Source organism: Onychomys torridus, chromosome 22 (assembly GCF_903995425.1).
Source record: "Onychomys torridus chromosome 22, mOncTor1.1, whole genome shotgun sequence".
Taxonomy (NCBI): domain Eukaryota; kingdom Metazoa; phylum Chordata; class Mammalia; order Rodentia; family Cricetidae; genus Onychomys; species Onychomys torridus.
Genome location: NC_050464.1, coordinates 1816713 through 2105070, shown reverse-complemented (window position 1 = coordinate 2105070; position 288358 = coordinate 1816713). Strand labels below are relative to the sequence as shown.

The following is a 288358-nucleotide window of genomic DNA, read 5'->3' as shown; positions in this document are numbered from 1 at the left end:
TCTGGACACTGGGGATCTTTGTGTCCATCAATCAGTGGCAATTTGAGTTGGAGGAGATTGAAAATGAAGTATAAACACCAGGGGCTGGGGCTGGGAAGAAGGCTTGGCATGTTAAGTGCTTGCTGTAAAAGCCTGAGGAGCTGAATCCAGGAGCCCAGCACCCACAAAAAAAGCTGCATGTGGTGGCCATGTGCCTGTAATCTCAGAGTTGGGAATGCAGAGGCAGGAGGATCCCTGGGATCACTGTAGATCAGTGAGCTGCAGGTTCCACTGGGGACCTAGTCTTAGAAAACTGGGTCAAGAGGAACTGAAAAATATACTCTGCATCAACCTCTGTTCTCCACGTGAGCGCATGCATGCACACACACACACACACACACACACACACACACACACATTTGTGCAGTGTGTGATGGATGGTTTCACCCCCATTTCATCATTCAGTTTCACCTTGAATTTGCCGAGTGCCTCTTTTCTTTTCACCTCTGACTTTGTCTTGTTTGTCCCCTCATTTCTGTTAACAGTGAGTCCTCATCTGAGACCCCATCCTCTCTTACCCATGTTAGTTGATAGATCTACTTCTAGCCTCTTTCTAATGGAGCCCAGGCTCTGGGTGGGTCTGATTACAGCCTTCAACAGACCCAGGGGCTTTGACTCCCCTGCATGGAGCCTTGGTGCTCACTGTGGCTCAGCACGCAGGCTGCACTCTCAACCAGCGACTCTGAAATGCATATGTGATCAGCATGTCTAATGGGATCTGCTTTTTATCCAAATGGAATTTAAGACATTGGCTGGTCCTCCTAAGATGCAATGATCCCAATGATTCTCCAAAATGAGCCATAGCACCTAAGTGACCTGACCCTGGCTGCCCTTCAAGGCTGTGGTACCATTAATTTTGTTCCTAACAAGCACACATCAAGCCAAAAATGACCTCCCGTCTTTTCTTAGTTGGGTTATGTGTGAGATTGTTATTTCTGGGAGTCTAGAAAAGATCTAACAGCAGCAACTAGAGATGCTTCAGTGCGAGCTGTAATCAGTGTTCTCTCTCGCTTTCATAAGCTCTCAAAGGGCCTACAGCCCCTTGTAGAAGGTTTTTAATCCATCTCAGTCTCTCCTTCACCTTTTATAACCGAGGTCAATGATTCTCCCCATCCTGAAGAGGAAAACCAGAAGCTTCGTTCTGCAATTCATCCTTGGGGATGGGGGGGTGAGGTTGAGGGGGGCAGGGAGAAAAACAAGAAAGGCCCTTTGAAAATCAAAAGCCGTTCCAGTGAGGTGGTGAGGTCATCAGGATTTCGAATCCTGAGATATGTCAGAAATTGTCTCTCTTGTCATTCCCTGCGACTCCAAAAAAGTTCAAAGAAACAGAAACTGGAGCCTGTCCAAACTTGGCTAGCCATTTGCGACATCCCAGCCGCCTGTTCTTCCCAGTGGCTCGAATCGGGCTTGCTCTGTCCTGATCGCTCTCCGGGCACTCAGGGTGTTCGACGGGGCTGAAGTGCTCTTGCCCATCACTGCATTTGAGGCTAGTTAAGTAAACTCACGTTGTCAGCCTGAACCCCAAATGAGATGGTTTCCTTTGCTTCCTACATGGATGGTAAAGCTTGGAGACAGGTGAGAAACCCCTGCATAGGGACCTTCCAGGCCTAAATCTTCAAAGAAAATCTAGCATGGTTACTGGCTGTGAGGGCTGCAGATGCTGCAGGGCCAGTGAAACTCACAGGCTGCCCCAGTCCCTGGGATCTGGTTTCTTGCCAGAGCTTTGGAGCAATGTCAATAATCTCTGGGCTCTTTTACCGAGATGGGTTGATTGCTGGGGTGTGAGAGCAAACTGTCATTGAGATCCATCTGTCATTTTAATCCTTTGAAGTAGACTTAGAGACTCTTTGGGGGGTGAGCAGAAATCTCCACTTCAGGCTAGTCTTTCCAGTTTTGTTTTTTCAAGAATCTTCTGGGAAAAACACATCGGCATTGGGGAGCAAAAACCCACTTTATGTCATGCCTTGTTTGCATGCCCCAAGGGTACTGTGGCAAGTATGGATTTCGGTCTGTAGGATGTACCCTAGTCCCCAAAACTTAATTTCATCCCTATTTTGAGTTCCTTCCACTGAGAACAGTGTCAGCCACTCTAAGATTTCCTCAGTAATGTCTTACTCTAGGGCCCGTGGTACAGGACACCATCTGCTTCTAATGAGTTGTATTAGCCAGCTTTCTGTCACCATACCACAATACTTGGGACAATCAACTTATTAAAAGCAAATTGTTATCTTGGTTCCCAGTTTTAGAGGTGTTAGTACTGGCCCTGCTGTTACAGGCCTGTGGTAACATAGTGCGTTGTAATGTACAGTTGAACGCAGCCAAGAGAAGAAGACACTACAGGTCTTGAGACCCCTTCTGGGTCAAATCCTCAATGGCATAAAGACTTCCTGGAAGGCCCACCTCCGAAGGTCCCATCATTGCCTTACAGTGCCTCACGTCACCTCAACCCAAGGTTCTGTACACAGTGGCCCATGCCAGCCTCTGTCTATGAGTGATGTTAGCTTTCTGTCACACCTTGGATCACAGTTTCAGAGGCTCCAGCCCCTGGCCAGCTGGGTCCGTTGCTTTGGACCTGAGATGAGATTAAATATCATGGTGGCAGGCAGCTGTGCAGGAGGAAGCTGCTCACTCAACAGGAAGCTGCCAGGTCTAACTGTGACCTTCAGAAGCACACCCCCAGGGACCTACTCTAATCAGACCCTCCTCCCCAAACAGCTGCCCGGAGACCCTCAATAAGGGAGCCTGTGAGGGTCCATTCAAAACATCATTTTACGCCTACGGTCACCCGTCCTCCACAGTGCACTCACGGCCTTCTGTCTCTTCTTTTGTAATTCTGCTTTGCCTAATTTTCCTTCAGCTTTGAGGGCTCGTTTACTCTGGGGAAAATCTTCCTTTTATGCCCCCCTCCCCTGCCAAGCTACCGAAGCAGCTGGGGTGTGTGTGTCTTGTCTGGCGCCTTACATCATCAGCAGGCAACTAGTACCACCTTAAAAAGCCAACATGGACCCTCATGCTCTCTCTCTGCGCTCCTCTGCCTGTGTTTCCTCTCTCTGTCCCTGCTCTTTGTGACTCTCACCTGCTTCTTTTACCTCCATGGTACTTTCCATCATGTGACTTACGTATATCAGGCTCCACTCTTCATCATCTGTCCCCTCCCCCCACTGAAGCACAAGTGTCATGATAGGAAAGTCCAGAATCAAGAGTAGATGGATTTGGAAGAGTTCCCAGAATATGCCAGGCCCTGTGCTAAATGCCACACTCGTTTAATTGGAAGCAAGATGCGATGGTTAATTTGATGGGCAGCTTGATTGGATCGATAAAGGCTTGATCAATTAGTAAAGCTCACCTCTGCGTGTGTCTATGGGAGTTTCCAGAGACCATGAGATCATAAGGACTCTCACCTAATGGATAATTTGATTCCGTGACTGACTCATAGGTGGGAAGTGGTGAAGGGGAGGTGAGGGCCTCACTGGAGGAGGGAGGAAGTGGAGACATGTCTTTGGGGTGTCTTTCCCGGGCCCCTTTCTACTCTGCTTCCTGACCATGTGGTTGACAGTTGTTCCTACCAGTGGCCCAAATGCACCAAGCAGGGCTGAGCCCAGGTACCTGAGCCCACAGGGACCAGGGTCAAGGGCAACTACTAGAAAGAAGAGGACTGAATCTGTCCCTGGGCTTTGTCGTCATGGGGACCACTGCTGACTGGGAGTGGGGGGCAGCTGTTGTGGGAGCCGTCAAAAGACTTGGGAAGGGATGACGGAAACAATGTCACAGCGCCTCTTTTCTTGTCCTTAATGGGAGAAATCGAGTGTGCTAGAGGGAAGAACCTAGTCAAAAACTGGAAAACGGACAGTGTAGAAGAGAAAGAGATGCTGAGCTGAAATCTGGATGAGAAGGGGAGGGACCCAAGGCATGAATCAGGGCTTGCTTCTTGGGGACCATGGCTGGTTTGTCTGGGGGAACCCAAGGGAAGGCTGAGCTGGTATGGTAGGTCCAGAACAACTCTGTGTGCTTGTGTGTTAGCAACTGGTGGAGGGTCTCTTCAGCCTGTTTTTCCCATGCCCAAGAAAGTTTCTATGCTGGTTATTTTTTGTCACTTGGGAAGAGGGAATCTCCGCTGAAGGATGGGCTCCATCAGACTAGTCTGTGGACATGTGTATGGGGCATTTTCTTGATTGATGGCTGAGGTGTGAGGGACCAGCCTACTGTGGGTGGTACCATCCCTAGGCAGGTGGGCCCATGTTGTATAAGGAGGCAGGCTGAGCACTCCAGAGGGAACAAGCCAGTCAGCAGGTTCCTCCAGGCTTTCAGTTCTGCCTCCAGGCTGCTGCCTTGGGCTCTGCCTTTTGCTTCTCTTGATAATGGCTGTGACTAGTAAGACATAATAAACCATCCCCACACCACCCCCTCTTCAGGTCAGTGTCTCATCTAGCGACCTAGACTAAGTCAGCTCCTGTCCCAGCATGGGTACTGGGGATGAGGTAATGGAGATTTGCAGAGGAAGGGAGAAGGGAAATGTCTTTGAGAATGAAAGATGAGGGCCAAGGGCCTGGAGCACTCAGAACCCATTAGTGGTTTGTGGCCATGAATTCACCTCAGTCCTGCGGTCTGTCTCCAGCCACATTTGCATATGGACAAAGGCAAATCAACTTAGGGGCTAAGTGTAGCAAACAAGGAAGGGAGTGAGGGAGCTGAGGGTGGAGGAGGAAGCGTTCCTGCTCTGCTGTGGGGCAATGGGATACGGGGTGTACCACACAAGAGACAGGGACCAGGAAGTGCCTTAATGTTAGTGTCACATTCGGCCTCAGAGCTGGGTGATGTGAGGGGAGAGTGTCTCAGCTCCCACCAATGACAAAGTCAAGGCAGTGACGGTGGCTGAGTTAGGGTTAAAGGTCAGCAAGGCTTTGTGGAGGCAAACGGTTAAGGAAACGAAAGACCAATAGACTAGAAGAATTGTTTAAAATTGATACTAAAATCAGCCAGGTGGCGGTGTCACATGACTTTAATCCCAGCACTCGGGAGGCAGAGCCAGGTGGATCTCTGTGAGTTCCAGGCCAGCTTGATCTACAGAGCGACAGGCACCAAAACTATACAGAGAAACCCTGTCTAGAAAATAAAATGATACTAAAATCAGGAAATATAGGCAGGTGTTTTCAGCTTCATTCTGTTGCTGTGACAAATTCCAGAACCAAAATTACCCAGAGGAAAGGAAGGGTTTATTTCAGCTTAGAGGTCACAGTCCATCACTGAGGGGAGCCAGCGTTCAGGCAGGAACTTGAAGCAGAGACCGTGGAGGACCACTGCTTGCTGGTTTGCTTGCAGATCCTTGCCTAGCCAGCATTTTTGTCCAGCCCAGGATCACTGCTCCCTACAGTGGGCTGAGCTCTCCTGCACAGATTAACAGCCAAGGCCCCTCACAGACGTACCCTCAGGCTGTCCTGCTCTGGGCGTCCTTCACTGAGGCTCCCTTCACTGGTGACTCTAGGCCATGTCAAGTTGTCAGCTAAAGTTCGCCAGGACATCAGGGTGCAAGGGGCTAAATTCTGTTTAAAGTCTTCAGTAGAAACGCAAGCCATAGAGAAAAACAGTTCTCTGGTACAAAAAGCCCTCTGGGCTCTCCTCTTCCTCCTTCTCCTTCTCTCCCTCCCCCTCTTCCCTCCCCCTCTTCTTCTTCCAGATCTTTTTATTTTATTTTACATATATGAGTACATTTGCCTGCATGTGTATATGTGCACTATGTGTATGCCTGGTCAGAGGTCAGAAGAGGGTGCCAGGTCCCCTGGGACTGGAGTCATAGGTGGCTGTGAACCATCATGTGGGTGCTGAGAACTGAACCAGGATCCTTAGCTGCTGAGTCATCTCTCCAGCCCTTGAGGAGAACCTTCTTAACAGATGTGAATTATATTTGGCCTTTGCTGCTGGCTCAATTCTTCAAACACTCTTAGCTAATATTGTTGCTATCCCACATGACCAAATGTGCCTTTTCTAGAAGCTTGGCCTAATCTCTGCCAGTGAGCATGAAAGAATCTCAACATTCCACAAATCTTTCTCACTTCCTCTCTGCCTGAAGGAGTGGATTGGCACATCCCATGTGCCTGGGAATAACCTTAACAATGATCTCTCCAAAGACATAAAAGAAAGCTTGTATGTATAGGAAGCATCCATGGTCCTCAATAGGAAAGTCAACATTGTCAAAATGCTCGAACACCAAAGCTCAATTCAACATCCAATCAGAACCTCAGTGAGGTTGTCTTAGTTTTGGAGCTAAACCTGTTTATTCTAAAGTTTATTTGGAAGAGCACATATGTGGGGATGCTAAGAAAATGTTGAAAAAGAATAAATGAGGAAGAACCCAATTAGAGCTACCCACCCCTACCATTAAGTTAAAGCCGGTAAGAGCAGTAGGAAGTGGAGCAGAGGAGAGCGAGTAGGCCAGAGATAGACCCTGTGAACAAAATCCAGATCCCAAATTAGTGGGAGAGCTGTATAACCAATGTTTGCTGTTGACGTTAGTGTCAATGGTCAACTTAACACAAACCCGGTGACGGGGAGCTCACTGGAGGAACTTCCGCCATCAGAATACCCTGTGGGCATTTTCCTGATTGCCAATTCCTGTCGAAGGGCCCAGCTCACTGTGGGCAGTGCCATCCCTGGGCCGGTGGTCCTGAGTTGTAAAGCAGGCTGAGCTAGCTTTGAGGAACAAGCCAATAGGCAGCATTTCTCCATGACCTCTGCATCAGCTCCTGCCTCCAAGTTGCCGGGTGGTGAACTATGACCTGGAAGCTGAAATAAACCCAAATTGGTTTTGGTCAGTGTTTTATCACAGCCACAAAGAGGCAAATTAGAACAGTTATTATCCAGGAAGATATTGGGCCCCTGTGCTAGGTATGAAAATAAAGCACAGGTGTAGGTGACCTGGAAGCAGAAAGGCCAAGGAAGGAGGGTGAAAGGTCAAAGGAAGGGGTGGGGTGAGGGAGAAGGGGGAGGAAACTCAAACAGAAACAATTGTTTTGGAAAAAATTCTGTAATAAAACCCTAATATTTGCATGCTAACAAGAAACAAATAAAAAGTCCAAGTAACAGTTAGAACAGTTTTTAAGCCTTATGCTAAAAGAAAATATAGGAGGTTGTTGTTTTGTTTTTTGTTTTTGTTTTTTTGTTGTTGTTGTTCCTGTTGTTTTGAGACAGGCTTTCTCTGTGTCTCTCTGGCTGGCCTGACACTCACTCTGTAGACCAGGCTGGCCTGGAACTCACAGAGATCTGCCTGCCTCCTCTTCTGAGTGCTGGGACTGAAGGCTTGTGGCACCATGGTTGGTGAGGAGGGTTTCTTCATCTTGGTGGGGCTCGAGAAAAAAAAATGTTTGCAAAAACAGGAGCACAAGGCAAATGCGAGAAGCAGAGTTTCACAATGACAGAACTTCAGGCCAGTTTATTTTGCTTGGTAAAAGATGTCTGAGCAAAATGGAGTTATTTGTGGTTTTGTTGATTAATGACACCGATGTCCAAAAGAGGGATCAGTCATATTTACAAGGATGAACATGGAAGACCGTGTACAATAGGATCCTAACACACATGTTCATGAACAGAGACAGAAGTGAAACATACACACACGAAGACAAAAATCAATAAATGAAATACAGCCCTTAATACCCTTGACAAGCTTAAGAGACAAACGCCATCTTTCTCCTTGAGCTGCCCAGATTTCCAGAAACACAGAAACAGCATTCAGTATAAGGTTTGTGCAGTATCTAGAGGAAGATTGTAATTAAAGTATTCCAAAGACAGGCAGTTCTCTGATGCTGGCCCAAGAAAGAAATGTGTTCATTTACTCCTTTCTGTCTGGAGCTGAAGAAAGCTGATATTCACGGATGCGTTATCCGTGACCATGTAGTGGAGGCACAGCATGACCACCAAGCCTTGTACCAGTCACGGGGATGACTCCTGGATGTAGCGGGTGCTTTCCCATCCTTGGATCCAGCCACTTCAAGCATCATGGGAGTTCTGTTCAGAGTCCTGGGGCTTGTCACGACACAGTTCCCACTCTCTTCTCTTCTCTTTAAGCTTCTGCCCCGTCTGTCACATCTGCCCCCCCCCCCCCCCCCCCCCGTGCCACCTGGGAGTTTCCCCTTCCCTTCCCACTCTCCTTCTGATGGGACAGGTGGATGGGTGGCCATGTCGGGGCCCCTTTTCAGGCCACTAAGATGGTACATAACTGACTCTCAGAAAGACTCTTGGCCTAGGCCTAGGCGTCTCTGCGTCAACCTCTCAGCCCCTCCAATGGGATAGTGTGTTTTTGTTTGTTTTTATTTTAATCATGAATCTGCACAGTGGAGATAGATGATTAAGGAGAGCTAGAAAACACTTCTCCAGGCAAACAAGTGTGTCCCCGAGACTGTGACACACCGGGCTTGATGTGACGGCCTTAAGCAGCTCCTGTTCTCCACGTCCTGTCTGAGGTGATGTTCTGTGTCTGTGTCTTTGCTTTAGCTCACTGGAACATGACAAGTGCCTGATCCTCTATGGCGATGACCAGGTGGGTATGGGAGTGCAACTGAATCGAGAACCAGGAAGGTGTTTGCTGTGCTTTCCAGGGGTGAGGTGGGGTGCTCCCATGGGGGCATCTGTGTCCTGAGGCTGAGACAGACCGAGAAGGAAAACTGAAAAGGAAACAACAGCATTCAGAGAACATGCAAGTGGTGCTCCCTAACATGTGAGTGGTGCTCACTAATGTGTGTGATGCTCCCTAACATGAGAGTGGTGCTCCCTAACATGTGAGTGGCGCTCACTAATGTGTGTGATGCTCCCTAACATGAGAGTGGTGCTCCCTAACATGTGAGTGGTGCTCCCTAACATGTGAGTGGCACTCACTAATGTGTGTGGTGCTCCCTAACATGAGAGTGGTGCTCCCTAACATGTGAGTGGTGCTCCCTAACATGTGTGTGATGCTCCCTAACATGAGAGTAGTGCTCCCTAACATGTGTGTGATGCTCCCTAACATGTGAGTGGTGCTCCCTAATGTGTGAGTGGTGCTCCCTAACATGTGAGTGGTGCTCACTAATGTGTGTGGTGCTCCCTAACATTCGAGTGGTGCTTGCTAATGTGCATGGTCCTCCCTCACTTGTATGTGTTGCTCTGTAACATGCGTGTGGTACTCTTTAGTGTGCGTGGTGCTCACTAACATACAAATCAGGTACACTAAAACACCATTATGCTCACTAATAAGCCTGATGCTTTGAGTGTTATTTATTCACATCACTATACCCCACAAAGGTAGGGGTTACCATGACTACTTACAAGAATGAGGAAATTGGGGAAATTGGCTGGTACGTGTTTTTGATCCCAGCATTCGGGAGGCAGAGGCAGGCAGATCTCTGCGAGTTCGAGGCCAGCCTGGTCTACAGAGCGAGTTCGAGGACAGCCAGGGCTATACATAGAAACCCTGTCTTGGAAAAAACAAAAACAAAGCAAACAAAAAACAGACCCGAGGGACAGTGGAGCCGCACAGTTTGCCCGGGGTTCTGTGCTCCTGTGCTCCTGAGCTGGGTGGCCCTTGGCTCTGGGCTTTAATGAACACCAAGTGAGCAAACAACCCAAAATGTCCCTGGAAACACGTGTGAAGACAAGGGCTAGGAATGGAATGTGAAACCCCTGGAGTCATGCTAGGGAAGGAGCGGGGCCGGTCTTCACACAGCCAAGATGGAGAAATCCTTCGCCTGCCTTTTGCTTCACAGTTAGAAAGGAGGCTTAACGCAGGTTCCCCCAGCAGAGGAGACTGAGTGACACATGCACAAACTGACGGGGTGACAGGATATTCTACACCCTTCCTAATTTAGACGGGACAAGAAGGAGGAGCACCGCAGAATTGCATCTGGCCTCCCTTCCCAGTCCCACCCGGGCGCTTCTTGAAATGTCTTCAAGCATGCAGAGGTTTTTCACAGGAGAGAGCACACAATCCTACAGCCATCTACAGCCCAAGGTCCAGGTGCAGGAAGAGGGGCCAAGCAACGTGTCGCCCCACTCCGAGGGATGCCATTCACACAGACTAGTGCAGGAATGGTGTCTTGAATTTGTGTCACACAGCCTCCAGGCTGAAATTCCCCAAATGGAAGCTGGCAGGGACGTCGTGGCAGAGGGAAGCCTCTCTACGTCCGCGGTGTCCAGCGGCGGCCAGCCCCTGTGAGTGGAATTCCCTGCCTCTGCCTCTTCTTGGATGCTTCCCGGGCATGGTCTGGCCTGGTTCCTGCTTTCCTGCACCAGCCAAAGACTGCAGCCAGGACAGGTCCAGGCAGCGCCGGCTGCTCATTAAAATGCAAGTTCATTGCTGAAAATGCAAATGACCCATTTCACCTTATCCTTCTGACAGACGCGCTGGGAGCGATGACTGGTTGCTCCCTACCTGTCACCACTGCGGCTCTGATCATTGTGTGAAGCGCCTGCCACACTTCAGGTGCATAGATAGTAGCCGGCACGAACGCCCTCCTGCTTGAGACACAATCATCCACTGCCCCCTAGTGGACTCCATGGGAATGACACGAGAGGCACCCAGCGTGTGCTGGATCTAAGCAAACAGGGTTGCGTTTTATTTTAAGAATGGCTTGCAGCTTCCGTTGATTTCATCTCTGCCGCTCATATCTGTGCTTCTTAATTAACAGCTCTGAGACGGAATAAAAATGTCAGTCACGGGTAACTTTGTGGAGCTGTATTTGAATGTTAAAAAGTCATGGCATTTTCAAACCGTATTTAAGACCTCATTTGATGATCCTTTCAAAAAAAATTTTTTTTCCTTAGTCTGGGAAAAGGCTTAAAACGAATGTAGTGTTAAACATCCCAGGTTTGGCATTTTGCTAAGCTTCGGGGTTATGTGAAAGAGAAACCAGATTATTTGTAGGACAGAGGCACTGCTTTGTCATCTAAACTGCCTCCTAACACTGCCCTGGCAGATCTCAGAGGCTTCCCAGTCTGCATAGCTCTTCATTGTCCTGTATCCACGGCACCAGGGACCCGGTCATACCTAGCATAAGGGAAGCCATGTTTGTGACAGAGGCCTTGTTTAACACTCCGCTTGTGAAGGCTGTTCCTTGAGTGACTGTCCTTGAGGTGTCTGCAGCTTGAGCTAAGCCTCGTGGCGGAGCAGTGTCTTAAAAGATGACTTCCTGCTGGGTGGTGGTGGCACACGCCTTTAATCCCAGCACTCAGGAGGCAGAGCCAGGCAGATCTCTGTGAGCTCGAGGCCAGCCTGGGCTACAGAGTGAGAGTTCCAGGAAAGGCACAAAGCCACACAGAGAAACCCTGTCTCGAAAAACCATTACAAAAAATGACTTCCAGCAATGCTCAGCTGTATCACAAGAGGCTTATTAAGGGATCTACTTCCTTTTTAAAGGCTTAATTTGCTATTCTTAGTAATGTGTGTCTGTACGTGAGCATGGACACATGAGTGCAGGTATCCACAGAGGCCAGAAGAGGGTGTTAGATCCTCCGGGGTTACAGGTGGTTGTGAACTGCTCAGTGTGGGTGCTGGGAACTGAAGTTGGATCCTCTGGAAGAGGCAATATGAACTCTTAATTACTAAGCCGTCTGAAATCTGTTTGTTTTTATTAATCTTGAGAGAGAGAGAGATGTGAGGAGGTCAGAGGACAATTTGCAGAAGTCAGTTCTCTCTTTCCACCACATGAGGCACAGGGATCAAAACTCAGGCTATCAGGCTCATGGCAAGTGCCTTTGCATGACGAGCCAGCTCTCCAGGTCTAAACTTAAATTTTTAAATGTATTTTAGTTGTGTGGTGTTTTGCCCTGTGTATCTGTGCACACATGCATGCAGTGCCCACGGAAGCCAGAAGAGGGCGTCAGATCCCCTGAGACTGGAGTTGCAGACGGTTGAATGCTGCCATGTGGGTCCTGAGACCTGAATCTGGGTCCTCTGGAAGAGCAGCCAGTGCTGTAGCTCATCAATACATAACTTTTACTGTTTCTACGTCATTTTATTCTCGCTAGGACTTTTGAAAAAAAATGGAACTGTGCCAGAGTTCAATGTCTTTATTGTTCTTACTTCACTGTGACTCTGTACACTGCACCGGCTCCTTTATGGTAGCCTGGACTGTTGCATCCGGACCTCCATGGAGGAAGGCTGGGCCAGCCACACCATAAGGCAGTGCTATGCACAAGTCAGTTTCCACCTGTCTTAAGGGAGGATGCTGTGAGAACACTGTCCCTCAGACAATGTTCGGGGGTTTGTGACCTTGTTGAGGAACCTGGTCACATGGTATCTGAAGAGACTGTGCATGGTCTGGGTGATATGGCCACACCCAGATCTGGTATCTGGGTGGGACTGTCAGAGCAGCGTGCTAGCCCCATCCCCAACAGCTCTGTCCGGTGTATTTGTTTACATCAGGCTGACTGTGGGTCAGTTAGCCCTCATGATTGGAAATTCTCACAGTAGGAAACTTTTAAGAGGAGTTACCATCGGTGAGAAAGCACTCATGTATACACAGCAAACAGAACTCAACAAAACTTTCCACCTGGTGTAGATGGGACACCACAGTCCACAAGGTGCTCTGGGGTTCTTCCTCAGCAAACGGTAGTTTTCCCCAGCACGCCACAGAAGGAAGCTTCCACCGATGACTCATCGTGTTAAACTTTTCCTCTTGAGTCAGAAATGACTAAACGCTGAGGCTCAGTGGGGAGGGGAAAGCTGCTGTCTGGCCAGTGGGTTCTGTCATGGGGTGAGGCTGGACTGTTGAACAACTAAACAGAAAACCCAGGGGCTGCTGAAGAACTCCAGCAATCCAAACCAAACTTGCCTGGGGGGGGGGGGGTACAGCCTGGCACAGTGAAACCAGTTGGTAAAAGTGCTTTTTTTTTTTTTTTTTTTTTTTTTTTTGTATGTGGAGCTGAGGATTGAACCCAGGGCCTTGTGCATGCTAGGCAAGCGCTCTACCACTGAGCTAAATCCCCAACCCCCCCCTTTTTTTTCATAATCCCCACGGTTGCCCATTATTTTACAGTGGGGCCAATGACCCTTTGCTGTCTCCAGATAAACTAGTTTCAGTCAGTCAGGGTGAGACCCTAGGTCCCAGGACTGGATGATCCTCATCATCTCTAGCGAAGTCCTCAGGGCCCAGATAAAATTTAGGGGGAGGAAGGCTCAGCAGAGAGAGACTGTGCTTGAAAATTAAGATTGTCTTTAAATCTTTGATTAAATCTACATTAAAAGTAAGATGGACTTTTCCATCGATCTTGGGTATTTCCAAACTGAGCTAGAGGGTCTGGGGATGTACCTCAGAGTGGGAATGCTTACCTGACATGTACAAGGTCCTGGGTTCAGTCCCCAGAACTGGGGTGGGGTGGGGTGAAGCCCATGTAAATGGATTTTAAACCTTTTTATTTCTTCATATTTAAAATGATGGCCTAGGGACACAGTGGTATTTCTGCTTCTCAGCCTCCTACCACAGCTGCATCTGGTACTAAGATCCCAGAGACCTGGTGTGTGCAGTGATCTGTAGGCACAGAGAAACCCTGTTCTGAGCTGGCTGGCTGCCATCAGGCTAAGAAAACAGCTGTCCTTGTGGCATCCCAAGCGCCATGCCAGGGTACCCACTCCAGCCGCCTCATTGGCCACACCAGGAGGGTTTATGGAAGGGCTTCAAAGCTGCCGCAGCCTCTGCAGTGGGTATAACCTGGCCTTTCATGTTTCAGCCCAGACAAATGCATGATTGGAGAAAGGATTCATCCAAGCCTGTGTCACATCGGCCATCTGGAAAATCGCCAGCCGCTCATTTAGCAAATCACTTTGTTTAAAGGTGGCTTCTGTGTCGCAGCATTGATGCTACCAGGATGGATCGCATAATTCCTCCACCTTGGTTTATCTGTGTCGCTGCTCTCGATCTGCCTAGCAACTTAAAGGGCCGTTAATGCGTGACAAGGCACTTGACCTGCATGATTTCCACGGCAAGGGAGAACATTCGTCTTGTGCTGGGTTGTCCTCTCCTCCAAAGCAAGGGCGCATCGCCCGCGCTCTCTGCCTTAATGAAGCCTGCCTTTATTAAGAATCCCATTAAGCTCCACAGGGCCCAGCCATCCAGCACTGTAAATATTACCCCCTAGAAATGCACCCAGGGACCTGCCGAGGGGGGCTGGCTCCAAGGTGAGCACTTAGCTCTCTGAGGAGGAAGGCTGTTGGTTGACAGGCTCCTGCCTCTTTGTTTGGGAAGATGGGTTAGAATCATTAGCAGGTAATGTCACAAGGCCCCTGGGGTGGCTTGAAGAAGGGTTGGAAGCAATCTGACTTCAGAATAGCAATGAGTTCTCAAGTGTCTGATCCGGATTTCCTTTTTCCGAAAGAGGAAAGCGGAGAAAGGAACCGACGGAGGCTGAGCCGGTTTCTTATCAGAATGTCGCCCGTCATTTTGTCCTGATATGGATTATCATCTGTCATTCACCAGGACAAATGACCTCAGTGACTTTGCTTCCATAAATTGCTCATCTGAGGTCATGGTACTAGTAAGTCTGGAAGCTAGGAGCTCAACCCGTGAGTGTGCTGAAGGCATATTACATGCTCAGCACTTAACTAGGCTCATAGGGGGTGGGGTGGGGGGTAAAAATGGAGCAGTAAATATGCCTTGCAATCAAAGCCTTTCAGAAGACAAACAAATACAAATGTGACTAGTAAGGGCACAGACTTTGATGTCAAGTGCTGCTGTGATTGGGATTGAGATCTCTGTCTGAGATTTAGTCTTCTCATCTGGAAAGGAAATGGACATTTATTTACCTCTTTGAATTATTTTTGCAAGTACTGAGTTAGTGCCAACAGGGGACAGTGATCTTCAGTGTTAATTAGAGAAAATAGTCTTTGGACTGGGGCAAAGGGAGGAGACCTTCATGAACCAACTCCATACTACAAGAAGTATCAACTCCAGGCAGGGAGACGATACCCAATGAGCCATGCTCCATAAACAAGACACGTGGGCAGGGAAGGAAGCTCTAACTCACAGCACAGACGTGGAAATGATGAATGAATGAGGGGCCCCATTGATGAAGGCTTGAAGGCCGAGGTCTTCAAAGGGTCTCAAGTTAATCTAGCAGGCAACAGGCTGCCATCTTGGTCTCTTGCAGGAGAGCTGCAGAGTGGGAGCTGTCTGTGGGTTGGGGTGGGTGGATGGGGCAGGCCACTGAAGAAGATCAAGGCTGGAAGATGGAGTCCGAGGACAGACATCACCCCAGGTCAGACGGATAAGGAGTTCAGTGGAGGGAGCCAGTGGGTGAATGGGAGGGAATGGGAGGAAGTAAAGCTGGAATTCCCTTCCAAAGCACACAGACCTGACGCCCACATGCACACCAGGCAGGCGGAAGGGAAAAGAGAGAGAATCCAGCCTTCTGAGACAACAAAGCGGGCTGCTTTCCCGACCACTCTAGCTTAGCTTGCTCCAAGCATAGGTCTCTAGGACATCAAGAAGGTGGGCAAGCCTCCAGAAGCAGGGGAAGCCAGGGTGCCTTCTGGCTAGCTGCATTTGGGTCATAGATTTAGTTTTATAAGTGGGGTAATTCAAACAGTGAAGGGCATGTGCGAGCATCCAGTGGGGAGATACAAGTCCCAGGGGCTCACGGGAGCCACACAGATGGGAACACCATCCATTTAAGGAAGACAGCCGTGGTATAAACCAAGTCCTGCAAGCACTCAGAGAAAGCTGCAAACCCCCACGGCCCGGCTGTATCAGCCCGGGCTGTATCGTAAAACAGGAGCTAAGAGGAAGGAGGAACCTGCAGAAGCCAAGGGCCAGGAGGTGCTGAGGTGAGAACTGGCATTGGAATGTCTGAGAAGCAGAGCAGTCTTGAGAAGAGGGGCAGGAGAGAAGCCACCCAGTAAGAAAACAATGCTTTGGTGTTGATTAGGAGAGGTCTGGGAGGAGAGGGAGGGGAGGGGAGGAAGGGGAGGGGGGGGTGAAGATTTCTTTCTTTTCTTTTTTTTCTTCTTTCTTTCTTTCTTTCTTTCTTTCTTTCTTTCTTTCTTTCTTTCTTTCTTTCTTTCTTTCTTTCTTTGTTTTTGGTTTTGTTGTTTTTCGAGACAGGGTTTCTCTGTGTAGCTTTGCATCTTTCCTGGAACTCACTCTGTAGCCCAGGCTGGCCTCAAACTCACAGAGATCCGCCTGCCTCTGCCTCCTGAGTGCTGGGATTAAAGGTGTGCGCCACCACCGGGCAAGATTTCTTAAAATGGAGTGAGTTCCTCCATGTCAGTGTAACGGCATGGAAAGGAGGTGACAGACCCGTGCTGACACTGATGAAACTCCCACTCACAGATCGCCATCGGCAGGGACTCTAGTGTTATGTCATACTTAGGTTTTAGAAAACCGGGCACACTAGGATTCCACACCCCAGAGTAGATGGCTTATCAAGCAAACGACACTAGCCACTGTGAGGCCGACATGCTCTGAACCCCGGCAAGTTTCTGGCTTGCTGGGTTCATTTGTCTGAACTCAAAGACCCCCAAAATGGCCCCGCTCTACAAATTACAATTAATTGCCTGTGAATGTCATTCAACCTCACTTTGCCTGTCTTAAAAAACAAACAAACAAACAAACCCAAAGAACCAAGAATCATGGAATTGTCAGCCATGTGACATCATCATCATCATCATCATCATCATCATCATCATCGGTTCTTTGAGACAATGTCTCACTACGAAGTGCAGTCCAGTTTAGAACTCGTCATCCTCCTGCCTCAGCCTCCTGAGTTCTGAGATCACACCTGTGTACCACCGAGTTTGTAAAACCTGTAGGATTATTGGGAGAATTTAATGCGCTAAAGTATGCAATGCCATCTCTGGATGAGTCTTCCTGTCCCATGGATACTGGAAAATGCTAGGGGGTCTGCACTGGCGGTATACAGAATCTATGAGACACCTCATGGCGGTGGCAAGGGGTTTTGTTGTTGTTTTCTTTGCTTCTTTTAAATTAAAATAAAGTTGCTCCATTATTATATGCACCGTCCTACTGAGCCAGTGTGTTCCACCGTATCAAATGCAACCCCAAACACAGCTCACTGTGATCCTTGTGCTGGCATCATCAAGGTCCTCTGTGTGCCACGGGGCAGTCCCCTGTGATTCCTTGGCCTGACACTTGGATAAGTGCCATCATGCTGAGCTAGAGGCCCACTCAAGGTTAGGGAAGGCCCAACGTCTCTGCATGAGACAGTCCCCCTGCCTGGGGAGAGGGAGGGCTGTCTGGAAGTCCCCACTCAGTTCACATGGAGAAAGCTGTCTGCTGTTTCTGCTGAGAGAATGAACGCTTTTAGCACCTGGGGAACAAGTGGGACACGTTGAGTTTCCGCTCATTTTTCTTTTCTTTTCTTTTTCAATTGATTGCAGGGATGTGTGAACATTCTGGTTTTGGCATCTGTAGGTGAACTATTAAGGTAAATATTGAAGTTTAAATGCAATTGCAGAAGAAGTGGAGCCATATGTTTTTAAAGCAAAATTTTTTTTTCATAATATTTCATGTATATATTGCAATAGGGTAAAAGATTCAACCAAATGTTCTCAAGATGGCCAAGGGGCTTGAGGATATGGCTCAGTCTGTAAAGTATTTATTGTCCAAACATGAGGACCTGAGTGCAGATGCCCAGCACCCACATAAAAGCTGGGTGCAGCACACCAGTAACCCCAGCGGTGGGGTTGGAGTGGAGATGGGCGAATCCCTGAGTAGGCTGGGTGGCCATTCTAAATCAGTGAGCCCCCGCTTCAGTGAGAAAGCCTGTCTCTACACAAGGTGGGGAGCAGGTAGAGATACCTAATGTCAACCTCCCACTCCACATGCATTGTATATGTGAACCTGCTTGTGTGCATGCATACACATTCACACACACGGGCGGGGCGGGGGGTGCCTTGGGGATTTGCTTTTTCTTCTCCTTTCCAATTTTCTTACACTCAGATCCCACTTCACATTCCTACTCCATGATACATTCATTTATCAGCTTTACCTCCTTCCCCTGTCATACAGGCATGTACCTCCAAAGCCGGATCTATTCTCATTCAAGAGACAGCTCTCTACATAACAAAGCACGTGATAACAAAATCAGTAATATGAAAGATCAAGATGGGTATTTCAGGGAAGCATAAAGTGTCCAGAGCTGGATGACTCAGGGTGAGCATGCTGGATGCACTGTTTGAATAGGAATGGCCCCCATAGGCTCATAGATTTGAATGCTTAGTCACTAGGGAATGGTGCCGCTTGACAGGGATTAGGAAGTGTGGCCTTGTTGGAGGAAGTGTGTCACTGGGGGTGGCCTTTGAGGATTCAAATGCTCAAGCCAGGTCCAGTCTCTCTCTTTCTCTTCCTGCTGCTTGAGAATCCAGATGTGGGACTCTCAGCTCCTTCTCCAGCACCACGCCTGCCTGTGTGCCATCATGCTTCCCACCATGATGATAATGGACTAAATCTCTGAAACTGTAAGCCAGTCCCAATGGAATATTTTCCTTTATAAGAGTTGCTGTGGTCATAGTGTCTTCCCCACAATAAAACATGACTAAGACACTGTGTAACAGACATCCACCAAGTTCGGTGGGTTTTCACAACAGGGATTTATTTGCTATTCAAGTAATAGTTTGTGTAATTATTCAAGTAATAGACATATTTGGTGGGCGGCCTCTGTGTGGTGAGGTGGTCTCCTACACCCAAACAACAAAGTGGGGGAAACATAAGGAGGGGGTCACACAGAAGAGCGTCCCAAGTCCCCTGTATGTGCTCCATGGCACTTCTGCCCAATGCATCGGTTACTTTTCTGCCACTGTGAAAAAACACCATGACCTCAAACAACTTTCAGCAGAAAGAATTTATTTCAGCTTACAGTTCTGGGGGTGGGGTGAGATCTGTAACTGTGTTGGGGGGCGGGGTGGACATTACAGCCGGCTGAGAGATCACACCTTAAACCGCCAACAGGAAACAGAGTGAGCACTCTTGAGTAGGGTGAAGCTGCGAACTCTCAGATCCCACCTCCAGCGATGTGCTTCCTCCAGCAAGACAGCACCACCTCCCCAGACAGTGCCACCAACTGGAGACCAAGAGTTCAGCTACCCAAGCCCAAGGGGGGCATTTCTTCTTGAAACCACCACAGTCTATATTCCAGAGGCCAGTCACAGGGGCACCTTCCCTGCAACTTCCTACCACTCCACTGTTCTGAATTCTTCTCTCCAATGATTCTGGGATCCAATCCCATCTCTGCCAGAAAGTGTCCCGGATCATAGCTCAGAGCCCCTGCTCTTCAGTGCCCACAGCATGGGTCGCACTCAACCCCTTCCTTACTGCCAGATGTGCTGTAGGAAGGAGAGCACCTGTCCTTTAGTGGGCTCTCAATTCCCAGTTGCAAAGGGAGAGAAAGTGTGAGTCAGCTTTCTATCACCATGACAACATACCCAAGACAGACACCTTTAAAGAGAAAAAGGATTCTTTTTGCTCAATTTGGGAGATGTCAGCCCTTGATCACTTTGCCTTGTTGTTTTTAGCCCTCGGGGACACAGTATCTCACGGTGAAAGCACATGAAAGAAGAGGCCATCTTATGGTGGCCTACAAGCAAAGGAGACAGGAAGAGGATGGGCCAGGATCCCAACATCCCTTTGAAAGCATCCCAGTGACCTAACTACTTCCCCCTAGGCCTGATCTCTTCAAGGTTCCATCACACCACCCCCCCATTAGTTGGACAAAGTTGTCAACACATTAAGCCTTTGGCGGACACTCTACATCCAACCAATTTTCATGAGAGGGCATGGCACACCAGCCCAAAGGTATGGTCCCTTGAAGGGACTCCCCTGTCTCCGAGTCTTGGACGATGACCTAGAAAACATTACCGCCCACACAGAGCCAGTTGAGGTTGGACGAGGGTGATTCAGGTGCATCCAGGAAGAAAGATCAGCTCAACTACTGGGGTGACTCGGGCATTCTGAGGTCAGGACTTGGGTAGCAAAGCCTGTTCCGGAAAGAGGGACAAATTGACTATGAGGACTGTATGGCTATCAAGGCTGCTTCTTGGAAACTGGAGATGGTCTCCTGAAGTGACTCAGTCAGGAATGAACTTGGCTTCAAAGTCAGCTAAATGTCCTATTCAAACAAAAAGGAAAGATGGCTAAAAATCACTATGTAGCCACAATTCAAGCTCTCTTTTAGCTATATGGTAGCTGATCTAAGGGGAAGCACCCATTCCCCAGTATTCTGGGCTCCAGGACAGTCTATACCAACGTGTGCAAGCACTCAAGTCCTCCAGTTAAAATGGCACATAGTGTTTAATAGCGCCTACATATGCTCTCCTCTGTGCTTTGAACTGTCCAGTGACATGTGATACCCAACAGAATGGAAGTGATGTGTAGATCGCTGGCTGTTATACTGTGGTTTTTAGGGAGCAGTGACAAGAAAGGAGTCTGTATATATTCAATATGGATGCAGTTTGGTTTGTTCAGGGCATGTTTGATGCTTGGTTGGCTTAACCAGAGGGCGTGGAACATGCAGAAAGGCAAGCTGAGTGCACAGCTGGCCAGCTCAGACCTTAATAACCTCATTCTAATGCTTTTAAAGCTGGGGCCTCTGGCTGACTTCTGGAATGTTGCTCATGCTGCCTGAGAATGAGCCACAGAAGACCTAGCATGCTCCATAGATGGGACGGGGAGCAGGGATGGCCCACTGTGATGGGCAGCTCTGTGAGCCTATCCCATGTGGGAACCTGGGTAAGAGGGGGAGCTTCCTCAGCTCAGCTTCTGCAGATTGGCAGGTGGGGCGCGGTGCGGGGGGGGGGGGGGGGGGGGGGGGGAGGCTTGACACACTACCTCTTCAGTCTCTCCCAGAAAAACTCTGGAGATGAGGAGTATGTTCCTTTGTGGGCTGAGGTATCAGAGGTTTGTTAGTAGGTGACCTAGGGATGTGTGTGGCCACTGCACAACCACAAGTGCACAATGTTGCGTGCACGCGTGCGAGCGCGCGCGCGCGCACACACACACACACACACACACACACACACACCCCTCTTTTCACAGCCACTGGGAAGGAACTACTACTTTCATCAAGCTCTCAGCCAAAGGCTGTTTCATTTCACCAGAGATGTCTGTTGATACTTGCTGGTAGCTGGTAGCTAGAGAGAGAGAGAGAGAGAGAGAGAGAGAGAGAGAGAGAGAGAGAGAGAGAGAGGAGGGAGGGGGGGTCTTGGGACAAAGAGATCTGTGGAACAGATTCCCCCACACAGAGTCATGAAGAGTGTTACAGAGCCTCCAGGGACCCGATACCGTGAGCTCAGACAGTACAGACGCCCCACAGTCATCCCCCAAAGATCCCATGTATCACACAGAAGCCCTCAAGATTCCGCATGGACATTCATACCAGAGACTTTAACATATACCCCAATACCCACTCCCTCAAAAAAAAAAAATCTCAGAATACATCTCCAGAGCCATGGGGGACATCTCTAACACACATTCTTCCCAGATCCCCTTGTCAAAGGTTCAGATGCAGCTTCTACACCACCCCCCAACTCCATAAGCATGGACCACAGAGCAGACACTTTCTCTCAAAAACACCCCATAAGGACTCCTGACCCTCACACAACACATGCCATAACTACACTGCACTCCTCCCAAAAACCCTCAAAGTGCCTGAAACACAAGCATACACCTGTGCACACACAGTCCCTCTCACGGATTCTCCACTCGAGAGGAGAGAGAGGTTGAGAATTTCCTATGGTATAGTCTACACACACTCAGGCGCAGCCAGGATGCAGTTATCACAGTAGCCTCTCATCCATGACAGTGGCCCCACCTCAAGCAGAACTTGTGGAAACCACCGGGGACTTCATAGAAACACTCCCTTCAAACCCAGGCAAATAGAGATGGACACTCCCCAGCTTGACATGCTCAGATGCAGACACAGACAACAGACTCTCTTCTACAGTTGACATCTCAGGCAGCCTTCCAGCTAGGATCTAGAAAACCAATGCAATCCTTTTTATCATAAACAATAGAGGTTACAGTACAATACTCCAGCACGTAGAGGAATGGAACAGAAAAGCACCCAGGTGACCCTAGGAGACAATGTCCCACTACTCTGGCTGACTCATGTAGAAGCAGGCAGATAGGCATCTCTTTTGTCAGGATTTTGGAGAAAAAGGAGCAGAGAAACGTCGAGAAAGCTGTTTCAGGAAATAGTCCATTCTGAACCCTATGAGGTAGGGGGTGCCCAGCCTGCCCTCTGAGATAGCTGTCCATCTGCTGACTAGTGGGGCTGGGGTCTCTGTATAGCTTTGCAGCCAGCTAGCTCTATGATCCAAAAAATTACAGGGAAAAAAAATCAGAAGCAATGTCTCAAAAAGAAATCTTCAAGATGTTCTTCGAAAATAGGTCCTCTCAAACAGAGCTTAGGATGGTGGGTGGTATAGGGAGGAGGGGACAGACGTAAGAGATCAAAAAGAAAAGCAAGTGGACCAATAAAGGGGTTGGAACACAAGAAATAGCCCTGGGCAGCTGAAAACCACCTGGGAGCCATGAGAATGGGGAGGGTTTTAGCTAGTGGGCACGGCTTATCATGAGAAAGGAGTTTACAGCCTTCCGGAGCTGGAGAGAAGCCAGATTCACAAGGCTGCTTACAAACCTCGGGTTTCCCCTCAGGTTTAGTTTGCCATGTATCTGTTCCTATCTGGGTGAGCCAACCAAGACAGCCTGGTTTTAGGGGACATCAGAAGGCTTCTGCGGATGTACTAGGATAGAACACACGCTCTCCAGACGTCAGTGAGAAAATAGAACATGAATAAAAATACTTGGCATTTGCCTTCAGTGGAGTCTTCTATGAGTTGTATGACACCACGACCAGCATGCCTGACAGAAACGAATAGGGAAGCTTGTCTTTTGACCACTCCTGTTGCAGAGGGTTCAGCCCATGGTGGATTATCTTCTGGGCAGAGCACCATGGTGGTAACATGTGGTGAGAGATATCCTCACTTCCTGGCAGACAGCTATCGGTGTGACAGGAAGGAGTCAGGGGTAATATGTCCCCAGGAATCTTCCCCGAGGTGATACACTTCCTCCAGGCATGTCCCACATCCAAAGTTTCCACGGCCTTCACAGGAGCAGCTTCAAGTACAACCAAAGCATTCAGAACACAAGCCTGTGGGAGGCATTTCTTATTTCAATCATGACAGGATTTGTTGTTGTTGTTGTTGTTGTTTAATGTTTTACATATGAAGAGTCATCCTTGTTTGCTAATCTCTCATGTCCGGATACTGGCCACCAAGTTCTGACTATTTCAACTCTGGTAATAGCTCCAAGCTAAGGCTGCCTTCACCCAGTGACCACTGTACTCATTCACCTGATCCCATTATCACTGACACAAACTTCTACCTGGCCTCTCATGCCCTCATTTCTGATTCCTTATTTCATTTGGGTGGTTTTTTGGGGGGATACATCCAATCTTATATTCACTCTTCAAACGTTGACGGAACCTCTGCCACGGCCAGTCTTTGCCTTGAGTGTTTATAGTAGCTCAGTAGACAAAACGAGATCTTATCTCTTGTGGAGTTACAATCTAGCAGGAGCAAATCAAACAACTATAACAAGTTCTATGATATTTTCGAAGCTGATAAATGTGAAAAATAAAAAAGCGTTGAAATGTCCAGTACCCATATGTATATGCACAGGTGCACACGCCTAAGTGTGCAGAGTACTTGGTGAGGCAGCTGGGATGGGCTTTGTTGAGAGATTCACAGACTCAAAGGAGGGAACGGATGGGAGGGAGAAAAGGGAGGGGAGAGAGGGGTGAAGGGAGGGTGCCACATGGGTGCCAGGCTAGAGTGACTATATCAGGATAGGTGACATGCAAGTGCAGGGATTGTGAGATCAGGGCACTAAGGGAGGTCCGGAAGGCCAAGATGGATGGAGGCCTTGTCATAGGTCCGTCATCGTGTACAACTTGTTGCGACCTGTGTTGACAGATCTCTGTCATGGTAATGTTCTGGTTAAAATCTTTCATGAGTGTTTCATGTAACCCACAATACATGATGGGATGGATGGACACCCTGTTTAGTTTTCCCTGTGTATTTCTTGATGATGCCTGCATACCCCAGTGACCCCCATGATCTGAAGCAGCTGGACTTTTAACAAGCATCCTCTTCGGTCATGACCCTTTGTTTCTGCACTGGTGACTTCCTCTGCTTGGTTATGTCCCTCTCCGAGCCTCCAAGAAGCGTCTTTTCTTAGGGAGGCCTTCCTCTACTCTCCACATCATGCATCCTCAACGTAGTTTAGATCCACTTCACTGACTGGAGTTACAGCCCTACACCAGACTGTCTTGTTCACAATCTCTCTGGAACTAGAACTAGACTGGAACTCCTACAGCATAGAAGCTTTATTTATGAATCCTGGTAGGATTTGGATGGATAGATGAATGGATGGATGGGTGAATGGACAGAAGAAGAATGGATAGAGGCGAATGGAGAGTGGATGGAGGGAGGCAGGGAAGATGGATGGTAGGTGGATTGATGCTAGCTCTCTCATCCAATCTTGAATTCAAGGCATTCTATTTTTAGTTTATAATTAGTTAAGCACTTTTAAATGTTCAGATCTAACAGCATAACATTTACTTCTCTGTAATTGGATGTTTCCTGTTTCGACCACCTGCTTATAATCACTCAGAGGCTTATATTAATTATAAATGCTCAGCCAATAGCTCAGGCTTGTTACTAGCTAACTCATATATTTAAATTAATCCATATTTCTATTCATGCTTTGCTACATGGCAGTACCTTTATTAGCCTAGCACATTCATCTCCTGCTCCCTCTTCATTTGGCTGGTGACTCCTCCTCCGCCCTTCTCCTTCCCATCATCCTTAGTTTGGTCACTCCATCTATAGTTCCTGCCTGACTACTGGCCAATCAGCATTTTATTAACCAATTCAAGGGACAAATCTTTACAGTTAACAAGAGGATTATTCCACAGCATTACCCCTTTTTGTCTAATTAAAAAGGAAATTTTTAACTTTAACGTAGTAAGATTGTATACAACAAAAACAGTTATCAAGGAAAACTTACAGTTGCAATATCTAAATACAAATATTTGTATTTGGCAAAATTAGAGAAAATATTCTATTATCTCTCTTATCTTTGTGAATCCAAAGTTTTATACCTAATTTATCTTTTATCAAACCTAAGACAATTATAACTATCTAGTCTTCAACTCCATCAAAGACCCCAGAAGGATGAAATGTTATCTAATGACAGGGACATCAGGCTGCCTGGACAGTCACCCAAAGTTTCTCTGTAATGTTGGGGCACCCAACTTTGTTCTACAGGCCTATCATATCTGACAGTCTTTCCCGTAAAGCAGGGAATTCTGAAGGACTGTTTTACTGTCTTGGCGAAGTTGAGCAGTCACCTTTCTTGTGTCCTGTTGGTACAGTTTGGACAATATACCATCAGCAATTGATGCCCACCTGGATAGCTTTAGCCATAAAGAAAGCTTACTCCATAGGGAGTTTCTTCAATGTCCATCATTTTCTCTGGAGTAAATTAGTGCTGCCATGAGCAGATATGTCTCATTAATAACTAAGTTATTAAACATATTAAATGTAGGTCTTTGAAGTGTTTGAAGACCTTATATCTCTCTAAATATATCTGTGTATGACTTTGAAAACATACCTGACTATAAGTTTGACTACTATAGATAACTATTAATCTGTATTTTAATTATATATTAAAAATTTAAATTAGCTGCATAAGCACAATACTGAAACAAGAGTAGAAATACTTATACAATATAACAAAATTAAACTTTCAATTTGTATCAATATGCCAAAATATTAATGTAAAATATTTAAGATTAATAGTTATTTTTTAATTAAAGTAGATTCAATAATCTACCCTTTCCCCCCATCATTTCTATATCATATCCCCCTTTCTTCTTTTAGAAAGAGATTGACTATGATGAATAACAATTTGTAACCAACCCTCTTAAATGAAAACAAACATTTATAACCAATATTTTGGGAATGTGGGTATCGTTTTCTAGACTACTTCCTGCTGATTTGTGGGCACTGATAATATTTGAGGGACCCTGAGAAAATCAGGATAATTTTTATATCTTGGCTGGAGTATTCTGTGAGGCTAGATCATTTCAGTTAGCAGCCTGGAAGCTGCTTTAGATGTTGGGTCATCTGGGCTGGGTTTTTGTTGTTGTTGTTGTTGTTGTTGTTGTTTTTAAGATGTATTTATTTATTATGTACACAGAAGTGGGTGCCAGAGTTCATTAGAGACGGTTGTGAGCCACCATGTGGTTGCTGGGAATGGAACTTAGGACCTCTGGAAGAGTAGTTGGTGTTCTTAACCTCTGAGTCGTCTCTCCAGCCCCTGGGCAGTTTTTATTAGTGTCTGGTCCGCTTGTTCTGAAAATACACAAACTTTTAAAGGTAACATACATATCTTTATTAATATAAACTTTGTATTGTACACAATTCAGCCAAAGATAGTTTTTTGTTTTATATTTAAGTAGATAAAATATGCATCATGTGTCTTATAGTTACTTTAGGTTTATTTTCCATGTAGTCAGGGGGTCTTCCTCCATCAAACCTGATCATCTTTAACTTTCCTGTGGAAATGAAAGCAAAACCTCTTCCCCAAAGCAACATACATTTTGACTTAAATTCTGGACTCAAGATATTTTTAATTATATAGATTGGTTTAACTTAGCAGCTTTTACAATCAAATGTCTCTTAGCAGTTATCATTCGCCCATTAACAGTAAAAAAAAAAAAAAAAAAAAAAAAACCGAAGACAACACAATAAAATATAGAATCCAGACTTTTTGTGTATTTCCCATTTTTATGTGGCTTATTATAATTTTTTATTACTCTGTTGCTTTTGTTTTGGTTTTGGTTTTTTGAGACAGGGTTTCTCTGTGTAGTTTTGTGCCTTTCCTGGAACTCACTTTGTAGACCAGGCTGGTCTGGAACAGAGATCTGCCTGCTTCTGCCTCCCAAGTGCTGGGATTAAAGGCGTGTGCCACCACCACCTGACCACTCTATTCCTTTTTAAAGGACTTTTCTACCTTTTTTTTTTCTCTCCCAAACCGACATATGTGTTTTAACACACTGTAAACTGTTTAGAGGGTTTTTTCTTCCCTATATGAATCTGTCTTTACTGCATATCTCTACCTTTTTCTGACCACATGAGCCTTTAAACTGCTAAGTGTCATGGCTAGGACCAAAGCTTTGGTGGCTCCACCCCACTCCTTTGTTCCCTGAGTGCCTACCTTCATGATGGAGGTAACCGGCTGGAGCCTTGTTTCCCAACCCAGTTTTGGGAAGTTTCTGAGTCCACACTGCACCAATTAGCATGTCACCCACTGTTCATAAACCCATTTAAGTGTTTGGTAACGGCCTCTTAAAAGAGCTACTTGTTTTTTGCAGCTAGTACTGAGTCAGGAAGCTGCCTGTTAAAGGAGCCATGCCTCTGCTTACAGCTAGCCAACAGAGCCTACCCAAGAAAAAGAGGTTACCAAGAAGCCAAGTTTGACTCCATTTTTGTGTGTTTAGAAACATTTTTAAAGCCATTTCAGGCTTTATGTGGAAATTCTTGCCAAACGTTTGGGCACAATATGTACTTGGACATTTCCTGTCCTGACCAGCTGCTTCCAAATAATCACTCAGAGACTTAAATTAATTACAAATGCCCAGCCAATAGCTCAGGCTTGTTACTAGCTAACTCATACATTTAAATTAACCCATATTTCTATTTATGCTCTGCCACATGGTGGTAGCTTTATTAGCATGGCATGTTCATCTCCTGTTCCCCCTGAGTCTGGCTGGAGACTCCTGACTCCACCCTTCTCTTTCCCATCATCCTTAGTCTGGTCACCCTGTCTACACTTCCTGCCTGGCTACTGGCCAATCAGCATTTTATTATAGCAATTGAAGTGACAAATCTTTACAGTACAAGAGCATTATTCCACAGCACTTCTCTGCCACTGGGAACTGGCTGGAGTCTGTACGGGAAGCTGTAAGCATATGGACTCATCAGTTGCCTGTGGAGGCTGGTTTTGTTTTAATCAAATTAAAAGGACGGGATTTTGGTAGGCAGTCTTACTTGCCCTTGACCGAACAGAACTTCAGAAGTGCTTTCATTTTTGACTCACTTTTCAATTAGCCATTTACACTCTTGCCTTCAGTTTTGTGGAACTGTCCTGTCCCCTTCAACCTCTGTCACACGCATCGTGCAGCCCACAGTGGCTGGCTATGCCTGGTACCGTCCTGGGGAGATCCTCTCTGGACATAAATACTTCTGCCTTGCATGAATGCCTCCAGTTAATTGTTTTCCAATGTTGTCTTGCTGAGTTTGAGTCTTGGAGCATCGTTTTTCTTGTCTTGAGAGAAGTTGTGACATGCTGGCTATCCGTGTTACAATCAGAACAGATTGTTTGAAAAGACTTTATCAGTTCTTTGAGAATGCTGCTTGATGGTATTCTCCATATGTCTGACGGAGGTTTTATGCAACGCTGTCAGTGCACCTGTGTTTAATTACAATTTGTCTTGTGAGGTCAAGTATGAGATTTGCCACTTGTAGCCTTTTGGATTTGGAGGGCTTTTCTCCTTCTTTAAGTTTAGACTGAGTCCGTTCAATCTGTGGTCATTTCTCGATCTTATTAGGAATACCATAAAAAATGTTTCCCTTGGACATTTTAACGTACATGGGTGTATAGTTCTTTAACTAACTTCTTAGTATGACTGCTTTTCAAGTATTGAGTTTCCATGTTTCAGCACACTGAAAAGCTATCTTTTAATCAAGACATTTAATCAAATGTACTTCAGAATAGGAGACCAAGCCCTGGAATCAAGACTGCTCCCCCAAACCTGTGCTTTTCACCTTTGACCTTCAGCCAGAGCGTCACTTGGGAGTGCAGGGACTGCAGGGCCTCAGGGACCTGGTATCTCCATTCTGGGTACGCTTATTGGAATATTTGAACCACAATTCTGAGTTTTACCAAACCATGAGATCATCACCATGTGCAATCCATCCACAACCACTGGAATCCAGGTTGCCCAAGCTGGAGTTCTGATGCTGCTATGTACTCACTCGGCAAGCCCCTTACCTTTACCTCTGTTTCCCCGCTCTTTCAGAGAGGGTGATAACAGTTTTGTTTTCAATTCCTTGTTCCCTATAGAAACTCAGAAGGCTCTAAAAAGAGCACTTTGCCCTCAGGTTGTACAAACATCTCATTAAAAGGGGTGGGGGGAGACTGGAGAGATGGCTCAGGGGTTAAGAGCACTGGCTGCTCCTCCAGAGGTCCTGAGTTCAATTCCCTGCAACCACAGGGTGGCTCACAACCATCTATAATGAGATCTGGTGCCCTCATCTGGTCCACAGCGATACATTCAGGCAGAACACTGTATATGTAATAAATAAACCTAATTATTTAAAAAAAAAAAAAAAAAAAAAAGAATAAGCCCGGCAGTGGTGGCGCACGCCTGTAATCCCAGCACTCAGGAGGCAGAGACAGGTGGATCTCTGTGAGTTCAAGGCCAGCTGGGGCTACCAAGTGAGTTCCAGGAAAGGCGCAAAGCTACACAGAGAAACCCTGAAAAAAAAAAGTAGCCATATTATCTGTGGCAGTTACATGCTTGGCTTTTTCCCCCTGAACTCCAGAAAAGGGAGAGCTCAAGAGTGTGGTGCATTCAGCGAGAGCCCCAGGGCCAGTACTGAGGGCGGCGGGAACCAAAAAGGATGAGAGGAGGGTACGAGGAGCCTCTGACCGAAAGATCACGGGAGGCAAGGCTCCCGGCTGAGGCCAGGGTGTGAGAGGGCAGGATGCTCCTATCTTTTTGAGGTTCATCTATTCTTCTCCTTAGAACCTGGAAGAAGATGCCTAAAGTTGCGGACATGCCGAGTATCGCCATTCACAGTGCTGCGGCCTCTCCAAACGCAGAGTACACCCGCTGGAAGGTGCACGGAGACTGCGTCACTCAGGTAAAAATAAGCAGAGGAAACGGATTAGAGCCTGCCGGCTGCCCTCTCTGTGTTCAGGTAGACCACCTGAGCCGTCAGGTGAGATGCTTCTATATTGCTCAGTAAGCCACCACTGCTCCTAAGGCAACGTGGCAAACCTAAATGAAAACAAATAAATGTCACATCAAATTCACCGTCTGCGGTAAGAATGGTAACTAGCTGGTTTGGTGAAATGAACCTCCTGGTGGGACTGGTCTTTGCCCAGTGTTCTCAGATCTGAAGATCGCAGGTATCTTCCCCTTGCTCTTTGGCGCTGAATAAAAGCAACTCAACTCGCAAACCAGAATGGCTTAGGATAACAGTGGGGTTGTGCATGTAGGACTGAGTTCCTGAGCTTTTCTCTGACCCCAAGAACTTGAGCCTTTGCTTCTCAGGTATTCAGGTACATAGGAAAGCAAGCACTGCCTTTTGTACTAAGGAAGTCCAGTGGTCAGTAGGGATATCAGGAACCCTCAGAACAGACACAAGGTGTGCAACCTTACACCGTGGCTCTTCTCTCTGAACACACCAGGCTTAAGCCAGACAGAGAAGAGTCTAACTGAGAAGCTTCTGCAGGAAACAAATGCTAAGAAGCTTTACTGAGAGCTGGTAAGATGGCCCAGCCAGTCAAAGCCCTGCTGCCAAACTTGGGGACCAGGGTTCAATGCCTAGGACAGGCAAAGTAGGAGGAGAGAACTGACTCATAAGCTGTCCTCCGACCGTCACATGTGTGCCATGCTGCTTGAGCACGTGGCGCGCACACACACACACACACACACACACACACACACACATACACACACGTGTATATACACTCAAAAATCAATCAATAAATGTAATAAAAGTTTGGAGAAATAGTATTGAGTATAAGAAAAAAAAAATCAGGAAACCACCAAGCTTACTTTGTTTAAAAAAAAGGGGGGGGGGATTAAAGGGAAAGGAATGTTGGGTCAAGATCATTTTTCTACAACATAAAGACCAACAAAATTCAAACACGACTTTATCGCTGCCTCAGGGACCAGCCTCTAAGGCAGCACAGGGCTCGAAGGGAAAATGTGCAGAGTTGGCGCTTACTGGACTTCTATCTGAGAAGGTATAGGAAAAAGACCCTCACACATTCTCTTGATCATTTCCTTCTTTATTCATCTGCTTCTTCTGATGGGCTGACTGAGCTGGATCCCGCTGTCTCCTTACAGCCGTACAGAAGCGTATTTATTGATTGTTACATAAAGTATTTCCTCATACCCATCTCTAATCTTAATTCAGATGTCTGACTGAAGGGAGCATCCCATGCCTCCATGACTCTTGTCCTTTGTTATGTATTGTGTACAGTACACAATAAGACAAGAGCCCCAGGTGTGCCTGAGGTCAGTTGTGACTAAGGTGATGGGATGGCCGCAAGGCCCCCTCAGTGAAACAATCATTGTTCTCCACGAGGATTCTTCAGGGTCAAAGTACTTCTAAGAAGTGTCCATTTATTCTAGTCTCTATCCCATACAGTGATTTTATTAAATTCCAGCAGAGTATAGGCAATGTGTTTTTCATCTCCCTCACATGATTAAAAATAAAGTCATCCCAATATCCCATAGACATTTATGTCTAAGTAATTTATTGCAGATCAGCAGAGGATAAGCAGATATAAAGCATCTTTTCACAGACAGCTCCCTTGCTGGCAGGGTGTGTACCAAGGCACAAAGAAAGACTCAGTCATTCTACTGTCTATCTCGAAAGTTAATCTTACAAGGAATCCTAGAGGAATCACAAACCTAAACTTTTGTTCATAAAAGACAATCAGTCGGCTGTACTTTAGATCTTTAGGGTGTATACCCATTTATCTCTACTTTCTTATATCAAGGGGTTGAGGGCAAGAATGGGTACAATTAATCATCACCTTTGATCAACAACCAACCTTAAAAATTGGACTGCTTTGTGTTTTTTGTTTGTTTGTTTGTTTTGTTTTGTTTTGTTTTTCGAGACAGGGTTTCTCTGTGTAGCTTTGCACCTTTCCTGGAACTCACTCTGTAGCCCAGGCTGGCCTCGAATTCACAGAGATCCACATGCCTCTGCCTCCCAAGTGCTGGGATTACAGGCGTGCACCACCACTGCCTGACCTGCTTTGTGTTTTTAACCTTAGCTATGTGTCCTTATGGACATTAGGTTGTTCTCTGTGTTTTTTTTTTTTTTTATCTTAAAGTTATTGTCAAAACATCTGATCTAACCTGAAGCTATTACAAGGCTTGTTTCAGCCAATCTATACACACCGAGATCTGTAACTGTATCGTTTTAGCATGAGGAGAGTCAGGGCCAGCCTGGCTTCCAGAGAATTCAATTGTTCTGCTAATCATTGACCTGAGCTGTGAACAAAAGCAACTCCTTGGGTGAATTGGAGGCCTTAGCTGTGAAACAATCCTTGTATATACTTTTATTCATCAAATCTTTGTATAAACTAACATTATTATCAATTAGATGGTACAGCTTAGGGAGGAAGTCATCTTCATAATGATTTGCAGGTAAAACTACCCAGTAGGAATGGAAGTTTCCATGAGATAAACACATTACCTTATACAGGCTGTGAGGAATTTCCCCACACCCAATTCAACCATGCCAGATATCAGAGAGAGAGAGGGGGGCAGGAGGAGAGAGAGAGAGAGAAAGAGAGAGAGAGAGAGAGAGAGAGAGAGAGAGAAAGCTTGCAAAGACATTCCAGGGTCTGTGGTCTCCAGGGGAGGGGGTGCTTGCCTAACTGAGACATATCCATCAGGGGGTTTCCTCCTGGTAGGCCAACACCCTGAACCTCAATTGCCACCTGCTACTCCTCTGACATGACCTCTGGCACAAATTAAGAAAACAAAATACCAATCTTGCAACTGACAGAACCTTTCTGTCAGCCCACAAGACCCTGTCAGACGGCTCCCTCTCCAGGCCATCACTACTATGTTTTTGCCATTTACGTTGTCACCGATAGCCCATTTTATGTTAAAAAGAAGAAGCAACAACAACCTTGCCTGGTTTCTCCAGTTAGTATAAACGGAGCCAGACTTCTTATAAAGTGTGACGATTTGGGTTCCTTGCTACCAAAGGTCTACTGTGGAACAATGTTAATCCCAAAGATTCGAGGAGAAAGACCACTGACTCAAATCATCATGGCCAAATTAATTAAAGTAAGCATTTTTATTCTGGTACACAGGCTGTCTCTCCCTAAGGGTTCAAGAGATCAGCACTGGATGTGAGAAAGACAAGGTTTTATAGCTCAAGGGTAGGGGATTCCACATAGGGGATTTGGTGGGGAAAGTGGGCAGGGGTTACAGGAGCAGAACATCAATGTAACAAGTTGGTCATAACAACCTCCTGAAACAAAGACATGACAGCAAGGTAGTCACAGCCAGGTCACCATAGCAACAGGCCATAGCAACCTTCTGAAACAGGTAGGGTTGCAAGATGGTTAGAACAACTTTTTGAAACAAAGGCATTGTTGTTGTTTCCTGGAACAGGCAGTACAGAACCTTGTGTAGTTAAGGTTACAGGTGGGGCACAGCCCAATCCTTGAGAAACAGGTTTAATCAGAAACAGAGATTTAACCATAAAACAAGCCTAGTTTGTCTTTACTATAAGATGACATTTAAGCCTAAGATGGAGGAGGCAGGCTGGTTCTTCAACAACCCATGCTGACTGTCCCTCTTCAGCCCTTTGAGGCCCTGAAGGTCAACAGAACAATAGGGCAGTAGAAGAGATGACCTGCAGATGGCGGGGTTGGAGAGGCTGAGTCCACACCGAAATGAGGCATCAAAGCCAAACATTGGAGTTGATGCTTGCTGCTGAGGATCTGGACCAGAAGGATCTAGACAGTAAGAGTTCTCTGGGTCCTGCTGTCCTGCTGTTCCCCCTGGGGGCAGGAGTGTTGCTGATCTGTTTCTGAGAAGACTGACTGGGATGAGCAGGTGCAGGCAGCTCCAGACCCTTGCCATACTCTGTTTTGTAGGTGGTCCTGTGGCCACGCTGACCTGTCACCCAGGGCTCCAGCCTCCATGCTCTCTTTGAATTGAAAACTTACTTTCTTCTTTCTGTCCTTTGGGTCTCTGGCCTCTGGATCCATGAGGATCAGAAACAAAGGTTGCCTTTCTGGCAGCCACTTCTGAGCTTAGCATCTTGCCTACAAAGAGCAAATGATAAGAAAGCCCATTGATCTTGGAGATCACAATGGCTCTTCCAACAGAACTGCAGCTTGATCCAATGTATAACTTAGGGGAAGAACTCAGACTTGGTCAAATATGGTTCTTTCATCTAAGACTGGCTCTCTCCCTCCATCAGGGTCCTGCCCTAAACCCCTAAATGTTCAATCCCCACACACCTCTCAAGGTCCAGCTCAGTCTTCAAAAATAGGAAATGTAAACAAGCAGAAAAGAACCTGGTTCTCCCAGTGTGATGCCCAGGTCTCTTCCGATTTAGAGACGTTTCCAGGGAGGATAATTGTTTCTCCGCAGACTGTGCACAGCTTTCAGCTTTTCTCAGAACGAGCTAAACCAGACAGTAGAAGCTGCTGCTGGCTCTGTCAGCCAGAGAATGCCCGGGGAGTATTTGCTTTGGCATTAGCTTCCAACCCTGTGAAGGGGAGAAAGAACTGAATATTCTATCACAAAATGAGTATTTTAAAAGCCTTTCCTATTCCTGGAAAGATGGATCCTTTCTCTCTCCTGAGAGCTTTTAGGGGGAAATGCTGTAAAAACATTGTTCTTTGACCTTGTGGGTGGCCTCTCTAATAATTACTTTTTTCCCACTTTTTTTTTTTCTTTCTAGCTGAACTACTATGACTCTATGAAAGCTGTCATTTCCAGCTCCAATCACGAGCCCACAGCTTTAGTAATAGGTATGTTGTCTATTCCTGCTCTTGGATGGGGTCTCTCACCTTTAGGGCTTCTGCACTGCATTCCACACCCTGAGGGAAAATGTTAACCCCACTGATCAAGAATAAGACCACTACCACAGTTTAAAGCCAAATTTGAAGTAAGCTTTAATTAAAAACTGGCCAGGTGGATGGGCTCTGGCTAGGCATATCTCTGGTTCCTCAGAAAAAAAAAAAAAATGGCCCCAAATCAAGTTTTGCAAGAGTTTAAGAAGGAAAACCCATAATTCACTGTATTTCCCATCAGGTCCAATCAGGGGCAAACATGCATCCTGAACTATTTCCTGCCCCCATACCTCCCACCCACATGTGATCAAGCCCATCCAGAGCAGATGGGTCAAACAAATTTGTTTAAGGGAGCAAAAACATGTGGCTTGTCATCTCCTGTGTACATATATAAACAATAGCCTCCAGAATCTCAGGATCTACCTGTCCTTGGGCAAGGGGCTTGCACATCAGAGACATTTTTGTTTCATGGATCTCTAAGGCACAAAATAATATGTAACTCTGGCTCTCACAGAACTCCTTGGGATGCTGCTCAAACGTGAACCTCCTCAGATGACTAGTTCATAGATAGGTTCCTAAGGCTCAGACCACGAGGCTGCTGGACAGGTGGAACGAGAGAGTTGGATCAATATGCATTGGGTTAAAATAGGAGCAAAATCTATTTACAGCAATGCCAGGCTTCACCATCTGAGCACTTCACATAGCCTACATGACTTTACATGTGTGGAAATGAAGATATGAAACAGTGAGTAATGGAGTGTTTGCATGAAGTGAGCAGCGGGAACTTTCAAGAATTCAAAAAGCAGGGCTGGAGAGATAGCTCGGTAGTTGAGAGGGGGGTTAGTTTCCAACACCTACATGGCAGCTCACAGCTGTCTGAAACTCCAATTCCAGGGGCTTTGAGTCCACTCTTGGCCTCTGCACGCATTGCACACACATGGTGCACTTCATGCCGGCGAAACACCTGTACGTGTGAAATTGTAGCGTAGGGTGCAGTGAAACAATTGAACCCAGCCAATGTTTGGATCATGGGTAGCAAGAAAGGTTTGCTGAGGATCACACTGCCCAGGCTATCTGGGGGTGGGGGGCGTGGGGGCAGGCAGAGAGAAGCAAATGGTGGCAAAGCAAGCAGACTTTCCAAGACAACTGTCCTTGAGTTGACGGAGGCTGAGCTAGACGCCCTTGCTCGAGGCGGCTGGCCTTCAAAGGCAGTCATACTCTGAAACCTGCCTTGTGGGCTCCTGAGGAATGCTGAATTTAGGCTTCTGTTTACGTAATACCAAGCCTTCTGCTTGTCCATTCAGAACCCTTCTATTTAGGACATTGTCACCAGCACTGCCATTTTGGAGAACGCACTTGGGTCATAACAAAAATAAATAAAGTAAACCAATATTTTAAAAGTTACAACTTAAACAGAAAAGAAGTTGTTTTGGCTTTCAATTCTGGAGGCAGCAGCTTTCTTTGATGCTATATCCACCCATGGTAGAAACATTGGTGGGCAAAACAGAGCACTTGGAAGCGTTCACTCCAGTGAGACAAACCCATTCCGAGAAAACTGCCTCCATCTATGGGGGCGAAGCCCTTATGACCCATACTCCTCCACTGCTCTCCCCCGGGCACTCCCATACTCCCCACTGTTCTCCCCCAGGCACTGATGCACTGAGAAGTAAGGTTCTTACACATGAGCTTGTGGGTGACACACTCCAGCCACAGCCCTCTGTGTGTGGCTAACACGAGGAATGGATTTGGCCAGGCTGCTCTGGATCCTGTGGAGTGGTAGAGTCTGCAGTGGAGGCTCGGGAGGAACTGAGAACACGCACCCTGACATTTGGGTGGCCATCAAGAGGTCACATGGGTCTAGACTTGAACTGGTAATGCAGTTGTTTGATGGGCCGTGTCTTGAGCACCTGCCCTGTCCTGACCCTGGAGCTTGCTCTAGCAGGAATGCTTCCTTAATGTCAAGGTCGGCCCTAAATACCTTAGGTGCGTCCCCTTCCTTAGTATCCATAGCAATCATGTGGTCTGCATCCACTGTTTGAATCCATTTGTAAGTGAGTCCCTGCACAACTTCTTTTCCTACATTGAAGGAAGATTCAGAGTGAGTGTAAGCAAAAAGGAGAGTTGGGAGGGTGGCCCGTTGTAGATCTTGTAAGCACAGTACTTTGAAGCATAGCTTTAGCCATCACACGACCATGCACACACGCTGTACCCTAAAATAAGCCTCTTCCCTCCCTTAAGTTGTTGCCTTGGTTACTTGTGTCACAGCGACAAAAACACTAAGTGACAGGAGAAGTTCCGAAGAACCTGACCACACCTGCTCCAACTGCAGGAGCTCACACACTGGTGTGCACTTCCCAGAAGTGGGGAGCTGCTCCACTGCAGGAGCACACACACACACTGGTGTGCACTTCCCAGAAGTGAGGAGCTGTTCCAACTGCAGGAGCTCACACACTGGTGTGCACTTCCCAGAAGTAAGGAGCTGCTCCAACTGCAGGAGTGCACACACACACTGGTGTGCATTTCCCAGAAGTGAGGAGCTGCTCCAACTGCAGGAGTGCACACACACACTGGTGTGCACTTCCCAGAAGTGGGGAGCTGCTCCAACTGCAGGAGTGCACACACACACTGGTGTGCACTTCCCAGAAGTGGGGAGCTGTTCCAGTTGCAGGAGCTCACACACACACTGGTGTGCACTTCCCAGAAGTGGGGAGCTGTTCCAACTGCAGGAGCACACACACTGGTGTGCACTTCCCAGAAGTGGGGAGCTGCTCCAACTGCAGGAGCACACACACACACTGGTGTGCACTTCCCAGAAGTGGGGAGCTGTTCCAACTGCAGGAGCACACACTACTGGGGAGAAGTGGGAAACATGACTACTGTACAAAGACACATGGCTAACCGGACGGAAGGCCAAACAAACGCTCTCTGTCTCTGTCCTTTGCTTCTCTGTTCCTGTGATCGAGGACTAATCAAAAGTACCTTGGGGAGGAAAGCGCTTGTTTCGGTTACAGGTCACTGTCTGTCGTGGAGAGACACCAGGGCAGGAACTCAAGGCAGGAACCTGGAGGTGGAAGGTTCTCCCTCAAAAGGCGTTAGGTCTCCAAAAAAAAAAAAAAAAAAACCAACCTGGGACGGGTCTCACTCAGTACCTGCAGTTCCTCTCAGCTCTTCTCACCCTGCCCCCACCCTAAACCTCTCCCCCATAAAGGCTGGGCCTCCGGTTTTCTTCCCCCAGCCTCTCTCTCTTATATAATCCAGCCGTTTTGGCTACCTGCTTTCCTGGTTCTCTTGGTGTCTTGGCTCCTGGTTCCTCTCTTGGCCTCCCCCTCTCTCTCTCCTTCCTTCTCTCTCCTCTTATGGCTCCATTCTGTCTAGACCCTTCCAGATGCCTCTGGCTATGTTCTCTCCCTCATACTGACAATAAACCCTTCTCAACCATACTTCGGAGCGGTCGAGTCCTTGTTCTTCATCCAAAGGGTCTGTTTTGTCCGTGGCACCATCCTCTTCTCCCTTTGCTTCTTCACCATCAGGAGGTGAACCTCTTGGCTCCTCCATATGTTCACTACCATGTGGCTTCCACACAGCCCAGAAGCCATGCAGCCAACTGAAAGCCCCAAAACTAAGCCAAGATTAATCCTCCTCCCTTGCAGTAGTTTGTCCCAGGAAGGGAAGCTGACTAGTGTGGAGGCCCCACCCTAGAGCTATGGAATGGATCTACAACTAAATCAAGCCATGACTTGCATGCATGTCAAAATATGGGAAGCATTCATTTTTGGCCATGGTAATCTACTGACTCTTTAATAGCTTACCCCTTGATGACAACCTCAGTTCACATTTATTTCATTTTGCTTCATAATTATTTTGTAAAGCTCTTGACACCATATTGGAAAATCCCTTCCCATTGATGACACTGTGATCATGTTTGATTTTTCATGTTGATACTGATCATGATTACTTTCAAGGTTTAAAAAACGTTTTCCACTTGTCCATGGTCCCTAGTTTCAGATGGAGAGCTCTGAGTGACTTTGTAAAATCAGGTTACCTGTGTTTTACTCTCAGAGACTTTGGCTTAGTTGGTCAGATGAAGAAGTGCTCAGAATGCCTTCTTCCCCTCCCCTCCCCCTCCTTACTCCACCTGAAACCTCACCCCTGACTTTAAAGGCCTAGTGTGAACTCATCACGAAACCCATTTGTAATGCATGAAATACTTAAAACTGTAGCAGCAATTCAGATCAGCCACCCACATGATGTCAGCCCAGTTAGACCAGAGCAGTTCTGAGGCCCATTTCCCTCATTTTTATCCTCAAAAAGCTACTTCCATTTGCCACGGCACATCATGGAAAATCAATATGACTTGGAGCAGGGTCTCAGCCTCCTATGAACACGCTCTTGCTGCCTTCTTGATAGAAACCATCCAGCTCCCTGATTCATAGCCTAAGGGCTCTCATCCTCTCAAGGAAGTTTCTCTTTTGTAGAATTCTGATCTACTGACATTTAAATCCTCAGAGTGTTAGAAAGAAATGTGCAGTGGCTGAATTTCTTGGGAACTTCCATTGTTTTTTATGTTTTTTTGTTTTTTTCTTGGAACTAGAAAAGCTTGTTTTTTTAGAATGCTAATGGGTCTGAGTTCTAAGAAGCCAAGACTTAATGTTTGAAGACTGCAGCAGCTTAGAATGTAGTGTTTGTTTGGGAAGATCAAAAGCAATTGTTCCAGAATGAGGATCAGTGAGTCCTGGCCACTCTGCTTCTAATGCAGCTGTGATGTTGGGCCTTGGTTTTCTATAGTTAAATAAATGATGTGGTTTAGATTTCATTTGCATGTGTCTCCCAAAGGTTCATGTGCTGGAGACATGGTCACCAAAGTGGAAGCATTAAAAGACTGTAGATTCTTTGAAGTGGGGCCTAATGGAGGGTGGTGAGGTCATTAGAGACATCATATTTGGAAGGGATTAATGTAGTTCTTCTGAGGCCTTGGAAAATTCCAGAGTAGGCTCTGTGTGTGTGTGTGTGTGTGTGTGTGTGTGTGTGTGTGTGTGTGTGTGTCTGTGTGTGTGTGTGTGTGTGTGTGTGTGTGTGTGAGTGAGAGAGAGAGAGAGAGAGAGAGAGAGAGAGAGATTATCTTCTCCTCCTGCTTTATCTCTGTATTTGCTATTGTCTCTTGTTCCTATCCCTCTGCCAGTCTCTCTCTCTCTCTCTCTCTCTCTCTCTCTCTCTCTCTCTCTCTCTCCTCTCTCTCTGTCACACACACATACACACAAAAAGACATGTAATAAGACAGGAACTCAAACAGGAACCTAGAGGCAACAACTGACACAGAACCATAGAGGAACCTCGTACTGGCTCTTCAGGCTCATGTTCAGTGAAGGGTTTGAAAGAAAATGGCCCCCAAAGGGAGTGGCACTATTAGGAGGTGTGGCCTTGTTAGAGGAAATGTCACTGGGCGGTCTCTTTTGCTCAAGCTTCCCTCAGTGTGACTTTCAGGTGACTTCCTGTTTCCTGCAAGATGTAGGGCTCTCAGCTCCAGCACGACATCTACCTACATGTCGACATGTTCCCTGTCATGATGATAATGGACTGAACCTCTGAAAATGTAAGCCAGCCACTTCAACGAAACGTTTTGCTTATAAGAGTTGCTGTAGTCATGGTTTCTCTTCACAGCAATAAAAAACCCAAACTAAGACATTAGGCTACCTTTCTTATCTAACCCAGGATCACCTGCCCAAGGGTAGCACTGTCCACAGTGCACCGGGCTCTCCCATGTCAATTATTAATCAAGAAAATGCCTCACGAGCCTTTAGCCTACAGGCCAATCCGATGGAGGTGTTTTCCTCAGTTGAGGTACCTCTTCCCACATGATTCTAGCTTATGTCAAGTTGAAAAAAACAAACAAACTAACCAGGACAGCACCCAAGGGGGCCCCCACTAGAGGCTTAACTGATGGGCTTCCTGATCCTAGATGTTAAGCCTCCAAAACTGTGATGAAAATAAACCTCTTTTGGTCCAGCATGGGGCTAAAGCACCAGTAAACCCAGCATCCAAGATGCAGAGGCAAAAGGATCACAAGTTCAAGATCAGCTGGGCCTGAGGAGTAAGGTCCTACCAATAGACACATACCTCTTTTCTTTCTGAGAATTGGATTTCAGGCGTTTTGTCATAGGAACGTAACTCAGACTAGTGCAGTACGTTAGACAGGCTCCCTAAGGAGCTTACCAGCTCAGAGCTCAAGTGCTCACTCTGCTATAAGTATCCTGACCTCCCCTGCCTTCTTCCATTACAGACAGGGAGGTCACAGAAATCATTCACAACTCTAAACTGCAGTGGTTTTCATCAACTAAATATCTCTGAGAGGGGACCCACAAGGAGTGGCACTATTAGGAGGTGTGGCTTTGTTGGAGGAGGTGTGGCTTTGTTGGAGGAGGTGTGGCTTTGTTGGAGGAGGTGTGGCTTTGTTGGAGGAGGTGTGGCTTTGTTGGAGGAGGTGTGGCTTTGTTGGAGGAGGTGTGGCTTTGTTGGAGGAGGTGTGGCTTTGTTGGAGGAGGTGTGGCTTTGTTGGAGGAGGTGTGGCTTTGTTGGAGGAGGTGTGGCTTTGTTGGAGGAAGTAGGGCCTTGTTGGAGGAAATGTGTCACTGTGGGTGTGGGCTTTGAGGTCTCACATATGCTCAAGCCATACCCAGCAACTCAGTTCACTTCCTGTTGCCTTTTGATAGAGGTATAGAACTCTCAGTTCCTTCTCCAGCACCATGTCTGCCTGCATGCCACCATGTCCCACCATGATGGTAATGGACTAAACCTCTGAACTGTAAGCCAGCCCCAGTTAAATGTTGTCCTTTGTAAGAGTTACCATGGTCATGGCATCTCTTCACAGCAGTAGGAACCCTAACTAAGACACTTGCCCTTTCCAATTGTCTCTTCTTATTTTCTCTAAGAACCCCTTCAATGTGGCCTTGATCCTCACCATCACATCAAAGGGTCGCCAACAACTTTCATATTTCTAATTCTATGAAGTAGTAACTATTTGATTTTCCCTGTCTGCATCTGAGAGACCTGACCATTTTGGCCCTCTTTTCTGTCCACTTCACCCTTGCTTTCAGAATTCCAACTGTTCTGCTTCTCTGTTCCTCCACAGGCTATTCTTTCTCTACCTCCCTTGTTTCTTCCTTCACACCTCCTTGACGAAATGTTGGAGGCTCCAGAGTTCAGTCTCTTTTCATGTCCTTTCCATTTCTGCACCTTCCCTTGATGATCCCCTCAGCACCAGGAGCTCACTGTCTACATGTGAACTCCTACCGCTAGCCCATCCTCTCTGGCATTTCTAACTCCCCTGGCTTGACAACGGCCATATCGATCCAGGTAGATATTGTGCATCATTATTAAGTCCAAGGCTGAGTCGGATCTTCTCCCTCACCCCTGTTCCACCGTCTTCCCCACCTCAGTTAGGGTAAGTCTTTCAAGACTTACCTTTCAAGATGCTCATCTCAAAAAACAAACAGTCACCCTTGAGTCTTCTCTCTTGCAGACAACATCTGACCTGTTGACTCTGTGTACGTGAGGCACCAGGAATGTGGTCACCTTCTACCAGGGTCGTCTCTCGCTCCCACCAGGGATTACAGAGAAGTCTTAGCTTCTCTGAATCGCTCTGAAAGCCTCCCACTCTCCCTGCTTCCAACTTGTACCCTAGCACCATACAACTCTACTCACCACATGCCAGCCAGAGAGAGCTGGTAAAAACATTGTCACATCCCCTGAGGTTCCCTTGATTTATTCTTTTTCTCTTTATTTCTTTGATGAAATACCATGACCAAAAGTAACTTGTGGAGGAAAGGGTTTATTTGGCTTATGTGTCGTGATTACTGTCCATCATTGACAGAAGTCAGGGAAGGAACTCAAGCAGGGTGGGAACCTGGAGGCAGGAACTGAAGCGGAGACTTTGGAGGGGTGCTGCTTGCTGACTTGCTCTCCATGGTTTGCTCAGCCTGCTTATTTACACCTCCCAGGGCCACCAGCCCAGGGATGGCACCACCCACAATGGGCTGGGTCCTCCCTCATCAGTCATCAATAAGAAAATGACTAAAGGCTAATCTTCCAGGGGCTTTTTTGCAATTGAGTTTTCCTCTTTCCAAATGGTTCTATCTTGTGTCGAGCTGGCCAAAACTAACCAGCGTAACTGGTGAACCCCTATTCCACTTAGAATGAAAGCCAAAGTTTGCAGAGCTCAGTGTGACTGGCCCCCAACCCTTCCTCCTCTGGTGACATCTATTTCCATTCTCACACTCCCTCCTCCAGTCACACTGATCCTCTGGACAGTGTTTGGGGCTGTGCTTTCTTCTTCCAAGGACACCCTACAAACTCTCACCTAGCTCACCCCTTTTCTCTCAAGCCTTGGCTTATCTGTCACTTCTCACTCACGCTTTCTCTGCCACCTTGTCATATATGGGAACTGCCTCTCCTCCTCTTCCCAGGCTTCCTGGCTGTCTTAGTTGGGGTTTCTACTGCTGTGAAGAGACATCATGACCACGGTGACTCTTATAAAGGAAAACACTTAATTGAGGCAGCAGCTTACAGTTTCAGGTTTAGTCCATTATCACATGGCAGGAAGCATGGCGGCTAGGAGTATGGCAGCATGTCAGTAGACATGATGCTGGCTACATCTTGACCAGAAGGCAACAGGAAGTGCACTCAGACCCTGGGCGGTATCTTGAGCATAGGAAACCTCCAAGCCCACCCCTGCAGTGACACACTTCCTCCAACAAGTCCATACCTAATTCAACAAAGCCATGCTTCCTAATAATACCACTCCCTATGAGCTTGTGGGGGCCAATTACATTCAAACTACCACACTTGCCTTGGTCTTCCCTTGTTTGAATCCACAGAGCTAGCCCCTTTCTGATATGTTGTATGTGTTCTTTATAGTCTAGCTCCCCTTGATGCCATGATTTCTCAACTGTTTTGTTCACTGTTAGCACCCAAGGGCTCAGAATGGTATCGAGTATCTAACAGGTGCTCAGCAAAGATTTGTCAAGTGAGTGCATTTGCGAAGCCAGAATTCAAAACCATGTCTATCTCTCATTCAGTGCTCTGACATGTCACACGCCAGGATAGCCTGGGGACTGAGGCAACAATCCTGTCATATGTTTTCTTGCATGTCATTGTCCTTACAGTACCCTACCTCCCCAAACTCCAGCCTATTCATGTCGTTCCCAGTGTCTGCTAATAGCTACAGTGTGTGTGTGTGTGTGTGTATACCAGCCTTTGCTCCTCCATAGCAGCCAGACAGTCACAGCCTCATCAGAGAAGAAATTATTCCATTCCTAAAACTCCCTGTTGCCCCTTTAGCAAAGAGACCTTTGGCGGATCCTGAAGGCTCTTCCTTTATCTACTCGGGGGCTTTAAAGCTTGTCTTATGGCCAGCTACACATTCCCAGTAGACGTACCTTATGAAAAGAGAACACTGTAACAGCTGAAGGCAGCTGCCTGCGGAGCATCTCACTTCACTGTCAAGCTGTTAGAAGCGCCTTCCATATTGCTGTTTATTTAAGGCAGGAATGCCTAGCCTCCTTTTTGCCATTAATGAATATGCAGAGAGAAGCATATCTTGGTTGAGGCCACGGGGAAAACAGGGCTGGATGCTTAAGAGTGTTTTGTCTCCTACAAACAGGAGCAGGTTCTGTTTTGTGACCCCACCCAAATATGTGGGGTACCTGCCGTGGGCAGGATAAGTAAAAGAAGCCTCAAAATACAGCTTGAGTCGGAGGAGGCAAGGGCTGAACTGGGAGTACATTCACCTGGCTGCTGACGCCATGGGGTACCGTGAGCCTGTGGCTGTGGAAGCTGCATCTGGGTCAACCTGATGCTAAGATCACAGTGGAGACTCAGTCTCACTTCCTCCAGCATCTCATCCCTGAAGACTTGCCTGTTAGTTAATGCGCTGGGGATCTGAACCAGCACTGAATCTGCTCTCGGTTTCCATGGCGACCACTTAAACTTTTTATCATCCTTTCTTCAGACCTTGGAGAAGAGCTATGCTCTCCGGTTCCCATGACAACCACTTAAACGTGTATGCTTGTCTGGCTCTATTGGAAGAGAGTCGCTAGAGTTCATGCAAATGAACTTGGATTATTCTCTTTTTACTTGGAAAATAAAATAAAATTCAAATAAAGTGACACACCTGCTCAGAAGTTTCAGAACTCCGGTCAGAACAGGGAGGGTGAATAACGTGTAAAGCTGCTGTTTGAGGCAGGTGCACTGCGTCTCCTTCACACTTAAAGCTGTTACCCAGATCCTCTGGCTAGTTCTGCCGTCTATTGGGGTGGGGTGGGGGTGCAGGCGGTGGTAGCCAGTTTCTCTACCCAGTGCAGGTTTTCACCATTGCAGAGAAACAAACAGGATTCCCATCTCAGTTCTCTGTCACCAAAGGGGGCCCCAGACTTGGCTGGCAGCTGTGGATAATATGGAGACCATTCCGAGTGATGCTCAGTGCTGATCCCACTTCCCTAGCAGGACTGGCAGAATGGATGGCTGGTACTCTCAACTTCAAGGCCTTGGGCCAGGCAAAATGAAAGAGCTCCAGAGAAATGAGGGGGGCAGTGGGGTTGCCCTCTTTACATGTTTAGACACATGTTGGAACTCCACTGCAGAGATGTTTCCCCAGACTAGAGGTACCAAGAGGCAGAATACAGAATAGTGGCAACGTTGAAAACCACGGGGTTCCTCTAGAGACTTCCCATTTCTCCAGAGGACTCAGACAGCCTGTGGCAGAGACGTAACTGAGCATGGTTTGCTGAGAGGTGTGGCACATGCCCTTGAAGATGGAGCCTGCATTAGACTTCATGGAGCATTCCATAATGGCACATTCTTCTGCCTGCTTCTTGGGAAGGAGCTGATCTTGTAACTTGTAGTGACAGACACAACCCTAACTAACCCAATGGAGTCACAAGCGATGATTGGGGAGTGGCGAGATGAACATTCTTCAATCTCCTTTCTCCAAAGTTCTTCTAAACCACTTAGAACACGGTGGAGGTGAGTGTCCAGGGGAAACCAGGTGACAGGGATCAGGAAGGCCCTGCTGAGTGTATTGAGGACTCCCTTTATTCATCCTCAGGTCAGACCCAGGTTGGAAACCCATAAGAGGACACTGAGGCCACCATTTGGATCCTATTGAAGAGATTCATAAATCAACCAAATCTGTCCAAATCAGTGTAGGAACAATTGCCTGGTTGCTTGATGGAGCCGATGGGCTCTCAGCACACTTCAGTATAGTTCCAGACAGTCCCAGGCTCAGTGCTTCCTTCTGCAATTTTCTTTGCAATGTTTAAATTGGTTTTTATGTATATGGGTGTTTTGTCTACCTATTGTATGTGCACCATGTTCATGGCCTGTGGAGGCCAGAGAGGGTATCAGATTCCCGGAATTGGAGTTACAGATGATGGTGAGCCACTGTCTCAGTTAGGGTTTCTATTGCTGCAAAGAGACACCGTGACCATGGCAACTCTTATAAAGGAAACATTTAATTGAGGCGGTGGTTTACAGTTCCAGAGGTTCAGTCCATTATCGTTATGACAGGGAGGCATGGCAGTGTGCAGGCAGACATGGTGCTGGAGAAGGAGCATGCTACCTGTTGATCTGCAGGTAACAGAAAGTAGACTGAGTGTCACACTGAGGGAAACTTGAGCAAAAGGTAGCTACGAGCCCACCCCTACAGTAACACACTGACTCTAGCAAAGCCACACCTACTTCAACAAGGCCACGCCTCCTAATAGTGATACTCCTTTTGATGGGCATTTTCTTTCAAACCACCATATTCCACTCCCTGGCCCCTAAAGGCTTATAGCCATAATGCAAAAAATGCATTCAGTCCAACATCAAAAGTCCCCATAGTCTATCACGGTCTCAAACTTATTTAAAAGTCTGAAGTTCAAAGTCTCTTCTAAGATTCATATAGTCTTTTAACTATATTCCCCTGTAAAATCAAAATAAAAAAGCAGATCGCATACTTCCAACATACAATGGCACAGGATATATATTACTGTTCCAAAACATAGGGAAGGGAACATAGTGAGGAAATACCGGACCAAAGTTAAGACCAAAAACCAGGTGGGTGAACTTCAAATTCTGCATCTCCTCATCTGTTGTCAAAATGCTCTTCAGATCTCCAACTCCTTTCAGCCTGTTGACTGCAACACACTTGTTTCTCTTAGGCTGGTTCCACTCTCTGTTAGCAGCTCTCCTGGGCAGGTAGCCCATGGCTCTGGCATCTCCAACATCTCGGGGTCTCCAAGGCAATGTGCATGCTGGGAATCAAACTCTGATCCTCTGGAAGAGCAGCCGGTGCTCTTGAGTGCTGAGCCGTCTCTCCAGGACAGCTCAATGTTTTCTGGATGGCCAGTGCTCTGTGCTTTCTAGACAAGGTTTCTTACTGTAAGATGGGCATGGATATGCTCACACTACTGAGTGTCTGAAAGACTCAAATAAAAGTGTTGCTGACGAGGCTGGGCCGTAGGCAATGAAAGCCGAAAAGGCAAATAGCCTTCATGGTACCTCTGCCTTCCCAGGTGTTTCATGTCCCTTTTCAGAAAAGTGAGCAGAGTCTTTTCTTATGTCACTTGTATTTTCTGGCCGTCTGGAATTTAACCCTGGGGATGAAAGAAAATACCTACGTCGTTACCGAGAACAAGTCTGGGACCTTAATAAAAACAGCAGGCTGTCAGGGAACTGAGCGATCTCATTAAGAGCCAGTGTCTTGTTTTCCTGTGAATATTTCTAGGGTTCACTACGGGAGCAACAAATGTCAAGGAAAAGCTGAAAGAAATAAGGAATCTTGGGAAGACTGGCAAGATGGAGAGAAGCTCATCATCCCTTGCTCTGCCCCAACGGCGAGCAGAATGTGATCACACCGTGTTCTGCATCCATAAGGGAGTCAAGGCGTTCTCCTTCTGCAGGAGAAAAAACCTGCTGGTGACAGGTGGGGTGGATCGAATCGTCAGGGTCTGGAATCCTTACCTGCCAGGGTAAGTTGTCTTTCCCCTAACAAGAGTACCAGTGAGTAAAGTAAACAAAAATGTGACAGGGGATTCCCTATGGGAATTGTCTGTCCAAAATTAATCTCTCCCACATAGAGCCTGGAACATTTCTGTTTCCAGCCTCTAAAAGTTTACTATAGGGGCTGCTGGAGAGATGGCTCAGTGGTTAATAGCACGGGCTACTTGTCCAGAGGACCCAGTTTCTATTCCCAGCACCCACATGACTGCTCAAAATCATCTATAGCTCCAGTCCCATGGGACCCAAATCCCTCTTCTGGCCTTCACATGCACAGTGCACAGATACCCATGCAGGCAAAACACACACACACACACACACACACACACACACACACACACACACACACTATTTAAAACCTTTTCATTGTAACTAATGTGAAATGTAAATCCCAGCAGGACATGGTGGGCATGCCTGTAATGCCAGCACTTAGAAAGGTTAAGGTTAGCCTGGGCTACACAGAAAGACCGCATCTCCAACAAAACAAACCGAATGTAAACACTTTACAATAACACAAGGACTACGAGATGTCACTCACCCGGATCTCAGTGGGCCTCCCTCTCGTCTAATGGCATCTTGCCTTTAAGGGACCACGATCAGCAGCAGAGTGACCTGAGATTACGTGCAGTAGATTGTGTGCAGTGAGTGTTTGCTTAGTGTGGCCTCACAGCAGGGGCCACAGTATTCTCCTGAGGGCCTGGGATTTAGCCCCATCAGAATTAATGACTCTACTGTGCCTGCATTTTTTAAAAGATTTATTTATTTATTATGTATACAGTAGCCTGCCTGCATATGTCTCTGCAGGCCAGAAGAGGGCACCAGATCTCATTACAAGTGGTTGTGAGCCACAATGTGGCTGCTGGGAATTGAACTCAGGTCCTCTGGAAGAGCAGTCGGTGCTCTTAACCACTGAGCCATCTCTCCAGCCCCTGTGCCTGCATTTTAACAGAATTAACATAAGAGAACAAGGGTGCTTGATACAAGGAAGCCAGAACTGCTCTGTAAGGGATTGGGTCCTGGGGAACCCAACTAAAAGCCAGGGAAGGTTCATGGCTATCCCCACTCAGTGGGATCTTGTCACATGTTTGGGCCAGGCGTGCATACCACACAGTAGACCCTTCTAAGCAAGCCTTCGGGATACTTCAGGTTTTATTCACTTCATCCTTCTCATAGGTGTGTGGTGTGCGCTCATACCTGTGTATGCGTGTTGGTGTGTCTATGTGAGAGCTTGTGCATGTGTGCATGGTTGCCTGATTGTGCTGATTGAGATTTCTGTCAACTTGACATAAACCAGAGTCCCCTGGGGGAAAAGAAACTCAGTGGAGAAGATGCCTCCGTCAGTGATGGAGCGTGACCTGGGAGTTGCACGCTGAAATAAAGCCTCTCCTCCCCGACTTGGCTTTTGGTTGCCATGTTTATCACAGCATCAGAACTCCAAGGCAAGGGTTTGCAGTCACCCTCTACCCCATTCACTGCGGCAGAGTCTCTCAGTCAAACCCAGAGTTTGTTGTTATCACTGGTCCAGCTAACCAGCTGTTCCTGTGAATCCTCTGTCTCCATCTTCTGAGTGCAGGGAGCACAAGCAGCCTGCCCCTCCCATCCCACATTTCTGGGGGGTCTGAACTCCACTCCTCATGCCCGCTGCTGCACAGCAAGCGCCTTCTCCACTGAGTCATCTCTCCAGGCCCACTGTCTTGATTGTCTATTGAGACCCACTGGTGTAGTGATGTCTGGGATCCATCTGTATATTGAGACCCACTGTGCAGTGATGTCTGGGATCCACCTGTATATTGAGACCCACTGTGCAGTGATGTCTGGGATCCACCTGTGTATTGAGACCCACTGTGCAGTGATGTCTGGGATCCACCTGTATATTGAGACCTGGTTCAGTGATGTCTGGGATCCACCTGTATATTGAGACCCACTGGTGCAGTGATGTCTGGGATCCACCTGTCATCTTGGGCCCTGGCATCAAGTCTGCCGATCAGTGAAGCCTCTGAAGCCCCCTAGGCAGGCCTGTCATTTCCCAGGGAAGGTGCTGAAGACAGGAGAGTGGGGACACGGGGACCCACTTGGTCTTTTGGTTCGGGTGAGCACAAATCACATAGGCTATGCCCAGGTTCCTGTCTGGGTCACTCTCTTTGGCATCTGTGGGGACCCACGAGGTGACCCTGTGTCCATCCATGGCACAGGTAATAGCCAAGACTGTGAAGGACAGTGGGTAAGTATATTGAATCTGATTATGTCTCTATGACTTCCCGGCTGGGAGATTCTCCTAACTACCTGCAGCGGACTCAATTTTCCCATGTATAATAGTGACAAGATTCTCACTCTCTAGGGTAATAATGAAGATTAAAAAAAATAAATAAATAAAAGACTCAGAGCAGTGCAAGAGACATAATAAAAATGAGAGGCAGTTTTCTGCCTATTCCTGTTGTGGTTAAAAGCAGGCGCATGCTCTCCCTCTTAGCCTCAGCCAGGCTTCTTTTCCCTCCATCTCTCGACCCTCCCAGAGTACCCAGCCATGATATTCAGCAAGGGCGCTTTAACACAGCTTTGTATTGCAAAGCCTGGATTTTAACTCTGTTCAATCAGGCCTATAGAAAGTGCCATTTGTAGCTGGAGTTTTCTCCAGTCCTGCTGGCCCACGGTCAGGACAAATCTCTCTCACCTGCCAGTCCCTCAGCCGCTCAGACTCAACCAAGAAAAAACAGAGACATATTACTTACAGACTGTATGGCCATGGCAGGCTTCTTGTTATCTAGTTTTTACATCTTAAATTAATCCATTTCTATTAGTCTATAAGTTGCCACGTGGCTCGTGGCTTACCAGTACCTTACATCTTGCTTGCCATGGCGGCAGCTGGCAGCATCTCTCTGCCTCAGCCTTCCACTTCCCAGAATTCTCCTCTCTCCTTGTCCCGCCTATACTTCCTGCCTGGCTACAGGCCAATCAGTGTTTTATTTATTAACCAATCAAAGCAACACATTTAACATACAGAACATCCCACAACACTTCCCCTTTTCTTTTTTTCAAAAAGGAAGTTTTTAACTTTCACATAGTAAAATTACAGATAACAAAACAATTATCAAGCAAGAATTACAGTTACAATATCTACTCTATTTATAATAACTAGTCTATTTGTATTTGTGGCCTCACCTCGGGTTCTCCCTAGCTTGTTCCTTTCATACAGCTGTTGTTCACAGCTAGAGAAGCAGAGCCCCAGGCTTCCACTCACCCCAAGTTCTGTTGCTAAAACTGCTTATTATTTTGCCTCCATCCTTTTATTACACAAAATATATACTTGTGTAATATCAGAGGGAAGCAGAAGCCTCCTCCAGGCTGAATAGAACTGCCAGATCCAGGCCACGCTGAGTTTTACATTAAAAAAAAAAAAAAAGGAAGAAACAGCAGATAGAATGCCTTTGTGTTCATTTGTTCTTTTCTTTCTAGAAAACCAACAGGTATTCTGAGAGGCCACATGGCTCCTGTGGTCTACGTACACGTATCTTTTGAAGAAAACAAAGTGTTTTCCATGTCTGCTGACAACTCCGTCAAGGTCAGTCCCTCTGCTGTTTCCATGTGTGCCCCTTTTAGGCAGGTTTTATCCATTAGTTTGTTTGTGTATTTATTTATTTATTTATTTTTGAAATATGGCCTCCCACTGCAGCCCAGAATGGCCTGGAACTCCCACACAATCCTCCTGCCTCAGCCTCCTAAGCAATTTGCCCATCTCCGTCTTTGGCAATGTGGGGTCTCTGCCTTGACAAAGGCTCATGCAGGGTTCAGATATGTGCATTTGCTTTAGGAGGGGTGTGTATATGTGTATGTATGTGTGTGTCTACATAAGTGTCTGCCTGTCTCTGTGTATATGTGTATGTGTATGTATATATATGCATGTATATGTGTGTGTTTGTGGGTGTGTGTCTGAGTCTGTGCACAATCAGTTGATTGCTATGGAACTCTCCTTGCTGGTGCTTGAGGTGGTGTGTAGCCCTTCCAGCATGCAGGACCCTGCCTGCACATGGTCCAGATGGCCCTTGTCCCTATCATTTCCTCATATGTCTGGAAGATAGAGAAGTAGAGCTGAGAATTCTGCCCCTTGCCATCAGTGGCTGGCACATACCTTCCTGAACTGATACCTATGAGCCTCAGAACTTAAACGTTGCTAATGTAGATGGAGGCAGTGACATCACGGTTTCGCTTTGTTTGCCTTCATATACTGAACATCCTGTCTAAGGTTGTCCTATGAGCTCTGTAGTGTGCTGGGTTCTGTTTGTTTTTATGCAAAAGCAGTCTGACTGGCTCTCTTCTTCCATCCTCACTCTTGCTTCTTCAGAGGGTGCGGCCAGGCTCCCCAATCCACCTGCCTACTTTACTGCGCTGTTGATGGCCACAGGGTGGGAATTTGGACTAAATTAGTAGGAGGTGGGAGATGATGGAGAGAGAGAGAGAGAGAGAGAGAGAGAGAGAGAGAGAGAGAGAGAGAGAATTTCATGACCTTGAGTTAGGCATTAGTTTCAAAGAAATGCCATCAAAAGTTCAAGAAACAAAAGAAAATAAATCAGGCTTTATCAAGATTAAAAACATCTGTGCTTCGAAGGGCATCATTAATACGAGAAATAGATAGCTTACATAAGAGAAGAGATACTGCAAACCATATGCCTGATAAGGAACTCGCATCGAGAATATAAAGAACTTTTAGTGCTTAGTAATAAAAGTCCTGATAGCCAGTTGAAACATGGGCGAAAGATTTGAATAGACATCTCTTCAAGAGTGGCCAATCATGGCATATCGTGCTCAACATCATAGTCATAGGGAAATGAAAACCAAAACCACCATAAGATACTACTTCACACTCACAAGGATGGCTAAAAGTGATATGATATGCTGATGGGATGAAAAGAAATTGAAACCTCTACATATTCATATCAAAAAGTGCCATCTTTAAAAAAAATCATCTTATCAGTTCTTGAGTGGTAAATAGTTAACATGTGACTCAGAGCTTGCACCCCCAGGGATATGCTGAAGAGAACCTAAGAGCATGCAGTCCTCAAAAATGTACTTACGATGCATAGAACAGCATGATTTATCGTGGTCAAAAGGCAGATGTAACTCAAGTGTCCAGCAACTAGCAAGTGGTCAAAATAAAATAAAAGCAGTGTGTGTGACCAAAAGAGTGAATCCCCGGTCGACATTATAACATGGGTGAACCTTAGAGACCTGCTGTTGGATAGAAGTCACAGAAAGTCAAGTATTGTCTTGCTTCCTCCATTTGTATGAAGCATCCAGAAGAAACCAGGGTGGTCAGAGTACGGATGGGCTGACAATGGGCATGTGGCTCCTGAGGGGCTGATGGGACGCCCTGCTGTCAGGTCTGTGGCCATGCTGAAGCCTCCCAAATTGAACATTAGAAATGTGAATTTTGTGATATGTGAGTTATATTTCAGTAAAGAAGTATTTAAGGGAGTGAGGCCAGAGAAGATTCAAGAGGGCCACCAAGATTTTGAATCTAAGCCGAAATCTGAGGCAGAGAACATGGCAACAGAGGAATGTTAAGACCAGGAGCGCGGCTCTGGATGTGTTGGGCAGGGTCAACCTGAGCTTAGGGGTGTGGTGGGCTGGCTGGGAAAGATGGCAGACAGAGCAAGAGCAAGCAGGGCAAGGAAAGGTCCGCGAAGACTGTGTGCCGGGCCTGTGATGGGCTAAGACTTCTCTGTGTGAGTCCAAGATGGCTCCCAGGCAGTGAGCATGGTCCATCCTGCGGTGAGGTTGAAAGCAGTTCTGTGCAGCCAGGTGTGGAGAGTGCAGCCAGTGCCATAGCTGGGGCAAGGCCGCAAGCAATTCAATCCTCTGAGCAAACTCGAATAAAATGATGAGATTTATGAACTCCACTGTTGGATTTATTTTGAAAATCGAATTCATCTAAAGGCTTCATCCAAAGTCACTGTGTGGAGGGCTCCTGAGTTTTTAATGAGCTTCTTTCCCTCCCCCTTTGAGTCTTGTGGCTCTTGGATAATCATAATTTTGTATGTGGGGACATGTCTTCCATCCTATTTTCTTCTCCCGTCCTTTCTCCATTTTCTTCCAATCTCAACTCGTGATTACAAGATTAGCATCTCGCCTGCGATGAGTCAGGCATATTGAATAGCTTCCCAATGTGTGTTTAAAATATATTGAAATCCCATCTTGGAAATATGGTGTGCAAGTTATTTCAGACGGCACTATGCCTATCAAATAACAGCTAATCAACTAGGAGACAAACTGCTCAATGCCTAGCATGCCTAAGCAGAGAGTCTTCAGTCTTTGAATTATTTTTCAGCCCAAATATTTTACTCCTCCAAATCATGGGAACATACAAACATTTCAGGAGGCTGCTGGCTTCTGGCATTCTCTAATGGGGAATACAGTGACAGATCTGGATTGCCTTTTTCATTTGGTAGTCTATAAATGTGACGCCACAAGCCACAAACAGGGCTGTCTTTTACCATCCGGCATCAGAATTTGGGGAAAGTTATTTTTTCTAAGGAAGGCAGCGTAGCGCACTAGCTAGCATAATGTGGGAACCTCTCTTAAGCACATGCCAGCTTCTCTTAGGTTAAGACAATAGGTTTATTTCTGTCCATGTTAACCCAGCACCTTTGTGAGTGAGTGCTCCCATCCAAGGGCTGGTGTCTCTCCAGTCAGAGGCCCCACCCTCTTCATCCAAGGCCAAGAGGCAGGTAAAGAGGATGTTGCTGCCTCTTCCAACTCCAGCCACCTCTTCTTACAGTCCATGCCAAGTTCACGGTCATGATGGGTGAATGGAAAGTAGCACATACCTTAGCTGGTGGCCCTCTTCCCAGCAACAATTCTGCAAATGGATGAGAAGGTGTGGATTCAAGAGAGGGTGACAGAAAGCTTTGGAGACACACAATCCTGAGTTTAAACTCAGAAACCACATGAGCCAGATGACTTTGGTGATCACCCAATCCTTCTAAATCGACTTAGTTCTGTAGTGTTTTACTCCTTCCCAATATGGGAGAAAGACCCACCTTGCAGAGTAAGTGACCTTGTTAGAGGCTGTGGATATACTGGGCTCACTGCACAGTGGTGTTACTAAGTGAGGCTGATTTCAGCCCAAGAGACATGGCTGAAATCCAGTAGGGTGAGTGCCATGGAGGGCTTGTTGGTCACAGAAGGAAGTCACTGGAAGAACTGGTGAGTAGCTGGCTTCAAAAATGGGCCTTGGGATTGGGAATTTAGCTCAGTGGTAGAGCGCTTGCCTAGCAAACGCAAGGCCCTGGGTTTGGTCCTCAGCTCCAGAAAAAAAAAGGGGGGGCCTCTACCCAAGCCTCTCACTTCTGCTCCTCAGTAGATGTTGACCTCTCCTGAGCTCCTACTGCAGAAAGCTGTTCTCCTTCATGTCACCTGTGTGTGTGACAGGGAATTTGATGCCAATTTGATGACTCAGTCTGAACTTCTATCTAACAAGTGTCTCCTCTCCTTTCCTTCATGGGTCTCAGGCACCAACTCATCCTACCTGAGATGACTTCCCAGATTCCAGAATTTCCTGTGTTCCTCTCAGGAACCTTATGTATTAGTCCATTTCCTGGTGCTGTACCAAAATACCCGAGACAAATCAATTTACAAAGGAGCCCAGGTTCATTTGGTTCATGGTTCTAAGGCTAGAAAATCCAAGAGCATGACACTGGCATCTAATTGGGGTCTTCTTGCTGTGTCAGTACAGTGAGAGTCATTGCATGGTCAGGCAGGGCAAATGTGCTAGCTTAGGTCTCTCTTCTTCTTGGCTTTTCAGTACATTTTTAGGTGCCCAGCAGGGAGCCCATGGTCTTACACATTCCAGGCAGGCACCACTAAGCTACCCCCACTTCTCTCTTTCTCTCCTTATAGAGCCACTAACTCCATCATGGAAGCCCTATCCTCATGACCTCACCAAACCCCAATTGCCTACCTTTAGACAATCATTAACATATAAATTTAGGGGCCGAGCTTGCAATAGAGACTTTCAGAAGCATGTTCAAATCATGGCACCTCATAGCAGGAAGTGAGAAGAAATTGGGGAGTAAAGTCTTCCCACAGCAAGGGAGCTGATAATGACTGTGCGGATCAACCTTCCACCCAGCAAAATGAGGGTGCTCCAACGGATTGACAGCAGAGAGAGGGGAGGGGCTGTCCCTCAAGCAAGCCACTCTTGAGATGGCTCTTTCCACAGGGAGCCAATACTGGGGCCCCATGCTGGCTTCACAGGAGGGACAGAGCCATAGGCATCCAGGGATGGGCTGGATCCAGGGATGGCCAGTTTGCTAACAGCTCAGAGAACAAATGGAAAGTAAGCAGAGTGTAAATTCGAAGGATTGGAATGGAGCTTTAGAGACAAGGACTTCAAATGGCTGGTGTCTGGCAGCTGAGCCAAGGAGAAGACATTGCTCTGCCCAGGCTCATGAGCTCACTCTTGTTAGATTTTCCTGTCTTGGCTACTTCTTAGCCTGTAAATTCTGAACTCTCTTGGAGTCAACAGATATCATCAGCCTCCCAAAGCATGTAAGAGAGCACTAGTTTGGGGCTGGAGAGATGGCTCAGTGGTTAACAACATGTATTCTTCACACAGAGGACCTGAGTTCAATTCCCAGCACCCACATCAGGCAGCTTACAACTGCTTGTAACTCCATTCCAGGGGATCCCTCTAACCTCAGTTATAGACAGACTTAACACTTGTCCATGTAAATAAGCAATAAAGAGAGATCAAGAGCACTAGTTTGAGAGGCTGTACAATAGTTTGGTTCAATGACCTGAGCATTAGAGGTTTAGTCGCCAGCACAGAACTATTGGGAGGTAGTGGAACATCTAAGGGGTCTAGTGGAGCTCTTCAGGTTGTTGGGAGCATGGACTGGAAGGGGATGGGGAGACCTGATATCTCCTACTTGTTCTCTTGCTACCTGGCCATAGGGTGAGCAGTTCTGTGTGCCCTCCTCGCTCTCCCATGCTCCTGCCAATGAGGTGCTGCTTTGCCACAGGCCTAAAAACAGCAAGGCCACCAAGATTGTGGATTGTATTCTCTGGAGCTATGAGTCAAAAGAAACCTTCCTCTCTCTAAATTTAGTTTTGAAGGCATTCATAATGGTGATAGAAAGCTGACTCACATGGGTAGCCATAACAATGTAACAGAAACAGAATGGGATAAATAACAGAAATGTACTGGCTTACAGTTCAGAGGCTAAGAGCCCAAGACCAAGGTGTTAGGAGGGTTGGGTCCTTTGGAGGGTTGTGAAGGCTTGTTGGACCCAGGCCCCTGCCTACCTCCTGGTAGTCTTCTAGCAATCATGGTATTCTTTGGTTGCAGATACACTGCCCCAATCTCTACCATCATCTTCATGTACTGTCTTCTCGCTGTGCCTCTCTCCCTAACTCTCCTCTTACTGCAAAGTCACCCATCATGTCGGAGTCTAGCCTGCCCCCAGATGGCCTCATCTTCATTCACTACTTGTATCTCGACAACCCCATTTCCAAATGGATCCCCGTCCTGAGGTACTGGGGTTATTCACCATTTGAAGAGAGCATAGCAATTCACCCATAACACAAAGTGAAGGAAACCAGGGCTCAAAGTAGTTGACACACAGTGGGTGCCTGTCAGCTTGTGGGGCTGTCATTGCCCGTGATGGTCATGGTCTCCCCAGTTTTGGGCTTGGCCCCTGCTGCTCCTCTTAGCTACTCACCAGCTCACAGTCCGCTAATAGAGTGCCAGAGTTACAGCATGACTTACAAGCCTAACAGTGATCGACAGCACTGTTATTCTAATCATGTTGTACCATTACTGTATTGTACCCACTTCTCTAAGCACTCTTCCTTTAACCAGTTTTCTAATCTCTCTAAGCAACACTATAAAGTAGGCAGCATTGTCTCTCTATTTTGCGAACAGCACTGAGGGAAAGAGCTGGGAGGAAATTGTGTGAGGCTGCCCAGGTGTTAGGTGGAACCACAGAGAGATGGACACTGGGTTGTTATGTCCTCAAACAACAGCCCCGCATCCTCCAAATATCTGCCCGATGACTTGGTTGGTGGTGTATTCTTGTATTAAGAACTGGGAACGGGGCTGCAGAGATGGCTCAGTGGTTAAGACCACTGGCTGCTTTTCCAGCGGATCTGGGTTCAGTTCCCAGCACCCACATAGCAGCTCAGAGCTGTCTGTAACTCCAAGTCCAGAGTGGCTGAAATTCTCATGCAGGCAAAACACCAATGCACATTTTAAAAAAAAGAAGAAGAAGAACTGGGAACAGGTTTGATTATTACCACAAATCAGATCCACGCCAGGAGCTCCCCATGAGAGCTGGGTCCAGGGAGAAGGGGGGTGACTGGTCATTTCCTTGTGGGAAGAACAGAGCCTAGCGACTCGTGATCATAATTGTCCTTTCTCTCTGGTCCCCTTTCACACTCCCATGACTGAGGGGGCCAGGCCTTGCTGTCTTCTTCACAAAAATGACGGAGGAGAGCTCCCTTCAGCATTTAGACTGCTGGCAGGCCGGACAGAGAGTTTAAACTTGGCCAGGTCAAGCCAGACCCCACAGTGGACAACAGCTATGGAAGAACAACAGATGTACAAGATGTATTACTAGCTGAGTGTGTGGCCCACATGGACTTTAGAGTCGGCCACCAGCCCGGGCTATGTAGGGAGTCTATCGAAAGGAAAAAGAAGAAGAAAGAACAAAACCTATTACTTTCTCCCATTTTCTCCACAGATCTGGGATCTGGAGACCCATGGTTGCTGCTTTACAGCCTCTTCCAAAGCCAGTGGCATCAAGGGTGAACTTGCAGCCTGCCTCTACCTCTCTGGACCTAGAGCCCTGTGTGTGGCCACAGATGCCCTGGCTTTTCTTCACCTGAAAGTAGGGTATGGAGCCATCTGTCTGAGTTTTGTGTGCAGAATGTTCTAGAGGGTGCTGGAGAATTCCAGTGGCATGGTCAATGTTCTTCTCCGTGCTCTACTATTCATGTCCCATGCTCTGAAAATGCAGCCCTGGGCCTTCAGCTTATATTCGATGAGGACCTTTTTAACATTCCCTCTAACAATACTGAAGTAACCTGCACTATCCAGAATTGACTTCACCTTGGGCCTATCCCATCCACCAATCCTAAGCCTGTGGTTCATAAAGATTCATTATATGGGAACAGAAGCCAGATCCAAAGGCAGAAGCTGAGCAGAGATCTGGGGGTCTGGTATTCCCACAGGGCCATTGCTTCTGCCCTGCCCCATGTCTTAGAACCCCTATCCATAAGCAGGCTAGCCATACACGGAGCATACGCCTAATGACAACACAGAGCTTGAATGGGACCTATGAGGATTCTCTTCCCCAGTGCCTTGAGAGTGGAGTCTCCTCGATTCCACATGTGTTCTAGATTCCTTGAGACCCCCCACACCCGACTCCAACCCCCAGCTATAGTACCGTTGCCTTCTTGACAAAGAATCTGTGGTCACTTGCCTTCTCTTCCACCTCTGACCTGCCTGGGCTGTCTCTGTCTGGTCTTATGCACTCGGAGAGGATACTGAACACTGACATCAGTTGGCTCCAGGCCCTTGCCTGACTCTGCCCTACCTGAACTAACCTTTCTGCTCTTACAGTAGCATCAATTGTACAGGGGTCATCTAGTCCAAACCTTTGTAGATGGGTAATTAGGGATCTAGGAGCTGGGAATGGATTGCTAGGGTGCATGGAAGCCAGGACACATCCCACCTCTCGGGGAGGGCAGTCTTCTGGCTTCTCTCGGTACCCACCCCCTGCTGAAATGAATCTAATGGGAGAGGGAGCTGTACATTAAAAAACAAAACAAGGAAAGAGCACAGGAAATGCATACAGTTGTAGAGACATACAAATTGGCTCACACAGAAATCCCCTAGAAACCAAAAAAATGGAAACTATAAAATATAAGCAAAAGGCCTGTAGGGTAAGAAGGAAGAACGAAAAGAAAAATGCCTAGACAAAGCATTGTGAGACAAAGACCCTCTGAAGACGCCATTGCATTTGTTTTGTGTCGGCCATCTTCTGCTGGCCGTGGGTGGGGCCCGGCCTTGAGAGTGGTTCATATACCAAGTGAAACTCCCTTAGAGAAAACTAAGTTCTCATTTGGTTGTCAATAGAAGAGAGCTTCTGGGTTAGGGATGTGGGATTGTGCCCACCTCCACTCTCAGCACTGGGAGCCCGTCAATCCCAGACCCATGCAGGCCCTGTGCATGCTGCCCACAGTCTCTGTGAGTTCATATGTGCATCAGTCCTGATGTGCTTAGAAGGCCGTGTTTCCTGGGTGTCCTCCATCCTCTCTGGCTCTTTCTGCCTCCTCTTCCACGGGTTCCTTGAGCTGTGAGGGGAGGGATTTGATGGAGACTTCCCATTTAGGACCGAGTACTCCAAGGCCTCTCACTCTCTGCGCACTGTCCAGCTGTGGCCCCTGTATTTATTCCCATCTGCTGCAGGAGCAAGCTTCTGATCTACGAGCATTGCAGGATTACTTAGGAGACATTTTGTTGCTATAGTCCTTTAGCAGGACAGTGGTGATTTCCCCCTCTAGGTCCCTGGTCTCAGTTTCTTGGCCACTGAGCAGTGTCAGAGATAGGTTCCATCCCACAGAACGTTTTGTGTCTTTAGGGGATTTCAGTGTGCCAGTTTGTGTCTCTACATCGACATGTGTTTCTTGTGCTTTGTCTTTTCTGTTGGTTTGTTTGTCCTACTCAAGTTTGTTTTTAGTTTTGTCCCATTCAAATTTGTTTGCTTATTTTTTTAGATGCCTGTTTGTTTTCTGAGAGAGTTAGAAAGGATGTGGATTTGGGTGGGTGGGGAGGAAGGGAGGAGCTGGGAAGAGGTGGGAGGAGCTGAGAGGAGGTGGGAGGAGCTGAGAGGAGGTGGGAGGAGCTAAGAGGAGGTGGGAAGAGGTGGAGAGGAGATGGGGAGTTGGTGGGAGGAGGTGGGAAAGAGCTGTGGGGAGCTGGGGCAAGGGGAACCAAAATATTTTGTATAAAAAAAAAAATCAAACAAACAAAAAAGCACAAGGGGCTGGAGAGATGGTTCAAAAGTTCAGAGCACTGGCTGCTCCTGCAGAGGACTCTGGTTCAGTTCCCAGCAGCCACATGTTGACTCACAGCCATCTCTAACTCCAGTTCCAGGGGATCCTCTTCTGACTTCTGAGAACAGGAGGCACCTGTGTGGTATACATACCTACATGCATCCAAAACACTCATAAACATTTAATTAATGAGTAGTTCATTGAAAACAAAGCCTCAGACAAAAGGAAATGTACTGCTTGATACCCGTTCCCACAGCCTGCAAGGAAGCATCCTCCATGTCCTAAGAGGCCCAGAGGCTATGGAACAGGCCACACCCTCCTGTGGGAAAGGAGTTGCCCCCTGTCCTGCCAGCATGAGTGGTGGGGTGCCACCATGAGTAGTGGGGTGCTTGGCATATGCTTTGAGAGCTGCAGTACTCTCGGTAACCCCAAAGCAAATGGACCCCATGACAGCCAGTCTAGTGGCAAGGGTGGCCTGCTCTTCATCTATCTGTTAATTTTGTGTGGATACTGGGAATCGAACCCATGTCCTCTGGAAGGACAGCCAGTGCTTTGAACCTCCGAGCCATCTCTCCAGCCCCACATGGGCCACATAATAATCCCCTGTTAACTCCTCCTGGCTTCACAACATACATCCCTCCTCCCCACCACAGTTCCATGTTGTTTTGACCAGCATTCAACAGTTCTGAGAATCCAAAGCCAGAATACACAACCCCAAACAAGGATGCAGAAAATCCGTACAGTGACTGCCATAGCTGGTGTGTTTCAGAAACTGACTCACAATGGTGGCTGGCTTCCTATGCCCCAAACCAAGACCTTTACCCTCCGCATGTTTCCTCTTGATTTGTGAACATAGGCATGGGAGTTGGGGGAGTTGGGAGTTGGGGCTCTTAATCCATTTGTTGTATTCAAAGATCAAACTGCAGGTTAAGAGCTAATTTCAAAGGCCGCGCAGTGGTGGCACACGCCTTTAATCCCAGCACTTGGGAGACAGAGCCAGGCAGATCTCTGTGAGTTCGAGGCCAGCCTGGGCTACAGAGTGAGATCCAAGACAAGCACCAAAACCACACAGAGAAACCCTGTCTCAAAAAACAAAAACAAAAACAAAAAACAAGCAAAAAACAAAAAAGAGTAAATTTCAAGGGGCTGGATATGAACCAGCGGTCAAGAGAATGTAAAGGAACTCAAGCTCAGTTTCTAGTACCCACATCGGGTGATTTACAACTGCTTGTCACTCTAGTCCTACAGGACTTGATACCTCTGCCCCCTACAGGCATCTGTACTCATGTGCATAAGCCCACACACAGATACACACATACACATAATTAACTTTTTTTCTAAAATTAACTTCATGGACGCCTGTAATCCCAGCACTCGGGAGGCAGAGGCAGGTGGATCTCTGTGAGTTCCAGGCCAGCCTGGTCTACAGAGTGAGTTCCAGGACAGGCTCCAAAGCTACACAGAGAAACCCTGTCTTGAAAAACAAAAAAACAAAAAAAGCAACAACAAAAAAATTAACTTCATGGAAAAGCAAGCACATTTCACGGCATCACATGCAGCCTTGGTCTTGGCCATCCACTCCCTTTCTAGCCTCGGTGAAGCCATGCGGCCTGCGAGAATGGCTCAGTAAACTCAAATAGAGCCACTGCTAAGTGATTGGTCCAGCCAAAACAGCCTTCTCAAAGGGGAAGCCTCTGCCAATCAAACTGCTGTTTGTTCTGCATGGCAGAACTGTGCAGAACAAACAGCCCCCTTGACTGATTTCTTTTGGAATGAAATGCAGTGATGGGGATTGTGCTTCATGGCCAACACAATCTCAGTCTCTGGTGCTAACTTAGCTGCCAGATCATGTCCCCTGTCCCAGCCCACCCCATCCCTGCTGTCACTCAGGAGCTGTGCAGCCCAGAGTTACCTAACCCTCATTTGCATAAGCCCCTCCCCCAAGGAAAAGGATCAGACCAGCAACCAGACCCAGAGTTTTCCTGCCTTTCCCTTTGTGCCTCCCTTCTGTAGACTTCCTGCCTCCTTCTGCCTGGGCCAGACTGCCCCCACCCACCCCCACACACACCTCCTAAAGCCCCAGGACAGGCTGCTCTTACTTGGAGAGTAGTCTGAGCATCATACCTGAGGCTTCAGATCAGTGGGAGGCTTTGCCTTTCTGCCTGCTTGAGGATTCCCGGAAGAGCCATGAAAAGGGACACGGCAGAGAGACCACACATGGAATTAGCATTCAGTGTTACATCCACTGCATGCCAACATGTATATCCATTTCCTCATAATTATTCCTCACACTTCCATAAGGGATTGTGTTTTGCAGATGAGGAAATCCGGCCAGGGGGCTTGAGCTGCTGTGGAGTGCTGGCCTCCCAGAGGCTGTTTGCTCTGCTGTGCCCTTCACACCTGGGTACCCATGGAGTCACAGCACAGGGCCTGCTGAGGCCTGCTTGGCCTCGTCCCTGTGGCAATGGAGAAGTGTCACTTTCTGGGAACAAGGATTCATAGTGTGCTAATTTGTTTATGCTTATTTGGGAGAAAATCTAAATTCTCAGCACTCTTGATGACTCTGAAAGTCATCAAATCCCACTCCTCCTGCATATCCCCTTGTGGTGGCACATACCCATGATCCTATTATGGCTCAGGAGACAGAATCGGAAGGATTTTGAGTTTGAGGACAGCCTGAGCTACAGGAGAACCAGTCTCGATCAATCAATCAATCAATCAATCAGTCAGAAGTGCATGCTCTCTGTTTTCTTCTTTAGCAGTCATTATAACTCATCATGTGTCAATCACATGTGATTTGGGGATTGTGTGCCTTGTCATACATGTGCTGTTCTAAGAAGATGCCCATATCTCTTCCTATTTAGTCCCTGTGTCCTAGTCAGGGTCACTATTGCTGTGATGAAACACCATGACCAAAGCAGCCTGGGGAGGAAGGGTTTATTTGGCTTATACTTCCACATCACTGTTTATCACTGAAGGAGGTCAGGACAGGAACTCAGGCAGGGCAGGAACCTGCAGGCAGGAGCTGATGCAGAGGCCATGGAAGGGGGCTGCTTACTGGCTTGTTCCTCATGACTTGCTTAGCCTGCTTTCTTATAGAACCCAGGACCAGCAGCCCAGGGATGCACCACCCACAATGGGCTGGGCCTTCCTCCATCAATCACTAATTAAGAAAATGCCCCACAGGCTTGCCGACAGCTGGATCTTATGGAGGCAACTTCTCAATTGAGGCTCCCTCCTCTTTGATGACTCTAGCCTGTGTCTTGTTGACATAAAAACCAGCCAGCACACTGTTACAATGCTTTAGAGCAGGTGTTCTACCCCTATATTGCAGGTTAGAGAATGGGGTTTTGAGCAGTTAGGCAGTTTCCCCAGGTTTCTAGATCTATCAATTGAGCCCCGAGCCTCTCCTGCTGGCCACTGTGTAATGAAGCAACAGTCCCCTCCAGGTATCCAGAGCCTGTCATCACCTCAGCTATTCATTGTCTCTGTTTTTCATGAACAAGATCTGACCCAGAACCCCACCTAGTGCGTTCCCACCAAGAGCCTGTGGTATGCTGCAGGTACAACCCAGCCTTCAGGCATGTGGTCAGCTGCTGTGAAGCATCCGTAAGTACCCATTCCTGATATCTTAGCAACAGCATGTTTGTGAGGTAGCCTGGCCCCTCCATCTTCCCATTAAAGCCGAGCTGTGTGTTATGTTGACATTCTGTTCCTAGAAGTCAACAGAGGGATGAACATTCAGTTCTGCTCTGTTAATGATCCTATATTGTTTGGACAGTCTTTGCTTAGAATCAAGAAGAAGAGCCTGCTGTCTCCCCAGTGGCTCCCAGCATGAGTTATTAGGAAGGAACATCCATCCTGAGAGTACTATATCCTTGTGATTATCTTGTATGTTGTAAAGCAAATACTTCTCAAGAATTGGTTGAAATTCTAATCCACTGTCTGCTCAGAGGACTTTGAGAGCAGGCTCTAAGCCTACCTCAAAGGAACTCCCCCTGCGGTGGGGACTGACTTCAGCCATCAAGAGAGAGGACATTGGACTCCCAGGAGGAGGGCTCTCGTTCAAAGCCTGCTCAAGGGATGGGCCTGAGGGGGACTAATTGCAAGAACAATTGTGCTGAAGATCTTAAGACCGGAATTTAGAAGGTACAGGAAATGAACCCCACTGTCACAGTTTCCTTTCCAGTGCCTTAAATAAAATACCCTGACATATGCATCTTCAGGGACAGGGCTTTATTTTAAGTTAACCTTCCAAGTTACAGCCCATTGCTGCCAAGAAGTCATTGCAGCAGAAGCTGCAGACAGCTGGTCACACTGCATCCACAGTCCAGAAGTGTGAACTCAGGTCACACTGCATCCATAGTCCAGAAGTGTGAACTCAGGTCACACTGCATCCACAGTCCAGAAGTGTGAACTCAGATCACACTGTATCCACAGTCCAGAAGTGTGAACTCAGGTCACACTGCATCCACAGTCCAGAAGTGTGAACTCAGATCATACTGTATCCACAGTCCAGAAGTGTGAACTCAGGTCACACTGCATCCATAGTCCAGAAGTGTGAACTCAGGTCACACTGCATCCACAGTCCAGAAGTGTGAACTCAGATCACACTGTATCCACAGTCCAGAAGTGTGAACTCAGATCACACTGTATCCACAGTCCAGAAGTGTGAACTCAGATCATACTGTATCCACAGTCCAGAAGTGTGAACTCAGCTCACACTGCATCCACAGTCCAGAAGTGTGAACTCAGCTCACACTGCATCCACAGTCCAGAAGTGTGAACTCAGGTCACACTGCATCCACAGTCCAGAAGTGTGAACTCAGGTCACACTGCATCCACAGTCCAGAAGTGTGAACTCAGATCACACTGTATCCACAGTCCAGAAGTGTGAACTCAGCTCACACTGCATCCACAGTCCAGAAGTGTGAACTCAGGTCACACTGCATCCACAGTCCAGAAGTGTGAACTCAGGTCACACTGCATCCACAGTCCAGAAGTGTGAACTCAGGTCACACTGCATCCACAGCCCAGAAGTGTGAACTCAGATCACACTGCATCCACAGTCCAGGAGTGTGAGCCCAGATCACACTGCATCCACAGTCCAGAAGTGTGAGCCTAGGTCACATCACATCCACAGTCCAGAAGTGTGATCCTAGGTCACATCACATCCACAATTCAGAAGCGTGAATCTAGTTCCTCACTCAGTTCAGGACCAATGCAAAAAAACTGTGCCTCTCACATTCAGGACTACCTCAATTAACCCAAGCTTAAGGGCCAGCCTAATCTAGACAGTCCCTCACTGGGACTCCCTTCCCTGGTGAGTCCAGATTGTGTCAAGTTGACAGTTAACACTGTAACACCCACCAACGCCTTGGCTCTGGACCTTGACCCTCCAGATTGAAACCAAGCATTGCCATTGTTGAAGTGACCTAGTCATGGCAATTTACTACGACTGTGCTAGCAAATGAGTACACTCAGGTGACCCAGCTCGTGTGGAAGTGCAGACACTGTCTAGGTAAATGTTTATTTATTTTTATTTGTTGTGTTTGGGTGTTTTGCCTGCATGTATGTCTGTGTACCATGTGTATATTGTCTGCAGAGGCCAGAAGAGGGCGCTGGATCCCCTGGAACTGGAGTTATAGATGGTGGTGAGCTGCCATGTGGGTGCTGGGAACTGAATCCCTCATCTTCTGAGCCATCTCTCCAGCTCCTCTAAACTGTCCTCTTTAATATTTATGTCCCCAGACCTCTAAATGCAAATTTCCTTTGATTTGATAGCCATTATCTCTAAGCCATCTGTCTTTCAACTTTTTATACAGGTAGTGAAAGTGTGGGACTTTGAGACAGGAAGACAGGTGTCCGAATTTATTGGGACTCATGGCAATGCCGGTGTCACCTGTCTGACCTTTGACTCCAGCGGAAGAAGGTACACCTTTCCTGCTGTGTCACGAACTTTTCAGCAGGTGACCTGGGTCATGTCATCCTAGTGGGACAATCTGTTTCCTAGGCTCGTGACTGGGGGCAGAGATGGCTGTCTGAAGATATGGAGCTACAACAGTGGACACTGTCTCCACACGCTTCAGCACGGCAAGTGAGGCTGGGCTACTCCAGCAGTGCTCCCCATAACACACTGATGCATGACCGGGCATTGACCAAGTGAGGCAGAGCCTACGGCATGTAGGACAGCTCCACATCCCCTTCTCTCTATTCCACGTTCTTTAATGTTTCCGAGCTTGCATTTCATGGGGATACAATCACAGAAATTAAACACCAGTCTCTTATATATCTCCTAAACCACCCCAAGGCTAATCATTCATTCATTTGCTATGTCTATCCTTGGTTTAAAGAAAAAAAATCCCTGATTCTGGCCTGTAAAATGCTAACAGAGCAGATAAGATGCATATAAAAGAGGAATAAATAAAGTCAAGGTGAAAGAGAGATGAAGCTAAATTCATGAACCTCATTCCTGAATCCACATTGACCTCCACATGACCATTCACTCCCCTGGTGTCAGGTGCTATTGGGTCAGATCAGGAGAACCTCTTCTTGTAGGCAATCAAGGGTAGAATAAGACAGGGAAGGTGGCCACAAATGAATGGCACTCTAATGACCAGGAGACACTTGAGCCTGTGCTGAAAGCCAGAAAGTAGATGACAAAGAGTCTGTTCTGTAAAAAAAGCTGAATTAAGCAAGAGTTAATCCAGAAAAAAACGTTTGATGTAAGATGATAATGTATTTCTAGATGAAAACCGAAGTGAGGTCTGTGATTGTACCTACATGGAGGTGAATCAAAACAGGTGAGTCTCATTCAGCTTGAGTTATATTTAAGTGGAAATTTTTTTCCTGGTCGGGGAAGAATTAGCGGTATTAGTTAGCTTTTCATCACTGTGAAAAACTACCTGAGCTAAGAGGAGGAGACTTTGTCCCATAGTTTCTGGAGTTCCAGTCCATCATCAGCTGAGGTCTATGGCAAGGTGGGAACCGTGGTAGACTTCAGGACAACTCAGAAGAGAAGGGAGACAGACACAAAGCCAGACACAAGGCAAACCCCAGTGGCCCACTTCCTCCAACAAAGACACACCTCTTTTTTCTTTCCTTTTTTGGTTTTTCGAGACAGGGTTTCTCTGTGTAGCTTTGCGCCTTTCCTGGAACTTGCTTTGGAGACCAGGCTGGCCTCGAACTCACAGAGATCCGCCTGCCTCTGCCTCCCGAGTTCTTTTTTCTTTTTAAAGACTTATTTATTATGCATATGTATCCATGCCTGCATGAGTTTATATGTACATCGTGTGTGCAGGTGTCTGTGGAAGTCAGAGGGCATAAGATAGATGCCCTGGAACTGGAGCTACAGACAGTTGGGACCCACCTGACAGGGGTGCTGGGAACCAAAACTGGGTCCTCTGCAAGGATGGTCAGTGTTCTTCACTGTGAGGACCACTGAGTGATGGCCACTGAGTGATGATCAGTGAGCGATGGTCAGTGTGTGATGGCCACTGTGGGATGGCCACTGTATGATGGTCAGTGTGGGATGGCCACTATGTGATGGTCAGTGTGGGATGGCCACTGTGTGATGGTCAGTGTGTGATGGCCACTGTGGGATGGCCACTGTGTGATGGTCAGTGTGTGATGGCCACTGTGTGATGGTCAGTGTGGGATGGCCACTATGTGATGGTCAGTGTGGGATGGCCACTGAGTGATGGCCACTGTGTGATGGTCAGTGTGTGAGGACCACTGTGTGATGGTCAGTGTGGGATGGCCACTGAGTGATGACCACTGTGTGATGGCCACTGTGTGAGGACCACTGAGTGATGGCCACTGTGTGATGGTCAGTGTGTGATGGCCAGTGTGTGATGGCCACTGAGAGATGGCCACTGTGTGATGGTCACTGAGTGAGGACCACTGAGTGAGGACCACTGTGGGAGCCCAGAGGCTCAGCAGTTAAGAGCACAGACTGTTCTTGCAGAGAACCCAGTTCTGGGCTCCATGGGCACCAGAGATACATATGGTGTACATACATAGATGCAGGCATAACACCCCATGTTCCTAAGATAAATAATAATAGAAGTAATGAGGTTTTTTTTTAATTCAAAGTAACAAATCAGATAGTGGAGCAAATAACTTCAACCACCATAAATCAAAGAATAAAAACACAGTAATTCCTTCCTGAACACTAAGGCAGTGAAACAATCCTTGAGCCATTTCTGTGAATAGCCTTGCCTGGGGTCGGGGGTCATGTCAGACATGCTCTAAAGATCAAGTCATTCCCAGGAATGCGGCTGCTCACAGGGAGTCTGTAGACCTCAGAAATGACGCGATGGCCTGTTTCTGGGTCCTGATGCTTAACAACCGATCCTGATTTAGCAAATTACATTTCCCATTGTTCTCCATAAGCACTGGGAAAAGCTCCTATCTTTTCATTGATTGTGTGGATAGGGCAGAGTTAAACCACAAAGTTAATTCTATATAAAAAATGGAAGTTGAAGTGTTAAAATGTAATATTTTCTCTTCTTGTCTTAGGTGTGTCATAGCTGTTGGATGGGACAGAAGAATAAATGTATATTTTGTAAGTGAAATGCAACAAATGAAGACATTTCAAAAGCCCTCCTCTTGGGTTGAACCTCCTCCCTCCCTCTCGTCTTTTAGTGTGTTTTTATTATTTTTAATTATGTGTGGTGTGTCCACATGTGGCTATATGCAGGTGTCCACATGTCCATATGCAGGTGTCCACATGTGGCTATATGCAGGTGTCCACATGTGGCTATATGCAGGTGTCCACATGTGGATATATGCAGGTGTCCACATGTGGCTATATGCAGGTGTCCACATGTGGCTATATGCAGGTGTCCACATGTGGATATATGCAGGTGTCCACATGTGGCTATATGCAGGTGTCCACATGTGGCTATATGCAGGTGTCCACATGTGATATATGCAGGTGTCCACATGTGGCTATATGCAGGTGTCCACATGTGGCTATATGCAGGTGTCCACATGTGGCTATATGCAGGTGTCCACATGTGGCTATATGCAGGTGTCCACATGTGGCTATATGCAGGTGTCCACATGTGGCTATATGCAGGTGTCCACATGTGGCTATATGCAGGTGTCCACATGTGGCTATATGCAGGTGTCCACATGTGGCTATATGCAGGTGTCCACATGTGGCTATATGCAGGTGTCCACATGTGGATATATGCAGGTGTCCACATGTGGCTATATGCAGGTGTCCACATGTGGATATATGCAGGTGTCCACATGTGGCTATATGCAGGTGTCCACATGTGGCTATATGCAGGTGTCCACATGTGGATATCAGGTGTCCACATGTGGCTATATGCAGGTGTCCACATGTGCTATATGCAGGTGTCCACATGTGGCTATATGCGGTGTCCACATGTGGATATATGCAGGTGTCCACATGTGGCTATATGCAGGTGTCCACATGTGGATATATGCAGGTGTCCACATGTGGCTATATGCAGGTGTCCACATGTGGCTATATGCAGGTGTCCACAGAGGCATTGGCTCCTGGAGAGCTGAAGTTAGAGACAGGTGTGAGTCGCCTGGCTTGGGTGCTGAGAACTGACCTCAGGCTCTCTACAAGAGCAGCCAGTGAGTGCTCTTAACACTCATGACCTCTGAGCCATCTCTCTGTGCCCTGCCTCTCCTTTAAGAGTAGATTTGAGCATGCTTTTGTGACATACACAGGATTTCCTCTTTATTTCTCCTTACACTTTCCTCCCTTCACTTCTTTCGAAAGATCCCCTCCCCCATCGCCCCACCACGCCTGTATCTTTCCAATGTTCTCCCTGAGAGGATGTGCTGGCTAGAAAGCTGTCCGGGGTACCTGCATAGGTCTTGAGTTTTAGCCATGACTCACACTTTCTCCTGCCCCCACCTACATCTCCTCCTCGGCTCCTCCTCCAGAGTCCGAGGGGTTTCCCAGCCTGCTGGCAAAGACAGGGGTCTTAGGGGAAGGCTGGTTTTCACTTCTTCCTTCCTCCGGGCCTGTTTTTAATGCATCCTAGAGCCTCTCCAACCAAGAAGAGGAAATGAAAGTTCCCCCATAGGCATCTCTATAGGCATCTCTACAGACACAAAATCCCTTTTTATGGAGGGGCTTGAGAGACCAAAGTTTAAAGTCCTGCCCAAAACTAAGTTTTAAATCTACCTGTGACATTTTATTAGCCTGCTTGCTGTGCTAGGTGGTCCTGGATTTCCGAATGCACTTAAACTCTGTCCGGTCTCTTTATTCATTTGAAAGTTCACTATATTTCACAGCCTAAGCCTTGCATCCTGAGAGTGATTTGAGAGACGAATACCTGGGAAGTTTCAGCACTGAATTTGTCCTTTGGTATTACAGCTTTCGAGGCTGATGGCTTTGGGTTTAGCCCATGAAACGGCTCTGGGTCTTATTATGAAGGCAAAGTTATGCAGTGGATCCAAGAAGAGCTTGTCAGTTGACATATGATTTGCTGAAATGCAATCACCCAGATGTCAAGAGTGGATTGCTTTTTCTTCCCACTGGCACTTGGGGAATTTGCTTTGACATTTCAAAAATTTGCATCAGTGGCGGGGTGAGGGGTAGGGTTATGAAATGTGCCAACACCTTCTCTCTGAAGTTGTGAGTGTGTTGGCAGCTAATTGTATGGCTCACACAATGTGTCCTGTTTGGCTTTGGATACAGGACATACCTGGTGATTTTCATCATTTCTGGAAGCCTCAACCCCGCTGGCAGGATGACCAGGTGAGCCCCAGCCCACTATCTGGCCCTCAGTGCACACAGTAGCACACAGTAGCACACAGTGAAGATCGTCTTCACTCAAGGGGCTATCCAGCATTTTCTGAGCCTGCCACACATGCTCAGTTTCCCAGAAGCCTCTGCTATGTATGGCAAGATTCCTGCCCATGTAGGACAAGGTGCATGCACTAAGATGTATTGCCTCCTCTCTGAGAAAGGTGATGGCCCCAATATTCAAGTTGTGGGGCAAGGCTGGAGGACAAGATTCCAAGCTGTTCTCCAAGAGGCTGGGAGTCCCCATGTGCAGGAAGCTTGGGTGGGGAGGTGTGGGCCTTCATTTCCTGCTTCTTCTTGGTAAGCCAAATTGTATTCATGGTGTCATGGCATTCCTAACTCTCTGTGGCTGGTTAGAGGCCCAGAGCTGGGAACAGCTTGCAATGCTTGTTAGGGATCAGAATGTTCCCAGCTCTCTCCAGCTTCCCAGGGATGAATTACTTCCTTCAAAACTGTCTGGATGCCAAGGCAATAAGACAGACATACAGAAAACAAGGCCACCCTGCCCAACTGTCTGCCACTGCTCCACCTACCTTATGTGCTCCACAAATATTCCAGAGAGAATTTGTCACTAGAATACAAACTCTGTTGTCTTAGTTAGGGTCACTATTGCTGTGATGAAATGCTATGACCAAAGAAACTTTGGGGGGGGAAGGGTTTATTTGTCTTATGCTTCCACATCACTGTTTATCACTGAAGGAAGTCAGGACAGGAACTCAGGCAGGGAAGGAACCTGCAGGCAGAAGCTGATGCAGAGGCCATGGAAGGGGGCTGCTTACTGGCTTGCTCCTCATGGCTTGCTCAGCCTGCTTTCTTATAGAACCCAGGACCAGCAGCCCAGGAATGCACCACCACAATGGGCTGGGCCCTCCTCCATCAATCACTAATTAAGAAAATGTCCCACAAGCTTGTCAACAGCCCGAACTTATAAAGGCATTTCTTTTTTCAACTGAAGCTTCCTCCTCTCAGGGCTCTAGCTTGTGTCAGATTGACATAAAACAAACGAACACATCCATGTAACTAAGCCAGTCCTCATCTGTCCTCTGCTGCAGTCTGAAAGACCTTATCCAGTGCCCAGTTTATAATAACTGCCCAGTGACCATGTTTTCATTCATTCAGCATCCACTGAGTGCCTCTTGGGGACCAGTGTTGTTTTGGGGGTTTGCAATGGTGAGCAAGCTCTGTCACAGCCTTGTCTTCACAGAGCCTGCAGTTCAGTGGGCATCAAAGGAAGTAATAAAGTGATATGCAAGGGTCCCAGGGGAGCCATGGCCTTTGGCTATCACACCTGACTCAGTGAAGTGCATATGTATTTAGCCCTCCATCATGCACACATATTTATGGAGCACTGGCATACTCATGCACTTAGTAGGCACAGAAAAGACAAACAGGATTCTTGAGATGCTACCAGACAGGTGAGCAATGGAGGAGCTAGGAAGCATGGAACCTAAGATATGAAATGATGATAAGTAATAAATGATCACGATTCGAGAACCACTGGCTTTGCTGTAGCCGTATCTGGGAGACTGGACTATTACTAGGGTTTTTTCCAGAAAGGAAAGATAATCTTCATGAGGACCTAGAGGAGATGCTTGAGCATGGCGTGGAGCCATTGAAGCGTGTTGTCTGGAAGGACTGTGGAGCATTGGACTGGCTGGCTCATAACAAGTGGGAGGGAAGATATGGCAATGAGCTGCCTTAACAGAGTGTGCACACTACAAGGATTAAACAGCAGAAAGCGATTTCCCTGGGTCTGGTCCTGAGGTTGGGGTGCCAGCATGATCAGGTTCTAGTGAGGGCTCCCTTTCTGGCTTACGGATAGAGAGCTGTCAGCATCTCTTTGCCATGCCGTCACCCAACAGAGAGAGCTGTGTGCCTCTTCCACTTCTTATATGGACACTCATCCCAACATGGGGACCACATCCTCATGAGCTCATCTGATGCCAATAATCTCTCTAAATACTATCACCTTGGGTTAGGGTTTTGACACAAACATGCAGCCTAAGAACAGAAGAGAAAACTTTGTTCTACAGTGGAGAAAAGCCCAGACCCGAGTGTTCAACACACATTGTGGGGTAGGAGTGGGAATCTGGCAGGAGAGGATCATGGGAGAGCCATCAGTCTCCTCTTTCCCAAGACTCACATTATACTCCATGTTCAAGCAGACAGAGCCTCCTAGGTGATCAAGCCACGTCCTCAAGGGACACCCTGTGGCAAGTTCATGAGGACAAGGGTAGAAGGATATTGTAATACAGCTGAGTGACACCGAGTTGCCATCACATAGTAGGTGCTCACAGTGAGACATGCAAACTGCTCGTGGCCAGGGGCCCTGGAGCTCTGCAGCACTGGTCTCCACACACCAGTTTGGGATTCTCACCTTCAGCAGAGGGACCTGTGCCAACCGCCTCCTTTCAAGAGAAGCCCATAGCTTCAATTCCAGCTGACAGTTACACTTCAGTGGAGCACAAGTGGGAGCCCTGGGGACCACACTACTCTGGCATGTGGGTTTCTGGCTGGTGGGAAAGCAGACCTCCTTAGCCCATGGCTTGGTTCTCTTGGCCCACTGAGGATACCTTGTCAATAAGCTGCTGGTAAAAGGATGAAGTAAGGACATACTGCTTCCCTTAGAAAGTCGGGGCCCTAGAGGTGAGGGCTAAACAGGGAAACACAGAAACGCGGTGATTGGCATACAGAGAGAGTATTACATGATGAGGTAGGGGTCCCAGAGAACTCCTGTGCCTCTGATTTTAGGGATCAAATTACCCCTAAAGTTGCCATATGTGACTTGGGATCTGGTCTCTCAGCTGTCTTTCTTCCTTAGAACCATGGGCACAAAGAAGACATCCTCTGTGTGGCTCAGTGCCCACCTTTTCTTCTGGCCACCTCCAGTTATGATGGAGAGATAATAGTTTGGAATGTCGTCTCGGGCCACATGTACTGCAAGCTGAACCCTTCCAGCCCCGTGGATGAAGGTAGGTAAGGGGCAGGCAGACTCCGTAGGCTCCCATCACAGACCACTTCCCATCAGCTTGAACTTGGCAAACTGAAGGAGTCTCCATTCTGGGCCACTTCCTGCTTGGGAGGGATTGGTCTTGTGTCCTGTTTCCCTCCCAAAGCAGGGAGAAAGCTTAAGGGTTCAAAAGTCTGGACGCCTGTCCATCAAAGTCTATCTCATAGTCTCTTGGAGGTCTTCGTTTATCTGCTCCCAACAGGAAGGATGTTCCACTGAGCCCCCCAGCTTTGCTGTGACCATACTTCCTCTTCCTCTATTACCATCTACCTGACACATGCTGTCCTCACATTCCGCCCTCAACAGATCTGCCTCAATCCTCAATCTGACCTCCCACTCACTGGATTTGTTTGCCTGGCTCCATTTCTTCCTTCCTTTCCTTCCTTCCTTCCTTCCTTCCTTCCTTCCTTCCTTCCTTCCTTCCTTCCCTCCCCCCCCCCCCCCCCGCAGTGTTTCTCTGTGTAGCTCTGGCTGGAACTGCCTCTGCAGACCAGGCTGGCCTCAGATTAAACATGTGTACCACCATCATTTTTAGCCTGGTTCCATTTCTTCAGGGTCCTCTCTGTCTGCTACTGATCATGGCCTCATTCATTTCTGTAGTCATCGAGGCAATGGTGAGGAGCACCTGCCATGTGCCTGGTCTGGCCCTCAGTGTAGGGGACTGAGTACAGTACAGCCCTCTCCTGAGTCCTGAACCTCCTCACAATCATGCATGGTGAATAAGGCACACTCTGGGATGTCTACCGGCTTTCCTGCTGGGTGTGTGCAGGGCTGGGAAACTGGCTATAGCCCAGAGCCAAGCAGGCTTCCTCCCTGACCCTCTCCACCTAACAGCCCAGCTGGTCCTTCCCAAGTAGCGATTGTCTGCTAAGGAGCCACAGCAGAGGAGGACATGCAGGAAGTTGGTTGTTTGGGCAACAAATTAGGAAAGGCTTTCATTTCCTGAGGTCCAACCCACAAATTCTTAGAGAACCAGGAGCAAATATTAGATCCCTGCTTTAACATCTGATAACTCAGTAGTAAAATCTCTGAGTCATCAGTCAGAAAATACTTATGAGCTGCTTCTAGAGGCATAACACTGAAAAGTGATGTGAAGTCAGAGGTATAGGATCTACAGGGGGCTCCTGGTCCAAATGCAGAGACAAGCTGTGGGTGCACAGTGAGTTAACAAATAAATAAAGGAAGGAAGGAAGGAAGGAAGGAAGGAAGGAAGGAAGGAAGGAAGGAAGGAAGGAAGGAAGGAAGGAAGGAAGAAAGTCACATGGTCGGCTTGAGCGCCACCTAGAGATGCTGAAGCCTCCGGCAACCTACACATCATAAGGGAATTCTTACCTGCAGCCCCATCACCAAGTCAGCACATAATCCCCATTTCTCCACGTGTTTAAAAAGATTATTCTCAGCTGGGTGGTGGTGATGCATGAGACTATCTAACCAGTTCTTTTTGAGAGTTTTCTTTTTTTTAAAAAATCATTTGGGAGGAAAGAGATTGCATTCATTGCATTCCAGAAGTTAATTTTCTTTGCCATTAAAATGAAATTAAAGTCATTGGCCAAGGATGTGATGCTGATGATTCAGGAAGCAATTCTGATGCAACAGCCTGTCCACAGTAATAATTACTGCTCCAAGCTACCGTGAAGACTACACTGTAAAGCAGTCTCTTTTTGAGAATTCCTTCTCTTAGAGATATCCGAATCCAGCCCTCACCGCAGTAACACTTCCACAAGGCAAAATTTTCACACATACACATACTCTCTCACACACTCACACACACACACACACACACACACACACACACACATACTCATACACACATACTTCACACACACACACACACACACACACACACACACACACACACACACACACGGGGAGAGAGGAGAGAGGGGGGGGGATGGCATACCCTTCCATTCAGGAGTAGCCTGGTGGCTTCTTCACAGTCACACCAAAGCGCTTTCTCACTGGGATTGGTGAGAGGATGCCATCTTGTATGGAAGACTACATTTCTCAGGGAAGAGGCTTGCTGTGTTATCAGTGCAAAGCTGGACTAGATGAAGTTGTTATTCGGCTAAAGCACTCACGTTTTAGCTGCATTCTTCTGTATAATGAGAAGTGTTAATCCCTCTTCCACATCAAAAGGATTGTGAGAGAGACCAGGGGATTCCAAAGCAAGCCGAAGTGTAGGAAAGTTGTTCCCATCTGAGATGAAGGAGTTTTATGTAGGGAAGAGCTCAACACTTATCGGTTAGCTCTGTCATCAGCCAGTTTCCCACAAGCTTGTTTTATCTGCTGCTCACACTGACCCTGAGAGACAGGCGCTGTCTACCTTAACAGGGAGCCTGACACTTGAGAGTTAAACTAACAGTTGCCATTGGTTGAGTAGCTTGAGAGCGGCACTTTGGGGGTCATTAACCCTGTTAGCCTTCACAGCAAGGTCATATAAAGGACTTGTGTGGTCTAGCCTATGAAGGAGATGGTCACAGCTGACTTCACATGGGTAAGAAAGAGGCAAGTGGGGCATTCCAAACCATGCTCTGTACTTCTGCCACCAAACCTGGGATGGATGTGGGCAGAATGGACTTTACCTTCACGACTTCCCAAGGACCCACTGAAAAGCTTCTGCACCCCAATAAGCCTCTCCACTGATGCAGCAATCCAAATCAGACCAAATCAAACTGAATTAGAAAAAGCTCAGGTTTAATGGATGAAAAAACCCTGGATGATTTTCTAACTCCTCCTCCCCCCAAGAGAGGAGACAGGGAAGAGAGACTGAAAACCCACGGCTGTTTTCTGGGGAGCAATTTAAATACCCTGTGGGCGTGGTCTTGAGCATCTTTTGGGGGAGGAGCCATGTTTGGTGGGATGAGGCAGAGTTTGGGGAGAGGAATGGGGGAGGAGGACTGAGGTGGAGTGTCCTCCAGAACTCTCTCTTCCTAATACCCTACATGTACCTTCCCATTTCTTCTCTGGAGCCCCCTTCCCCCGCCTGGCTCAGGGAAGGTCATGGGAGGGTTGTGCTTTGCCCAGGCTTCCTTTCCACAATATTCTTTTGTGTCTCTTGGAGGCAGGGGCTTGCTTAGGTTCCTAAGATTGGTATTCAGTGGCAAATACTTGAGTTTCACATACCAAGAGACACCAGAGGACTAGCGATCGAGAGCCCCAGACTTGGCAGCTGAGGGAGCTCTGGGGATGTAGACCTGGGCTGAGGTATTTGGGACCTGGTGGTGTCCGTTGAGTTCTGGTGTGGCACTTGTCTCCTCCACAGTGTCTTCTCTGCCTAGGCCATCTTCCAACAGTCAGAGCCAACACAGCCCACTGGAGACACCTTCCCGAACTCTGTCCTCCCCTGAACGCACCAACAGTGTCCATTTCTGGGGTTGTTTGTTTGCTTGTTTGTTTGTTTCATTCTGGGTCTCTGCTGCTTGTCCCACGCCCCACACCCAGTATGAGGCTGTATCGGTAAGAGTTGATCAGAAGTAGGTGAAAAATAAGCAGGAAGGGATGGGGATCCTGAGGTCAGGAACAAAATCTTCCTCCTATTTACTTACCTGTGAATCTCCCTTCTGACAGCAGCCCGCCACTGTGCAGTGAAGGTCTCTGCTGAAATACAGTGCCCTCAAACTTGTTCCGCCAGGGATGCTTTGGGGAAGTGTCTGAGCACCCTGGGCTAATGCCTACCCTCACCTCAGGGTGCTTGGCTGTTTATGCTGCCTGGACTTCTTAGATCTCTCAGGCTGTCCTTGTAACTCAGGACACATTCCCATTCTCTTTCTCTAAAAGTCCCAGGGTTGGGGGAGGGAGGTTGGTGTGCCCACAGGCTGCTGGAGCCATTATCCTTCTGCCCCTGGCTGGGTTTTAAGTCAAGAAGGGCAGGGCCCCTTTCTCTGTTTGCTTTCAAATGCTGCTGGGGCAGCCATGTGCAAGAGAGTCGAATATATGTATCAGAGAGAGAAAGCAAGAACAAGCAAGTGAGCGAAAGACAGAGAGAGAGAAAGAGACAGTAAGGAGAGGGGGGAGAGACAGACAGACAGCCGCGCGCGCACGCATGCATACACACACACACACACACACACACACACACACACACACACACACACACTTGATGGGGGGACCTGTGATGGAGTTGGCAGGGGGCAGTAATAAGGCAGGGAGATTGGAAAACAAGCCAAAGAGCCTGCTTCCATTTCTAGGCCCAGACAGAAGTGTTTCCCGACTCGCCTTCCTAAAGACTCGGGCAACAAAGTTGGACTCAGCAGCTGCCTCCCTCATCAGCAATGGGCCCGGAGGTGAGTCTCTAACTTCTAAAGTAAGGCCATGCCTGGTCCAGGTGGGGTGAGCTAGGCCCGAGTGGCACCGTCCACCTCTCAGGCTGCTTCTGCTACTTCATCACTGGTTTTACTAACAGATCCCAGGCTAACACCCCAGCACAACACAAAGGAAGCTAGTGTAAGCAGCCACAGGTAGCGCCCCCCTCAGCCAAAGGTCATGGAGTGAAGAGCTGGCAGGATGTTGGGGTCAGCGGTGGAGCTGGCACAGTCTATGGAGAAGCAAGTGAGGACTCAGCAGGGGCCGTCAGCCAGCTAGCTGGCGTTAACCCAGGGATGGGCCCTTCAAGCTTCATCGGTAACAAGTGTGCCCAAACCAGCCCCCAAACACGCTAGGATTTTCAGTAAAAATTACAAGGTAAAGGCTGTGGCTGGGAGACGTAGAAGGTAGGCTGTACATATTTGGTCCCAGGGCGTTTGGTTGTCACCAGCGACAGGCCACCTCTGTCTCCTTGTCTCAGCCCCACACTGCAGGTCTCTTTGGCATCAGGTGCTATTGGGGATGGGGGGCGCTCAGCTGTCTTTGCTTCCTTCTTGAATCATCCTCATCCTTTCTGGTTTACCTGGTGGGAGCGTAGCCCCCTCTCTCCTAAGAGGAGATGATCTGCATGCTCACCGCCTTCACAAAGCCTGGCTACCTGAACCCACAAGTAAACCACAGACGAGAATTGAGGTCACTAGGCCAGGTGCATTCTGACAAATACTTAATTAAAATAGTACACACACCCACACGCTCACCCAGCTGGAAGACATTAATTCCCAGCACATACTGTCCTTAACAGCCAAAGATGGAACCCTCTTCTGCCCAGAAGGCCACCCTGATTACTGGAGGAGAGCCCACTGAGTCAGCAGTGTCAAAACCCCTCCTTAATGTGCTCTTACAGCTCTAACTGAAGAAAACAAAGCAAATAACGAAGAGATATTTGCCGCCAGTGTGACACCGTTTTTACCTCCATTACCATTCTAATCAAACCTGAGATTCCAAGACCAGGGTGAAAACATGCAAGCTCAGAGAGTTAGACTAGCAACCGGCTAGCTTTCTCTCTTTGCTGGGGTCCAGGAACCTTCCACACTGCTCCAACAACAACAAAAACCACGATAAGCTCCTCCCTGCTACTTCCTGTCAACCAGTTGCTAACCCTGTCTCTTTGAGTCCAGGTTAATTTATCAACGCAAATGCAACACATCTTTACATAGCTAACAAATGCAGCATGAACAAATGCAACACATCTTTGCCTGGTTAAACAAATATTCCACAACAGCGGGGTCCGCCCGGTCCACTCTCAGCCACCCCTTACTGCTTCTCTTCCCTTAGGTTCCGTTGCTTTCTGGAAGCTCTTTAGTGGGGCTGGCCTCCTTGCGAACTTCGCTCCGGTAAGCTGGGGAACAACTGGGTCATTTTCTGGCTATGGGTCTGTGTGGTTGTCGTTGTTGTTGTTATCATTGCTTGTTTGTTCCCTGACACTAGCCTATACACCAGGATTGTCGGCCGGGTTCCAATTCTTCACTTTGATATCTTCCTGACATTTCTCCCTTCTTATTGTCCTTGCCCTCCGTGTGTCTCAGTCCAGAGGGAAAGCCCAGGTGAGCAGCATTGTGCTGACAGCAGGAGACACCCTCGCCTACCTGGCTGACCAGCAAGGCTTTGTACATGTCTGCGACATCCGGGAATATGGCCTCCAGGGACCAGAGCTGCAGGCTCCCAACAGTACGCAGTGAATTTCTTCATGTTAAGCATAGATAAGATCTATGCTTTGGGTTTAGTATGATGGTCTTGTGGGAAAATTAAATTGTCCCAGTGTGGAGGGATTACTCTTAAAGTTCTTGGAAAGCAGCAAACAGTTTCCTGCAAACATGTGATGTCAGCAAGGGTGCAGGACAGGGGGCATCAGCTAACATGAAACAGAGAGTGATTGCTCGTTGAGGGGCACGTGGACAGCCTGGGTCTAGTGCTGCCAATGGCAGTGCTGCTTCTAGGGATTTGAAAAAGGAGGCAGAGCCAGGCGGATCTCTGTGAGTTCGAGGCCAGCCTGGGCTACCAAGTGAGTTCCAGGAAAGGCACAAAGCTACACAGAGAAACCCTGTCTCGAAAAAACAAAAAAACAAAAACAAAAAACAAAAAAAAAAAGGAAAAGGAAAAGGACAAATGTGCACAGAGGTTTACTTGCAAGATTGTGCAACAACACATTATTTATCAGAGAGAGAGAATGCTTACACGAGGACCATGTCTGTATTTCCAATACTCTCTTAAAAGCCAGCTGCACACAGCCACACATCCCCTCTCTCCTGAGAGGAGGGTGGGCATCACAGCCCACCTGTAATCTCAGCATTCAGGAATCAGAGACTGAGGACCCCAGGGCAAGCTGGCTAGCTAGATTAGACTCATCAGTGAACCCCACCTTGATTTATACTTTATTTATAAAGTAAAGAGCAATGGAGCAAGACAGCCAACATCCACCTGGGGTCTTTACATCTGTATACATGTGTGCACACACACATCTGTACTCAAACACTTGCAAATATCCAAGCATGCCATGTATGTATGCATACAAAATAAAAATCACTGAGGAAAATCACTGTGTAAGTATGATACACTGCTCCTATTTCACACACTTTCAGAGATGGTATGGGAGGAGGTCTTGCACATAGTAGGTGCTTGGTGCTCACTTAGGGAATTGAAGCAGAAAGACCCAACAACCACACATCAATGCCCCTTCCAAGAGAGCACATATCCTCATTGGATTCCTTCCTACAGGATCCTACTCAGATGTCTTCTTTATTTTTTCTTAGCAGTGACATCCTGGAGGGCTCATGTCAGCATGGTGACATCGTGAGTACCATCCTTTTGAAGGGTTCAGTAATCCATAAAAGAAGGGAAATAATTGTTCAAGTTTTGATCAAATCAGTCCTCTCAAACCCCCCTTGAGCTTGTCAAGGAGGAAAATTGCATTTCCATTCTGCCCCTGATGAAGCAAGATGAATGTGGTCCACGTGGGATCAAAGGGAGAGATTCCAAGTCATTGTTTTTCTTAGTCATGGGTAGTTCTCCCTGTATTGACCTGGTAGTCTACAGTAAGTCTATGAGCTTTGGATTTATACGAGGCTTAAAAGGAGTCAGTGCTGAGAGAGAGACTGAACTTGCTAGATCTTTTGACCACTTGCTCTTCCACCCACCCTGTCACCTGCAAGGCAGTTTCCCATACATCCCACTTGATGTCTTGGGAGTGGACTTGGGATTTTGGAGGCTGTGAGGTATGAGAGGAGGTGGGGGGAAAATGGCTTTTAAAAATGAATCTGGTTTCTCTAGTCCATCCTATTGGATCCAGTGTCCCTCCCTTTCTTGCAGAGCAGCCTTGACAAAGCTCTTCTCTTTTATTTTGCTAGTCTGGAGCTGATTGAAGGAGATAACATCTTACTGTCATCTTCCTTGGACAGCACTGTGCGCCTGTGGAGCAAAGATGGTGCTTACATAGGTAAGGGTCCGCCTCTGTAAGACATACCCTACATAGGTAAGGGTCCGCCTCTGTAAGACATACCCTACATAGGTAAGGGTCCACCTCTGTAAGACATACCCCTACATAGGTAAGGGTCCGCCTCTGTAAGACATACCCTACATAGGTAAGGGTCCGCCTCTGTAAGACATACCCTACATAGGTAAGGGTCCGCCTCTGTAAGACATACCCTACATAGGTAAGGGTCCGCCTCTGTAAGACATACCCTACATAGGTAAGGGTCCACCTCTGTAAGACATACCCCTACATAGGTAAGGGCCCTCAGTTCAGGGCCAAAGGTGCCGTGGCTCCACAGAATCACGGGTCCTCTGTGTTAAACTATGTTAGTATGTTCAGGCTGTCATGAACAGAGTATCATAGCTCATTATTTCTTCTCAGTTCTGGACTTTGGAAGTCCAGGATGATGGTCTCCACATGGCCAGGTTCTGGTGAGGAATCTTCTTGGGTTTCAGAGCACTGGCCTTTTGATCCACACATGATGGAGACAGCTCTTTATTGTCTCCAACAATAAGAACGCTAATGTTATTAGGTCTTATGACCTTATTTCGAGTTAACTACCTTACCAGGGTCCCTGTCTCCAAATGCAGTCACCTTGAGGGTTAAGGCTTCACCGTCCACATTTTTGGGTGATGTGATTTGGTCTATACTATACCATTAGCTTCCTGTCTCCAAAATTAGAAAAATAAAAATCAAAGAGTTTTGAGCTCATCAAAATCAGTGGGCTGAAGGAAGCTACTTTGGGAAGGAACTATTTTATCATAAAGGATCATAACTAGGCAGGGACATTTAGCTATAGGGTGGACAAGGGCCTAGTATATATTGACCATGGTACCAAGAATAGTCTAATCCACTGCTTAGGGAGACTGGAGCCTGTCTGAGTACAGTGTCTTGACCCATATCTTGTGTTTCTTAAAATAGGTTTGTGACTGACTGAATTTATCTTTCAAGTTCTTGGTACATTGTTGAGTAGCCTGCACACCTACATGATAGGAGTCTTTCTAGGATTCTCTTTCAAGGGTTAGTTGTCCTATATTTGTTTCCTATGGAACTACCAGGGTATAACTTAGTTGGACTGACGTGGCCCTGCCAGTCTTGAGGAGATCTACCCACATTAGTAGTAAGCTCTGCTCTGGTTAGAAGACAGGTTACCCATTGTCATTTGCATGCTATTTATTCATTTATCTTTATTCCTCCAGGGACCTTTGGGCAGAATCACCCCTGGGATGTTTTTACCCCTGCCTCCTGGAGTCACCCAAGAGTCCCCTTTGAGGTTCTGACAGACCCTCAGAGCATGCCCACCCACCTAGTACTGGAAACAGATGTTGCTGCTGGGTGCTCAGGAGGACGGCAGGAGCAGGACAGCTTAATGGAGGAGAAGGTACTGTTTGAGGTTGGTGCCTGAACACCAACCATTTGTATTTCCTTCATGGGTTTTCTGCCAAGCAGCGGAGTGCACACATAGGCTAAGAGAATCAAAGCATAGATCTGGTGAACCAAGGCTGCAGGGAAGGAGAACGTGTCTCCCCCATCCTGGGCAATGGCACTGTTAAGGACCATTGGGACAGGTGATCCATCTGTAGGATGAAGGAGAGGATCTCCCAGCCCTTTCCTCCTTTAGCCTACAGAAAGGCAGCTGTCCCTGGCCTTGGAGCATGCTCAACCTAGTGTCGCCTCTGAGATGGGCAGACCTTGCACATCCAGCCCATGCTTTATTTTGCATTCATTTCAAAGCAGGGGCTCCTAATCACCAAGAGGAAGCTGTGCTCAGCTTAATGCTCTACTCTATGAGATTTGGAGAGGGCCCTGGTCCATGCAGCCTTGATTTAGAGCTCCCATGAAAGATGTGGTTTTCCAAGAAATGCTTGCCCTTTCATAAATTGAAAAGAAGGTCATTTCATGAGCTATGGCTTGCCAGCTACGTCACAACTCAAAGCAGGACACCTGCTCTGCCAGCAGAATCACATCTTCCGTTTGTCCTCGGCAGCCTCACAGAGTGCAGATTCCCAGTATAACCCAGCCACTGACTCCAGCTTAGAGCCCCAGAGGTGTTCAAAATAGAAACAAAGGATCCAGGCCAGCACACACAAGAAACAGCCTCTGACTCACCTGAAGCACCTTTCCGGATCTTGTTCTCAAGGCTACCAAGGGATACCGCGGGGAGACTCAGAATGTGGCTGGCACTGTTGGCTAATTTAGAAACAGTCATTTCAGCTAGCATTCAATATGGAGAATGCTAATGTGTTCATTAATTCTGATAGGCCGGCAATTTAGAAAACAAAAGCTCAGGCGGAGGTGGGAAGAGAGAAAGGAGAAACAGAAAAACAAAAAAAGAGAGAGACAAAGCCTCAGCCAGTTCTTGTGTTCAGAGGCAGACCTAGGGAGAAATCAAACTTCAGTTTCAAGGGCAGGGTGGGGGGGGGGGTGGGGTCCTGGAGGACAAAGAAGGGGAAAGGTGGAGGCAGGAAGAGGGATGGAGGAGGAAGGGCCCTGAAGGACACTCAGTGGGACAGAATAATTCATAGTGGGCTCGCTCTCCAAGGGTGAACCAAGTCTTCCTGAGTGATCTTGATCTTGTATAAGAAAATGTCGCTCTGATTCGTCTGACTACAGTAGGTGCTTTGAAAACCAGTCAAAAGTTTATATTACTTACTTTTCTATTGCTGTGATAAAAACACATGACCCAGGCAACTTACAGAAGGGAGGGATTGTTTGGCTTCCGGTTCTGGAGGGAGAAGGGTCCATCATGCCAGGGAGACATGGCAGCAAGTGGCATGACAGCTGAAGCAGAAGCTGAGTGCTCACATCCTGAAGACTGACAGAGGGCGGTGAGAAAGGTACAAGGCTCTGCAAGCCCCAAGCCGAGAGAGTCCGCCAGAAATGGCGCCAGTCTGTAAACACTCAGTGACACCCTTCCTTCAGCAAGGCCGCAGCTCCTGAGCCTCCCAAACAGCACACCAATGGTGGACTGTCCTGGCTAGTTTTATATCAACTTGAACTTGACACAAGCTAAAGTCTCTGAAAGGAGGGACCCTTGACTGAAAAGATGCCACAGGCCATTTACTTAATTAGTGATTGACTGGGGAGGGCCCAGCCCACTGTGGGTGGTGCCATTCTTGGGTTGGTGGTCCTGGTATCTATAGGAAAACAGGCTGAGCAAGTCACGGGGAGCAAGCCAGTAAGCAGCACCCCTCCATCCATGGTCTCTGCATCAGCTTCTGCCTCCAGATTCCTGCTCTGTTTGAGTTCCTTTGATGATGAACAGCAATGTGGAAGTGTAAGCCAAATAAACCCTTTCATCCCTGACTTGCCTTTTGGTCATGATGTTTCATCAAAGCAATAGAAATCCTAACTAAGACAAGTTGGTAACAGGAGTGGGGTATTTCTGTGACAGACCTGACCATGTTTTGGGGAGGATTGTGGAAGGACTTTGGAACTTTGGGCTATAGAAAATCCATTGTGGGGCTGGAGAGATGGCTCAGAGGTTAAGAGCACTGGCTGTTCTTCAAGAGGTCTTGAGTTCAATTCCCAGCAACCACATGGTGGCTCACAACTATCTGTAATGAGATCTGGTGCCCTCTTCTGGCCTGCAGGGATAAGTGCAGAACACCATATACATAATAAATAAATATTTTAAAAAAAATCCATTGTGTGTTAGCCGGGTAGAAGTGGTGGTGCACGCCTTAATCCCAGTACTTGGGAGGCAGAGGCAGGCTGATCTCTATGAGTTCGAGGCCAGCCTGGGCTACAGAGGGAGTTCCAGGAAAGGTACAAGACTACACAGAGAAACCCTGTCTCCAAAAACAAAAAACAAACAAACAAACAAACAAATCCATTGAGCTTGGAAGATAAGAATATTGAGAGCAGTGAAGACAATGGAGACCTGGCTTGTGAAGCTCCAGAGGGAAGTTTAAAGACTCTGTCAGGGACATTTGTATTTTGAGGTGAAGATCTGTGGTTCTGGTTATCTGGGAGGAAGAATCAGCTGTGATTAACAAGAGACCAGAACTGTTAGGATTCTGCTGCCACTCCAGCTGCATGATCGCACACACGCAGTTCAGGAGCTAAGCAAGGGCTCTTGCATTTTAATCATCAGTGCGTGCTGCATGATTACATATTCGAGGCATGGTCATGCAATCTGCGCATGTGTGACGTATAGTTCTGTAAGCCCGCCTGCACCTTAAAAAGCTGGACACCAACTCTCCCTCTCTCTGTTCTCTCCTGCCCCCACTGCCTTTGCCTCTGCCTCTGCCTCTGCCTCTGCCTCTGCCTCTGCCTCTGCCTCTGCCTCTGCCTCTGCCTCTGCCTCTGCCTCTGTCTCTGCCTCTGCCTCTGCCTCTGCCTCTGCCTCTGCCTCTGCCTCTGCCTCTGTCTCTGTCTCTGCCTCTGCCTCTGTCTCTGTCTCTGTCTCTATCTCTGTCTCCCCCCCCTCTCTCTTCTCTGCATGTGCTCCTTCCCCAGGCCTGGTCCTTTTGTCTCCTCCTCCTAATGAAGCTCTGATACTGGGTTTTGTCATCGCTCATGCCCCATGACCTTTCTGCATGGTAACCAGTGCTGCTTATCATTTTTAACATCAGTGCCATGACTCTCGTGCTGGTGACTACTGCGTGCAGTGTGGTCACGAAATCAGCGCATGCATGGCGTAGTTCCATAAGCCCACCTGCCCATGTTCACAGGAATCCTTTAAAAAGCTGGACTAGACTCCTCCCTTCCTCTCTGTTCTTTCTTCCTCTCTGTTCTCTCTCCTCTCTCTCTCTGCTCTCTGCATGTGCTTTTTCCCCAGGCCTGGTTCTTTTGTCTGCCCCCTTCTCCGAATAAAGCTCCCATATTGGGTTTTGTCATGGTTTGTGCCTCATGACCTTTCCAACCCAGTAACCAGAACTGCTTATCATTTTTAACAAGGACCACTAAAGTAAAGCCTTTCCTTTGCTGGGACAATGGATGCTGGTCAGCTGGGGCTGAGGAATCAGGAGTGATTAAGAAGAGACCAGCATCGTTGAGGTGAAATCTTCTGAGAAGCATTTCCTCACAGTCAGCACACACAGTGTTTCAGAAGCAGCCAAGTTTGTACCTCATGCTGGCCATTGAACTTGGTAGTGTGAGAGTTACCCAGGCAGTTCTGGTTTTAAAGGCATGAAGGGGTCATGGAGAGCACCCTAAGCTTGGCACTGTGTGGCGGGGCTGGAGTCCCTGAAGAGAGCCCACGAGAGGCTATTGGTGAAAGCACAGCCCCATTGCAGCGGGGGACCCAGTGATTTTGGAGATGCTGGTACTAGGGGATGGCCTCCAAGAACAGCAGCAGGTGTGGAGTGGAGTTGGCCTGAGCCTAGAAAACAAGTTGTGTATACTGTGGAGAGCTGAGCCAAAGAAGTGACCAAAGTTCCCTGGAGGAGGCTGGAAGATCTGAGCGAATCCCAGACACTGGACATTGAGTTATTTGCACTGTTGGAGTTTGGTTTTGCTTGTGCTTGATTGTGACAGGTTCTTACATCTTGAAGTAAGAAAATAATTTATTTTTAATTTTACAGGAGCCCACAGTTGGGAGACAGAATTTTAAAAGCGATTTTAGGTTTTAAAAGACACTTGGGATTTTTTTTAAAGGAGACTGAATTTTAAAGTGTTTGACTCTGTAAAGACTATGGAACTTTTAAAGATGTTAGAATGTTTTATTTTGTGGCTTTGGTGTTAATGTGTAACGTTGAGGATGAACAAGAAAGGAAAGATGGTGACTCAGCAGTGATGTGTTTGTGTGTCAAGTTGACAAGGGTCTGCCTTAGTTAGGGTATGTATTGTTGCAAAGAGACACCATGACTCTTATGAAGGGAAAACATTTAATTGGGGTGGCTTACATTTTCAGAGGTTTAGTCCATTATCATCATGGTGGGAAGCATGGTGGCTGAGAGTATGGTGACGTGCAGGCAGACATGATGCTGGAGAAATAGCTGAGAGTCCTACACCTTGTAGGCAACAGGGCGTGGTCTGAGACACTGAGTGTGTCTTGAGCATAGGAAACCTCAAAGCCTGCCTCCACAGTGACATACTTCCTCCAGCAAGGCTACACCTCCTAATGATGTTACTCCCTCTGAGTTTATGGGGGCCAATTACATCAAACTACCACAGGTCAATTGTCCTGGATAGTATTATGTCAACATGACTCAAGCTAGAGCCAGTCATCTGAAAGGAGAGAACCTCAACTGAGAAAATGCCTTCATAAGATCTGGCCGTAGGCAATCCTGTTGGGCATTTTCTTAATTAGTGATCAATGCGGGAGGGCTCAGCTCATTATGAGTGGTTCTATCCCCAGGTGGTGGTCCAGGTTTCCACAAGAAAGCAGGCTGAGCAAGCCATGGGAAGCAAGCCAGTAAACAGCACCCCTGCATGGCCTCTGCATCAGCTCCTGCCCTCAGGTTCCTGCCCTGTTTGAGTTCCTGTCCTGACTTCCTTCAGTGATGAACAGTGCTGTGGAGGTGTAAGCTAAACAAACCCTTTCCTCCCCAGGCTGCTTTGGTCCTGGTGATTCCTCGCAGCAATAGAAACTATAAATAAGGCAGGGTCCAGACTTCTCACTTAAAACACCACAAAGTTACTTCTTAGATAAGGAGGACAGACAACAACCCCCTGAGCCCTTCTATAGTGTATTTGGACCCGGAATCCAAAGGGTAAAATTGCAAAATAAGGTGTTTCGCGGTTGTTCCTGAGAGAGGGGTCCCTGGCTTCTACTCCCAAGTTAATTCATTAGTCATGTGACCTCCAGCAGTCCCTTCTGCTGAGCTGTAAAGTGGAGGGTGAGTTTATGTAGCAGGAATCTTAAAAGTTCTTATTAATCAAATCAAACCTGAGGCCAGTTATTGGGGTGAATGCTGGAAAATCGGAGAAGCACAACAAGCCACAGCTTCCTCACCTCAACAGTTCCTCAGTTGATCCCGTTTCCTCAGACTGGAAGCCTCTGAGTCCTTATATCCGAATGGATGTCAGCTGAACTGCTGCTAGAAGCCTAAAAGCTTAGCCAGCCAAATGCTTCTAGTTTCTGGTCTTCAAGCTTTAGATATCTTTCTCTTTCTGCCGTCATTCCCTGGGATTAAAGGCTCACTTTCTGAGATTAAAGGCGTGTGTGTGCCACCATTTTCTGGCCTCTATGTTTATCTAGTGGCTGTTCTGTCCTCTGACCCCAGATAAGTTTATTAGGGTGCACAATATTTTGGGGAACACAATACCACCACAGGTTTAGATGACCTAGACGTTTCTTTCCAGCCTTCAAAAGTGTGTGCTTGTCTAAATTCCTGTTCAAGAAAAACCTAATGGATTCCTTGGACTCTGAATGCTGGTGTTGCCTCTTCCAAGCTGCCAAGAGAGAGCAGACAGCCACAGCCAAAGTCAATTGACTGGATGTTGAGGAGAGCTCACAGGACAATGCTGCAGGCTAGTGGGTGCTGAGACACAGCACTAAAGCTCCAGGGGACGCCCTCTTGTCCTCTGGCCAGTTCAGCCAGCCGGAGTCTTGTTCTCCCACAGAAAAGCCACGTGCCCCGCAGGTGTCCCTTGGCCTCGGTTACCAGAGTGGTCACGGTTCCTGCTCTTACATCTCTGTCTTCTTCCTCTAGACTGAAAAGACCCCTAACCTCCCCTCCCTAGAAGGTCCTGTCGCTGAAGCAGAGGCGAAAGAAGATAAAAGCCGATGGTCTGCATTTTGCCGCGGCAGGTCAGTCTGGAAAGAATGCAGCCGCAGCCGCTCTTGGCTGAGGCCTGTAGCCCTGTCTGATGCCTACATGAGTTACTTGTCCCTAAGCTCCCCCAGCCTGTGAGTATAACTGAGGTCACTACCCAAGTGTCACCCACTGTGTGTCCTATCTATGTGATTTAATGCCCCCCACCTCCCCCTTTTAGCTGGCTACCACACATGACCAAGGCCCGTACATCCGTCTTTGCTGATAGCTCTGTAGCTGGTGTTACTGCTTCCACAGCACAAGAGGCAGTGTGGCCTCACCACCTCTCATACAGGTGCCCTATGTAGCCCTTCTGGTTTCCTGAGGACATGGAGTGAGAAGGAAGTCCCAGGGCTCCCAAAGTTGCACATTGCAGGCTACCTCAAAGCCCTGTATGCAACTCCAGTTCCCGTGCACTGGAACGTGGCAGGTTCTAGAAAAGCAGAGTGAGTGACTGTTCCCCTCCAGACCCCTGAGATGTTCTTCTCTGGTCATCAACAGACCCAAGGAACAGCCCCTTCAGTGTCCTCTGAGGCCTCTCACCGTAGACTCTAGGTTTAGAGCCTGTGTGAGGGACAGCCCCATCCTCACCATGTGTCATGCTCATCATGAGCTCAAGCTCCTTCCCTGTGGAGCCTGTTTCCATCTCCACAGTTCGCTAACAGTAAAGACAGCTACAGGAACCCTTGCCTTCCACCTACACCCCCAAAGTGCAAACGGAGGCATAGGGAGTAGGGGCCCAGGGCATCCATTTTCCAGCTGGACCAGCATCCTTTATGAAATATTATAGGAGTTTCTACTGACTTCTGCTTGCATCTTAAGGGGCAGCCCTTAGACACATGGCCACAGCTGGTCACACCAGACGCCATGACTAACGAAGGAGCCAAGTGTGAGAAAGGGTTTTTGTTAGAGAACTAGCAAGTTCTGTCCTAGATGCTAAACATGTAAAATGCTTTGAATGCTGTCAGAGTTAGAGGGCCTTTCACACGGAAGATTCACCCACTATGTGCATCATGCCAGAATGTGTCTGGAGGCCACGAATCCAAAGTTTGACTGGGTCAAATAGCTAGCCTGTGGGAAAACAATATAGACTTGGGTTGTAGTTAATTGGACTGTAGGTCATTTCAACTTCCTATGTATATACTTAGTGATCTCCCAAGAAAGTATGGTGTAGGAGGAGTTTTCCTGTCCCAACTGCCTATTCCCAAATAACCAGCAGCTGCTTCCCAAATAACTAACTTGGAGACTTAATATAAATTATAAATGCTTGGCCAAGAGCTCAGGCTTGTTAGTACCTGACTCTTACATTTAAATTAATCCATATTTCCTACCTATGCTTTGCCACATGGCTCATGGCTCGTTACCTCATTTTCTACATGTCCTGCTTCCTCAGCAGCTGGCTGGCATCTCCTCTGACACCAAGTTTCTTCTTCCCCTCATTCTCCTAGTTAGGTTGTCCTGCCTATAATTCCTGCCTGACTACTAGCCAATCAGCTCTTTTATTAAACCAATCTGAGTGACAAATCTTTACAGTGTACAAAAGGATTATTCCACAGCAGTATGGGGTACACCAAGATGTTGGATGTGATGGTGTGTTGGAGTTGGAGACTGGAAGTGGGAAACTCCTTCCCTTACTACTGACACCATTAGCACCTCCATCCTTGGTTGATGGAGTTAGCAGGGAGTCTAGCAGCTGCATGATGATCTCTTTACACATCTACAGGCACTCCTTTGCTTCTCTCCTCAAAAACACCAGTGTAGGGGGTGAGGTGGGAACAAATGTCATTAAGAGCAAGTACAGCAAGAGTCCACAATGGTAGGTTTTGTTTGACTCTCTTGGGTCCAAAGAGTGGCAGCACAGAATGGCAAAGGGGAGTTAGCTCTAAATTCAGAATTGGATTGATTCTCTGGGTTTGCTATTGGCAAGGATAAATGAACAGAAAGTAAAATGAGAGGCAAATGATGGGAGAAAAAAGGGGCACTGGGTCTGTTGGGTGAGTCTTACCCCATCAACACTGGTGGTTGTTGGGCAAATTTTAAAGTGTATGCCTTTTAAGGCAGGAAACATTAGAAATGAAAAACACATTCTATCAATATTTTACTTCAATTGGCAACATGAAGATCATACACTCATTCACCAGTCTTTGGATGTCCAATACATCATGAATAAGTTTCCATTTCTGCTTTTACAAAAGCAAACCTGGAAGATGAGCAAGTTTGCAAAGCATGGAAGTGCAATGTCCTTCTGTTTCTAGCATTTCCCCAAACTCTAACAGTTGTTTATCCTTGATTCTCTATCATCTGCCAGCTACTCACGTCAAAGCCCCGTCTTCAGCCTTCACAAAGTCTTGTTTTTCTCATTATTTCCCATTCATATAATTTTCACTTTATTCAGATAAATTTATAACCCTGACCAAGTGTACAAGAGGCATAGGCAGGTTTGAAAACAGACAGCTGATTCTGGGTAAGCACACAGCTCCTCTCCCCATTCGGGCAGAAGGTCACTGTGGCTGTCTATGTCATGAGGGCATTCACAGGGCTGTGAGCATTTATTTGCAGGGTGGGTATTGGTGGAGTGGCTAAGACCACCAGTCCCTTCCAGAAAGCATCTACTACAGGGATCCTCCATGCAACAGAGTCCTTGGAAGTCAAGTCAAGTGTTCCATGGGTAGCTTGGCTGTACATAGAAAGCCAGAAAGATCACAGGTCGGGGGAGGGAGGACTTCATCTACAGCTCATAGGACAAGGTTCTCTTCTTTCCACTGTCTTAATGAGGCCCACGTGTGGAAGATCTCCCACCCAAGGCCATCTAAGACATTAAATTCAACAGGACTTGCAGATGGATTTGTCTTTAGGCCACTACTAGTTCACAAAAAACAACACAGAGACTTATTATGAAAGCTCAACCAATTGCGTAGGCTTGTTTTTAACTAGCTGTTATAACTTAACTCATGTCCTTTAATCGACATTTTTTTATGTGGCTTGCTACTTGCTCTGCATCCGTGGCATCTCCTACATACCATGCTTCCTCTGAGTCTGGCTCTAGACTCCTGGCATCTCTGCCTTTCTTCTCAGCATCCTCTCTGCCCTGAAAAATCCTACCTAGCTATTGGCCATTTAGCTTTTTATTAAACCAATCACAGTGACATGTATTCACACAGTGTGAAAGAATATTCCACAACAAGGACTTTGTTCATTCCTCATTATATCCCTGGAGAACACCCCATTGGTGATCTCCACAGAAGAGGCAACTGAGGCTTTGGGAGACTGTGCTGCTCACCTGAAGTTAAATCACTCGTAGGTGGCCAGGCACAGGTATGGATGGCCTCACTGTTCTTTAGCTTCCCTGCAGCTCTCCTCTGAGAACAAGTCTCGGGCTTTTATGTGAACGTACAAAGAAAAAACAGAGACGCACCTGCTCTAAACATGGGGATGCCTTGGGCAAGTGGGGGATGACTGTGAATCAAGCATCCACAGCCTGCAGAACACAGCCCCAAAGTTGGCACTCAGGCAACTCACTGATACGCCTGTTGCCTGGGGTCCTTTTAAAGTTGAAACAGAATGGTGGGAAGACATCTGGGAGAATTTGCTTCCTGGGCTCAGCAGTGGGAGTAGAGACATGGGAAGATGACTGAGAATCCTTCCCAAAGAGATAGTAGCAGGAATAGATGGCCCAGGAGGATGTGCATGGAGTAAAGTGGGGAATAGACTAGCTTTTGGCAGGGATTATAGGATAGGCCAGAGAACAAGGGACCAAGATGGCAGCAGAACTCAGAGACAAACCATGTTGCAGGAAGCAGGTTAGTACCCCTCATTCCCCTGAACATTCAGATTTGTTTGTTTGCTTGTTTTGAAAATCATTCTGAGTGCCTTTGGGGGATGCCTATTAGACATTTACTTCACAGTATTTGTTGGGCACTGCTCTATGCCTACACTGTACTGTAATCCAACATGGGGACACATCCACAGAGAGGAGTCTGTCCTGAAGAGGGACAAACAGGTCTCCAGCCTCCATCACTTCAGCGCTTGGCTCTTGCATAATGGGAGGTATAGTTGTTTGTTTCTGCTCTTTTGGGGGGCCAGTCACCCAGCTTCCAAATAAATCACACATGGAGGCTTATTCTTAATTATAAATGCTTGGCCTTAGCTTGGCTTGTTGCTAGCCAGCTTTCCTTAACTTAACCTGTCTCTTTTGCCTCTAGGCTTTTCTTGCTCTCTTATTTCTGTAAATCTTACTCTTACTCCATGGCTTGCTGTGTAGCTGGATGGTTGGCCTCTGATATCATCCTCTTTCTCTGGCTACTTCTTCTTCTCCAGATTTCTCCTTCTTTTAATTCTTTTTGCCTGCCAGCCCCACCCATCCTTTCTCCTGCCTCACTATTGGCCATTCAATTCTTTATTAGACCATCATGGGTTTTAGACAGGCACAGTAACACAGCTTCACAGAGTTAAACAAATGCAACATAAACAAAAATAACACATCTTAAAATAATATTCCCCAACAGGAGGAACATGGAGCACTGTGGGAACACTGGTACAGGGGATGTTGGGGGAGAAGGTGTTTGGAGAGAGAGGGAATTCATGCTGATACCAGAAAGATATTAGTGTGAATACTAGGATGCAGCCACTTTAAAGGGGTTTAAAAGGAGACAGAGGTGCTACCACATGGATGAACCTAAGGATATTGTGCTAAAGGAAACGAACCAGTCACAAAATGACAAATACTGCCTGCTTCCAAGGCACAAGGTACCCAGAACAATCAGACTCATCAGAGTCAAAGCAGGATGATGGCTGTTAGAGGAGACGAGAATGAAGAGATGCTGTTTAATGTCCATGCATTCAGTTTTGTAAGGGGGAAGAGTTTGGGAGCTGAACATGGTGGAATGTGGACAGAGTCCTGGCACTTGGGAGGGCAGGAAAATCAGGAGTTCCAGGTCACCCTCAGATATATAGAGAGTTTAAAAGGCCAGCGACCAGCCTTAGGCTGTATGGGATCGTCTAAGAAAACTGGAAAAGAGAGTAAGTTCTGGAAACCAATGGTGATGGTGGTTATACAGCAGTGTGAATGTGCCAAGTATGTATTTGGTTCCGGCGGTCAACTTATTACGACATGTTTTATACCGCAATTAAAAATAAAGAAGTGAGGGGACCAGAAAGATGTCTCTTGTTAAAAGCACTTGTTGCTCTTCCAGAGGACCCAGGTTCAGTTCCCAGCACCCACACAGCAGTTCACAACCATCTGTAACTCCAGTTCCGGGGATATGATGCCCTCTTCTGGCCTCCACAGGACTACCCATACACAGCACACAGACACACATGCAGGCGAAACACCCACACACATAGAACAAAAATATTTTTCAAAAACATAAAAAGAGAAGAGGTAAGAATATGAAAGGGCAAAGCCCTAAAGGAAGAGAGAGGAGGGAGAAGTTCTGGACCTGAGTTGTTCGATGTAATTGAAATGGTGATGGGGTGGGGAAGCAATTGGAACAAGAAAAGAATTGCAACAGGTGGGAGCAGCTGGCTTTCCAAGGCACCTAAAAATGACCAGAAAGAAAGAGTTGGTGACATACAGCCAAGGGGAAGGGATCACACAGACATGTGCATTTGGAAAGCATCCTGGGCGGCTCAGTTAGGGGCTCTTGTAGCTGCCCATCTCTAGACACCCCCCAAAATCCTCACACTTATTCTTTTCCCCCAGACTGCTGCCAGCCAAAAGAAAGCCTCACTGGAAGATGCCTGAGCTTAAATGGCCCAGCATTTACCAGGCCCTCCAATGCCACGAGGTCGCCTGTGTGTCTGCTCCTGGGGAGAAGCCAGATCTGTCCATCATTGGTGCAGATGCGTTCACCCTCAGTTTCCACAGCCAGGAATGAGAAGCAGAGCTGCTGGGGAGGAAGGAACTCTCACCCTGGGGCAGTTTCTTGCCCAAGTGCTAAGAGCCTCTGCTTCCTTGCTCGGCTAGTTCTTTCCTGTGTAATGGAAACGGCTCACTGAGATTGAGCTTTGCCCTGTGGGAGCAAAGAACAAAAAGAAAAATGATCTCATCCCGAAGCAATTAGAGCTGAAATTTCAGAGAACAAGTTGGATTCACAGTGTTCATTCTGGAGAGTCAATGTTTCACTGTGTGGGGGAAACCCAGAGCAGGTGGCCACACCCAGTGGCCCCCAAACAGCTCCTCCACATTCCACCTACCACTTAGGGCATCTGCCTCTGGGGAGGCTGAGGGCAGGGCCAAGCAGGGAGGCTGCTGGGAAACACGAGATGACATTTTGCTAGTGTGCTTTTTGCCAGGGAGGCCTGCTTTCAGACAGATGTGGTCTCCCATCAATTTCCAACAATACCCTGGGTATAGACACTGTTAGCAGCCATCTTACCAATAAGGAAATGGAGACTTCCAGAAGGTAACTGCTATAAGAGAGATTTATCAAGAGGGGCTTGGCCTTTTCTCTACCCCAATACTCAGGAGAGGCTAGCTGTGGCTCCTAGGAGCTGGGGGGTAGCAGGGGTGGGGATCAGTCCCTCTGTGACCAGTACAGGTTCCAGATCAAAGGTGCTGGTGGTGGTTCTGTCCTCTTTTAACCCTGACTGCACCTGGGCTGCCAGTGAAAGAGATCTGCAGACTGAATGATGTTCCGGGTATTGAGATAGATCACTGGATTTTTCTGGTTTCCTTATAAGAGACACATGGGAAAGAGGGGGAAGAGAAGGAAGAAGAGAAGGGGGAAGGCAGGGTGGCCCCCAGAGCCTGGAAGAGGCAGACAGGATGCAGTGAAACTCCCCCAGAGCACATTCTGCCCACACCATGGTTCCACAATAAGCATGTGTTTGAAGGCAGCCTATGGTTACTGTGTGCCAGCAGCAGGCCCCGAAAGCTAACACAGACCCCATGCTTTCTAGAAGGTGGCCGAGTCCCCGAGGAGCCTGGAGCCCCGCCAGTGCTGAACTGCTGTTTCCTCATGCAGTCCACATTTCATATGTGTGTCAGGCTCCTGGTACACTGGGGACACCAACAGAACTAGGCATCTGCTCTTTTTTCCCAAAGAGCACGCAGCCTGCAGCCTGGTGGCACAGAGATGCCTATCACTATGAAGTAGCACTGTGAACAAGAAGGGGCGGGGCACAGGAGACTGGCGGGCGGTCCCTGGGAAGGGGCTCCTGAGCAGTGGTTTGAGGAACAGGTAAAGGTTGTCCTCCCATAATGCAGATCACTCCTGGGCCGTCCCTGTGTGGAGCTCTGCATCTATGAACTGGTGTGTGTGTGTGTGTGTGTGTGTGTGTGTGTGTGTGTGTGTGTGTGTGTGTGTGTGTGTGAGAGAGAGAGAGAGAGAGAGAGAGAGAGAGAGAGAGAGAGAGAGAGAACATGTATGTACATTTGAGGTAGGGGGGCAAGTGGGAACAGGCAGGGCTACCATGCCAAGGAAATAGAATTTGGGGTGAACTATGGTCCTCCTCACCAAAGCCCCAGGCCTGCCTTAATACCTCTTCATCCTCTGCTCATTTTCAGGACCCTCTTCAGCCAGCCCAGGTGTCCATACCAATTGTAGGACAATAGCACCCAGCCACTGCTCTTAAACCAGGGGGGGGGGGGGGCGGCATACTAACTCAGGAAGAAAATGGTGCCATAGGAAATGGGATTCAACAAGACGCTGGCCAGAGTTGGGCTTCTGTTACCCCACAGGCCTAGGCCCACAGGTCTGCTCTCATGTACCAGAGGTGGTCCCAGTCCTGACTGGCCCTCCCTGTGTCCTGGAAGCGAACAAAATGCCATCTACCACACTGGTGACTAGGCTGACACAGTCTTCAGATCATTTTTTAAAATATGTATTTATTTCATGTATATGAGTGCTCTATTTGCTTGTATGCCTGCATGATGGAAGAGGGTACCAGACAGAAGAGGGCATCAGATCCCCTTAGATGGTTGTGAGGCACCATATGATTGCTGGGATTGAACTCAGGACCTCTGGAAGAGCAGCCAGTGCCCTTAACCACTGAGCCATCTCAATTTTATTGTTTCTCTGAGGAATGGAATTAGAAATGCTTTGTGATGAGACAACTGTATAGTAAGTGCATCAGGGATGACGTCAACTATTGGCTGACACAGATCCTTCCAGAAGGTCCCAAGCAGGAAACAGGTATGAGGCTGAGGGCAAGACCTGGGGAAGCCAGATGGACAGATAGACACAGGACACTCAAGGGTCCCTTGAGTTTGCAGTGTTGGTCTCTGATTCTTGATTCAATGAACAAAAGGCAAGAACAGTAATCCCTTGATAAATTGAGCTAAGGGAAATCTGTGTTCATCAGACCTAGTGTGTGCCTTCCACCCCCACCCCTGGCTCCCCAGGATACACATGGACTCTCGAAGTCATGTACTACCTCCAGGTGACCACTCGCTTTCCTGACTCTGCCTGTCTGGTGTTTTTGGAATGCAGCAGTGAGTGGTCCCTTCCACGGCAACCATTTGTAGAAATCACCTGGGCACATTTTGTGGCTCTCCTGTCCTGTATGTATCCTCATAGGCCTGGTCTCCCATCTAGTCTTCTGGCCAATCCTTTGGTTTCTTCTGACACCCTCAATACTAGCTTTCTGAAGGCTTTTCATATGGAGCCTCTCTATTAGTCATTGAACAAATAGTGGCTGGGTCACACACCTCCACTTGACATGGTGAGTTCGTGTTAACTCAAGCTCCTCTTGGGTTCATGTGGAACACATCTGAGCATCCACACTTGCTGCCTGGACCACTGCCTGCTCGGTCTGTTTCAGCTTGGCCTTCTCTTCGGAGTTTCACACCCAGAACCCTGCTGTGTTGAACTGACCGGCTACCATTCTTCCTATGGTCCACACTTCGGACCATGTCCTTTCAGCTGGGTTCATTCATTGACCAGCCAGTGGCCTGTCCAGCACACAGAGGATGCCTCCTCCCAGAGGACAAGGGCTCACACCTACACAGAACAATCCAAGCAGCCAGAACACAGCTGGTGTGTGAAATGCATCAGCCCAAGAGTACAGAATGGCCATGTTTTGCCGTCTACAGACGTGCTGATGAGAGAGGTAACACCGTAGGTTTTATTCTCATGGCTGCTAAGCCCAGGACTCATTTCATTTTAGACATATACCATCCAATAAGGATAAACAGGACTTCAGTCAGGTTGCCCCAGCAGCTTTACCTGTCAGGTGGGAGCCTTGGGCACCCACCAGTAACAAATAGACTGGGGTTCCACTAAACACATAGCAGCAGCTGTGGTTCACCAATCAGGAAGCAAGGCATGCTCCCGATGCATGGCAGTATTGATACAGAAGACACACTTTCAGACAGCACCAAAGTGGGACCATGCTTGTGTGTGCTGTGTGCTGGGGTACTGGAGACTCAGGGACGGTTCAGCAGGCATCAAACCCTCAGTGGATGCTCACTGTGCAGGACCCTAAGACACTGCACTAGTTGCTTTAATAATCTTCAACCATCACGGAGGCAGGAGCTCCTTCTACAGAGGAACTAAGTAGCTGAGGGTAACGCCAAGGTCGTGTGGACCCTGGAAAACCACCAGGATCTAAATGAAGGGTATGAGTTATCAAGCATTTGGTAATCTTGTCCAGACCTTCTTCCCTCCTGTCAGCCGGGCCCATCTCTGTACTTTTCTGTATTTTATTGATCATAAATGCAGCTCCAAGCACATTGGAATTGGTTTGCTTGGATAAGGCTTGCTTAGTTCCTACGTTGGAGAGGCTGCCCTCAGGAGTTGGTAAGGTAACTTAGGGGGCCATGTTTATCTCTGCTTAGCACAGAGCAGGACTGGCAGCTCCTAGTCTCTCTGGCTCCCTCAGACACAATCATCTCTCAAGCACTCCATCCTTGAGGGCATCCACTGTTCTCTGATGCAGTCAGGGAATTTTCCAGAGCTAGTGCTGTGTCAATTGTATTTCAGCTTCCAAAATGGATCTATCCTTTTATAATTTGCCCACCCCAGACTACCAAAATATCAACCGATAGAGCAGGAAATCTCCAGGGTAGTGTCTGTGCACATTAGGTATAAGCTTCCCAATGCCCAAACTAAAGTTTTCAGACACAAAAACAAATACATAGCCTTGCTTTTGAGTGAGGTCTCTAGCTGTGGCATGTTGGCTAAGGAGAATTTGGATAGAGCTTTGCTAGCTAGCAGGCATGCCTTTGAAGACAATAAGGACCAAATCTGCTTTTTCTGGGCTTCCTGGCTGACACGAGGTGAAGAATTTTCCTCTGCCACTTGCTGACAACCTTGATTTCCTATGCTAGGGAGCCATGCTACTCTATGTAGCAAAACCTTCAAGGCCAACAGAATTACTGAAGAACAATCAAGTCCAACCATGGTGGGATTTGGCTAAGATATTTTAAACTGGCTTCAGACCAGAATTCACCAAAGCTGTGTATTTTTAATACTGGGTAACACTTGCAGGGAACTAGGGCTTACAGTTGTAGAAAAACCTTGGGTGGGTCCTCATCAGCACACCTGCCCACACAGTTGGTCAGCCACCAGAGGACAAGGGCCAGGCTGGTCAAGGGTACCAGCAGGCTCTTCCAGGGTGGGATCTAAAGCTGCTCTCCAGCAGATACTATGCCATCCTGAGTCAGTGACGAAGCCAGCAGTTTAGAAATGACACCACAGGGTGAACTTTATTTAAAGCTCATGAGGCGTTCACAATGATCACATGATTCAGACATCTCCCGTGCCACACATCCACGGGGCAGTGCACTGTGTGGTGAGGGTTACAGCCTTGCTTTGCATGCTGCTATAGTTCACTAGCTGCATTGTACTCATTGAGTTTGTAATAATGAAAGCAAAATCACTCTACGGGACAGACTTAATTTTGGAAAGCCCTTATACGAATCAGACTTCATCTCATTTATTAACACCCACGGCCACACACATGCGGAAATGGAGAGCAAAATGCAAAAGAACCCAACCTTGGTGAGAACCACTCCAAGATGCTCATCAGGGAGTGCTTGGACAAGCAAGTGGAGTCTGTCTCCTCGCAGACACTCAAATCCTGGGTGGGTCCCAGCGGCAATGCTGAACAGCACTCAGTGTGGATCATACCCCCACCCGACCGTCACCAAGGCCATTCTCCCTTAGGGTCAAAGACTCCAGCCTCCAGCTTTTCCTTTTCCCCATATAATACACAATATTTCTAGACAGTCTTAAAAAAAGAAAATATAAATAGACTCAGTCTGTTGTACAGAATCACATACTATGGCAGACATATTTCATGAACTGGGGAGGAAGCCAGCGCAGCGCCTAGTCTAGGTCCATGTTGACAGAGCCCTTTTCGTTAGGATGGCATTCACCGTTCTGATGTGGAGCTTCAGCACCAAAATTATCTTTGCCTTCCAAATCTTCTTTCTTGTCAAGATTTGGGCCATTTGGAGTTCTCTCCAGTTTAGGGGATTCAATTTTTGGTTTGGGTTGCGTTACAACAGGCTCACAAATATTGTTCAATTCCTAAGAAGACAAAATTAGTCATTCTGTAAACATTGATCCACCCAGTTCATTCAACTACCTCCTCTTATTTCCGATCAAGTGTGTTCTGACCCCATTCCATGTTCTCAGCGTATCTGTAAAAACCATAGTGACAACCCCAATCAAAGTGACCACCTCCCAGGGTTTCTTGGGGACTTGCCAGATGGCTATGGATGCTACCTTATCGCTGTAACATAAAATGTAGGAATTATGAACAAACACCGTAAGATGGACAGGACAATGACTTGAGGTTAAGACACTTCAAGATGAGGTTTATAGGTCGAACTTCAAAGTGTCCAAAAAGGTCCACTCTCCCCGTCTTCCTCTCATGTGTTACCCACTCTCAGGAGTAGACTGTCCCTGGTCAAATGGCCAAGCCAGCTGCTCTCCACAGCACCCTGCCAACTTCACCCCCTTTACTTTCCCCACAGGACCAACACCAACACCTGACTCTGTTATTGGTCGCCCTCCCACAGGGGCAGGGCTGGCTGTGCAGCACAGAATGTCTGTTTCCTCAGGACAGACAGACAACAACTGCTGACACACTGCAGCTGACCAGGATGAAATGTTTGCAATGAGATAATCAATCAGGGAAGCCAGTACTGGTACAGAGGACGTCAAAGATTATAGGGAAAATGCCACGTGTCAAACTGAATGTCAGAGTCCAGTCAAAAGCTGACACACTCACCTTGACCTTTGCCCTTATTTCCTGAGTGAGCACAACAGGATCCTGGTCAAGACTCCTTTTAGCCTGAGCATTCATGACATTGTTCATCCACTCCATCACCTCATTAACAGACTTCTCAACCTTCTTCATTTCAGATTCATCAATGTGGTTGTATTTCTCATCCTGGACAGAAAATACAGACACTATAGAGTACTGAACAGATACATCTGCTCTGACCCACTTTCCCTAAGTTCAAATCCACCCTAATCCAAAACACCACCACTCCTCACTGAGCAACATTTACTAGGATAGAGATATGAGGCCAGGTGCTGGCTAAGTATGAGTCAGTCCTGGGGTGAGAGCAGCACCCACCTTGCTTCTGAAGTCCGCTGCAATCTTGGCATAGTGCTGCAGCCGCTGCCCCAGCTCCTCCAACACTTTTGGGCGCTCCTCGGCTTCTTGAAATCGGACTTTAACGGGCGTGCCCATTTTCTAAAATGTAACACACAGAGTTAACAGCTGCCAAACCTACCTTCAATAACCGCCTACGGCTTAAAGTGTAAGCTGTACCTTTCAGGAAAGGAAAGAGCTTACCATCAACTCTTCCAACTTGTCAATATATGCTTGCTTAGCTTGGTCCTCTCCTTCTTCATACAGCCAGTCTTCGGTCTCTGTGAGAAGCCTCAGGAACTTCTCATGTTCCTTTATATGAAAGTCAAAGGTTAGTGGCACCTCACCCCAGAGGTTTTTAAGGCAAGCAGGTGTCTGTCTTAGCAGTGACCCAGGCAGCTCACCTGGGAAGGAACCAGATACTGGGTCCCTTCACATTAACTAGAGTCCTATGGCGTCACAGGCATTGGGCTTTCGTCTCACATTATTTTAGCACCCCCTTGAATTCACAATGCTATACCCGAGAAACTCAGCTCCGGGTCATGCTTGGGTCATGGAGGAGCAATTATGTCTGGCACAGGTACTAACTAACGAAAGTACACCGCAGGGCAGCTCCACGGTGGAGGGCGGGGGTCCTAACCCAAGTATAGAGCATCTTTAAGAGTTCATCCCCACACCACACCGGGTGGTTGTCTAGTCAGTCTTTTCCAAGTTCCACCTGTCACACAGCTGTGCTCCTGGACTGACCCAGAGCTTCACTTGGGCAAGGAGAGGGCAAAGAGGACAGAGATGCTCAGTACAGTGTGGAGAGGGGCCACGCCTCACCGGGAGACAGCAATGGACAGCTGCCCAGAGAACACCATCCCAGAAGCTGGAGGGCTCTCATTTCTCTTTCCAGCCCCAGGTCACATGCCAGACTCAAGAGCAGATGTTTGGACAGTGAAGACTAGTGTGACATGCAACACTCATGGCAGGTGAGCCTCTCTCCAGGACCCTGCTCAGCTTCTGCTCCCCAACTGTTGTTTCAGAACACTCGAGTGACCACAAGCATAGGGGTACGTGTGGAACCCGACTCTTGGACATTGGACTATCTGGAGCAGGGCCCTGAAGCCTACCTGCTCGCCTATGAATTTCTCGTACGGCCCGCACAGCTTGTCCCTGAACGCGTACACACACTCCTCCACGGCGTTTTTGGCGTCGTTCCTCTCCTTCTCCAGTCTGTCCTGCATTACCATCCTCCCCTGTCAGGAGGCAGAGGTCAGTCAACCTTCCCGGGACTCAAGCCACCCCTCAACACGTCAGGACGATGACCACATAAAAACCCTTTCAATCGATACCGCACAAAGCTTTCTACAAAATGTCACGGCCCTTCAATTTATAAGTGCACGTGGAGAAGCTGTTTTCTGATGTGACTGTTAGCCACTCCACTTCTCATTACACTTGTAAATTTACAAACAGCAATTTTACTGAGTTTCTAATCCAGTGCTCTCATCCAGGGCAGTGGACTGCACTCACTGCCAGCTTCCTGACTCTGGGACTCGGAAGGCTCAGTCGAGGCCACAGGTGTTTTAAGAGGGTCATTCTACGGCCTGCTTCCTCCCGGGGCTGTGCTCAGATTCTCAGCCAATTATTTCAAAGGAACAAAGCAATTCTCAAGCAAGCACAACTCCTAGAAGGAAGCACAGACCTCCAGTACTCACACCCAAACTCCCTAGGGATGAATGGGAAAGGCCTGTTCCTTTTGCCTCTATCCCATCTCTGAAATCACGTACAACATCACACCTGGTAAAGAATCTTACCCCTTACAGTATGCAGAAACAACCAAACAGAAACACTCAATGAAAGCGCTCACCTCTGTCTCGATGTACATGTTAAGAAGGTCTCTCCCTAACTGCCAGACCAAGTTGGCTTCTACAGGCAGCTCAACGTTTACCACTTTTATTTTAGGTTTTTTGGCTTCTGGAGGCTGATCAACTTTCTTTTCATTTGCCTTGAGGGTTAAGAAAAAGAACAATTCTTAATCCTTGGGAAACAAAAACTTACCATATTTCCTGATGCTTTATGCACAGATCTCTAATTCTCATGAGCGCATCTCCGCCCACCCCCACCTGGGACTATGGCAGTAACTAAGTGCATCGTCATCTTCCTGCAGCGACTCACCACTGTCTTCTCTATTCACACTAATACTTACTAAGACTTTTCCAATTGTCAGGTCACATAAGTGCAGACCAACGGCAGAGGCGTGGGTCTTTAGTCAGTGGTTGAACAGACTGTCTCTTAGTCCTCCAGCCCAGCACAGTACCTGTTCCAATCAGAACTAGCGCCCCGAGAGTGCCTCCAGGTCTGTGAATCACGGGGGGGGGGGGGGGGGGGGGGAATCATGTGCCACCTGCCTTTCAGCCGTATCATTTCTCACCTGGAACTTTGAAGACAGCCAGGCACAGTGGCCATACCTGTCACCTCAGCACTCAGGACCCTGTAGCTTGTGTCTGAGGCCAGCTTGGGCCACATAACAAGATGAAAGGGTCTTATGGTAGCGACGGGATGATGTGGCAAATGACAGGGTATCCCAATCCAAAAAGCTCCTATATCTGAATGTGAAGCCAGGAGGCACATGCCCCATGTAGAGAACTCCACTGCTGACTGCATGTGACAGGTCATAGCCACACTACAAACACAACCCACACTGCAGAAAGTGGCTTAGGCCTCTACAAGGGCTACAGAAAACTGTTTGACATCCTAACCCTAAGCTACGTCACCATTTGTATGTAACTATCAAAAGAGAAAATCAAGACACTCAAAACATTACCAGCAAAGGCTAGTCAGTGTATTTTACTATAGATTATTCAGATGATATAAATGCAATGCTAGAAGTGGCCTTTAATTTTCCAAACATTGTCCATTTCCTTTTTCAGATTCTTACCCTGTTTCCTGCCCCATGACACACTGCGGAGGAGACTGTTTCACGGTGGACTTGAGAAGCAAGGCGTGCAGCATAACCTAGCAGGGCTGCCCAGGCTGCTATGTCAAGATGGAAGACCACTCCCACTGCATCACTGTCCCTGCGACCTGAACTACAAGCTTCAGGGCTTGTTCAATGGCTGCACTAAAAACACAGAGCACATGCTCCCTAGAGTCTGCACCTCCAAGTGTTGTGGACCACAGTCAGCCTGCAGTGCCAAGGCATCACACCCTGAATCCCAACAGAGAAAAATAAACCCCCTGCCTATATAGAGCTAGGAAGACACCGGAGTACAACGGATACTCCAGGAACAAAGTGGAACTGCCCTATACACTACAGCTAATACAAACAAAAGGAGTACAAACCTCAACCAACCCCCGATCACCCGACACAGCCACAAAATGGCATTCCGACACAGAAACCCCTGAAAAGTGTTTAAGGGCCGAGAGCCAAAGCCAACCCCACGTCCTTTTCTAGAAAGGTACTGAGACTCCACAGCAAGTCTGTTGAACTATAACTCATACTGAAATGTGAGGACCCATTTTCCTAAATAAATGTCACCATCCCAACTCTGTTCTAACAGGGGGGAAAAAACCAGCTTTCAAAATCAGTCAGGATCCAGAGTTCACGTGAAGGGCACAAGACTAATCAGGACAAAAGCAAATGAGAAACTGGCACAAAATCTATTCTGACCTCCACCAGTCCTTCCTCTTCTGTAACTTGCCTGAGGGAGGGTCAGAGATCCCTGGAATTCTAGGCAGCCAGACAGTTCATCCTTCACAGAAAGCCTGCAGAAATGGGAACTCTGAAGTACATACAGCCTGAGCTGAAGCAATGGGGGTTTCTCACTATCAACATGACCGCTCATTTCAAAGATTTGGCTACAATTGGCCATTTTTCAAGGGACACAATAGGTGTTTTTTTTTTTTTTTGGTCTTGTTTTTTTTTATTTAGCTTCCAATACTGGAAACAAGGAAAAGGAGTAATCAATTGGAAATATAGCCGGCTATTACCAGACCATCATAATTAATTCAAAATTGACAGTAACTTGAAAGGAGAAAAAGTTGAACTAGACTCCTGAAACCCATGTACAAACTAATCAATCAACTCCTGAATTGACCTCGCAGCCCGGGGATGCATCTTTCTGCTTCCAGCAAACAGCAGACCTTTCTTTAGGCTGTCCTGAAGTGGCATTACCAGAAATTTTGTGATCTGCTTAAGTCTGAGTATTCCTTCTAGCTGGATTTAGCCAAGTAACATGTAAAGAATGAACAGGAAAACCCTACAGCCCATCAAGTCACCTGGATTCCTCTGGAAAGCACAGGCTTATAGCATTAACCATCACATGCTGCCACATCGTCTAAGGAACGAACTGGAAGAGTCACTCACTTTGTCAGCATCTGGGGTTTTGTTTTCTTCTGAGGGAAGCTCAGGTGAAGGGGGAGACTGTGAGGTTTGTTGACCATCAGTTTGTACCTGGGGCTGTGTTCCAGCTTCACTGTTGTCTCGCTGGATATTTTTCTGAAATGAAAGCCCAGGCACAAAGGATGTAGAAAGCAGGTGTACTTTATGAATTTAAAGTTATAGGGCACCAGAGACAGTACTCTCAATTTCTGAAATCTTAGTAGGTGGGCAAAAAAGGCACTAGATAAAAGCAAAGTCTGTGAAACTTTAGGCAGTTCAAACCTGTAAGAAATTTTATGAATGACAGTGTTACAGTTACATAATTCACGAGGGCTCTGACTGATGGGTAACGATCCAGAGCTCCCCTTGCAGAGCCTTTCACTAACCTTTCACAGCTAGGACTCTAAGCATGGAACGGGCCACTAGGCCAGGCTCTTTCCAAACCAAGTGTGCAAACTCAGCGGCAGCACGCCCGCAATGGCATCACCCCAGAGTTACAGAAAAGGACCAACCATTGGTTATTCCAGGGCTCACCATCCCCGACCACAGGACAAAGAACAAACAAATAGTACATGCCAACAACCCTGCTAAAAAGATCTTAAAGACCAAAGGGAAAGAAATTACCCCCAAAGCTCTTTAGTAGCCCCAGTTCCCGGCAAGTCCGTGCTATTACGACCTCTCGCCACTGCTAAAGGAGGAAGGCTGAACTACTTGAACTATTCCCTGCCCACCCCTCAAGTCTTCCACATTTTCCACCCACAGCTTCTAGAACCTAAGGCAGGCACTGAGGCGAGGCACTGCGACCCCGAGAGGATACAGCACCAGCCACTCACTCTGTGAATGGTGTCCAATGACAACTAAGCTAAGCTTCATATGATGCTAATGGTCCTTCAGTGTTCAAGGCCACTGGATACCAAACCAGAACTGCATTGCCTGACTGCCTCTCCTTGTGTATCATTTCTGCCTGCTCCTGGAAATCAACTGCAAGTCTAAGATAAGAAAAGCAGTCACAGGGCCACCATTATTCGTGACATTGCTCTTTCTTCTTAACTCCCTCAACCCAGAAAGCCAGGTTAATAAAAACGAGCCCTGGAATACCAAGGCCAATTTTGCCACACAATGAAAATGAAACAAAACTTGCCTTTCCATTCCAATTTTTATAGTTGTTTTAACCAGTCAACATGTGATTTAACATATATACCCTTGAGAAAGCAAGAAAAGGAAAAGCAACTTCCCCTTGTCATATACCACTTTCTTCAAAAGAAGTCATCTCAGCCACAATACATAATATTCTCATGTCCTGCCATTAATTGGCAGGACCAATTATCATTACACAAACTTCTGATCAATGTTATGTAACTGACAAATATTTAACCTTTACCCTCCTCCTAAAGCTTAGAAAGAAGTCGATTCTACAACGTGACAATCACTCCAGCCACTTACATCCATGTCCGAGCTTTCGGCTGCTTTCTGGTTTGGACATTCCATGTCGGCCTCTACAGAAGACCCGTCATCCTCCTCCGTTGGGACCTTTTCCACCATGGACGCCGTGGAGATGGTAAAAATGCCATGTGTGTTCACACGCACTTTGACTTTCACCCTAGACTTCTCTCCATCTTTCTGTGCAGAGACATTCTGAACAACAAAACGGCCTAGAGCAGAAAGGAACTGCCAGTTTAGAGACGGACTTACTCTATAAAGTCAGCCAAGAAAACACAAGGCTAAGAAACCACAGCCACTCCAAAGCTGTTTGTTTCCCTGTCCCCAACCACTCCAAGTCCCACAGCGGGCACTTAGGAGTCCGTGCACAATCATTCCGCTACCCCCGTGTGTCATTCAACCTCTGGAAGGAAGGAAGGAAGGAAGGAAGGAAGGAAGCACTCTTGTAGTGACAGCCACAGACACTGGGCAGACACTGGGGGCAGGAGCTCCTGCTCCTCCTCATCTCCAGGTGGAGGAGCACAGACATGAGACTCTATGAACAAATCTAGGGCAGGAGACCAAGCACATGCTAAACTCTCAGTCTGTTAGGGAATACTAATCTTCTGACTGAATGATCAAAATTGTTTAAGTCAAGTTTTTAAGAGGGGACACGAGCCTACATACATTGCTAGGGTAGTCCTACAGCCCTCAAGAGTAACACCTAAGAACACAGTCTGAATGCTGCTGTGACCTGGTTTTCTAGAGAGGTGGTTCTCAACCTGTGGGATGCTCAATTCCTTCTGGGGTCAAACAACCTTTCCACAGGGGTTGCCTAAGACTATTAGGAAACACAGACACTTACATTATGGTTCACAACAATAGTAAAATTACAGATATGAAGTACTAATTTTACGAAGAACTGTATTAAAGGGTCACAGTGTCAGGAAGGCTGAGAACCACTGTTCTCGAGTCACTATTTTAATGAACACTTACTATAGAGCCAAGTGCCAAACGGTGTCCCCACTAAATTACAAGCCTCGAAGGCCGCTCACGCAGCACAGCAGAGAAAGTGCTTGCTGGGCAAGTGTGGTGACCCAAATTCAAACCCAGAACCCACAGCACAAGAGAACCAACCCCTTAAATTCCCGACCTCCACTCGTGCACTGACACACAAATAATGTTCTAAAAATACCCATTTTCCAGGCATGATGGCACATGCCTTTAATACCAGCACGCAGGAATACACAGCAAGCTCTAGAACAGCCTGGACTGCATAGACAGATCCGGTCTCCCAAAAGAAGTGTTTGAACCAGTTATACTCAAGAGTTCCAAGGGACATAACAGCCTTTTAACTAAGGTATTGTCTGCACAGCATACAGCTAGCTAGATTTAATTACTGGGTCAGTCAAGGATGCTGGCTGGCACGGCCCACTCACTCAGAACTAACTGCCAAATGGTCCTTTACAGAAGCACTTCTGGGCACAACACTCATGAGTACGGAATGTGAAACTGCTCGTGACGGACAGCTAACCTCCAGGCAGAGGAACGCTAGCACTGAGGCAACGGCTCATCTCTACAGTGGTCGATAATGCAGCAGCCAACCCAGAAACCCTCAGTTCCCAAGTTTGTCCTCCCACGACACTGTTAACCGTGTTTTCAAAGCAGTGTGTGATGGGCCAGACTGGAGTCCTTCAAATGCAAGTGAGGTGAGGGCAATGGAGAGGCCTGGCAGTATCAGCAGGTCTCCCTATATAAAGTACAAAGTTCTGAAAGCGAAAGCAGAGGGACAACGGCAAGCCTCTCTCCCTCCCTCCCGGTGAAAGAGCATCCGAAGAGAGGCCCCTTCAGAGAGAGTGGAGTACACACAAAGACCTTGGCTCCCTGCCGTGGGTGCTAAGCTTCCAATCTGAAGTTACCACCCTGCCAACAACACTCCATCTTAGAGGGAGGTCAGTGTGAGCAGGCAGCATTCTGCAAATATAGACTCTAGCCCAACAGGAGGGCGAGGCAGCAGCCAGGCCAGCAAGTCTCCAGGTTAGCGCATCCTCCTTACGACTAAGTTTCTGCACTCAATGATGAGCTAGCTGCACCTCTAACCCAAAGGGCAGGTGCACACCATGACTGGCTTACCTATCTTTGCTTCTGGATACGGAACTCCTTGCGGGTCCGAATAGAAAGCTTCCAGCTCAAAAGGCCCCCTTCTCAAGAAGGTGAGAACTTTGGAGAAAGGAGCAGCATGGTTCCGACTGAACACCTCGTGAACACTAGAGAGGAAGCACAGACATCAGTGGCTCAGACTTGACAGCGCTGCTCTCCAACCTTCCTCATTCTGCCCATCACTCACAACAACCACATGAAGGGGGGACAGGTCTGGCCCCCTTGGCATTCAACTTGGAAAGCTACCTGTGGCTACATACCCTTCAGTTTCTTCTGAGTCGTGGTTCCAGACCAGAGAAATGGGAAAAGGAACAGCATCTGTGATGGAGAACTCTCTGACTTTAAATGCTGGAGACAGAATTGCACACTGAAAAGACAAATGATTTATTGTTAGAAATAGCAGCACGTCACGCACCATCTTAACATTATTCTGACCACTAGCCACAAGATAAATCATCAATCTTGGGCCAGCATTTTTTTTTGTTTCTGGTGTTTTCAAGACAGAATTTCTCTGTGTAGTTTTGGTGTCTGTCCTGGATCTCGCTTTGTAGACCAGGCTGCCCTCGAACTCACAGAGATCTGCCTGCCTCTGCCTACTGAGCGCTGGGATTAAAGGCGTGCACCACCACCACCCAGGTTGGGCCAGCAATTCTTACTTCCAAGTTTCACAGACTGAAAAGACAGGTTTTGCTGGTGGCATTTTCAATCACTTGACTCTCTCAAGTGTACACCCACGAGAAGCTCTGCCTTATTGCTTTTACATGCCCAAGAATCAAAAGGATGGAACTCCAAGTGCTCACATTTTCAGTCAAATTAGTAAATGAAAACCAGTGGCAAATTCAAAACTGTGACAGGACAGACAAGCTCCTGCCCACACAGGACACATGAAACTAGCTAAACATGAAGAAAGTGCCCAGGCCCACCAAGAGACCTCATCCCATCGGCGGTATCCTTCAAAGCAGAGGCCAAAACTTAGCTCCACTGTTCCGAAACTAGGAATTTCCAACAGACCCCACTCCACCACAGGAGGTGCTAGTTCAGGAATCAGGGCTCCAACACTAAGTGCACCTACAGATAGGTAACGGTGTTGTAAGGAAGCCAGCTGTTTTGTACAATTAACAAACATCAGCAAACCCCATAGCCAGGTTAGACTGTGACAAGACCATGGGCAGGGCTGCCCCCTCTTCTGCTGTCACACCCCAGGCAAGCTCTCTGAAGACCTGTGCTCACAGGATCTCATCTACTCGGACATAACTGTCCACTACCAACATCTGGATTGGGTGCATCTGCCTCTCCAATCTAACGTAACAATTCAGCTCCATTTGCAAGTGGGAAAAGAATCTACTTTCTAGAAACATTTGATAACTAACACTCCTAACCCTACACATGTTCCTCAAGTGAATTCTTCATTACAGCTGGTTAACACTCTCATGCCTCCTGTGCTTGAGAACAGTTGTCAGAACTAACCACCACACACACAGCTGACCAGCACTCCACAGCTGTTTACCGCCATCTCAGAACCAGGCCCGTCTCTAGTCCTCCTCTGAGAACAACAGCCAGACAGTTCACCTTCTTCTCTCTGCCTCTCCGGACTGTCTCTCCTGGGGAATGGGAGCAGGCCAGGCTCCACATGCTGGGGCACCAGGTAAGGGACAATGGGGACTCACATACCTGCAGGGCACACCCTCTGGCCACTGCTTCGTCCGCATTGAGTGTGGTGCTGACGTCTTTTCCAAAGAATCTGGCAATTCTTTCTTTCACCGCTGGGATTCTTGTGGCTCCTCCAACTATCTCAATGGCACTCACGTCTTCGGCCTTGAGGCAAGTCTGCTCCATCAATGAATGAAGGGGCACTTCTATTTTCTGCAGGAGTTCAGCGCACAGCTCCTCAAACTGTGATCTTAGTAAAGGAAAGGAGCGCACTGTCAACCATTACTGAGTTCTACCAACCCAGGCCGCTTTGCCTTTCCTCTCAGTACGCCAAATCCCACACGGGTCAAGTTATTAACTTGATATAAAATGCATATAGTCTGCGTATACATACACATCACAGCATAAAGAGAACGGGGAGAAACTGTGCCTAGTCTAGGAAGAAACCAATCACATTTAGGAAAGGTTCTTCTAAAAACCCTCACAGGCTGGTGAGATGATTCAGCAGGCCAAGCGCGGACTGCCAAGCCCAACAGCCTGGGTGGAGAAAACCGAGTCCTCGGTGTTGTCCTGAGTTCAGCATGTGCACCATGGCAGGGCCACAGACAGACAGACGGACGGGGACGGGGACGGACACACACACACACACACACACACACACACGGATACGGACACACTTAAAAACAGCATTCTTCACAGATGTGTCCCTAAGTTCTGAGTGATACAGTGCAATCGTGTCTGCGGCCAATAGCCATCACCCTGAAACCTAAGTCAGGACAGGGTAACAAAGAAGATCCACTTCACGTGTCCAAGCCCACACACCTATTCATCTTTCCCGAGACATCTTTGTCGCTCATGAAGCACTCAATGTTCAGTGGCAGGTCTGTGCTGTTGGAGCTCATCAGCTTTTTCAACTTCTCACACTCCTGATGGAGACGAAGGAGGGCTCGGATTTTGGATTTTGCATCTAACTTGTACTTGGTTTTAAACTCAGCACAAAAATGCTCCACCAGCTTCTCATCGAAGTTCTTTCCTCCCAAGAAGGGGTCAAACGCTGTGCCTAGAACCTAAGGTTGGTAAAAAAAAAAGAGAGAAACAAACAGGTTACTTTCCATCACACTTTAAATTCCAACAGAAGGCTAACGGGCCCACAACTTCTACTAAGTCCAAGTCGGGAGGGATGTAACTGAATGAACGGCAATCTCTTCTGGTGTTTATACGTTTACTACCCATGCCAAAGAGAACCTATTTTACTCGAACACAAAGACCAAGGCCCCGGTCTTCACGCCATCTTTCCTAGTTCAATCTTCACCAGCCATCTAAAAGCTTCACGGCTCCCAGACCTCTTCTCCAGAACGGGAGTTCCCACTTTACCTGGAGTTTCCCTTTGTTAAAAGCACAGGCAGACACTTGGAAAGAGGAGTGCCCCATGTCCACAAACACCACTACCCGAGGCTTCTCATCTGCGTTTGGGAGGTCCTGCTTATAAATTCCGTAATTCAAAGCCACTACAAGGAAGACAAAAGCCAGATTACCAGTTGTCCAGTCCATTTGCTTAGGGATCTGTTGTCACAGGAAAGAAACCCTTTGCATCTTATAAGGGATCGGTCACTCTTTCTTCGTGACTGTTAGATAATGCCCATCGCTCTTCACCCCAAGTCACAGTGCCAACCTCCACACACCACCACCACACTTGCTAGGACACTGCTCTCGAAAACTCAGTCCTCTTCACCAGGACAAGCACTCGCGCTCTTTCGAAGGGCATTTCTAGGGGCACCAGTGGGTGCTTCTCTTACCAGCTGTCATATCATTCATGAGTCGTAAGCAGTTCAGGCCCACGATCTGCGCAGCATCCAAGACAGACCTCCTCTCGGCGTCTGTGAAGAAGGAGGGGACCTGCAAAGAAGAACTAGAACTCTAGACACAGTACTGCTAACTGCTAACAAGCCATCCCAATAGCCACAGTGACTGGCCAGTCCCCCAAAACACAAGCATAAAGTTAGGCTTCATTTCTAGTGATTTCCTTGACTTTCAGAGTTGCCTTAAAAAGAGAAAAACAGTAACAATAATTCCCAAAGCACTGGTTTTCAGCCAAGGGAAGACTCTTTCCCTGTGAAAAGCTCTTCAGAACCCCAACCCCTGTATTACAGCAGCCAACTGCCCCAGAGAGAACCAGGTGCAGATGCAGCTGGTCAACCTGTGTTTTCAGAAAGCTCCACGGGGGACCCCACTGCACTGCAAGTCTCTGTAGTCAGGAACCCTGAGGCATCTAGCTAATGTTATCACTCAAGCTTACTTTGAAATGCTCCAACCCATTCCAAGAACACCTTGGTAAGAAAGAGCAGCATATATATGTGATACTGGAGCCAAAGAGAGGCAAGCTGAAGGCAAACACAGGGCCTGGCTGGGTCTACTTACCGAGATGACACAATCCGTTACTGGCTTCTTGAGGTTGTTTTCTGCAGTCTCCTTTAACTTAGTCAGCAGCATGGCTGTGATCTGCTCCACGCTAAAGAGATGCTCTTCATCCATGTACATGACCTGCATGCAATACAGCGGGAAATGTTTACATGCTCTAACACTTCGGCTAAATGCCAATATGAATTTCCAGCTGTTAGCACATACCCTGTGCCACAAAATTTGAGTTTATTGGTTTGGGAAGAAAAAAAGAACTCAAAAAAGGGAGGAGAAGAAGGAAGAACTTTTCCCTAGAGTGGAGAAGGAGGGAAAGGCTGGGCTGACTCTAGACAGCTGCTGTTAGCTGGACTTCTGGTTGCTCTACTGCTCTTTACATGATCCCAAAGGGCTCTCACCATGTCTGAACGTCATCACTTGGATTTTTATTGAAATACCAAAGCAACCAAAAACTCACTAGAAAGTTAGAAGAAAGAGCAAATAATCTATTTAAGTATGTATCATCAGTTAAGGGATTCTCAGGAGTCAGTTCCCTGTCACCTACACTTTAAAGGAGCCAGACAGGAGGGAAAGACCCCACTGTGTGCAGTCACCTTGGATTAAAGGATTAAGGCAAGCACTCCCCTCTAGAGATGCTCAGATTGGAGAGCCTGGTGGACCAGCTGTATTACCTTTATCCCAACGCCACCATTCTTCATCGGGACCAGATCATAGCTCAGGCTGGCCTTCTCCTTCTGAATGAAGGGGTCACTGAATGCTCTGCCATGGAACCTCTTAAAGCTAGACACTGTATTGTTTGCATGAGTGATTTGCTGCAAAAGAAATTGAAGATTGAAACTGTTTTCTCATCCCCACCTGCAGAACCTGCAGCAATTTCAGTCATTTGTGCAACTCAGACCAACTCTGGGGGGGATACCTAACTTTCCCTCAGAGTCCTCGATTTTCCATGAATGGATAGCTCCTACTGTACTTTCTTCTATGGAAAATGCCAGAAGGAAAGGCAATGGTGTCATCAGACTTTGGGGCAGATCTCAAAATCTGCAAGATAAAGGAAAAGACGGCGCAACTGTCTCCGAGGCTCTCAAACTCCTCAGCAACTGTGTTGCTGTACCCCATCTTCTCCCCCAGTAAACCCGAGCTCACTGTCCCACTACAGTCAGACTTGGAGCACTCCCAGGGTAAGGGCCTTATGAAACTGGCCTATGCCAGAGGCAGAGGAGGTAAATAAGTTTCTAAATGACTATTTGGTGTGTGTGGGGACACAGATCTTATTGTCAAACTTACACCTATCTCACAATGCTGGATGTCCATGTTAAAAAGGGTGACTTCAGCAACCTGTTCCCCAGAATGTGAGAATAAGGGGCATGATGAAATTCAGAAAAACTGGATAGACAGACATATGCCCACTTGTTCTGAGATGGTGTTTTCTTAATCTAGTGTTTGGGTCAACCCACTTTAGGACATTTCATTCAAAGGTAGGCTCCTCACTAAAAATGAAGATGAAAACATTAAACTTCTGAAGTCATTTAACCTTGGCAGTACCAAGGGACTACTATTTCTTTCATCCTGTAGAGCTGAGCAGTACCTGAGGTCCAGCACCAGGAGGTGTGCTCACATACTAAGCTTGTAAATCTGACATAAATTAGACACACAGACATACACAGACACAGACACAGACACACACACACACTCTGAAGATAGTCTGCAGGAGCTGGTCCTCTCCCACTACCATGTGGGTCCCAGGGATAGAACTCATGTTGTTAGGCTTGGCAACAGGCATTCTACCCACTGAGGAACCTCACTAGCCTTTGAGAAACTACACATTTAAAAAAAAAAAAAAAAAAAAAAGGCAAGTGTTTGTAATTTAAAAAATTTTAAAGTCAGGCATGGTGTCACGCCCACGCCCCTTTAATCCCAGGATTTAGGAGGCAGAGGCAGGCAGGCAGGCCTCTGTGAGTTAAGAGGCCAGCCAGAGCATGTCTGTCTGTCTTTCTCTCTGAAGTTCCCCCCAATGAAGGATGGGAACAAGGGAGGGGAGCAAGGGTGGCGATCACAAGGTCGGAAGAGCACCTGACAGCCATCTCAGCGCTACTATTTTCATCATTAGTGAGCACGTGTGAGTGTCTGCACACGTGTGCGCCATGTGCCTGGTTCCCATGGAGGCCAGAAAGGGTGTAGAAAGAGTTACAGGCAGTTACGAGGCACCAAGTGGGCACTGGGAACCAAACCTGCAAGAGCAACAAGTGCTCTTAACGGCTGAGCCATCGCTCCAGGCCTGCGTTCGTTTCCAAACCTAAACTCTTAAACTTCAGCACACCATTCTGGGGTGCTGCCGGGAGTTTCCTTAACCAGATGGGCATTTTCTTCCAGAACATACCTGGTTTTTGGCTGCAACTCCGATTGTTCTGTTTTTTGGTCCAAACGATATGACTGACCTAGAACAGAAAGTGAACGTCCCCATTTGTTGAGAAGCATGCACGGCCGTCTCTAAACTATCAGGAGGGTTCCAATGGCAGAAAGCACAGATCTATCTGCAGCTCACAACTTTCACCAGGTCCTCAAGACTGTCTGGGGACAGGAGAACTGAAAACCTCAGCTCTGACAACTCAGCCCACGTGTGAGCCCCGCGCACGCACCCCCAGAAAGAAGCCTGCTAGTCTACTTGCAGCGTGGGCCTTCTTGCTCAATACCTTGAATGCTAATACAGTGTCTCCAGGTCACAAGCACATGGACTGAACACTAATTCTGAAAGTTTCCCAATTTAGAGTATTCTTAAACGTGGCATTAGGCACAACCGACAGGAAGTACAGCGTAACTGTACCTCTGTCACCAGCTTCACTCAGACAATCCTAAATGTCAGTCACTTATTTCTGTCCCCATCTACCACCTGCTCTAAAACCCAAAAGGTTTTATGTAACTCTAAGAAGTCTATGGGATTGCCTGTAGCGTTTAAAGCATACAGATGAGGCTCCCATCTGGAAGATTCTATCTAAGAAAGTCAAAATAAGGAAAAGAACCCAAGTTCCTGCCGCCTGAAGTAGAAATGCTGAGGAGGAGTGACCAACCAGTCTGCTCTGACCAGAGGAGAGTGACCTGTAACTGCGACAGCTTCCTCAGCATCAGCAACGGAAAGGGCACGCTAGTAACAGAACACACAAGATGGAGAGGTCTTGTGTGGAGGAGGCAGTGATGAAGGTTTTGGATTAGCCGAGTAATCCACTGTGCATTACTAATCCAAGCCTAATCTAATTTTGGTTCAGCTACTCCTACGTGGGTAAATGAGTACAATGGGGCTATCCCGAGAACATCTAAGTTTGCTGTAACAGAAACATCTTGGACCCAGCAGCCTAAGCAGGCATTAAATGTCACCCTAAAAGCCAGGGATCCTCAAGCAATGGCTGGATCTTTTAAGGTGCGGTCTACAAATCCTGATTCTGAGCTCTGAGAGACTAGAGACTTGATCTTCTCATTTTCCAAATCAATTAAGCAACTGTAATAGGGATCAGTAGCCAATTCCATTGTTAGCCCTGCAGTTTAACAGTAACCTAATACATCAGTTGAAAATCCTGGTCAACACACCGATCAAGCACCTCCCTGCTTCTCTCTGAGCCGCCTTCTTTTTAACCAGAGAATGAAGAAGCACATAGGGGAGAGGTACGAAAGACTGGCATCTTTCCTACTAAACGCCAAAGAACAAACCACCATGGCTGTGTAAGGAGGTAGATTGAGTACCACTGCGTTGCTCAGAGAGTAAGTTACCAACCAGCAAGGCTCATTTCCTATCCACACTCCTAAATGTTCCTCTGCACATAAAGAACCCAAGGTCGGAATGATTTTACCTCCAGGTTCGATGGTTAATAATCTTTGACTCTGTACATGATGGGGGGAAAAAAAGGCCTACAACGACTGCCTAGAAAAGCAAGTAGTGGCGTCATTGGCTGCACATGCAGGTCTATTTGCCTACGTAACCTTCAGAAACTAACCCCCTCAAAAAGTTGCTTTTTACCATGCTTCCGTTTGCCCACCCACGGTGCTGCAGAATATTTAATTCAGACAAAAAAAAAAAAAAATCCATCTTTCCCACCGAGGTGTTTGCACAGCCACGCGTTGGGAACGACAACGTGACATTTGTACTGCTTATTCTAAAACCGTGCCCAAATAAACAAACATTCGGTCTGGAAACTCTCACGGACGGCTTTCACGATAGGCTCGTTAAAACAACAACAACAAAAACTCTTCCCCAAAGCGACTCGGGGCACTGGGGCCGCCCGAGCAAACCGAGAGGGCGAGGGGGGCGGTGGAGTCCTCCGCCACCGAGCGTCCGCGGGCGCTAACAACAGCCCACCCGCTCGGCCGGCGGCTCGCCGCGCGCAGGCTCGGCAACCTCCCCGCTCGTGCGGAGCTCCGCCGCGGGGACCGCTGCCGGGGCGGGAACCGCGCCAGCCTGCACCAGCCGGGGGTCGCCGGGTGCCACGCTCCCGCCCCGCCCCGCCCCGCCCCCGGCCCCCGCTTACGGGGTGCAGCGGTCGCTGAACTCGTTGGCGATGGTCTCGATGCCCCCGGCCCGCGCCACCGCGATGTAGCAGCTCTGCGAGCCCACGTCCAGTCCCACCACCGACATGGCCGGCCCGGTCCGCCTCCGCCTCGGGTCCGCTGCGTGCGCCTCCTGCTCCCGACCGTCCGGGAAGATGCGTCGGGCTTACCCCGCGAGACTGCGCTCCGGCTCCGCCGCCGCTTGCCGCCCGCCCGCCCGCTCGCTCGCAAGCAGCCGCCGCCGCCGCCGCTCAGCTAACACTCCAAAAGGGGAGGTCCCAATCGCTCAGCCTTATGTAGCCTACTGAGGAGAACTTTCCAGAATCTGCGGCATTTACTCACCGGCGCCTCCACCGGCCCCTCCACGTGCCACTTCCGCTTCCTCCTTCTCGAGCCTTCGAGAAAGATTCTACCCAATGGACGGCTGGCCGCCCCGCGGGCGGCCTGCGTTGCCATGGTGACAGGGCAGCCGCTCGGGCGCCATTGGCTAGAGCAGACCCAGCTTGCCCAGCCTCCATCCCGCCCTCCCCACCCCGGGCAGTTTGTGCTCCAGTTGACCCCGCGATGAATAACGAGCCGGAAACTCCTGTCGCTCATGAAATGACACCGGGCGGCAGTGTCCGGCTCCCAGACGCCGAAGGACTACTGAACGGGTGGAGACAGAAGCCACTTCTCCGCGACCTCCGGCCTCTTGGGTCGCCGACTTGCTGCCGGAAGAGAGCATGCCGGGAAGCGTAGTTTGGCCGGGAGACCGGAGCGCCTTGCATGCCGGGGAGTGAAGTCCAGTGGGGAGGCCTGGACGCTTTGCATGCTGGGATATGTAGTCTGGGCCGCGTTGCGTGCTGGGACCATGCTTTGTCTTAAGGGCTCAGAAGAAGGCCCAGCTGGTTGCTTCCTCCTCGCGCGCTTCCTCTGGCGTTGGCTTTGTGCTCTGTTCTGTTCTTGTCTCTTCTTTGGACAACTGATGAATTCTGATTTAGGAACGTCAGTTTTATGCCGCGTATAAGCAGCACGGTTTGTGATTTGCAGACATTCATTTCCTGGCAGGATTCTTGCAGAATGAAACACCAGGGGTTTCTTCTTCCTTTTCTTCCTTTTTTTTTTTTTTCTTTTAATGAAAGCAGCATTTGGTTACTATGCAGTTTGGAAGGCTGCTGGTGGTGTCGCTTTTAGCTTATTTTGGGTACTGGTTTGTGCCGTCTTTGTTTAACCCTGCCACCCCTAGCCATTATATAAATCATGTGGATTATTACTTGTGTAATCTAAGCTTTCGTTTTCCTTCCCTGGAAAGTGAGCTTTGGTTCCGGACAGAGACCCAGGAGGGCCAGGCGGGCGCTGCTTGCTCTGGCTTTCCATTCTCACGCATCGTTCACTCGAACACTTGAAAGTTCGATTGGAACCCCGTGTGTACTTGAATCTCCAGGGTCTGGAAATGAGCACAGTTCGGACGCGTGCTGCTAACTAAGTGTGTAATTGAACAGAGTTGGGACCCAAGGTTAAAAAACTTCCTCCAGCAAGACAAGTGCGGTTGGTTGAGTCAGGGAGGCTCATATACGAATTACAGAGTATGCTGTATTTGGTCGTGGTGGTTGGTTAGCTTGCTGCGTTAGTTATTTCACCTGCTACACGTAACTGTCGTATTTAAAATGGGAAAAGAGTAGTGGTTATCTCAGGGAGGCCGCATTTTTAAATTGGAAATCTGTTTAATGTATTTATTTTTGTTATGCATCTCTGTCCGAAACTTCCACGACCTCAACATTTTTTTTAGAATAGGAAAACTTTTATTAAAATCAGTAGAATCATAGCTATTTTTAACAAAGAGGACCTATAAATGATTTGATCTACCTCCCACACTTTATATGAGGAACTGCAGAGAGATGTGGGACTGGACAGATTCGGGTCATGTTCGACTCTTAGCACTCACTGCTGATACATATTATGTAAAATACAAGCACCCAGATTTGGACTTCATGGGCTTGTGTTCTGGCTGTCCTTATTAATTTGTGAGCTGTGTGAACTTGTAATTACCAGCCCTTCTTGTGTACTCTCTCACAGGATTTTGTCATGATCAAAACTTACACAAAGCACTAACCATATAATTATCATGTAATCGTGCTTAATGTCTGTAATCCTTGGCAAACCTGTAAAATGCCAATACCACCCATTCTTGCTGGGAATTTGGAAGGATTGGATGTAAATAAAGCATCTAGTGTGCTAATGAGCATTCAGTAGGTTATTGTAAGAAAAATTGTTCAGGCACATTTCAGTGCCAGAACTGAAGTCTCAGCTCCTGTTGCTGTGGAGGCCGAGATGTGCCATCATCCCGCCTCCCTTTTCTGCTTCTGTACAGAACGTTTCGAGTCACAAGAGGCCATCAGAAATCCTGTTATTTAAACACTTGTCGCTTTCTGTTAGCTTCGTTCTGTTTACTTAAGTGTTCATTCATTTTTAGTATGTAATTTCCCAGGATATTTTTGCATTGGCATTTAGTTTAACTTAGAAATTTTAGGTTGAAACTTAAATCAGATAAAGACGAACCCTGCTGGAGAGATGGCTCAGTGGTCCAGAGCACTTGTTACTCTTGCAGAGGACCCTGGTTTTAGTTCCCAGCACCCACATGGCAGCCCACAACCATTTGTAACTGCAGGTCCGGGGGATCTGATGCCCTCTTCTGGCCTCCACAGGCACTGCGCACATTGGTGCACATGAACTATGCAGGCCAACACTCAAACAAATAAAAATACACAAAATCTTAGAACTTTTTTAAAAAATTAAGACACATTATCTCATACTCTAGCAATGAGGACATAGGAAAAGTTTATTAGAGGTGGGGTTTTTTCCTTCTTATTTATAAAAAGGATCTCTATCTTTCTTAACAAATATGTCTAAAGAAAATTTGACATATGGGCAGCTGCTCATGCCTGCCCCTGTTGTCTCTCTGAACCACTTTGACACCAGCACATGATGTCTCTGTGCATCGGCCTCCTCCCACATCAAGCTGTTTGTATTCATGTGCTTTTCCCTGCTTGGAAAGCTTGTTCCTTAGTCTCTTGGGTAGGCCTGCTCCCCTACATCCTTCAAGACTAGGTTTGAATCTCATCTCCCTTGGAGGAGGCACCTGTGCCCCCCCCCCAACCCAGGAAGTATATCACACTTCCCAAAGTGCCTCAGCTTTTGTTGTTTCTCTTTGAGAGAAACTGGTGCCAGCCCCGGTGCCAAGGGTGGTCCCTTTGGCCTGAGCCAACCAGCCCAGCCCGTCCTCCTTGGCCATGGCCATTGGTTCATGGAATGCGTGTGATCCAGGCAGCCCAATCCGAGTGGCGGTAGCATTCTAGGATTTGAGTTCCCTTCCCTCTCCCTTTCCTTTGCCCCCACCCCCTTGGTCTCTGTTTAGGAGGTTTTGCGTCCCCCTCATTCATTCCGTGTAGGAGGTTTTGCGATAGACAGCCCTCACTTTGACCTTACAGTCATTTTGGAAAGGAAAACGACCATTGCAAACTAAGGAATCAGAGCTGGTTCCAGGAGCTTAAGCCAGTTTTGTGAGACTGCTTCTGGAGAAGATGTGTGAGCTAGGGTTGCCTCACTGCAAGCTGCCTGGAATGGAAGTTTCCTTGGGAAAGCCTTCCTTGCTCTTCTTACCCCTAGCACTTCCCAGTTACAGTCTGTGTTACTTCCCCTGCACACATGTGCCACAGTCTGCGGTGATCCCGGGGTATGTGCATGTGCACGAGTGTTCTACTTCTCTCTGATCATGTGACTCAGGAGGTGAGCGGCATGTGTTTCTTCTTCCCAGTGCTGTGGAGAATTCAATAAATATCAACAGGATGAAACTCCTTCATACACTCCTGTGAAAAGGAGTGTTTATCAGCAGTCCTCCAATCTAGTGGTTCTCAACTATGGATCGTGACTCCTTTTGGGGGTTGAAAGACCCTTTCTCAGGGGTTGTCTAAGACCATCGGAAAACACAGATGTTTACATTACAATTCACAACAATAGCAAAATTACAGTTATGAAGTAACAAAGAAAATAATCTTAGGGTTGGGAGGGTCACCAAAACATGAACTGTATTAAAGGGTCACAGCATTGGAAAGGTTGAGAACCATTGCTCTAAACCAAGTTTATCAGCCTTGGCCCTGTGGACATCTTTGGCTGGACGATGCCTCGGGTGTGTTGCAAGTTTTGGTTCATCCCAGGCCCCGACCCATAGGAAGTCAGTCTCCTCCTGAACCATGCACCACACCACCAAAGCTGCCCTCGGATGTTGTCAAATGTCCTAAAGGGCCATTCGCCTTGGCTGAGGCGCCTTCCCTCAGTCTGGATAGTTTGATTTACAAAATGGCGTGGCATTAGGACGTGTGTGTAGAGAAAGGAGCCTGGCTTGCTTCCTGAACCACAGAGGCAGGGAGAGGACATGATGAGCCCCACAGCGGCAGCCTGAACAGACACCACCTGAGAGATCTCCCACCATGTCTTGTTTGGTCCCAGGACATGCCCACGGCTGTGAAGATGCCCGCAGCCCATTCCAAGGCAATGGTGTTGAATTGTGCCCTTCACTCCCGTCCTTATGAAGTAATATTTGAGTGCCTGCCTGCATGGCGGTTTCATAAGGAAGGAAGTGAAGGGCAGTATTTAAGGCTAGTGTCCTACTGGCCATTCACTTGAAGAGAGAGAACGTATGGGGGAGGCAGGACCACGTCGGCCTTATATAACATTCTGGGCTTCCGCCCTGAGAACTAAATTCACGTACCAGAAATAGAGGCTCTCTTCTTCTTCGCTTTGTTTCCTCAGCGCCTGTGAGAAAAAAAAGGAGCAGGAAGGAGAGTGAGTGGCCCGGGTCTTTTCTATTCTGAGCTAGATAGGCAAATTCAAAATCCTTGTACACAGACAGACTCTGGAGTCTTGGCATACTTGTTATGAGAGATTGGGGTCTGGGATGGGATCTGTCTGCCAACTACAGATGTTAGCAGCCGTGTACAGACACCTTTGTTGGGGTGGTTCGTTGAGTTCTCTGAAGCAAGTATGGGTTCACTTCCCCAAATGAATTAATAATTCACACAGGAAAGTGGGAGTGTTAGAATTAAAAAAAAAAAAAAAACCACCTTGGGGTTTTATATTTCAAAAGAAAAGAAGACTGTCGCATGCATACAGCACGGGTGTGTCGGGGTCTTGAAGCTTGGCTCTCCACTCTCCTGAGAACAGCAGACTGTGCATGCATGCAGCACGGGTGTGTCGGGGGGGTCTTGAAGCTTGGCTCTCCACCCTCCTGCAGATGGAGCTTGTTTGAGCTTCTGGCACAGGAGTGCAGCTACTCACACATCCTGGACCAAAGAATGCTCTGTCTATTCTCTTGGACCCCGTGTGCAGCTTTGGGAGTGCTGAGAGAGGAAGGGGCACCTCCTAGCCAGCCAGGTCCACCCGGATAGTGGTGACAGACAGGTGCAACCTCACAGCCAAGATCTGTTTTTATCAAGCACGTCCTGCTTATTCGTGGCAAGAGAAATGAAATCCTTCCTTCCAGACACTCAAGAGATCTAACTCCCTGAGGGGAGAGTCACGTTTTGGCAGGCAAGGATGGATGCAATCGCCGTTACTTACCGAGTGGTACATGGCTAGAATAAGGCGGGAGAGAGAAGCTACCTCAGGCCACACAAATCCAAGTTCTGTATTTAATTCTGTGACCCAAAGGTGAGAGAGCACACAGGGAATTTCTTGACAGTCTAGAATGGCGAGGCACTGGAAGATAGGTGTGAGTGCCTTTCAGCTGCGGTGGGCATCAGGACAAAGAGGAAAACGGAAGGAAGTCAGCTGAGAGGAATAAAGCTTTGCGGGACATGCACATCTCCAACCTGGAAAGAGTCACTAGGCCAGGCCTAGTGGCACAGGCCTGTAATCTCCACGCTTGGATGGTAGAAGCAGGAGAACCAAGAGTTCAAAGGTCACCCTCAGGACGTAGAGATGCTTTAAGTCAGTCTCAGCTATATCAGGTCCTGTCTCAAACACACAGAAAGCTACGTGCAAAAAAACATCCTGTTTGTGCAAGCCAGAGCACAGTGTTCAGTTTGAGTTTTGATACATATAAGAATACGACGGACAGAGCAGCTCGGAAAGATGGTGGTGATGATAATGAGGTGGCTTTTTTTGTTTGGTTTTGTTTTTTTGGTTTTTTAAAACAGGGTTTCTTTGTGTAGCTTTGCGCCTTTCCTGGAACTCACTTGGTAGCCCAGGCTGGCCTCGAACTCACAAAGACCCACCTGGCTCTGCCTCCTGAGTGCTGGGATTAAAGGTGTGTGCCACCACTGCCCGGCAAGGTGGATTTTAAGAATTGACAGGGGCAGTGGTGGCACATCCTTTAGTCCCTGCACTCGGGAGGCAGAGCCAGGCGGATCTCTGTGAGCCTGAGGCCAGCCTGGGCTACAGAGTGAGTTGCATGACAGCCAGGGCTACACAGAGAAACCCTGTCTCAAAACACCAAGGGGGAAAAAAAGAAGACTCGAGGGTCCCTGAGATGGCTCAGTAAACCACTGAGCACTGGCTGCTCTTTCAGAGGACCTGGGTTCGGTTCCCAGCACCCAGGAGTGCTTGCATGCTAGGCAGGCATGGTACCAACTGAGCTACATTCCTGATCCCACATTTATTGTTAAAGAGACCCAAACTTTCCTGGGGGGCAAAGTAGTGGGTTGCTGTAGGAAGGGGCGTAAGGGGTGCATCAGGGATGGTAAAGACGGGACAATGATGGACTAGAGACGTCCCTTTGGTGGGAGGAAATGGCAGCGGAGCCTCAGCCCACGTGCATGGTCACCATGGTCACTGACCTGCAATCAGGAAGCAAGCACAGTGTTGGGAAGAGGGGGCAGGGCTCAAGGTCCCACCACGGTTGAGCTCCTCCAGTCAGCATCCACCCCCTAAAGATGGCAGCCTTCCCAAACAGCACCTGTGGAGAGCATTCATATTCAAACTATAGCACTGCAGGCCTCCACAAAATTAATCATAACAAAATCAATATAGCCAAACATTTATGACTTCCAGTTCTTCATAGCCTGTATAATGAAACTGCCTATTAACCTCCAATTTTAAATATGCTTTCCCTAACAAACTGTATTATTCTGTTTTTTGTTAGTAATCAAAATACCACACACACACACACACACACACACACACACACACACACTCTAATATGTATATATGTATGCACATGCATATATATGTATATACATGTTATGGGATAATCTTTTTGTACACTGTGAAGATGTGATTCTGCCTAAGGTGCCTTCTGATTGGTTTAATAAACAGTTGAGTGGCCAATAGCTAGGCAGGAGAGGATAGACATAGGCAGGACTTCCGGGGAAAGAGAGGTACTCAGGGAAAGGAATCTAGGCACGTGGATTTTACCTTCGGACTTGGAGTAACTTGGACGTGCCGTGCTGAGGAAAGGTAAAGAGCCACATGGCAGAATGTAGATTAAAAAATATGGGTTAGTTAAGTTATAAGAGCTAGTTGGAAACAAGCCTCAGCTAAAGGCCAAGCTTTCATAATTAACAGTAAGTCTTCGTGTCATGGTTTGCAGGCTGGTGGTCCACAAAGAAAAGTCTGACTACATATATGTAATACTTTTCTTTGCACAAGATTACCAAGAGTATTGTGAACACCTCGGGCTTTAACTGTGACGTGGAAAGGGTTAACTTCCCTGTCTGCCTTTGTTTCAGAGACATTGATTGCCCTTATGGCCCTGTCTTCACTGTTACCATAAAAGGCATTATGTAGCTGGGCATGGTGGCGCACACCTTTAATCCCAGCACTCAAGAGGCAGAAGCAGGCAGATCTCTGAGCAAATTCCAGGACAGACAGAGCCATTACACAGAGAAACCCTGTCTTGAGGGAATAAAAACAAAACAAAACGTCATTACGTACATGCCCTGTGGATGGATAGCTACACCGACATCATAAACTTTTCCAAAAGAATGTTGTGGTATCATACGTGAATGAGTCAGCTCCCATGTGATCACCCAACCCTGGACGCTTCCTTAGCTTATTCATTCATGCATCCATGAAACAAATGCCTGTGAAATTCCTCCCGTGAACAGCCATGTCAAAGATAATCATCATCACAACAAAATAGCCTGTCTGCAGGGGTGAGAGATAGAAAGATGTCGTGGAGGGCTGGGGTGTGACTTGGTGGTAGAGGACTTGTGCGCCATGTCCTGAGGCTGTAAGCTTGATTCCCCCCACCTAAAAAAGTCAGCATAATAAGATGAGGGCATTACAAGGAGATGCCAGGGAAGCTGGTGGCCTAGGGACCAGAGAGGTCAGTTAGCTCTGATGGAGTCTGACTCACCTCCATCATTTTCATCTCTAAAGTGTGGGCCTTCCCTCATCCACCAGCAAACACTTTGTGCTGGGTGCACATCACTGTCATTTACTTAGGTTCGTTTTAAAAAAAATTCTTACCCTGGTGTTCTAAGGCCTCTAGACAGGAGATTGTCCCTGAGTGTTTGAGGGTGTGAAGGGGTTCCAAGGACCTCTTTCGCATGGGCAGGAAATCCCCAGGAAATAACCATGATGACATAAAGCCAATAAGACACAATGAATGTGGACAAGCCTTTATTTTAAACTGGCCCTGAAAAATTATACAGTGAAGAAGTCTGTGAGCTTGTGGTTCTTTCTTTTCTTTCTTTCTTTCTTTCTTTCTTTCTTTCTTTCTTTCTTTCTTTCTTTCTTTCTTTCTTCTTTCTTTCTTCCTTCCTTCCTCCCTTTCCTTCCTTCCTTCCTTCCTTCCTTCCTTCTTCCTTTCTTCTTCCTTCCTTCTTTCCTTCCTTCCCTCTCTCCCTCCCTCCCTCCCTTCTCTCTTTCTTTTTCCTTTCTTTCTGTTTCTTTTTTTTCCTTTGAATTAGTCAGTCTCTCCTCACAGTGATGTTGAATGAATCCTAATTGGTCTTAAAAACCCAGAGCCAGATATCAGGGTGAAAGCTGGAAGATCAGAGAAGCAGAGCAGCCACGGCCACCACCTCTTACCTCACCAACTCCTCAGCCTGACAGAGCCAGAGTTCCTGGCTCCTCCTGCCTTATATTCCTTTCTCTGCCCAGTCTCAACCTTCTAGTGCTGGGATTAAAGGTGTGTGCCACCACTGCCTGACTCTGTTTCTCTTTTAGACTGGATTAATCTCACATAGTCCTGTGTGGCCTTGAACTCTGAAATCCAGACAGATCTCTGCCTCTGCCTCCCCAGTGCTAGGATTAAAAGTGTGTGCCACCACTGCCTGACCTCTATGGCTAACTCTGTGGCTAGCTCTGTCCTCTGATCTTCAGGCAAGCTTTATTTGATACACAATATATCACTGCAGAGTAATCTGGAAGAAACCAGTTCACATGTTGGAGTCTGGGCTGGTTGGTGTCTGTAGCTGGCTGGTCCAACAGCTTCTGGAGAAGGGTGACCCACTGTCCCCTACTGCAAGCCACTTGCCACACCTCTGGCCCACACCCACTGGCCACCCCAAAGCAAGAACAGGGATGAGCTGTGGCCGGCTTGCCGAAGGCCCCAGACCACAGCCGAGAACACACTGACATGCCAGACCAATTCCTGTCAAAGCAGTTGTGGGCCCAGAGTAGGCTGGGTTCCACTGGAGACCAGAGAGCAGGGGAGGAAATAAATTGTGGAAATGAGTATCCTTATGCAGAAGAGAGTGGGAATCTAGGAGATGTGAATTTATTTTCTTTGCCACTCAGGGGAGCCAGAGACTCACGAACATCATACACAAACTGCCAAAGAGGTGGGTGGGGAGAAGCAGTGTTTCACTTTGGACTTAGTCACAGGCCATAAAAACCCAAGCAAGTAGAGAAACAGAACAAAGCAAAATGCAACAATAGCAATAACAACAAAATCAATGACAAGAAAAGGAAAGGCGTCAATTCATGCCAGGAGGTTGCAGGGGACTTTGGTTTAGCCTCAGCTTTGCCTATCCAGGGGCTCAGGGCTTGCTCCATCTCTGTGTCCATTTCTTGGCTGAAGTCTGCTTTGCTGGTTTCATTCCCGGGAGCTCCAGGGTTACACACTTACAGCCTGGGAGAGAGGACCAGGCAGGTGTCATCTGCTTCCTTCATGGCACTGGGCATGTAATGAGTGTCCCATCAGTTTCCAAATAACGACCTGGAGACTTCTTATTAATTATGAAGGCTTGGCCTATAGCTTAGGCTTGTTTTTAACTAGCTCTTATATTTTAAATTAATGCATTTATATTAATCTATGTTCTATCATGTGGCATTCTCTTCCATCTTGCACCTCCTGTTTCCTCTCCATGTCTCCTGGAGTCTCTGCCTTTTTTCTTCCCAGTGTCCTCCCTGTCTCTAGAAGTCCTGCCTAACCTCGTCCTGCCTAGCTATTGGCCATTCAGATTTTTATTACACCAACTGCAGCAAATATATCTTCACACAACGTACAAATATCCCCAAACAGGCAGGGCACCTGGCCTATGCAGGTGCAGGAATGTTAACCCTGAGGACCTCAGGACTCCTGCAGAATGGTTAGGAATGTTGCCACAGATAAGAAGAATAAAGCCCGGGGTGGCTGAGGTGGGAGAAATGACAGCATCTTAGCCCACTGCTGGGTACCAAGCCTGTGTTTTCACATATCCGTCCAGGAGTCCTCATAGATAGATGCCTGCCATGCTCAACCCTGTTTTACAGGATTCAAGAGCTGCAGAAATGCCTATTCAACAGCTGGATACGAGAGCTTCAGAAATTCTCAGGTAAGCGGCAGAGTCAAGTTTGAGCTTCGAAGCCCTTGCTTGATCAAAGGGGAGGGAGAGAGTAGAGGAGGACTGGGGACAGGCAGATGTGGGAAATGAGAGAGAGTGCCTTCAAAGAACGGTTACCCTGTCTTTGAGCACACTTAAGCCACAGGTTCTGGACAGGTAAATTCAAGAGAATGTGGCGTTTAGATTTGCATCAGAGACTAGTGGCTGGCACTGGGCAGCTGTGGGGCTGAGACAGGACAAACCTTCGAGTCTGGGTAGGGTATCACATAGAACAAATGGTAGCTCATTCTGGAGACAGGCCTAGAGGAACTGGATGCAGCTATCACAAGGTAAGTCCAATCCTAGATGCTCATTATCCACTGGGGTCTTCAGTCTGGCTATTCATTCTCCCTGCCAGCAAGACCAAGCAACTAACTAACCCTTGCCAGGGATTGCACAGAGTCCCCTGGGGACAGGGACCTAGTGGAGATGGCTTCGAGGGCAGCTGGGATGGAGGAGCCGGATTAGCTGGGAGGAAGGTGTTCACTGCTCTTAAGTGTTTGATTAGAAACTGTAGCTGAAGGGCTCTGGAAAACAAGAGACCTTAACAAGAAAGCTGGTGTCCCAGTTTCTCCATGAACCAGGGAGAATGTTCCAGAGCACCTGTGCAGTGGAAAACAAGGTAACAGTGAGCCCGTGCGACCTGGTAACAGACGGAAGCTGCAGCCAGAGGAACCCTGGCCTCACTCGTAAAAATGTAATCAATCTCCAGCTCGATTCTAGTTCTTGCAGGATTGTAGCCTGGCTCCATGGTAATTGCTTTTATGCTATTTGTATGCCTTGGCTGTCTTTCGATTTTACCTAAGAGTTTCTGAAATATCAAACACAGCTTCAGCTGTCATGAAAAGAATACAAAGAAAAGGTAGTTGAATGACTTTTACAAACCGTGTAGAGCTGATGGCTTTTCACCGGCCCCAAGCAACCCCTAGTCTGGGTTGGTACTGCCCCTCTGTTGGTTTCCATGGAGAGCAAAGTCATGCAATAGTTCTCCACTCTGCGAGACTGTTACTTCAGATTGCAGGGCGGGTGTCTTGTTTGGCAGTTGAGGGGACCCTGCCTCGGTTAGCAGCAGACCCAGGGGCTCCTTGCCCTCACATCCGCAAGCGATTATCACTCTCCTGTCACCATTCCATAGCCACTGAGTGTCTAGTAAGTGCCTGCCAAGTGCCAGGCATTGTTCTATGAACTGTCTCTCTAGTGTAAACAGTGCAGACAAAAATGTGTGCCCTTGTGACTATTACAGAAAAATGGTGGGACAGCTTATGGTAAGTGCTGTGAAGAAACTAAAGTGGAATAATGGGGGAAAGTGTGTGTGTGTGTGTGTGTGTGTGTGTGTGTGTGTGTGTTCACTTGTGTGCACTCCCACTTTAAATAAGGAGGTTCCAAATGAGCAGAGACCTGAGGAAGTGAGGGGATGATGTCCTGGTATCTAGAGGAAGGAAGTCTTAGCGTTAGGGAAGCAAAGGCCCTGATGGCATGCTTCCCCACCAGCAAGGTCAGTCTGCTCTGATAGACAGGCAGCTGCAACAGTGATACACAGTGGGCTAGAGCGGCACTTAGGATCATCTAAGGGCCACTGGAGGCCTCAAGGACACCACAGTAAGATAGGTTATTTGCCTGTGTATAAAACACCATTGGAAGGCCTTGAGCAGAAGCTTGACATGACACAATTCTCTAAGGCTCCAGTCCTGCAGGAAGTCTTTGGTTTGGTTGATTGGTTTTGTTTTTGGAGACAGGGTTTCTCTATGAGGGGCTGGCTGGCCTGGAACTCACTCTGTAGACCAGGCTGGCCTGAAGAACGTCACCTGCCTCTGACTCTTAGCACTAGGGTTAAAGGTGTGCACCACCTGTGTGTACTACTGTGCCTAGCTTGCACCAAGTATTGAGTACTGGCTGATAGAAACATGATTTGAGGGCTAGGGTGCTGTGGGATGTTCTGTATGTCAAATGTGTTGCTCTGATTGGTTAATAAATAAAACACTGATTGGCCAGTAGCCAGGCAGGAAGTATAGGCGGGACAAGCAGAGAAGAGAATTCTGAGAAGTGGAAAGCTAGGCAAAGAGACACTGCCAGCCACCACCATGACAAGGGAGATGTAAGGTACTGGTAAGCCACGAACCACGTGGCAAAGTATAGACTAGTAGAAATGGGTTAATTTAAGATAGAAGAACTAGATAACGAGAAGCCTGCCATGGCCATACAGTTTGTAAGCAATATAAGTCTCTGCGTGTTTACTCTGTTGGGTCTGAGTGGCTGTGGGTCTGGCGGGTGAGAGAGATTTGTCCTGACTGTGAGCCAGGCAGGACCAAAAAAACTTCAGCTACACTGGGGAGCTGGATCAGTCAATAAAGGGCTTGCAGCATAAACCCGAGGGCTTGAGTTCAAATCCCCAGCACTCATATGAAAAGACAGGTAGGTGTAGTGGCACATGTCTGCTATCCCAGCACTGGGGAGGTAGAGGCAGGAGGATCCCTGGGGCTTTCTAGGATCAAGACCACCCAAATCAAAGAGCTTAAGTTCAGCGAGAGACCTAGTCTCAAAAGATAATGTGGGGAGCAATGGAGGAAGACATTTGCTGTTTACCTCTGGCCTCCATACTTTTCTATTGCTCTGCTAAGACACCATGATCAAGGCAACTTGTAGAAGAGTTTATTGGGGCCTTACAGTTTCAGAGGGTAGAGTGCATGACCATCATGGTGGGAAACATGTTGTCAGGCAGGCAGACATGGTGCTGGTGTAGTAGCTCAGAGCCTACATCTTTTTTTGTTTTGTTTTGTTTTTGTTTTTCAAGACAGGGTTCCTCTGTGTAGCTTTGCGCCTTTCCTAGAACTCACTTTGTAGACCAGGCTGGCCTCGAACTCACAGAGATCCGCCTGGCTCTGCCTCCCGAGTGCTGGGATTACAGGCATGCACCACCATCTTGATCCATCAGCGGGAAGCAGGGTGGGTTGGGAGATGGGGAGGGAGAGAGAATGAGATGGTGAGGGCTTTTGAAACCTAAGCCTGTCCTTAGTTACACACCTCCTCCAACAAGGGCACACCTCCTAAGCCCTCCCAAATGGTTCCACCAGCTGGTGATCAAGTATCCAAATACATGAGCCTATGGGGGTCGTTCTCATCCCAACCACCACACACACACACACACACACACACACACACACACACACACACACACACACACACACACACACACACACACACACACACACACATACACACACACATACATCACACACATACACACATACACATACACACACATACACACATACACACACATACACACATACACATACACACATACACACACACATACACATACACACACACACATACATACACACACACATACACACACACATACACACACATACACACACACATACACACACACATACACACACACACATACACACACATACACACACACATACACACACACATACACACACACATACACACACATACACACACACATACACACACACACATACATCACACACACACATACACACACACATATACACACACACACATACATCACACACACACATACATCACACACACACATACACACAAACACACATACACACACACATACATCACACACACACATACACACACATACACACACACATACACACACACATCACACACACACACACATACACACACACATACACACACACACACATACACACACACACACATACACATACACACCCCATGTAAATCATATATGTCTTTTTTTTTTTTTTCTAAATGGGTGTGGTGGTACATGCTTTTAACCCCAGCACTTGGGAAGCAGAGGCAAGTAGATCTCTGAATGCCAGGCCAGCCTGGTCTATAGATTGATTTCCAGGCCAGCCAAGGGTATGTAGTGAGATCCTGTCTCAAAAAACAAAACAAACATACAAAAACAGAAACCAAAAACCCCACACCAAACCCCCTTCAAGACCCCTTTTCTAAGAGTTACTTTTAAAGGAAACATAAATATAAGGATAAGTGTATTTGAGCTAACTTAATACATCTAAGTTGTTAACAGCTCAAAGCAATGTAAGTTATTATAGTAAGGGCTTGTGTATCATTTTTAATACATGACATTCTCGAAACCTGTGCGTTTCTGTCTTGTAGAGCAGCATCGGTGTTCTGTGTGGCTTATGTACAGTACAGGTCCCCACAGTGGGGGCAAGGGTGGAAGTGTGGTCATCAGGGAGAATGTTCTTGGGGTATTTAGAACGACAAGGCAAGGCTAGTCTGTGAGCAGAAGCAGTGTGGGGAGGGCTCACCGGAAGCCTGGCGCCTGCTGATGTCCATGGTGGAACTGAATTGCTGACTCACTCACTTCAGCTTCCCGAAGGAATGGAAACCTCAACAGAGAGCAACCCCATGCTCCACAGGACAGCCACTTGGAAGAAAATAATCCTGATGGACATCTCTTGCTGGCTTCGCTAGTGCTTAAAGCTGTCCTTATCATATCTCCACGCAGTGCCCAGAAAGCTCCCCCAGCAGCCAGGAGCTTTCCCTAGCATCCTCAAGGTCTCCCCAGCATCTAGGAGCCCTTCCTAGCATCCTCAAAGTTCCCTAGCATCCTCACAAGTTTCTCCAGCACCCAGGAGCCTCCCAACACTAGACCAGAACCCTGGAGGTTCCTGAGGCATCAGGAGGCCAGCTGAGCACCCAGAAGTCTCCTCCACCTCTTCGCCCCAGAGTCTTATGCAAAACTTGGCTACCCTTATCAGCACTCTTGCACATGGCATCCTGGGGTGGGGGCCTGAGGGAGCTCTATCTGTTCCTGGAAGCCAGAGTTTTCTCTGTCTGTTCCGGGCTTGGTAGTGCAACATATCTGGTGAGTAGAAAAAGCCAGCCAGCTTTCCTTTGCCTCCCAGAGAGAAAACTAAAGATGAATCCTGAATGCCCTTTAAAAGGGATGCAGTGGGACTTCAGGGCCTTAGATACTTCTGCCTCCATAGAGCCCTCCCTTCCACTACACAAATAACAGCTATAGGGTTGGGGATGTAGCTCAGGGGTAGAGTGCTTGCCTAGCAAGCACAAGGCCCTGGGTTTGGTCCTCAGCTCAAAACAAAACAAAACAAAAGCCAGCAATAAAAATAAATGCACACACATATTCCCACATGTATGTACTGTGTTGGCCAAAACACGAATATAGTAATAGCATATTTAAATTTTTCTTCAATGAAGTTTTTCCCCTGATTTTAAGGAAGTACAAAACAATGCCATAAGCCCCTAAAAAGTACTGTGAGCCCTAACCATTGTTGGGTTTAATGGGGAATTTGGTCCTTGCGCCATCACGGGATTATTCTATCTACCCTTTCTGGGTCTCCCTCTTTAATAATCAGTAAGATACTTGTCTGAGCCTCCCAAAGCCTTTATGAATGTTAGATGTGTCTCCACAGGCCTCCTAGAAAGGACATTCATTATAATACTAAATGTCATACTCTACAGTAGGATTGTGTCACCACTGATGTCTTTCAAAACCCCACTAAGTGGGTCTGGCAAGTTTCTGTGGAGGTTAGCAGCTGTGGTAGTTTGAATGAGGAATGTGCCCCGGACAGTCAGGTTTTCAGATGTTTTGTCCCCGGCTGGTGATGCTGGAGGAAGTATGTCACTGGCAGTGGGCTGGGAGTATTTATAGCCTCGCTCCACTTCTGGTTCACTCTCTGCTTTGAGCCTGCAGCTGAAGGTGATCTCTCAGCTTCCTTTCCCAGCTGCCTGATGCTGTGTGGCCCCCAGTCATTACGGATTCTCCCTCGGAAATCACAAATCCAAAGAATGCTTCCTTCCGTATGTTTTCCCGGCCGTGGCATTTAATCCCAGCAACAAGAAAGTAACGACTGTGCATAATATGTAAGATTCTGGTAACTGTGGGTCCTTTCACGTGTTTGCTCCCTTTTCTTCTCGTGTGCACTGGACAGAGCGGTGTCAGGTGCCTGGCCGACTCTACATCCTTTATTCCTTAGGCTGCCTCTTCCCTTTATGCAACTCTTTGAAAACCTGCGGACCTTGGTTAACTCTCCCGTAAATTGGTGGATAGAGCATTTGCTTTTTGATTTGTCTGTTACCCTGTGACCCGCTTGAACGTGAGTGGAAGTGTTCTGTGTCACCTCATGGCAAAAGTCTTGAAGACAGTGTGAATGCTGTCTTCTGTGCTCCATCTGCTGTGGGCCCATTAGGTCACTGATGGTAGAGGCAGGAGCCTGTGTCTATGAGGACGCTGGAACAGAGCCTCCTGCTGGTCTGAGAGGGCAATTACAGGGAGCAAAATGGGCTGACTTGCCTGCCTGCCTCCCTCCCTCCCTTCTTTTAACATTTTAAGGGGTGTCTTATAAAGGGTCATTGCCTACTGGAACATGTGCTTGTTGCATTTCTTCAGGTTCAGGTAGCTCTCATGTTTTGTTCTTCTAAGTTCCTGGAGGACAAACTGAAACATAAAGACGTAACTGCATGAGTCAGATGGTAACATTGTTCATTCATGGTAGGGGCCCTGTTTGTTACAACTTAGGAAAAGACCCAACACCCACCCCTTCAGCTGTGGTTTGAATGTGTCCCCTAAAAGTTCGTTTCTAAGAAACCAAGTCCCTGTTGTAGTTGGAATGTAATCGGCCTCCAGAGAATACTCAGTGTCCAGCTAGTGGTGCATTTTGAGAGGTTATGGGTGTCGTTGTGGCAGAAGAAGCAGGTCACTGGGAGCAGGCCCTGAAGGTGGTGTCTTCTGGGGTTCCCAACCCAGCTGCTGATACTTTTTTTCTTTGTTTGTTTTCAGAGACAGGATTTCTCTGTAGCTTTGGAGCCTGTCCTGGACTAACTCTGTAGACCAGGCTGGCCTTGAACTCACAGAGATCCACCAGCCTCTGCCTCCCGAGTGCTGGGATTACAGGCGTGCGCCACCACTGCCTGGTGCCCCATACTTCTTAATCTGTACCAATGTGAGCCAGTGTCTCAAGAGAGGCTCGAGGCAGCAAGATGGCTCTGTCTTGCCATGCGATGCCCTTGGCCATGTTATCATAAAGCAACAGGAAGATGACACTCTTGGATCCCCAGCTTTCAGAAATGAGAAGAAATGAATCTAGATTAAAAATTAGGTTCCACATTAGGCCACCATCTACTGCAACAATGGGCTGAAACACCCTTTCTGCCAAACCACAGAATAATATCTCACTGCAGATTATTTGAACAGTGAGATATTACAAAAAGAGTGTGTAGTTTTCTGGGTTTCTTCCCTCTCCACTGCAAGTTTTAAGGTCCCAGGAAGAGGCTTCTCGGGCATCCTAATGGGTCCGAGAGTCGAGAGCTACATTGTTAGTACCTAAGCAGTGGAAGACAGAAACAAGCCCTTGTTATGTAAGTCCCTGAGTGTTTAGGGACCACTTATCACTGCAGCATAGTGTAACCCACCCGGCAGATCCATAACACACCTTCAGTCCACATTATTTCAAAGCCCCAACTAAACCCCAGAAGCAAATATCACTATTGAAGGAGAAAACGCGTCTTTAGACCTTTGCATCATCTAGACTCCTCTCCCTATAGTGGATGGAATATGTTAGCCCATCAGTCTCTTGCTCATTCATTTTTATCAAGACTGATTAGCCTCAAGAACTCTGCTGATCCATGCCTCGCTGCCTGTCTTAGAGGTTGGAACTAACAGGAGCAGTGTCCTCTTTTTTGCTTCCCACAATCCCTTGCTAAGGATGTGTGCCACTCTTCAGTGTTTGATTTCCTCGGCAGGTGCCTGTACTCTGCTCCCTGTAGTCAGCCGCTTAGACCTGGGAGGAAGGAGCGGGAAGCCCGGGAGGAAGGAGCAGGAAGCCAGAGAGCGCCTTTAAGTGCCCACGGTACTCCCGCAGCTTCCTAGAGGCAGCATTGTGGGTGCACTGTCAGTGATACATTGGCTACTGTCCATAGACGCATGACAGTTAGGAATAAATCCTATAGGGGAGGAGGCACGAGTGGTTTCATTTTCTGAAAGCCCCTCCAGCCTTGTCTCTGTAGGAGAGTTCAAACGTCCCCTCTGAAGTTTCTACTTTTTCCCATTAGTTAGTTAACTAGACAGATTCACAGGTGAAATGAAAACTAGTACATGCACAGTATGCTGGCTGGTTTTATGTCGCCTTGATGCAAGCTAGAGTCATCAGAGAGGGGGAGCCTCAACTGAGTGAGAACATTACTTCATAAGATCGGGCTGTAGAGCATTTTCTTATTAGTGACATGTGGAGGCGGGCCCAGCCCATTGTGGGTGGTGCCACCCCTGGGCTGGAGGTCCTGGGTTCTATAAGAAAGCAGGCTGAGCAGCCGTGAGGAGCAAGGCAGTAAGCAGCACCCCTCCCATGGCCTCTGCATCAGCTCCTGCCTCTGGTTGCCTGACTTCTTACAGTGATGGACTATGATGTGGAAGTGTAATAATAAATAAACTGAAAAATAAATAAGCTGAATAAACCCTTTCCCTCCCAACTTGCTTTTAGTCATGGTGTTTCATCAGAGCTAAGGAAACCCTGCCCAGGACACACAGGAACCACTTAAAATACAAAACTCAAAAGATGGTTGAAGCCTAAATACCTTCTACCTAGGAGACAGAGAAGGGTGGGTCCTTCTGGTGACTTTGAGCAGCAGTTCTCAATCTGTGGGTTGCAACCCCTTTGGGGTCACATAACAGATATCCTGCATATCAGATACTACATTAGAATTCATAGCAGTAACAGAATTACAGTTATGAAGTAGCAAGGAGAATAATGTTATGATTGGGATCACCACAGCACGAGGAGCTGTGTTAAAGGGTCGCAGCATTAGGAAGGTGGAGAAGCACTGCTCTGGAGAGATGGGAAATGTTTTGAGGCTGAATGAGCCTGGAGACCACACAATGGCCTGAGGGAAAAGTCCCATGGGCTCCCGTGTCATGTTGGATTTTCAGTCTCTGCTTCAGTGAGATGAATTTAATCTTCCCCCATTAATGAAATTTCAGCCAGAAGATTGAAACAGCAATCTGGCTCTCTTGAGTGTATCTGGTCTCTAGACAGATAAGAGAACCCAGGGGAAGTCTTCCTCTGCATCTGCTCCTCCCTGGACCCTGCCTTCGATGTCCACGTCATTCCTCCTTAGGAGTGTCGCTTCCTGAGACACTGCATTTTAACAGCATTTAATCTGTCCATCAGCTTTCACCTCAATGTGTCCCAAATCAAAGCAGTGTCCTGACTGCAGCCCTGTCTCTACCCATGTCATCTCCAGCAGCGAGGCCTTGGCAGAAACTCAATGTTGTCCTCTGAAGAAGTAATCAGAAAACAATACAAAGAATTTAACACTAGGTTAAGACCCTTTGCAGATCTCATCCAAACTAGTTTCGCTTTCAAATTAAAAAGGCTTCATTTGAGAAATCTATGAGGGAGATGAAAAACAAGGAAATTACAAAGCCTCACACAGAGTCAACACATAGTGCCCCTCCACCTCGCCATTGGCAACCGCACCACACTGTGAGCAGGCAGATATGGCCACCATTGGAGCCTGCGCCCAGCTACTTATTAACAGGATGCATTGCACCCCCACAGTTCTGCCACCAGCCAAGCAACTTTCAGCAAGGACAGGGAACGGTGTAGACGACCACAACATGCAGGACTTTTAGAGATCCTATTTTCTGTAGAATTTCACAGCTGGATAATTCTCATAAGCAAAACTACTGAGCCTTGAATGCCCAAACTGAATAGAATTTTCAGAAGTGGAAATTGTGAGCATTTAAAGTATATTTCTAATGTTCTCCCTGCCCTGACCTACACATATAACTGGGCTTTTGGCTTGTTTGGGGAAATACTTTCAAGTGTACAAATGAATGGTCCAGTCCTAACTGATATGGTAATGTTCAAATATGTTATTTTAAAAAAACTCTATCTCTCTCTAGTCTAACCTTAGAACCTTAGATTCTCTATTAGAACCTCTATTTTAACCTTAGATTGTGCACAGAGTTGTAATTCATTTGTGCCCTTGTGAGTCAAACTGAGACTAAAAGACAGAACACTTAACTGGTGAGCAAGGAGAAATTAGTACCATTCACTTGACTTTGAAACTTTTATTTCCTCAGACGAGGCAGCCCAGAACACCAATTCCTGAGCCCCCCACTGAGAAAACGCTGCGGAACAACCCTGTACACTATGAAATGTGTTGTTCTCATTGTTAATAAAAAGCTGATTGGCTGATAGCTGGGCTGGAAGAGATTGGGCAAGACAGCCTGACACATAGAGAATGCTGGGAAGAGGAAGGGCAGAGTCAGAGGAGTTGCCAGCTAGATACAGAGCGAGCAGGAGATGAATATACCATGCTAATAAAGGTACTGCCACATGGCAGAGCATAAGTAAGAAATATGGGTTAATTTAAAATGTAAGAGATATTTAGTAATAAGCCTGAGCTATCAGCTGAGCATTTGTAATTAATATTAAGTGTCTGTGTCGGTTATTTGGGAACTGGCAGTTGGGACAGAAACTTCCATCAATAAGAAAATCATAGGCCTTGAAGCTATATATATGCTTTAAATCCCTATTTCTAAGGTTGTATAAGCCAGTTTTACAGGTATATGAAAGCATGTTCTGGAGCAGCAGAGATAGCTCTGTAGTTAAGCACACTGACTGCTCTTCCAGAGGGCTTGGGTTTGATTTCGAGCACCCAGATGGCAGCTCACAACCATCTTTAAGTCCAGTTTCAGGGGACCTGATGCCCTCTTCTGGCCTCCTTGAACACTGCAGTCACATGGTGCACATACATGCATGCAGGCAAAATACTAGTACACATAAAAAATATCTTTAAAATCATTGTGTGAGGCTGGGCGGTGGTGGCACATGCCTGTAATCCCAGCACTCGGGAGGCAGAGGCAGGTGGATCTCTGTGAGTTTGAGGCCAGCCTGGTCTGTATACAAAGCGAGTTCCAGGACAGCGTAAAAAGCTACAGAGAAAGCCTGTCTCGAAAAAACAAAAACAAAAAAGCATTGTGTGTTAGATTCAGTCAGATACAAAGGCAAATTGGGATATTGAAAACAGGAATACCACAGTGTGTGAGAGATGTAAACGGAGGCAGAACCTTTTGTCCTGACTGCCCGGTCCCAAATAAATACATAAAAGCTTATATTAATTACAGAATGCTTGGCCGATGGCTCAGGCTTATTATTAACTAGCTAACATATAAATGAACCCATTTCTATTAATCTATGTATTGTCACATGGTCTGTGGCTTTACCGGTTCTCTGGCATCTTGTTTCTTGGGTGGCTCATCACATCTCTCTCGACTCTGCTTCTCTTCCTCCGAGTCCTCAGTTTGATTGCTCTGCCTAACCTTATCCTGCCTTCCATAGGCCAAAACAGCTTTATTATCAACCAATGAAAGCAACACATATTCACAGTGTACAGAAGGATTATCCCGCAGCAGAGAGATGCCATAGACACGGCAGAGATATAGGCAGAGTGAGCGCACCCAGCACCAAGTAGAAACAAATATTAGAACTCTTTATACTGTTTAACTCACATTCCTTCTCTATCTGCGTGCTTTTATATGTAGACAATTAATACAACATACTCATGATGTATAGCAAGATGTAAGTGATATTGTCCATGTCCAACAGTCTAGAGCAGTGGGTCTCAACCATCCTAATGCCGTGCCCCTCAAATATAGTTTCTTATGGTGTGGTGTTGAAAAACTATTTTTGTTGCTACTTCATAAATGTAATTTTGCTACTGTTTTGAATCATAATGTAAATATCTGTGTTTTCCAGTGGTTTAAGGTGACCCCTGTGAAAGGGTTATTTGACCCCCAAAGGGACTTCAACCCACATTTTGAGAACCACTGGTCTAGAGAGTATTGCTGAAGGGTATTAGAAAGAACAATATAGTGGCTCCCCCTACTGGTGAGACTATCAATTACCTGAGTTCAACAGTTCCACATATTAAGGGGAAAATTCCAGAAAAACAATTAATGCTACATTGCATATCATTCTGAGTATATGATGAAGTGTCTCCCATTGTGTTCTGTCCCACCCGGACATGAAGCATCCCTTTGTCCAACATATGCACACCATATAGGCTACTGACCTGATAATCAGTTAGTAGCCATCTCAGTGATATTGTAGGGCTATGTCCAAGTAAAGCATGTTTCACTGTAAAATGTCTCCAAAGACTCACACCACAGTAGTGATACTCACAGTTTTCCTCCTCTCTTCCTATTCTTCCCCCTGCCTCTTTTCTTTGAGATGGTGTCTTACCATGTAGACCAGACTGGCCTTGAACTTGGCATATAGCCCAGGGTGGCCTCAAACTTACACTTTTCCCTACCTCAGCCTCAAGTACTGGGATCATAGGCATATGCAACCATACCTAGCACACTAGCATTTTTTTTAACATTATATGATTATACTTATTCTATTTTATTGTTAGTTATGTTAATCTCTTTATTACATTTTCCCCATATATAATAAAATAAATGAAGAACATACTACATGGGGGTTGGTATTGCTCCGGGTTTTAGGTACCTCTTACGGGGGACTTTGGACTGTATCCCCCATGGATAAAGGACTAGATGGCAAAGAACTCAAACAACTTTATGAATAAGCAATGTTTGATCTGGATCTTATAGGAAGCCCAGAATTTTGCCAAGATAAAGAATAGGGAAATGGAAATACTAAAAATGAAAACCCTGCACTATTTTCTTCCATGGGCAAAAAAGAATGGGGTATGTGTGGCCATAGAGTGTCCTGAATCCCTGGTGGGGCATGCAAGGGATAGAAGAGGCAGAGTGGAACAGGGTGAAGGATCGCCACACACATTTTACCCCCCAGGATGTCCCTGAAGAAGGGGACCGCAGAAGAACGTGGTGGCTTTGTAACTCTCCACTGCCCTTTGCGAGAGGAGTTCTTCTGTCTGTTAGAGCAAGAAAATAAGAATTAACAGTAAGACAGTGACCCTCATGTTTTTAAAAGATTTTTGTATTTTTTGTTGTTTTTTTTTTTTTCGAGACAGTGTTTGCCTTGGTGCTGTGGGATGTCTTTCGGTATGCTGTGAATATGTGTTGCTCTGATTGGATGATAAATAAAGCTGCATTGGCCTATGGCAAGGCAGCTTAGAGGCAGGTGGGAAGTCCAAGCAGATATATGGAGAGAAGAAAGAGGAGGGAGAGATGCCAGCTGCCGTCAAAGAAACAACAAAATGCTGGGCCGGGTGGTGGCGCATGCCTTTAATCCCAGCACTCGGGAGGCAGAGCCAGGTGGATCTCGGTGAGTTCGAGGCCAGCCTGGTCTACAGAGTGAGTTCCAGGAAAGGCACAGAGCTACACAGAGAAACCCTGTCTTGAGGGTGTGGGGAGAAAAAACCCAAACCAAACAAACAAAAACAACAAAATACCAGCAGACTGGTAACAGCATGGCCACGTGGCAACTTATAGATGAATAGAAATGGGTTAAGTTATAAAAGCTAGCTAGCAAGAAGCCTGCTATAGGCCATATAATTGGTAATTAATACAAGCTTCTGAATGATTATTTTGTAAGTGGCTGCATGACTGTGGGGCTGGGTGGGACTGGAGAAACTTTCTGGCTACACCTTGGCTATCATAGAACGAGCTCTATAAGCCAGGGTTGCCTCAAACTCATAGAGATCCACCTGCCTTTGCCTCCGGAGTGCTGGGATTAAAGGTGTGCACCACCATACCCGGCTACTTTAAAATTTTATACATATGGGTATTTTGCCTGCATGTGTGTGCACCATAGACATGAAGTGCCTGAGAAGGCTAGAAGAGGGCATCAGATCCCCTGGAACTGTAATTACATCAAATGCTCCATTGAACAATATTGCACTTCCCGTGATTGACGACCTTTCTGGATCGGTCCTGGACAGAGGTGGTGAACAATAGAAATGACTAGCTGCTTTATGGAGAAAGAAATGAAAGCTCTTACCCAGTTCAGAAAATCTGGGGCAGTAGACACGGGGTTTGGCCAGCAATCAAGACTGGAGCCCAGAAAGCTAACCTGGTGGTTGGAAGCACCAGTTGCTGCTGTCATCGCTGGGGGTAGGGAGTGGTGGGGGGTGGGGATGGGGGAGTGGTGAACCCTCCACCGTCCTTTGCTTCTGACTCAGAACCAGAGCACCTGTGCTGATTGGCCAAGTCTCTACCCCTGCTTCTTGGCTGCATGCGGGCTAGGAAAGTCATTGGCTCCCCGCTAACAACATGAGGAATTTTCTAAACCAGGAAGAGGGCTCGGATACTGCAAGGTCCAAGGAGAAAGCTAACTCATTCCTCCGAGCCAATCCTGCTCTGTTTCCACGATACTGTGGGGCGTGCCCCACCACCACCACCACCACCACCACCACCACTCCGATTGCTTTGCCACGGCTTCTTTTTCTTGCTAGAATAGGACTTGTGACACCACAGAGTGGTGTTCAGGCTGTGTTCTTCATTCCTAGCACAGCGCTCCTAAATCCTTAGAAATTCTGGAGTGATATTGGTTTTGAGAGTCCGTTTGGTTCTAACAAGGCTGTTCTTGGGGGGACCCTGAGTAGCTTCAGGATGAGGGCTGATAAACCACAAAGCTCGGTGAAAAGCTTAGGCCTTGCAGCCCGGCCCCCACATTCTCTGATGAGGGGAAGAGGAGGGAAGATTCAGTTAACCATCAGTGGCCAATTATTTAATCAGCTTTGCCTAAGGAGTGATTGAAGGACATGGTTTGGAGAATGCTCCAGTTGGCAAACACATCCTCATGCTGTGTGGAAGTTGCTTGGATGGAGATGGAGTTGCTGTGTCAATATTTATTAAATAAATAAAGCCAATAAATTTTTAAAGGAGGCCTTTTATGCGTAGTTGCCTGATAGTTACTGTCGCAACAGACTGCCAGCAACACGGACTGCCATGCATAAAAGGCACAGCAGCCTTGTATACAAAAAGACCTCTGAGAGTGCTTCTCTGCCCCCCGCCTGTTCAGCCTGGGGCTGGCATCAGTCTTGTAGGAACTACTGTGACGGGAGCTTGTTTCAAAACACATTGTATAGGTGCAATGCTGGTGGTGTGGTGGCAGGTTCTGCCACCTTCCTAAGGACAGGTATTATCCTGATTTCCCTCTCTAAAGACTCCCCTTGTCTCCATGTCTTTGAATACACCACAGCATCTATATTCTTGTTGCAATGCCCTGTTCTCCCCACTGCAGTGCTGTTAATAAAGAAATCTAGATTTATTTCGCCTCAGTTCTAATTCTTTTTTTTTTCTTGATTGGTAGCTGGAAGGACATTGTTTCTCTGCTTGGGATTCTGCTGGACCCCGTTCCGTGCCCTGCTTCCCCTGGTGCTTGATGGTAAAACAATAAGCATAAATCAAAGTGCCTGCCTGGGTCCCCTGAGTCATTCTAGCAAATTATCAAACCAGAGGACAGGGCCATGGGAACCCTCAAATTATAACCACGCCTAGAATGGCAGGTGACCAGGGTTTAGGAATGACGTTAATGTAGGACTGAGCTCTTGAGTCTGTGAGCTCTGATGTTAGCTCCAGGTAGTTGATGTCAGGATCACTTTGAATAGTTAAACACCCAGCTAGTGCCAGAGCCTTGGAGAAATGATGTTGGAATCGATAGCAAATGTTTGTAGTCAAGAGAAAAACAAAACAAAACAACAAAACCCATCAGCCCCAATGTGCTTCCAACTCTTTTTTTTTTTTTTTTCCTATTTGGCATTCTGTCTTTCCCTAACTCCTCTTCCTCCACCTCCCCCCTTACAATAATTGTTTATTTTTATTTATGTGTATGTATTAGTTTATGTGCATTGCTTGCATGCGGCTACCAGCAGAGGCCAGAAGGGGGCACCAGATTCCCTGGGGCAGGAGTTACAGGCAGTCGTGAGCCACCTTGACTGGGTGTCGGGATCTGAACTCAGGTCCTCTAGAAGAGTAGCAAATGTTCTCAACTGCTGTGCCATCCCCCAGCCCTGCGCCATTCTCTTTATTTCTACTGTCTGCCATAGTTCCTTTCCCTGTTCTTTCATGGGTGCTGCCAAACCTGTGATCCATTTACTCTTCTGCATGTTGAAGTCCTATGTTACCCTAGGTCCTGAACACTTACACCCAGATGGCCTACCTTCACTCCAGATGCATCTGTCCAACTCATGTTTTAAGTTCATGAGCCCCTCTCCTTATGTATATAAATAATCCTATGACTTGGCCAATCAGAGGCCCAACTTCAGAAACACTCTTGGCTCTTCCTGGTTAATCCTTCGTGACATCGTCGCTCTTTGCCTCAAATGTGTTTCTCTAATTCTGTATGCACCACTCTAGTTCAGCTCCTTGTTGGCTTTTCCAGCTTCTCGGGCTGTCGCAGTAGCCATAGATAGCCAGGCTCACGGTCATCTGACTAGACCTTTCCCTGGAGTGTTCTGCACTCGGCCTCAGAGTCGTCATGAGGGGCTGCATTGATTAGTATGATGCTCTCAAAACACTCTGTGTCAGCTGGCGTTCCGTCACTGTAACACACGCTCAGACGATCAACTGAGAGGAAAGCCTTACTTTGGTTCACACGTTGGAAATTACAATCCACATTCCACGGGCCTCACTGCTCTGGTCTGAGGCCACACATGATGATCCCAGCGCATGGTGGAGCAAAACCTCTTATCTCAGGGACAAGATGCAAAAGAGGAAATATCAGTGTTCTCCAGTTCCCTTGGAGAGCACCACCACCACCACCACAACCACCCACCCCCCATCCCCCCATCCCCCCCATCCCCCCACCTCACCCCCGTGATCTAACTTCTTCTCGTAGGCTTGCCCTCTGCAGGGTTCCACCACATCTCAATGGTGCCACGGTCTGGGGATCAGACCTTGAACACTTGGGCCTTTGGGGGACATTCCAGATCCAAATGACAGTGATCTGGGAGGTGGTACGATTTTGTGAGCCTATGTGCAAGGCCTCAGTTTCCCTGCTTGTGCCTGCTATGCCAAATACTAAGCAAAAGGTGATTATTTTGTGTTGATTCCAGTCCTTTGAAAGGCTTTAAATCCTGCACCTGGGATCTCTCCCTGGCAGTCTCGTCTTGTCTACGATAACACGCCTGTTTCAGCTTTTCTCTTTGTTTCTGTCTTAACATGTCTACATTTATTTATGTATGTATGTACTTACATATGTATGTGTGTGCGGACAGCAGACACATTGTGGAATCTGGTTTTCTCCTTCCACCAGGTGGGTTCTGCAGATCAACCTCAGATAGTCAAACTTGGTGGCAAGTACCATTGCCCCCCAAGCCATCTCAGCAGACCAGCTTCTCTCTTTTCATTATTGGCCCCCACGCCCTTCAATAAATCATGGTGGCTTTCCTAAACAGACATTTAATATGTACCCCAGCATTTAGGTTTTCCTTTTTCCTTTATCCTATGTCCTTCCAAAGACAGATATTAATGCACAAAGCAGGCAAACACAGACTCGGACTGCCTACTCCCACTTGAGACCTAAAACACAACAATTTGATTTAAGCAAGATGCTTCCAACATCTGCTTGACTTAATGCTTAGAAAATGCTATTTCTGAAAATGATGTTTTTGTTTGTGTAAGATTATTATGCCACAGCTATTTTATTGTTATTGAAGTTGAGAAATTATGTAGAACATACATTTTTAGACGGAGGAAAGAAAGACATAAAACAAGCTTTGGCTTGAGTTTTTCAATTAAAATAAATGATGGCTGTATCTCTCGGCCTAACGTTTCTCTCGTGGGTGAGTAAGCGGCTGTCAGGTCCTTGTGGCCATCGTCTCTGAGGGCCTGGTGCTTGCACACTGTTTCTCTGGCTGGGCTGTGGGACACCCCAGGCTTGCTGAGGTTTTCTCCCCCATGGCAGTACTAGTCTGAGAGAGGTAGCAGTACTTCCCTGACGTGACTGATTGCAGCCACACAGTTCCAGCCACAAGGGAACAACTCTCTCTTCTGCCATTAACGCCTCTTCATTCCTCTCTGGCAGTCTAGATGCTCCCCACCTCTATTCTAATCCCACTCTCTCCCCCAAAACTTATCCTGGAAGGTCTGGAGGCCTCTTTCTCCTGTGAACCCCCAAAGCTGTTCAAGTCACCTGGCTTTCTAGTCCTGCTTTGCCGACCGTCATCTGTGTGGTTACTGGGTAAATAGTTCAGAAACAAGGTGGCCTCATTCTCTGCCATTCTGTCTTAAGTGTTTTCGAGTCCCTGAAGGCTGCATTCCCAATTTTGTTTCATGCCCTAAGATCTATTTAGCATGGTATCTTTTCAGAGAGAAAATAATTTTAAGTTGTGCTATTCGAATTTGATCTTGATTAGTTTATTTTGGTGCCAGGGATGGTATCCAGGGCCTTACACACGATCGCCAGCCTGGTGCTATCCCACTGAACTGCAACCCCGGCCTCTGGACATGAAATGTAGCCCAAAGGCCCCGGTGTGAAAGCCTTAGCTCCCAGGTTGGTGTTCCTGGAAGGAGGTAGAGCCTTTAAGAGGTAGAAGGAAGTTAGGTCATTGGTGGCACGCTCTTGAAGGCGTTGTAAGACCACCCCCAGTCTGTCAATCAGTCTGTCTGTCTGTCTAGCTCTCTCCAGCCATGACTTCATTACATGTTCTTTCCGAGTGAAATGGAGCTCAGTGAGCTCTGGACTGGAGCCTCAGAAAACTGTGAGCCAAAAGAACCATTCATCTTTTCCAGTTGGTTGCCTCGAGGATCTTATCAGGGTAAAGGAACACTGACTAATGCAGGCTGTCAGGGAGAGGAGGCAGAGGTGGTTGGCAGTGTCGTATTTACCAGGAGCAAGCTCCCCTCTTCCATTCTGGGCTGCTGGTAGCTCCCTCTCACCCTTCAAGTCAGTGGAGTCTGAAGTGACTATGACACCCTCACTGGTAGCTTTTGATTGTTGATGCTTGGCTGTTCAGCATTCTCCTTCCATGCCACAGAGATGGTGGAGAACTTAGCTGACATGGCAGCCGGCCTGGTCCCTAACAACGGGTGATGGCTGGGCTGGAAGGTCACCCCGGCAGCTGACTTAGCATGACCATGACAGACTCTGTTATGTTAAATCATGTTGTTTGGGGTTGTCCCTCGGTATAACTTGTTTCATTTAACTGTCTACTATTATTTAAATCTGTAGTGAGTGAGGCTTTAACTGAATGACTGTGAGCCAAAGTAGGCTTGTGGGACACCAAGTCCCTCAAATACAGCATATCTGAAACTGAATGTGCTGTACCCAGCACAGTGAGGGAGGCAAGGGGCTTGGGGGGGGGGGGTGTTCAGATCCACGTCATCAATTTACAAGCTATGTGTCCTGAGCTGTCCAGCCCTGAATCAAGAGGGGCTCCACCTCAAAACCCTCTTTATATTTGGGAAAAAATATTGAGGATCCCAAAGAGAGTTTGCTTAAGTGTTCTGTTTCTGAGAATATTTACACAAAACTCAGAAATGTAAATACATTCACCAACTCACCTAAAGTTAGACAAATAAATGCATCATGTAAGTACATTATATTTTTAATGAAAACTATTCTTTCAAGAGGCAAAGTTAGTGAGAAAGTTCATTGACTTAGAGTCTGTAACTCTCTTCAGTGTCTGGTTTACTAGAAGGCAGGGGTGTTCTCAAAATAGTCTCTTCATTTCAGCTCTTAAGTTATATTAATTATTTTAGATGAGGTAAATGAAGAAAATCCTGCTTCATGCAGCTATGCAGCTGAGAGACATTAAAAATAGTTCATCAGTCCTTTTATATAATGATAACTATCCTTTGATTTGACACCCAAACTTGAGACAATGGAAAATCTCTGAAGTTTATTACTTCATATATAGTATGAGACTGTTATTATTTTTTGTTGTTTATCTTACAGTCCATTTATGTATCTTATACTTTAGGTGCAAATCTTTTGATTTTATAGGTAATTTGGAAATTACTATCTCACCAAATGTTGTGAGAAATTGCCTATGAGATAAAAACCTTCCATTTTAGAGGGAAGCTCCTTAAGTCCAGGAAGTGAACAACTCAAAGGTTTTAGGAAGTCCCTGAAACTGACCACATTCATAGGGCCCTCCACAAGTCCATATAAGCAGTAAGTACTGCTGCAGAGACACTTAGACCAGCTGAGAGCTACCTAGAAAACCCTCAGAAAGGCAAACTGCCTAGAGCAGTGGTTCTCAACCCGTGGGTTTCAATCCCTTCGGGGGTTGAAGGACCCTTTCACAGGGTCTCCTAAGACCATACAAAACACAGACATTTACATTATGATTCATAACGATAGCAAAATTACAGCTATGAAGGAGCAACGCAAATAATTTAATTGGTTGTGGGTCACCACAACATGAGAAACTGTATTAAAGGGTCACAGGGTTAAGAAAGTTGACAATTACTGGCCTAGAGACTCAGATCAGCAGAACTGTCTGAAAAAGGCAGCGACCAGTCACAGTCCCTGTAAATAACCCCAATAAAACACATTGGTTCACCAAGTTTGGCTTTGGTGGTATCCGTATTTTGGTCTGCCATGGGTTCCCTATATAGGGTGAGTAGGTGTGTGTTCACACCTCCCTAGGAGCAGAGAGAGCAGAGTCCTACAACACTGAAGCAGGGTGTTTGTTCAAATGTTGATGCTTTTCACAGTGTGATCATCATCTTCTTCCTCCTCCTCCTCCTCCTCCTCCTCCTCCTCCTCTTCCTCCTCTTCTTCTTCTTCTTCTTCTTCTTCTTCTCTTAGGAACTCTGCAAGCCTAGATACTCTGAAGCGGTCTCAGGGATCCCTTAGGAACTCTGCAAGCCCAGATACTCTGAAGCGGTCTCAGGGAGCCCCTTAGGAAACCATTCAACCATCCCAGGTTTGTTTCTGTTGCCATGGCAAAATGTCCTAACAAAAAGCAAAATGTAGGAGGAAAGAGTTTATTTAGCTTAGGGTTCCAGGTTGCAGGCCACTGTTGTGGGGAAGTCAAGGCAGGAGCTTGAAGCCGCTCTTCATATTACAACCTCAGTCAAGAGAAGAGAGGATGCACACATGCGTACTAGCACTCAGCCTCCTTCCTATTCTTACGCAGTCCGTGACCCACACTCAGGGGATGATTCTGCCCATAGTGGGCTGGGTCTCCTCACCTTAATTAAGGTAATCAATACAGTCACCCACAGACTTGTCCTCAGGCCAGCCTGAGCTAAACAGTCCCTCACTGAGACTCTCTTCCCTGGTGAGTCCAGATTGTGTTAACAATGAGCACTAACCACCACACAACCCATCTAAGATGACATGACGAGATAGTCAAACTGTTTGGAGAATTAAATGGAAGATGAACAAAACAGACTTAGGATGCTGCCTGGTATATGAGAGGCCCCCAGAGCATCACTGTGCACCAACTGATGCTGTGACGGCATCCTGCTTGTGTGCTAGTGTTGATTGTAATCCTTAATTTTTCTCCACACACTCATCCTTCTGGCAGATACCCACTTTAATTAATTGCTTCGTCAGTGCCCTTCTGTTCTCTCCTCCTTAGTGCCAGCCAGGATCCACTCACAAGTACAACTGGTCTGACCTCTGTCACACTGTCACAGTGACTCCCTCCTTCCAGTTCACAACGCTTGACCCATTAAAGAGCACAGTCGTCATCACAGGCAGTTCTGGCTTCCAGTGTTAGACCCTCTTGAGATTCATCTTATTATTCTAGAGCTTGGGAGTCTGTCTGAGGCAGAAGGATCCAAAGTTCCCAGCAGGCCTGGGATACATACCCAGTAAGACTCCATCTCAAAGGCAAACTAGGAAAAAAAAGAATAGCCTTTTTTGTCTTTGAGATTAGGATTTTTTTTTTTTTTGATGAAGGTTAATGAAATAATATACTTGAAACTAACTGTCAGAATGCTTACCTATGGCATGTATTTCTCATCTGTATCAGTTTTTTTTCTCTCTTCGACCTCTGTCTAGTCCTCAGCAACATCACCACTGAATTGAATTTCTCATGCATTGTTCATTCATTTGGTCGCAGTACACGTGGGTATCCTCTGTGACTTCATGACATTGTGAAATATTTATTCATCGCTTCTCTGAGAGAGGCTGCGGTTAGGACATAAGACAGGCTGCAAGAGCTATGGGCCCACGGTGGAAGTTGTGTTCTTGCTGGCAGCCAATATAGCTTCTCCAACAGCCTCAGTGCCCTTCCATGAAGGTCAGCCTCCACGGCAAGGCGGCCAGGATGTGGCCCTAGCCAGCTTCCCTTTGATGCTCCTTATGAGATCACTCAGCTCCTGTCTCTGAGTGGTTACAGTTTCCAGCTTACAGGCCAACGCTTGCCTGTCCCCTCTGTTTGGAATGCCTTTCTTTATCTGCCCCAGCTTGCCCGTAACTGTGTCATCCCAAAAGCCCTCCCCCCAACACCCCTGCTCCATGACTTCCCTTCTCCCTTGCCCTTCCATCTCATTTTGTTTCCAGGCTCCTCAAAAGATGTGTGCTCATACATGGCTCATGGTCACTCTGTGTGTCTTGGTCCTCCTGGTGGGGTATGATACACCAGGAAAGAGTTTCCCCCTCCCACTGCCATGCCATAGGAGACCCTGGCACAGATAATTCCTCCATGAGTGTTTGTCCATGGATGTGTGGAAATGTTCTCCACTAATTTTGGCCAGCTTATTTAGTCAAGATACTACATCTTGTTGATGTAAAATGACCAGCTAGCTTTTAGCAATGGTGTTGAATTTCATACAGGCTGTGCAATAAGTGGACCACACACTTCATTTCCTGATGCTCCTGCCTTTCATGATGGACTCCTGGTCTTTATAACCATGGAGGTGGGGAAGGGGTCTGACTCTGGGAAGGAGAACAACATATCCAAGTGGATCATCTGGTTCTAATGAGAAGTCCTAGGAGGTGGCTCATTTGTGGATAGGCACCTTTATACTTCTGGGACATTCAGAGAATAAAAAAATCAGATGTCAAATGGCTTCAGATTTCTGGGGCTTGTTTGGGATGCCTCTAGAGGTGAGATGGTGACCTGAGTTGTGTTTCTTGGCTTTTGGTTTGGAGTTGGTAGGTTACGAGAAACCTTTTGTGTAACATCTTTGGGTGAAAATCTTGGTTGAGTGTTTGGTTTGACAGAAGGTACCTGCCTATGGTTTTTAAATAATTTTTGAATTAAAGTGAAATAAGACCCTTGGGCTTGGAGACATCATTTTAGATCATCCAAGTATTTTTCATGAGCACTTGCTGTGGGATGTGGTCCCAGGACGAAACATTTTGCTGTCTCTTATCTTTCTGTCTTTCTTCCATAGAGGTAAAGAGCCTCTTATTACCTTGAATTTTACGGTGTTTGGTGAAATGATCTCTCCAGTTACCTAACCAGAGTGCAGATTCTAGGTTGAGGGAAAGGCTAGCCTGTTGTGAAGATGGATTGCTGTGATAAAAAGCTAAATGGCCAATAGCTAGGCAGGAGGTATAGGTGGGATTTCTGGGCAGAGAGAGAACTCTGGGAAGAAGGAAAGTGGAGTTATCAAGCAGACATGGAGAGGAAACAGAAGGTGCAAGATGGAAGAGAGGTAATGCCATGCGGCAGAATGAAGATTAATATACATGGGTTAATTTAAGTTATAAGAGCTAGTTGAGACAGCTAAACTAAAGGCCAAACTTTCATAATTACTGAAGTCTCTGTGTCATTATTTGCAGGATGGCAGTCCAGACAAAAAAGTACTACTATATTTGGCACCCAATATGGGGCATGTGAATCCACATAAGGCCTGAGAAAGCTTTCTGGTGACCATGGTCTCTCTGGTAGGCTCAGTGCTAGTGGCATACAGAGGTGAGGCTCTTTTAAGAGGCCCTGCTATCAAGCACTTGAATGGGGTTTATGAGCAGCAAATGGCTATTTGGTGGCAGGAGATGAGGTAGAAATGCCTAGTACAGTTTAGACCCAGAAACTTACCAGAGCTTGGGTGGATAGACCAGCTCCAGGCAGGGGCTGCAGGCATGAGGCTCTACTCTCACTGACCCACAGTGGGCAGAGTCAGCCACCAGACCATGTGTGCTAAGCAGAGCTTTGTGGTAGAGGGCCTAGCTACCACTTAGTAGTTTAAGGTTTGGCTCACCATCAGAGAACACTACAAGTGAACAACTGCAGGCACTTAGTAAAGTCATGTTCAGGCCGAGAAAACCTCTGAATAGGTTACAACATGCTTAAAAATGTGGTTAGATTCTGAAGAAAGAAAAGAAAATGAGTATAGACTTTAAAATACTTTAAAACCAGTAAAGTCTTTAAAGAGAGAATAAAACAATATAAAAAGAATAAGCCACATAAAGATGGGAAATACACAGGATGTCTGAATCCTGTATGGTGTTTTTTTGACTTTGCATTTTTTAAATGCTAATGAACAAAAAACAATAGCTGCTGAGAGACATTGGATTGTGGAAACTGCTAAATTAAACTAACCTATATATTTTTTTAAAAGTCTTAACTTCAGAATGGAAGTCAGAAAATATGTTGTGTTGGGGGAGACGTTTCACAGGAAACAAAATGCTATGGATTTCTTCAAAATTAATAAAGATCAGACTTGATTTGGGAAGACTTTCTGAAAATCTTGGCTACAGACATGCAGAAAAAAATCAAGAAACACTATAAGACAGGTGACATATATACTGATTCCCCTCTACATGGAAACAGCTCTGAGACTGGATGAGATGTGATAAAATCTTGTTGGCTACAGAGTCCTCATGACTTATTATTACATGCCATCCTTTCATATGACATGGATAGAGATTTATATTACAGTTTGATTATACAGTCCAAACAAACATAAAGTTAGCAGATGCCTTTTACCTGTCGAACACAAAACAAAAAAATCATCTTTAGCTGATTTGAGCATACCACAATTCCATACTGTGTTAATACAGGTATGTATGTTATCTTTAAAAGTTTGTGTGTTTTCAGAAAAAACGGATCAGACACTAATGAAGACAAGTAGCCCAGGTGATCCAACCTCTCAGAATGCCTCTGCTGCAGTTTCCTCAAAATTCTGAATCCAGAACAACTTCAAAGGTGCTAGCTGAGATGGTCCAGCCTCACAGATTAATCTAGTCAAGACTTCAGATAAGCTCTACACTTTCCCATCATACAGAAACTACACAAAAAATGACACAGCTAGCTCTCCCAGGACTTGGCCATTGCCCTAATTTTCTCAGGGTCTCCTAGAGATGCCACCCCCAACAACAGGAAGCAGTCTAGAGAACATGAGGCCCACATTCTCAAGAGGTGGGGTAGATGGTTTTTGGTTGCTCAATGGATTATGGATATTTATCATCATTTAGGGGAATTGGTTTTGCAAGCTGTTGTTGGTCATGGTCAGGGAGAAAGCTGAGTAAAGGAGATTAGATTCTGAGATCTCATTCTAAAAAAGGGGGATATAGAAATTATAGCAAAAAAGTGTAGATTATTGAATCTACTTTTAAATTAAAAGCAACTACTAATCTCAAATATTTTACATTGGTATGGATTTTTGTACATAGATACAAATTTAAGATTATTTTTGTTACAATATACTGTATAAATGCTTCTACTCTTGTTTAAGGTATTTATGTATATTGATATAACTTTAAGGTTATTTTTTGTTATACTGTATATATGTTTCTATTTTTGTTTAAGATATTGTACCTGTTCAGCTCATTTAAAAATGCAATGTAAAGTTCTAGTCCTTGAAAGCTATTATTACAAACTGTTTAGGATAATTAAGAAATGCAGGTTAGTAGTTAGTCATCCATAATAATCAAACTTGTTGTCATATTAGAGATGTTTTCAAGGTTAAACAGATATATTTTAGATAGATAGGTGGTCTTCAAACATTTCATAGACCTACAGAATATGACAGTTAAGATGTTTTAATAACAAGGCTTTTTGTGACAGTGAGACATGTCTGCTTCTGGCAGCACAAATCTACTTCAAAAAAGGATGATGGACATTGAAGAACCTCCATTTGGAGTTGACTTTTATTGTGGCAAAGTTAACCATTGGGCAAAAAAAAATGCCCTTGCATCAACTGCTGTACAAACTAGAAAAACAAGACACAAAAGAAAGAGATTGTCAAACTTTGCCAAAACAAGGTAGGAGACAGTCCTTCAAAATTCCTGCTTTGTGGGGCGGTGGTGGCGCACGCCTTTAATCCCAGCACTCGGGAGGCAGAGCCAGGTGGATCTCTGTGAGTTTGAGGCCAGCCTGGGCTACCAAGTGAGTTCCAGGAAAAAGGCGCAAAAAGCTACACAGAGAAACCCTGTCTCGAAAAACCAAAAAACAAACAAACAAAAACAAAAACAAATTTCTGCTTCATAGAAAAATCTGCCAGATATCCTAGGCCTGTAGACAGAAGATGGATTCTCCAACATTGCAGAGGAACTTTGAGTGACCGTCCAGGCAGCCAGCTGTTTCTGTCATTTCTAAAGTTTTGGAAGTTTTCTTGCTCTGCATTTCCTGTTTACTCAGGTATTATATCCTTCTCAGGTCTTTGATGGGGTTGAAGACTAGATAGTTATAGTTACAGTTTTTATTGTTACCAGATTCAGAAAAGAAACCCACAAAATAGGTGTAAAGTTTATAAGGTTGAGAGACATAAAAGCTTAAATTGTTTATCTAAGAAAATGTTTTAAGGTCTAGAAAGATATTTTTAGGATGGTAATACAAGTTATGATTAAAATGATTTACGTATAAAACTTTAGACTCATCAAAATAGTATAGATAATAAAGTGATCTCTCCAAATTTGCCAAATACAAATGGCCTGGACATGGTAAATTACTTGATAATTGTTCCTGTTGTATATAGTTTTACTGTATTAGAGGTAAAACATTTCCTTTTTATTTAGGGGGAAATGTTGTGGGATATTTGTACACTGTGTGAAGTTGTATTGCTGATATTGGTGTAACAAAAAGCTGAACAGCCGATTAAAAACCTGGACAGCGAGAGGTACAGATGGGATTTCCGGGCAGAGAGAGAACTCTGGGAAGAAGGCAGAGTCCCCAGCCAGACCTGGAGAGGAAACAGAAGGTGCAAGACAGAAGAGAGGGAACAAGCCCTGTAGAATAATGTAGATTAATGTAAGTGGGTTAATTTAAGTTATAAGAGCTAGTTGAGACAAGCCTAAACTAAAGGCCAAACTTTCATAATTACTAAAGTCTCTGTGTCATTATTTGAGGGCTGGCAGTGAAAAAGTACCATACTAGCCAGTGGTTAACGTATGACACTATGGGTCTGATTTAATGATCTGAAGTCCTAAAGAACTACCTTTTGCCTTGCTAGTCCTTCAGATTCCAGGCCTGACTTTAGTTTGGGAAGTAATCCTTCTGGATCCTTTGTAACTCAGAAAGGCACTTCCTGATGTAGGAAAAGAATCGACCTCCTGAAATGTGCCATTCACTAATTTGTTTCAGGCCTAAAGCTAGGCCTGGAAGGACAGCAAGCGTCTGCACCTGTCCGGTGGCCTTTGCCAAACAGGAATGGGAGGCCTGAGGGCTCATTCAGAGTTACAGGAGAGAGGCAGCAGGCTGGAGGGAGCCTACTCAGAAGCCTTTCTCCTAGTCTATCATACGGCTTTTGATTGATCTGCCACATGCATGCCATACCTCTGTCTGGGGCCAGACCCCTCATCCTCTCAGCCCAGAGACTGAAAGCCCATTCTCCTTTAAGAAGTTACACAAAAATCACTTCTGTTTTTATGATTAGTTCCAAAGGGCTTGATAGATGTCATATATTCCTCTGTGTTACCACGTATTCCTGCCATTGGCCTGTGCTGAAGCATCTACTGCATGGCAGGTTATGGACATTCTGTCTCTCTAACTGGACTAGGGAGTTCTTGGGCTCAGTGCCAGGTGCATGTCTCAGGGCCTAGCAAAGGCCCATTAGCCAATAGTACACTGTCATTTGAATCAAGAGTATTGCCTTAAAAACCTGGCGCTCTAAGATCAACCATCCATAGAGAAGTTGTTAATTAGACTACTGTTGGCTACTAATGCCTTTATGAATATGTATTTACATTATTTTCCTTAGGTATTTCTACAGATTGTTTTAAATTAGTTAAATTTTTAATTATTTAAAAACCACCAGCCTGTTCCAATCATGTCTCTAGAGGTCCCTGAGAAGCAATAGCTTGTGCTAGCTTGAGCTTCTCACCCTGCCCTCCAACAAGGAAAGCTGGACAATCCCAGAAGCCAGCATGGCAATGACAATTCAGATTAAGGTGAGAGAATCCTAAGGAAATAGAACTGTGGCCTGCTCTTCTCCATGTCACTATATTGGAGTGCTGGAGATTTATTTTTTCCCTGTGAAGAACTGTCCCCTCACAGTGGGTCTTACAGGCAAGCCTCAATCTGTCTGTCAGTATCACTGTGAGCAGGTTTCCTCTTGAGAGTCTTTATACTAGTGATCGGGAGAGTCTATTTATCATATGACCAGAGTCACTGAAAGGCAATCCTTTTTCAAATGTGAGTTATGGAGCTGTGTGATGAGTCATTTATCATCGTCCTCTGTGGAGAGACAGAAGATGGGCAAGTTCATTACTTAAAGGATGTGCTATTGTCCTTACGGTCCAATTTCCCACACTTGTCCTGGAATACAATTATGTTGTATCATGATGAAGTTTTTCAATTAAAAATTTGTATTTTATTGATTTCAATTGTATGTATATGCGTGAGTCTGTTTGTAGGAATGTGCATGTGAGTGTGCCTGTAGAAGCCAGAGGCATCAGATCACCCTGGAGTTTGAGTTACAGGCAGTTATGAATGGACAGATGTGGGTATTAGGAATGGAACTTGGGTCCTGTGGGAGAGTAGTACATGCCTTTTAAACACTGAGCCATGTTGTGGGATATATTGCTGGGATTGGAATAACAAAAGCTGAACGGCCAATAGATAGAAAGAGATTAGGCTGGACTTCTGGGAACAGAAAGGAACAGACTTCCGGGAAGAAGAAGGGCGGGTCAACAGTCAGACAGAGAGGAAACAGGAGGTACAAGATGAAAGAGAGGCAACACCATGTGACAGAACATAGATGAATATAAATGCACTAGTTTAAATTATTAAACTAGTTGAGAGAAGCCTAAGCTAAAGGCCAAGCCTTTATCATTAATAAGAAGTCTCCCTGCTGTTATTTGGTGGCAGAGAAGAAAGTCCGTCTACAGAGCCACCGCCTCAGCCTCTCAGGGTAGATTTTGATGAAAACGCTGATCCACAAGCTCTTACAGTTGTTTCTCACCAAAGTAGAGTCTTCAGTTGAGTTCCTTAACGCTTGAACTCTTCTCTCAGTTTACTTCGTGTTTCTATTGTGCGGTGTCTAACATAGGGCAGGAATATTTTCTGGGGAGAAAGCTAGACAACTTTGGTAATGGCAAACAACCTAGAAGCTTTAGAATTTCCCAAGAAGGGTCAAGGAGTCAAAGCAAGTCAAAGAAAGCAAAGCAAAGAAAGAATCTAGCGCTGGTCTTCATTAAACGTAAGACCTTAGTCAAGAGATGGGCACAGGTCAGCAAGAGTTGAGTTGCAGACACACTGACACTAAGACGTACGACTGTCAAAGTCCTTATGAGCCTGCTCTGAGAGTCTTTCTCCCTGTGATTGGCAGAGTGTCCATTGAGTCCATTTGTCCTATGACCAGAGTCACTGAAAGGCAACCCTGACTGCCTCCAGACTGGCATGGTCTAAACCCAAGCCAGGCATGCACACTTGGTCTTATTCATGCCCTTAGAAACACAAGAGAAAACCCGTGTTTCTGGGAAGGGTTCTCTAATTTCCTTATAATTGTTTTCCTCTTCAGTCCAGTACAATGTAATTAGGTAAGCCTATCAGCCAGCAACTCTTCCTAGGTGAGAGGGAGACCTTTCACAGTTCTATGTTAGAAGGGAATCTGCTTATGAGGCTTTCTCACATCACTATACTCCTGTATCTTTTTTTTTTTTTTTTTTTTTTTTTTGGTTTTTCAAGACAAGGTTTCTCTGTGTAGTTTTGATCCTTTCCTGGAACTCACTCTGTAGCCCAGGCTGGCCACAAACTCACAGAGATCCACCTGCCTCTGCCTCCCGGGTGCTGGGATTAAAGGCATGCGCCACCACCGCCTGGCTTATTCCCATATTTTAATTGATTCACTTTCATTAGGTAGTTTGAATAAAAGCGTACCCTTCTTCTTCTATCACAGTGAACACTCAAAATTACATTTATAAAAAATTAGCTTTACATCAACATCTATTAAGAGCAAAACTCCGGGCCAAAGCTATTGATCAAATTCCACTTAAATAGAGGATATTAAGTAAATTAGTTGAGCTGATTAAAAACACCTTCATCAAAGTAGAACATCGGTGCCAACAATATTAAGAGTTGAATTATAGATTTTGCTTTTTATAAAAACAGAATATAGTCCATTAGCAGGGAAGAGAAATACTGTGCACTTTGGGCACAGTAAGGAGAGTGAGTGATCTTCTGCTGGGGATGGGGAAGGAAGGACCGGGAAGGGAAGAACAAAAAGGCAGAAAGGAGGCCCTGAGGTTAGAACCCCAGAAGAGGAGGGCGCGGTCCAGTTGGGCTGCAGGACCACCTCCATCCTTCGCTGCTGCGAGCGCACACTGGGGCGCTCCCGCTCCCGGCCGCCAGAGGGCGCAGCCCGAGCCGGCGCGGCGCCGGGAAGGAGGAGGGGAGCGCGAGAAGGGTCAGGCGCGCAGGGCGTCCGCGCAGCTCGGCTCCGGGAAGGGCGCGCAGCCTCCGCCGCCGGGATGCGGCCGCCCGCGCTGCTGGCGCTGCTCAGCTGCTCCGCGGGTAAGTAGCGCGCGGCCCGGGCGCGGCGTGGGGAGGGAGCCCGGGGCTGCTGGCCGCCCCCGCGCAGTTCCGGCTGCCGCCCGCCCCGTCCCGCCCCGTCCCGGACGCAGCGCCCTCTAGCGGCGCCACCCCTGGCCCGCGCTCTCTCCATCTCCGCCTTCTTCCGCCGGGGCAGGCGGGCGGGTAGGGAGGGCGCGGCCGGGTCCGGAGCCTGCGCCGCGCAACTGCTAGAAACTTTGCAAGAGGCCGCGCGGGGCCCGCCCCTGCTCGCCGCCCGCGCGCCCTGCGGTGCACACCCCGCGCCCCACTATGTGCACCCCGCCCTGTGCGTCCCCAATAGCCTCGCCTGTGCACCGCGCGTCCCTCCGAGTGCATCCAGCGCCCCGCCGCTGTGTGCACTCCGTGCCCGCCCCACCGTTACCTACCTCGCACCCCACCCGACCCGCGGTGCGCACCCTCTGCTCCTCACCTTTAGCACCCCACTCTCCACCTTGTGCACCCCCTCCCCCCGTTCCCCACGCTTAGCACTCATGGGCCCCACAGTGTGCTGCACTACATCCCCCTAGATGTGCACCCCTGCGCCCCACCCTGTGCACATCCCGCGTCCTCTCGTAGTGTGCATTCCTGGTGTCCCCCCTCCCCGAGTCCTCCGAGTCCCACCGTGTTCGACCCCTCCCGACCATGTGCACCCCACCCCCACGCCTCAGGATGCATACCCCACATCCCACTGTGTGCACCCGGCTGTCCACCTTGTTCACCCGCTGCGGCCGGCCTTGTGCACCCTGTTCCTTCGGCTGTGCCCCGCCATGGGCATCCCCTTGCCATGCTCAACTGTAGGCACCCTGGATCCCCAGCTGTGCATGACCCGTGTCCCACTAGGTGCCTCCCAAGTCCCCAGTCATGCACACTCTGTCCTGCCTTGAGTACCCCATGCGCCCCACCGTGTGTCCCTTGCAACCTCACCCAACCTTACACAGCCTTCACACTCTGTGCCCCAAGGTGCTTATGGTGTCCCTTGCGCCCTGCCCCCCATCCTGTACCTTCAGCCCTTGCAATCTCCTGGAACTCCCCCACCACCCGCACTCCAGGAACCTCCAAACTTGACCCGCCTCCTTCCTAGGGCAGTTGGGCGAGGAGGGGAGGGAGGCCAGGGGGCCCTGCTGAGCCCTGGGGCCTCTGGGTGGATTCCCTGGGAAAATCAAAGAGCTGGTCTCAGGCAGTCCCGTCGTCCAATTTTTCTTGAAGGCGTTTTTCCTCCCCCTGTTAGCTAAAATGTGAGAAAAAGTTAAAAAGTCACTGTGAATGACTTTTTATGATATTTGTTCAAGTTTGAAAGCGTGGGTAAAAAAAGGGGGGGGGGGACTCTTTTCAGCTTGTCGTTATAATACTTTCTCTAACCCCGACTTGCCTGTGTTTCCTGTCTCTGAAAAGGCAGAATTTCAGCTTTTTAAAAATGGGGGAAGAGTGCAGTTTAAGGAAAGACTTAGCCCACCAGAGCCCTGACAGCTCGTTTTTATTTGGATTTATGCTTTCCGAAAAGGGACATTTTGTTTTGCTTCTGAATACCCCTGGCATTTCTTCAGGTGCTCACTAAGTGTGAGAAAATTGAGCTAGATTAGCTCGTAATTAATTGTTCACTCACATGATTAATTTGGCAACACTGTAATTTAAAACGTTAGGGCACCTTGGACCTAGAAGGTGGCAATGGATCATGGGGAATTTGGCCAGAGTCATTGGTTGAAGAAGGGCCTTGTGGAGCCCTGGGCAAGAGCGAGGGGAACTGGTGACTGTGGCTGCCTTTTGCCTGGAGGGTTTACAGCTAACCAAATGGGTGGGTGGTGTCTGAAATTAGCATTCTATTTGGAGCACTGCCTTTAATAGTAATATTTGTATATCGCGGATGCAGTATATAGGCTGAAAGCTACATTGGTTATTTTTGTATCTACTTTTTAATACCCTTAAGGGGATACTTGATTAGATAATACAAGAAAGGACACTCAGAATGAACTAAAATGTCAACATACTTTTAGAGATGCCTCCGAGCCTCATGAAGTTGTTAGATAAGCACAATAAATGGGATATAAAATTCCTTCAAAGGTTCCTGTGAGAGGCTGGAGAGATGGCCCAGTGGTTAGAGCACTGGCTGCTCCCGCAGAGGACCTGGGTCCAGTTCCCAGCACTCACATGGCAGCAGCTCACAACCATCTGTAACTCCAGTTCCTGGGGTCCTGATGCCCTTTTCTGGCCTCCATGAGTACCAGGCACACCTGCCACACACATACAAACTGCATGCAGGAAGATTATTCATATGCTTATAACAAAAATCAACTGAACAAATCCAAGCCCCTGTGAGACTCTTGGGTCTTGTGACTGGCTTCTGTGAGCTAGTGCAGGAGCGAGGATTCTTTCTTTCAGGCCCGGTGTTTAGTGTTCTATATTTTGATATAAGGGGAGGGACCTTGAAATGTCTGAAGATGTGGCCCCCACTTAGAATTCTGTTGGAAGAGAAAAATGTGCCATGAGCTCTGAGTCATGGAATCATTTTGGTAGTTTAGAAGTACCACACCCCTCCCCACCCTTTTTGTTTTTTTGAGACAGGGTCTCTCAGTACATCCTTGGCTGTCCTGGAACTCCCTAGACCAGGCTGGCCTCGAACTCACAGAGATCCACCTGCCTCTGCCTCACGAGTGCTGGGATTAAAGGTGTGCGCCACCACTGCCCACTTTACATACTTCCTTTAAGGAGTGGTCTGACTGGGCAGTTTCCTCACACACTAGCATGGTTTTTTTTTTTTCTTTTTTCTTTTTGTTTTTTTTTTGAGGAAAGTCAGTATAGAAATTTTATTTTAAACCTGTGTGTATGCAGACAGAATTCATGGCGGATTCAGTTCTAGTGTCTGGAATGAGTTCCAGAGTGAGATTTACAGCTTCTTGGTCGCCATTCATTAGCTGTATGGCTTTTAGTGGCTTTGAACCTTCTTGTTTTATATGGAACTCAAGGCACAGACTTGACAGACCCCTGGAAATTTTGCTGTCCCATACAGTTTTAACACACTGAATCCATCATTGAAGAGTCTGCTGTCTACCTTGCAGCCTTTGGCTCCTTTGCTAGCCAGACTTATTTGGATTATATGGGCTTAAAAGCATGGGTGGAGGGGTAATGGAGATGATGTCGTTATAAGATATTTTTAGGTGGCTCTTGCAGATTGGGGTGACCAAGGAGATATCTGTAAGGATTTGGGGGAAGCTCATTGAAAGTGGCTGGTGCAGCCAGGATATAGACCTTTGGGGCTTAGTTCATCGTCCTTTTCATTGCATTGAGTGGATCCGGTACCTGGAACTCTGAAGGTCACATTGTGACCATGAGATGACCTTGAAAATGGAAGGAAGGTAGAGGGAAGGGAACAGCCTGGGTACCAGATGGATGCGGAGTGCCACGCCAGCCCTGTCTGTCACCTACTTGCAGCCTTGTATTGCAGGAGATTATATGCAGCCAAACCCAATCTTAATTGATACCTCTGTGGCGAAGATGATTTGAACCAATGGTGAAATAATAGCTATTAGCTTTATCTTTCACATCCCTGTCTGTTCTCTTGAGTGAGCCAAGATTGGATTTCTTAGCACCTGCCAAATTGGGATGATTTTTTTTTTCTTCTGAGCCAAGTCTTGCCCAGATTCTTTCCATTACAGTGAGTCAGAAATTTTCAGACAGAAAGAGTCAAACCTAACTCCGAGTTGTTTGTGTGTGTGTGTGTGTGTGTGTGTGTGTGTTGTTGATTTTGCAAATTCCCCTTTTGTTTCTCAAGCCACCTGTAGATATTGCTGACAGTGGCTGTAATTCTCCAGATAGATTTCATAATCTGCTTGGTCATAGACTTCACCCTGTAGCTCACTCAGTCCAACCCTATAATACCATGACTTCAAAGTTCTCCCCCAAGCCCCCAAGGAAACCACGTTCAGTGGAGGAACACATTTGAATTGCTAGATAGAGTTGATTTCAAAATCATTAAAAAGACCATTAAACAGAAAGCCTGTTTGGAGTGGCATTATTCAGAGGTAAATTTTGAGGACTTAGGGTGTGTTGGGTGCTGAGATGTCCCAGAAACAAGGCTGAGCTAGCTCCACCCCTACGGAGATGGTTGGAGGGAACGTAGCCTTCAGTAATGAAGCCAGAAACTAACTGCATCCTGCTCAGTTCCGGATGCCTTGAGAACAGGTCGCAGGGAGGTCTTGGCCTTCAGTCTGCACTGGTGCAGCAGTTCAAGGCGACAGAATAACACTTGTTAATGGTTGTTAATGGTGGGAGACTTTCTGGGTCACCTGCGTGGCATCGAGAGGCAGGGATGTTGTGATGCAGCGGTTCTCAGTCCTCCTAATGCTGGGACCCTTTAATACAGATCATGGTGGGATCACCCCCCCCCCCAACACACACACCACCATAAAATGATTTTTGTTGCTCCTTCATAACTGTAATTTGCTACTGTTGCAAATCGTAATGTAAACATCCGTGTTTTCTGATGGTCCTAGGTGATGCCTGTGGAGGGTCTATTGACCCCTGGGGGTCGAGACCCACCCGTTGAGAACTGCTGTCATGAGGCCTCCGACAAGGCACAGGACAGCTCCTACAAGGACATCTTTGCCCTGCCACCATCAGACAGTTTAGTTTGGGGCCTCCAAACGTCAGTAGTGTTGAGGTTTGAGAACCCTTCAGATCAGTGAAGGCTTCCTGGAGGAAGGGATGCCCCCGTAAGCTCCACCCGGAAGGGGAAGGAGAAACCAGGTAACTGAAGGGACAGGAAGCCTGCCAGCAGGAAGAATGTGGGGTGAAGGGTTCAAGTGGAGAAAGAGCAGCAGCCAGAGGAGTTTAAGAGGTGGGGAGATATGTGGGGAGCCAGGTCAGGGGGGCCGTGCGTACCAGGTCGCTGACTTGTGGGTGGCCTTGATGAGGGGCTGCACATGCTTGACTTCCACCTAGGGAAGCTGATTCTGGCTGGTCTGTGAGACAGGGATTAGAGGGGCTTGTGTAGCCCTGGGGAACAGTAAGCAGAGAGCAGCGTAATGAACGACACAGGGATTGGAAGATGCCGTCATGAAACCTACATTACTTTGTGTGGTAGTTTTAAAAACAAAAAATGAGCCAGGCAGTGGTGGTGCACGCCTTTAATCCCAGCACTCAGGAGGCAGAGGCAGGCGGATCTCTGTGAGTTCGAGGCCAGCCTGGTCTCCAAAGCGAGTTCCAGGAATGGAGCAAAGCTACACAGAGAAACCCTGTCTCGAAAAACAAAACAAAACAAAACAACCCCCCCCCCCCAAAAAAAACCACCAAAACCAACCAAACAAAAAACAAAAACTGAGAAGCTTCCAGACTCCGCGATTGGTTGGGGTAGTGGGCTGAGAGGATTGGGGTCAGAATGAGTCACTTTTTTCGTTTCCTGTTTTATTTTTTTTTCCACCTGGAGATCATCCCAGGGTCTTCAGACTGGGGAGATGACTCAATGGTTAGAGCACTTGCTGTTCTTCCAGAGGACCAGAGTGCGGTTCCCAGATCCATGTCAGTCAGCTTAGTATTGTCTGTAACTACAGCCACTAGGATGTGATGTTCTCTCCTGGCCTCTTCAGGCACACACACACACACACACACACACACACACACACGCACGCACGCACGCACGCACGCACGCGCGCACACACTTAAATACTTAAATCCAGGATCTTTGTGCAAGGTAGGCATGTGCTCTACCACTGAGCTACACCCATTCATTGAAATACCAGTTCCTATAAGAAACTTGCTGGAAGATAGTGTCTGGGTTCTGACACTTACATGTGGGCCAGAATTAAAAGAATTTTTTTATTGTGGTTAAATATGTATAATAGAAAATCCATTAAGTATAAGTTGAGGTATACAGTCATAACTCAACTTTTAATTTTGAGGGGGCGGGGAGGTGAGGGTGATGATTTCTGGACAAGTTGAGTTTTTGGGTGCATGTAAATTGTTCAGATTGACAGTTCGAAATTTGCGTCAGGAAGCTGGGCGGTGGTGGCACACGGCTTTAATCCCAGTACTCGGGAGGCAGAGGTAGGCGGATCTCTGTGAGTTCAAGGCCAGCCTGGGCTACAGAGTGAGTTCCAGGACAGGCACCAAAACTACACAGAGAAACCCTATCTCGAAAAAACCAAAGGGGTGCTGGGAATTTGGGTCCGAACAGGGTGTGGTGGTGCATACCTTTAATCCCAATACTCTGGAGGCAGAGGCAGAAGCAGAGGCAGATGGATCTCTGTGAGTTCCAGGCCAGCCATGGCTGTTACATAGAGAAACCCTGTCTTGAAACAAACAACAACAAAAATAAAGTAATAAATAAAGAAATAAAGACTTCACCTACTGAGGAGGAACTTGGGGGTGGTTTTCGGAGATGGCATTCTGAGCAGTTTTTGTTTCTGTTTTTGACTTTTTTAAGGGAGAAAGGCTGGACAAAATAATTCATTTGTGCCTTGCCTCCAATGTATGCATACCGGAGACATTTTGACTTTTGGGGAAGAAAGCCGTCTTTGTAAATACGGAACTGAGGGTTTAGGAAAGAGAGTAGCAGTCTCATTAGAGAAGATTTGCATATATCAGCTATGACAGCACGGTTTTCTCCGAGGGGTGTGACTTATCTTTAGCTCTAATAGAATACGCCCGGAAAGGGAAAAGGTGATCTACTGCTATTTGCATTATTGCATGCTGGGGAAGGCTCAAGGCTTCTCATACTAAACTTACAGTTATCTTCTGCAGATCCTTGAGGGTGACTGTGCACGAGTTTGTATATCGTTTATGAAGTGAAGAGAAGGATTGGAAAAGGACAAGGGCATTATGGAAATAGCCCCATGTAGTTCCCTTGAGTTCTTGGGTAGCTGCCTGTCCCGATGCATGTCAGGCTTTAGTGTATGTGATAGTCCCCTCAACATTTCCAAATGCTTAAATTTGTTAACATGTAGATTCCAGGTGACTTAGTCTGTATGGTATAGCAGTATACATGAGGCTGGGCTGAAACAAGATGGTTTAGCTCACGGCTCTCGAAGCTGAACATTGGTGGTGGATGGTAGGATGTGGCAAGAATGTATGTAGGCATGTAGGGGAGAGGCACGTGGGGTGGCCTGGTACATTACAACCCAGTACCTGGAAGCCTAGGCTGCTCCTGAGTGAGCGGTAATTGCCCCCCTTAGGTGAGTGCCTCATGACTGCCCCACCAGCCTTCAGTGCTTACCAGCTGTACACACTGGTAGTTTTATGTTAACTTGTCACAAGCTGGGTCATTGGAGGTCCCTGAGGAGGGAACCTCAGTTGAGAAAGTGCCTCCACCAGATGGGCCTGTGAGCAAGCCTGGGGGCCATTTTCTTGATTGGCAATTGGTGTGGGAGGCCCAGGTCACTGTGGGTGGTGTCACCCTGGGTGCTGTAAGAAAACAGGCTGAGCAAGCCACAAGGAGCAAGCCAGTAAGCAGTGTTCCTTCCCGGCCTTGGCATCAGTTCCGGTCCCTAGGGTCCTGCCATGGCTTCCCTGGTTGACAGACTACAAGCTGGAAGTTGAAGTAAAGCTTTTCTGCCCCCAGTTGCTTTGGGTCACAGTATTTTATCAGAGCAGTAGAAACCTAAGTAGGGCAGCAGCTAAACATCCAGTGCATTCCTCTGAGGCCAGCCTTCTCCAGCCTTCCAGGGAGGTGGCTTTCTTGAGCTGTATTTCAAATGAGGCTTGTGGGTGTGTATTAACAAAGGGCCCAGGTTACCTGTGTGGGCAACCAGGTGTGGGAACCCCTTCTGGTCCACCCTAGGCTCGGGTACCACCTGAGACCATTACTGGGTGATTTTCACGAACAGCCATAAAATGTAGAGATGTCTCTGAACGGCCCTGCCTTGAAGATGAGCTGTGTGATTGTTACAGAACAGAACCCCAGCTCCCGTCAGTCAAGGGGGCATCTCCACTTAGGGAAGGAAGTAGGAACTCCAGAGCGTAGACCAAGAAGTCTTTCACTGGTTCCTGCATGATGTTCTAGTTGGCTTTCTATTGCCATGATAAACACCATGACCAGAAGCAACTTGGGGAGGAGAGGGTTTGGCTCACAGGTCCATTATGAACAGAGTCAGGGCAGGAACCCAAGGCAGGAAATGAAGCAGACGCCATGGAAGGGTGCTGCTGACTGGCTTGCTCCCCATGGCTTGCTCAGCCTGCTTTCTTACACAGCCCAGGACCACCTGCCCAGGGTTGGCCCCACCCACAGTGGCCTGGGCCCTCCTCCATCAGTCATTAATCAAGGAAATGCCTCACAAGCTGAGCTGATGGAGGCATTTTTCTCGGCGGTGACTCCAGCTTGCATCAAGTTGACAAACATCTAACCAGCGTATATAATTTGACAGATTTTCATGTCCTTCTGAAGGGACTCTTGTGATTTTAAGAAGAACTAGAGCAGTGAGTTGTTCTAGCAAAGACTTTTAGTGCAGACACAAGGCAGTCTGTAGGCTTAGACGGTCTCAGGTTGTAGACCGTACGGATTGAGAGGTGCTGGAGAGGACTGTCAGAATCTGCTTTTACTTGCAATGGATAAGCTGTCCAACAGTTAATCGTGCATTGTGTTTTTGTAAAGTAGGCCTGGCAGTTATCATTCAACAGTGTGATTGCAGTGTAAAGAGATTTTACAAAGCGCTAATTTCCTTGTGTTTGAATATCTGCTTTGAGTTCCACTTTCGTGTGATTTGGAGAGGGCCGACTGAGAGCAGGGAGTTTTGGGGACTCTGTTTCAGACCATGGAATGTCCTTATAAAGATAGGTTTTGAATCTCTCCTCCAAACTGTTGGAGTTGAAATTTTCGTTTTTTTGTTTTTTTCATTTTGAGTGACTTCTTTAATCAAGATGTCAATCCGAGAAGGAAATTCTCTTTCTTTGAAAACGTATGTGGTTATTCCCATTTCTGTCCCAGGTGCTGCTCCAACCCACAGGGTCTCTGGGCCAGGCTGTCTTTCAGCCTGCTGTCATGCCGCTTTTTACAGCCCAGCAGTACTGGGGCTGAGGTCTTCTCTACGACCACTCCTTCCTCTTGTCAACTTGAGGAACATGAGTCCTTTAAAGAACTCTTTAAAAATGTCTCTTAAAGGGTACTAGAGAGGTGGCTTAGGTGGCTCAGTGGTTAAGAGCACCAAATGTCTTTGCGGAGGACCCAGGTTCAATTCCCAGCAACCACGTCCAGAGGCCCATAATTGCCTGTAACATCAACTCAAGGGAGTTGATGCCTTTTTTGGGTCTCCCTGGGCACTTAGAGCCCGCGCGCACGTGTGTGTGTGTGTGTGTGTGTGTGTGTGTGTGTGTGTGTGTGTGTGTGTTTTGCCTGGAAGGGACCTGATTCTTGGCTACAGGTACAGCAGGCTTGTGGCTTCTGTCTCCTTGCACTAAGACCCCAGCAGTGCTGGGCTCCCTGACTTCATACTGTGCGCTGTTCCAAGCAGAGAGAGCTGCTTTTGGAATCGTGTACTTAATTTGTTCAGCGTCCAGGAGCTGGCTTACCTCCTATCTGCTCACCCTGTGGCTTATTCTTCTTGCCAAGTCCTGAAGGTGGAGTCCAGTCCTGAAGGCGGAGTCCTGTGTTCTGTTCTTCTGCATGGCCTCCCTGGGCTCCCCCCACCCCCTCCAGTAGCCACATAAGCAGCTGCCTCTCAGGCTGAGGCGTCTGTCCCTCTGCCTGACAGCCTGAGGTGCTGGCTTGCAGTTCCCTCACCCCATTTGAGGCCCAGCTATGTTCTTGCACCCAGCTGGCACATGTGTGCCCGTTTTTATCCCCCGATAATTCATTTAGTTCACTGTTTCAGAAGTCTATCTAGGAAACACAGGCCTATACTGTATTCCCTTCCTCACGATGCTTTCATACCCAAGGGGGAAAAAAACTAGGTTCTTAAGGATCCCCTTCCTTATATTCATCTTCCCTGGAACTCCTGCCTTCCCGTGTTCCCACCAGCAGCTTCTTCCCGTCATTAACCCCCAGGTGTCCCTGCTCCATCAACTCTTCCCACCTCAGTCATCTTCCCAGGTGTCTCTGCCTGGCCACTCCCTTAAGCCAAGTGTCCCCTCCCCAGCTTACACCTCAGCCACTCACACTCCAAGTTCCTAACCCGGTCATTCCCCTGCATAGCTGATTCCTCCCCGGTCACCAGGGGTCCCCAACATAGGTACTTCCTCCTACCCATCAACACCCCCAGTTTTGTTTCAGCCCTTGTCACCCCCTCCCTCAGGTGTCCCTGCCCAGCCTCTCTCCTACACTTTATAAGCCAGCTGCAAGCCTCTTAGCTGTTGACAGACTGCCCCCCCCCCCCGGGGGGGCGGGGGCCTTCATCTTCAGCATCACATGGTACGGTACCGGCAGACCCGAGTTATTCTCGTCTGTTGAACAAATGGAGTTTGAGCAAGTGAGGTCGAAGAAGATGGCTGCTGAGACCCTGTGACATGTTTTGCACACCCCAAGTCCTCCGTCACTCAATGGGCGGCTTCTGTGTGGGCCCCCGGTGTGAAGGGATAGGGCCCCTTCACCCTTTGGGTTGGCCATGCTGGCTGGAGTTGCTTCTCAGTGTGTTGTCAACTGCTGGGGGGTGACATGTCTGTTCAGGGAGGAGGAAGAGGAGGGCTGTGTGCATGTGGCCTTTCTCTGTGGGTGTTGCGTTTGCTTCTCTCTGCTCAGCTGAAGTGGGTTACCTTCAAAGCATTCATTAGAAGGGAGCCAGTTGGCCTTGAGCTGTGGGCCCGGAGTGGAAGGCTCCCTTCTGGGATCTGCAGTGAAATTCAGAAAAGCACAGTGGGGGGGGGGGTGGGGGGAGGCAGGGCCAGCCCCTGGAGACTGCCAAGGGAGAGGGAACCTTTGGTAAGTAGGTCACTGGAAAGCAAGCCAGCCCCAAGGCGTTCTTCCCAGAGGGCCTGAGAAGAACGCCCCCCTCCACGCACGTTGGTGATTGTATCAGATTTTATGCCACCCTCCTGGCCTTGGGCAGGACTTGCAACACCTGACAGACAGATGGACAGTCTGCATTGTCTTGACCTTCGCTGTTGCTGAGCTTGTTGTTTGTTGATTTGGAGACAGAGTCTGTGGAGCCCAAACTGACCTTTAACTCATGACCCTCCTGCCTCCACCTCCTGAGCTCTGGGTTTGCAGGTGTGCACTGGCTGCACAGTTAGCTTCCCCGAGCTTTTCTCTGTACCACGCTGGGCGCTAAAGGCTTCACTGTCGGCTCCTCAGGCCTCAGCTCCTCCTGAGGTGGGGAGCTGGATGCAGACCGAGTTTCTGTGGTTTTCAGTTTTGTTTGGTTTCTCTGATGGACGTTTCTGGAAGACTGGGAATTAGGAGGCACAAGTGTGTTCGCTGCATGGAGGCAGCATCTCCCATCCACCCGCAGGAACCAGGAAAGCCCGGGGATGCGTGCTGCGTACACTGCAGTTAGCGCCTTCAGGCTTCTTAAGCACCAGGGCTTCATCTAGCCCATAGAACTGCATCCCGGGCTCCTTGTAAAATCTCGATTTATCTTTCCGTTATAGGTGTGTTCACACATTCGTTGGAGTGAATTATTTAAAGTTTTCATGAGAAAGGCCTGATTTCTATTGCCTGCTCCGATTTGCACTTTAAATATAGTCCCCCATCTCAGTTCACCAGAATTCGTGTTGAAAAGAGAAAAGAGAAAATGACTCTTGAACAGCAGTTTGGCACGTAAAAGCATGGTTTACCTTGGAATATTTCTCCAGCTTCACGTTAAGGCACTAACGCCAAATTTTCAGAATTGCTTTCCCGTGCCAAACCTAGAAATCAGCATGAAATGAAGCAGCGAATATTGAGCCCCCGGTGGTCATTCCTGGGTGCCCCTTTGGCCGGGAGGACACGGACTGGACAGGAAGAACCCTCCTCCCTGCTTCCCTCACCTCCCTCTCCCTCTCCTGCTCCCCTTCCCCCCCTCTGAAGTTGCCAGACCTTAATATTAAAATCGAAATGAAGTCAACCATGAACATTAAAAATACAGGCCATCTCATGTAGCTACGAAGCCCGGGCAGCAACTTAAGGAACTCCGAGCAAATACAGCATACTCCACACGCAGTGCTCAAACCTCATCATTTTACACTGTGAATTATTCAGCCTCTGTTTGTATTTATATTTCATGTATTCTGCTTGCTCCTCCGATTAGCATACCCCAAGTCTGCAGTGCGTCAAAATGATGAAATTAAAAAAAAAAAAAAAAACAAAAAAGGGAAATACAAAAGCAAACAGTGACCTGTCTCCTCCCACTTTGTGAAATTGAAAGCCTTGGTTCTATTAATATTGAGACCTAGTTTAAGACAAAAAAAAAAAAGTTTAAGACTTTCACACTTTAGCTACTGAGAGGTTGTCTTTGTTTTGGTAATCCGAAGTTAATAATTGTGAGAATTGCGGAAATAAATGGACAATTGTTTTAAAGCTTATTTACCCCGTTTTCTCACTCTTTTAACCCATTTCCACCTCTCTTTCTTCATCTTTTCCCAAGAAACCTGGTTTTGTTGGGAGGAATTCTGCAAATGACTCATCACTTTATGCTTTGATGTATTATGTGCCTAGAACATACACTTGGTGCCTTCGTGATCTTGTTTGTTCGATTTGGATAGAAAAACGTCAGGATAAGAGGGGGCTGGAAAGAATGGACACACTCCCCATGTCACTTTAAATATTATGTCATCTCTGCTCTGGGAAAAAGATTTTGGTTTCACGGTGGAGTGGTGGAGACAATGACAGGCTTTTTATTTTTAAAGGATTTTTTTTAAAAAGTCCAGATCTGTATATTTCGAGAGAGAAGTCTGCACGAAGGCCTGGTGTCCCCATCTCAGCAGGCGGGCTCTGTGGGGCTCTCTTGGCCTCTTGGCGGTATCCTCCTGGATGAGTGGGTCTCCTTTAAACCGTGACACCAGCAAATTATTAGCTGCTTTGTCAAAGGCGAGGCTTGCGTTGGTGCCTCCTAGGACCAGTGCAGAAAAGGGGCCTTCCACAGTCTGCTCTCCCTTCTCAAGTCGCTGACACAACCCCACCCCACCCCACCCCACGAGTCATAGCCCACCAGTTTTGTAGGCAAGTGAGATGAAAGAAAATTCCAGGTGTTAGATGATGCCACCGGACCTCTTACATGAGAAAGTGACTTTATTTAATAACGGAGGAAATGATAACCAAGAGACCGTTGATTATCTAGGTTAGAAATAAGAACTGGTTGGAAGGAGAGGAGTTTTTCCTTCCAGTCCTGGGGATTGGGCTGAGTTGTGCATGTTAGGCAAATGTTCTGCCGCTGAGCTATATCCTGAGCAAGCTGGATCTTTGAATGGAAAACTACATTGACTTTGTTAGTGGAACGTGAGGCCTGTACTGCTCGCCACATAGCTGAAAACCCAGGAAACAGAAATTCATGGGGAAACAGGCTCGTTCAAAGCCCATTCTAAAGGAGACAGAGACGATTCTCAATCTCAGATGTCCGTCTCTAGGTGTTTAAGGGGCAGAGAGCTTTTATGGGATTCAAAGGGGAGTTGTGAACAGGCAGTGGGCAAGAGAGCCCGTGTGCTGGCCAGCGTCTTGTGTCTTTTGTTTTCTTTGGCAGGGGGAACCTCACTATGGACTGTTCTCTGTTCTGATCAGCCAGAACTTGAGGAATGGCTTTTCTTTCTTCCCTAACAGGATTAGGAAGAGGGAAGGTAAAAGAAGAAGAGGAGCACTGGATTTCTGTTTAATTTTAAAGATTATTTTGTTTTATGTGTAGGAGTGTTTGCCTTCATGTATGTATGTATGTATGTGTTCCTTGTGTGTGCAGTGTCTGCAGAGGCCAGAAGAGAGCATTGGATCACCCTGGAAACTGGGGTTACAGATGATTGTGAGCTGCCAAGTGGGTGCTAGGAATTTACCCTGGGTCTCTGCAAGAATAGCCAGTGCTGAGCCATCTCTCCACCTCTCCTGCACTGTCTGTCCATCCATCTGTCCATCCGTCCATGCCGCGGACTGGATCTCAGCTAGACCACCAGACCGAGGGAGAACGGGGAAGGTACTCAGGATAAGTGGGATTCGGCGAGTGACAGACAGCCACAGACACGAGAGTATGTTGTGAAGCTGCTGCAATTTTACTCAGACCAAGCAGTGAATTTTATATAGTTACTTGAGGAAACACGGCAATCGGCCAGTAGGGTGATAGACATAGAATCAACAATGTAGTCACATACTTTTCTCAGAATGATTAACAGATCTCATGAGTATAGCCTTTACTTTTTCTTTTGTGGTTCCTCATCCGGACAGAGAACATTACGGCCCTAGCTGTAGTTCTCCTTCTACACCTTTGTTCTGTATCAAAATTAAACCCTTTCCATCATTGTTCTAACCATGGTTTCATTTGTGTGAAAATATTTAACCTTTGCCTGTGGGTGAGAAGGCACCAGGGGGGTCGGTACCTAGCTAATCTTTCCATGAACTGTAACTTATGCCATTCTGTTTTCATACCATTATGATTCACACATCGGTTCCCATGTACGTCATAAGCTCCCGTAAAAGGTAATGGCTCTAAATAATTATTATGTCTAGGATTAAAGTTAGGGGTTGCCACCATCGACCCTTGATGAGAAACTCTATTTGTCCCTGAATAATTCTTGTAGGAATGGCTAATTCCTGTAACTGCTTCCTCGCAGCTGCTGTCGGCTGCGCGTGTGGATTGCCTATGAGTCCCTGAACCTTTACTTTCATTCTCTCTTTGCTAGAGTCTTCGTCCTTCTGAATCATAAGTTGGTTTTGTTCTAAATCATTCATGAATTCCCCCAAACTTTAGGGACCCTCTTGAACTGTTTGCCTAAGAGCTTGAATCATAGGTGGGGGTATTGAAGCCACTTTTGAGGAATCATTACTCTCTTTATGGGGCACATCAGGAACATTAAGAGTTAACTTCCTGGAATCAATACACAAGGAAACAGCAATAATTACAGCTGCAAAGAGAAGAAGGCAGAGTGCCAGCCAGCCTCTGCAAGAAGATCTGCATGGTTCCGTGTAGCCTGGCACCTTGATTCAGGCAGATTGATGAGGGGTCGCCAGGGGCATAGACCCGAGGGCCGCGAGCCCCCCTTTCCCACGTAACTACCTTATCCAAGGCATTTGTCACGCGGGCGACACTGCCGTGGGCGTGGCACGTCCATCCGTCCATCCATCCATCCATCCATCCATCCATCCATCTAGGATCTCCCTGTGTAGCCCTGGCTGGCCTAGAACTCTCTATATAGGTCATATTGACCTTGATCTTGCAGAGATCTGCTCTTGAGTGCTGAGATTAAGGGTGTATGCTGTCATACTCCCAGCAACAGACAGTTTTAAATGAACTGCTGGAGTCTGACCACTGTTTTTCTAGTCTGTAAGTTCTCAGCACGTTTATTCCTAGAGTCCTATGGTGCCAAGTGATGCAAACATGTGACCATGCCTGATGGTTGTTTCTTCAGTGGTATTAGGTCAAACCCATAACCTTGTAGATGCAAAGCACATACTCCCCGACTGTGCTGTAATCCCAGCATCTACATCTACTAAATAATTCTGGTTTTGGTATCTCCTTGAAGGTTTGATTAATTAATTAATTAAAAATTTTAATTTTAATTTTATTTTAATTATGTATATATGTTTGTGTCTGTGTGGGGGTTTATGCATACTTGAGTGTAGATGCCAGTGGGGACCAGAAGAGGGTGTCAGATCCCTTGAAGCTGGAGTAATAGGTGGTTGGGAATCATGTCCTCTTTAAGAAACGGTAATTTTAAAGCTTATTTACCCCGTTTTCTCACTCTTTTAACCCATTTCCACCTCTCTTTCTTCATCTTTTCCCAAGAAACCTGGTTTTGTTGGGAGGAATTCTGCAAATGACTCATCACTTTATGCTTTGATGTATTATGTGCCTAGAACATACACTTGGTGCCTTCGTGATCTTGTTTGTTCGATTTGGATAGAAAAACGTCAGGATAAGAGGGGGCTGGAAAGAATGGACACAGTCCCCATGTCACTTTAAATATTATGTCATCTCTGCTCTGGGAAAAAGATTTTGGTTTCACAGTGGAGTGGTGGAGACAATGACAGGCTTTTTATTTTTAAAGGATTTTTTTTTAAAAAGTCCAGATCTGTATATTTCGAGAGAGAAGTCTGCACGAAGGCCTGGTGTCCCCATCTCAGCAGGCGGGCTCTGTGGGGCTCTCTTGGCCTCTTGGCGGTATCCTCCTGGATGAGTGGGTCTCCTTTAAACCGTGACACCAGCAAATTATTAGCTGCTTTGTCAAAGGCGAGGCTTGCGTTGGTGCCTCCTAGGACCAGTGCAGAAAAGGGGCCTTCCACAGTCTGCTCTCCCTTCTCAAGTCGCTGACACAACCCCACCCCACCCCCCCACGAGTCATAGCCCACCAGTTTTGTAGGCAAGTGAGATGAAAGAAAATTCCAGGTGTTAGATGATGCCACCGGACCTCTTACATGAGAAAGTGACTTTATTTAATAACGGAGGAAATGATAACCAAGAGACCGTTGATTATCTAGGTTAGAAATAAGAACTGGTTGGAAGGAGAGGAGTTTTTCCTTCCAGTCCTGGGGATTGGGCTGAGTTGTGCATGTTAGGCAAATGTTCTGCCGCTGAGCTATATCCTGAGCAAGCTGGATCTTTGAATGGAAAACTACATTGACTTTGTTAGTGGAACGTGAGGCCTGTACTGCTCGCCACATAGCTGAAAACCCAGGAAACAGAAATTCATGGGGAAACAGGCTCGTTCAAAGCCCATTCTAAAGGAGACAGACGACTCTCAATCTCAGATGTCCGTCTCTAGGTGTTTAAGGGGCAGAGAGCTTTTATGGGATTCAAAGGGGAGTTGTGAACAGGCAGTGGGCAAGAGAGCCCGTGTGCTGGCCAGCGTCTTGTGTCTTTTGTTTTCTTTGGCAGGGGGAACCTCACTATGGACTGTTCTCTGTTCTGATCAGCCCGAGCTTGAGGAATGGCTTTTCTCTCTTCCCTAACAGGATTAGGAAGAGGGAATATAAAAGAAGAAGAGGAGCACTGGATTTCTGTTTAATTTTAAAGATTATTTTGTTTTATGTGTAGGAGTGTTTGCCTTCATGTATGTATGTATGTATGTGTTCCTTGTGTGTGCCGTGTCTGCAGAGGCCAGAAGAGAGCATTGGATCACCCTGGAAACTGGGGTTACAGATGATTGTGAGCTGCCAAGTGGGTGCTAGGAATTTACCCTGGGTCTCTGCAAGAATAGCCAGTGCTGAGCCATCTCTCCACCTCTCCTGCACTGTCTGTCCATCCATCTGTCCATCCGTCCATGCCGCGGACTGGATCTCAGCTAGACCACCAGACCGAGGGAGAACGGAGTGAAGGTACTCAGGATAAGTGGGATTCGGCGAATGACAGACGGCCACAGACATGAGAGTATGTTGTGAAGCTGATGCAATTTTACTCAGACCAAGCAGTGAATTTTATACAGTGACTTGAGGAAACACGGCAATCGGCCAGTAGGGTGATAGACATAGAATCAACAATGTAGTCACACACTTTTCTCAGAATGATTAACAGATCTCATGAGTATAGCCTTTACTTTTTCTTTTGTGGTTCCTCATCCGGACAGAGAACATTACGGCCCTAGCTGTAGTTTTCCTTCTACACCTTTGTTCTGTATCAAAATTAAACCCTTTCCATCATTGTTCTAACCATGGTTTCATTTGTGTGAAAATATCTTAACCTTTGCCTGCGGGTGAGAAGGCACCAGGGGGGTCGGTACCTAGCTAATCTTTCCATGAACTGTAACTTATGCCATTCTGTTTTCATACCATTATGATTCACCCATCGGTTCCCATGTACGTCATAAGCTCCTGTAAAAGGTAATGGCTCTAAATAATTATTATGTCTAGGATTAAAGTTAGGGGGTTGCCACCATCGACCCTTGGTGAGAAACTCTATTTGTCCCTGAATAATTCTTGTAGGAATGGCTAATTCCTGTAACTGCTTCCTCGCAGCTGCTGTCGGCTGCGCGTGTGGATTGCCTATGAGTGCCTGAACCTTTACTTTCATTCTCTCTTCGCTAGAGTCTTTGTCCTTCTGAATCATAAGTTCTTTCTGCTCTAAATCATTCATGAATTCCCCCAAACTTTAGGGACCCTCTTGAACTGTTTGCCTAAGAGCTTGAATCATAGGTGGGGGTATTGAAGCCACTTTTGAGGAATCATTACTCTCTTTATGGGGCACATCAGGAACATTAAGAGTTAACTTCCTGGAATCAATACACAAGGAAACAGCAATAATTACAGCTGCAAAGAGAAGAAGGCAGAGTGCCAGCCAGCCTCTGCAAGAAGATCTGCATGGTTCCGTGTAGCCTGGCACCTTGATTCAGGCAGATTGATGAGGGGTCGCCAGGGGCATAGACCCGAGGGCCGCCAGCCCCCCTTTCCCACGTAACTACCTTATCCAAGGCATTTGTCACGCGGGCGACACTGCCGTGGGCGTGGCACGTCCATCCATCCATCCATCCATCCATCCATCCATCCATCTAGGATCTCCCTGTGTAGCCCTGGCTGGCCTAGAACTCTCTATATAGATCATATTGACCTTGATCTTGCAGAGATCTGCTCTTGAGTGCTGAGATTAAGGGTGTATGCTGTCATACTCCCAGCAACAGACAGTTTTAAATGAACTGCTGGAGTCTGACCACTGTTTTTCTAGTCTGTAAGTTCTCAGCACGTTTATTCCTAGAGTCCTATGGTGCCAAGTGATGCAAACATGTGACCATGCCTGATGGTTGTTTCTTCAGTGGTATTAGGTCAAACCCATAACCTTGTAGATGCAAGGCACATACTCCCCGACTGTGCTGTAATCCCAGCATCTACATCTACTAAATAATTCTGGTTTTGGTATCTCCTTGAAGGTTTGATTAATTAATTAATTAAAATTTTAATTTTAATTTTATTTTAATTATGTATATATGTTTGTGTCTGTGTGGGGGTTTATGCATACTTGAGTGTAGATGCCAGTGGGGACCAGAAGAGGGTGTCAGATCCCTTGAAGCTGGAGTAATAGGTGGTTGGGAATCATGTCCTCTTTAAGAACGGTAAATGCTCTTCCCTGGTGACCCATCTTTCCATTCTCAGAGTCTCTTGAGAGCAAATGAAATAAGACAAACCCAAAATATTAAGTACCTAGAAATAGAATTTAAATGGTATTTGGGTTAAATCTCTGCTTTATTAATGATTTGGGCCTTGACTCATGTGCACATGTGCATGTGTGTGCGTGTGTGCATATGTGTGTGTGTGTGTGTGTGTGCGTATGTGTGCGTGTGCATGTGTGTGTGTGTGTGTGTGTGTGTGTGTGTGTGTGTGTGTATGGTGGCTTGAATAAAGTGTCCCCTATAGTCTCAGGCGTCTGGTCCCATGTTGGTGGTGCTTTTTGAGAGGCTGAGGAGGTGTGGCCTTGTTGGAGGAAGTGTGTCACTAGAGGTGGGCTTCAAGAGACTTTAATCTCTCACCATTTGAGTTCCTGTCTGCCTGCAGTTCATGACGTGAGTCCTCAGCATCCTGCTCCCGCCACTGTGGGTACTCATTCTCCATGCTGGACTCTCCTCCCTCTGGAACCATAAGCCCCAAACAAACCCTTTGTAAGTTGCTGTGGTCATGGCATTTTATCAGAAAAGAGGAGAATAACTAACAGTGTGTGCCAGTATGTGCATGGGAAGGTGCATGTATGTGTGTAAGTGTGAATAGATCATATCATGGTGAAAATAATTGAGAATGGGAATGATCTCTCTTCTACTGGATTAGATAGGTGCCGCCTGGTAAGGTAGCCTACATACATAAACACACACACACACACACACACACACACACACACACACACACACACACACGATTCCCAGCATGCATGTCAGGGGGCTCACAAACACCTGTTACTCCAGCTTCAAGGGATCTGATGCCCTCTTCTGGTCCCCACTGGCAGCTGCACTCATGTATGCACAAACATATACACCTAATTAAAAGAAAATTAAATATTTTAATTAATTAATCAAACCCTCAAGGAGAGGAGATACCAAAACCAGAATTATTTAGCACAGTGGGGAGACCCCACGGCCAAAAAGGAAGACATTCACTCATTGAGCTACGTCGGTGTGCTGTTTGTTAGTCAATACGGTTATATTCCTGTCTGTGTGGAGTCTGTAATCAGAGTCTATTAGGAATGGCTTCCAAGTATGTATTTCCAGTTGGCGCTGAGTTCTCTATGGATGGTAGGGCTGGGTGGGGGGCTGAGGCTGGTGTACTGAGTGCGCAGTCGCCGGACCACGTTCTCTGTCTGCTCTAATCCAAATTCCACACACTGCGGCTCCCTTGGCTTGTGTTTCAGTTTCAACTCTGCCTTTTGAAATGTCATTCTGGAAATGGAAACTATTAAACCGTGTTAGTCATTTACTTTTTAGTGTGACCGTGTCTTAGATTATTTCCTTTGAGCAAATGTTAACGGGTAATGTGAGGCAGTAGATGTCTGGGGACGTGGTGGGGAGGGGACGGATTAGCTAGAGGGATCTGAGTGGTTGGGTTGTCTCCAGCTTGTGCAGTGGCATTCCCCAAGGACCCTCCCATGATGCTTCCTAAGCTACATTATTGTCTTGGTGTCCTAGAACACTCTACGTTATGTGCCTGCCCTGGCGCGGTGCCCACCTCCTCTGGGAATGCTGCCTGGAGGATCCGAACCCCGACCCTGCAATGTTCTTTATCTTCTTAGGAGAAACTCATTATTCAGTAAACGTTTGTTTTGTTCCTTACCCTGCCTGACTCTTCGGCTTTCAGTATTTTGCTTCACATTTTCAGTGCTGAGTTATAGTGTTGTTGTTATTATTTTTAATGCTCAGCCTAAGTGTGCCTGTAAGGAGATCTTTGCCTATTTATGACTCAGACTGAGAGCGTTCAATCATTCTGAATGGAGGGTGATTTTAATTCCTTCAGCCTCCTACCCTGGAATTTCAGGGATTCTGCATATTCTCCTTCTGGCTTGTGAACGGTAGCACCTGCGGCTCTAAACCCACAGCCCCAAACAACAAGTGCACCCCAAAGACAGTTCCGTTGCTTTGGCAGGGAAGATGGAGGTAGGAATTTGTACTACCAGCCCTGCATCCTCAGGAATTTTCCTATGCTAAGAAGGTGTCTAAATCAAGAATTTGAAGAAATATTTTTCCTATATTTTTTGGTTGTTTATAAAGATTTTAGTGGCTCTGCTGTTTTGTTTTTTGTTTTCCTGCTTGGTAGCCCGAGCTCATTAACTTTACAGTGATGAGAAATTTCAGGTCTAAGATAAAGAAAACCTGTAATACTTGTTTGTAGCAATGAAGCTGTTAAGAAATGAGTGAAATGTATCTTGTTAAAATAGTCTTCCCCTCCCCTTATTATAAGCAGAATTGTTGAATGTGAGAACAAACCCAGATTGATAATTTTAATGTAAACATGTCTCTCTTTTTCCTCCTAGCTTTTGCTTTGGTGTCTGAAGAGAGAAAAGAAAAGGCCAAGCCTTCCCAGGTACTTCCCGCAGCCATCTAGTCTAAACACTCCCCCGACATTCTTTCAGATTAAATAAGAAATGTAAAGATTTTTTCCTTAACAGTTAACGTTATTTTGCTGTTGTACAAATTGAGATATTGTTGAATATCTGTTTTTATATGTATATATGTATATGTGGATACTTGTGTGAGTGTTGTGAGTGTGGAGCCAGAGGTCAGCTTTGTACTGTTCCTCAGGCTCAGTGTGTGTGTGTGTGTGTGTGTGTGTGTGTGTGTGTGTGTGTGTGTGTAGTGTATTTGTGTGGTGTATGTGTGGGGCATGTACATGTGTGTGTTTAGTTGTTTGCCCCAAATATGCATACGTGGAGGCCAGCCAAGGATGTCAGGTGTCCTGCTCTGTCCACCTTATTCCTTTGAGGCAGAGTCTCTCTCTCCCTGAACCTGGGGCGAGGCTGGCAACCAGCAAACCTCAGCGATCCTTCTGTCTCTACCCCTGACAGCTCCAAGGTTACAGGTGCACAAACCCACACCAGCATTTGTATATAGGTGCTGGGGATTTGAACTCAGGTCCTCAGGATTGTGCAGCAAACACTCTAACCACTGAGCCGTCTCCTTCAGCTCTACCTTGCCTCTGATACAGGCTCCTTCCTTGGCCTGGGTCTTGCTGGTTAGGCCGGCCGGCAAGCCCCAGGAATCTGCCTGTCTCTGCTTCCCCAGTTCTGGGATTATAGCATGTGTCACCGGACCTGGCTTTTTATGTGAGTGCTGATGATTGAATTCAGGTCCCCATGCCTGTGTGACAAGCGCTTTATCAGCTGAGCTGTCTCTCTGGCTATCAATATGGATTTTGAAGCCCTAACAGCAAGCTGTGAATACATTTGATTGCTTTTGGTGTGTGTGGGCGCATGTGTGCTGTATGCGTGCTCACTTGTATGTGTGTGCATGTGTGTGTGTTCCTCTATCACTCCCCACCATATAGATTGAGGCGAGGTCTCTCCCTGGGCCCAGGACTCCCCTTTTCAGCTAGCCTGCCTAGTCAGCTTGCTCCAGGGGTGTTTGGTTGTTTCCTCCCCATGCTGCACCCCAGCTTTTCTGGTCTCTGGGGGTATGTGCTTTACAAGCTTCCCGCTTGGACCCTGCCCACCGAGCCATATGCTCAGCCCCAGATTGTTTTGAAAACTATGATTTAATAGTTCAGACAGACTAACTAGTTTCAGTCATTTTAGGAGAAAGGGTTTTGATACAGAGAGATCTTGTGAGAAGCCCTACTTGGGTAGCTTTGTTTTGCCAAGTCTCAGGGTCTCCTGGGCTTCATCTTCCAGTGTGTGAGAGGATGCTTGTCACAGGGGTGGGGAGAGTCCAAAACCTGACTACTGTTGCCTTGAAGATGGAGCCGTGTGCGAAGACATCCTGAGGACCAGATGAAGCATTCCACAGGTGACCAAGCTGCTGGATTCCTTGGACACTCAGAACCCGAAGCCAGGCTTGGGAGCTGGGCAGAGTGGGTCACACTTTTCCAAAATCTCTGATCTTCCATTTTTGATCATTGGTCATGTTGGATAATTTCAAGTGTGTGTGTGTGTGTGTGTGTGTGTGTGTGTGTGTGTGTGTGTGTGTTGAATGTGAGATATATTTCTACTTGAGCTTTGCATGGGCTCAGTTTAACAGGTGAACAAGAAACAATATTTAAAAACTGCAACTCATTTTGTTATGTTAATTAAGGCTCCATTGAGTCGACATTTTTCTCCACAATTGTTATAAACTCTTTTGAATAGAATATTTCTTTGATCAACAGAGCATTATCTAACTGTGCTATGGGATCCCTCCAAAGGAGAAATGATGCTCATAATTTCTTATCATGTTAGGACTCTTTAGGGCTAGTAAAAGCATTTGAACACATTTTATTTAATTTGATCTTCTCAATGACTCTGGTATTGCTAAGCAAAAAATAGATATTCCCAGTTAAATAGAGGGAATTTGGCCTGAAAGCAATTATGTGATTTTTACCAAGGACAAAGGATTATTAGAAGTTCAAATTCAGATGTTCTGAGTCCTGTGTTTTCAGCCTGTACTCCATTTTAATTATAATGTGCGTGTTTGATAGGATTGAGGCTTGCTCATAAAGAGTTTAATGTGCTATGCAAGGGTTATTAGCAGAGAATTAAAATTTTGTTTAATGAATTTAGAAATTATGCGTACTTAAAAACAATTTTTAAATTTTATTTCTATGTGTGTGAGTGTTTTGCCTATATGTATTTTCACCACATGTGTGTAAGTGAGTGTAGAGGCCAGAAGAGAGCCAGAGACACTCTGGAACTAGAGTTACAGATGATTATGAGATGTCATGTGGGTGCTGGGAACTGAAGCCAGCAGCTGGTGCGCTTAACTGCTGAGCTTCCTCTGTCATTTTTATGCGAAGAACTTGTAAGCATTCCGTTTTGGACTGTCACTGCTCAGACCTTGCAGCCCAGGGAGAGGGGTTGACCTGGTCACGTTGTCATGTCGAGTGGGGAGCGGTGTGTGGGATGGATGTGCTAATAGCAGATCTCTTTCTTGTCTGTCTCGTGGCTGATGTGCAGCCTTCACAGCGAGCACGTTTTTTTGGTTCATATTGAGAGCCAGCGGAAGAAACTTGTGGCGTCAGAGATCATAAAACAAGCCCTTCACTTTCTTCCTTGGAAAAGGCTTTTCGTGAGGGAAGCGGAAGACAGGATGTCAAATGCTCTGTCAGTTTTTCCGTTTAGCCCACTTTTCTTTCTTGACGGGGAAGTTACTCAAGACTATTTTGGTTCGGTTTCAGTTTACCCAACTCAACCACTCCTTGGGTATTTTATGCTTACAGTTTACAAATTGAGTTGTTTGAAAAAGCTAATCATTTCCCTGGCTTTTGTGTCAGCCAGTCTGAACTGCAGGGGGTAATAGCAAATAAGAAGATATGGGAACCGGTTTGCTCTTCTCCGATGTCACCGAGCTGTGTGGCAGAAAGTCCGGCAGGTGTCCAGGGCTGTTGAAGTGGCGCTGTCTGGAACCCCTGGCTCTCAGGAGGGGGGGGGTGTTCATCTTCCACTTTGTTGGAGGTGACTCTGGTTGTACATAAATGTGTGCTGTGCTGATTGTTTTTCTAAAGCCCTCCAGGCTGGTGCTGTGAGGAGGAAGGGACTGGGAAGACCCAGGCGTTAGCCCTGGCTCTTGTCTTGTTTGGAAAAGGGGAACGTTAGCTGTCATCCTGTCCGGTGCTGTTTCTCCATCCAGACATTCTGTTTTCCCACGAACCACACAGCAGCAGCTGGTTCTGTGGCTTTAACACGAAAGGGCCCGCACCTCAGGCAGGGGACAGGGAGGGTCATGGTGGGGGCCAGTGGTGTCCTTGTGCCTGGCATGGCTGAACTGAGAGTGGGGGGTCTCCTCATCAGGTGTGGCCTCTTGATGTCTGCTCAGGCCAGCTGGTGTGCCAACCCGGCTTGGAACACCTTCAGAGAAGGGCTTGAACATCCCAGTCTCAGTAGACTCTTCCAAAGTTAATTGTTTCATCAGGATTTAATGGTTGTTTGTTTACCTAGGGTCTGGCAGAGCAGTGTCTGGCTGTGGCATCTTCTCTGCTCAGTGCCTTTCTACCCTGGAGGCAAGGACAGTTCCATAAAATGCAGCCCATCAAGTCGCATCCCCGTCTTCCACTCTGTCTCCACCTCATCTCACGGTCCCTTTGGCATTCTTCGAGGACATTCCACTTTGTGGCTTTGCCTTAGCTTTGAAGCAGCTCCAACTGCGTTTCTCATTTCAGCCTGTAAGAAAAATCGGATATTGGTAGTGTCTGATGGCCATAATTACAGCGGAGAGCTGCCAAAAATGAAAACCTGAGCAGTTAGGAGGAGAGCCTGGTTCTAGTCTGAGGAGAAGGTGTTGGAAGTGGCAGGTTGAGCTGTTGACATGTGCTTTGTCAGAGGCGTTGTGAATCTCCAGCGAGTCACTCAGGGTCAGAATCAAGTTGTCTCTGTGCCTGTGTCTAGATGCGTATGACCAGGGCTCACCAGCCCTGAGGCACCCTTTTGTGCCCAAGAGGTCTAGTGACTATGTGTGTTACTGTAACAAAATGCCCGAGACTGGGTGATTTATAGAGAACTGGCGTTTGTTTCTTTTAGTTCTAGAGGCTGGGAAATCTAAGGTATAGATTTTTGTGCTTGAGTCATTCCATAGCAGGAAGCAGAGGAAGAGATGGCTGGACTTGAATTTGTAACAGATCCACACTGTCTAGTGAGCTCACACCCACAATAGCACTGTGCATACATTACCTCATGAAGGTTCCATCTCAGCACTGTAGAGTTGGGGGATGACTCCCTTCCTTTCCGTTTCCTTCCCCTCCCCTCCTTTCCCCTCCCCTCCCCTCCCTCCCTTCCCCTCTCTTCCTCTCTTCCTCTCTTCCTTCCTTCCTTCCTTTCTCTCTCTCTCTCTCTCTCTCTCTCTCTCTCTCTCTCTCTCTTTCTTTCTTTCTTTCTTTCTTGTGTATGAGTGTTGTCTGGATGTATGTATGTGTGCTGTGTGCTTGCAGTATGCATGACATCCAGAAGTGGGCATAAGATCCCTTGAAACTGGAGTTACAGATGATTGTAAGCTGCCGTGTGGGTGCTGGGAACGTTCCTCTACAAGAACAGCAAATGCTCTTAATAACTAGGTCATCCCTCTAGACTCTAGGATGGCCTTTTCTTCCCCTCCCCCAAGACAAGGTTTCTCTGTGTAGCCCTGGCTGTCCTGGAACTCACTCTGTAGATCAGGCTGTTTTTGAACTCAGAGGTCTATCTGCCTCTGCCTCCTGAATGCTGGGACTAAAGTTTGTGTGCCTCTATGCCTGGCTTGGGATGGCATTTTCAACACGTTTTGAGAGACACATTCAAGCCATAGCAGTGGCAATCATCTGTCCTCCTCCAAGGCTCTTTGTGGGAACCTTAGGGGTGCTCCTCAGGCAAGAAAGACTGTGTTAACACTCCTTTTAAAAATGATTTACTTATTTTTATTTTATGTGCATTGGTATTTTGCCTGGATGTATATCTATGTGAGAATGTCAGATCCCCTGGAGCTGGTGTTATAGACAGTTGTGAGCTGCCATGTGAGTGCTGAGAATTGAACCCAGGTCCTCTGGAAGAGCAGCCAGTGCTCTTAACCACTGAGTCATCTCTCCAGCCCCATGTGTCAACATTTTTTAAAAAAGATTTATTTATTTAGTATACAGAAGAGGGCACCAGATCTCATTACAGATGGTTGTGAGCCACCGTGTGGTTGCTGGGAATTGAACTCAGGACCTCCGGAAGAGCAGCCAGTGTTCTTAACCACTGAGCCATCTCTCCAGGTCCATGTGTCAACATTCTTTGTAGCATTGGGTCTTAGTGACTTTTCTGTTGTGATGACAAAACACCACAATCAAGGCAACTTATGAAGGAAAGCATTTAATTTGGGGCTCACGGTTCCAGAGGCCATGACCATCACTGCGGGTAGCACAGCAGCAGCCAGGCTGGCATGGTGGTGGGTGAGTAGCTGAGAGCTTACATCTGATCCACAAGCACCAGTCAGAGAGACACTAAGAAGGAGTTTTCAAACCTCGAAGCCCATCCACAGTGACACATTTCTTCCAACAAGGCCACATCTCATGCTCCTTCCCAGCAGTTCCACCAGCTGGTGACCAAGCTTTCAAATCTATGAGCCTAGGGGGCCATTCTCATTCCAACCTCCACAGAGCATGTCTGAGCACAGTAAAGACAATAGCTGGGAGCTCTTTCATCCTGAGGTGAGCATTGCCAGCATTTGGATTATGTCTGGCATTCTTACAGTGTTTAAGAGTTGACAAGGTCTTTAAGAATTAACTTCTTCCAAAATGCAATTTTATACAGGAGGAATAAGCTTTTAACCCAAATAAATGACTTGCCTAAGATCATATACAGAAGACACAGCCTAAGCTGGAGAGATGGCTCAGGGGTTAAGAGCACAGGCTGCTCTTGCAGAGAACCTGGCTTTGACTCCCAGCACCTACATGGTAGCTCACAAACATCTGTAACTCCAGTTCTAAGGGAATATTGTGCCCTCTTCTGGTCTCAGTGGGTACTGCACACACATGGTGCACATACATGCAAGCAAACACTCACACACATAAAACAGGCACAACCTTGTTGAGAACTTCTGGAGCAATGCAGATATCTGCTCATGGTTCTTGCTTTGCCCTCTTCCATTCTAGCCTCCTTACTTTAGGGAAGCATTTAGCCCTATCTTCAAGTCCTGGCACTATGTGTTAGTCCAGATGATTCATCTTTATTTATGGTGTTGCTAGTTCAGTTAAATGATGGAATTCATCTTTGTCTCTTTCATTTTAAATACAGGATTTGGAGCAGAGTAGTCTATCAAAGAAACATGGTGTAGGTAAGCAATGCACTTGTATTGTTTTTACATATGTTGGTGTGGTGAGTGTGTATATGTACATTTGCATGTGTATGGGTGCACGCGTGTGCAAATGTGTATTCATGTGTGTGTGCCTATGATGGAGGCTATCCTGTGTCTTTCTCATTTGCTCTCCATTTTATGTACTAAAGCAGTCTCTCCCTGAGCTGCTAGCTCACCAGTTTGGTAAGCCTGGTCCTTGGCTATCTTGCTGTCTGCCCAATGAGACTGGTTTTTATGTGGGTTCTGGGGATCCAAACTCAAGGCCCTGTGCTGTGCGGCCAGCCCTTAATCCGCAGAATCATCTCCAAAGAGATTTTTTTTTTATTATTAGCCAAAGGACATACTTCATTAGCTCCTGGGTTCTAGTTCTCTGTCTGTTTCCTGTACAGTTTTGGTTCCATGTAGTATCCAGTCTGGTGGGCGGAAGTGAGGTCCACTTTGTACGCAACAGGGGCGTCTCTTCAGATAGTGGAGGGTTTGCCAATGTGCAGGAGGTTACCACCTCCAAAGGGACGCTCCACAGGATTCCTGGCCACATCCTGTACACGCGGCTGGCAGTTCCTCTTTGCGTTGTGCTTGTGGTAGGCACAGCCAGCCTTTAAGGACGGTTTGTCAATCCTGCCCTACCAGCCAACACACCAACAACAGCCCTGTTGGCCGAGGAAATGACCTTGGACCCTGGCGGCAGCTTCACTTGGATCTTCTTGGTCTCCGGGCTGTGGGAGATGACCGTGGCATAGTTTCTGGTGGCTCATGCCAGCTTGCTCCTGTCCCCAGGCTAGTCCTCCAGACGACACACCATAGGTTCCCTCAGGCTTGGTGCCCACGGGCAACACATTGCTGGTATTCAGCTGGGCCTTCTTGCTGCAGTTCACGAACTGTCCAGCGTGGATTCCCTCCGCAGCGATGAGCAGCTCAGTCCGCTTCATAAATCGTAGGGATCATGAAAGGCCACTTTTATGTGTGTGTGTGGGGCACTGTGACAGCTAGGGTCGTGAATGATATCCTTTGCAATGTCCTTAACATAGTTATGCCACTCCGGGAGTCCACAGCACGCAGGCGCACAGTGCCCTTATGGTGTTTCATGTGCGCGGAACACAGAACCGGCAGCTTTCTGCTGTCCTCGGATCACGTGACCCAGGGCCGTCTGCCCGCAAACGACTGAAAAGAGGGATTTTTTTTTTTTTTTTTTTTTTTAAAAGATATGGCCTCACTATGTAGTTCTGGCTGGCCTTGAACTCACAAAGATCCAGCTGTTTCTGCTTCCTGAGTGCAAGGATTAAAAGTGTACACCACCATCCCCATCCCCAGCAAGGAATGTTTAAAACCTGTATTTATGTGTGTTTGTTGTAAATTATAGTCTAGTGAAGTTAATTTTCCTTTTTGATAGTCCTTATGAGGTATGTTTTGTCATTTGTGGCCAGCCTGAAGCGTGTCATCATGAAGACCTAGGGAGAGCATATGAGAGCCATTTTCAGAGCGGCATATGGCTTCTGCTACAAGTGAAGTCCTTCCTGTGGCATCCACTTAGGGCTCACTCTTGGAGGAGAGACCCTGTCGATCATTGCCAGCTACAAACATGTTTGCTGAAGGCAAACTGTCGTGGGTTTAGAAAAATAGCAGCCACAAGGTACAGGAAGGAGAGGGCTCACCTCTCACAGCTCCGTCCCCCGGGCAGCAGAGTCAGGTGGCTGGGTGGCATGCCAGAGAAGGCTGTGGAGATCAGCTCTGGGCTTTGGCCTCACCCCGAGTGTGACTCACTTGAGGGAACACTCAGGTCAGATGTAGAAAACATTTCTTATTTCAGATGTAAAGAACGGCAGGAAGGTAAGCATGTATGCTCTTTCCAGCAACAGACTAGATTAATCTGGGGTGGGTTGGGGCCAAGGAGCATGTCAGTCACCTGCCATTCATTATCCAATATTCCTTTCCCTTCAACCCCACCACCCAGACCCAGATAACTCTGCCAAATGGATCCTGTCCCCAGGACAGTTTCTCTAGTCCCCTTTTTGGAAAGACCTTGATGCCTTAGGGTTTACTTGGCTCCTGGTACCATTTCCAGCTTGAAGACAGTTAGTCCATAGTCCAAGCATCTAACCCAGTGTATAAATGGTAACTCCACTTCTTCCTCTGCTACTGTCTTCCTGGAAGTGTGCAGAAAGCTGCAGTCCTGCCAGAGAAATTCAGCAGACCCTCTGTGGCCCGGCCCCACTGCCCACCCTGCTCCCACAACACCCCATGGTTGACTCTGCCCAGTTTGGTGTTTCCAGGCCCTGGCGCTGAACTGGGCTCTGATGCCTCTGCATTGCTCCTGTGTTTCTGACTCTGAGCAGGTTACTGACGATGTTTGCAGATCGAGTGTGTAGTGTACCTGATTGTAGTCCACAGAAAAGGAAGGGCCAGTCTGATCTCAGCTATGTGAAAAAGGGAAGGACCAACAGGACTCACATGACGAAGATGCCTGACGGGAAGAACTGGCTTTTGTTTTCCTCCAATAGTCTTTTCCCTGCACGGAGGATCTGTTTTCTTAGTGAGAAGAACAGTGGGAGCTTTGCTGTGCTGGCAGAGGCAGCCGGTCTTGCTTATGGTGGCGAGCACAGGATTAGCCTTTTGACAGGTGGATTGCTGCAGTGCAGAATTTACTAGGAAATAATCTGGATTTATGAGATGCTATACGGATTTATGCAAAGAATGCCTGCATATCCACCACCCAGGTTAAGAAGTAAAACGTTACTGAGAGATCCGCAAGCTTTAGTACTTATCCCCAGTTACGTGTATCACTCATGGAGTCTTTGACACTTTTAAGTGACAGACACATAGTGTGTATACTGGGGAGTTTTTATTGTAAATTTTACACAAACCAGAGATACCCAGAGAGAGGAATGATCAGTTGAAGAATGGCCTTCATCATCTTACCTCACGGGCATGTCTGTGGGGCATTTTCTTGACCCCTAACTGATGGAGGAGGGTCTTGCCCACTGTGGGCGGTGCCATTCCTAGGCAGGTGGGCCTGGGCTGTATATGAAACTACCCTGAACAAGCCAGAGAGAGCAAGCCACTAAGCAGCGTTTCTCCATGATCTCTCCATCAGTTCCTGCCTCCAGGTTCCTGCTTCCCTGGGTGGTGGGCTGTAACCTGTAAGACAAATTAATCCTTTCCTCCACAAGTTGTTTTTATTTATGGTGTTTATCACAGCAATGGATCAGTTATTTACTTGATGTATATTTCGGCTTATATTTTGTAAATTACTGATTTATACAGTTTTTCCTTCTTTTTTTTTTTTGTATCTTGGCAGTATTACACCATTCTCCCTATGAGATTTATCTAGTGTCTAGATTTATACATGTTGTCATTGTTACTATTTTAATTAATTAGTAATAGTTAGCCCATGCTAATCAATTTTTATTGCGGTATAGTATTCTGATTTATATATATTGCTGGTAGATAGTCAGTTTGCTTCCATTTTTTTCTTTCTTTTTTTTTTTTTTGAGATAGGGTTTCTCTGTAGCTTTGGAGCCTGTCCTGGACTAGTTCTGTAGACCAGGCTGGCCTCGAACTCACAGAGATCCACCTGCCTCTGCCTCCCGAGTGCTGGGATTACAGGCATGCGCCACCACCACCCGGCCCATTTTTTTCTTTCCACATGCTTTCTTAAGGCTGACTAAAAGGGTCACTGAGAAAAATAAACCTTCATTTAGTTAAAAATTGAAAGCAAATCCCATAAGCTTATTTATTTCATTCCCTTTTTTTAGTATTTTAAGATTATTTATTTTATGTGCATGAGTGTTTTGTCTGCATGTATGTCTGTGCACCATGTGTGTTTAGTACCTACAAAGGCCAGAAAAGGGGTCAAATCCCTCAGAGCTAGAGTTATTGATGTTTTTGAGCACTATGTGGGTGCTGAGAACTGAACCCAGGTCCTCTGCAAGAGTAACAATTGCTCTTAACCACTGAGCCATCTCTCCAGCCCCGATTCTGTGTTTAATAAAAAGCCATCTTTACAACTTGGCTTTGATAGGTTAGTTTATATCAGTTGTTCTCAACCTGTGGGTCACGACCCCTTTGGGCAAATGACCCTTTTGTGGGGGTCTCATATCCTTCCTATCAGATATTTACATAGCAATTCGTAACAGTAGCAGAATTACAGTTATGAAGTAGCAATGACATAATTTTATGGTTGTGGGTCACCAAAACATGTATTTAAAGGTTACAGTGTTAGGAAGGTTGAGAACCACTGGTTTATATTAATGCTTCAGGTGGAACAGATCACAGCTAACGTTTTGTCTGAGATGGAAGACTCCCCTTGTAAACCTTACCCTTGCACTCAATGTATGGAGCCAGGAAGCCAGCTTAAAATAGAGTATATCCGTGAAATGTTCCTGTTCATATAGGCAAGGAAAGGAGGTAGGCCATATCCAGTAGGTTGCCCAGAATTTCCTTTTAAAATTTTTATTGAGTTTTATTTAACCAGAGAGTATTTCTGATTATTTTTAGGACCTAGATGGCTCACTGTGGAGCTGTTAGTTGTGTGAATGTTTGAACAAGTGAGTGAATGAATGGAACGATCAGACATATTAGAATACAATTAAAGTCACATTGGCGTCCTTGAGCTGAAATGTTAAAGGTGGAGGCCTCCGGTGGGAGGAAGAGCCTCACATCGATTTGCTGTAGACCTGGCTGGAGGCCACCAATGGCGTCTCACCGTACGCTTAGGCTGTTGTCTTGGCTCTGTTTCTTCATTACAAGTTCAGAATCTGAGGCGGCCGGATGTGCTTCTCTGACATGTGACCTGAGCAGCAGCCACTCTGGTTCGGGAGGTTTCCCCCAGAGAGTTGGGGGTTTGCTCCTCGCTCACTGTTATAAAAGGCCGGCTGTACTGACGTGGGTCCTGCAGTCCGCGTGCCCGTGACACGGTCTTCTCTGCGAGGCTTGCCGCCAGCCCCTGCTTCTGTGGAGTGGTTGTGGCCGGTTTCCTGGAGATAACACCCAATCCTGGCTAGGTGCCTGGCGAACTGGGGTAGGGATGATTGCATTGCTTATTTGAAAATCCTTGAGACCTTTTGGGACGCGGACAGCCACTTTTAAGTATTGTCGTAAAAGGTCATCCAGAACATTCTTGAAATATTGCATATGAGTTTGCTAAGGCTGCTGTAGTTTAGACAAGACACGATCTCTCCAAAGCTATATATTGAAGGCTAGGTCACCAGCGCACGGCACCATCAGGAAGTGATGACGCTTTGAAGAGGGGAGGAGCTAGGTGACTGGGGCCATGTCCTTGAAGGGGAGATTGGGATCCAGGCTTCCTCCTGCCTTTCTTTGTTTTCTAGGCTTCAATGAGGTCAGTAGGCCGTTTGTTGCTTTTTTTTTTTTTTGTCGGAGCTGAGGATCGAACCCAGGGCCTTGCGCTTGCTAGGCAAGCATTCTACCACTGTGCTAAATCCCCAACCCCTGTGTTGTTTGTTGCTTTTGCGCCCCTGTGACCACAGACCCTGGCAGAAACAGTTGATAGGAGGGACAGTTTATCTGGGAGTTCTTAGTGGTGGGACTGTGTAGCGTCTCCCCAGATCATAGCCAATCAGGAAGCAGAATGGGAGCCAGGAGCCAGGGGCGGGGGGATTAACTATCAAAGGCTCTCCCTAGACACCTACTCTGCAAGCAGACTCAACATGATTGTAAAGGTTCCACAGCCTCTTACAATAGCAGTAGCAGCTGTGACCAAGCTTTCAGAATGAGCCTGTGAAGGACATTTCAAATTTGAACTACAGTGGATACCATGCACCACACATTCCCTTCCATGACACACTGTGCCGGGGTCCTGAAAACAATGAGGCTGAGCAACCATGTTGGGGACCACCAACACTTAAGCCAAAGGAAACCTTTGCTTCCTATAAATTGATTGTGTTGGTCTTTTGTCATGTAACAAAATGGTTTGTTTTCTCAGAAGTTTGGAGGCTAAAAAGCTATGGTGAAGCTGTCCATTGGGCTGGCTCCTGAGGGCCATGGGGAAAGACCTTCTCCAGGCTCTTGGCTTACACTGTGTTTTCACGCCATTTTTACAATGGAGGTTTGAGTGTCCAGGTCTCTCCTCTAAGGACGGGGTCATACTGGGTTAGGAGCCTCTGTAATGACCTCACTTTAGCCTGATGACTCTGGAAGACCCAACTCCAAACAGGATTGTGTTCTGAGGACCAGAACTCAGCACATGCCTTTTGGAGGGGCACAGTTCACCCCATAGCACAGTGTAGGGTTATGTTGGGACCATTGGGAAGTCACTGGGCAGTGTGGCAGGTTTGTTTTGCAGATGCAGGGGGAAAGGTAGTTTGTTCCCTAAGGTGTGGTGTAGTACAGTGAGCTTGTTTGCTTGACACTTCTAGGAAGGAATTTTTGGATGTTGCTTTAAAAGTAGAGAAGATATTGGTTCTCGAGTTATATAAATAAAAAATTTCTGGGATTGGTGAAGTGACCTAGTGGTTAAGACCACTGCTTGCTCTGGCAGAAGACCTGGGTTCAGTTCCCACATGGCAGCTCACAGATGGTGTAATTCCAATTCCAGGAGATCTGATGCCCCCTTCTGGCCTCCACAGGCATTGCATGCACATGGTGCACATACACACATGCAGGCAAACACTTCTACACATAAAATTTTTAAAAGTGTATCATTTCCCCTTCAGAAGTTATTGCTTGAATGTTTGTTTGCTTTAAAACTGTGTTGTTATTCTTATGTTCATTTTAATCACTGTTTAAAAAAAAAGCTGGAAAACTTTCTGTTTGTTTGTTTTAGACTTAAAAGAAATTGTGTTTGTCATCCAGAGTCAAAGTAATTCTTTTCACTCCAAGAGGGCAGAGGAGCTGAAAAGGAACATCTTAAAGCAGGCCGCCAATCTGACACAGGTATGTGGAGAAGACCCGGGGTGGCTAGGGGCCATTATGTATGTATTGAGATATTTATGTTTCCCTGAATCTGTAGAAAATCAATTTTATTTAGGTGAGAATAACTCTCTGGACTCACTGTACTAATTTAATGTTGAATATTGCTGAGAATGTTCTCTCATGATATGTGTATGTTTAATTACAGGAGTTATGTAATTTTATAGGAGGACCACGGCTTTGTCATGGTAGAATAAAATGGAAGAAATGACATTTTGAAAGAGCTAGAGCTAATTAACATGCAAACGCTTGGTAACGAGTTCTAAGGCAATTTTCATGTTGAAATAACATTTTCATTAAGCTTACTGTAGCCTCTTCTCTGTGAGGCTCTTCCTGTGTTTTTCTTTTTCAATTGGATGTTATTGATTGAATCTTTGATCTGACTTATAGCGTAATATCTCAGGATTATGGAGAGAAAAATATGCACACAGCTCCATTTTAGTGACATTTGAAAGCAGTGTGAACTGAATCCCAGGTTGTTCTAAATAATGTGGTTTGAACAGGCTCCGCCTTCTCATAGGTCATTCCCTGTAATTGGGGAGGGCAGAGTTCGAGCCTCCTAGTGGGTATCTCAAGCCACAGAGGGACCCAGATTCTATTTGCTGTGTTCCTCTCTGCCACACCTGTATTACCTAGATAAAATTAATTTATAAGCTAAGCACAATAAGAGATTAGCAGTGTCTAAAAGCAGAATAATTAGAACAGTCTATTATAATGGAGTTGTCAACACGTTACCATGATGCTTTGGACAGCACCAGGGAGACTTGAGTGCCAGCAGTCAGCCAGCTCTGTGCCTGACATGACTGGTAGTCACTAGTGGGTGAGTATAAACTGTGAGGATGTGCTGGACACAGGCCTGATGGGTGTCCTGGCAGGGCATTGAGCCAGCGCAATATTTTACCGTGTGTCTCCGAATAGCACGTAGTTTTAAGGATGACAGTTATGTATGATGTTTTCCACGGTTTTCAATCGCAGTTGACTTGAGACTGAAGATAAGGAAGGGGTCTGCTGTCCTGTCTGTGGACGCTTTCTTCTTTTCCTCTCTCCCCTGCCCCTTCTCCACTTCCTCCTCCTCCCCTTCTCCACTTCCTCCTCTCTTTTCCTCTCTTCTTTCTTCTCCTCTTCCTCTTTCTATTTCTTCTCCTCCTTCTTCCTTTGAGACAGGGTCTCACTATGTAGCCCTGACTGGCTTGGAACTTGTTATGTAGACCAGGCTGGCCTTGAACTCACAGAGATCTGCCTGCCTCTGCCTCCTGGGTGCTGGAATTAAAGGCGTGCATCAACATGGCTGGCAGACATTTTCTTCTTTAAGAAGCCCAGAAACACACACACACACACACACACACACACACACACACACACACACACTTCAAAGTCCCCTTCTCTGCATCAGTTGCCTTGGCCCCCAGCACTGCCCATCTGTGCTCTCTCTTGCTTATCTTCTCTGTTCCACTAGAGGCGCTGTTGAGAGGCAACCAGGAACTGAACAGACTCCCCAAGTCAGACCTTGTGTAGTTAGTGATGACTTCAAACACACCGAGACTGGATCACTGACTCCCGTGGGAACCGTGGGCACACGTTTCCTTGTGTCCTCGCCTGTGTCCTGCTCTCAGAAATACCTTCCACCTCTCAGAAGCAGTGTTTATAGGGTATCTCGCTATTCAAATGGTGCTATAGTTCTTGTCAGTAATATGGATGGTACCCTGTGCCAACTAAGCCTAGGTGAGTGAATTCTCTCCATATTTTCTCTTCTGTATGGTTACTCCCACCCTTTTGTTCTTTCTCATGTGTGTGCGTGTGTGTATGTGTGCGTGTGTGTATGTGTGCGTGTGTGTATGTGTGCACATGCACACCTGACAGTCTCCCTGGCACTTCATGGTGGGTAGTGCTCCTGGGACTTGGCTCCATAGTGATGATGAGACTCTGGGGCTTGTGGATGGGAAGCAATAGAAATTATAAAATGTTCCTTTTTCATGTATAAGAAAAGTGATGCATATATATATATGTGTGTGTGTGTGTGTGTGTGTGTGTGGATGGATGGATGTATGGATGGATGGATGGATGGATGGATGGATGGATGGGTGGATGGTGCTGCTTGGACTGGCTTTGCCCATTTTCTTTGGGCTTTGGTTACTCGATACTTAACACTGATTCTAGGCTCTGGGGGAGGGTGGCTTGAGGCTCCCACCAAAGCCTGACCCATCGGCTGTGATTAGGAATGGAGAATGTGCCCCTTTGTGTCTCCTGGAGTTTGGTTTGGTTTCTGGAGATTAGCATTAGCTTCCTGCACACTCACAGGTACAAACGAGCTCTACCCTGAGCTTCACTCCCGGCTCCTCCCGAGAGAGGGGGTGGACCCAGAACAGTGGTGACCGTCAACGTTCCTGTGTGTGTGTGTGTGTGTGTGTGTGTGTGTGTGTGTGTGTATACATGTGTGTATATATGTGTATGTATCTGTATATATGTATGCATATTAATAGGTGTGTGTATATGTGTGCATGCATGTACATTGGGAGCCTGTGCATGTGTGTAGGCCAGCAAACAACCTTGGTATAGTTCTTAAGCCATCCCCCTACTTCCTTCCTCCCCTCCCCTCCCCTCCCCTTCCTCCTTCCTTCCTTCCTTTCTTCCTTTTAGAGACAGGATCTACCACTGGCCTGGAACTTAGCCCGTAGACCCAGGAAGGCTAAACTGGCTGCCATTAGCCTCAGGATCCACTCATTTGTGGCTTTCCTCAGGCTGGGGTTTCAGAAGCATCCTGCCATGCATACCCAGCTTTGACTTGGGTGCTCTGGATCTGAAGTCGGGTCCTGCTGAGGCTTGAATAACAAGCACTTTTACACAACTCCAGCTCCAGGGGGATCTGATGCCTTCTTCTGGCCCCTGAGGGTAACTGCGCCTGTGCGCACAGAATCCACATATGTGCACACACTGGTGTAGTGGTGAGGAGAGCTGCCTTCTGAGCCCTGAGATGACAGGCAGGTGCCACCAGGCCTGGATTCTCTGCACCACCTTGACCCACAGCTGTCAGTCCTGGCCCCACGTCTGTATCACGTTCAAACCCGTTGTGTCTTTCCAGTGTGTGCCATTACTCGCTACCTGTCCGACGGCCTCTTCCACAGATTGTGAAAGCAGAGAACAGGTTGAATCCCGTCAACTTGTGATTATTCAGGACCAGGCTGTGTGTGTGTGGCTCACCCAGACTCCCCCAAATTTATTCTCTACCCTGAGTTACTTTCTTTTCTGTTGTAATGGATATTTCTTTTCTTTTAAATTTTTTTTAAAAAAATGATTCCATTTATTTTGCTTTATGTGTATGAGTATTTTTTGTCTGTGTGTCTGTGCACCAGATGCACATAGTGCAGAGGCCAGAAGAGGGCATCAGATCCTCTGAACTGGAGTTACAGATGGTTGTGAGCCCTCATGTGGGTGCTGGGAACTGAACCCAGGTCATCTGCAAGAGCAGCCAGTGCACTTAATGGCTGAGCCACCACTCCAGCCCACAGTAAATATCTCAAGGGCACAGTTCAGACACAGCAGGTATATTCCTGTTGGCAGTACATCTCCAGAGCCCCTTTATTCCATAAAACCAATATGGTATACCTCTAAACAGCTCCCTGCTCACTCTTTCCCGTAACCCTCAGTAACCTTCTTTTAACTTCCAGTCTCTCAGTCCGACTGCTGTGGACGTCCTAGATGGGAGAGGGTGAGTCTTGGAGTAATCGTCCTTGGGAACTCGCTTGTTTCACTTCAACGTGTTTTTAAGGTTCCTTTGTTCAAAAAGAATGGCTGGGAGCTGGAGAGATGGCTCAGTGGTTAAGAGCACTGGCTGCTCTTTCAGAGGATCTGGGTTTGGTTTCTAGCACCCAGATGGAGGCTCACAACCATCTGTAACTCAGGTCCTAGGGCATCTGACACCTACTTCTGGCCTCTGTGGGCACCACATGTGTGTGATTCATAGATATACAGGCAGGAAAAGCACACATATACATAAAAATGAAATGAATAGCCGGGCAGTGGTGGTGGACGCCTTTAATCCCAGCACTTGGGAGGCAGAGGCAGGCGGATCTCTGTGAGTTTGAGGCCAGTCTGGTCTACAAAGTGAGAGTTCCAGGAATGGCGCAAAGCTACACAGAGAAACCCTGTCTTGAAAACAAAAAAAAAAAAAAAAAAAAAAAAAGAAAGAAAGAAAAGAAAAGACAGAAATGAAGAAAAAATAGCTGTTAGTGCTGTTTTTCAGGCTAGTGACCTCAGTCCAGTGTGATGGAAATTTTCATCTGTAGATAACCTTGTTCCTCCCATTCTGACTGGTGTCCCACCAAGGCCTCTTCACTGCACCTCTTGTCCTGGTGTCTGTCTGTTGCATGTTCAGATACCAGAGCAAGGCAAGACCCAACTCTACTTTTCTTGGATGCGTCCTCTACCCAGTACCTGCTCGAGTGCCAAATACACTATTAGAGACACTGTTTCTATTGATGTATTGTCTCAACTTTTGTCTGAAGCGTTTGGCTTGTTACATCCTCAGGTAGTTAGGACACTAGTTGCCACTAGGTGGCGATATTGGTTTTACTTGTAAAAAGATGTTAATGTAATGGCACTGGGTGGGGGGTGTTTAATTTTTGTGATAGTAAAAAGAGTCTAAAGTGATAAAGAGACCCCCCCTTCAGATTATAAGACCCACTGTTATTGTTACCCTGATATTACGTCCCTGGGTGGAGAGCTCAGCGAGGAGAGGCGGGATCTGTAGTGCTCAGACTTAATTTGCTGAGGAGTGTGCTGTTTGCCTTAGGCAGGTCCAAATGTGGATTAACAAGGCTTTTGTCAGCCACAAGACTGCAGAATTTGCAGCTATGCTTAGCTCTGGGTCTTTCCCTCTTTATGTAGCTTTTTATCTCTCATATGGGATTAAAACTTTGGTTTAATTCCACGAACGGCATTTCAGAGGTTTAAAAATAGTTGACAGCTAGTACTGGGTCTGTAGGCAGTTCTTGAGGGGGGGGGCAGCGATGAGATGCTTTGCCTTGGGACTCTACGAGCACTTGAGAAAGGCCATTTTCTGAGAATTAATTGCTGAGCTGTGCCAGCCAAGCGAGGAAACGTCGCCTTATAAAGCAGGAGCGCTCCCTAGTCGAAATCAAGCTGGAAACAGTTTCAAGGAATTGACATACTTTTGGGAAAGTGTTGACAGCTTAGCCTGCCTCAGAGCTGTGATGGGAAATGGGAAAAGCTGTCCGTCTTGCCGGGACAGTGGTGGGCGCAGGCAAGGGCCGCAAATAAGGGGGGGCCCAGTGCGACGGTGTGTGCGGGACTGTGATGGATGGGTTAGGGGTGCTCCCCCAGGACCTGAGTATGAAGCCTTTAGCTTACAGTATTCGTCTCTCAGAATGCCTTCCAAGACCCATTCCTAAAAGTTACCCTGTGAGGGGCAACCCGCAGTTAGCTATTATCATTTGAATATTTATCTGATAGCTCAAAATATCCGTGCCTCCCACGGTAGCAGATTCCTAGAACTGCTGTTTATTTATTCATTGCTCCTATCAGGTTGCACGCTGCTCTGAAGCCTGCCGAAAAATCAAGGCGCAAAAATGGAATCAGTTCCGTGATTACAAGTCTCCTAGCTGCTCCCTTTGCGTTGGTGGGGCCGTTACCTGGGCCTGCTTTGCCTCAAGGTGCTGAAACACGGTCTTATTCAAACCACCAACATTCCTCGTTATTACAGCGTGAATGAGAAATAGGTGCCTGTGCTAACTCTGTGAAATTTAGTAGTGAGCTCCTAGTGGCTGCTGGAGCGGCGGAACTATTTTTCTTGTGTTCTAGAATATTCCCGCTGGAAGCATGATATGTAGTTTATAGTCACCTTGATGTTTATAATTTTCTTGTTTTGTTTTTCAAGACAGGGTTTCTCTGTGTAGCTCTGGCTGTCCTGGAACTCGCTCTGTAGATGAGGCTGGCCTTGAACTCACAGAGATAGGTTGCCTGCCTCTGCCTCCTGAGTGCTGGGATTAAAGACCTGTGCCACCACCTCCTGGCCGGTTTCTAATTTTTAGCATCTTTTTATTTTCTAATCAGTAAATTACCAGGTTTCACCCAGTGCTGACTGCAGCTGTAGGTTGCTCTGGTGTGAAAGATTACAGAGGAATCTTAGAAAAGGGGCATTCTAATTCTTTTTACTTTGAAGGCAAGTGTAACTGTTTCATCCTGTACATGATGTCATCAGGTAGAGGTTGGGTGTACAGAACCAACATGCTACTGTACTTATGTAGCAGGCATTTGTAACTTTATCAGGCCGTTTGTCTAAATGAAAAGGAGATTTTAGACAACCCACAGGCTTGTGATGTCCATACAACATTGTTTAAGAAGCGGGGCCCAATGTAAAGAGTGAGTTGGTTCATATCGGTTTTGCATTTGGGGTTGGAGACAATGGAGGGGTGAGAGGTCTGTGAAATTAGGTAGCAGAGAGGCGAAATCAGCCAAGGGATGTGGATTTATATCACAGTTCTAGGAGGTAACAATGTGAATTCCCAGAAAGGCGTTCTCTGGGATGCCTGGCGGGGTCTGGAGTTTGAACAGACATGCTTGTGGGGAAGAGCAAGCGTGTGCTGGGGACAAACTAGGGTCCTTTCAGGTTAGAATGGAGAGAGAAGACTCTTCACCATGGTTGATGAAATATCAGGTCCCTAAATAGGAGGGTGACTACAGATTTTGAAGGAATGCCATTTCTCCTACAGGTTTCTTTTCTCTTCTTCTTTTTTCTTTCCCGGCTCTACAGATGGAGAAGTGATGTAAAATGGTAAAATGGACTGTCTAAAGAGGCATGCAAGTGAGGAGCTTCGTGAAGGAAGGGCCCTGGAGAAGCGTTTGTGTGCCGTTCTCCTAATAAATCAGGCACCGGAGTTGGTTTCTGTTTAAATACATGTTAGGTCTGCGGCATCTGGTGCCAATTACGATTTGAATTTCAGTCTGTGAACCCGGCATGATTCCTTCTTGTAGGAACTGTTGTTGTGTTCCTCTTCTCTGGGTTGTTACAGCTACGTTGTAATGCAGAGAAGTGCTGTCGTCTGGGTCTTTTTTTTTTTTTTTTAACTTAACCTTCCACAATGTGGCGTCTAGTTATCAAGTGTACCTGCCTAAAAGGATGGGAACGGAAGGCGTTTCACTGTAAGATGAAGTGGGAAGATCAAAGGCAGGAAGACACGAAGTTTAATGATATCATGTGCAGTACTTTCTCACCCAACGAGGAAACAGGCACCTTTGAAGGTGGTATGATGAGAGGTTCATTGCATTCAGCACAATGAAAAGCTCCCTGTAGATGGGGCCAAGGAAGTAAGTCACTGTAGAAGGGCTGGGTAGGTGTGTGTGGGGTGTTGTGGGGAGCAGGGACCAAAGTTCAGAACGATGCTGCAGACTGAAACATGGGCTGAACTGTGGACAAATTAGACCATCACTCCTCCAGACAATCTACCAACAGAAAACACCGCAAGTGAGTGGTGCCTGATCACTCTGCTTTCGGTCACGGTGGGACTGTGCCAGCTCCGTCAGAGACCCTCCCCCTGCTCTCCTCCACATATAGCCTCTAATTTCATTGCCTTCTTTTGTGGGGAGACTCTAAGGCTTATTTAGAACCTGGCAGAACCTCAGCCTTGCCAATAAATTATTCCTCTTGCTTGTTCACGGAAAATTGTGGGAATTGCCATTTGCTGGAGTTGAGTTAGTCAGGCCTTGGCTCATTAGATTAGAACAACCCCATCTCCATAAAACAAGCCGGGGAAGCTGGCAGAGCCTGGCGCAAAGAGCCTGGAGAAGGACGGCCTCACACTTGGTAATTTTAGAAATGTGTTTTATTGGCAGAGAGACAGTGCGAGGTACTTCATAAGAAGGTTAGTGTTGAGAATCAGCAGTGTGATTGATTTTATTGCCTTCGCCTTTCCTTTTTCCATCTTTTTTATTTGTATTATTTATTTATGTCTTTACTATGCAGTCCTGGCTGGCCTAGAACTCACTATGTAGACCAGGCTGACTTTGAACTCATACAGATCCACTTGCCTTTGCCTCCTGGTGCTGGGATTAAAGATGTGTGCCACCATGCGTGGCTTGCCTCAGCTTTTTGATGTTATCACTATACTTTCCTTTTGAGTTGAGAAGAAATGGGTGCTTAATCAGTCACAACCCTTTCTTTTGGGTAGAGACTGACAGATGTTAATTTGTCATATGGGGTCTTTTTTATTACATTGGAGACTTTATTACAGTGTTGTTAAATAAGAAGTTATTCATCCTTCCTTCTACTGGATATCTATTATTCATTTTATGAATATATATTAATAAAACTTTTGTACAATAATATATTAATAATATATACAATGATAAAATATAATAACAATAAGTATTACTACTACTAAGTATTTTTTGCAAGTAACTGGGCAAAATATCCCAGGAGAAAAGAAATTCTTTCACTAAAATAACTGTTTCTTTTTAATCCACAGCTCGAATTTTTGGAAGCATCTTTTCTTTATTTTAATGCTTTGAAATGTCATTATGTGTTCATTTATTGTGTGTTTGTGCCTTCTGATGCATTCCTGCTGTGCTGTGTGCCACGGAACTCAGAGGGCAACTTGCTGGAGTCAGTTCTCCCCGTCCATAATGTGGGTCCCAGGGATTGAGCTCAGGCCTGGTGCTGAGTGCCCTGCTCAGCCATCACCAGCTTGAAAACATCTTCTATACACATGCCTTTCCTAGTGTCTTCCACACAGCACAGGAAAGAGAACATTTGCTACTCAAGGCGGCGGTTGCCCAGCAATAATGAAGTTTTCATATGGTTGAGAAGCCATCTCATTAATATTTGTTGTCTACTTTTGGCTGGCCAGTGCCTGGAGTATCTGCTGCCCCAGATACCTGCCCTATATGAGTCTGGAGAAGCTGGGTTTCTTTGACATTTGCTTCCCAGTCTCTCACTGAGGAAAGTCAAGGCAGGAAGTGAAGCAAGGAACTTGAAGGAGAACCCGTGGACAAGCACTGCTTGCTGGCTCACTCTCTGGCTCATGCTCAGCTTGTTTCCTTTTACAACCCGGGTCCACCTGCCTAGGGTTGGTGCCACCCACAGTGGACTGGACCGTCCCGCATCAATCATCAGGCAAGGCAATCTCGTACAGACATGACCGTAGGACAGTCGGATCTAGACAGTCCCTCCCTTGAGACTCTCTCAGAGGACTCTAGGCTATGTCAAAGTGGTAGCTGAAGCTAAGGAGAAAGGTAACATCTGTGTCATTGGAGATAGGAGGACCAAGTTAAGAGTCAGTACATGCCTCATGCAGGTGATGAGGTGATGTTGGCAGGGGCAGCCACTCTGGGTTGCATGTCACTGGGTGTGGTACCCTGCTCTGTGTCAGGGGGCCCGTTGTACTAAGGGGAACATGTGCTTCTAGCTGGGTGAATTGCTGCGTGGCTCCATATAAACATAACACCCTAAGAATACAGGCAAGGACATGCCTAATCACATGTGGAAAGACATGCAAAAGTTAGGGCATTTGAAGCAAGCCTTGAGATTGTAAGTTTGCTGGGCTCCTGTGGATGGAGGCAGGAGATGAGGTCTGACTGGATGTATGAGTAGATGAAGAAAAGAAAGATGTGCTACTCTGAGCTAAGAGGCGAGCTTGTGTTTGGGAAGGTGGCATGTAAGGGACCAGCGAGACATCTAGTGCGTAGGGCCAGGCTTGGAGTGGAGACCGTTGGGACCTTGGTTGGCATCATAACTGGTTTTCACTGGGTGCACATCACCATCATTCTTATTCTGGGGCCCTTGCTGTGCCCTGTGCTTTGCTGTTTGCAGGCAGGAGCGCATCCATTTCACTCCCAGCCAGTCAGCATTCTGCAGAAAGGAACCTGCTGTAGAGAGAGAGGTGAATGATTTGCCGTACCATCTCCAGTGGAGCCAGGCCAGAAGCACCTGTCAGCAGGTCTGCATGGCAGCCATTCTGGGTTCATTAGTGAGCAGTGGCTTCTTTATGCCTAGCATAGGTCCTTACCATTCTCCGGTAGATTGGTTTCTGAGTGGCCTGACCCTTATTGGAATGTGAGACCCGAGCGGATGGGGACTCTGGGTCTCTTTTTTTTTCAGCTCTTGATTACATTCCTGTAGTCATGCCTGGTGCATTAGTTACCTGTCTGTGCTGTGATAAAACACCACGAACAAAGCAATTTACGAAAGAAGGAGATTGTGTGGGCATGTGATTCCAGAGGGTTTGAGTTCACGAGGGTGAGGATGGACAGCGTGCAGGGGGCAGGCATAGTGGTTGGAGCAGCTAGCGGAGAGCTCATATTTTGAAACCCAAATACAAAAAAGAGGGGGGAGGGAGAGACAGAGGGGTGGAGGGAGAGAGAGAGACATAGAACACTGGGAAGGGTACAGAGGTTTTGAAACCTCAAATCTGGTCTCCTCCTGCAAGGCCACACCTCCTAGACCTCCCCGAACAGTGTTACCAACAACTGTGGATACCAAGTGTTCAGCTATGTGAGCTCAGAGGGACGGTCTCAGCTCCTTCAGGCCACCATGCCTGGTATACTAGATGCTCAACATATACTGTAAAGCAACAATGACAATAATAGTTACTAAGTGCATGGTATGTAATAACTCATTTATTCCCCCTGACTATTGTGTTAGCTCATTACAGGAAATAACAGGCCTGCAGCTAGTTCAGGGAACTTATTGAAGATCACATGGCTCTGAAAAAAAAAAAAAAAAAAAAAAAAGCTAAGATTGAGATGGGAATACTTGGCTCCTAAAAATCAGGTCTTTAAACGCCAAGGTTTACTGCTTTTATGAGGAAATGATTAGTTAAATATATATGTGCTATAAAAATATATTTAGTAGTTCAGTTCAAAGTACAGAGCTTATAAATAAAATTTATAATGCTGTAATACGTTTTATTTCTGGAAAAAACAGTTAATGATTAAGACAGGTATATGGAAAAGATACACACACACACACACACACACACACACACACATACTTGGGTTCTTGGAAAGAATATTAGTATAGTGTCACTCATAATATCTAAGCTGTAAATGAACACTATATTTAAAGGTTATAAATCTGTCTCATATATGTTCCAAGAAGCATATCATACAGCCCTATTATGACAATAAGTATATATCTCATACAGAAGGAGTTATAATAATAAGCAGATGTGAATTTTTATTATAGTTTACTTGTTGGTCTAACAGCTCAGTTTGGTGTCCAAGGGCTACCCAGGAGTTGGGGTAGACTTCAGGATCTTAGGATCTGTACCTAATACCTGCAAACGTCTTGGGGAGTGCTGTCTGCTCTAGCACTTGAGGCTCCATTGTGGGGTGATGAGGACATAGTCTTCATCTTCAAAGCTTAGGCCAGTAGATGAAGGTAAGGACATATCACAGTGGCTGAGAAATATCTATGGACAAAGAGAGACCAGGGGCTGGAGAGCTGGCTCAGTAGTTAGAGCTCTGGCTGCTCCTGCAGAGGACCCGGGTTCAATTCCCAGCTCCCACATGGCAGCTCACAACCGTCTGTACTCCAGTGCCAGGGGATCCGATGTCCTCTTCTGGCCTGTGAAGGCTCCTGCATACATGTAGTGCACAGACATACATGCAGGCACACGTATACGCATACAAAATAAATTTTTGGAAGGAGAGATGAGCAGTTGAGTTAAATCATTGAACCTTTTCTTCCAGACAGAGGCTGAAAGATGAGAGTGGTACAAAGCTAAACCCGTGAAGTGATTAAACTCACTGACAACAGTTGAAATATTCACTTGCTGTGGTGTGTATTCATATGGGAGTCTCTTCAGTTGTCCCATCCTGTCTCTAGACGTAAAATCTTCATGGTTCCCGCTGTGTTAGGGTTGGTGGTCTTGGGCTATGGATGTAGCTCAGTACTTGCTCAGCACGTGTGGAGCCCAAGGTCTGATCCCCAGTGCCACAAAACAAAACCAATCAGATGAATAAGTCGTTTCTCAACTGTGACCCCTTTCCAAATGAAGAAGATGAATATGTGAATGCACCAGGACCCACCAGTGAATTAGACAGCTGGCTTTAATTTGTTTACTGGGGCTGGAGAGATGGCTCAGTTGTTAAGAGCACTGGTTATTCTTCCAGAGGACTCGGGTTTGATTCCCAGCAGCCACATGGTGGCTCACACCCATTTTTAACTCCAGTCTCCCAGAGATCCAAAGCCCTCTTCTGGCTTCTGCTGGTACTGCATGCATGAGGTACAGAGCTAAACATGCAGCCAAACACACACACACACACACACACACACACACACACACACACACACACACACACACACAGAGTTAAATTGGTTTGCTTTCAGTAATCATTGTCTGCTTTAAATATGAGCATGTTTCTTGCAACAGATGAGTTCAAAGGAAGTGGGAGGCATCATCTAGGGAGGCTATCTTCAAAGAGATGGTGGCACCCAGGAGGTGACAATGAGGCAGAGGTGGGCTTTGGTTCAAGCATGGGGATCCTGTTGACAGGTTAAAAGTCCTGTGATCAGTCTTTGTGTTCCCCGATTCTTGCGTTTACCCACATTTGACCAGCTGTGTCTCTCATCTCCGTGTACTGCTTCTGCCTGTGGTTATCTTTCTACCTGTACACGTTTGCGTAGCCCTTTAGATGGGAAACTGTGCCTGGCTGGGGCTGGGCGCGTTAGAGTGTGGGAGAACCTCTTCTCTCCGCAGAGGATCCGTGCACAGCATTCTCTTTATCTTCTCGATTTTTCATTTGGAAACTCTTCTGCCTCCCCCCCGCTTCTCTCCTCTTCCTCCTCCTCATCTCCTCACAGGTTTGGTACTCACTGTGTAGCCCAGACTCGGCTTGAATTGGCAGTAGTCCTCCTGCCTCAGCTTATACGCTAGGATTGCCGGCATGAGCCACCAGTGGCTGTCAGCTCCGAATTTTCTTTTCTCTTTGTGTGCATGTGCATGTTTGTGGATCTGTGTCCATGGATGTGTGAGTGTCTGTGTGTGTGTGTTTATGGGTAGTATGGGAAGCCTGGGACTACCTGTGGCTGCCATACGTGTCCCACCACTGGGATGTGGAATACATATTTGCAAGTGAAAATCTGAGGACTGTTCCATTCCTCTTGTGGTGGTTGAATGAGAACGGCCCCCACAGGCTCATATGTATGAATACTTGGTCCCCAGTTGATTGAACTGTTTGGGGAGGATTAGGAGGCGTGGCCTTGTTGGAGGAGGTGTGTCACTGAGGGTGGCTTTGAGGTTTCAGAAGCCCACTCCTTTCCCTGTTAGCTTTTTCTGCCTCGTGGTCTCATCTCCAGATGTTAACTGCTGCCCAAGTGTCAGGCCTTCATGTCTCCTATCATGCTCCCAGCCTCGACCATTGTGGACTCTAACCCTTTGAAATTTGTAAGCCCTAAATAAATACTTTCTTCTATGAGTTGTCTTGGTCACAGTGTCTTATCATAGCAATAGAAAAGTAACAAAGACAGAAGTTGGTACCAGGAGTGGGGTTTGAACCTGAAGAGGCATGCCCATTGGATACCGTAAGCCCAAATTAGGCATTTTCTTCTATGAGTTGCCTTGGTCACAGTGTTATCACAGCAATAGAAAGTAAGACATGTCTCAATTTACAAAAAAGATAGGATCATATGGTGACTTTCCTGGAGGCTTTTGGAAACATGTAGCTCATGATTCTGCCACAACAGAACAGACTGTCACTTCCTGGTTCCCTCAGTCCTTGCTTACATGGGAAGTTGCTTTATTGTAGAAATCATACCAGCTTCTCTCTTTGACATAAACATGTTTCCATTGTTATACTTTTATCGCCATTTTATTTTGTTTTGTTGTTCGAGACAGGGTTTCTCTGTGTAGCCTTGGCTGTCCTGGAACTCACTCTGTAGCCCAGGCTGGCCTTGAACTCAGAGATCCGCCTGCCTCTGCCTCCTGAGTGTTGCGGTGAAAGGCGGGCACCACCGCTGCCCAGCTCACTTTTATGATCATTGTAATGGCTGCTTTGTGACTCATTAGCGCTTGCTAGAAATCTCAAGATTTTAACAGTGTTTGCTGTACTTCTTCTTCTTCTTTCTCTTTTTCTTTTTTTTTTTTGGTTTTTCGAGACAGGGTTTCTCTGTGTAGCTTTGCGCCTTTCCTGGAACTCACTCTGTAGACCAGGCTGGCCTCGAACTCAGAGAGATCCGCCTGGCTCTGCCTCCCGAGTGCTGGGTTTAAGGCATGTGCCACCACCGCCCGGCTTTGCTGTACTTCTTATCTGGTTCACATGAACATCCACACATAATTATTTCAGTATTATGTAAATATTAATATCATTAGTTTATACATGACTTTGCTCTTCTATAATCCTCCACGAATATATTGTATATGTGCATACATTACAGTTTTTAAAAGGTGGTGAAAATTTGTACATAATTCAGAAGCAACAGTCGAGAGGCCCTGAATTATTGCTTTTATTCTATCTTGGATAACTATGAATTCAGCCTTTAGGCCTGCTTTTTTCTGAGCATGTCACATTGTTTGTCTGATTTGACTTTTGACTGTGTTTTTCGAATTTGTGCATGAAAACTGGAACAAATACTGCATAGAAGGGAGTAGGGTGAATTTGATATCCAGTGGCAGCAATTTATATTAAAATTCTTCAGCAATATGTTTATTTGTACTGGAAGAGTGGTGTGGAGTCAAAGTGATTTTGACCCCCTATCTCAAGTGCGGCATGTGTGGGTGGTGCAGTGGTCTGTGCAGCATATGTGGGCGGTGCGGTGGTCTGTGCAGCATGTGTGGGTGGTGCGGTGGTCAGTGCGGCATGTGTGGGTGGTGCGGTAAGTGAGGCTGTCCCCATAGCACTTCAGATGTGTAGGAACTCATTCTTAAGTTCCTTGTTGGGGTCACCCTGAGTTCATTTTACAGCTGACACACAGTAGGAGACACAATAATGTGTATTACAGGAAAAGGCTCAAGCATATGAAATAAGGCGTCCGGACTGCCGGGCTTTTCTTACAACTTGAAATACAGCAAAGAGCAGTGACGTTTCAAGCTAATGTGCACAGCCTTGGGGCCGCTACATTCTCTGCATCCATGTGTATTTATGTAGCCATGTGCATTATTTTAGGCTTTCTTAGTTTCTTCTGCATGTATCAATTTGTGGGTCTTTCAGTAAGCCATTCCTGTCGCCTGCATAATTAATTTGGTAGGTCTAGTGTTTAGCCTTAGAGTGGTGTTTCTATGGTGCAAAACATCTTTAGAGGGATTTTTGGGTATTTTAAGCAAAAAGTTGGCATGCGAGATAGATGGGATATTGCATCGTTGTGTTCAGACAGAGGTTTTCACAGAGCATGCTTGGCCTCCATGTGTATAAAGGTTTGGTTTGTGCCCCTGAGCTGTCCTTGACAGACAACCCTGGCTTCTCTCCCTCATGACATTTGCAAATCTCCAGTTATCCCCGTGAGCACTCTTGGGGTCTGGGGGCAGGGAAGTTGGTCGATCTCCTCTGAGACACGATGGCAGTCATTGCAGTCGGCCCTGAAGCAAAGTGAGAAATAGGGTGATGCTCAGGGTGGCCTGGCGATTCTGGGGACAGCGGTGCCATTTGCATTTTTGAGGGGTTGTTGTATTCTTACTCTTCCTTCTCGTTATGTTTTCAGGATCTCCCCAGAGTGCTCCTTCTCCATCAGCTGGCGAAGCAGGAGGGTGCTTGGACTGTTCTTCCCTTGTTACCGCAGTAGGTACCTTTAACTCAAATGCTGTCAATCATTGGTGTTTGGGTCTCCACACTCTTGCATACCTTAGTAATTATTTCAAATTGTGTTTCCTGAGATACTAAGTGGAGTAAGTTTGAGTTTTATATTTTGCAATTACTGTATTAACTAGATTTTCCCCCATGACTGGCTCTTAATAATAATTAGTTTTTGCTTACTTTTTTTAAAAAAATGATTTACTATAATTTAATTATGATGTATCTGAGTGTTTGCCTGCTTGTGAGTATGTGCACCCTCAGCATGCAGTACCCACAGAGGCCAGAAGATGGCATTGGATCCCCAGAACTGGAGTTACAGATGGTTGAGAGCAGTCATGTGGATGCTGGGACTCAAACTCAGGTCCTCTGCCAGAGCAGCCAGTGTGTTTAACTGCTGAGCCACCTCTCCAGCCCCATAGTTTTTATTTTTAGGTGTGTTGCTGATGAATGCTTCAAACTCATGTTTGAAATTGTTCTTCTAAACTGATGTTGTTATGGGCAGAATGAATTATAAGCACTCTTACCATCTGGAGACCACTAGTCCCTGGATTTCCTTGCAGTCGAAGCTGAGACACAAAGCTGAGATACAAGAGGGACTATGCTGAGAACAGTCTAGACCTTTTGCCTTCTGTTTACCTTCACCCATTTCCTAGATACTGGTTTAAATCTTACTATAAACTCCAAAAAAAGAAAAAAAAGAAAAGAAAAGAGAAAGAAAAGGAATATAGCTGGGTGGTGGTGGTGGTGCATGCCTTTAATCACAGCACTCGGGAGGCAGAGGCAGGTGGATCTCTGAGTTCAAGGCCAGCCTGGGCTACAGAGCAAGTTCCAGGACAGTCATAGCTACACAGAGAAACCCTGTCTCAGGAAAAACAAAAACAAACAATCAGATCTTACTGTAAACTCACCTGCTGCATTATATAGTATGTGTACTATTAATCCCTTTGCCCTAACCCATTCTTCCCATCAGCTTTTCAGTAACGTATAGCAAGAATTCAGCGTGGATCTTCTTCTGTGAAGAAGAGACGAGAATACAAATCCGCAGACTCCTAGAAGCACTCAGGCGATATGACCCATCTAAGGTGTGCTTTACTTCAAAACCACGTTTTGACTTAGGGGACAATAATTCAGAGAAAATGTGATTTTGATTAAGAAGTCTTTGATATAAAAGCTTGATTTCTGAAAGCTCTGCTGTAAAATTCTCTAAGGTTTATAGCTGACAAAGAGCATAAAATGAACCATTTTATGTGAAAAATGTATATTTATATGTGTTGGCAACCTAAGGAAGTTAAAAACAACAACAATACCTTTTTGGAGTTACCAACCAGTTTTCCATAGGAACAAAATTAAATAAGCCATTTTTCCCTGTCAGAAAAGGCCATACATATAACACACAGAAGTAGTTTTTATTTGTTTATGTTTTATTTTATCTTATGTGTAGTGATGTTTTGTCTGCATGTATGTGTGTGCACCATGTGCAGGCAGTGGGCGTCAGATCCCTTAGAACTGGAGTTACAGGTGGTTGTGAGACGTTATGTGAGTGCTGGGACCCAAACCTAGGTCCTCTATAAAAGCAACAAGTGCTTTTAACCACTGAGCCGTCTCTCAAACTGATTATTTTGATATCTTAAGATCCTGGGTCTGATATCCACATACCCAACTCACAACCTGATCACTTGGGATAAGCAGACTTGGATTCTTTCTGGTATTCGTAGGAACTGGCTCCATCTACCCCGAGGCTAATTTCTGGGGGTGCAAGCCACGTGTGCTACTGCAGAAAGAAAACCTTGACAACACTCATCATTAGATTGGTTTCTCAAACACCGCCTAGATCATCCCTGCAAGTGTTGGAAGGATCCATTGTGATTTCTTTCTATTGTTGATTTCTGAGAAGCCACTAATAAAAATGCATGGGCAAGCTGTCCTGTGGGAGAAGAGTTAGGACCGGGTTTGGCCCCGTTCTTCCCCATGACGCTGTCCCCCAGCTATGCGCATTGCTGCTGTGTTGAATGCAAACTGTTTGTGAGGCTCTTGTCTCCTTCTGACTTGAATGCTGGGCTTCCAGCTTCTTCCATGTGTCACCCAGAGACTCTTACCTGTGGTTCTAATTCTGTAGGGAGATGGTGACTCACAGTGACTTTTTAATGAAAACTGGAGTGATAAATGGAAAAAGTTCAAAGCAAGTTCACAAGAAGCAAGTTCAGAGCGGAGGCCAAGGGAGATGTTTGCCCTTCCCTTTTGAACTCTGCAGCGCGGAGAAAAGAAAATGCTAGAATGTTTTATTTCTCTTGAAAGTAGCGTGACGGACTATAGATGACGTAATGTGGAGGTCAGCTTAGACCAGTGGGGCTCGTTTCCTCTGCTGTTGGAAATCTTAGGAGAAAAAGAAGCCGAATCAAAATGGTAACTGCAGCGTGCGTCGGGGAACCGGGTATTTTGATTCCGATATGGTTCTCCTTGCTACCTTCCAGTCATTCTTAGAAATGCAAATTTGGGCTCTTGTTCAATGTTTTAAATGTGTAAGTTTAATAGTCATTGAAGTAATTGATCTCAGTGGAAGTGCCTCCTCAGCTGGCTCTGTTAATCTCCTCTGTCTCGTTTGAACCTGTCTTTTTCCACTCCATAGTATGGTTTTAATATCTGTATATCTGATAAGGCATATTTACTTTGATTTATTTTTAACAGCATTGTTATGGTGCTGGCTAAGGGTAATTCTAGTAGAATATCAGTTATCTTTCCAGATTTATCTTTTTTATTATTGTTCTTTCCCTGAGGCCACTAAGAAAGCCATTCATTGGGAAGGGAAGATGTGCGGTCCTTTCCAAAGTCTCCATTGAGTCCTTCCTTAAAATAGTTTATAACCTCAATAAAAACATTAATAGACTATCACATGTGCTTTATAATAGCTGGCCATTGTAATCAGGAGATAAAACAGGACTGTATGTTTTGTGTAAAACAATGTTGTCATCCCAGGTCTAGTCATGAAAGCTCAGTGAGAAGGGGGTGAGGGGACCCTGAGGACGGGGCCTCCAGGTCTGGGAGCAGCTCTTCCCTGTCCCAGCCACAGTTTTTTCTGACACCTTCCGTCATTTGCTACATGCACGTCTCCCGTGCTTGCTTTTCCTTGGTGGCTGTGGAGGTCTGAGCCAGGCTGGATGTGGAAGGGTTTTTTTTATTGCACTTGGAACACAGATACTATTCCTCTAGCTGCTAGAGTCTGGCATGTGAGCCCCAGCCTGGTCTGGCTGCCTCTTTCCTGTCAGGCTCCCCACACCTACTGTGTGCCAGACGCTGGGCTTTCTTACCATTGAAGATTTCAGCCCCCCCCCCCCGCCACACACACCCCAGGGACTTCACCCCAACTATATTGACTGCTCTTTCTCAGATTCTTCTTTTCATTGGGGGCTTCTTGATTTGTTTGCCTCAAGAGGTTTCCCTTTCTTTTCTGGGGACCCCCCCCCCCCCCCAGTTATTGCACTTACTGTAATTTCTTTCCGCTCTGTATCACAAGCCACACCCCTGCTTGTATGTTCATGATAAATAGTGAGTGAGTGAATGGATGAACTCTGGAAGGAAGTTTTCAAAGATTTATTGTAAACCTCTGTGGTTGGGGCTGGAGGATGGCTCAGTGGTCAAGAGCACTGTCTGCTCTTGCAGAGGACCCACGTTTGAATCCCAGCATCCACCGGGTAGCTCACAACCTTCTCTAACTCCAGTTCCAGGAGGTCTGGCGCCCTCTTCTGGCCTGCACGGGCACTGCATGCCATGTGGTGCACAGACAAAACACATGGGCAGAAGACTTGTTCACATAAAATAAAAATAAATGTATCTTTTACTCTTACGTGGAGTAGTCTATAAAAATAGCACTTAGGCTGGCAAAATGGCTTAGGAGTAAAGGCATCTGTAGCCAAGACTGTCTAAGTTTGAATACAAGGACACACAGTTGTTCACTGACATCCGCATGTGCAAATGCGCAATCAAAATAATAAGGCAATTTAAAATGAAGAAGACATCCTTATATTTATGGCACACAAAAAATGTAGGCAATAAGACAATTTTTGAACATTGAAAAAAAATCTTATATTATAATGATGTCTAATATTTTTCCACACCAATGACCTGATCTTGAATTATCTTCTTAAGTATAAAGATTATGATAGATTTATTGTCATACTTGGGTTAATTATGTTTTTACTTGGATCCTGCAGAAATACATAATTTATGAATGACTCTGTCTGCCAAGATATCTAGTTAACTAACTAGTTTAGTTCTACTATTTTAGTTGACTAGTTGTGGTGCTACTACTTTGTTTTCAGTCTTACATGAAGTGGCTTTTCAAGAACAATGGTACGTCATCTTTTCATTTAACAGGAGTGGTTTTTAGGAAAAGCGCTGCATGACGAAGAATCGACCATCATTCACCACTACGCCTTCTCCGAGAACCCTACAGCCTTTAAATATCCCGACTTCGCTGCTGGCTGGGCCCTTAGTATCCCACTCGTAAATAAGTAAGAGCTTATTAGACGGTTTGGGGAGTGTCTTATGTCACGGAGTTTTGCTCCTGATGACTCGGAAGAGTCTTTCAGCCAGAGGTGTTCCTCGGGAGAGGGAAAGTGATGAACAGGAGGGTCTGGCCTCAGCTGGGTCCCTTCCGCAGCCAGGCAGACACATCAGTCCCTCTGTCTACTTCCCAGTAGTTTCTGGCAAAATCAAGTGACTAATAAGTCATGAGACAAGAGAGGGTACCGAAGGGCCAGAGGACAGGGAGGAGTCCTGAGGTTGTGCGGGACCCTCCTTTGCGGCCATGTGACTTTGAGACCAGTTAGACAATGAAATGGTGACTTGCGGGGATTGGAAAGCATGCTAATTAAGGGACTGAATATGCAGATGCAGCATGGGCCAGGCTCTGGCCAGCTCCGGAAGGCACCCTGCCTGGGCAGTCATGTGTGTGTGTGTAGCTGCAGAGTAAAGGTGACTGACTGAGTTCAACTGAGGAGAGATGTGGTTTTTGTTAGCTTATATTAATTCTTCTTTGGAAGGTGGAAGTCTGGAAAACATCTGTGGCCTTTGTTCAGAGATGGAAGGGTTCTCTGGTTTTTCATTGCATGTCCTATTTCCAGAATTTGGGGTCTTGAAAGTGTTTTGAGCTACTGTAGAGAAGCACACACATGTGAGTTCACAGCTGTTCTAAACACCCGCACGACACAATTCGTGTTTGGTAGTTTTGTGATTTTCCTCTGTCCCAGTATAGACTCTGCAGCCGCCCAATGTAAGCACGCTCCTGCTGAGGTAGGGCAGAACTCAGGGCTTCACTATGGTGGCTGTGTGTAGGATTCTTAGTCTGGCCGGCTATAACAAAGTACCACAAACAAGGTCATTTGTAAGAAAGAAAGGTGTATGTATGCCTGAGAGTTTGGATGTAGATACATTTTTCTTTGGGCCACCAGCTCACAAAAAATGACACGGAGACTTACTCTTAATTATGAAAGCTTGGCCTATAGCTTAGGCTTGTCCAACTAGCTCTTATAACTTAAATTAATATTAATCTACATTTTTGCCTCATGGCTTTTTGCCTTTCTTCCATCTTGCATTTCCTGTTTGCTCTGCATGTCCTCTAGGACCTCTCTCATGCCTAGATTCATCTCCTCTTCCTCTCTCTCTGACCGGAAGTCCTGCCTAACCTCTTCCTGCCTAGCTATTGGCCATTCAGCACTTTATTAAACCAATCAGAAGGTGCCTTGGTAAAGACACATCTTCACAGTGTATAAGATTATTCCACAACATTTGGAGGCTAGAAAGTTCAAGATGAGGGAATTTACAGTTTCAGTAGCTGTCAAGGAGGCCTGTCCTCTAAGATTAGCACTAACACCAACTCACTGTGACCTCTGAAGAGCGCACAGCTCCCTTGGACTGCTTTTGGGTGGCTGCAAATGCCTTTATGATGGCTACTGACCCCCCACTCCCCCCAAAAGATGAAAGCCCCTCCTCCTAAGAGGAATCTTATGTAGTCAACATAGGAATGTAAGGACACAAGTATTCATCAGAGCTGTACCAAACTGGCTGACGGACCTGGGGTAAGAGCCTGGTTTTTTTTACTTGGAGTTCAGAAAGCTCCCAGCATGTCCCTGCAATGCAGGCAAGATAGAGAAACATGTACCAGGTGACCTCTGTATTCAGTGTCCTCTGCTCCTTACCACACAGAACAGTGACCAACACATGAGAGCTTTAGTCAATAACCATGGTCTTTCTCTGTCCATCTGTCTGTCCATCCGGCCCTTCCTCACTCCCTGCCTCCCTTCCTCCCTCCTTCCTTTTCTTCTGTCAGCAAAACAATCAAGTAAAAAAAAAAAAATGTACACTCTACCACAGCAATTAATCAAATTCTGGTCCTTTAGACTATGCATTGCTTTCCCCAGATGCAGACAAGGAATAAAAAAAATAAGATAATTAAGCCCATCTAGTATTGCAACTGTCTGTGGCAAGATTTATTAAACAATTATTATTAAAGCTTGCTCTCTCCCTTCCCCTCTGTGTGTGTGTATGTGTTGTGTTGGTCACCCACTGAAAACAGCTAACAGTTTGAAAGTGACCTTAAAGAAACCAGCTATTCACCATAAATGTTGGAAGCAGCATGCGGATATAAGTAGGTAACATCTGATTGTGATTTTGAGTTCTATTCTGGGCCAGCAAATTCTTTCCTTGTAAACTCTGGTTAAAATTTTGATCAAGGGTCTGGAGAGATGGCTCAGTAGTTAAGAGCACTGGCTACTCTCCCAGAGGACCCTGGTTTGGTTCTCAGAACCCACATAGCATTTCATAACCATACGTAGTTGCAAGGGATTCAGCGCCCCCTCCTGGCCTCCATGGGCACTGCATGCAAGTGGTGATGGGCATTCCTGCAGGGAAAACAGCCACAGAAATAAAATGAGTAAGAATTTAAAAAATTAAGACGAGATGTTCTCCGTTCCTTTCCCTACAGTGTTGAATAAGTGTAGGCCCTTTGTCAGAGACCTACAGACAGCACAGGGAGAGACGTGGAGAATTAATGTGGCTTGCTCTTGGTCTAACTTATGTGACAGGAAGACTTCTCCCCCTTTACCGTCATACTCAGGGATCATGGCAGTGCTTGTGCTGATGGGTAGTAAGGGGCAGTCTTTCAGGGACGGTTCCTTATGCTTGGTCTTAAGAATGAAAAGGTTGTTCAGTGAAGACTATATAGAGGACTGGATGGGACCAGGACGCGTGTGCTCCAGGGAGCACGTAGGGATTAAGACTCTGGACGCTGGTAAAATGCAGAGCCCCCCAGGCCAGGCAGGAGCCTGGGGCTTTATTCTGTGTGGGAAAGGAACCACGAAGAATTTTTTTTTTCAATGAAAAAAAGTGACCTGAAAGAAAACTGGTATTGTCATCCAAACCACATGCTCTTATCTGATAATTTATATTTTCATCTGTTCTCAACGATAGAAAGTCTCATAAATCTAAAATAACAAAATCAAATGTCTCTGTTGTCTAGGCTTACCAAGAGGTTAAAGAGCGAGCCCCTGAAGTCCGACTTCACAATAGACTTAAAGCATGAGGTATGCCATGATTTGACTAAGCCTTAATGATCAAGGATCTGTCCCTTTTGTTGGGGGCAGAGCTCAGTGGTTGTACATGCACCCCAGCTGGAAAGGTCATGACTTTGGCTACCAGCTCTGTCCTGAAGGAAAAATAGTCAGGTGTTTTGATGCAAAAGTTGTGTTTTAAATGTTATATTCACTAAAAGTTTTTTTTTTTTTAAATTTTAATACCCCCTAAAAGTACCTCCCCCCCCACACCCTCATGTTCTCCCCACTGAGATGATTTCCCAGCAGGAGGTGGAGAAGCAGGGGCAGGGTGGAAGAGGGGGTGGGGGTGGGTGGGAGAGAGTTTGGATCTCATGATTCATGCTTCTTTGCTATTTTAGGTGAGTAGATGGGTCCAGAGGTGACTGTTTAAAAGCATGCCAAAACATCTTAGGAAATGTCTCTATGTGGCGTGGGTGCTTAAACACTTTTGTCCCCTTCCGGACTCTGTGATGGTGAAATTGTCCCAGGAGCATTCCTGCAACTGGGAGCTGATTTATGTTGGTGTATGCAGCTATAGCCAAAGGAGTTTCACTAACCAGAGCATTCTCTGTCTCTTTCTTTTTAAAATATTGATTGATTTTTATTTTATGTATGAGTGTATGAGTGTTTGTCTGTGTGTGTGCACATGTACCGTGTATGTGCAGTACCCACAGCGGCCAGAAAGGGGCATCAGATCTCCCGGAAATGGAGCTCTAGGCAGGTCTGAGCCACTGTGTGGGTGCTGTGAACTGAACCATGGTCCTCTGTAAGAGCAGAAAATGGGGGTTAGGGATTTAGCTCAGTGATAGAGGGCTTGCCTAGCAAGCACAAGGCCCTGGGTTCGATCCTCAGCTCAGAAAAAAAAAAAAAAGAGCAGAAAGTGCTCGTAACTGCTGAGCCATATCTCTAGCCCCATATAGTGGTCTCTTATGAACATACTATTATTCTTTCTTGATAGTGAGTGCCTGCTTGGCTCCTGGCTGTTCACTATGTCAATCATCATTTCTGTGAATGTTTTTAGTATGTGCCACAATGATCTGTGAGTATTTCTCCATTGCAAGAGAATTTAAAACTCTTCAACTGCAACTTAGCTTTAAAAAACGCGTTTTTTTTTTTTTTTAAAGTCTGGGCAGCTGGCTTAGTTGGTCAAGTGCTCTGGGTAAGCATGAGGATTTGAGTTCAGATCCCTAGCACACACATAAAGAGTCTGGCACGGCAGCCCGGTTGTCATCCCAGTGCTGCGAGGCAGGGCCAGGCAGATTCCTGGAGCTCCCAAGGCCACACCCTCTAATCCTCCCCAAGCAGCTCCACCGGCTGGGAAGCCAGCATCCAGATGGAGGAGCCTCTGGGACTGTTTGCATTCCTGCCACCACAGGTGTTTCCAGCAAGTCGGCTGCTGGTGGTTCTGAGTCCCAGACTGCATGGTGTTTCCTCGCACTGGCTTTTGTGCTGACTCAGCCCGCACTTCCTGAAACTACTTCCTGTCATCTTTGTGACTTTTTTCTGCATGGTTCATGGTTAACTGTTCATTGCTGATTGATCAGATCCATCTATGTGGCATTACCATTTTTTTTTAAACTGGGAGGTGTTTTCTGTTGAATATAAGCAAATTGACATTGTTCAAGCTAATGCTTTTTCTAGAAGGCGTATCCTGCTGCCCCTTGGGGCACGTTGTACCTTCCTAGATTTGTGGTTTTTGTTTAGCTCTCTCCTCTCTAACACTCTCTTGTCTTGAGCAGATTGCCCTCTACATCTGGGACAAGGGTGGAGGCCCTGCCCTCACTCCCGTGCCTGAGTTTTGTACCGACCATGCTGGCCCCCACTGCGCCACCACGTTCTATTCTTTTCTACCACTTTGTGTAAGTAAAGAGGAGCAACCCTTCCCTGCAGAGTAAAGGAGGATGCACATATTGTGTGTATAACATTTGCATGTTGTGGACATAACAGCCTAGTAATTCACTTCCTTAAAAATAAACCAGCTTTTGCTCTGAGCCAGGCTGCAGCCATATGCCATATGCCTTATAGGTAAGTACGTTGATACTCCCACCTTCTGTATGGAGAGGAGAGATGCATGGAGAGTGAGCGTTCCTGGACCCAGGTCCATCTGCTCACCACGGGACAGCCAGTGTGGGGGAGGCAAGAGCTAGTGGGAAACAGAAGGGTCATTCAAGGGATAGCGTGCTGGAAGGTGGAAGTGTCGTCTCCCAAAGAGTGTCTTAGAGAATGCAGATATGTGAACAGGAGAAGGAGGTGCAGTGGGCACTGGCAGGGAAAGGGGGTGCAGTGGGCACTGGCAGGGAAAGGGGGTGCAGTGGGCACTGGCAGGGAGAGGAGGTGCAGTGGACACTGGCAGGGAAAGGGGGTGCAGTGGGCACTGGCAGGGAGAGGAGGTGCAGTGGACACTGGCAGGGAAAGGGGGTGCAGTGGGCACTGGCAGGGAGAGGAGGTGCAGTGGGCACTGGCAGGGAGAGGAGGTGCAGTGGGCACTGGCAGGGAGAGGAGGTGCAGTGGGCACTGGCAGGGAGAGGAGGTGCAGTGGGCACTGGCAGGGAGAGGAGGTGCAGTGGGCACTGGCAGGGAAAGGGGGTGCAGTGGGCACTGGCAGGGAGAGGAGGTGCAGTGGACACTGGCAGGGAAAGGGGGTGCAGTGGACACTGGCAGGGAGAGGAGGTGCAGTGGGCACTGGCAGGAGAAGGAGGTGCAGTGGACGATGGGTAGGAAGGGTATGTGTGCTGAGTAGGGCTTCGTCATGAAAGGCCTGCTACGCTAGGTACCAAGAACATTACAGAGCAAATAGATCTTTATGTCTAGACTAGCTGCCCATTGGGAACTGCAAACATTACAGGTCCCTACTGGCACACTGTGGAGCCCCACCTCTCTGTCTCTACGTGTGTGTGTGTGTGTGTGTGTGTGTGTGTGTGTGTGTGTCTGTGTCTGTGTGTGTGTGTGTCTGTGTGTGTGTGTGTGTGTGTCTGTCTGTGTCTGTGTGTGTGTCTGTGCTCCCACCATGGACATGAAGAATCTGAAACTTATTAGTTAATTTTTTTTTTCCTGTCAGGGAAAATACATTCAACAACCTCATCCAGTGGGTGTTGTTCTAGGCCAGTTATAGAAAAGGCTGAGTGTACATCCATCCCTCTGTCCTTACCCCTTTCTCCCTGTCTTTCCCTCTCTTCTCTTTTCTCTGTCCTCCCCGCCCCCAGCTGCAGCACGTTAACATTGCTTTCCTGAGGCTGCTCACAACCACCTCACAGCCTTTGCTATGCTTTGCGTTTGAAGACTAAGGAGATAGGCTGCACCTCCTGGAGCTACCTGAGGGGCCAGATGTTCTGGAAATTGAAAGATTCTGTAGCAGTTAATGCTCTTAGTCACTTCGGTGTGGCTTTTCCAGGCTAGAGCCAGGGAAGGGAAGCTCCATCTGGGACCCCTGAAGGAGCATCCACTGCAGAGCTGGGCACTTGGAGAATGCAGTGTTGGGCACTTGGAGAATGCAGTGTTGTTGGGCACTTGGAGAAGCCTCCCTGCAAGAATGAGAACAGCAAGCTGGGTTCAGCACCTCTCACTCCAGCTTTTTCTGTCTCTCAACCCATGGTCATGTTGTTGGTTGTTTCTGCTCTTTTGGGGGGGCCCGCCACCCAGCTCCCAAATAAATCACACATGGAGGCTTATTCTTACTTATAAATGCCTGGCCTTAGCTTGGCTTATTTCTTGCTAGCTTTCCCTGACTTTAAATTATCCCATCTATCTTTTGCTTCTGGGTTTTTATCTTTCTCTACTCCTGTATATTTTTCTTTGTTTCTTACTCTGTGGCTGGCTGTGTGTGGAGCTGGGTGGCTGTGTGTGAAGCTGGGTGGCCGTGTATGGAGCTGGGTGGCTGTTTGTGGAGCTGGGTGGCTGGCCCCTGGAGTCCTCCTCCTTCTCTGGCTAACTACTTCTTTTTCTCCTCCCAGATTTCTCCTTCTATTTATCCTCTCTGCTTGCCAGCCCTGCCTATCCTTTCTCCTGCCTCTCTGTTGGCCATTCAGCTCTTTATTAGACCATCAGGTGTTTTAGACAGGGACAGTAACAGCTTCACAGAGTTAAACAAATGCAACATAAACAGAAGTAACACACCTTAAAATAATATTCTACCACAGTCATACCCTTTGTTGATGTGTGGTGATGGGAATTTCTGTTCCGCTTCTTAGAAGGTGAGTGTGGGCATTTTCTGTGACACCTGAGGTCTGTCCACATGCCTGCCCCTACCACTCTCTCAGCACGTGATCTTGGTTTTGATTTCACCTGGAACAATCAGAACCCTGATAGGACACTTAGTTCCCATGAAAACCTATGGACCCGGAGACTCCGAAACTTACTAAATTATTAATCCCTTTTTTTTTTTCTTGTCAGGTAAAATACATTCAACACCCTCATACAGTGTGTATGTGTGTGTTCTCAGGCAAGTTGTGAAGAAGGCTGTGTGTACCATCTTAACACACGCACACGCACGCACAGTGTGCCAGCAGAGGGGACCTGTAATATTTGCAGTTCCCAGTGGGCAGCTAGTCTTCCTAGACACAAAACCTGTTTGGTCTGTTATACTCTTGGCACCTTCAGTAGCAGGACAGAGCTGGGGTTCATCACTGTGGACCAACCCCACCTCAAAGTGATGGCGTCACCGTGACTGTTATTACAGGCTGAAGACAGATGGGGGGGTGGTTAGTATATTTTCTGTTGCTGTGGTAAACTATGACCAAAACGAAAGTTGGGAAGGAAGGGGTTTGTTTGGCTTGCCCGTCCTGTCCACCACTGATGACAGGGCACTCAAGGCAGGAACTGAAGCAGAGAACCTGGAGAAACACTGCTGACTGGCTTGTTCCCCATGGTTTGTTCAGCCTGCTTTCTTATAGAACCCAGGACCGCCTGCCCAGGGGGGATGCCACCCCCAGTGGCACACAGGGTCTGGGCCCTCCCACCTCAGTCTTTAATCAAGAGAATGTCCCAGAGACATGCCCACCAGCCAGTCTGACGGAAGCAGTTTCGTGATTGAGAGTCCTTCCCAGGTGACTCTGGTTTGTGTCAACTAGACAGAAACTTTAACCAGTAAGCGGGTCAGCACATCTGCCCGCAACAAGCAGTTGATGTCCTTGGGTGTGCTCGGTCCTCAGGTTCCTCGGTGCCTGCTTCCCACCCGTGTGAATTCCCTCCCACCAGGGATTTGAAGCAGTTCTCTCTGTAGCAGAGGGCAGACACGCATGGCCTAGACTTGAGAGGACAGTAAAGAGGTCATCCGTGACTTTCAGCCCCAAGTGTGGCCAGACCCAGAGAAGCAGATTTCTCCCACCTTTGCATGAAATCATCCTCTTTTCTTCCCCTTTGTCAGCGTCTCCACCAGTTGAGAAGATGAAAGGCAAGAACTAACGTGTGTTAGTTACCTACCATGTGCTTAGTTAAGTTAGTAGTGACAACAGCCTTCTGGTGGTTCTCACTGCTGCCTTCTGAGTGACCAGATGAAGTTCAGAGAGCTTACGGAATGTGTTCATACAATGCACGGCCTGCAGGGCTGAGCTGGGATGCAGGTCCAGGGCTGAGCTGGGGTACAGATTCAGGGCTGACCTGGGATGTAGGTACAGGACTGAGCTGGGGTATAGGACCAGGGCTGAGCTGGGGTACAGGCCCAGGGCTCAGCTGGGGTACAGGCCCGGGGCTGAGCTTGGGTACAGGTTCAGGGCTGAGCTGGGGTACACAGGCCCAGGGCTGAGCTAGGGTACGGGCCCAGGGCTGAGCTAGGGTACGGGCCCAGGACTGAGCTGGGGTACGGGCCCAGGGCTGAGCTAGGGTACGGGCCCAGGACTGAGCTGGGGTACAGGCCAGGGCTGAGCTGGGGTATGGGCCCAAGACTGAGCTTGGACGCAAGTGTAGGGTTGGACTGGGAGATAGGTTCAGGGCTGAACTTGATGTAGGTCCAGAGCCAAACTGGGATGCAGGTTCAGTGCTGGTTGACTCCAGAGCCTTCATTGTCAGATTCCACACACATCCCCTCTCTTTCCTAAAACGACCATAGATAGAATAGATAGCCATGACACGGATGAATTTTAACTAGAGATGTAAGATCTAGCATTGGCGTGAAGTCTAGGTAATGCTGACCACAAATGTGTAATTTGTTTCTTTTCTTTCTTCCCCCTTTTAGGGAACACCAGTGAAAAAGGAGGAGGTTTTTGTTGCAGTGAAAACATGCAAGAAATTTCACGGTGATAGAAGTAGGTTTTGGGCTATTCATTTTCCTTGAACTTTCAAGATCCAAAATGTCTTTGAAACAGTGCAAGCCAGGTGCAAATTCAAGATGGGAGATCTCGCTAGTGAAAGGGAAAGTGGTTGTCTTTTGGTTTTTGGTTTTTGTTTTTCGAGACAGGGTTTCTCTATGTAGCTTTGGCACCTTTCCTGGAACTCGCTCCATAGACCAGGCTGGCCTCAAACTCACAGAGATCCGCCTGGCTCTGCCTCCCGAGTGCTGGGACTATAGGCGTGTGCCACCACCACTCACTCAGCTGGGAAAGTGGTTGTTTAATCAGGTTCCTTGCTGGGCCGCTCCAATCCCTGAGAGATGACTTAGGAGAGGCAATTTAGTACTGAAGTATGAGTGGTTACAGCTCTAATAATATTGTTGAGATCAGCACTTTAAATCGACAATGGGAAACCCAGCTGTGGCAGCCTTGGAGATGGTGTGTGATGGTGTGTGGGTGATAGTCTGTTCTGTAAAGGTTCCCACTGTGTGCAGGCTCAGTGTCTGAACTGTGTGGAGACTACCAGAGGGGCTTCCAAGGTAGTACGATCCCCACAAGAAAATCTCCTTTTGTATTTATTTTACATGTACACATTGGTACTTTTTTTTTTTTTTTTTTTAGACAGGGTTTCTCTGTGCAGCTTTGTGCCTTTCCTGGAACTCACTCTGTAGCCCAGGCTAGCCTGGAACTAACAGAAATCAGCCTGGCTCTACCTCCCGAGTGCTGGGATTAAAGGCATGCACCACCACCACTCAGCTCACATTGGTACTTTTTAATGAAGGTCCACGGATTTGCTCATTGAGTATCTGTGTTGGAAAAGAGGGGAAAAAAAAGGTCACTCTAGAAACCGTGGCATGATGTACAGAAAACCTGGTGTGCGGATAAATGTTTTCTTCATTTATGCTATTTCATTATAGTTTTGCCGGTTGTAAGGACAATGTTAAAAGAAAAGACCCATCCCAAATATAGTTGACACAACTCTTCTTTTTATGTTTTATTTGAACATTGGTGCTCAGAATCAAACATTCTTTTGTATGTTCTAATTTTAGCACATTTTATGAAGAGTGATTTGATTGCACAGGGTGTTGTGTGTATATATGAAGCTTCCTAATGCAGCTGTCATGGTCATGGGATTAGAGTGTTGGGAAATTTGTATATATTTTATGCAGTAATGCAACCCACATAGGTTATATTTTAAGGGAGAAGATTTTTTAAATGAAAGAATACCCTAATTTGGATTTATAGTGTGACCTATGACATATTCACCAATTAAAAACCAGTAAAAGTGCATTAATCATATCTTTAGACTTGCCTAAATTTGTCATGTCAAATCCCAAATCTATTAAATCTGACTGAGTAAATATATGTATTTATTATGCCAGGAGGCTTACATACTGTTAAAAATCAATAAAGGAGTTGAAATAAGACTTTTATTTATCATAAATTTAACCTAAATTTAATATTTGGAAGGGCTCTGTAGGGTGATTTTGAAAAATATCTTTGAGGTGCTGGAATGGCTAAAGAGCACTGGCTGTTCTTCCAGAGGACCCAGGTTCAGGTTCCAGCACCCACATGGCAGCTCACACCCATCTGTAACTCCAGCTCCAGGGGATTTGACACCTCTGGCACTCATGTACACCTACCCACATGCAGGTATACGTACACACATATAATTTTAAAATAATAAAAATAATTTGTTAAAAACTCTAATCTAGCCACCAGTTGGCTCACAGACTGACCAGTTATGCTGTCAGTGATAGACAATGCCATAATTATTTCTCCTCCTCCTCCTCCTCCTCCTCCTCCTCCTCCTCCTCCTCCTCCTTCTTCTCTCTCTCTCTCTCTCTCTCTCTCTCTCTCTCTCTCTCTCTCTCTCTCTCTCTGTGTATTACAGCCATTCACTAATCTGACCTTATGTTGACAGTTCCTTATGCTATGACAATAACTGTGATACCCTTAATTTTGTAGAGACAGGTGATCTACATCCCACGGCCTCTTATTATCAGAAATGTGGGGGAGTCCTGTGATAGTCACCACATGTTACCAGGGAAACCAGGGTTCCCTTTTGGGGTTCTTAGTCTCGTTAATAAGAGAATTTAAGACCAGACATAAGCAGAAACCCCAAGACAATTTAATTAGTGTTTAAAAGGAAACTTCCAAAGCAGGCAAGCTGTAAGTTTTGGCAGCAGCCTGGATGTGGGAGAGAGCGAAGAGGTCATGGCATCTGAGCTGAGTAGGCATGGAGGTCAGCCACATGATGGAGAAGGAGCCATGTCAGGGAGGGAGCTTTAGGAAAAGTGTGAGGAATCGTGAGTACCAGCGAAAGCACGCTTGGGCTCCAGCCAGCTTCTGGAGAAAGGAGAACACCAGAAAGAGAAGTTACACTTTCCTGAAGGTGGGCAGACCCAGCAGAAGCTCACAGGGAGGCCTGTAATGACTGTGTGGGGGCAGGAACTCTGGGAAGGAAGAGGACGTTGTCTTATTGAAGGGATAATTATTCCTCCCACCTCTTTAGCATGGCTGAAGGTGAACCTGGCTTCCTGAGGGGTGGGTCTTTACCTGCCCAATTGGAGGAGACAATGGCATGTCTCCACCCAGAGGTAGATTCTGGGATTTATTGATTTATTGACTTATTGATTATTGATTTAATGCCCAGTGCCTGTGGAGGTCAGAAGAGGGCGTCAGGTTCCCTGGAACTGGAGTTAGTCTGGTTGTGAGCTGCCTTGTGGGTGCTGGGAATTGAATACAGCCAAGAGCAGCAAGTGCTGTAAACCGCTGAGCTGTCTCTCCAGCCCCAGGTGCACTTGGTTCATCTGACTCAGAGGTGACAGCAGTGTTCCCTTAGTGAACCTCCAGTGCTGCTCTCCCACCACTGAGAACAGGATAGAGGACTTGGGTGTTTTGCTCCAGCCTGACAGTACTCCTTGCATGTATTACAAACCTCCCGTGATAAACTGTCTTTGATATTCATGTCGATGCCTGGCTATGCTCAAGGCCAGTCAGGGGTTGGACAGAAGCTGTGCAAGCAGGCCTTGCCTTTGCAGTGGCCATGAGGAAGGACAGCAAGGCTCTGAAGCCCACACATGGCCCATAGCACACACTGGGTGGGCCCCATCAAAGCATATTACTGTCCAAGCCGAAGACACAGGGATAGGAACTGATGTTCCTCTTTTCCTGTTCTCTGGGGCAGGAATCCTTGAAGGAACAGAGGCCAAATGGCAGTGAAGGGGAAGTAAAACTATAAAACGGATAAGGAACCATATGTTTGAAAAATTGAGAGTGGGTCATGCTGCTCCTTGCGAGCACACCTGCTTCATGACCTCCCATCACCTCCGTGGAAGAGGATGAGGGAGAGAATGACAAGGGTTAATGGACATGGAATGCAAATTTTCATATCATCACGATGAACTGATAACAAGACCAGGTTCAAATATTTTAACGATTTTACTTGTATCCCTAACCACGAAAGAGCACTGCTACTGAATTTGCCCGGATTCTGACAAATAGAATGTTAAGTTCTCAGAACATAGCAAAAAGTACTTCTCTCTCTCTCTCTCTCTCTCTCTCTCTCTCTCTCTCTCTCTCTCTCTCTCTCTCTAAGGAGTAGACACCATTTGAAGCATGTGAGCAAGGAAAAGATCCCTGATTTTTAATATGCATCTCAATGACTTCCTCTTGGGTTGCTGGGTCTTCACTTTGCAATGTGAGCTGTCAGAAACCCTTCCGTTTTTTCTGCCTCGTTCTGTGGTGCGTGTGCACGCGCCTCATGTTCCTGGAGTAGGCGGTTCTTGTTCATCACGTTAGATAGGGTTGACATGGTCTCCCGTGGGCTCCCTCTAATTAAGAAGGTTAAGTGTGATTTCCTCAGCCATTAGACCTTTTTCATAGCTTTCCCCAAATCTTAAAAACAAACACTGTTGCTCCCAGATAAAAAGAAAAGAAAAAACCCACCTGCTGTCTTTCCTGCCGTGATCTTGTCCAGGAGAGGCAGATCTGAGTGGCTTTATTAGCCGGTGTCTTAGTAGCTGCCATCTCTGATGAAAGAGGCCGCAGGTATAGGCTTGCATTAAAATGTCCCAAGCAGGCAAGGGCATGATGTGTGAATTGGCTGAGGAGAGTCACTGGTTGCTGGACCCGACCTGGCTGTGGAATGGCTGACTGTGTTCCAAGTGTTGCTTTTGATCAGCCCGGAAGGATGGATTTCCAGCTTAGGCCCACTGAAGTCTTTAAAAAAACAAGGAATTGACACACTTATGTGTCTTTAACACTCTCTGGGGAAGAAAGACACCCCAGGAGTTCCCTTTTGTGGCCACTGACTTGCACTTGGAGAAAGGGTCCATTTGCCAGTTGATAATAGTGAATTCCTCAGAATTGGACCAGTCCTTCACTCTTGACTGTGCCACATGTTCACGTTTAATGGATTGAACGTTTATAAAATGTTCAAATGTCACCTGTCACAAGAGGCAGTTTTGCAAGTTAATTCATGGGGTAAAGTGGGTTATTCTGCTGTCTCTTCCAGTGAGATATGTCTCCCACTGACTCCAGAAAGATTTATACTGCCTGCACTACTGCAATTTCTTCTTCTTCTTTGAATAATGACTTTTGAATCATAAATTTTTACTCTGCTCCAATTTAAAATAACTCTATGGCAAACTTCTTTGATTCAGTGTGATTTTATTCTGTAGAGGAAAGTTTGGGCTCCTGTGTTTGAACATGTGGCCTCGCTGAATACCATGAACTCCAGACTCAGCGAGAGACCCTGCCTCAGAAAATAGAATAAAAAATGGATGAGGGCACGCCAAGCCTTCCACTCACCTCTGTGCTGACAGATGCTCATATTCACACAAGCATGCGCACATACCTCCTACACATGCCCATACACACACATACACAAAATACATTTTACATTTATTTTATGTGTGTGAGTGTTTGCCTGCATGTGTGTATGTGCCCCACATGGGTACCTGGTGCTCAAGGAGACAAAAAGAGGCCATCAGATCTCTTGTAACTAGAGCGACAGACAGTTATGAGCCACCATATTGGGGCTGTGTCCTCTATAAGGGCAGCCAGTGCTCTTAACCACTGATCCACCTTTTCAGCTTCCAAAAATATTTTAAGAATCCATTATAGACCAATTAAATGAAATAACCTGTTGGAAAAAGGGAAACGATTCACAGTTCATCTAAACAAAGCAGTATTATCAGACAACGTTTTATTTATTACCTGGAGGTGAAATGGGATGTGTGTACAAGGGGCCGTCAACAGTACTTCAGGTAGAGTGGTCAGTCCCCGGTCAAACCCTGGCATTCCCTGCAGTACAGAATAAACACTAAGCCTTGGGACACTAAGAAAGAGTGAGTGTTGCTTCTCTGCGGGGTCACGCTGTCATTTAAATTTTCATTCTTTGGGTCATGCCTGTGAGAGTCCCCGTGTTTTATTTTCAGTCCCCATCGTAAAGAGGACATGGGCGGCACAGGCAAGCCTTATTGAATACTACAGTGACTTCGCAGAAAGTCCAATTCCTACTGTGGACCTGGGAATTCCCAATACGGACAGAGGTGGGTCCTGAATTCTTACTACCCCTTTACAATCCCGTCCTGTGTCAGTTCAGCACGTCAGCATAAGCTGTGATGTAAGTACTAGGATTTCTTGTGGTAGTTCTCTCTCTGTTTCCACTGAGCGTCTTTACCTGTGGCTGTATACTGGCTCTCACACGGGACTTTAAGTACAGACACAGAGGCTGTGCATTACTGACAGGATGTGCTGTACCCTAGCATTGGGCATGTGACAGTCACAATATGGTTGACCAGGAGCGGTTTCCTGCTCCACAGTCATTGTGGCTGGAATGGCGGGGCCAAGTTAATTTGTCAGCTTCTCACACAATGCTTGTGTCCTCCCAAGTCTGTGGTCTAGTTCATACTTGGAATCTCTGAGCACTTGGCACATTCTGTAGGGCTCAAGTATTCACTAAGCAATATTATAGGTGTTAATATTTTGATTAGAAAGTGGTTCTGAGTTTACCAGGTTTTCCTTCCAGATGGGAGAGCTTTCTAGTGAAAAACATTTTTGTTTGGTTTGGTTTTGAGACAGAGTCTCATGTAGCCCAGGGTGTGCTAGCCTTGAGTTCATGAGCCTCCTGCATCTGCCTTCCGAGTGCTAGGATTATAGGTATTATCTTACTAAGAGTTTCCATTGCTGTGATAAACACCATGGCCAGAAGCAACTTAGGGAGGAAAGGGTTTAATTCAGCTTACATGAGAATTAGGGAAGGCTAATTTCTAGGGAAATTCCAAGTCATTATTGTGCATATCAGCATTCAGGCTCGTCTATCACTTTAAAATTCAAACTAAATAAATAATAAATGTATGATATATATTTAGAGCAAATAATACATTTACAGTTTTCATCTTACCTTTCCTAGGTCATTGTGGAAAAACTTTTGCCATCTTGGAGAGATTTTTGAATCGCAGCCATGACAAAATAGCATGGCTAGTCATTGTGGATGATGACACACTAATCAGGTGAGAGTCCTTCTCATCCGGGGACTGGCTAACTGCTATGATAGGCATGGCTGCTTCTGGTGATGAGAGGGCAGCAGGGATGGGATGGTTTTAAGATACTGAACATCTGGAGACGTGGACCAGGTCACTGCCCCACTGACTGCCTTCTGGCTGTGCTCAGCCATCGTTAGGGGGAGGAGGCGCCAGCTGGAACCTACACACAGTTTATGTTAAAGAGATGGAAGCACACAGTAGGATGGTTGAAGGAGGGGGTCTAATGTAAGCACTTTCAGGAGAGTGAAAAAAGTCCATAGTACGTGCTTGTGTGTTGGTTTTTTTATATACTTAGAGGACAGCCTTTAAATGAGACCCTAAAGTAAATGGAAATAATTGGTAAATCTGGGGAAAGGGGCCTTGGGGCTTTCATCCTGGTTTTTTTTTTGTAGCTTTTCTATCATTGTAAAATGCAGCCCCATAATAGGCCAGAATGGAGCATCCTCTGGCATCGAAAGGTCGGTGTTCTGCGGGAAATCCTCTATACTGCCCAGCTCGACTCATCCAGCACGGGTGGGACTTGCTGGAGAGCACGGACGGATGTGCTGTTGTCCTACATGGCTGAAACTCAGAAGTGCCTGAAATGGGAACAGATTGCTAAGTGAAATGCTTTTCCTGGGCCAAATCCCCATAGATGGAGTTGAAATCTATGTGCTTCATCTGAAGTGGGTGATAATGATCAGACTCCATTTGTGGTCTCTAAGCTGTGAAGCAGTGTGGTGGAGAAGCCCAGAGGAATCTTAAATCACTTCAGCCTTAAAATACGGAATGTTGTAGGTGGAATTGATAATTTCACAATATGTAGGAAGAAGAGAAAAATAATTCTCTTTTTAAAATTTTATAATTTTTAAGCATGTTTTATTTTAGGTCTATGAGTATTTTGCCTACAGGTATGTATGTGTACCACATGCATGCAGTACCTGTGGAGGTCAGAAGAGGGCGCTGAATCCTGTGGAACTGGAGTTCAATGGTTGGGAGCTGCCATGTGGGTGCTGGGAACCGAACCCAGGTCCTCTGCAAGAGCAGCCAGTGCTCAGTGTTGATCTACTGTTCCAACTCCCCTGTCTTTTTAAGCTCAAGAAATTCCTGTTTTCCCTAGAAATTTTGGGGTATTTTGGTCTTTTACAGACTGAACCCTTAGAAATCCCCAAGTGTGGATCCTCCATCAGCAAATACAGTCAGCCTCCCCATACAGATTAATTTCTCAGATGGCTTCTTGAAGCCAAATTCCAAATTAGGTACACTTTGAATCTATAACCTTCATGCCAAAAACCAGAACATGTTTTATGCTCACTCAGAAGTGCGAACATCGGCAAAGGCCGTGGCCTCCAGTCATTCCAAGCCTGCCTGTAAACTTGTAAGCCCCTGGAGTGCACACTTGTGTGGAGGGTTTGCAGCTGCTTTTGTCTCATCCTTATACAGTAAAGTTGCTTTCCCCACTCACAGCTTTACCATTATCTGTCTGTCTGTCTGCCTGTCATCTTCTATCATCTATCTATCTATCTATCTATCTATCTATCTATCTATCTATCTATCTATCATCTATTACCTATCTATCTATCTACCTATCTATCTGTCATCTATCACTATCTATCTATCACTATCCATCCATCCATCCATCCTTCCATCCATCCATCCATCCATCCATCCATCCATCTATCCATCCACCCATCCATCCTTCATCCATCCATCCATCCATCCATCCATCCATCCATCCACCCACCCACCCACCCACCCTTCCATCCATCCATCCATCCATCCATCCATCCTTCTGTCCATCCATCCATCCATCCATACATACATCCTTCTATGTAGTGTCGAGAAAGGGTAATGGATGGATTCTTCTTGTATGTTTGGCTTTTTCTTCCTCGTCACCGAGACTCTTCTCAAGTTGGGGGGACAGTGAGCATCTGGGACACCTGTATTAATTTGGCAGTGTTCTGATGCAGTTCAGAGCCTGTGCCACCCACCTGAGAGCCCTTGACCTCATGGATCAGGGTCTCAGAGGCATCTTGAAGTTTAGCCCTTTAACATTTTAACCCAAAGTTATGGGCTATGCAAAAACTTGTTTTAAGGATCACTGGCCAATGTTCTAAGGGAAAGTTAAGACTTCGTGGTGGATGACCTGGAATTCTCTAGAGTAGGGGAGTCCTCCGGAAGGCATTTCTAATGTTATCATTGGTTTTCTTTTCTCTCCCTCCGCCCACTCTCCCCCTTCTCTCTTCCTCTCTCCCTCCTTCCCTCCTTCATCCCCCCCCCCCAGCTTCCTTTCTATCTTCCTTCTCTGGCTAACCTAGAACTCATTGTGTAGACTAGGCTGGCCTCGAACTCTCAGAGGTCTGCCTATCCCTGCCTCACAACTGCTGGGATTAAAAACGTGACCCACTGCACCCAGCTCAAAATGATCTAATGCTTAAAAACAGGGGAGCTCTTGCCTTTGTTATATCAGCCTGCCTGTTGCTTTTAAAATGAGTTTTTTGTCTTATTTTCCCACAATTGGGTTTATTCACCTCACTGCAGCTGTGTTTACAGCTTGTGGCATTCTCTCCGGCCTCTGTAAGCTGCCATTGTCGACACTGTACAAGGACAGGTAGGCCCCCAAGTTGAGGAAAGGCAGCATACTCCAAGGGTTTGTGGGGGAAACCGGACTAACCCAGCTGGCCCCACCTACTGGCCCCAGCCTGACAAGAAACCCCCAAGCCCCCTTGCCCTTCGGAAGCTCTTTTTTTGGCCATCAAGAGTTAAAACAACCTTGTCCGTTTGAGAAGAGGTGAGGTCGAGTGACACTCACTTGGAAACAGCCTGGCAGAGGAGAATTACAGCAATCTGACTACCTTTAGTCATTCCCTGCCACCCTGCGAAGCCCCTGTGTCTGGCAGGGCTGAGTTCAAACTGGATGGAGGGCACCTCTGACGTCTCGCCTTCTCTTCTAATATAGAGTGTTCATATTTTTTGGGGGAGGAGTCTTTTAAAATCCACCTCTACACGACCCATTCTGAAGCCACATTAGAGTTAAGTAAGTCCTCTCTCTGCTCCTCAGCATCTCCAGGCTCCGACATTTGCTCAGCTGCTACGACTCCAGGGATGCAGTGTTTCTGGGTGAGCGCTATGGTTACGGCCTGGGCACAGGTGGTTACAGCTACGTCACAGGAGGAGGCGGGTGAGTGCACCATCTCCTGTCTCTCCGCATCTCTACTAACCCCCGAGGGTAGGGTCCAGAAACCCCTGCAGGTGCTCAAGGCCTATTAGATAGAGTGTGACATTGGCATGTGTCCTGTGCCCACACTCTCGCCAACTTTAAATCCATTCCCGGTCACTTCTAATACATAGTACAACATATATGCTACGAAAGAATTTCTTCCGAGGTGAGGATCTGATTGTGTGGCTCCAGCGGGCCCAGAACTTCCTCCTCCTCCCTCTGCCTCCAGAGTGGTGAAAGATTCCATGTGTGTACCACTGTGCCTTGCTAGAAGTAGTTTTAGATTGTGTTCTTTACAGGATGATGAAAAGGATAAACCTCAATAAATATTTTTTCATCTGTGGTGGGCAGAGTCCACGGATGTGGAGCCCCTGGGTTCAGAGAGAACTAACTGTGTTTTAAACGTTAGACTTTTCTCTCCACACAGGCAGAAATGGTCTGCAGTGCTGAGGCCTGTTCCAGCATGGGGACTCTTTCAGGTGGTTCCTTCACTAGAAAAGGAGACTTGACAGTTGAGAAATATGAACAGAACTCATAGTAAAGAGTAGCTTATCCTTTGAAGGAGTGATGTAAAATTCGTGTCAGTGTACTTGGTAAAAAATCTCCCTGAATTAATGCTTGATTCTAGACAGCCAACTAGTTTAGATTGTCATTTTAGATGGAAAAAAAATGCTTACAGATTTTAATTTCAGAAAAAAATAAGTCATTAAACTTTTAAATTATCTAGCACTTACTAAATCATATTTGATGGAAGAAGGAAGTAGAATCTTAGACTTGGGCAATTAAATAGTATTTGTGTAGAATTTATAGGTTTTAAATAATAGCTAAAAAAAAAAAAATCAATCATCTTAAATGAAGCACCGGCCTGAACTCTATGGGGAAAGATTTTAATTTGATTTTTTACGGGTAAATCAATTGAGCAGTCAATCTTTTTTGTTATTGCTGCAGTCTTCACCATTTGGTGTAGAGGAGGGCACTAACTGGGTACCAACCACAGACATTTGTGTTCACGGTGTGCCGAGCAGTATTGTATAAAGTGTGTAAGCGTCTGAAGGACCAGGGTCTTTCATTCCTGTTTTATAATACCTGGGTTTGGAACGCTTCTGTCTCAGGCCATTTGCATGGACTGTTACAAAACACTTGAGCTTGGGTAACGTCTAACACAAAGAGGGTTCTCTAGGTCACCGTTTCAGAAGTCCAGAAGTTTGGCCGACATCCACTCAGCCTTGATGGCAGCCTTCGGGTGGCATCACATGGAGGGTGGCATCACATGGAGCCCAGGCATGAGAGAGAAACTGAGCGGAGACAGGAAGTGAGAGAGCTCGAAGGGACGGTTTCTTCCTTCCTGAGAACCCAGTAGCCAGCGGAGAGGAAGCTTCCTGCTCTGTGCTGATTTGATTTCTCCATGTCCCATGACCAGAATGGAAAGCCCACCACTTGTCAAGGTTCTTCAGGGCCCTCGTGACTTGGCTTGTGTCCTTTGGACCTTCTAGCCTCGTCTGTCTGCACTCCCATCCTGATGGATCCATGTGGAACTTGGTGCAATTTCCCAGAAACACTTGTTTCCTCTTCTCTTTGACTGTGGTCCCCTAAGCGTTGTTCCCGGTCCCAGCTTCCTCTGTCTCTAGTTCTCCTGATAGATTTCCAGCTGCTGTCATCTACCACCCCTGTTTAGCCCCCAGTGCATCCTGGGCCTGCAGTCAGGGTCGGGTGGTCTTCTAAAGCACTCGCACAGTACACTGTGCAGTCCATTACCATGTAATTGCTGATTTACTTGCCCATTTCCTGCTTACGTTATGAATTATTTGTGGACAGCACCTGTGTCCTCCTTCTCATTATGGCCCCACTTTGTAGCAAAGGGACTCATTGCTTTCCAAGGAACAGAGAACAAGTAAATAAAGAAATGCATGAGCACTGGCATTTAATTTCCACCTAGGTGATGTGACTCATGCAAGGTTCGGTTTTTAAAAGTCCCTTCATTGAGATGCAGAAGCAGTCTTCGTGAGACGATCCTCAGTCAACCTTTGATAAAAGCTGCAGACAATATTGTGTACTTTGTTCAGATTTCCTAAGGATTTGGCTGAGGAATGAATGATTTTTTTTTTAAGATTTGTTTATTTATTATGTATACAGCATGTATGGCTGCAGGCCAGAAGAGGGCGCCAGATCTCATTACAGATGGTTGTGAGCCACCATGTGGTTGCTGGGAATTGAACTCAGGACCTCTGGAAGAGCAGTCAATGCTCTTAACCTGAGCCATCTCTCCAGCCCTATGAATGATTTTTTAAAAAGAGCAGGTTAGGGGCTGGAGAGATGGTAAAGAGCAGTGGCTGCTCTGGCAGAGGACCCAGTTCAGTTCCCAGCACTCATATGGTTTGTCTGTTACCTGTTCTGGGGTATATGACGCCCTCTTCTGGCCTCATTGGGTACATAAACATACATGCAGGCAAACACTCAAACACATACATAAATAAAAATAACTACCGAGCTGTCTCCCCAGTACCCACAGTTTTTAATATTTAAAAGTTGGCAGATAGAACTCTCAAGTGTTCTTTCCTACTGAGTTGGGATTGGTCACTTTCCCTGTGAGTGGTCTATTTTATTCCAAAAGAACTTGTGGACAATACTAAGAAGTTTTGCTAAAGCCTTTGTGTACTTAGTGTATGTGAATAAGTAAAGTTGCTCTGTGTGAATTGTCTAAAGTATACTAACAGGAATTCCACACTTAGATTTTATCTTCCCATGAAGCTGGTCTTCCAGGAGCCAACCACAATGAAAATCCTTATCTATTCTCATTCACTGGTGATGTTGGTTGTTTCTGCTCTTTTGGGGGGCCCACCATCCAGCTCCCAAATAAACCACACACAGAGGCTTTTTTTTTATATATAATTTTTTTATTTACCCCAGTAGTCAGATTGGTGAATACCCTAACAGTCATCATAGAGTCTTTCTCCAGTAACTGATGGAAGCAGACGCAGAGATCCACAGCCAGGCACCAAGCTGAGCTCCAGGAGTCCACTTGAAGAGAGGGAAAAGGGATTCTCTGAGCAAGGGGCATCAAGATCATGATAGGGAAACCTACAGAGACAACCAAACTAAGCTAGTGAGAACTCATGAACTTTAGTCTATCAGCTGTGGAGCCTGCATGGGACTGGACTAGGCCCTCTGCATAAACGAGACAGTTGTGTAGCTTAATCTGCTTAAGGGGCCCCTGGCAGTATGATCAGGACCCATCCCTGGTGCATGAGCTGGCTTTTTTGAGTCCACTACCTATGGTGGGACACCTAGCACAGCCTTGAGGCAAGGGGAAGGGGCTTGCATCTGCCTCTACTGAATGTACCAGGTTCTGCTGACTCCCCATGAGAGGCCTTACCTTCTAGTAAGAGGGAATGGGGAACGGATTGGGAAGGGGGAAGGCTGGAGGGGCAGGAGGAGGGAAGAGGAGGATCTGTGATTGGTATGTAAAAATGAATAAAAAATTTCTTTTTTTTTTTTTTTTTGGTTTTTTGAGACAGGGTTTCTCTGTGTAGCTTTGCACTTTTCCTGGATCTTGCTCAGTAGTCCAGGCTGGCCTCAAACTCACAAAGATCCGCCTGCCTCTGCCTCCCGAGTGCTGGGATTAAAGGCATGTGCCACCACCACCCGGCTAAAAAATTTCTTAATTAAAAAAAAAGAAAGAAAAAAATTTTTTCTTTCCTTTTACATACCAACCCCTGTTTCCCCTTCCATCCCCTTCTCCTGCTCCCCCACCCCCACCTCCAGCCTCTCCTCATAGAGAGTAAGGCCTCCCTTGGGTAGTCAACACAGTCTGGCATACCAAGCTCCTCCCCCCACATCAAGGCTGAGTCAGGCATCGCACCATAGGGAATGGGTACCTGGGATAAGTCCTGGTCCCATTGCCAGGGGACCCACAAACATATCAAGCCACACAACTGTCATCCACATTCAGAGGGCCTAGTTCAGTCCCATGCAGGTTCCCCAGCTGTCAGTCTGGAATCCATGAGCTCTCACTAGCTTGGGTCAGCTGTCTCTGTGGTTCCCCATCATGATCCTGACCCCCCTTTGCTCCTGTAATCCCTCCTTCCTCTCTTCAACTGAACTCCAGGATCTTGGCCAATGCTTGGCTGTAGGTCTCTGCATTTGCTTCCATCAGTCACTGGATGTAAGTTCTGTGATGACAATTAGGGTAGACACCAATCTCAGTGCAGGGGAAGTCTAGTTCAAGCACTCTCTCCACCATTGCTATGAGTCTTAGCTGGGGACAATCTTGTGAGTTCCTGGGGTTTTCCCTAGCTGTAGATTTCTCCCCATCCCCTTAATGGTACTTTCTGTCAAGATATCTCTTTCATTGCTCTGCCGCCCCATCTCTCCCCCAACTCAGCCATCTCAAGCCCTCATGTTCCCACCTCCCATCACCTCCCCTCTACTCCTCTCTCCCAGTTTACCCAGAAGATCTTAACCTTTTCCCCTCCCTGGGGTGATCCATGTATGTCCCTCTTAGTGTTCTCTTCTTTACCTAGCTTCTCTGGGGTTGTTGATTGTAGCCTGGTTATCCTTTGCTTTGTGTCTAATATTCACTTATGAATGAATAAATGTTGTGTTTGTCTTTCTGAGTCTGGGTTACCTCACTGAGCATGAGTTTTTTCTAGTTCTATCCATTTGCCTACAAATTTCATGATAATGTTGGGGTTTTTTTGTTTGTTTGTTTGTTTTTGTTTTTGTTTTTGTTTTTTTACTGCTGTGTAATACTCCATTGTGTAAATGTACCACATTTTCTTTATCCATTCTTCAGTTGAAGGGCATCTAGGTGGTTTCCAGGTTCTGGCTATTACTAATAGTGCTGCTATGAACATAGTTGAGAAATGTCCTTATGGTATGGTTGAGCATCTTTTGGGTATGTATTCAGGAGTGGTGTTGCTGGGTCTTGAGGTAGGTTGATTTCCACTTTTCTGAGAAACCACCATACTGATTTCCAGAGTGGCTGTACAAGTTTTCATTCTCACCAATGGTGGAGGAGTGTTCCCCTTTCTCCACATCCTCTCTAACATAAGCTGTCTTCAGTGTTTTTGATCTTAGCCATTCTGACAGGTGTAAGATGGTATCTCAGAGTTGTTTTGATTTGCATTTCCCTGATGGCTAAGGATGTTGGGCATTTTCTTAAATGTCTTTTGGCCATTTGAGATTCTTCTGTTGAGAATTCTCTGTTTAGCTCTGTAGCCTATTTTTAAATTGGATTATTTGGTATTTTGCTGTCTAGTTTCTTGAGTTCTTTATATATTTTGGAGATCAGCCCTTTGTCAGATGTGGGATTGGAAAAGATCTTTTCCCATTCCATAGGCTGCCTTTTTGTCTTATTGACAGTGTCCTTTGTGTTACAGAAGCTTCTCAGTTTCAGGAGGTCCCATTTATTAATTGTCGCTCTCAGTGTCCATGCTACTGGTGTTATATTTAGGAAGTGGTTTCCTGTGCCAATAAGTTCAAGAGTACTTCCTACTTTCTCTTCTATCAGGTTCAGTGTAACTGGACTTATGTTGAGGACTTTGATCCACTTCGACTTGAGTTTTGTTCATGGTAATAGATATGGATCTATTTGCAATCTTCTACATGTAGATATCCAGTTATGCCAGCACCATTTGTTGAAGATACTTTCTTTTTTTCCATTGTATAAACTTGGCTTCTTTATCAAAAATCAGGTGTTCATAGGTGTGTGGATTAATGTCAGGGTCTTTGATTTGATTCCATTGGTCCACGTGTCTGTTTTTATGCCAGTACCAAGCTGTTTTTATTACAGTAGCTCTATAGGGATCATAATGCTCCAGAGGTGGCTTTATTGAACAGGATTCTTTTAGCTATCCTGGGTTTTTTGGTTTTCCATATGAAGTTGAGTATTGTTTTTTCTGTGAAGAACTGTGTTGGAATTTTGATGGGGATTTCAGTGAATCTGTAGATTGCTTTTGGTAAGATTGCCATTTTTACTATGTTAATTCTGCCTATCCAAGAACATGGGAGATCTTTCCATTTTCTGATATCTTCTTCAATTCCTTTCTTCAAAGACTTAAAGTTCTTTTCATACAGATCTTTCACTTGTTTGGTTAGAGTTACCCCAAGGTATTTTATATTATTTGTGGCTATTGTAAAGGGTGATGTTTCTTTGATTTCTTTCTCAGCCCTTTTATCTTTTGTATATAGGAGGGCTACTGATTTCTTTGAGTTAATCTTGTATCCTGCCACATTACTGAAGGTGTTTATCAGCTATAGGAGTTCCCTGGTAGAATTTTTGGGGTCACTTATGTATATATACTATCATATCATCTGCAAATAGTGAAAGTTTGACTTCTTCCTTTCCAATTTGTATCCCCTTGATCTCCTTTTGTTGTCTTATTGCTCTAGCTAGAACTTCAAGTACTATATTGAATAGATATGGGGATAGTGGACAGCCTTGTCTTGTTCCTGATTTTAGTGGAATCACTTTGAATTTCTCCCCATTTAGTTTGATTTTGGCTGTTAGCTTGCTGTATATTGCATTTATTATGTTTAGGTATATTACTTGTATCCCTGATCTCTCCAAGACCTTTATCAATAATGGGATGTTGGATTTTATCAAAGGGTTTTTCAGCATCTAATGAGATGATCATGTGTTTTTTTTCTTTCAGTTTGCTTATATGGTGTATTACATCGACAGACTTTCATATGTTGAACCATCCCTGCATCTATCTCTTAAATGAAGCCTACTTGATCATGGTGGATGATTTTTTTGATGTGTTCTTGGATTTGGTTTGCTAGTATTTTATTGAGAATTTTTACATCAATGTTCATGAGGGAGATTGCTCTGTAATTCTCTTTTCTAGTTACATCTTTGTGTGGTTTGGGTATCAGGTAACTGTAGCCTTGTAAAAAGAGTTTGGCAATGTTCCTTCTGTTTCTATTATTTGGAACAATTTCAGGAGTATTGGTATTAGCTCTTCTTTGAAATTCTGCGCTGGCCCTGGGCTGTTTTTGGTTGAAGACTTTTGATGAATGCTTCTATTTCCTTAGGGGTTATAGCTCTATTTAAATTGTTTATCTGATCTTGATTTAATTATGGTATGTGGTAGCTGTCAAAAAAATCATCCATTTCTTTTACTGCCCCGGCCAGTGGTGTTTCAATGGGGGCAACCCACCTGTGGGAGCAAATGAAAGGACAGGAGACACAAGAGATGGACAGCAAGACAGAATTCTGATCAAGCCGCCAATCTTTATTTCTTTCCGTATGGCTTATATAGCATAGGAGGGGAAGGGGCAGGAAGGAGGGAAAGGGAAAGGGGGCATGTAGAACATGGAAGGGGTGCAAGACGTGTGAGGCAGATCATGCAACCTCGAGATGTCGGCAAAGGTCACTGGTCAGGGGCAGTTTATTCTGTTGCTAGGCTACCTGACCATGGAATGCTCTTTACGTTCGGTTGTCATGGCACCTGACTGTGGGATGTTCTCTTATCTTTGGAGGTCTCTGGTTACTGCTCTGGGAAGGGGCTTATGACTTGTTCTCTGGTCTACATGTACTTTCCATGGTTCAAGTTTGGTTCCTGACATCTTGGTCCCTAACATTTTACATTTTCCAATTTTGTGGAGTACATGTTTTTGAAGTATGACCTAATGATTCTCTGGATTTCCTCAGTGTCCATTGTTATGTCCTCTTTTCATTTCTGATTTTGTTAACTTGGATGCTTGCTCTCTGCCTTTTTGTTAGTTTGGATAAGAGCTTGTCTATCTTGTTGATTTTTCTCAAAGAACCAACTCTTTGTTTCATTGATTCTTTGTATTGTTCTCTTTGTTTCTATTTTATTGATTTCAGCCCTCAATTTGATTATTTCCTGGTTTCTATTCCTCCTGGGTGAGTTTGCTTCTTTTTGTTCTAGAGCTTTCAGGTGTGCTGTTAAGTCATTAGTGTGAGATTTCTCCAACTTCTTTATGTGGGCATTTAGTGCTATGAATTTTCCTCAGCACTGCTTTCATGGTGTCCCATAAGTTTGGGTATGTTGTACATTCATTTTCATTGAATATTTCTGGTTTGTTTTTCATTTCTTTATTTCTTCTTTAACTCAGTGGTGATTCACTTGAGCATTGTTCAGTTTCCATGAGTTTTTAGGCTGTCTGCATTTTGTACCCTTGTTGAAATCTAACTGTAAGCCAAGGTGATCTGATAAGATACAGGGGGTTATTCCAGTTTTTTTGTATCTGTTGAGATTTGTTTTGTTCCTGAGTGTGTGGTCAGTTTGGAGAAGGTTCCATGAGGTGCTGAAAAGAATTCTTTTGTGTTTAGGTGAAATGTTCTGTAGATGTCTGTTAGGTCCATTTGAGTCATAACATCTGTTAGTTCCCTTATTTCTCTGTTAAGTTTCTGTCTGGCAGATCTATCCAGTGGTGAGAGAGGGGTGTTGAAGTTTCCCACTATTAGTGTGTGGGGTTTGATGTGTGATTTGAGCTTTAGTAATGTTTCTTTTACAAATATAGGTGCCCTTGTATTTGGGGCATAAATGTTCAGAATTAAGACTTCATCTTGGTGGATTTTTCCTGTGATGAATATGAAATTCCCTCCTTCCTCTCTTTTGATTGATGGAGTCTATTTTGTTAGCTATTAGGATAGCTACACCAGCTTGTTTCTTAGGTCTATTTCATTGGAAAGTTTTTTCCCCCCGACCCTTTACTCAGGTAATATCTGTCTTTGAAGTTGTGTATTTCTTGTATGCAGAAAAAAGATGGATCCTGTTTTCGTATCCATTCTGATAGCCTGTATGTTTTTATAGACAAATTAATTTCATTCATATTAAGTGATATTAATGATCAGTGATTATTAATTCCTGTTATTTTTTGGTGGTGGTGTGTGTGTGTTTCCTTTAGGATTTGCTGGTGTGAGGTTATCTATTGCCTGTGTTTTGGTGGTTGCAGCTAGCTTCCTTGGGCTGGAATTTTCCTTCTAGTACTTTCTGTAGGGCTGGATTTAGGTATAATTCTGATAGGTCTGCCTTTATATGTTACTTGACCTTTTTCCTTTGCTGCTCTTTTGTTTGTTTGTTTGTTTTTGTTGTTTTTGTTTTTCCAGACAGAGTTTCTCTGTGAAACAGTCATGGCTGTCCTGGAACTCACTCTGTAGACCAGGCTGGCCTCAAACTCAGAGAGATCTGCCTGCCTCTGCCTCTGGAGTGCTGGGAGTAAATGGTTAGTGTTTTGACTATTCCGTGGCGAGGGGACTTATTTTGTGGTCCAGTCTCTTTTGTGTTCTGTGAGCTTTTTGTACCTTCATAGGCGTGTCCTTCTTTAGGTTGGGATAGTTTTCTTCTATGATTTTGTTGACTTTATTTTCTGTGCATTTGAGCTGGAATTCTTCTCCTTCTTCTATCCCTACTATTCTTATGTTTGGTCTTTTCATGCATCCCAAATTTCTTGGATGTTTTGTGTTAAAAATTTGCTGGATTTAACATTTTATTCGACTGATGAATCTATTTCCTCTATCATATCCTCTGTAACATGAAATCTAATAGGTCTTTTAATTAAAAAACAAACAACAACAACAACAAACCTGGGAGCCTGTTATTGGGGTAAATGCTGAAAGATTAGAGAGACAACAGAATAAGCTACTGCCATGTGTCACTTCACCAACTCCACGAATCCTCTGACTGAAATCCTCTGAGTCCTCACCCAAAAGGCTCCAGCCAAAAAAGCCTTTAATTCCTGTCTCCTCAGGCCTTATATACTTTTCTTGCTGGAGTTAAAGGCATGTGTGATTCCCAAGTACTGGGATTAAAGGTGTGCACCACCACTGCCTGGCTCTGTTTCTGTCCTAGTCTGAATACATCTCATGTAGTCCAGGGTGGCTTTGAACTCACAGAGATCCAAAGGGATCTCTGCCTCCCCAGTGCTAGGATTAATGGCATCTATGTTTAATCTGGTGGCTTGTTATGTTCTCTGATCCTCAGGCAAATTTTATTATTAGAGTACACAATATATCACCACAATCCTCAATGCCTGAGACTCTCTGCCATCTCTTATATTCTGTTGGTCATGCTTGCATCTGTAGTTTCTGTATGTGTACTCAGATTTTCCTTTTCCTGAATTCCTTCAGTTTGTGTTTTCTTCATTGCCTCTGTTTCAATTTTCAAGTCCTGAACTGTTTCCTTCACCTGTTTGATTGTTTTTTCCCTTGGGTTTCTTGACTTTCTTTAAGAGATTTCTTGATTTCCTCCAATTTTTTGTTTGTGTTTTCTTCCATTTCTTTAAGGGAATTGTTTTTCATTTCCTCTTTGAGGGCTTCTGTCATCTTCATAAAGTTGTTTTTTAAGGTCATTTTCTTCTGGGTCATCTGCTTTGGGATGTTCAGGTCTTGCTGTTGTAGGAACACCAGGATCTGGTTGTACTGTATTACTCTTTATGTTGTTTAATGTGTTCTTACACTACCCGTTTCTTCTTTTAATCAGACCAGGTGGAGCTCCTGGTCGCTCTTCTTCCAGTTGGTGCATGTGGGGCCTCTGGCTCCTGTGGTTGCTCTTCTTCCCATAAGCTCTGGTGGTCGCTGTTCCCAACTGGTGCTGGGTAGGATTATGGCTCTGGTGGTCGCTGGTGCCGCAGGGGATAGTTCGCTCGCTCGGGGGTGGGGGTGGGAGGAGATTCCTGCCCGGTCTCTGGGGCTGCACTGGCTGAGGGGAGGGGCATAGAATGTTCTAGGGGCTAGAGAACTGGGCTGACCAGTCTGGAGATCAAGGCCTTCCCTGTTCCCAATTAGAGCAGGGTGAGTGTATGGCTCCGGTGGTCACTGGTGCCATGGGCAGTGGTTGGCTTGGTGAGGGGACAGGGGAGGGTTTATTCTTGTTCCAAAACCAGACAAAGACAATCAAAAAACCAGGAAATTATAAACCCACCTTGCAGATGAACACAAACACTAAATTTCTCAATAAAATACTTGCAAACTTGTTGCACGAATTCTAATTGGTCTTATAATAAAAACCTGGAGCCAGATATTGGGGTAAATGCTGAAAAATCAGAGAGATAAAGGAACAAACCACTAGAGAAGCTTCTCACCACTACCGAATCCTCAGGCCGAAAGTGAGGTGAGACCCTGTCTCCAGGAATCCTCAGACTGAATGCCTCTGAGCCCTCAGCTGAAAGGGGGAGGGGCTTATTCTTAATTATGAGTGCTCAGCCTTAGCTTGGCTTGTTTCTTGCCAGCTTTCCTTAACTTAAATTATCCCGTCTACCTTTAGCCTCTGGGCTTTTCCCGTTCTCTGACTTCTGTAAATCTTACTCTACTCTGTGGCTGGGTGGCTGTTCCCTGGGTCCTCCTCCTCTCACTCCTTCTTCTTATCCCAGATTTCTCCTTCTGTTCATTCTCTCTGCCCGTCAGCCCCACCATCCTTCCTCCTGCCTTGCTATTGGCTGTTCAGCTCTTTATTAGACCATCAGGTGTTTTAGACAGGCACAGTAACACAGTTCACAGAGCTAAACAAATACAAGGTAAGCAAAAGTAATGCACCTTAAAATAATGTTCTACCACACACTGGAGCTTGCAAAGGAAAACAAAGCATTTTCTTCCCTCACACAAGCCCTGTCCCTGGGTGGGGAGGCTGGGGCAGCTGTAGCTGACTGTGCTGGAGTCTGACGGGACTGAAAACACATGGCCCTGGGGTCTCACTGGTCAGATTTCTAGGAAAGGTCTTGCCAGTTTGCAGACTTGCTGTTTCTCTCGTGTACAATTGACGGGAACTTCACCCCTCCTTCTTGTACATTTGTGTTTCTGTATGTAGCAGCTTAGGGAGAACTTCTGCTTGTTGTTCAGTCATCTGGAGTTTTAGCAAGACCAGCAGTGCTGTCATCCTGGTGTTTGCACACTCAGCCCTGGTGTTTGCACACTCAGCCCCGGTGTTTGCACTGTGGCCCCCGGCATTTGCACTATCATCCCGGTGTTTGCCTCTGGTGTGTAGCTGCATTCAGCAGACCCCGGTGGGTGGAGAATCACTTTTCTAACCAGACTCCACACTCTTCCTCAGTCCGACCTGGTAGGTGGACTGGTGGAAGATCTTTGCAGAGGAAGCTTTTCTGAGTTGTTTACACATTGAACGTGTTTGAGTGCCTGCTGTGTGGGTGCACCAGGTTGTGAGAAGGAAGCTGTGCATGGATTTTAGTTCAGCTGCGCCACCTTTGAGGCTTTGTGACCTAAAGAGGACCAGAAAGGAAACCAGAAACCCTTCTCGCTTTCAAAAAGAATTTATCACTGGAGAGTCGTTTCACCTCGAGGTCATCAACCGTAGAGCACTGCTGCTGCCTAGGGTGGGTGTGCTCACTCCGCCCACCGCGGGATCCCGATGATGCTCCATTCGAGGCCCACGTGGGGACTGACTCCCTTGACACTCTGTAAGCATGTGTGGCTGCCCCTGCGGCCGGCCTCTGCTGCACAGACCACCAGGGGCAGCAGCTAACCATCTTCCCTCTGTCTAGGCACCTACTGTCAGGTGAACCAAGGACTCAGCTGTCACGGGAAGCCCAGGAGGGTTGGGCACTGGTGGTGCACGGCTTTAATCCCAGCATTCGGGAGGCAGAGACAGGCGGATCTCTGTGAGTTCGAGGCCAGCCTGGTCTACAGAGTGAGTTCCAGGACAGGCACCAAAGCTACACAGAGAAACCCTGTCTCAAAAAAAAAAAAGGAAAAGAAAAAGAAAAAGAAAGAAAAGAAATGAAAGGCCTTTGCTGCCTAGGATGCGGAGGGAAGCATAGAAAGACCACAGTGGGCTGAACCCTCCCATATCAATTATTAACCCAGAAAATGCCCCACAGACTCACCTGCGGGCCGGTCTGGTGGAGGCATTTTCTCAAGTGAGGCTCTCATTCTAGATGACGCTATTATGTGTCAGGTTGACAGAAAACAAAGACAGTAATGTTAGGAAACTCACTTCCCATAGTGTTTATAGGAGAGACACATACACCTGTCTGCTGGATAGGGAAACATCTCTCAAGGTGATTTTGCTTTCATATAATGTGCGGAGTCAATAGAAGCGTGCCCATGTCAGTGATGTGCGTTCTCAGGAGTGCGGGCGGCCTCTCTGCTGAAGCCCTCCATCCCGGTTAACCAGCTCCGTGCACTGACTACCCTAACTCCTTTTCTGTCTGCTCCCACCAGCATGGTCTTCAGCAGGGAAGCCATCCGGAGACTTCTTGCCAGCAACTGCCGATGCTACAGCAATGACGCTCCCGATGACATGGTCCTGGGCATGTGCTTCAGTGGTTTGGGAGTCCCTGTGACTCACAGTCCCCTCTTCCATCAGGTGAAAAAAATGTGTCTCTTCCCATCGCAGGGGAGAGTCCCTCTCACTTAGAGCAAATGTTTCTTTCTCCTCTCACGGTTTGGATATAATCTTAGGGAATAGGGTAGGTTCCATGGGGGATGTTCTTTTTATTTTTTACTCTGTGTGTGTGTGTGTGTGTGTGTTATGCCTGCATGTACATAGGTGTATCATGTGCATGCCTGTGCCCACAGAGCTCAGAAAACGGCATCCTGTTCCATGAATCTGGAGTTATGGATGGTTGTGAGCTGCCATGCAGGTCCTGGGAACTGAACTTGGGTCCTCTGGAAGAGGAACCGGTGCTCTTAACTGCTGAGCCATCTCTCCAGCCCTTCCATGAGGGATGTCCTTAGCAGATCTTGTGCATGTCACATGCATCATAAAGACGAGGCAACAACACCTAGAAAACCAAGTGATGTTGGACCAGTGGCCTTGCAAGTGGGACTAGGAAGCACACCTCCCCTCCCTCCCCTCCCCTGCCCTCCCTCCCCCTCCCCTCCCCTCCCTCCCCTCCCCTCCCCTCCCCTTCCTCCTCCCCCCTCCCCTCCCCTCCCTCCCCTCCCCTCCCCTTCCTCCTCTCCCCTCCCCTCCCCTCCCCTTCCTCCCCTCCCCTCCCTCCTCTCCTCCTCCCCTCCCCCCCCCCTCCCTCCTCCCCCCCCCTCCCCCCCCCTCCCTCCTCTCCCCCCCCCTCCCCTCCCTCCTCTCCTCCCCTCCCCTCCCCTCCTCTCTTCTCCTTCAGGAAGGTAGACAGACATGTTGATTTGGGGGACAGGAAATGAAACCGTGGATGTCAGCCAAAATTGCTGCCCTGGATAGGAAAAAGGAACTTGTGTCTTTACAGGCTGGGTGCCATTGGGAAGATGCAAGTTTATGGGAGCCTGGTTTTTTGTTTTTTGTTTTTTGTTTGTTTTGTTTTGTTTTGTTGTTGTTGTTGTTTTGAGCTGAGGATCGAACCCAGGGCCTTGCGCTTGCTAGGCAAGTGCTCTACCACTGAGCTAAATCCCCAACCCCCAAGGGAGCCTGTTTTTTACTTTGGATTGTTGGGGTTTTCTGGGCTTTTTCTTCTTAGTTTACTCTTAAACAGGTGACCAGAGTCCACTGAATTTCAAGATGGCGCCTGCACCTGCTTCCCAGATTACGGAGGGTCAATAAAATGAGGACATTAGTCAGTAGAGGATAAGAGGGTGTTTGGGGGCGATGGTCTCGTGTACCCTTGGTATGAACTTCAGAGTTGAAAGAGGGACTTCTTCCCATTAATTTTAGTAATATTTTTAAGAACCTAGTCAACTAATGTTCTAAAATCAATAATTTGTAATTCACATCCACTTACTATGCACATATCCTTTTTAAGAAATATGAGGCTTTTTGACATTTGAATGTAGATACATGTATATTTTAAGGGCCCATCATATATTCAAAATATAGCCTCTGCACTTTTTAAATTATTTAAAATTATCATTACTGTCTTACTGTGTGTGGGTATTTTGCCTGCTTGTATGTCTGTGCTCTACCTCAGAGGCCAGAAGAGGGCGCTGGATCCCCAGAACTGGAGTCACAGATGGTTATGAGTGCTGAGAACTGAACCCAGGTCCTCTGCAAGAGCATCAAATGCTCTTAACCACTGAGCAATCTCTCCAGCCCTTGCCTCTGAATAGCGCTCCCCCCAACCTCTCCTACACTAATAAGTAGCAAATGCTAGCACAGCAACATAGAAAATTGAGCATGGCGGAATTTCACTACAGAGAAACAACTTGAACAAAGCAAAGAAAATATAAGCATTAGCAACAAAGATGGAACCCATATCTGAGAAAACACAGGGAGGTTGAGAATAAGCCTTTGTAAAAGGAGGCTCACAGGAACCCTCACTCCTGGCCCCTGGGGAAGGCACACATGCACCAGGCCTCCAGAGGCCTTTACCATTTCAGCCTGTGTCTTGTGCTATCTTTACGATAACTCAGAAAGTGAATTATTCCCTGTCCCTCCCTCTCAGGCTCTATGTTATGATGTTTTATGTCACAGTGTTTCACTCCTGGAAAAACAATTAAAACTGTTTGTGTGTAAGGGAAGTAATTTATCAAGATTAATTGGATTTTTCTATAGCATCCCCTTCCTCCTAGGATAAAATACATTAGTCAATAAAATGATAAGGAACAGAGACGGAAAGATAACGTAATCCCAAAGTGAAAGTCCTTTGAAGATAATTCAGAAACGATTTCTTTGGAGTTATGTGTTGTTCCTCACGGTGTTTTCTTTCATTCCCGTGCTAAACCTGAACCCTGTGTGAAGTCACAGTGTTTATAACCCGTGCCCCACCTGACTGCCATGTTGCTGTCTTCAGCATCTTTTAGAGTGTGACCAGATTTAAAGAGGGCTTTACATTTGCAATGTCTAAACCCAGATCTCCGCGCTGTATTCGTGCTGAGAGAATCTGAGACATTGTGTCCCCCCTCAGATTCCTGCTGTGTGAGAGATGGAGAAGGGGGGGGGGTCTTAGAGTGTTCTCAGTGGCAGCACTGACCAGGCTGCCTACCTTCTGTTCCTGCCAGGGCATATCTTTGTTGAAATCCTAGGTTTGGAAGAGGACTCTAAGGAATGTTAGATCACCCCTTCCAAAATTCAATTTCACTAATGGTTATGACAATATGCAATGGTCAGTGAGTTCTCTGTACAAAATACAAGTATTAAACTGGACAAGGATTTGTAAAAATAATGATTTCAGGACTCTGGACATCACATAAAAACTAACGATAAATTGAGAAGCAGAGATTTCAAAAAATCCCCCGCTCTATGTCCTTTTGAATATGAATAATGGGATGTGAGTCCTTCATGTCCAAAGTCACTGCCATTCTGCCTGGCCTACCCTTTCAGTGTGGTTACAGGGAACATAATTTTTACCTGTATGTGCCTCACTGGAATAAAGAAAAGCTTTGCTTCCAGAAGAGATTCTGTGGCTTGGGGAAGAAGAGATGAAAACGTCCAAAGTTTTGGTATGAAGCAAACAAAAATAGGCCATATCTCCACTGCTCTACCCATAGGTCAGTGTCTCACTCTGCTGTCATCAGAGAAGCTGGTTACTACTCTTGCAGAGGACCCAGGTTTGGTTCCCATGCCCATCTCTAACTCCTATTGCAGGGATCCAATGCTTTCTTCTGACCTCTGTGGGCACCAGACATGCATGTGATTGATACAAGTACATACCTGCAGGCAAACACTCATGCACATAAAATGAAAGAATCCAAAAGGTGTGTTACGTAATCATCTTAAAATTGAGATAGTTTTAATATTGTAAGCTCAATAATTTACTATATAAAACAAATTGCTATGTAAATTTATAGGCAAATTAAAGACACCGACAGGAATGGAGTGCTTTGGTTAATGCGACTCAGATCATGGCTGGTTTCAGTTTGCCTTTGAACACTGTGGCTTTGACCTCAGGTCTGTCACTCTGGGGTCTGTCTAATCCTGCCTGTGTTTCGTTTTCTGAGTTGTAGAGAATTTGGATGGCGATGGTATTAAACCCTTTTAGTTTTTCTTAGGTTTAGTCCTTGTTTTCATTTGTACCTCTAGACCAGAATCACACTGCCCTTCCCTACAGTGAGCTCGTGGTTTCTTTTCGGAAAGCTGCCACCTGGATATGTTGGAGCAGTAGGTAGCCAGGACCTGAGAACACTTTGCCTCAGCTCCTGCATAGCCCATGCTTGGCAGTTTCTTGGAAGATACCCACTAAATAAGTTTTCTTCCTTGTTACCTTTAATCAGATCTCACGCAGTGCTGACTTAAGTGATTCACCAGCAAACCATTTGTCTTTATTACCATGCTCGAACAGTCTCCCGGAAGCAAAGTGTGGAACACAGACTTAGAAAGTAAAGCATTTGAGAAATTAAAGACAACGAATATGGAATATGGAATTCGGGGGAAAGTAATAGAAAGTGTGTCCCTTCTTGCTTCAAGGCTCCCATAGCCATTATCTCACGTTAAGGCGAAGCAGTGGCAATCTGAATCAGCGTTTGTCCTGGGCCAGCTGTTGTGGCACACTGTAAATCCCAGCACTCAGGAGGCAGAGGCAGGCAGATCTCTGAGTTCAAGGCCAGCCTGCTCTATATAGAAAGTCCCAGGCCAGCCTGGGCTATGTAGAGAGATCCTGTCTCAAAAAAGCAGCACAAAATGTTATTTTGAAATAATAATTTAAAAGATTTACCTTTACTTATTGTGTGTGTGGATGAAGGATGCCATCACAGTGTGCATGTTACGGCCAAATGAGAATTTGCTAGAATCAGGTCTCCCTCTTCCAACGTATGGGCTTGAGGGATGGATCCAGGTCCCCAGGCACCTTCACTTGCTGAGCCAATCATTTTTTTTTTAAATTGACAATAGATTTTTTTCATATAATACATTTTGAGTACAGTCACCACCCCCCCCCCCAGAGCCTCTCTACCCCACCCACCAACACACACACAAATCCACACCCTTTCTCTCATTAGAAAACCAACAGGGATCTAAAAACAAAAATAAGATAAAGTAAAAAGAAACGAACCGGATTAGAAGAGCCAAAGAAAAACACAGGAAACACGGAGAATTAGATACACACACATTTGCACGCTCAGAAGTCTCATAAGAACACAAAATTGGAAACCATAATAAATAAGCAAAAGACTTGTAAAGGGAAAAAAAAAGGCCAGACAAAACACTGAGACAAAACTAAAACAAACAAACAAATAAACAAAAAATCACCAACAAAACTTTCTGAAAATAGCAGTGAGTTCATCTTGTGTTGGCCATTTACTGCTGAGCATGGGGCCTACCTGTAAGAGTGGTTTGCATACCCAGTGAGACTCCATTGGAGAAAACTAGTGTTTCCTTTGCAAGCAGTTATAAATGGAGAGAGCTTCTGGGTTAGAGATGGGGACCTGCATCCACCCCCTCCCTCAGCCGAGACCCCATCTGGCTTAGACCCACACAGGTCCTGCGCATGCTGCCACAGTCTCTGTGAGTTCATGTGTTCGCTGGCCCTGCTGTGTATTCCAGGCCTTGTTTCCTTGGTGTCCTCCATCCCCTCCGGCTCTTACAGTCTTCCCACCTCCTCATCTGTGGGGTTCCTTGAGCTCTAGGTGGGGGGATTTGATGGAGATGTCCCCTTTGGGACTGAGTGTTGTGGTTCTTTGTATTTGTTCGCATTACTGCAGGAGGGATGAGCCAGTGGTTCTTAACCCCAGGAAACTGTAACTGTGTTCTTTGTGCAGGCTCGGCCAGTAGATTACCCCAAGGACTACCTCTCCCATCAGATTCCTATATCATTTCACAAACACTGGCACATTGACCCGGTGAAGGTGTATCTCACCTGGCTAGCACCCAGTGAGGAAGACGACGCCACACGGGAGACACAGAAGGATCCAAGAGAAGAATTATAGACCCAGAACCTAGGAGGAGCAGATGAAGAGATTCACCCCATCTGCTGGGCTGTGCTTCGGCTGCTTGTGTATGCCACAGGAAACAGACACTTCTCAGCCCTTGTAGAAGTAGGGTATTTCTTGATGGGTGGACTCATGGGGGAAACTGGGGAAAATCACTTGTTTTGATTGATGTTGTTATTGTAACACAGTGATTACTGTGCCTTCCCCTCCCCTCCCCGGGCTTGTGACTGTCACAGGAAATAAATGGTACCGGAAGTCCTTTTCTGTTCTCTTCATTGTAATGGGGATTCTAACACAAGACTATGACTGACTGTTACGCTGTGTAAACATCAAGTCTTTTGACATGGATTGTCAGTGGATGCACCTTAAAGCCAGCAGTTCTCAACCTGTGAGTTGTGACCCCTTTGGGGGTAAAATGACCCTTTCACAAAGGTCACCCAAGACCATCAGAGAGCACAGATATTTACATTGCAATTCAAAACAGTAGCAAAGTTACAGTTATGATGTACAAAAATAATAGTATGGCTGGGGTCACCACAGCATGAGGAATTACATTAAAGGGTCACAGCATTAGGGAGGTTGAGAAGCAATGCTTTAAAGGGTCCTATTGATGGTGGAAATTAGTTCCCGAGAACTCAGTGGGAATGAGATACCGAGGCTGATTCATAAAACGTAGAACTCAATGTGAAGTCCCCTGGCTGTACAGTCACGGTTGCTGTGTTTTACCTTCACTAATGGCTGCACCCCAGAAACAGAGACTCAGGGCCATCTGCTGAAGTTTCTGCTTCTTTTGAAGAATGCATTGGTACCATTCTCTCAGAAAGCCCTCTGTTGTAGTAGATGTACGGAGGGTCGCTGGGAGTTAGGGTGCTGGGTCCACAGGTCCCTTCTGTGTCAGCCAACCCTGTGGGAGTCTCCGGATATGAGCTGCACCTGGAGCTGGTGTAACTTGCTTTTCTGAGTGTTACATAGTAACTTGCTTCTGGCTCAGGAAAGACAGCCTTCACCCTGGTGGCTGCAGCGTAGACCCTCACAGAAAGGCAGCATGGTGTTTGGCAATTTCCCTGGGTCCTCACAGAATGAAATTGGAATAAAGTGTTGTGAAGCAGCCCTCATTTCCATACCTTTTAATATGTAGTAATTTAACAATTTGGGGTTAGTGTCTGAAAAATGTTGTGTGTTAACATTTAAAGTGGGGTGATTTTGTTATAAAAATGTATGTGCACATGATTTGATCTCAAGCTCCTAATTTTGTATATCGTAATGTTTTCCTTTATGTTTTCATCTGCAGTTCATTAACCTTGCTTAGAAGGCTTCTAAACCCCATAGGTTCAAAGCCACACTACCGAAAGTCTTTGTGTGTTTAACAATGTATTTTTTTTCCCTGTAGCTTACTTTTGAGTGTGTCCAAATTCATGCAATACTATTTATCCTTCTTTTCCAAAATCTGTCAGGATCAGGACTAGTGTGTGGCAGTGCTGTGATCTGTGGCCTACGTTGGATTCAGTCTGTGAAAACTGGTTTTGTCGTTCAGCCAGCAAGTGGACTGAGAACAGTCCAGTGAATAAAAAGACCATAAGGGTTTCTGGGTGTCATGCGGATGCCTCTAGCATCCTTGCTGTTATAGCTGTGAGTGTGGCTGTTGCTAACATACCTTTTTGACACTGTAATAATGCCCTGGGGGACCAGTACAGTTCAGGGAAGCCTTCAGTCTGCCCCTCCCCACCTCTGCTCATGAAGTGTTACCAGCCAGAGAACAGAGTTTCCTTGAACAGGACGGAAGCTAGCATGTCTGAACATGAAGACCTGTGTCAGCCTTTCCTCTTTGTTGTTAGGATCTGTGCCTTCTGCTGGCTCTGGGGATCCTTCCCTGGCATTTCTAGATAACATGCATGGTTAAATTTGTTGCCTTTTTGGAACTAGAGAAGCCTAACCATGAATAAAACATGGTCAGTTTGCTTCTGATTCCGCATTTTATCTATTATTGAGACTGGAAAGAGGATGGAGAGGGGTGTGCAGGACAGGGCTTGAGGAATTGGGAGACTCACAGAGCAGTAAAACAATCAGTGCAAGCTAAACATCTTAGGAAAAGGCAACACAACTTAGAACCACAGTTTATAAAGATATTATGCTTTGACATATAGCAAGTGACAGACCAACTATTTGAATACCAACTGAGAATTGATTGATACCTTTAAAAAAGCCTTAATTTTGAGCCTGGAATTTTTCAGGGCACATGCATCCTCTTCAATGTTCTTTTTCCCTTTAAGTAAGGGTTTCTTTTACCAGTGGATATTTTTATCCTAAGGATTTAGCACCAAGGATTTATGTGTGGATTACCTGGTAGGGTCATTTTTACTTTTAAGCCATTTCTCATGTCCTAGCACATTGCCCGACTGTGTAGGATTTTTTGCATCTCACAACTAAATCAGAAGTCGAGACACAAAAATAACCTTTGTTGAATCCTTGGAAATATAATCTCACGCCAGCCTGAGTAATGGTGCTGTGCAGGGGTGTGTAAATGCCAGTGTTCTCTGCGTGTCCTGATTGATTGAAGACATTCAGTACGCCTGCATCCATCAGTGTTATGGATGCGTGAGGAGGACCTCAGAGATTCACAACACAGTAGACATTTGTAAGGATGCCTGTGGTGCTTGCATTCATAGGGACGTCATTTCTGTGGAGGAAGATCAATCAGTACGCCATTGCGTACACTAAACAGACTTACAAGGGTGCCCTTTCCCCCCATTCACTGCTTTGCTCCTGCCATCTTTGAATAACTGGCATGAAAAGGTGCTATTGTTTATGTCCCCGAGCCCTCTAAACAAGTCACCTGCAAAATGTCTTTTCCTCCTTTCTATAGAATAAAATAAACAAGGCTTTGTTTATTGTCTGGTTTGGCCCGCGTTCTCTCTTTAAAGGCTGGGGAGGGGGATTTTCAGGAATAAGGTACAGTGACAGAAAGCTGGCTTCTGATCTAATCACAGCAGCGCAGTACTGGTGGCCAGAGCTGAATGAGGCTGAGGAGGCTTAGGGGCTTCTTTGGAGGGGACTAGTCAGAGGGCCTGTCTGAGAAGGTGATTTGGGGGTGAAGATCCGAAAGACAAAGAAGGCTGAAGTTTAGCTAGTGGCTGTGGGGTTCAAAGCCAGAGGGACCTCAGCCACCACTGTCATTGAGTCATGAGGCACAGGTGATGGGCAGCTGGATGTGGAAGTGTTGGGCTCAGTGAAGTCAGGGCTTTAATATTGAAGTTAGGTGTAGATGTGTGTCTGTCTGCATGTGAGTGTAGTGCTCATAACAGCCAAAGGCGTCAGGTCCCCTGGAGCTGGAGTTACAGACGGTTATGAGCCTCCCAGCGTGAATGCTGGGAACTGAACTCAGGTCGCCTGGAAGAGCGGCCAGTGCTCTTAACCCCTGAGCATTTCAAAGGCCTCACCATCTCAGGAGTGGGTAGAATGAGCTGCAGAGGAAGCAGAGTGAAGGGAAGAGACACGTCTGTGTGAAGGGACACGTTGTCTGTGTGTTTGTACGGGGTGTGCGCTGGGTGCCAGGGGTGTGTGGTAAGGGAAGCCAGGCGAGGTATTTCAGGAAACAAATGTTCCATTGTGTTCAAGCTGCCAAGAGGTCCATTAAGAGGGTACAGAAGTGGTTTGGAAGTCACAAGTACAAGTTGAAGTTGGAAGCAATTGTGGTACCCCCACACACACACACAGAGTTCTGAGTTTGTTCAAAGTCAAGGGGAGGAAGACGGCTTGAGACGTGGGGTTTGTGGAGTTTGGCTTTCATGATGGAGAATTCTGGAACTGTCCATGTGGATGACAGTGTCCCTGTAGAGAGTAGGTCGACTTCCCTGGCCATGATAGTGAATGGAGCTAGAATTCATGGCTCTGTGTTTGTGGGGGATCTGGCTGCCGAGGATTATCTGCTGAACAGAAGAGTCGAGGCAGATAGACTTACTGCAGTGAACATGTGGATCGTTACATCTGTTCATGTCTATCCCATTGGAGACAGGCCTCTGTTGTGTTTAATTTATGTGTGATTTTCTGTAAAGCAGCTTCATGAGTTACAATAACTAAAACTCCCTGTATCACGATACCTTAACATATCACAGGCATGCCATGAGCAGCAACTGCTAGAACTAGATTTTAATTCATTTTTATCTTGTGTGGATATGAGTGCTTTGCCTACATGTATGTCTATGTACCACATGTGTACCTGGTACCTGAGGAGGCCAAAAGAGGCCATTGGATCCCCTGGGACTGGAGTCACGGCTGATTGTGGGTGCTGGGAACTGAACCCAGGTCCTCTTCAAGAGCAGCCAGTGCTCAAACCACTGAGCAGTCTCTCCAGGCCCAGAGCTAGATTTTGAACTGAGGCAGGCATTTTGGCTCCAGAGTATGTATGTTTAATTCCTCCTGCAGTCTGCCAAGGACATGTAGACTTTCCAGACTGCATGTATGAGGAAGAGAGCATAAGTGAGCCATAGAATAGACCCACAGACTAGAGCTGATTAAGCAAGATATGATTATTTATTGAATGAGGTATAGGGCTAATACGTGCTGTCAGCTTAAGAAAATAAGAAACAAGCTACTTGAGAATATTAAGCATTCGTACTGCCACCGTGGAAAAGACACACTGGTGGTGGGGAATGCATTTGTCCCCCTCGACTTCACGGTTTTACTCAGTGTGCCTCAGTGAACTCACATCTGGCCACCAGGAAGCAAGCATCTGAGTCTTCTCAGTGGCACTGGCTGCTTCTCAGACTGGAAGATGTGTCTAGCCTATGTGTCTATTGCTTAGAGAATAAATAGGTAAATAAACTTGTGGCGTATCTTTATGACATCTGCACATCCTTATAGTGCAGATAGTAGCTCATATGAGGGACCTACAGGTACAGGAGCCATCACAACGTCGGTTAAAGTACACCATCAAAGGGTAAGACTTACATGGGATTTCAGTGATATGATTTGAAAGTCACAAAAATGAAAAAAAAATGAACATGGTGGTACATGCATATCATATATCTATAGTTATATCTATACAACAAAAAGTAGAGAAAACATACACAGAATTCAAGATACTGGTTGCCCAAAGGGAAAAGAAAGGCACTGAGGGACACCAAGGGGGCTCCAAGGGAATGCTTTTCTAGTTGTTATACGTGTTGGTGTATACATCAGTTACTTTCCCGTTGCCCTGATAAAATCCCACAACCAAAAGTGATTTCTGGAAGAAAGTTTATTTGGCCTTATGGCTCCAAAGGGAGAGTCCACAACTGTATGGGCAGCGTGGCAGCAGGCGGCCGGAGCAGAAAGCTGAGATCACATCCTCAACAGCAAAAAGCAAATCGGTGAGAGTGAACTGGGAGTGAGGCCAGGCTGTCCACCCTCATCACGTTATCCTAGTCCCTAACTCCGGCAAACATTCCCTGGGAACCCACCACCCAAGCAGCCAGTTAACAAATAGGCCAGCAAAGCAGGTAAGGCAAGCTTCAGATCTCCATTTTCCCTCCTCTTCCCCAAATCCAAACCCCCAGTGTGGTGGTTTGAAAGAAAATGGCCCCCAAAGGGAGCAGCACTATTAGGAGGTGTGGCTTTGTTGGAGTGGGTGTGGCATTATTGGAGGAAGTAAGTCACTGCGAGGGTGGACTTTGAGGTCTCCTATGCTCAAAATACCACCCAGTGTCTCAGACCACTTCCTGTTGCCTGCAAGATGTAGGACCCTCAGCTACTTCTCCAGCACCATGTCTGCCGGCACAATGCCAGGACCCCTGTGATGATAATGGACTGAACTTCTGAACTGTAAGCCACCCGAATTAAATGTTTTCCTTTATAAGAACTGCAGTGGTCATGGTGTCTCTTCACAGCAATAGGAACCCTAACTAAGACACCCAGTCTCATCCTAAAGTCTATAGCAGATTATCTATTGTGGCCTCTTCTCTCTCTCTCTCTGTACCTTTAGATGGACCAGAAGAGAAAGTTCCCTCGGCTCATAATAATCAAATCAAACACTAAATGTGGGCTGGAGAGATGGCTCGAGGTTAAGAGCCCTGGCTGCTCTTCCAGAGGTCCTGCGTTCAAATTCCCAGCAACCACATGGTGGCTCCCAACCATCTGTAATGAGATCTGGTGCGCTCTTCTGTATATATAATAAATAAATTAATGAATCTTAAAAAAAAAAACCCAACTAGGGTTGGGGATTTAGCTCAGTGGTAGAGTGCTTGCATAGCAAGTATAAGGCCCTGGGTTTGGTCCTCAGCTCAAACAAAAAAAACAAAACAAAACAAAACAAAAAAAACCAAAACACTAAATGTACCAAACAAAGAAACAATATTAAAAGCCACAAGGGAACAAGACCATAAAGGTAGGCTTTCTAGCATTACACCTGACTCTAAAAGCCAAAAGGGCCTGGGCAGATGTACTGCAGACTCTAAGAGACCGTAGATGTCAGACAAGACTACTATACCCGGGCAAAACTTTCAATCATGTAGGTGAAAGAAAATAGGACATCCATGATAAAACCAAACTTAAGCAGTGTCTACAAACCCAGCCCTAAAGACACTAGAAGAAAAACTCCAGCCTAAAGATGTTAAACACACCCAAGAAAACACAAGAAATAAATAATTGCAGACCAGCAAATCAAAAGAGGGGAAACACACACACACACACACACACCACCACCACCACCACCACCACCACCACCACCACCACCATCAACAACAACATCAATAAAATAACAGGAATCAACAAACACTGTTCATTGTCTTCTCTCAATATTAATGGTCTCAGCTCCCCAGTAAAGACAGACTTACAGAATGGATGTGAAGACAGGACTGATTCTTCTGGTGCATCTGAGATGCCCAACATCAAGGATAGACATCACCTCAGAGGAAAAGGATGGAAACAGATAGTCTAAGCAAGTGGACCTAAGCAAAGCAGGTTGGTGTAGCCATTTTTAATATCTGACAAACAGACTTCAAACCAAAATTAATCAGAAGAGATAGGGAAGGACACTATATACTCATCAAAGGGAAAATCCACCAAGAGGACATTGCCGTTCTTAACACCCATGCACCAAACACAAGGGTATCTGAGTCCATAAAAGAAATGCTACTACAGCTTAAATCACAGATTGACCCTCACACATTGACAGTGGGAGAAGCCAATACCCGACTCTCGACAAAAGACAGGTCATTCAGACAGAAATGTAAATGTAAACACCAAGTTGACCACAAACTTTGTAACCTGCAGTGGTGTCCTGCCTGTACGATTTGCTAGAGCAATGGTGGCAGAAGGCTTAGGCGGTAACCAACCAATAATTGTTCTACTTAAAGGCTCATTCCATGCCATGAGATGGAACCCATATGCAACAAAGCTTGGGTGACCAAGAACCTGAGACTAGAAATCCCAGAGACCCAGGCTAAAACCAAATACTACTGTTCTAAACAAACAAACAAACAAAAACCAAATAAGCAAACCATAGCAACAAAACGACTCCTAATGACATTCTTCTATACCCACAGATCAGGGCCTACATTTTCAGCCATCATCAGAGAAACTTCCTCCTGCAGCAGATGGGAACAAATTATGCAAAGAATGAGGCCTTGAAACACTCAGCCCTCCCCTCCAGGACTCAGGGAACCCTGAGGAAGAGGAGGCATAAAAAGTGTAAGAGCCAGAGGGGATGGAGACACCAAGAAATCAAAGTCTGTAGGATTGATGCACGTAGGAATTCACAGAGACTGGGGTAGCATGCACAGGACCTGCACGGGTCTGTGCCAAATGGGATCCTAGAGCTAAAAGAAGCGGACACATGCCTCCATCCCTAACCTAGAACCAATCTGCAATTGATAACCACTGAAAAATGAAATTTTCATCAAGAGGGTTCCACTGGGAAAACAAACTACTCTTAAGAGTAGGCTGAATGTCCAGTAGTAGATGGCCAACAGAAAATCAACCCAACAGCATCTTCCGAAGAGGTCTCTTGTCTCATGATGTCATATCAGGGCTTTTCCTTTTTTTTTTTTTTTAATCTTATTTCTGTTTTTATTTTATTTTACACACACAACACACACACACACACACACACACATATTTCTGTTTGTGTATATACTATGGCTTCTAGTTTAGGATTTTTATGGGATTCCTGAGTGTGTGAATCAGTGGGTCTCTGAGTCTATATATGTTTTCTCTTCTTTTCTTCTTACTTTCTTATTTATTCAATGTGTCTTTCACATGATGCATCTTGATCCCATTCATGCCCCTTCACATCTGCCCTCTACCCCTGCAAACCCCCTCCACAAATAAAACAAATTTTAAGAGGAAAAAAAAAAAAGGGAAAAAATTTTTAAAATCTCATCATGGAAGCTGCAGTGTGACACAGTGAGTCACACCGTGAACCCTTTAATCCATGTCTTTTCACTGCAAGTGCTCATTGCAGAGTCTGGTTCGAGGCCTCTGGTTTCTACTACACTATCGCTGTTCGGTCCTCACTGGGACTCTTGGATATCCTGTTGTTGCCCTGTGTTGTGGAGAACCTGTAGCTTTGGGGTGGATGTTGCGGTGGGTCAAGTCATAACTCTGGTTCTGGGCCTGGACAGCGGCAGGGTTGGTCAGCCCACCAGCTCTCCCCTATCCTCACCACCGGGGTGCGCTCTCCAGCATTGCCCTGGCTAGTTCACCCTTGAAGCAATAAGCAAGGGGTGGGGCCAGTTTTCCTCCTTGCTCGCCCTCAGGCTCGGCTCTCCCACACCCACACCTTCAGGGCCACTCTACTGGGTTGCCCAGATGAGGTGTAGGGGCCTTTGTTCTTTCACTCTTGGCTCTTTGAGGGGCCCACCACCCAGCTCCCAAATAAGTACACAAAGGCTTATTCTTACTTATAAATGCCCGGCTTGTTTCTTGCTAGCTTTTCTTAACTTAAATTATCCCATCTATCTTTTGCCTCTGGGCTTTTATCTTTCTCTATTCTGTATACTTTTTTTAAAACTTCTTTCTCCGTGGCTGACTGTATAGCTGGGTGGCTGGCTCTAGAGTCTTCCTCTCTTCCTCTTTCTTTTTGCTCCTCAATCTTTTTTTCTCTTTTTCTCCTATTTATTCTTTCTGCCTGCCAGCCCTGCCTGTCCTTTCTCCTGCTTCACTATTGGCCATTCAGCTCTTTATTAGACCATCAGGTGTCTTAGTCAGGCACAGTAACACAGCTTCACAGAGTTAAACAAATGCAGCATAAAAGAATGCAACACATCTTTGCATCATTAAACAAATGTTCCACCGCATAAACAAATGTAACACATGTTAAAATAATATTCCACAACAGGGGCCACTCTTCCAAGTGCTGTAGCTGATGAGGGGCAGGGACAGCCTTCCCACTTTCATGACCCCACGGCCAGCTCTTCCATCTACCTCAGGTGTTGATGGGGGCTGCGGCGGATCTTTTCTTGCCCGTGCCTGCCGCCATAAGATAGATGAGTAATGGGAACAGTTCTCCCATGCTCACAGCTTCTGGGCTGGCTCACCCACACCTCTGCCAACAAGACTGACTCTACTGTGCTACCCTGGCAAGGTGCAGGGCCGACTCTCCCGAGTATTGCACCTGGTGGGGGTCAGGGAGGGCTCTCCCGCTCTTGTGACCTCGGGGCCAGTTCTCCCACCTGCCTCGGGCACTGATGAGCAGGAGGGGGAGGGCATCTTTCCCCCACCCATGCCACCATATAGCAGATGAGGGGTGGGGCTAGGTCTCCCACACTCACGGTTTCAGGGTTGGCTCACCTGTGTCCTTGTCAACAGGGTCAGATCTACTGTGCTGCCTGGGTGAGGCACATGGCCTATTCTCCTGAGGGATGCAGCTGGTGAGGGGTTGGGTCAGGTCCCCGGCCTGCTGCAGGTGGCAAGGGATGAGGGGAGGAAGGCATCTTTCCCTTACCCATGCCACCACATGGAGCTCTCCTGCTCCCATGCCCTCAGGGTCATCTCACCTATGCCCGTGCACACAGGGTCAGCTCTATTGTGCTATCCAGATAAGGTGTAGGACCCTCTCTCCAGGTGCTAGAGCCAGGGAGGGACGGGACCATTTCTCCCCAGCACTGCAGTCAGTAGGACCAGGGCCAACTCTGTACTGCTCTGTCTTCTCTGCTTTTGGTGGTATCAGGGGCCTGGGGTATCAACAGTGACCACAGCTGTGTCAAGCCAGGAACCCAGACATGGGTCCCAGCCGCAGCCCAGCCCCAGACATCACCTTGGCTCTGGGTGGCAATCAAGCTAACTCACCTCAGCCCACCCCCTTCCTCTCTTGCCTCTCCAGATAATGCCTCTGTCCACAGGGCCCGAACCATTGTCTTTCTCTTTCTCCCATAACACCATACCTCTGCTCACTCTAACAGTGCCCATTTGGCTGGTACTGCAAGGTGCCGGGTGGGCCCGTGTTTTCTCCCTGAGCCCGGGGAGGACAGCCCCAGGCTTGCGTGTGGGTCCCGCGCAGTTCTTGTCCCGCGCAGTTCGCCATGACGCTGGGTTGGGTCATGCTTCCTGACTAATGTGGAGGTGCCGCTGGAGTTCTGTGATGGGCTGCGGCTGGAATCCCCAGCTGCTCTACATCTGTTTCTTGTACCTTTTCCTGGGCTCCTTTCTGTTTGCTCTATCCTATTCTGATGAGTTAGGTTTTGTTTCACCGTTTTATATTAATTATATTGTATTGTATTGTATTATATTCTCGTAGAAGCCTGGTTGTTTTCCAATGAGAGACAGAAAGGGCTGGATCCGTATAGAAGTGGGGAGGAACTAGAACTGGAAAGAGGAGTAGAAGGAGGATGAAAGTGTAATCAGGGTATGTTATGTGAGGGAAAGAACCTATTTTCAAGTACAGGAAAAATACCGTGTAAGGGAACGCACAAGTGCTTTTTATACGCATGTTGTGCAGCTTAACTGACACAAGCTAGGGTCAGCTGAGAAGAGGGAGGAGTTGTACATTTTCCCAAGAACCTCCACTGAGAAAATGCCTCCATCGCAATGACCTGTAGGTGAGTGTAGAGGCATTTTCCTCATTAATGATTGATGTGGCCGAGTCCAGCCCAGAGTAGATGGAGCCACCCTTGGGCAGGTGATCCTGGGGGATATAAGCAGGCTGAGCGAGCCCTGGGGAACCACCAGTGAGCAGTATTCCTCCATGGTTTCTGCCTCACTTCCTCCCTGACTTCCTTCAGTGATGGACTGTGATGTGGAAGTATAAGACAACTAAACAGTTGGTCTTGACCAGGGTTTATTAGGGCCACAAAGTCAGGTAGGGAGATGTTCAGAGGTTCCAATGATGAACATGGTCTTGCTTTAGAGGGGCAGGGGAGCAGCATACATCTACTGCCAGGAAACTTCCCTTGTTTTACTATCTCCAGACACTGTCAAGCAAGTGACTTGGGTAAGTCCAGGGATGATGTGCCTATTTATTCATTTGTATGACTGGCAGATGAACTGTGCCAGGCATTGGGGGAGTGCCAGGCACAAGGCACTTGGGATTCCACTTCCAATACTGCCTTTCCCTGAGACAAACTTTCTTCAAAAAACAAAATTCTCTTTTTAACTATAGAAGTTAAAATGAAGATCTGCCTTATGACATTCTGGCCTCTCCGCACACTAGTGCACTGGATGGACATCTGCAGATGTTCCTAAGTCTAGACTTTCTCTTAGTCCCACACCTACATTGAATTGGTTTTCTCCTCCTTTAGACTGATGTAGAATGAATCCTACTGTCCTGGATCTGACTTCTCCATGTCATCATAGGTACTTCACTCCCTGTCTCTAGGCATAATCATAAGAAGCAGTTGTGATTCTATTATAGTCTACATCTAGAACCTGCCTTGCCTTATTAAATATCTCCAATAGGTACCACATCTGCCCTGCATTATGAAAACCTATTAATTTCAAGACTTCAAGGTCCTCCAATTGGAATAAATCACCTGCTTTATCCATTTGGAAAATTTTGCCATTGAATTTAATCAATTTGAAATGTATTTGACTTTCATTCTCAGGCTCAAAAGCATAAGGAAATGCTGCCACAAGACAGTTTTAAGGCAGCAATATTTTATGAACACAAAAGTTAACTGTGGGCCACTAATAAATATTTATTAAGTATTTATTTTCTCCTTGATCCTGGAGGTGGAATGGTGAGTAAAAGCAGGCATACTTTATGCTTTTGTTGAATTTATAATCATGAGCATAAATAGTAATTAAAACCTGCTTCATAATAAAATATGTAATTATGAACTCTGATAAGAACTGAAGTTTGCTTTGAGACTTTTAGAAAAACAGGTCAGCATGTGGAGTGGTCAAGGGAGGGGCCGGGGTAAAACAATATGCTAGGCTTTCTGTTGAGGATTTACAGCTTTCTTGGTAAGCTAGGTTTGGTTGGACTGCTCTAGAGCCAGACCTGGCCTGCCCTTTGTAACTTGCTTTCTCCCTTTAATATTTCGAGGACATCTTGCATATTGTCAAATATTCTGTAATAAAACCCACATCCTGTATTTCATTGTATGTTCAGAGCAAACATTCCTAGGGAATCAGCACACTTCCGTTTCACCCATCTTTCCAGGGATCTTTAAGGCCCAATTTTGATTGCAAATACTACCTTGAAATTCCACCTTCCCCCAGTCAGAAAGGATACATACCATCAAGTAAAACCAACATCGTACCTTGGCAAGAGCAGGGGGAGGGGCTGTTTTATACCACCTGTGGGAAGGTACAAGTTAATGCAACCGTTACATAAGTGAGCGTGGTGGTCTCTCAATTAAAGACACACACCCTGGAAATTCAGGTACCATGTGACCCAGCTGTGGGGTTTCTTTGTATTTATCAGAAGGACTCTAAGAAAGTACACCACGGAGATACTACACCCCTGTGTTGATTGTGGCACTGTTTACAATAGCCAAGACAGGGACGCAGTCTAGCTGTCCATCAAAAGAAAAGTGGATGAAAGTGTTGTTATATATGCACACGATGGGGTCTCGCTCAGCCACAGAGAAGAATGAATCGATGTCATTATAGGAAATAGGTTGCACTTGAGATCATCATGTCAAGCAAAATAAACCAGAAAGACAAATATCATTTGTTTCCTTCCGTGTGTGGGGTCTAAAGAGCGCGCACATCTACCAGAAAGTAGAAAAGCATCTGTTAAGGGGGGTGGGGACTGATGCTAGGGTGGAGGCGCAGCCAGGTGGTGAGGGAGATGGAAGAAAAATATGTTTTCTAAAGTATAAAAACACAAGAAATGAAAGTAGAAAGGAGAAGGAAAGGGGCAAGAGGGGGTGATGGCAGTGAACAGAATCTGCTCAGAATCTCAACTTCCGCTCTTACTTCATCGGGCCAACCTGGACAATTCGGGACAACCTTTCCATCTCAAGATTCATTTGTAAAGAACTTGCATTCATTCATTCATTCATTCATTCATTCATGCATTCATGTGTGTGCACAGACACCACGGCGCTCATGTGGAGGTCAGAGGACAACTTACTGAATCAGTTCTTTTCTTCAACCATGTGGGTCCCTGGGATTGAGCTCAGGCTTGTTGGCAAGCACCAACTTTTACCTGCTGAGCCACCACCTTACCAGCCCTCCATCTCAAGATTCTTCATCTCATCTGCAAGCTCATCTTACTGTTTAATGCATTCATAGGTTTTGAGAACTACAATGCCAATATTCTGCCTTCCACGCTGTGTTAGTTCCTAGTCTTACAGAGACAACAAAATACTCAATAAAAAGAAAGGGGTCCCAGTTCAAGGGTACAGTCTGTGGAGGAGCCACGGCAGCTGGAACCCAAGGCAAACTGGCAACATCACATCCATAGTCAAGAAGCAGAGAGTGATGGGGGCCATACCAGTTCACTTTCTCCTTTTTAATCGAGGCTGGGACCCGGGTGCATGCAATGGTGCCACCGACATGTAGGGTAGGCCTTCTCATTGCCATTGGCTGAATCCGTAAAGCCTCCTTCGGAACACACTATGCCCAGAGGTTTGTTTCCATGGTGATTCTAATTCCCATTGAGTCGACGGTTGAGATTAACCGTCTCCCACTAACTTGTGTGGAAGTCAGACTTACCTGAGGGTCCCTTCGGTAAATCCTTCTTCGGGGTGCACATACACTTATGTTGTAGTGTGGCCAACGCTTTCTCATGTAAATCAGTTCCATATGTTTCCAAATTTTTTATTTCCTTTTAATTTTTAGATTTAACTCAAGGTGTGTGTGTGTGTGTGTGTGTGTGTGTGTGTGTGTGTGTGTGTGTGTGTGTCTATGTGTGGTTATATGCACTTGAGTGCAGGTGCCTAAAGGCATCACCAGAAGGCATCAGATCCCCTGGGACTGGACTTAGAGTCAGGTTTGAGTCACCATACATGGTCTTCTGAAAGAGCAGTAAGTGCTCTTAACCCTTGGGCCATCTCTCCAGCCTGAGTTCCGTGGGTCTTATATACACCTTGGATTCTGTTGGCATTCTTCTCTGGGTTTTGTTTTTGTTTTCCTCACAGTGGTGCATATTTTCTCTCTCTCCTTGTCACTGCACAGATTTAAGGCCCACACACTAGAGACCTCTAACATTTCTGTCACACCTCACCAACATGTCTCTTTGCACACCCTCACCCTGTTGTGAGCGCCAGGGTGCTGGGGACCAAAAGCAATAGGCGCTCTTAACTGCTGACCTATTTCTCCATCCCCAGCCCTGATGTTTTCTTCTTCTTTTCCTTTTTGTTTTCCTGTGGGTTTTGTTTGTTTGTTTTGTTTTTCAAAAGAACTTGCCAACCTCCTATGGGTAATGGATAATCGAGCATCATATTAAATAAGCCTGGATGGATCTAGGTGGAGTCTTTGCTTACACGTGGCGTCAAGGATTAATTGTCCCATTTCTGGGGGTTTGCAGCAAGGCAGCACATCATGGCAGGAGCCTACCAGGAGGCTAGACTTCTCCCATGTCCAGGAGACAAACAGAGAAAAAGATAAGAGTCTCTTACAGTGGCACCTCTCTCAACCCTAGGTTTGACAGTTTAGGAAGACATTTAGACATCAGTCTTCACATATCTTTGTGTGTGTGTGTGTGTGTGTGTGTGTGTGTGTGTGTGTGTGTCCCAATTGCTCATGGATGAGGGTGAGCAGTGGCCAAAGGAACCACTGCCATAAAGCACACTTTTGAGGGATAGGAGTGGACAGGGACCAGAGAGACCATTGTGGAGGGCACTCTCTGAGTGGGAAATCAGACAAAGCCCAAAGAGGTGATTGTGTCCACTGACATCTTATGCAGGGTTTATGTGATGTCCAGAGTCTATAGCCTTTCCCTGAAGGGTGTTTTCCTTCCCCCATGATAGATAAGCCTGTTTGGATGAATTCTTAAGGGAATGGACAAGGTATGTATTTCTTCTTTGCCCAAATCCTCCAGCTAGATAGTGATCTCATCACCTTCTGGGCAGTTCAGATACAAACCAGACCCCATGTGACCACAGCTGCCCAGCTTCAGTTTCTGGTTCTACAGGCTACGTATTAGGAAGACAGCGTCCATCTCCAAGGACCTTCAAGCCCGTTGACAGCCTGCTGATAGCCTGCTGGCTACCCAATACTTCTCTGCTCTGCCTAGTTATGAGACAGGCAGTTTTCCATAGGAATAAAAGAAAGGAATGTCTCTTTTACTCTGAGACTGTGGCCTTCCATGGTCCCAGAGCTACTGGAAGAGGTCTTTTATTACATTGACCAACCCCAGCATAGCCTGGGACATGTTTCCTGTGTCTTTTAGACAGGATTCCTGACAACCAACTGCAAGATTCTCTAATGGGTCCAAAGCCTTTGGTGTGAAGACAGCCTTCCTTCCTCACTCCATTGAATTCATTAGTTCTCATGTTCAGTACATCATGTGAAGGCATATTTCCAGTTTGCCTTTATATTTAAAATCAGTCCAATAGTTTAGATCTTTAAAGTTATTTTAGCCATAAAATTAATATCATCCACCATCCTTCTCAGAACAGATACCAAAGACCTTCTATTAAAGAAAAATTGCTGACCTGAATTCTAAAGGTACAAAGGAATTTGCTCACATTGTGTAGTATGTTTGGATCTCTGCAGTTATCTGTTGTCAAGTCTTGGGCGGCAGTAAGGCTTACTGAAGTAAGGGAACATTTGTTGCTACGGACTGTGGTGCTGGAGGCTTGTGCTGAGAGCTGGCAAGATGGCTCAGTGGGTAGGGACAGTTGGCATACAAGTGTGAGGACCTCAGTTTGAATTCACAGGACCCACAGAAAGCCAGACCTGGTACGGTGTCACTCAGATAAAGTACATCGTTGAGACTACTGGAGTTTGAGTATGGACAGTGAGTGAGTTAATCCAGCTTACCACATCTTCTGAATTTGATTCTGATGGCTATCTATGGTCTTCTTAGAGAATGTACAGCAGGTAAAATAACTCACCCATTCTTTCCCACGCAGCTAGGAATGAACCATATTCTTATACCAGCAGCATAATTGTTCAGGCAGACCCATAAATGTTTTGAGAAGGGATGTTTCTCTTCTTGGCTCTTTAAGTTGACATTTAAAATGCCTTGTATGTTTTACTGAGGAACAGCCCTCTAAACTTGTCAGGGGGATAAGGAGAGGACCTAGTGGCCTTCACTAAGAGCATTCCCTACTATGTGAGTTGAGACTTATCTAACCCAGTTAGGCTTGCTTGAGAGTGTGATGGGGCACCATCGCTTAACACATCTCTAAATAGAGACACCAGATTGTAGGGACTGATAAGGCATGCTGACTTCCCTTCTCTATTGGAGCAGGGAACCCTGTGGCTCATGGATTCCTCGCAGTGTGCGATATTGATTTTGCTTCTAGTTTAGTTACTGTGCTTTGGGATTCTCTTTTCTTTGCACCACATACAACCTCCTTCCCTCACATGCTTTAAACTCTCTTACCTCCTGCTGAGACCTTCTTTAACAGGCCACTTGAAACTGCTGGCTCGTCTATTTGTGTGATATTTGCTATCTTTATATTCTAATATTTTTAACATTTTGGGGGTTATACTTTGATAGCTTGTAGCAGGAATCCTAGATCTTATTATTAATAAAATCAAACCTGAGGCCAGTTATTGGGGTGAATGCTGGAAGATCAGAGAAGCAGAACAAGCCACAGCTACCTCACCTCTCCAGTTCCTCAGCTGATCCTGTTTCCTCAGACTGCAAGCTTCTGAGTCCTCATCCAGAATGGATCTCAGCTGAACTGCTGCTCAAAGCCTAAAAGCATAACCAGCCAAATGCTTCTAGTTTCTAATCCTCACACCTTATATGCCTTTCTGCTTTCTGCCATCACTCCCTGGGATTAAAGGCTCACTTCTTGGGATTAAAGGCGTGAGTTACCAAGCCTGGCTGTTTCCAATGTGGCCTTGAACTCACAGAGATCCAGAGGGATTTCTGTCTCTGGAATGCTAGGATTAAAGGCATATGCTACCACTGCCTATCCTCTACGTTTAATATTGTGGCTGTTCTGTCTGTGACCCTAGGTAAGTTTATTAGGGTGCACAATATTTTGGGGAACACAGTACCACCACAATAGCTCATATCGCCACAAAACCTATGATAAAAATTAACAGAAACTGCCGAAGTACTGCCTTGATCTATCTAGGTGGGTTACCATGGTGGCCTAACTCCGCCTGCCAATCATTAAAGAAAAACAACAGCAAGGTGGTACTTTTCCTTTATAGCCAGAACTTTTAAGTCATTTGGGCATGAGTCTTAAACTCATGCCTCAAATACAAATTCATTTTATTATGTTTATGCATTTGTATATAGGTGGGGGGGAATGCACATGTAGGGGGCATGTAGAGGACTGCAGTTGGACATTAGTGTCTTCTGTGATTGTGCCCCACTTTATTTATTGAGGCAGGGTCTCTTGCTGAATGTGGAACTTGTTAGTTCTGGCTGGTCTAGGGATTATAGGCATTACCATGCTGGCTGTGATGGCTAGTCTTGGTTGCCAATTTGACTATATCTGGAATCAACTTAAACCCAGGCAGCTGGGCACATGTGTGGGAAATTTCTTGATTGAATGTTGGAGCTGCGTCCATCCACCCTAACTTCGGGCACGCCTTCTGGTAGCAGTCCACATAAAGGACATAGAAAAAGGAAGCTTTTGCTTTTTGCCTGCTTTCCTTCACCCGTGCTGGCAAGTTCATCTGTGTAGGGAGAAGGAGTTGGCTAAAGAAGCCCACCCTGACCCTGGAGCCCAGAACTAGGGAAAGATGGCTCAGATAAGGCCAGTGAAAGAAACACAGTTTGGCTCAAATCAGAACCGTCTCTGCCTCTAGCCAACCGACTTGTGAAACCAACCAATCACAGAGCAGGACAGTAGAACCCTGACAGTAGAACAGGGGCCTGGTTGACTCCACCCCTGAGACATCCTAAGTAAACTGCCCTGCCTGATCAGTTAAAAAAAGAGTTGTTCTCTCCACCCTGGTAGAGGCAGCTACTCTCCTGGACTCCTCTTTTCCAAATAAACCTCTTTCTCAAAGAGTTTTGAGTATGAAGGTCTTCATTCACTAGCGTAGAGAAGATCCTTGCTGGGACATCTCTCAGTGGACAGAGCAAGGAGGAGCTGAAAAAGTAACACTTTTCTCCTGACCCAGAGGAGATTGCTACATTTCTGCAATTTCTTAGGCTAGGGAAGCAGAGCTCTGCTAGGAAATCTCCTCAAGCTGTGGTGGCTCTCCAGGAGAGGAGCAGGCTTGCTATACTCTGTGGGGAGATCACCCATCACCACACCAGGTATAGCCTGACATTCTGAACAGTCAGGATACCCTTCTCTGCCGAGCTGTCCTGAGCAGCTCAAGGTGTCCGGGATACCTTGCCCTCCAGGGTTGGGCTGCCTCTTGGCAGCTTCAGCTGTCAGAGCTGTCTTAAGCAGCTCTAGGTGTCCGGGACACCTCCAGGGCAGAACTGTCCTGAGCAGCTCGAGGTGTCCGGGATACCTTGCCCTCCAGGGTTGGGCTGCCTCTTGGCAGCTCCAGCCACCAGAGTTGTACTAAGCAGCTCAAACTGTTGCTTAACTCCCAGATAATCAGGACACCCTTCCCAGAGTTGCAAAACTCACATTTTGGTGCCCAAACCTGGGACCAAACCCACAGAGTTGCACCAAACTTACAATCTGTCCTGCTGAGACTTTCTTTTGCCTGTATTAGAACTACCTTCTTCAGGATTCCAATATAGACTGTGTTAGTTAGAGTTTCTATTGCTGTGAGGAGACACCATGACCACAGCAACTTTTATAAAGAAAAACATTTAATTGGGTGGCTTCCAGTTCAGAGATTCATTCCATTACCATCATTGTGAGACACGGTGGTGTGTAGGCAGACATGGTGCTGGAAAGGTAGCTGAGAGTTCTACATCTTGTGCAGGCAACAGGAAGTGGTCTGAGAAACTGGGTACAACTTGAACATCTATGATACTTCAAAGCCCACCTCCAAAGTGACACACTTCCTCTAACAAGCCCATACCTACTCCAACAAGGACACACCTCCTCATAGTGCCATTCTCTTTGGGGGGCATTTTCTTTCAAACCATCACATAGATTGATGACGAGCTGAGGCATCCAGCCTCATGGACTGAACAACTTTAAGATCCTTATATTTCTTCTGATGATCCTTATTTCACTTTCCAGTTATGTCCATGCTGTCATCCCTGTCATGTTAGAGAACCCAGACTAACATACTTGCCCAACTTTAACGTGGGTTCTAGGGATCTGAATTTTGGTTCTTCTGCTCACTCAGTAAACTCTTTACCTGCTAAGCAATCCCCCAACCTCAGACCTTAGAATGCCATTCTTCAGTAACTTCCATTTTTTTTTTCCTTATTTTCTTCCTTCCTTCCTTCTTTCTTTCTTTGGTGTGTGTGTGTGTGTGTGTGTGTGTGTGTGTGTGTGTGTGTGTGTGTGTGTGTGTGACTGGGATTAAACCTAGGGTTTCATGCATGCTAGACAAGTGCCCTACCATTGAGTTTTATTCTCAGTCCAATGCATAAAATTCTTAAAAATCATGTGTTAATCATTTATTACACTTTTTGGCAAACACACACATGTAAATTAAGGTTTTATAAATTTTCATCTGGCTTTAAAGGTACAAATGTGAAAATTCTGAATTGGCTCATCATATTTATTGATTCTTGAAGATTATTGAATGTAAGTGAGTATTTTATCAGCAATGTCGCTCAGTGAGTGCGTTGAGTGCTGTTTTATTCAATCTCATATCTACAGAGGGGTTTTATTACTATTGATCTTTTTGGAAAGGATTTTATTGGCAATGCTGCTCAGTGAGCTCACTGATGGTGTTTTATATAACGTTATATATATGTAATCATCACCAATAACAATATTTGGAGCAGACCCATTGTTCTGCTCCCAGGGGTTTGTCCAACTTAAAGCCACGTCCACCACTCCTCAGCATCTATGAAGCTGGGCACAGGACCTCTTCCCTCGAAGGAACCAAAAGTCCCCAGTAAAATGTGCTGCACACAACGTATGCATATGACCTATTCCAATCCTCCCCAGGGCTCTAAATCATCACAGGAATGTGAATGGTTGTCTGTATTGTGTGGGGGAAATGACAAAAATACATATTCAGTATAGAGGCAATGCTTCTGAATGTTTTTAACACAAGCTTGATTGATTCTGCAGATCCACAGCCTGAATATAGAGATGGCGGTCTGTATGTGTTAAGATTAGGGCGGGAGAGGTGACCTGGCCTGATGCAGGAGAGTCTGTATCTTCAGTCCTGTGTTCAGAATGCAGTGCACAGGCTCCAGAAGTGGATGCTTCTAATCGCCCTTAGGCCTCTTGCAGTTTGAACCCTGTTGTTTCAGAGCAGTGGTTCTCAACTTGTGGGTCACGACCCCTCTGGCGGTCAGACAACCCTTTCACAGGGGTCACCCAAGCCCATTGGAAATCACAGATGTTTACGTTAAAAATTCGTAACAGCAGCAGAATTACAGTCATGAAGTGGCAATGAAAATCATGTTATGGTTGGGGGTCAGCACAACATGAGGAACTGCATCAAAGGGTCGCAGTGTTGGGAAGGTGGAGAAGTACTGCTCTAGAAGATCTGGACTGTGATCTTGTGGTGCAAAGTCTCTTTCTATCTTTAAAGTTCATATATATGTGTATAATATATCCATATTTTATATATATTTGTATATGTGAAATAAATTTCATATATTCGTGTGTGTGTGTGTGTGTGTGTGTGTGTGTGTGTGTTTTGCTTGCATTTGGTGGACTGTATATTCCTGGTTCCCTTGGAGGCCAGAAGAGGGCATGTGACCCCTTAAAGCTAAAGTTACAGATGGTTGTGAGCTGTCATATGGGTGCTGGGAACTGAACCCAGGTTCTCCGAAAAAGTAACAAGTGCTCTTAACCACTGAGCCACCTCTCCAGCCCCCAGCACAAGTCTCTTAGCTGCTAACATAAGCTTCAAAGGGATTACTGACTTCCCAGGACAGGCGGACTGGTGCCAAGTGCACTTAACCCAAACATACCTAATATAACGACAAAGAGAATTCTGCAAAATAAAGGAAATCCAGCTAAGAAATTTGCATCAGCATTTGGCAAAAACCCAAAACCAATCAACCAACCAACCAGAAGCCCCCACTACCCACGCCCAGAAACTCTTTGAGGTCAGAGCACCTTAGGAAGGATATAAAAGCATCCCCGTCATCAGGCAGTGAGTGAGGTTGATCCTGACATATCAATCAATACAGAAATGTGCAGTGACTCACTTGTCTAGATGAAGATGCAGAAGCCTGTCACTCACCAGGTCAAATGAGAAAGGCCTTCGACCAAAGCAGGTTAGCCGAACACAGTGTCTAACGGTCTATAAGACACCATCCTTTGTCAGAGAGCTGGTCCAAGCTCAAAGGTAGATAATTGCTGTTTTCCTCTCTCTGCTACTTCTTCTCCCAACAAGCTTGTAGGGAATTTATGTCAAAATAGTAGTCAGTTTGTAATTACCTTTTCAAAAATGTCAAATAGATAGGCTCTTATCTCAGTGTATTTCCAAATCTCACTTGGAAGTTAGGCCTAATTGAATTACATGGAAAAATGTAAGTGTGAAAATGTGAAGGCCACATGAAGCTCCCTACACTTGCCATAAGGCATGCTATCTTATCTACCTCTTTAATTATTTTGCTAATGAGACCAAGTATATATTTCAAGGTCTCAGATTATATGTTTTATTTACCCATTTATTTTGTTTCTGTTCTGAGGCCTTCTGCATGCTAAGTAAGTGTTCTACCAGTGACCTATAGCCCCAGGCTCCCATGCATTCATTTTAAGAAAGTTATTTGGGGCTGGAGGTGGCTCAGCAGTTAAGGGAACCGGCTGCTTTTGTAGAGGACCCAGGTTTGGTTCCCAGCACCCACATGGTGACTCAAAACCATCTGCAACTTCAGTTCCAGGGGATCTGATGCCCTCTTCTGGCCTCTGCAGGTACTACAAGCATGTGGTACACATACATACACTCAGGCACATACAGAGAGACATGAAATAAATGAATGAATCTTCAAAACAAGAATGGTAATTATTTCTTCTAGACCCATAACTTTGGAGATAGCATGATTTCTGTTTTATGTAAGCAAGAAATCTTTGTTGTGTACAGAATGTCAGTGCTTTATCAGAATGATGAAGCCCTGCTGCCCAGTGTACTGTTGTTACAAGGCAAAGTCTGAATTACAATGACCTTTGGGAGACAATTAGGTCTTGAAGGCAGTTCCCTCAGGAATAACATTTGAGCCTTCAATAAGAGGGACCGTTAAGGACTGTGTAGCTCTCATCTCACCAGGATCTCAGCAGTGTGCCACCTAGAAGAGAACCCTCTGCACACTCAGCTCTGATCTTTAACCACGAGCTGCTTTTATGTCTATACCAATGGCCTATGGTACGTGCCCGTGACAGCCTGAACTGAGACAAGCATCTTTTTGTTTTCTTCTGAAAAACATGCTCACCATGAAAAAACCTTCATGCTATATATAAAGAAACTATACCCTTTTCTGGCTATCTTGGACTACGTGACTGCACATGTGCTGCTCAATAGCCAAGCCAGGGGCCTTACGTCCTATGTAATCCCTGCACTGCATGGTCACGTAATTTGTGTGCAGCATGATCATGCAATCTATGTACATGCGTTGCATAGCCATGTGAGCCCATATGTGCATGTGTGGGGGAATCCATAAAAAGCAGGTCGCAGCCAGGTGGTGGTGGCACACACCTGTAATCCCAGCACTCGGGAGGCAGAGGCAGGTGAAGGCACACACACACACACACACACACACACACTCTCATACACATACATTCATAAATATTTTAAAACTTTTTTTAATAAAAAAGAAGACATCAATGAAGAGTAAACACAAGTTCATACCCAGAACATGCAGAAAATTCCTGAAAACTAAGAAGAAAAATCAGTCCAGGTTTCCAATTCTGGCAAAGATATAAGCAGGGTGAGTCCCAGAAGACAGAATCTAGATGGTTGAGAAATGTGCTCAACCTCATCAATCGCCACAAAATTCAAAGCTGAGCAGCACAGATATTACTACACCATGGAATAGTGAAATAGACAAAAACCAATTTCCACGTGAAACCAGGAACTGTTCCAGTCCTGTGAAATGGTATCCTTGAATGGAAGTGCAATCGTGTTCAGCAAGGCCACTTGATTCTGAATGTCCCATTAATGCCCGTCCGCTGATGCATCATCACATCAACTGTCTGCTGGCTTCTGCTGACAGTGAAAAACTGTAGCTTCCAGATGCGTGAACACAGCTGGCGGATGAGAGGTCTAAGACTGAGAAAATATCTTCAGTCCATCTTGTTTCTCTCCCTAGACAACTGGGCAAAACCTGTTGTCATAATTATAGCATCTGAACGTATTTGCTCAGTTCATCTGTCGAAGTCCCCTTGGAGGGCTGCTGTGTTAGTGGAACACAGGAGCAACACAGCAGTGTCAGAGACCGTCTCTCCAATATTCTCCTCCCCCTTACGGCAAACATTTGTGCAGCTCAAAGGTATGGAGTTTTTAGTTTCTCTGCCGTGTTGGCTCAGAAGCCAGTGAATGTTCGGTGTGGTTTAACAGCCTTGTTAGTTCTTGCTACAATTTAAAGAAACAGAAAATAAGCAAATAGTGCTGTCATCGCACCCATGCCTGTTGGCAGTGTGTAGCATTAAGGGGTAAAAGTGCATAGAAAAATGCCAGCCTGTGTAGGTGGATGTAACCATTTCAGGTGGAGTTGTGAAGAAAGCTGCCACACGTGGCGACCACAGGAGAACTGAAAGACCGTGGCAGGCCACCACAGCAAAGAACAAAAGTGTAGGATGTGCTGAGTTTGGGAGATAATGGTAACAAAAATGTGACCTTTTCGTTTTCCTCTCTGTGATGGCTAATCTCGGTTGTCCACTTGATACACCTGGAAAGGAACAACCTCAGTGGAAGAGACTTGCCTTGATCAGCTTGGCCTAGAGCATACCTGGGTGGGCAGTTTCTTGATTGCTGATTGATGTAGGAGGGCTCAGTCCACTGTGGGCAGCACCATCCCTAGGCAAATGGACCTGGGCTGCTGAAGAAAGGTAGTGAGCACATGAGCCTGGGAGGAAGCCCCTCAGCATCCTCTATGGCTTCTGCTTCCAGCCCCTCCTGCCCTGACTTCCCTCCATGACAGAGCTTTTAAATGAAATAGTGCCTTTTCTCCCAAAGTTGTTTTTGGTCACGGTGTTTATCACAGCGATAGAAAAGCAAATTTGGACGTCCTCCAAATATGTCAGGGCAAGAAGACAGAGATGGATGATTCTGATTCTAAGAATTGTTTGAGTCACTAGCCTGGAAATAGAATCCAATCTACAGAAACTCCAGGCAGAGAGCCGCCTACAAAGTCCAAGTCAAAACAGATGAAAGACACACTCTCTGCCCCTGCCCTTGCCCCTGCTCACCCCAGGAACACCTCATATCAGCCTTCTGCTTGGATAGCCGGGGACGACTGTGCTGAGCTGCCTAGGGATCTCTGCAAACCTCTCTTAGAGCCAACTGATGTCTACTCCTTCCCAAACTTCTTCGGTCCCTACCTTTGAGATGTCTTTCTCCGTGTGAGTAGGCCCAGTGTCCTGTTCCCAATGAGAGAAGCCCGTCAGACAAATCCAACCTCAAAGCCCAGCAGGGCAGACACCAAGCCCTGCAGCTTGGCCTCGTGATGGAATCTTCCAGGCTCCGGAAAGCTAAGTCAGCCCCACCCCTTCGTGCCACCTCATTGAACATTATCCCAGAACCATTCTTTGGAACTCAGGTATTTTCCATACACTTAAGCAGTTTCAAGTTCTTATATCTTACTGTCAATACTACTGAATTTCTCATTTTTTATTTGAAGTGAGACAAAACATTTATTTCATTATATGTGATTTTTGAGTATATATATATGTGTGTGTGTGCAGTGTTGTGTGTGTGTGTGTGTGTGTGTGTGTGTATGTGTGTGAATGTATGTGTGTGTGTGTGTGTGTGTGTGTGTGTATGTGTGTGAATGTGTGGTGTGTGTGTGTGTGTGTGTGTGTGTGTGTGTTTGTGTGTATGTGTGTGTGTGTGTATGTGTGTGAATGTGTGGTGTGTGTGTGTGTGTGTGTGTGTATGTGTGTGAATGTGTGGTGTGTGTGTGTATGGCATGTGTGTGTGTATGTGTGTGAATGTGTGGTGTGTGTGTGTGTGTGTGTGAATGTGTGTGTGTGTGTGTGTGTGTGTGTGTGTGTGTGTGTGTGAATGTGTGTGTGTGTGTGTGTGTGTGGAATGTGTATACATGTACATTTGGAAGTGAGAGGACAACCTCCACCTTCTTTGAGACAAGGTTTCTGATTGGCCAGGAGCTCACCAATTAGGCTTGGTTGGCTTAGTGATTACCTGGTTTTGTCTCCATCAGGGATTACAAGTATGGGCCCCACAGCCAGCATTTCTACCCGGCTCCGGGGTTCAAACCAGGGACTCATGCTCTCCAGCCCAGCACTTTGCTGAGCTATCTCTCCAGCCCATGCATTTTGTGATTTTTGAGGCCATTACAAATCACAGTTTCTAGTAGTTTGCTGCTGGTGGATGGAGACACTTTTTATGACCTCCTTACTTAGTGTTCTTTTTGTTTGTTTGTTTGTTTGTTTTTTGAGACAAGGTTTCTCTTTGTAGCTTTGTGCCTTTCCTGGATCTCGTTTTGGAGACCAGGCTGGCCTCAAATTCACAGAGATCCGCCTGCCTCTGCCTCCTGAGTGCTGGGATTACAGGCGTGCGCCACCACCGCCCGGCAAAACTATTTATTTTATTTTATTTTTTTGAGCTGACGATTGAACCCAGGGCCTTGCCACTAAGCTAAATCCCCAACCTAGTATTCTTAATAAGTTCACAAAGGGACTCACCAGGTTTTCTCCGAGTACATTCAGGTCACGTGTAATGGAGTTTGACTTCTTTTCCTTTGAGGTTGTCATCTAATATCTTTGCCTTTTTGCCCTGATTGGAGTCTGCTGACAGTGTTGACTAGATCCTGAGCATGTACATGCCACTTCTAACACACAGGGGAGAAAATCTTAATACGACAGCGTGGGAAGTAAGGACAGCCTTGTCTGGGCTATGTTGTTCTAACAACACAGCTGTGTTGAAGAATGTAACTTCTATTTCCACTTTCCTGAGCGGTTTTTTTCCTTTTAAATTACTTTTTATGAGTTCTTTGAGAGTTTATGGTATGTTTTGATCATATTTACTCCCAAGCTTTTCCCAGCAGTGTCTTTCCCTACTCACTAATTTAATGTTCTTTTCTTTAAAAAAGACACCCCACATTCTCCAGAGCAGCTTGTTATCATTGGCTATGTTGTCTTCCACTTGGGGTGTGGTTGACTTCCTGAGGGCTACACTCTAAGCTAACAACTGCCTATAGCTCCATGGCTGGTTATTTCATGCCCAGCTTCCCTTTCTACACTGAGCTTTGGTTTGGGCTTGCATAGGTTTTGTGTGTGCTATTGCAGCCACGGTGGGCTCCCATGTGCAGCCGATCTGATACGTTCAGAAGACACTGTCTTCTTGTGGTCGTCACCCACTGCCTCTGGCTCTTACACTCTTTCTGCCCCTTCCTCCTCAATAATTGCCGAGCCTTGGGAGGAGGGGCTGTAGTATAGATGTCCTTTTAAGGCTGCACATTCTGTGGTCTCTTATTCTCTGCACCTTGGCCTGTTGTCTGTGCTGATCACCATCCACTGTGAACAGGAGCTTCTCAGGTGAGAGTTGAGCGATATGTTGATCTACAGGTGTAACCACAAGTCAACAGGAGTTGGTTCAATCTGTGTCTATTTTATGAGAAGTTTTTGGTTTTTGATTTTTCAAGACAGGGTTTCCCTGTGTAGCTTTGCGCCTTTCCTGGAACTCGCTTTGGAGACCAGGCTGGTCTTGAACTCACAAAGATCCGCCTGCCTCTGCCTCTCGAGTGCTGGAATTACAGGTGTGTGCCACCACCGCCCGGCTGAGAAGGTGTTTTAAAACACACTTAGCTATTGTCTTAGTCACTGTGCTATCGCTGGGAAGAGACATCATGACCATAGTAACTCTTAGAAGAGAAAGCATTTAACTGGGATGGTTTGCTTACAGTTTCAGAGGTTTTAGCCCATCATTGTCTTGATGGGGACCATGGAGGTGTGCAGGAGGTGCTGGTGCTACACACACACACACACACACACACACACACACACACACACACGCAAGAAGGGGGGTGAGGGAAGGAACTGAGCCTAGTATGGGCATTTGAAACCTCAAAGACCACCCTCAATGACATACAAGGCCTTCCGCCAACAAGGCCACAACTCCCAATCCTTCTCAAATAGTGCCACTCCCTGGTAACAAGCATTCACATATATGAGCTTATGGGATGCATTCTTATTCAAACCGCCACAGCCATTTTAATCTGTCAAATGCTCCCCACTTTTTTGAAGTTACTGAAATTGTGATGCAAGCTTTTGCCTTTTTTGCTTGGCTGTGGTAATGACTTAAGTGTTTAATGCCCCACCTGCCTTTTGGGATTAACCCTGTGGCTACGATGCACTGTCCTTGTTATTCTCTCACTTACTGTTTTACAGTATCAGTGGATTTCTGCCTACTCTTGTCAAGTTTAGTGTTTTGTAATCCTTAATGAGACTAACACTGGTAGCAAAGTTTTATTAACCTTCCAATTTATCTGCTGGAACTCAACTCATTGAAATACAGCATTCCCTGCTATACTTATAGATATGCCCATTCTTTTAATGCTGTTAATCTCTATAGATTTCTAATCCATATTAGGTTACATTCAAAATTAGGGCAGGGCATGTCTTCCAAGTGAATTGCCCCTTTTATGTACACAAACTATTCTTCTCTAAAAGTACTTTGCCTAAAATTGAATTTGTTGATGTTACTATAGCAAACAAGATTTTTGTTTTCTTGGTCCTATGTACTCAGAAAGTTGTCCCATCCCTTACAAGGGGCCCCTATGCTTCAGCAGGTTTTACTTAAACAGCATTACATTAGTTTAAGTCCTGCATAAGACTATTACTTAATTTTTAATCTATATTTCACTTGGTTGTCTTTTTGATGATTCTGATTCTGATGATGTGTACATACGTGATGTGTGTTGTGGGGAGAGAGCACATGCTAAGATGCACATGTGGAGGTCAGAGGACAACTTCGTGGAGTTGTTTTTTTTTTTGCTTCCTGTATCACATGGCCTATGGGCATCAACTTCTGGTCACCAGTCTGGCATGCCAAGCACCTTCACCTGCTGGGCCATCTTGCTGGCCCAGTTTTGTTGCTGAGCGGACATGTTCAGATGTGGTGCATTTGAGGTTACTTACTGACATTGTTCAGTTTGGGTCTCATTTCTGCTTGTCACTTCTGGTCTTTGTTATGTCTCGTGTTAGTAAAGCATTTTAATATCCTGCCTTAGCTCCTCACCTGACTTTCTAGCTTTCTTTTCTTTCGTTTTTTCATGATTACTCTAGCAGTTACAATATGCATTATTCATTTGTCGATGTACCACAGATTAGTGCCTCACTGAGTCATGGCCAATGTAAGAATCTCATGATAACTCCATTTACTGCTTCCCACATTTCGAGCTTTCATTGTCTCCTATTTTATCTCTTTACATTTTAACTGCCCTTTTGTTATTGATGGTTTAAAAAGCCCCTGGAGACTAAGGCCTGAGACCATCAGAGTTAAAGGCCATCCTGAATTATACAGTGATTGTCAGGCTAGTCCCAGCAATGTAGTAAGGCAAGGTCTGGCCTAAAAACTCTATTTGCATTTGGTAACCATTGACAGCAGATCGCAGAGGTTCATATGAGACTGGGGGTGGGGTGGGTGGCACAAAGGATAAAGTGATTGTGTTGCAAGCATGAGGACCTGAGTTCAATTCCCAGCACCCATGTGAAAGCCAGATGGCTCATATCTGTACCCTGAGTGCTCGGAGGGGCAGAGGCAGACAGATGCCAGAGGACTTGGTGGCTAGTTCAGTCAAAGCCATTTTTTAAAAGGCGGAGGAGAGTGACAGAGCAGATACCTGCTGTCAGCCTCTGGCCTCCAAAGGTGACAGAGGTGTGAGCTCCCTGTAGTGAGTCTTTCTCCTCAGACTTTCTCTGTCCCTCCAACCCCCAAATGACACACAAACTTATTAATTATGGAAGCTTGGCCCTAGCTTAGGCTTGTTCCCAACTAGTTCTTATGACTTAAATTGACCCATTTATATTAATCCATGTCCTGCCACGTGGTTCTTTGGGTCCCCTCCATTCTGTACATCTGACTCCCTCCATGCCTTGCTGATGAAATCCATGTACATCAGATTCTTCCTGAGTTTGTTCCTCCCTCTCCCCAGAAGGCCCACCTATATTCTTCCTGCCTAGCTATTGGCCAGTCAGCTCTTCATTAAATCAGTCAGAAGGTGCCTTAGGCAGGGACACACCTCCACAGTGTACAAAAAGATTATCACACAGCATTTCCCCCTTTTGTCTAAATAAAAAGGAAAGGTTTTAACTCTAACACAATGAAACTATATAAAACAAGAACAATTATCAGGCAAGAATTGCATTCACAATGTCCAGTCCATTAGTATTTGGCAAATTTGGAGAAAATACTCTATTGTCTATCCTGTTTTGGTGAGTTCAGAGTTTTATACCTAAACCACTTTCTGTTTGTTTGTTTGTTTGTTTTTGTTTTTTGTTTTTCGAGACAGGGTTTCTCTGTGTAGCTTTGCGTCTTTTCTGGAACTCACTTGGTAGCCCAGGCTGGCCTCGAACTCACAAAGATCCACCTGGCTCTGCCTCCTGAGTGCTGGGATTACAGGCGTGTGCCACCACTGCCCCCTAAACCACTTTCTATCATAACTTGTATTATCAACCTAAAAATGTCTTTGTAGACCTTAAAACATTTTCCTGGAATAACAACTTAAACTTTTATGTCTCTCGACCCTATAAACTTCACATCTCTTATTGTAAGTTTCCCTTTCTGAATTTGGTAACAACAACAAGAGTCTAACTACCTTGTCTTCAACTCATCAGAGACATGAGAAGGATTAAATATTACCTGAGTAAATAGGAAGTGCAACATTGGAGCATCCATCTTTGGCCTCGAATGTCTGGCAGACTTTTCTGTGAAGCAGGAATTCTGAAGGACTGATCCCCCTTGCCTTGGCAGAGTCCAGCAGTCGCCTTCTTTTGTGTCCTGCTTATCCAGTTTGGACAGCATTCTGTCAGCAGTTGAGGCAACAGCAGTTTCTTACTGAGTGGGTAACTTTGCCACAATAAAAGCAAACTTCATATGGAGGTTCTTCATGCCCATTATCCTTTTTGTTTGTTTGTTTTTGTTGTTGTTGTTTTTTTTTTAAAGTAAATAGATTGGTGCTGTCAGGAGCAGATATATATCATTGTCGTGAAAAGTCTTATGTTATTAAAACATCTTAAATGCCATATTCTGTAGAACTCTGAAGTGTTTGAAGACCACCTATATATCTAATATACATATCCATTTGACCGTGAAAACATACCTAACATGACTACAAGTTTGATTGTTATAGATTGCTAACAACTAATCTGCATTTCTTAATTATTCTAAAGAGTTTGTAATAATAGCTTTCAAGGACTAGAACTTGCATTACATATTTAAACAAGTTGCATATATACATTACCTTAAACAAGAACATATATACACAGCATGTTTTAACAAAAATAACCTTAAATTTGAGTCAATATGCAAAATCTAAACCAATGTAGAATATTTGAGACTAGTGGTTGCTTTTTAGTTTAAAAGTAGGTTCAATAATCTTCCCTTTTACCCTATCATTTCTATCCTTCCTATTGTCTTTTCAGAGAGAGATCCCTGAATCTAACCTCCTTTGTTTAGTTTTTTTCCTTGACCATGACCAGTAACAACTTGCAACCAACCCCCCCCCAATGATGACAAACGTCCATTACCCATCGAATGATCAAAAGCCACCCACCACCCCACCTCTTGGAAATGTGGGCTTTGTGTTCTTAAAATTACTTCCTGTTGTCTGGGAGGTGATGGCATCTTTAGGGAACCCTGAGAAAACTAGAATAATAGTCAAGTCCTGGGGGAGCTAGGTGTTGTCTAGTCTTGGTATACTGGGAAAGTGCAGAGCTTATCTAAAATCCTGGCTGGAGTAGTCTATCAGGCTGAACCATCTTAGCCAGCAGCTTTGAAATTGTTCCAGGCACAGCTTTTTGAGGAAACTGCAACATAGGTACTCTGAGAGGCTGGATCACCTGGGTATTGTCTTTATTTGTGTCTGGTTCTTTTTTCTGCAAACACACAAACTTTTAAAGGTAATATACATACCTGCATTAACACATGTATGGAATGTGTAGTGTGCACAAATCAGCTAAAGATGATTCTCTGTGCTATGTTTGAGCAGGGACAAGGCATCTGTCAACTTTATAAGTCCTTGTGGACTGCATAACCAAACTGTAATATAACTCTCCATCCATGTAATATGAAAGGATGGCATGTAATAAGTAGTAAAGACTCTGTAGCTAATAGGATTTATTGTGTCTTATCCAGCCTCAGGGCTGTTCTCATGCGGAGCAACAACACACACTTCACCTGTCCTGTAGTCCCTCCTGATGTCTTCCTGTATGTTTGCAGCCAAGATTTTCAGGAGGTTTCTCCCAGTCAAGTATGATCTTTATTAATTTTGAAGGAATCCACAGCTTTTTATTTCCCATGGAAACAAAGGCATAATTCCTCCCACAAATAACACATTTCCCAACTTCCATTCTGAAGTTAAGAAATCCTTAAAATATATAGGCTGGTTTAATTTAGTAGTTTTTCTCTGACTATCCAATGCAACAGCTGCCATTTTTGTTCACTAGCACCTAATCATTTTAAAATTAACAAAGCCCTATATAGAATCCAGATGCCTTGTGTTATTTTCCATTTTTACATGGATTATCTTTTCATATTACATTACACTTTTTTAAAAACTATTATTTTTAAAACTATTTTTTCTATGACAGTCTATACTCATTTTCTTTTCTTTCTTCAGCACCTAGGCACATTTTCAAGTGTACTGTACTTTTTCAGAGGCCCATCATCCTGCCCCCATCATCTGGACCTGGCTTTTGGCATGTCTGAAGTGTTCTCTGACCATATGAGCCAAAACCAGTTCTCTTCCACATGGCTCCATTTAGCACATGACACTGGTGGCTGGCTATAGGTCACCCAGAGTCCAGGGAAGATGCTATGTCCAGTGTGGGATATCTGAGGGAGAAAAAAAATCTACGTACACTATACTCTTACATTAACTTTATTCTTCTAAGACAAAATTCTATCTTTACAGCTGCAGCTCCATCAGGCACTCAGGGAAGGAATAAATCTAAATACACCAAGCTCTTTGTCCATCTACTTTATTTCTCTGGCATGAAATCCTGTCTGCATAGCTTCAGTTCCGTCCTGACACTCAGTTCCTTTGTCCCCTCTTTTACTGTCCTCTCATAGTCCTGCTAATGACTAAGCTCTTATGCTTCCAGCCTCATCTTCATCCTCTGTTTCTTCGCCCTCCATCTCTACTTGCTCTCTACTCCTGGCTCTGATGAACTCTACAAGAGTTCTGCCTTACCATCTACAAAACCTCTGTGTTCTTCTCTTCTCCCTGGTCTGCCTCTACAGAAAACGCCTGTCTCTTCTTCCCCTGGACATGTGGTTCTCTGACTCCCCAGGAATGTTGCTCCACCCTACCTTCCACCTTGATATGTAAAAACATCTTTTGTTCTCAGTCAATTGCTCTAGAGAACCACTAGGCCTCAAGGCAAGGGGATGATGCAAGCTTCATTTGCACAAGAAACAAAGCTATGCATCTAGGGGACCAGGAACTTGGCCATTTTTCCTTAGTTTGAGGGGACTTGAGGGGGCCTTAGGCGTCTAGCAGGTGGCCTGGTAGCTGTTTCCTCCCTTGTCTTTCAAGGCTTCGTTTAGGGTTGGCCCTATTTTAGGAAATTGCTTAGGAGGATATTTGCAAAAGGCAGATACCCAAAACAAATGCTAAAAAGAGGAGCTGGGGGCTCAGAGGCAGAAGGTTCTGTCTACGTGACTTTATCCAAGTACTTTGAGATGGAGGTTCACATCTCAAATTTTAGGAGAATTATGAGCACAAGAAATTCATAGCAAGGCACAACTGAATATTAAGCTGTATAACACCAAATAGTCCATGCTAAATGGCTTCCCACTTGACTGACCCTTGGTCTGGTCAAGGTATAGCTTTAATACACAGCTGGACTTTTTATAACATACTCTTGTTGCTCTTTACAGCTGGCTCTGCCCTTCTGGGGTTGGTTAGGCAGTCCACCCCACTGATTCTAGGCTGCAGTCACTGTGTGCCCTTTGGTGAGAGCTGAGCCTCATGCCTACGGGTACTGGCAGGAAGCTATTTATCCACCCCAGCTCTGGGAAGTTGGTGAGCCTGCACATTGAATGCCAAATGTTGTGGGTCTTTCTTGTTGGACTTTCTTTGGACCACCAGCCCCAAAATAATGGCATGGAGACTTATTATTATGAAACCTTGGCCTTAGCTTAGGCTTGTTCCCAACTATCTCTTATAATTTTAACCATTTCTGTTAATCTATGTTCTGCCATGTGGCTCTTTACCTCTCCTCCATTCTATATGTCCGACTCCGCATCTCTCTAGTGAAATCCATGTACCTCAGATTCTTCCTCTGTCTTCCTGGAAATCCCATCTATCCTCTCCTATCTAACTGTTGGCCATTCAACTCTTTATTAAACCAATCAGAAGGTGCCTTTGTTAGTTATTTTGTTAGGGTCGGCGTCCAAAACAGAGAGCTTCACTCCGATATCGGGTCACAAAAGAAGCTTTATTTAGCACGAGCTTGTGGGCCACCAGCGCAAGAAGTAACTGGTGACCCCG

At 46.4% G+C, this 288358-nt stretch overlaps 3 protein-coding genes and 1 pseudogene across 3 annotated transcripts; 2 read left to right on the top strand and 2 right to left on the bottom strand.

The window, feature by feature from the left end:
- Positions 1-47759: 47759 nt before the first annotated feature.
- LOC118572579 (WD repeat-containing protein 49-like) lies at positions 47760-96294 on the top strand. The gene is given in 18 exon segments (XM_036172297.1): positions 47760-47932; positions 51414-51519; positions 58697-58848; positions 64520-64622; positions 66839-66945; positions 67027-67106; positions 67762-67816; positions 69534-69579; positions 71704-71763; positions 74633-74783; positions 79009-79104; positions 80459-80517; positions 80710-80851; positions 81934-81973; positions 82528-82616; positions 83852-84045; positions 90254-90351; positions 96057-96294. Coding segments are annotated over 18 exon segments (1989 nt in total).
- A 4682-nt stretch (positions 96295-100976) lies between these two features.
- Positions 100977-119821, bottom strand: Hsph1 (heat shock protein family H (Hsp110) member 1). The gene is made up of 18 exons (XM_036171947.1): positions 119429-119821; positions 117292-117349; positions 115586-115726; positions 114918-115040; positions 114296-114395; positions 113874-114007; positions 113322-113566; positions 112521-112749; positions 111110-111216; positions 110823-110956; positions 108714-108922; positions 107256-107387; positions 104757-104894; positions 104020-104145; positions 103109-103216; positions 102887-103006; positions 102536-102697; positions 100977-101829 (listed from the first exon to the last, which is right to left on the bottom strand). The coding sequence occupies exons 1-18, from the start codon at positions 119533-119535 to the stop codon at positions 101626-101628; spliced, it is 2577 nt and encodes an 858-aa protein (XP_036027840.1). The 5' UTR covers positions 119536-119821; the 3' UTR covers positions 100977-101625.
- A 190-nt stretch (positions 119822-120011) lies between these two features.
- On the top strand, positions 120012-254336 carry B3glct (beta 3-glucosyltransferase). Its single transcript, XM_036172296.1, has 16 exons — positions 120012-120181; positions 160746-160969; positions 182476-182525; positions 188869-188908; positions 195711-195820; positions 211506-211582; positions 212568-212679; positions 215969-216105; positions 219111-219174; positions 220923-221042; positions 225353-225422; positions 230891-231004; positions 231868-231967; positions 235041-235160; positions 248344-248488; positions 253747-254336. Exons 1-16 carry the CDS (start codon positions 120012-120014, stop codon positions 253912-253914), a joined length of 1821 nt encoding a protein of 606 aa, XP_036028189.1. The 3' UTR covers positions 253915-254336.
- Positions 189278-193962, bottom strand: LOC118572293 (annotated as a pseudogene).
- Positions 254337-288358: the final 34022 nt, after the last annotated feature.

Coding starts and splice junctions, on each gene's coding strand:
- Hsph1 (XM_036171947.1), bottom strand. CDS start 119,535: ATGTCGGTGGTGGGACTGGACGTGGGCTCGCAGAGCTGCTACATCGCG. Junction 115,727..117,291: donor GAGTTGCAGCCAAAAACCAG/GTATGTTCTGGA, acceptor TTTCTTTTGCAG/CAAATCACTCATGCAAACAA. Junction 103,217..104,019: donor AGAAATTCATAGGCGAGCAG/GTAGGCTTCAGG, acceptor TTTCATATAAAG/GAACATGAGAAGTTCCTGAG.
- B3glct (XM_036172296.1), top strand. CDS start 120,012: ATGAATAACGAGCCGGAAACTCCTGTCGCTCATGAAATGACACCGGGC. Junction 120,182..160,745: donor AAGAGAGCATGCCGGGAAGC/GTAGTTTGGCCG, acceptor GTTGGGCTGCAG/GACCACCTCCATCCTTCGCT. Junction 235,161..248,343: donor TACGTCACAGGAGGAGGCGG/GTGAGTGCACCA, acceptor TGCTCCCACCAG/CATGGTCTTCAGCAGGGAAG.